We start from the raw sequence: 254,473 nt of genomic DNA on the forward strand, positions 1-254,473 counted from the left end.
GCAGAAGATGGCCATCTGTAAGCCAAAGAGCGTCTGAGGCCACCTGAAGCTGGAAGGGAGGCGGGAACAGAATCTTCCCTGCAGGTTCCAGAGCCAGCTGGTCCCTACCGACAGCATGGTTTGAGCCTTCTCGCCTCCAGAACAGTGAGACAACGAACTTCTGTCGTCCCAAGCCTCCTGGTTGGTGGCACTTTGTTGTAGCAGCCCCAGGACTTAGAGCTGGAGTTAGAATTCCACGCGGTGAGTTTTCTAGATAGAGACTTGTTGGTTCCTGGTTTGAAGGCCAGATCCAAGAGTTTTCTGTTTTTGCTTTGTTTAAACGGCATTGGCTTTTAAAATATAAACATTGAACTGGACACCCCCCCCCCACCCAATCTGGAGAATTCCTGATCCCTTTGGCTAAAGCAGGGGTTTTTCCTCCTTTAGAAAAAAAGAGGGGGGGTGGTGGGAAATGACAGGTAGTTAAATTTCAAGGTCTATCTCCTCCCGGGCTTTGAAGATGAAGAAAAGCAGCTTAATTGGCTCTGGGCTGTCTTGGGGGTGATTTGATACTCTTTTTTAAAAATAGAGAGCAAGGAAAATTGTCTCGTGTTGAAATGCAACTCCCTCAGCCTCAGTTTTAAAGGCATCCTTTGCAGGCATCCCTCCCGGCTTCCGGCTAACCCTGCTGGCTCGCTCGTCTGCTCTCCAGGGCCAGCTGGAGAGAGCTTCCCCCGGCTTCCCGGCTGCTCTCCCTCTGCCAGGGGGAGCACGTCCCCATCATTTTTAGGATGTCCCCCTTTCAAGATCTGCCCACATCCCGAGGAAGTCTGGGAGAGGAAAATGCACCGCTTCGTCTCAGCCACGCTGTCACTAACCCCCAGTGGAGGAGGGGGTGTTCTGTCTTCATGTGGGCTCAGAGGGAGTCTGTTGTCTCTCCCTAGCCCACACCCCGACCCCGACAGCGGGGCGACTCCGTGTCTCTGGGCCTTCCTTCGAATGTTCGGTGCTGACACGAAAAGGGCCACGGCCCTCACGGTAGTTCAGGGCTGCTAGAGCGTGTTACGCATCGGTAGCTCCCAATTGCCGTGGCTTCTCAGCCCAGGGCATTTAGTCCAAGTCGTTTCCAGTGGATGTGGTAGAGCATAACCCTGGAATTCGAAGAGGAGGGGACATTTTGAAACCTCATGAACTGTTGGCGTCTTTTCTGTGAACATTCTAGGCCATAAAATTGTTTCATTGGGGTATTTTTTTATCAATTTTTACTATTTTTTATATGACATTTATTGTCAGACTGGTTTCCACACCACACCCAGGGCTCATCCCAACAGGTGCCCTCCTCCATGCCCATCACCCACCTTCCCCTCCCTCCCCCTCCCCATCAGCCCTCAGTTTGTTCTCAGTTGTTTTTTAATTTTTTTTTCAATGTTTATTTATTTTTGGGACAGAGAGAGACAGAGCATGAACGGGGGAGGGGCAGAGAGAGAGGGAGACACAGAATCGGAAACAGGCTCCAGGCTCCGAGCCATCAGCCCAGAGCCTGACGCGGGGCTCGAACTCCCGGACCGCTAGATCGTGACCTGGCTGAAGTCGGGCGCTTAACCGACTGCGCCACCCAGGCGCCCCCCCTTCAATCGTCTTTAAAGTCTGTATGATTTAGGAACAAGTTCTTTGGCTGACGCTAGTGATTTACCAAAGTCAACACCTATCCACTCAGCTGCTTGAGGAAAGTTGGGACACTGACAAAGTTTAATGTGGTGACTTCCTGTGCATCTTCCTATATCATTTACACTGTCTTTAAAATCCCAAACTCACTCATTCTCTCTCCCCATTCAGTCTTCTCAGGAAAGAATCTAAGACTTACCCACATTGAGATTTAAGGAAATGTTGAAGCTCAAAGTATGTTTCTTTTTTTTTTTTTTAATTTTTTTTTCAACGTTTATTTATTTTTGGGACAGAGAGAGACAGAGCATGAACGGGGGAGGGGCAGAGAGAGAGGGAGACACAGAATCGGAAACAGGCTCCAGGCTCCGAGCCATCAGCCCAGAGCCCGACGCGGGGCTCGAACTCACGGACCGCGAGATCGTGACCTGGCTGAAGTCGGACGCTTAACCGACTGTGCCACCCAGGCGCCCCTGTTCTCAGTTTTTTAAGAGTCTCTTATGGCTTGGCTCCCTCCCTCTCTAACTTTTCTTTTTTCTTCCCTTCCCCTCCCCCCATGGCCTTCTGTTAAGTTTCTCAGGATCCACGTAAGAGTGAAAACATATGGTATCAGTCTTTCTCTGTATGACTTATTTCACTTAGCATAACAGGGATGGCATTGGGGTATTTTTAAATGCCAAGGTCTTCTGTGCCCTAATGAATTTCAGGCCACCCCTCTTGCGTGCACAGGTGAATTGTACTCTGACGAAACATAGGAGCCGTTATACGGACAGATTTATTGATAACAAAAGACCACCAGAAAGATCTCCTTTTCCTCTTGGTTTAGTTTAAGACTGTCCCTGAAGCTTCTGGTAATAGTGTCTGTCGTGGTTTAAGCTCTTGGCCAAGATGGTGAGATAGAGGGACTGTGGGAAAATCTTCTCTGGGTCTTTCACCGAGGTGCTAATAGCTCAAAACGTGGAATCCTTTATAAAGGTGTTAGAGGGAAGGAGATATATAAAGAAAGAATCAGAGTAACGGTACCGTTATCCCAAATTACAGACCTCTTTGGAATTTGGTGTGATGTGAAATTATAGTCTGTCTTCAACTTCCTTTTTGCAGCTGTGAGTTGTTTACTATTGAACCATACAACCTTAAATTAGAGAGAAGATGGGAGGGGGAATCCCTGTTTGGGGCACAGTCTAAGCTTATCTTTGCAGATATCTTGGAGCATGCACAGCATATTTCTATTTTAACACCCACGCCCTGGTTGCTTCTGTAGTCCTGAAAGTGGTGTATTCATAAATAAGGAGAAATCTAGAAAATCTGGAAGAATTTCAAAGCTGAACTAAACTGCAGTGATCTGGTTTTAACCTTTAAAAAAAACCAACTTCATTGTTAATTTCCCTTCCGACATCTCTTGGGATCTGGCAAAGGCAAACTGCAAAAAGGTCAGCCAGATTGCAGTTGGGCAGAAAATCTTGTTTAGATTATATTATCACAACCAACTAGCAGTATTTGGAAATCGGACGTAAATGACGCCAAGGAATGAGGGAGGTGGGAAGGACTCGTAACTCTCACGGCGCCCACCCCAGACCCTGGGTGCTACTGGGCGGGGGCGGAAGCAGCTCGCAGGTTCTGGGCCCGCTTGCACCACCCGATGGCCGGTGGTCTGTGGGGGAAAGCATCCAAATGTGAAGGTTTCAGTTCCCTCATCTATGAGAAGAGGGAGTTAAAAGAGATGATCTCCAGGATTCCTTCCAGTCCAAAAAAAGTTCTGATTCTAGGCCATTTTCGATTCATTGGCTGGCGTTGGGTGCTCATGGGAAGCCTTCAAGGAAGAAATGAAGTCTGAGCTGTGCCATGACAACTTGGTTCAAGAGTTCCAGGGGTATTGTGGGCTAGGAAGTGGTGGAACCGATACCTTACAGATAAGTGAGAACGCAACACCCTTAGACGGCTGGATTGACATCTTGGTTCTTCCATTTCCTTAGCTTTACAAACACCTAGAAATAATGTAAAACGCCCAGCACGGTATCAGGAACTTTGTAGGTGAACACCAGACGGAAGCTATTGATGACTCTGGAAGTTGGCCGCCCGTTGAAGCAGGAAGGGTGTGTGTACAGAAGAATATGTGAGTGGGAGAGCTATTGAAAACATCTGAAGTCTTTTTTTTTTTAATTTTTTTTTCAACGTTTATTTATTTATTTATTTTTTGGGACAGAGAGAGACAGAGCATGAACGGGGGAGGGGCAGAGAGAGAGGGAGACACAGAATCGGAAACAGGCTCCAGGCTCCGAGCCATCAGCCCAGAGCCCGACGCGGGGCTCGAACTCACGGACCGCGAGATGGTGACCTGGCTGAAGTCGGACGCTTAACCGACTGCGCCACCCAGGCGCCCCGAAAACATCTGAAGTCTTGAGTCACAAACTATAAATTGTTGTGAGTGGCAGTTGTGACCGTCTATTGATCTACAAAGAGAATCTGAGAGTCCCTGCTTGAGGAGTGGGACCAGGTGGGCAGAAGCAGGACAGGCCACCAAACTGGGAGACACTTGGCGTGCCACGGTTTTCTCCTGAGATGATGTGGCTCCGGGAATTAACTCTAGAAGTTTCCGTGAGGTTGACAGTAATGAAAAGAATGTGAAAAACCACGCGAGGAAGGCAGGGCCAATGCACAGCAGAAAAGTCCTGGCAGTGGAAGCTTGGGAGGCAGTCCTGGTCAAAGTGAAAGGTTGGGGGACCGAGGGGAGCAAATGCAAATCAATAAGAGGGTCCCCAACAGGCTGGGACGGCTCCTGCTCGTATGGGACACAATACATATGTGTTCATTGACAGGCTAACTGGCTAGATGGATGGCGTCCTTGAAGCTAAAGAGAGAGAGGGCAGGGGATCACAAGAGGCAGTGTATGTCTGAAAAAGCTCCATTGTTTCCTTCTGCCCTGGTTACTATTATTATTATTATTTTTATTTTTATTTATTTATTTTTTTTGGTTCCTCATCTCCCTACTTGTCCAAGGACAGTCTCAGATATCCCCAAACCTGGTTAAAGCCCCAACGGTCCCGGACAAAGGCCTTACACAAGGCTTTAACACACGATAATCATCGTGCCCTTTTCAGTTTCCCTTTCTCTGGTCATCCTCACTGCTGTTTCTCTAGAGAGGCTCCCCTACTCTGACTCTCCTCACAACAGTCAGTCCTAGGGAGACTTGTGCCAACAGATTCACTCCAGCATAAGCCGTTAGATCGTGTGGTGTCCACGCTCAAAACTTTCCCAGGGCCCGGCACTGTGTATGAGTTAGAACCCCAGCCACTTGGCTGGGCTGTGTTTCGTCCCCGCACAACTGCCCGCGCCCCGGCTTTCTTCCAGGAACGCTCCACCCCTGCCCGTGTACCTACGCATTTCCCTTGCCTGCAAAGTCCTGGGTCCACCCAGCCTCCAGCCTTGAGGTGCTGATCTGTGTGTCCCTGCTCATCCCTACTCACCCCTCCCCTTTTCCTTTCTGGACTTCATTCGTCCGCTCTCTTCCTTGGGCGATTTTTCCACCGATTCCAACTAGATAATACACCGCTTGAAGGTAAGGACTGCATTTTACCTTCCCTTCTCCACAGTACCTAGCATCGTCTGATTAATAGAAAACTATATTGGCATGCATGAGATAGCTAAAGCACGCGTGAATTTACGAAGCCGTTTCAAACACATTTTAGTAGTTAACGTGAAGGCAAGCTACCTTTCCAAAGGCCATATAAAAATAGCCTTTTAAAATCAGAATTCCTGTCTGAGTAATAAGTTGAATCAAATTTTTGGATTAAAAAAAAAAAAAGATGGGATACAGGTTTTTTATTTCTTCGGCTAGTTGTTTCCAGGCAACCTTGAACTTGTCAAATAAAAAAGTCTAAGCAGAAGACTGAGATGTATGACCTTACTTTGAGAAACCTGCTCTGGTCAGGCTAAGCGCGCTATTCAGCATTACAAGCAGACATTCTTTAGAGACCAACGTCTTTTCTCACGTTCGGTCTTCTTGGGTGATTTCAGGAAGAAAACGTGGTGTAGTGGGAGAACATAGTATTTGGGCTTACTTACTCTGAATCCTTTGAAACCAGGCTTTATTGCTGTGAGCTTGGGGAAAAAATCATCTAAAGTCTCTGAGCTTTGATGTCTTTGTCTCTGAAATGTGTCTAACCGCCCAACCTGCCTCCCTCCTCATGACATCACGTGTACCACGTGACTGAACGGTAAACTGAAGCTGCCTTTGGCGATCATCATCATTGTCGTCGTCATCCGTGAAGCTCCCCTCATCGGCTGTCCCTGCCAGGGCCTGCACACATGTGGCTGTGGCCAGTTCCCAAGGTGCAGCCCCCTACCCCACTGCTCCCCACCCCAGGGCCACCTTCGCGCGGCCGGAATTAGAACTGGCTCGGCCCTACCTTCTTGACGTCCACGTCCTTAATCCTTGGCCATCGAGGGCTGACTCCAACTCGCACCCACTTTGGCCCTTGGCCGCTGGCTTCCGGTCTTTTCCAGCCACTGGGCCCAATCTGGGGTGACGCAGTTCCAGCCTGATTTGGGGGGTCAATCAAAGACAGGCCTTTGCCACTTGTTCTGAACTTGGTTGGAGTTCTGATCACCCCTCAGCCCTGCATTTGGCATCTTGCCTTTCCTTATTCACGCGGGGCAAGGAGCAATTATTGTCCCTGTGAAAATGGCAAGGCCTCCGTTCCCCTTCTCTGTTCTCAGGCAGCACCAGATAGGGAGAGAGGAAATAAAAAAAGCCACGGGGAACCGCTGAGGCTGTTAACTTCTCCAAACCTCTTTGGTCTTCAGAGACTCATGCTGAAGATCCCCAGGAGAGAATTTCTAAATGAAAAGAGGGAACTGGATTTATTCAAAAGCTACTTCCTCCTTGCAGGATGGAAGGAGCCTTCTGTCTCAACACAAAATATGCCATTTCAGAAGAAAGCTGTTTTTTTTTTTTCTTCTATTATGGCAAAATACAATGTTCCTTTGTCAGGAATGGGTAAACCTCAGAAGACGTAGCTCTTCCCTCCACAGACGTGAGGACTGACTTCTATATTTTCTATTTTAAGACGGATTCAAATCCCTCATACATGATTTAAGAGCAGCAGTGGAGAACGATTCTTTTGAGGAGAGATTTTTTTCCAATGGCATTCTACGCCCTCACGTCCGGCGCCCAAGGCTGGACTGGACCTCACCTACTGGTTATGGCTGGGACATCGTTATTCTGGAATGGCAAGCTATCATGAGACATCATTATTCTTCATCCTGACCCCAGGAAGCTAATGAGACAGGCCCAATTATGAAGCCATATGGCAAAGAGATATTTGGGTAAACAAATTTGTATTTCAATAAAATTTAACAGCCCCGTAAGATATAATAATTGAAATGTAAATGACAGTAGGTGCACTGGCTTAAAGCTGACTTCGTAACTTACCAGATGGCATATTGTAGGTGATTTGTGTTCCATGAGCGGAGGTTTTTAGGCAGGTGATATTTTCAGTATTCTCCCTGTCCATTTTGTCTCTTTGGGTAATATTTCTAGTTCGTTGTCTCACCCCCTGCGATCAGCTTTATTTTATGGAATTGCTTAGGGCAAGCATTGAGTAGTACAGTATATTGAAGGGTTTTCTTGGTTTTGTTTTCTTTGTTTTAATTTTCTCCTTTGCCCTTGGGGGATGAGTGGGGAAGAGGGCAGGAAAATGAGAAGAACAGGAGGTGAGGTTACCAGCGAATTCCCTCTTGCCTGGACTCCCTTTCTCCCCATCAGTCTAAGCCTCCATCAACTACATGAACATCATCTCCTCTCTGTCTCCTTCAGACGCACACGCAGTAGCCTGCAGCCTCCCTTCGGGCAGTCTTTTTCTGAAAGTAGCACTAACCAGCAGGGAGATGTTAGAAGATCTAGATTCTAATTAAGGTCGCCTCTGATTGCACTAGACAAGTCCCTGCTGCTTGGAAAACAGGCTGAAAAACCTCAGATTAAGAGGGTTGTGGAGGATGGCACAGATCAGGGGCAGGGGCTCGCATGAGCCCTCTTTCTGCCAACATTATCTAAAATGGGGGCTGTAGAGGGCATAGGATAAAAATGTCAATAGTCAACAATGCCACCCCTTGCTAAACCATGAATTTAAGATATAGCACAGGGCAAATGGTGACATCCATTGTGGCATGCAGCTCTATCTGGTAAACCCTTGGTATAGAACGATTGTGGGCTGTGAAGATGGGGGGAGGGTGTTAGAAAATGTGTAGGCTTTCCCTTAAACCAGCAGTGTAAAAAGGTTCTGCCTTTTAAGAGCATAAAGTGAAAATGAGAGCACTGCTCCTCCATCGGAAGAGCGGGAGCTAGGGTTTACCTTCCCATAGCTGGGGGCAGGCAGAGTCTGGTGACGGTCTGGAACGCCCTCACCCCTTCCCCTCAGCGGCCACACTGCTGGCCAGAGTTAGGGTCATGAAACTTGGCATCGTGAGTGTGCACTTTGTGTCTGAAATCGTTCTGGTTAATATGGAGAGACAGGCCAGACTGGTGATCAGAGTAGGTCATCCGATAAGTGTTGGATTAAATTAAACAAATATGTGGATGAATGGTTGTTTAAATGAATGAATGCCTGGTCCCTGCCCTGTTGGGGCTTAACATCTAAAGGAGGCGTCCAGACCAACATACAAGAAGCACGAAGCTCACAGTGTCATCCTCTTGGACCTGCTCCCTAACCGGAGTTAACCAGTGGGGAGAGGGGGTGTGTCTGCTTTTCCATCGGGGTTACCAGGAAGGGCTGGGCAAACAGGGTGGCTTCCTTTTTATTAGTGGAAACCTAGAAGCCAAGCAAGGTGAAATGGCTCCTCTTGGGCCACTGTCGTCCACGGGTAAACACCAGGTGAATATAACTGTTTGTCTACGAGGATAAATATGTCTGTATTGGAATTTATTTTTCAGCAACTTTAAATTTGGAAATATATAACTTCCCAGTATACAGAAAAGCTGCAAGGATAAGAAATGTACACAGGACACCCATACCTCCCTGCTTCACCTACTTTGTTATTGTTCCATTTGCTTTATTATCTGTACACAGTAATATATGTTTATATTACATTATATCATGTATCATATGAGTGAAAAACTATTTTTCTGAAGTATTTGAGAGTCAGGTACATACAGTTGATCCTTAAACAACATGAGTTTGAAATGTGTGTGTTCATTTGCAGGAGGATTTTTTTCGATAAATACAGTACAGCACTGTAAATGTATTTTCTCTTCCTAATGATTTCCTTAGTAACATTTAGTTTTCTCTAGCTTACTTCATTATAAGATTACAGTATATAATAAGTATAACATACAAAACATGTTAATCAACTGTTTATGTTATCAGTAAGGCTTTCAGTCAATAGTAAGCTATATTAGTAGTTAAATTGGGGGGGAGCCAAAAGTTATATGTGAATTTTCAGTTCCTTGGGCAGTCAGCACCCCAACCCCTGTGTTGTTCTAAGGTCAACTGTATATTTGGCCTCTTAATGTCTAAATACTTCAGTGTGTATTTCCTACGAATGAGGCTAGGATCCCTACCCTGATCAGTATCTTTCACAGAACCTCTCCTCCATGTGGCTAATTGGGCTTCCTCATAGCATGGCAGGCTCAGGGAAGTTGGGCTACTTTCATGGCTTTAAGAGGGAGCATTCTAAGCAGCAAAGGCAGAAGTTACAGATCTCCTGAGGACCAGCTCAGAAGTCACATGGCTTCACTGTCACTCATTCTATTGGTGCAGACAGGCCACAGGGTTGGTTGGATTCAAGGGCAGGGGAACCCAAACCCACCTGCGGTGGGAAAGAATTGTTGGCCATCTTGAATCCAGCACAACACCCACCATTTTCTTTTTCTTTTTTTAAAAATTTATTTATTTATTTATTTTTTTAATTTATATCCAAGTTAGTTAGCACATAGTGCAATAATGATTTCAAGAGTAGATTCCAGGGATTCATCCCCCAGGTATAACACCCAGTGCTCATCCCAACAAGTGTCTTCCTTAATTCCCCTTACCCATTTAGCCCACTCCCCCACCCACAACCCCTCCAGCAACCCTATTTGGTTGTTGTATGTTTTGTCCCCCTCCTTGTTTTTATATTCCTTTTTGCTTCCCTTCCCTTATGTTCATCTGTTCTGTATCTTAAATTCCACATACGAGTGAAGTCACACGATATTTGTCTTTCTCTGACTGACTAATTTCACTTAGTATAGTACCCTCTAGTTCCATCCACATTGTTGCAAATGGCAAGATTTCATTCTTTTTGATTGCCAAGTAATACTCCATTGTATGTATGTGTATATATATATATACATATATATGTATATGTATGTATGTATGTGTATATATATATGTATTTATATGTATGTATGTGTGTGTGTGTGTATATATATATATATATATATATATATATGTATCTCACATCTTCTTTATCCATTCATCTGCCAATGGACATTTGAATGCCCACCATTTTCTATCTTGTGGTCTAGGCATTTATGTATGATTCTCTGTCTCCTGCTAAACTCTAAACAGCTAGAGCCTTGGTGGCACGATTCCTATCTGTCTTATCTTAGCAACTTCTCCCATGGTACTCAGCTCACTGCCTTGCACATAGTAAGTGCTTAATATTTATGGAATAAATATTGATTGTAAACAGACTCCTCGATGGTTCAATCTCCTCACATTATTTCTGAGGACCCTGAAACCCTATGAAAGGCCCTTGATAGTCTCAAGGTCACAAAGACCCATTGTGTTAATCTCCATGACAGTCCTGTGAATCAATGTTCCAGTAGGGAGGTGTGACTGGGGACTAAGGAGGGCTGCTACGGGTTGGTAGGAACTTGGTAGGGAAGAGACTGTTGGCTTTCTCATTTGGTGCCTGTGTTTTTGAGTAAAAATCCTGCTTTGAGTGGTTAATTGGCTTACCTGGGTCATAATGTATCTGTAAAATAAACTGGAAATATCTTTTTTTCTATATCTACTGGCAGAGTAAGGATACTAGATTTAAAATACCATGGGAAAGACAGGGAGGAGAGATGGGTAGATGGCTCCAGAAGTAGCAGTGTTGATGGTTGAAAGGATGTCCTGTCCACTTTGTCCCTCCTTGGTCTCTGTAACTGTGCTTAAGAATCCCTAACATGAGCACGGTCAGTGAACATGCCAGCAGTTAGCAAGTACTCGGGGTCCCTAAGTGGCTCTGCTCAGAGCTGAACAGGAGGGCTCAGCATTTTCCCTTCAGCACTAGCTTGGCCCTGTCCTCATGCGTGCCCATGCCACATCAGAACTAATGCCCGTGGCGTCTGTCTCACAGGCCGACTTGCTCAACTTCAACTTTGGTCCTCCAGATTTTTGTTTTGACGTTTAAAAAATGGCCTCGTCAGTCGACACGCCCTGATTTTTGTGACGGTTCTGAATGAATTCTAACGAGTTAGTGAATCTTTCTGGATCTGTACAGAGATGTAGGAAGATAAATTGCATCCGTCTTCCAGGAGAGTTACGAATTCAGCAGAATGTCAGGCTGGGAAGGCGGGAAGGGAAGCATCTCTGACAGCAGGGCTGTGGAACAGGCAGCACACGCTGGAAGACTGTGGGCTGTCGGACGAGGCAGACTGGACACAGGGGAAAGACAGAAATGGTCTGCACGTTCCAGACTCCTGGGAAACCACTTGCGCCTATTAAGGAGGACTCTCCATCATTTTGGCCATGAAAGCAACATCTCACTTACCCGGCACTCGTTTAGATGGCCAGCTCCAATATCTGCGATGCCACCATAACCTAGGAAGGAAGTTAAAACATCTCTGAGGCGTTAAAAGAGATGTCTCGGAATTTGTGACAAAACTCCATGAAGTTTTAGACAGGATCTCAACAAACTTGGTTATCTGCTGTCCAACTCACAGCTAGTAAGAAGCAACTTTGGGAAGAAGGCAAGAGGCTTCTAGAGGCAGACGTGAAAAGCAGAAGGAGATCACGACCTGATGGGGGAGGAGCCCGAAAAACAAGTGAAAATCCTCAACAAGTACAGCATCCTGGGACCAGCCTGGGAGGAGGCAGATAACTCTGTATTCTGAATTACCTGAGTTCCACGTTACAACCTGATGGAAAAATGAAGATAGATGGGGCCTGGTGGCATCCACCAGGGGTTAAAACATCCTCATTATATTGTCATTTATACCTACAGCTTAGAAATCTATCCCTCCAAAATGATTCGGCATTTTTTAAGTTCTTACACTTAAAGGAATAGATTTTAGTTATCCGGAAAATGCATGAAGTAACTGTATTAGTCTGCTTGGGTGGCTGTCACAAATACCACAGGCTGGGGGCTTATTTAGGCCACAGAGATTATTTTCCCACAGCCCAGGAGGCTGGCGGTCCAAGATCAAGAGGTCAGCAGGGTTGGTTTCTCCTGAGGCCTCTCTCCTTAGCTTGTAGAAGGTCCCATTCTCCCAATGTCCTCACTTGGGCTCCTCGCCGTGCACCTGCATGTTGGTGTCTCCTCCTCTTGTTATAAGGACACCAGTCATATTGGGTGAGGGTCCCACCCTTATGACCTCATTTAACTTAATTACATCTTTCAAGTCCCCATCTCCAAATATGGTCACTTCCTGAGGTACTGGGGGTTAAGATTTCGATGTATGAATTCGGGGGGACACAGTGTAGTCTGTAAGACCAATACAACTTTATTTCTTTGTGCTTTATTTTGCATCAACACAACTAATTCAGCCTTGGGGGATGGGGCGGGTGCAGAAATTAGCAGAGCTACTAGGTAATCTTTTCTAGTTATTCTGAAGCCACTGACAAGAGGGTTGAGGACACAACTGTTTGTATGTAGTTCTTTCGATCTTTTACCGTCTCTCTCTCTCTCTCTCTCTCTCTCTCTTTCTCTTTCTCTCACACACATACACACACACACACACACACACACACACCCCTAGGAGAGCAAATCTTATTTATTCATTTTTGTTACAAATCTTTGAAAACCTCTCCCTTCTCCTGCCACTGCTTTCTTTCAGACCCTTATCATTTTTTTCCCAAATTCCATTATCCGCCCTAGTCCCCCTTCCCACCGTCCCCCCGGCCAGGTGAGGAGGCGATTTCCTGAAACACAGATCTCATCACACCACTTTCTGCTTACATCCCTTCAGTAGTTCCCCTATTTGCTTCCAGGATTAAGTTCAAACTCTTCAGTGGCTTTACAAGGAGGCTGACCAAACTGATGCTATCAAGTGCTGGTGAAGATGTGGAGGAACTGGAACTTTCCTACATTGCTAGGAGCAAAGCAAAGTGATACAGCCACTTCGGGAAATAGTTTGGAAGTTTCATGTAAACTAAACATACACTTATCAGGGGCGCCTGGGTGGCTCAGTCGATTAAGGGTCTGACTTCGGCTCAGGTCATGATCTCACAGTCTGTGAGTTCAAGCCCCGTGTCGGGCTCTGTGCCGACAGCTCGGAGCCTGGAGCCTGCTTCGGATTCTGTGTCTCCCTCTCTCTCTGACCCTCCCCCATTCATGCTCTGTCAATCTCTGTCTCAAAAATAAACATTAAAAAAAATTTAAAAATAAAAAAAACATACACTTATCATATGACCCAGAAATCCCACTCTTGCATGATTACCCCTAGAAAAATGAAAATCTACCTTCACACGAAAGCCAATATGCAAATGTTTACAGTGCCTTCATTGATGATTGCCAGAACCTGAAACAACCCAAAAGTCCCTCAACTAAGGAATGAATAACAAGCTGTGGGACATCTATAAACTAGAATACTCCTTAGCGATAAAAATAAAACACACACATTCCTGATACAAGTAACAACATGTATGACTTTCATATCCACTGTGCTCAGGAGTCAGATTCAAAAAACTAAAGACTTGATGAACCCATTTCTTCACACTCTTGCAAAGGAACAAGGCACAGAAAGATCACTGATTGCCAAGAGCTGAGCTGGGGAAGGGGCTGATCATAAAGGGCACAGGACTTTGGTGGCTTGTGGAGCTGTGTCCGTATCTTGACTGTGGTGGTGGTTACACACTTGTATATATTGGTTCAAGTTCCCAGAACTGTATACTAAAAAGAATGACTTTTACCACATGTAAACAGTTCCTTAATTTAAAAAAATGAGAAAACAGGGGCGCCTGGGTGGTTCAGTCAGTTAAGTGTTTGACTTTTGATCTCAGCTCAGGTCATGATCCACGGTTCGTGAAATCGATCCCCGAGTCGGGCTCTGCACTGACAGTGGGAAGCTTGCCTGGGATTCTCTCACCCTCTCTGTCTCTGCTTCTCAATCTCTCTCTCTCAACATAAATAAATAAGCTTTAAAAAATCCTTAAAAAATGAGGAAACAAAAATACTGACCATATGTCCTGATTATCCTGGTACAGCTCAGATTTATGCCTATTGTCCCGGGTAATTTAGTCCACCTTCCACCTTTTACTCTAAAAACAAATGTCCCCAAATTGTACAATCATCGTCTTAGCCCAGGATAAACCCAGAAAGCAGCCCCTGAAATCAGGATTTGTGGAGAGACACTTTGTTTTGGAAAGTGATGCCAGGGAGTAGGACTGGAAACTGGGAAATGGTGAAGCAGGGAAACAGGCAAGGCTAATACTCGGGGGGCCGCCCTTTGTGTAGTGGGGGCTTGTCTCCACGGGTTCTTACCCTGTGTGGTTTGGAAAAGAGGAGCGTTTCTACCCTGCTCTCCTCCTGGGTCGGTCAGGCACGGCCCACGGAGTGCTGGGTTCCAGGTTGCGCATCCTCGGGGCCACGTGGGTCAGTGTTGGCATCCTATTCAGCATCTGAGAAGCCCCGAGGAGGCGAAGGGAAGGTACAGGCAGAAGCCGAGATGTGGTTCTGTCGGGCTACACCCGAGGAAAGCCAATCGCTGCAGCAGCGGCTGGCTTAAAGCATGGGTGGAGACGGCGTGAGGTGGGACACGAGAGGTATTCGATTCAGGCATCCTACTTAGAAGGCCCTCTGGTGCTGGGTCCTGATTTCTTTTCTGACCTTACTTCCAGCTCGTCCTTCACGTGCTCGTGACCCAACCACCTGACCCTGGACATTTTGTGCTCTCCCTTGCCTCTCAATCCCTAAGTTGTTCTTTTTTAGGGCTGCCACCAAAGGTTATATAGGTTGTACGTACAACCTATATAACTGCCCAAGGGCTACTGGAACAGGGGACATATCGGGACTGTCATCCAACCCGACCTCCACTGTATCCTCAGTGGAGAGGTGCCCACAGAGCTGTGTCTCCCCAGCGACGGTACCTTTTCCCAACTTGCACAAAGGCACCCTGTAGCCTGGAAGTAAGCCCGCTCCTCTTGGAATGTGTCCTCTGGTTTCCATAGTCTCATGTCTCCTGTCCCTCTCTGCTTGCCTACTGTTCATCCTCCAAACTCACCCTAGGAAACATCAGCCTTTCCTAATCCTCCTCCAACCCAGCCCTAAGCTATTAAATACCCTTTGTTATGGGTTGAATTGTTCCTCCCCAAACAAGTACGTTAAGACCCTAAATGTGTACTACCTCAGAAGGTGACTCTATTTGAAGATACGTCCCTTAACTAAGTGATCAAATTAAAATGGCGCCCCTGAGAGTGGGCTCTAATCCAATGTGACTGGTGTCCTTATAACAAGAGGAAGAGACACCAGACATGCAGGTGCATGGCAAGGAGCCCACGTGAGGACACTGGGAGAATGGGACCTTCTACAAGCTAAGGAGAGAGGCCTCAGGAGAAACCAACCCTGCTGACCTCTTGATCTTGGACCGCCAGCCTCCCGGGCTGTGAAAAAAATAGATTTCTGTCGTCTAAGCCCCCAGCCTGTGCTGTTTGCTTATGGCCACCTGCGCTAATAGACCCCTGTTCTGTGCCCTCATAATACCTTGAGCATATGTCTTTTAGCTAGTATTCCAGAGTCTGAGAATCACTGGTGTCCCTGCTTCCTCCCCCAGCTGGATCATCGGCTCCTGGAGGGCGGTGTGATCTTGTTAGCATTCACTCCCTATCACCCAGTGCAGTGCCCGACATCAATATTTGTAGAATGAATGACTAGGCAGAAAAACCCTTATCTCATTTGGCATCCTGAGAAACTGTAGCTGCTGGTGCCATTAGAGGCTCAAATGAGAGAAGCAAATTTTATGAAAAATATATCCAGAAACGCCGCTTCATTCCATAAAATGTTTCCAATATAGATAATACAGTGTCACCAGCGGGAAATTATGGCCTCCCATTAGCTATGGGGTTGGCTTCTATCTGCGTTCCAAATTTAACTCCTATCACTCTTTACCTTGATCACTGTGCTGGAGCAAAGATCAACATTTTGCTGCTTGCTCTATCTGCCTCTTTCTGCAGCCACCCCGGCCACCACCCACCACACACGTCCCGCACATGCTGGGTGGGATCCTGCGGCTGTCCGTGCTGCTCTTCTGGAAGGTTCCCCCACTTGGCCCTGACATCCCTCCTTCCCCTCCTAGGTGCACCATGCCTCTCGTCTGCTCCAGGGATTCTCCCATTTCTGCTTCAGACTAGATCAAACACTTCTTCTGCATGCTGTCTTATACCTGGGAGTACAGCTTACCATATCGTTTACCACAGTGCATCACAGGTACCTATTTCCACGGTTGTCTTCCTGATATACCAGAAATTCCTTGAAAGCAAGGACCTTATCCCTTTCATTAAACACACACACACACACACACACACACACACATGACTTTATCCTTGGTGCCTGGCAAAATGCCTGACATATAAGTTACTCAACACATGATAGTTGTTATGATCATTTCTAATAAAATAGTAGTAAATCATGGGAAGGACAGTTAGGTATCATATAACGTCAGTATGAATTATTTATAAACTAAATATTTTTTCTTTTCAGGTTCATTTCTTTTCCTTCTGCTAATTTCTTTTGAACATAAGTTGTTTTCTAACTGCTGGTCTCCAAGATTGGTGAGAAAAAAATAGAAGAAAAGACAATGAAAGTTAAAGAAGGTGAGGGGAAACAGACACACACACACACACACACACACACACACCACAAGTATAATTGAGGACAAGGATTTTACATACTTAAATACCCTAACTGCAGCATGGATTCCCTTAGTGCCCTAAAGTGAAGTGTACATAGTCCTTAGTCTCTGAAACTAGAGATGCAAAACATATCTCTTTCAACAAGGGGCTGAACAGATTAATTAATGCTTACAAAGCTCTTTAAAAATGAAAATGTGCACACAAATCCTTATTAGTATTAGTTATGCTCTATATAATAAGCCTTAGATGTGAAATTTATGTAATAAATCAGGTAACATGGCTCAAAAGTAGAAAAAGCATGTACAAAATACACACTGGGCATCCACATTAATCATATAATCAACAACTCCTAAACCCTCGTTCCTGACTGAGCTATCAATAATATAATACAAACTTGAATCCTTTGTGTGCTTTCCAATGTGATTATTGGCACAGTGTTACGTTTTGTGATGTAGATTTTAGCACTCTTCTAGAAGATTTCCCTTTTTTTATATTAGATACATTAGAAAGACCTCATTCTGATGTGTTTTTTTTTTCTGGTGTTGGAAAAAATTGACAGCACTAAGAAAATTCGTATATTTTCTTTTATAAGACTTGAAATGCTGGGTTTTGCCATAATGCGTCTATTGTCGAGGAGACAACTGGGCCATTATAATGATAACAATTTCTTCTGTCACTTTTCTTCAGTTTGGGTGAAAGTCCTTAAGCTCTTTCTAAGAAAGAGGTACTTTTCACTTCTCTGAAACAGGGAGATCCTTATAGGTGATAACACTCCTACTTTATGGTAATTGCATATTTAATGTCTGCCTTCTCCCCCGGATGGTAGCTTCACAAAGCCAGGAACTATGCCTGCCTTCTCATGTGATATTTGGCACACAGCAGGTGTTCAGTATACATTCAGTATACATCTGAAGTGGAGGGGCTAGGTGTGGAGAAAGGGAGCATGAATATTAATGATATTGATACTATCTATGAGAGAGAGAAAGTCAGATGTAGGAAGGGAGAGACTGGTGGAGAACACACATTTTAGAAAACTATAGAAAAAGATTTTGAGATTGAACAGAAGGTCCCAATTTGCTAAGGTGATAAATGTGAGTTCGAACTACTCAGTTGTGTACATATGGTTTTGCTAATATTTAAACCTTATGATCTGAGGAAAAAAGAGAATGGCATGATTATTTTTGCACGTAAGTTGTATCTCGGTAAGGTATGTGGGCTGACTCGACGTTATCATCGGCTATCATTTATGGAGCCCTTACTCTTTGTCTGGTTGGACTCAGCATTTCACATTGTTTATCTCCAATTCTCACTACTGTGCGTCAGAGACATCCTTAGAGACATTTTACGGAATAAGGAAACTGAAGCCCAAATTCCAAACAGCTGTTGAGAGGCCGAGTGTGGATTTAAATTCATTTTACTCTAATGATCCTTTTCCTACATTGTGCTATGTTGGGGGAAAGACTGCTTTTTGGACTTAAGCATGTGACTTGAACATGTTGTTTAACTTTAATGAGCGTCCATTTCCTCATCTGGAAGATGGAGGTCTGAAAATAATTTATCTTCAGGCCTATTTTCCACTAAAATTCTACAAATAGAGGGAGGTAAGGCACTCCCTGCTGTGTTTGGAGCTGTCCATGGTTCTGACAAGACAGACCCAATAATGCCATAATCACTTTAGGAAGAAGTCCAAGAGTCCAGAAACGCCTACATTAATAAAGATCTTGGTCTTATTCTCTGGGTCTCTTAAGTAATTAAGCATGCCTACTCTTACTGCTGAGTGTATGGATTATTCCAGGGCCCAAGCCACTGCAAATTAAAGATACAGGCAAATAAGCACGCCCTTCCCCTCTCCAACACACACACACACACACACACACACACACCCCTGAAATAGTCTATGTGTTCCAGCCAAATGAGCTGTCCATCTTGCCTCCATTTTTTATTCTTTTGCCTTGAATTACAGATTCTTTTTCTGGGCAACAGATGTTCTTCAGCCTGAATTTCCAAGCTTAGCCACCCTACGAACCAAGTGAGATTAATTGAATGAATTATCTCAGAAGCCAAATAAGTTCTTTGGTTTTAGTCTACTTTTATTCCTTTTTCCATTTACCCACAGGGATATATATTTCACATGTGTCTGTGTCAAGGGACGCATATTTATTGTATAAGCAATAATTTCAACACAAGATGTAGTGGATACAGGGATGTGAAAACTTAAGATGAGTGCCTGCTGTACGTTTCCTCTGTTGATCATGGGCTAGTCACTGAATTTTGTACCATCATCTCTTACCATTTACAACTTAACCCTAATGTATGACGTAACTTGTAAAATAGCATTAATAATAAACCTCTGGTATTTTGAAGTCTTTTTACTCTATGATGGCCTTTGCAAGATTTTTTTTTAAACAGCAATATTTAAATGCATAAGGAGTTCTCTCCATGTTGAAATAGTGTGTCCCACTGAGAGTTAATTATAAGCTGGAGCTGCTTTAATAAGGATATATTGGACCACAGTAAAAGTAAAATCCTAAAAACAACAAGTGATAAAATTATAGCTAGACACTACTTTTAGTGGTTGCTTGAGTCCCTTTTTGAATTCTGTGTTCATTCACAGATCTGTGTATATAAATATGGTTTTACATTTTCAAATACACATACATGTATTTTCTTACATGCATGCATAAGTAAATATATATGGCTAAATCTAAGCTGTTTACATTTAAGGCCAGAGAGGATTCATTTTTTTGCCCTCCAAATTATCTCCCTGAGTGATCTTCAAGGAGAAGAAGGTCTTCAAAGGGAACGTTTCTTAAGGTCCTTGAAGAAATGCTGAACAAGTGAATTCCTACGTCAAGCCAAGGAAAAGAGTCAGAGAGCCATAGCCTATATGTGCTCATCCCAGCCTCAAAGAGTAAGACCAGTCTTAGGGAGAGAAACATTTCCCCCAACTCATGCATAAAAAGAGGCTTTAGGGCTGGGAGGTCTGAAGGGGACTTAAGACCTTTGGGCTCGTAGAGAGTTTGCAGCTCTGGGGGTGTTGGAAGCAGCTCCCTGGGCAGGGGCAGCATCACCCCAGGATGTTTGGCAGAAACAATTACCAGGAAATGGTGGACGTCCAGCACTATGGGTGGCTGTGCACAGGCCTCGCCAGGCAGCAACAACAGCAGCTCAGGCAGACTGAATAAATCCCTCAGCAGGCAACAAGGACCCAGGGAATGCCCAAAGTCAGCTGTGTTTGGGGGAATCGGTAGCAACCTTCAAATCAGATACAACATGCCTTTGCCACATTATTATTTATACTTAGTTAAAATTTAATTTTTAAGTAAATTATAATGCATGGATATGTGCTTCCTTAGAAAAGGTTCAACAATTAGAGAAAAGCTGAAATCCCATTTGCTATCACCCCCCAAACCTGGTTCCCTCTTCCTTTTTTTGAAGACCAGTTTATTTCTGCCATATTAAGGAATCGTTTTCCAAAAGAAAAAAATTATAGACTGGAAGTCAGTGAGAATACTGGTTTTCATATTGCATTTAAAAAGTTTTTAATGTTTATTTATTTTTGAGAGAGACAGAGACAGAGACACAGTATGAGCAGGGGAGACACAGACAGAGGGAGGCACAGAATCCGGAGCAGGCTCCAGGCTCTGATCTGTCGGCACAGAGCCCGACGCAGGGCTTGAACTCACAGACCATGAGATCATGGCCTGAGCCGAAGTTGGCTGCTTAACCAACTGAGCCACCCAGGTGCCCCTTAATATTGCCTTTTTAAAAAATAAAAGAAAATAAAATAAAAAATAAAAGAAGCACATGAAACACCAAGAATACAGGCAGTACAAATAGGGCAAAAAAAAAAAAAAAAAAAAAAAAAAAAAAGGAAAGAAAGAAAGAAAAAACAAATAAACAGAGCTTCTGATGAGATGTTGGAAATATTTACCTCTATCAGCCCAGTCTCATAAGTACAACATTTCTCAACGGAAGGGAAATGGAGTTAAAGGTCTGGGTCCACGTGGCTGATTGATGGACCACTCTGATGTGTTGACATAAAGAAAGAAAGAAAAATCACATTCCCCAGGTTGTAGCTACATAAGGCAGGCCTCTGCTGGCAACGTCTAATCATCTTCCCCAAGGCTGTTGTGTCTTTCATATTGATGATTCAAGGTAGTTAAGAGATAGGAGGCTGGGCAGCCTTTCACGGGGTGGCCGATTAACATGTTATCAGTAAAATTCCCTGATTTGGACACGTTTCACAGAGCAGACGTGATTCTTAAGGCACAGAATAAATAGTCAAGGTCTCCATGTGCTAGTTAATTTCTTAGTCACATGTTTTAATGGGGCCCTGCGATTATCATTATTTAATTTGATGAGGCAGGTGCTCCGATTGCTGTGAAATAGTCATCTGGTAAATGGTACTTTCGTGGCCTGATGGCGTTGCTGCAGCTACCCTCTGGCTTACTGTCCAGGGGCAGAATCCCTAGACATTTTGTTCTTTGTAACAGGTCACATGGTGCATGGACAGCTTGGCAGTTCTCCGAGGTGTCAGGCAGGTGAGACAGGAATCCCTTCACATCTAGGGAAGACAAGCCAAAGATAAGTGAGCTGGAGACTAGTGACCAGTAAGTCCGTGGTTATATCATGTCCCCTGCCTTCACATCCAGCCTCTTAGGAGCACCTTCCAGAACACTTGGGCAACCAAATCCTTGTGCTTCCCTTTCTGCAAGAAAGTACTCTGTGAGCCTCTAAAGAAGAGGTCACCCTCGCTTTCTCTCCCAGTCACCGATGCTCAAGCAACTTGGCTTATGACAAATGTGAGCAAAGTATCTCATACAAGTTGTTTGGCAGCCACCGTATTTTTGGATGTATACACTTTTCCTTTCTTTAAATGTTTATTTATTTGTTATGAGAGAAAGAGAATGGGAGCGAGTAAGCGGGAGAGAGGCAGGGGTGGGGGGGAGAATCCCAAGCAGGCTCTGGCTGTCAGTGCAGAGCCTGGTGTGGGGCTTGATCTCACAAACTTCGAGATCGTGACCTGAGCCGAGATCAAGAGCCCGACACTTAACCCATTGAGCCACCCAGGCACACTTGACTTGACTCTTTTTAAGTGTGTAGTTCAGGAGTCTTAAGTATATTTACATTGTTCTGCACGCCAATCTCTAGAACTTCCTCATCTTAAAAAGCTCAAACTCCACATCCATTAAACACCAGCTCCCCCCTCCCCACCTACTTCTCCCCCCCGCCCCCAACTGCCCCTGGCAACCACCCTTCTCCTTTCTGTCTCTGTGAGTCTGACTACTCCAGGTACCTCACACAAGTGGAGTCACACAATATTTGTGTTTTTGTAAAGCTGGCTTATTTCACGTGGCTTAATGTCTTCCGTGTTCAACCATATTGTAGACTGTGGGCTGAATAATATTTCATTGTATGTATATGCCTCATTTTGTTTATCCGCTCACCTTTCAACCGATATTTGGGTTGCTTCCTCCTTTGGCCTATGGTGAATGTTGCTGCCAGGAACATGGGTGTGTGAATCACTCTCCTCTCTATCTCTGTCTCTCTGTGTTTCATAATCCAACCTTTGGATCTCTCACCCTGACTCAACGTTCTGCTGCCAGGAAAGGAGATGTGAGAAATCATTAACGCCTCGGTGCAAATGTGCGTAATGTGTTATTCCTAAATGAGACTGTCTGCATTTTAAAAAGAGGACCAAAGGGAAAGGAACATAAGGGAATGAATACCAAGTTGTGGAGTCCCTGGGTGGGCGCTGTGTGGGCCTATGGCATCCTAGCACTTCTCAGAGCTGATGGGAATTCTGTACCAATGGAAGCGGGACTCTGCTCCCATTAGCCCAGAACAACCTTGTCTTACGTGTCAGTTCCGATCCGAGTCTATCTTAACCATCAAACGTTAAGCATACACTCGTCTCGACCTGTAATCATCTCATGTTAGGCTGGGAGAGAAAATCCTTATAACGTGCTGGGGAAAGCTCACTCTGCTCACAGAGCAGGTCTGGTTCCGCTCAGACCCCAGATCACACCTCCCCACTGAGCCTTTTTTCCTCACACCAGCATCCCCGGGGCCACAGCTCCTGCACGGTTGTAATCCTCCCCAGCGAGGGTTTGCTAATCTCTATTATCTTTGCCTTAGGACACCTGTCAACTCATGCTCCTCTCGGAGTTCACCACCACGAACACACTGTTGCCAGAAACACACGTCCGCCCACAACTGAAGATATGCAACCTAGGGAATATTTGTCTTCCTCCAGACGTTACCCACTGTAGTCTCAGAAAATGTTAATAGGCTGCAAGAATTCGTGGTTGCTGAACAGAATCTCTGTCCTCTTTTCTTCGATTGTAATGTCACAAGCGGAGCCTGTCACAGCAGATCAGTCGCCGTGACTTAACGTGTTGCCTTTTTGCAGCACTTCTCACATCCTTCTGCTCTCACCAGCTGGATGCAGCCGGGGGTGGGGGGGTGGGCTTGCGGGAGACAATGGGGACAGACCCAGTCACGTCTGGAAGGTGCGGAGTTTAGAACCTTAGGGAAGGCTGATTTCTGAGTGTTGGGGTGGCCGACCGGGACTTAGGTGAGAGGGGGCGGCGGGCTGGTAAGTCGGGGCGGAGGGGGTGGGAGAGAGTGATGGGTGCCAGACTGGTGCACCCAAATTCAGGAACTGTGCCAAAGTGAGAGCGCAGGAACCAGAGACCTAAGGGGGATGTGGAGAAGTGAATTTAATCCTGGAAATAGCTTTCCACGGACCTGCCCTTATTTTATATTTATTTATTTATTTTTGAAGTTTAGTTGTTTATTTTGAGAGAGAGAGAGAGAGAGAGAGAGAGAGAATCCCAAGTAGGCTCCATGCTGCCAGTGCAGAACCTGTCCAGGGTCTCAAACCCACGAACCATGAGATCGTGGCCCGAGCCGAAATCAAGAGTCCGAAGCTTAAGTGACAGAGCCACGCCGGCGCCCGACATGGGGCTTGAGCTCACGACCCGAAGATTCGGGCTCTACTGACTGAGCCCGCTAAGCACTCCTCACTGATTGCTTTTAAAAGCTTAGGTATATGTTCTGAGGAAATTTCCTTTCGTTAGAACTTCCCATTGCCAGTTAAAACCCTCATGGTATTTTAAAAATATCTTCCGGGGCGCCTGGATGGCTCAGTCGGTTAAGCCTCGGACTCCGGCTCAGGTCCTGATCACACAGTCCGTGAGTTCGAGCCCCGCGTCGGGCTCTGTGCTGACCGCTCAGCGCCTGGAGCCTGCTTCGGATCCTGGGTCTCCCTCTCTCCCTCTGCCTCCCTGCCCCGCCCCCATTCATGTTCCGTCTCTCTGTGTCAAAAATAAATCAACATTAAATCAGAGTCTGTGAAGGTGGGCCTTGGGCACTGGATACAAAACAGCAACTTCCCGCGTGATTGTAACGAAGCCATAATTAACCACTGCTTTGGCCTCTCCCCATGTACATCCACCCTCCATACCACTTCCAGACAAACCTTTCAAAGTCTGATGCTTTAGAACCCTCAGGAGCTCTCTGTTGACTTCTCAAGTTGATGGGTTTCCTCGGCCTGTCTTCCAACACGCTTCGTGTCGTGGGGCTCCGCGCCTGTGGCCTGCCTACCTTCTCCTTCCGGCTCATTGCCTGCCTGACTGCAGCAGCGTAGAAGCCCTGGGTGGGCCAGGCGCAGGTGTGGGAAGGAAATCCCATCTGGCGGGCAGAAAGGGGTGTCTGAGGGGCACGTGAGCAAACACGAGGGAAGCCCAGTACGGGAACGGAGGCGTCCCATGACACGGGGTGGCAATATTCAGAGGTTCACGCAGACAGCAAGATCACAGACCAGAGAAGGCTCTCAGCTACAGGTTGGTGGTCCTAGAGCCCTGGAAGCCATGCTGCTCAAGCCTAGCTGGGCAATGAGAATGAGGTAGAATGTCCATCTCAGCCCCAGGCCAGCTCTATCCCAACTGTCCACAGTAAGTATCCAGAAATCTTCCAACCATGCTGCCTCTCCCAAGGCAACAGCACCTGCCCAGGGTACCAGCCTTGGCCCCATAATCGGCAAGGTGGTCGCGGTCCTGGGCTGCCAGACCCCGGAGGGCCAGAGCTCAGAAGGTCAGGCAGGAAGACCAGGCCACCTGTCGGGTTGTGTGCTCCTGTCTCATTTCCTGGGCTTTGCCTGCCTCCTGCTTTCCTGAATCTCCGCTGCGCCACCAGCTGGAACCCCTGGGCTGGGCTGGGCTGGGCTGGCTCTGCTTCTGTCCATCCGGTATGCTCCGTGCTCTGCTCCTCTGAAATCTCATCTTAGTGATGAGCTCTGCCAGAGCCCCTCTGGGCTCCTGTACCTGCTTGGAAACGGGTCGAATGTGCCAAGCCCTCTCCGCCCTGCCTGAGCTGGGTTTATCAGTGCAATCCCTCCCCAAAGCTATCGCTTCTGCGCCCATTGCCTGCATTTGGTCCGTTCCAGGCCTTCTTCCTTGGTCCAGACCCCAAATGAGCTCTCCCCGCACCGGCATGCCCCCTGCGTCTAACTCCCCATCAGAGGGTAACACTTAGAGGGAACCATTTAAAATCGCCCTACAAATAAATATTTGTTGATGTTTGTGTTGGTGCTAAGTGGAGAAAAACAAAAGGTAGTTTGTATCTGTATGTGTTCACCCCACCTATGTAACAAGTGCGCAGACAAGGTCTGCAAGGGTATTCAGCAATGTGTTAAGAGCGGTTGTCTCTGGGAGGTGGAATTATGGAAGTCTTCCAACTTTCTCCTTTTTGTTTATCTCTGTCATATAATTATTCCGCAGTAAAAAAAAAATTGGTTTTTTTAAGAAGGAAAATTATATACATATGTGTGTGTATGTATATATATATATACACACACATATATTTTTTATTTGTAAATACACACACATACACACACACATTTACAAGTACAAAACATAAGGTAGCTACAGGGATCCTGGTTCTCAGAAACAAGACAGAGGTCGAACTGAGAGCACCCGGCCAAAAGCATAGTTGAATTAAGAACTAGAGATTGCAGCCAAGCCCCAAAGTGTTGGGCCCAAGCTCCCGAGGGCAGGTACTTAAGACTTAAGTGGGTGCTTAAGACTGTAACTATTAACAGCTTGCTCGGGTTTGAATTCCAGCTCACCACCTGAGAGCTGTGCAACTCTAGGCAAATTGCTTAACCTCTCTGTGCCTTGTTTTTCTGAATACTTTGGCGCTTCAGTGGATCATATCGTGTAACAGGTACTTCAAAAGGTGTCTGCCATATAGCAAGTATGCAACTGATGTTCACTGTTCTGGGAAGGAAGGCGGGAGGGTCTGGGTGGAAAACCTACCTGGAGCTTCTAACCCTCTTTGGGCTCCTCCTGTTTATATTCCTGAAATCCCACCCATTCTTGAAACTCCATCTCAAATGCCACATCCTTCGCTCAAGCCTCCCCTTTCTGGGCCTCCAACCGGGAGGGGCCTCACTTTCCTCCGCATCCACCCGTCACTGTGTACCGTGCCCCCAGGCCCGAACGCACCCTGCCTTCTCAGCCAGTAATTTGTACACTCGTTTTGTCCCCTCTTTGCAACCGTACGCGGAGAACCCGTGTCGTGCCTTCCACGCTGCAGCACACATTAACTATCTGAGTTGAATCGCACGTTTTGAAGACGATCAATTCGTCCCACGAAAATGCTAACTGAAAAGTGCTGAGATTTACCGCTCGGATGGAACCGTATTTGTCGCTTGACCGATATAAGGAAGAGTAGTTGTATATTTAAACTTAGGCGCTTTGGTCCCACGGAAGATTGGATGTGTCAAAGGGTACCGGCCAGGAACCTCTTTGTAATTTGCAAAACAGGTTACAAATAAGATCGCAGGTTGGCGGAGTAAAGCGGGATCTGGCCACGAAGTTGCCAATGTCTGTGATGGCATCCAAATGCCAAACGGGGACGGGGACAGCATCTCAGTCCCCGCCAGTGCGAACGTGAGGAACCGTGCGAGGCTGTGTTGTTGGCCTGCAGTCAGCAACTTTCTGTTTGGGGAAGAAAAATGCTACCCTTGCTAGAGTTTTGTTTCATATTTACCTCCCACACGTCTTGGCAAATAAACTATCCATCGTTTGTTGTTCTCCATCCAGACCACACTTCCTTTTCAAATGTGTTTGTGTTACATTTGCCAGGGAGCCAGGGGATCTTAACTGGAGTACTTACCGCATCAAAACCCGTCAGTGGGAAGAGGGTGGCGTATTGAGCACCTATTTGCACACGGGCTGTACGTTAGCCGCGTGCCCTGAAGCGATATATCCGAGAATGAGAGCTCAGGGCCATACACCGGACACATTTCGTCTGGGTTAAACAGGACTCCACGCCGCCTCCCGCCCAAAGCCCGCTGAAAATTGATCAGCGGGCGCTGTCGTTGCCTTGGACATAGAGTAGGCGCTCAATAAATGCCTGTCGACGGACTGCCTTGCGCCATTTATTTAATGTCAATTTTTGAAAGGCAATGAGTAGAGCATATGGAAATAGCGTCTGCGTGTAAGCAACCTACAGTTTTCACGGGACAAAGAATTTCCGAATTGGGCTAGAGAGGTGGGAAAATGTAAAGTAGGTGAAGAGAATTAGAAGGCGGTGGTGGGCAGTGTGGGGCTTGGGGACACTGTGTCCCTCGATGTCCTGTGTTGAAAGGCTGAGACCTACCTCTCTAAGATGTTTCTGAGCAGCAGGATGTTGGGGTGATGGTGAGGTCGGGGTTGGGGGGGGGAATGTATCTGCCCTGGCTTTGACACTGGGGTCTTTGTTTATCCAGAAGCATTCCTGCTTTCCTCCATGGCTTTTGGGATTTCCTTTACATGTGTGGGAGGGAGTTTAGCAGAGATGGATAGATGGATGTCTCCTGCCTTTAAAGCTGGGACTTAAAGGGGAACTAAATGGGCAAAGTTATTGGGAACGGAAGTGCATTATTTATTGATTCCGAAAGGCTTCATCTTTCATTCATAATTTTAAAAATACAACAGGGATCATTTTAAAAGAGAAAACGACTTCATTTTGAATCATCTGAAGAGAAATGTTACTATTACTGTGGCCTGTGGGGGCAGGGTGCGGTGAGTAATAGATTAATGCTGTCTCATCTCAGATCTAAAGACCCGATTCTAGGGAAAGGCAGAGACACGTGGTGGGGAGATGGGACGATGTTAAACGGGCATAACTACCCAGCCCAGAGCCGAGAGCCCTGAGGGCGCCCAGAGCCCTGGCTGGCTGCACCGTGTGTGGGGAATGAACTTGCAGCGCGCCTGCTAACCTGCAGCCGTGGGTTTTACGGCCCCTGCCTGAAGGGTCTTTATCTTTCACAAAACTGGAATTACAGAAAGATTGTGGGGCACTGTTAGTTTCCCTCGCCTGGCTGAACTTGACCCTTTCTCCTGGCGTCCACTGGGAATCGAATGGGAAACTGCTTTTAGCAGGGCTTCACTGCAATAATCTATAAGTCATTAACTGTAGCTATATTTAAACCTACAAGAATCAATCTCTGAGATCCTAGCAGATGTTATTGACACAAAGACCAGCGCCTCAAAAAATCCTTTAGAAACAATGATTTTAGGTCTGGGGCTGGGGATTCGCACCTCCCCATCTTCCAATCATCTTCGATTTGCTACCTGGGGCTGGGACGCACGCCTCCGTCACATTCTATTCCAGAGCACCTGGCACTGGAGGGTCTCACACGTGGGACTGCGATAGATCTTCCGTGTGTCCTGGGGAAGACGCAAGGTTAGAGGCCACTGTATAAATAGAAGCTGAAGCCAATGTTCTCCAGGGAGACTATAGCGATGATGCTGTTACGTGTTGAATTGTGCCTCGCCATTCATTTGTCGAAGTGTCAAACCCCAGGACCTCAAAATGTACCTATGTTGGGAGATAAGGTCTTTAAAGAGACGATTAAGTCAAAATGAGGCTGTCAGGGTGGGCCCTAATCCTATATGACTGGTGCCCTCACAAGAAGAGGATGAGACACCAGCGGGTGTGTGCCCAGGAGGGACACCAGTGAGGACACAGCCAGAGCGGCCATCGCCATCTATGAGCCAAGGAGACAGGCTTCAGGAGAAGCCAACCCTGCCTGCACCTTGACCTTGGACCCCCAGCCTCCTGACCTATGGGAAATAAATTTCCATTGTTTAAGCCCCCCAGCCAGTGGTACTTTGTTACGACAGCTCCAGCAAACTAATACGGAGGCGAAATCACTCCTGGGCATGCTCCTAGCTAAGTATCAAACAGACGGAATTTTTTATGTTACTTATTTGGGGGGGAGCGTATTAGGGAGCGTTTCAGTTTTGGTCTTGTTAGAAATAGATGGTACACTCCAAGGGTGTCACCGAAGAGTGTGAGGAAGGTGACTGACTGGTGTGGGCAAGACTGAGGGAGCGGAGGAGGGATGGGGCGACCCGGAGACTGGCAGCAGTGGGGTGCCATTGGCACGCTTGACCTGAGGGCCAAGGGGATCGAAGGGTTGCTGGAGCCCCCGGCAGCTGTAGCTGTAGAAAGGAGGCGGCTGGCCGCAGAGTGGCAGGGGTGGTGGAAAGGGAAAGATAAACACTCAGCCCTCTCTCTCCTCCTGCCCTCTTCACCTGTGCCAGTGCCTCCTGTTGCCCGACCTGCGTGATGGTGCAGCCCTGCAAGGTCAGGCTCCGGGCTATGGCACAGGGCAGAGAAGGGCAGAGAACACACGAGGGTGGGCACGGAGAACGTTAGCTCCTCTCTCAGAAGATCCACTCCTGCCACGTTCAGAAAGGCGCCCTCTTGCCCTGGGTTTCTTTGCTTTTTCCCTTCTCCTCTTGCTTTGGCCGTTTTCTTAGTTGTAGTTTCTTCGTTTTCACAAGTGGGAGCAGTAAATATTTTCCTCATGGGATTGTCATGAATGAAACAACTTATGGACCTGTTGAAAGCCCCTGGCACGGAGGAGATCCTCTAGGAACCTCATTTGTTCGTGTTCGCCCCTAACTACTCCTCCCCCGCCTGTATCTTCCCCATGCTCTTCTTCAAGCCTTCGTAGGTCCACACCAGACTCTCTTGGGGTGGCTTTGTCACCAGGTCAGTGTGCTCTACAAAAATGGGACAAGAACAGGAAAGAATAGGTAAGAAGGGAGTTTTGCGTATCGGCCAGAATAGAGATAAAATAAAGGTCCGTTAAAGAAGTGGAAGAGGTTAAAGAGGAGGAGAAGGCTAATGTAGGGACACGAGAAAGTGCAGAAGATTGATCACAAAAGAAGAAATAGGTGCTCTCTGGCTTCTTTTCCTTCCAAGGTCTGAAACCTCACTCCTATGGAGGAAGGGAGGGAAGGAGGGAGGGAAGAAGGAGTGAGTGCATGGCTCGGTGGATGGATGGATGGATGGATGGATGGTTGGTTGGTTGGATGGGTAGATAGATGGAGGCTTGGGTTCCTGCATACCTGTACATAACTGCTCTGTTCCAATAACAACATTATGATTTGAGAGGCACAGAAAGAAGTGCTAAGGATCCTAAGCCAGGGTTGGGGAGGAAATTTTTACAGGAGCATATGGGTACTGTCTTGCCAGGTAATCTAGTTGTCAAGAGTGGATGGGAGGGTGAGAGAAAGGAGTGGTAGTATTAAAAATAGATACAAGAGTACAAGGTGAATTTTAGCTCTTGGTTTTATTTTTGGAATGAGAGCCATAAATAGTCACAATCTTACCCATTCTTCATCCTTCTGGGCTTTTCACAGGGAACTCTTATCTAAGCACAGAAGATGCATAGTCAGATCTGAGCCTCAAATACATTTTATACCAAGAATTAGGAAAACTTTTAAAAAGTGTTATTGACAGGCCAGCAAGAGTGCTTCTCACTCAAAGAAGGGGGCACTTCCTGTCCCTGGAGGATGGGAGCCCCAAGAATGGGCATTTCTTGGTATCACCAAGAGTTCAGTGCATCGCAGTTCTCCATAAAAACATCAAAATGTGACTACTACTAATAGAACGTAAGCTAAGAGCTCGTTAGTTTTAACGTGTCTAAGGTAATGTCATAACACAAGTTGTTTCTTCCTAAGAATCTGCCATTGTTAGTCTGTGTTATATTGTTCAGAGCAAACAAGTATAGTGAGTCCGTTTGGTGGAGGACGCTACCATGGGGACTCACAGATGCTTGGTGACATGAGCTGATGACTGAGGTCTCCTATCTGTCAAGAGGAAGACCAGACTCTGGACCGGAGACGTCCCACCACACAGGGGTTGTCCGGTGAAGCTATACTTGCTCTTCCTGTTCTTCTGCGTGTTTCCACGTCTCAAGGGCAACCCTGGCTACACACCAATCCCACCCACTCTAAACTAAGTAGCTTGTCTTCCGCCTATAAGTGTAAATAACTGAAGAATGTTTTCTGAGATTGAACTGGGCACATCCTAGGCGTTTGAGTTAAAGAGGCAACCCACCCCTGATTTCAGATAGCACCCGAAAGGAGTAGTGACTGTCGGGGCGGGGGTGAGAGAGATTGTGTGGGAGGTAGCAAGCGTGGCCTTGCTCAGCCACATTGCCCTTTGCCCCCTGCCTTCCACGCCTGTGAAAAATGGGATCAAGGGAGTGGGAGTCAGAGGAATGTCAGGACTTTGTTAAGATTTCTGCTACTGGAGGCTTTCTGCTAGTTTTCTCTCATTCCTCTACATTTTAATAGAGAAGTTGAAGTTTCCCCACTACTTTAGGTTTCCACAAGATTATTTCTGGGTACAATACAGCTTGACTTACGTGGTTTTCATTGTACTTTTTGATATTTTCAATATTCCTTCTCTTTCTCTAATTTGCAGACCGCTTAGGTTTTCTTTCAAATTGTTTTTGCTTTCAATGCTAGTACTTTTCTTTTCTTCCTTTTTTTTTTTTTTTTTTTTTTTAAGTAGGCTTCATGTCCAGTGCAGAGACCAACATGGGGGCTTGAACTCAGGACACTGAGATCAGGACTGGAGCTAAGATCAAGAGTTGGATGCTTAACCGACTGCGCCACCCAGGAGCCCAATTCCAGTACTTTTCAATTTTGTGTTTACTTTTGATTTGCAAGTCTCCATACTGACTTCTGGCTTCATACATTTTTTTTCATTTTAATTGCAATAATTTCACCTTTTCCATCCTTGTCTTTAATCTTTTATCCTTTCCACTTTTGCATTTTAATTTTTTACTTTTCTAGATTTTATTAAATCTTTTTTTTAATGTTTTATTTGTTTTTGAGACAGAGAGGGACAGAGCACAAGTAGGGGAGGGGCAGAGAGAGAGGGAGACACATAATCTGAAGCAGGCTCCAGGCTCCGAGCTGTTGGCACACAGCCTGACGCGGGGCTCGAACCCACAGACCGAGAGATCATGACCTGAGCCGAAGTTGGACGCTTAACCGACTGAGCCACCCAGGCGCCCCTACTTTTCTAGATTTTAAATCTAAATTTTATTTACCTGATCACCATCTTATTATTTAAACAGTTTTGACTTTCAGTCTTGGATGTGGCTTAATGAATTCACTTAAAATAGTGAATTGATGCTTTAAAATACCATTATTTAATCTTAACTTATTAGATTTATTCTTATCTTAAACCACTACCTTCCCTTTTAGTCTTGCCTTTCTCTTATATTTTAAATACTTTCATTTTCATTTTATTTTAGGGATCACACATTGTTTAGAATTTTATTTTGGGGATCACGAAGATCAGACAAGAAACAAATGTATGTGACTTAAGCTGGATATAAGGTGATAGGAGAGCGGATAGCACAGGCACCTGGAGATAGCACATCCTGCCTAGAAGACCCATATGAAGACAAACCACATGGGAGAAAATATCTAGGATAAAAAAAAAAATAGGAGCTAATAAAGGTGCTAACTTTTGAGTGGGATTATAGTTTGTTTTTTTTTTCTTTTTGTTTGTCTCTAGTTTCAAAATCTTACAAATGTCAATCACAATGCGTTGGTAATTATGGGAGGAGAGTAAACACAAAAGCGAAAGACAACATAAGGAAAATACTATTCCAGCCAGACAAACACATCCCGCAGGCTCCAGCGTGTGACCTTGACTTATTTTCCTAACGGCAGGAAAGAAGCTTACGCTGCAAAGAGGGGAAGCTGGAGCCACCCTCCTGCCCTCCTACTCGGGCTCCGTGCCTCTCAAGGAGAGTTCTCTCCGAAGCTTTAGTTGTTGGGTCTTGATGTTCCATCAGCAAAATTTCTTGCCAGTAAAACATAAGGAGCACTTTGCACATTCCAAGTGCTCCTGTTTCTTCTGAGCCACTGAATACTTTTTATTTAACAGCTACCGGGAGTCATTTCATTCTTTGGGTTGAATAGAATAGAATGGTTGCTAGTCATGATTTTAGCATGATCTCTCAAGTGTCGAACTCACATATGTTTGTTCTTTGATTTCCTCACTACTTTTTAATCCTGTTTTGCTGAATACATACTGGGAGACACCTTAAGTCAGCTTTGAAATAACATAGGGTATACATAAAGTAATTGACTAAATGCGTGGGAACTGCCTCAGTTTACCTCCTCAGTCTCATTTCCGTAAAACTCTTTCCACACTGCTTGTCTACACACACACACACACACACACACACACGCACACACGCACACACCCCATATGCATCAGTTTCCCGGAGATATCCAGAATTAACGGAGATACTTACCTGAATTCACCATGCATCCTTCGTGCTTTGCATTTGGTCTCACCTCTGCCTGGAGTTGGCCCTTTGTTTATCTTACTGATTCCTACTCATTCTTTCGGAGTTTGAATCTTCTGTTCGCATAGCCTTCTTCAGTTTCCCTTTTCTGCCTTTCCACTTAGATGCGTCTCCCAGTGCTCATAGAACCCTCTAGAATAGTGTGTTGGCCTATTTGCTTCTCTTGATCTTCTCCCCTAAACTGGGAATTCTCTGGTGGCTGGGACTTAATCATTTTTTCAACACTTCCATTAAGTGCAAGGAAAATGTTCCAGACATGTGCCCACGCTGAAATGAGTGACAAAACATAAAACTGAAACCAGAACACTTTTAGGGGCATGGGCCTTTGTTTGGGTGGATTAATACATTCCATATAGATTTGACCTAGTCATTTAACCATGCATCAATGTCAACGAATGACGTTACCTTAAATCGCTTGGATCTCCCTGGAGAGCAAGGTTTCACTCTGTTAATATCTGTCATGACAGATCACTTGGTTTGCTACACTGACCTTGCATTCAGTCGTGTAGAGAGATACTTCAGGTTTTCAGATTCTGCGTGATTAAACCTCCGCACAAATAGTGTTTATGCATTTTTATCTTTTCATTTGTATAGCACCCAATACATTTCCTTAGCATTCACCATACAACTCCGGATGTTTTCCCTCAAACCTGCTGTTTCTCTGGTCTACCTGTCTGTAAATACCTCCTCCCGCTCCTCCTGCAGAAGCTTGAAAGCTGGAAAGAGTGCCTGACATTTTTAATCCCCTCCTCTTCCAGCCCATGGCCAAACCCCACGGATCGTACCCTATGACACACCCCACATCTGCTCTTTCCTTTCCGTTCTCCTTGCTACTTTCTCGGTTTGGGCCTTCATTGCCTGTCACTCACTGTGAGAACTTAACGACTCGTCTCTCCTCCGTGATCTGCTACACCTGGATGAGAGGAATCTTCACGAGGCCTGCCCGCTCTCCCTTGCACTCTTGTCCACAGCACTGGGCCCAACCCCCAGGCTTACACGTGTTCAATGGACAGGCTCTTCAGAGGCTTCTCACAGTCTATGTCTGAATTCCTTACAAGACACGAGTGACCCTACATAGCTACGTTCTGATCTCTTCTCCTAGCTTCTCTGGAACCCGCTCCAGCATGTCCCAGTTCTCTAGCCTGTCCTATGTCATGTCACACCCCGGGGTGTCCTTGCCCAGCTATCTCTGCTTGTCAAAGTGACATCTGCCTTTCAAGGTTCAACTTGATTGGAACCTCTTCCATGCCTCCACTTGGATGCATATATTTTCCCTCTCAATGATATTCCGGTGGAATTTATCTTATAATTTACTTCTCTCCTAGAACCTACTACATTTTTTTTCTTGACTTACATCTTTTTTTTTTTTTTTTCATTTGAAAACATGCCTGATTTCCCTTTCCAGGATGGGGGGATTCTCCCAGAGAGCAGGAAAAAACATTATAGAGTAAAACCTTGAATTGCGAGTAACTTGTTTTGCGAGTGTTCTGCAAGACGAGTAAACATTTCTAATAAATTTTAACTTGACAAAGGAGTGACGTTTTGCAATATGAGTAGTACGAGATGCCGAAGGTCATGTGATCGCCACTGAGCCAATGGTTCTCTCTCTGTGGGTGATCGCCTCCCATGCTCGGATGCTCGGTCTCAGGCGTCGGTATTTGGCAGAAATAAGTGATTTTTCAGAACGTTGGAAGGTGCCCACAATTGGCACTAGTGTATTTATTGTCCCTTCAAAGCACCTATGGACAGTCCTTAGCTTTTCCAGACAAGAGAAAGCTTAGGGATGCTTAGCTTCACTCTAGGTCAGTCTGCCTGCAGATGTAGACCCTTTCCTCTGCTGCCTTATTGCCAGTTACATTATATACAGTGAATGACAAGAGTTTATGAATTCTGTACTGTACTCAACATCCATGCGAGCATATACAACGGCCCCATGCAGAAAAAGATTCCATTGAGCCAACAGATAGCAGTGATTCCGGTAGTCATAGTCAAAGTCGTCCTACACAATAACCCTCCTCTCTCTTGTCTCCCTCATACCAGCCATGAAGGTTTTCAAAGGTAAGTGCAGGTTAATTTCTTTGTTCTTTATATTTTGTATTTTCCTTATTATTTTGTATGATATTCCAGTGTTGTAATCATTTTTACATGAATGTTTTTGGGTTGTGGAACCAATCATCTGAGTTTCCATTATTTCTTATGGGGACATTTGCTTGGATGGACAAGTGCTTTGGATGACAAACATGTTTCCGGAATGAATTATCCTGGAAAACCAAAGTTTCACTGTACTGGGCTTAGCATCTTCTGGAGCACCTTGCAAGCTGTGTCCCCTTTTCGAAGCGCTTACCAAATACAATTAGTCCTGTGCACGTAGCAAACTGAGAAAACCTGATGATCTCATATGCGTAGTGAGGGCCAGAGGATTCTCTCTCTCTCTCAAAAATAAATAAACATTAAAAAAATTAAAAAAATAAAAAAACACCTAAATCTGTTAAGATCTCTACATTTTATAAGAAAAGCCATTGCATAAATAACCCACATATAAATGGGTTTGGAATGGCTAACTAGCAAAACTCCCAGGCTCCGATGGTCAAGAGGAATGACTGATAATGAAGGCAGGTTCTTCAGGTAGCATCAATCTGGGAGTTATTTCCTTCCTGTCAAAGCCCGGGGGGCTTATATAACTCCACCTTACTGCAGCACAGAGATAAAAGGCGTCCTGGACAATTGCAGCAGGTAATTTTGCAGACTATGCATGGCAAGAGTGTTGTACGTTTGTTTCAGGAGCAAATTAGGAACAGTAATAGCCCAAGCAATAAAATGAAGACTCTGGATTTTTAATAACTGAATTCGGAGCAATTGCCCTTCAATTTTTCTAACAGTATGAAGGCAAGGTACCCGTGGATTTAAAAGCAGTAGAGGTCCCGGACAGGGGCGAGCACACTGGAGGAAGGTCTCTGTGGGACCAGCACAGGGTCGTTGCCCTCAACATCAGGCTCCAAGATTTGTTTTTTAAAAAAAAAACTCATTGCAGGAAACAGGTGCACCCTATACCTTCTTTACTGCTTGCGTAAATATGCAGCATGAACTTCAGTTCACTTCGTAAGCTTTGGTGTCGTCGTTCCCACGTAACCCTTCCGCCTTGTTTGTAAAATACTGACTTCCAACAGATTTCCTTCAGGTAGTGGAGGAAGGGGATCTAATCAATCAACAAGTGCAGTCTGGAGAGGGAGAGGGTTGAAGATGAGGAATAATCAATGTTCTCTGAATACCAGCAATCGTACAACCCCATTTTTTATGTTCATTTTACACGAGGGAAATGGACAGGCTCTCCGAGACCGTAAGTTACCTTCCTCAGTACACAGTGGATGCGGAGTGGAAACCCTCTGTGGTTTCACTCACGAGCTCATGCCCTTTGCATCCCGGTCCCCGGCCCCCTGAAGTTTGGGGTCCAGGGTAAGCAGACAAATGAATGGCGTCTACTTGTGGCCTGTGCTTATGTTCCTGTAACCCACTCCGCAGCCGGATCACTTCAGATCCGGTATGCTTCCTCCCCTCTCCCCCCAGCAAGGTCAGGACTGTGTGTCTGTTGGATGAGGGTCAGGGGAAGCTGACAAGTGTCACGTGGGCCCGGGGCGGTGTGGAGGCAGGCAGCATATGCAGGCCCTCGTGCTTGCCAAGCCGGCAGTCACGGGTTCACCTTCGTTCTTCCTGACGCTGTTGTCGTCGGCTTCCTGACCTTCGTGGGGGACAGAAGCCCGGGGAAATTTCTGAGCCTGATGCCTCTCAGAGCTCTCTGTTAGTGCTATTTGGATTGCTTGCATATTAGTTTTTCCTATGATATCATGAAAATCCATTCAACAAAGATTAGCTATATGCCTGCATGTGTTTGGGTCTGGGGGTTCGAGAAGAGGAAGGGAGAGTGTCTGCCCTCTCGGAATTCGCTGGCTGGTGCGGGACTGTGAGACAGGGTAGGACAGGCATGTGAAGAAGTGCAAGGGGAGTGCTTGGCGGGTGTGAGTACCCGCACGAAGGCTCCCAAGGTGGGGGGGGGCGTGTGAACTGCGTTGTGCAAAGTGAGCTTCCCAGGGGAAGAAAGGCAGGAAAGGTCTTCAGACAGAAAAGGTCCAGGCACACAGGAAGAATGTTAGGGATGCTTTGGGGAAACTAGTTGGAGCTGGTAATTAGTAAGGGTTTTATTTGACTTCCCCTGGAGGTGGCAGGCGCCTCTGAAGGGTTCTGAGCAGAGGAGAGACACAATTCGATCTGTATTTGAAAAATCACCCACGAGATAATGCAAAGACAGACCGAAGGGAAATGAAGCCATGGGAAACGTGTTAGAAAAACTACCCCAGTGCAGAAGGGGACCGCAGTGGCCTCAAGTTGAGTGGTGGCAATGGGGAAAGAGTAGGGGGACAGACTTGAGAGAATTCCCTGCCGTGGTGTCAGAAGGGCATGTACACAGCGCTCCACTGTCTCGCTGAGTGACTTTCAGGGCTGCCCTGGCCCACTGGAAAAGCAGCTTTCCGTGAAAATATCACGTCAGTAACTCTGGTAAATAACATACTTTCTTGGGGCGGCCGGGCGGCTCATTTGCTCGAGCGTCCGACTTCGGCTGAGGTCACGATCTCACGGTTCGTGAGTTCGAGCCCTGCGTTGGGCTCCCTGCTGTCAGCACAGAGCCCGCTTCGGATCCTCTGTCCCCCTCTCTCCCTGTTCCCCCCACTTGCTCTCGCTCTCTCTCAAAAATAAATAAACATTAAAAATAAAACCATACTCTCTGTGTCTTATCTGTAAAGTGGGCGTCACACCATGTATCCAACAGACACCGCGAACGTTAACTATACCAAGGCCGCCGTATGGCAAGTAGTGAATTCACAATTCATGTTATATTCACCTTCTCGTATTTTTCCTCTCTTAAAAATAAGGTTAATATCAATAGACTGCCCTGCTCTCATGAGATAACTGGCCTCACATTTCCAGTTAAGATAAAGTTCCTCATTTTTTCGGGGAAGGTTTGATTCTTGTGAGATGTGGGCATGTGGACGCGAGGATTTATTTCACTCTAGCGTCAAGATAAACATAGATGCTCTCCTCCAAAAGAAAGCTAGACTAAACGCAGCGTGTTTATAAAGATTTATGTACAGAGCTAAATTAATTCCTGAGAACTGAGGATTTGTAGTCATCATTCTACCTCATTCTGAGAACACATACAAATGGGCATGTCAAAAATGATGACAATTATTATGCCTTTGTAATTCGATTTCTTACATATTCTAATTATATTCTTTTAATTAGTAACCACTCTCGTTCTGGAGCTTCCCCAAAGTGAGACTGAACTCAGTTCCTAATGCAAAAACAGTTTGTAATTTTTATGTCACAGGACACGTTATTAAGTGAAAAGAATGACAATTGTGTTTTTCACTGAAGACTTAGTCATGGTGAGAGAGAACTTCAGCTAATCACCGAGCATGTATCTAATTTATAAAGCGTCTAATTTGTAAAAGTCACAGTGTCATCACTATCCGAAGCGTCCGATTAAAGTAAAAGATGATGCGAACACTACATTTGAACTTTGGGCATTTACCCAAGAGCTTGGCCAGGCAGGAGTAAAGAGGAACAAAGATGACACATTTCAAGAGGTTTAAAAAAATATCGTCTGGAAGATCTCATTAAGAATACGCTCGAGATCTTGTTCAGTTGTCATCACCCTGGACAGCATGCGTTCAGCTGGCTGGTGGGTCCAGAACCGGCCGCATTTGATGAATGTCATTTCACAAAACACGAATGATGGCTCGCTAGCCTTGCCTCACCAGAATTCTCCTTGGCCGGATGCCACACCACCAACCTCCCTGGCTCCCAAATTTGATTTTACCCGCTCAGCATGATCCCAGTTCACGGGGATAAGAACGTTCTATGTCAGACTGGCCAGGTATTTACAGAAAACAAAAGGGAAGTGATGCAGCTTGAGTAATCAGACATACCTTGTCTCCACGAGCCCATTTTAAAGGCTCTGCTTGTCTCTTCTTATGTGCTAGAACAAGCCAGACATTTTTGCCCTTGGAGGTACGTGCGGAGGTATTTAAAGTGTCTTAGTGTCTGTGAATTGCCTCCAAGGGGTGACTGAAAAAAAAAAGCCATGTGCAAGAAAGAGAGAGAGAGACTGACGAAGAATGAAGAAGCAAATATGGTGCTGTGTAGACATTTGGTGAATCTGGGTAAAAGGTTCATTGTGCCATTTTTTCCGTTTTTCTTTACATTTGAAAAATGTTTACTATAAAAATTGGAGCACCCCCCACATCAAAAAAAAAAGTATATGCGATCAACTTTTTAAGATTTAGCAATAGTTGAAGGGCGACAGCATTTGCCTGTGAATGCATTGAAGGCCCATAAATAAAACAAAAGTGGCTTCTCCAAACATTTTTATTTCCTCTTTATTATGTTCACCTCATTACGGACCAGCGTTATAACAGCATCCTTGACCGTTAACTATGGTTCCTTTGTTTTAGTGATTAACAGACTTTATTTTTTAGTATAGTTTTCGATTTACAGCATAGCTGAGCAGATAGTACATAGTATATACTCACCCCACCCCACCCCTCCACCCCTCACACAGTTTGTCCTATTATGAACACCTCACACAATTTCTCCTGTTATTAACATCTTGTGCAGTTATAATTAATGGACTAATATTAACACATTTTTTATTAACTAAAGTCCATAGTTCACCTTAAGTTTCACTTCTGGGTTTTGCATTCTGTGGATTTTGACAAATACATAATGACAGGTACTTACCATTATGTATCATACAGAATAGTTTCCTTGCCCTAAAAATGCTCTGTGCTCTGCCGACTCACCCCTCCCGCCCCCAGCCCCTGGCAACCACTGATCTTTTTAGTTTTCATAGTTGTGCCTTTTCCAGAATCTCCTCGTTGGAATCGTACAGAACGTAGCCTTTTTAGATACGCTTCTTTTGCTTAGTAATATACATGTAAGGTTCCCCATGTCTTTTCATGGCCCGATTACTCATTCTTTTTATCACCGAATCACATCCTCCTGTCTGGATGACCGGTTTGTTCATCCACTCACCTACTGAAGGACTTGGTTGCTTCCAGTGTTTGGTGATGATGAAGACCGATGCGGGGCTCGAACTCACGAACTATGAGATCGTGACCTGAGCCGGAATCAGGAGTGAGACGCTTAACTGAATGAGCCACCCAGGTGCCCATTGCTCATTTCTATTTATTTATTTGTTTGTTTATTTATTTATAATATAACTTATTGTCAAATTGGCTTCCATACAACACCCTGTGCTCACCCTTGCTCATTTTTAAACTGGGTTGTTTGTTTTCTTGAGATTTGAATGACTTTTTTTTTTTTTTTTAAAGTGGGTCATCTCATGAATAGGGGGTGGGTCCAATCATGTGTTCACTTATTCCACAACCATGGCAGAAACTGCATTTCCCTTCTCCTTTACTAACAGAATCCTGACATCGTGGCAGACAAGGTCCCTGGCCTGAAATACTTAGTCTTTCAGACTCCTTTGAGGGGTGGTCAGTGTGACACAGGTCTGGCCCACAAGAAACAAAAACAAACAGAGAGTGCTGGTTGGGGCTTCCCAGAAGGACTGTTAGAAAGGAAGACTCAGTTGGCATGCACGACTTTGATCTTTTGTCCTTACCTGTACCCCTACCATTTCCCAGAACGTGATACAGTGCCCAGAAAGGGAGAGATCATCTTGTGAGGAGGAAGACAAAGTCACTTGATGAGTAGAGCCAATGGATAGACGGAATCTGAGGTATAATGACACCATGGAGGTGTTGCAGAAGCCAGGACCGTCCCTAGACGTCCTGGTTTGTGATGAGAAGCACCCCCATTTGGTAAGCATTTTAGTCAAGTTTCTGTTACAGGCAACCAATGCATTCCCCGCTATGGCGACATTTTTCAAGCACCATTCAGGGTGACACGCTGTCTCCCTGACAAGACTATTCTAAGCAATGTTTATTTAAAGGCCTGGTTCGCAGAAGTACTACATTTGAAAAAATTTCTGTATGTTATGGGCACGATTATATTTACGACATGTTCAGCACTGTGCTGGGCATCACCGGGAGAGGAAACGAGAGAATGAAATAATGAGGTTACCCGCATGGAACTTACCATCTGATTAGAGATAAGAGCGACCTACATGAAATAATCCTGAGCGCATCAGGACCGTAAGATGAAGGGCTCATAGTGGGTATAAACTAAGTATAGCAGCAGCTCCCATAAGGTGAGGTCACTGAAGAAGAGAGGAAAGGGGAATGTGATTGTCAACTCTGAAAACACACTTTGGGTATCCTATAGCTTCACATTTTTGAGTATTAAATCAATGACCTAAATATGGGCAGGAAAGCTAGTGCCTGGGTAAGTGAAGACAAAATGAAGAAAAGTCATTTTAATTTGTATACCAATTCAGCTTTGAATTCAGAGGAAATTTATCACACTAGTACCAATATTTCAAATACAGAGGACTGTAAATAATTCACTAAAATTCTATTTACCTTATTAATTGCCAGTATATTTCATGTTGACACGAAATGGAAACTGAGTGTATGTTATCTCAAAATAGAGCTTTCCCAACCCTTCCTTTGGTAGGTTAATGGATTTCACCCGAAGAGGGGCCCATGCTTTTTCTTACGCGTTTCTGGTGGTGCAAATTTTGCTAATACTGTTAGCAACTGCTATTCATTTTTCCTAGCTTGCGGTTGCCGTTACTAGCTGGAACAAAGGTGGATAGTTATCACACGTCTGTACAGACAAGAGCAAGGCAATCTGAATTAGTTTTTCTTGGGCCTCTTTCCTGGGATTTGAAATTTTTTTTCTCAAGTTTTTCAATTTCAGTGATAGAAGAATAAAGGCTTGCAACTAAAATACAGATGACATCTCTATCTAAAGTTTTTAAACCCCTTTTCTTCAGGACTTGGGGGCACGAGGACATACTTGGCTTCTCTTTTTTCTTCTCTTCCTTTCCTCTTCCATTCTTGAGTTTACGCCTGAGTCATCAAGTCAAGTCATCAAGTTTACGCCTGGCTGTGCTTCATTGCCACGGGGCTTAGTTTCAGGGTTATCAGATCTTTAATGGGCACTGTGGATTGTCTCACATCTGGGCTGCAGGGCGACTGGAGATAGGGTGAATCAAAAGGGAAGAATCTGTAGAAGGATAGGAGAATAGGCAGAATGTTAACGGATTGGAGAAGGGCATGGAACCAATAGATGACAATGGCCATAATCCTCTCAAGGTTGCCTGAACTTAACCCTGTAGGACGTCTGACTACCTACAGGTAGATGGGACTTGTTCGCAGGGGCCCTCAAAACCCGGGTAAGGTTAGGGTCCGGGTGGAAACTCAAAGGGACTGCAGTGGGTCCATCGGTAGCAGAGGCGATGGAAGGGCCCCTGATGATAAACTCAGCCGAAAGTAACCCCACCTCTCCACTCCGGGGCCGACTCCGGCCAAATCCTCATCCGGAGCCGCGGGCGGAGGACTGATCGTGAGAGCCACCTCCTCCGCAATCCCCCGCCCCTCGGCGCCGACGCTCCGCGCTCCTTCCATTTCCCCATTGGCTGAGGCGCTCGCCAATCCTGGTGAAGCGGCTCGGCGAGCGGGCTCCGGTTGGTGGAGCCGGCGCTGAGCCCCCCTCTTGCTCCGGCCGGGCCCCCGGCCGAGAGGGGGCGTGGCCGCGGCCGTGGCCGGGCCGGAGGCGGCGTCGCCGGCGCCGCTGCGTGCGGTGTGGTGCGGGGCGGGGGCGCGGGGCGGCCGCGGCGCGGCGGGACCATGGAGCTCGGAGCGCAGCCCCGGCGCCGGCGGCGGAGCCGCGGACCGGTGAGTGCGGGCTGCGGCCGGCCGGACTCCCCGGTCCTGGCCCCTTCGCTGCGCGGCTCCGGGCCGAGGGGCTGCCCCGGGGGAGGGGCGGGCGCGGGCCGGGTCCCCGCAGCCCCGTGGCCAAGTGAAGTTGCTGCATCGCGCCGGGCGCTCTCGGGCGGCCGGCGGGGCCCACTGCGGGCCGCGGCGCCGCCCCGCGCCTTGCCCTGCAGCCCAGCCGCATCCTCCGCGCCGGCTCCCGTGCCGGCCCGGGCTTCCCGCCGTCGCGGCGCGGCCCGGCGGCCGCTCTCCCCCGCGCGGTCCCTCGGCCCTCGGCCCCGGCGCTGCTCGGTGCGCGCTTCCCGGGCTGCGGGGCAGGCGCCCGCCATCCCGGCCGCAGGTGGCGCCCGGGCCTCCGCTCGCGCCCCACGCACGATGCTCGGGGCTGCCCGGCGTCCGGGACCTTCACATCCCGTGGCTCTGCGCGCCCTGCCGGCATGTGGCCCAGTCCCCGCGTGCCTGCCGCCCCGGGTCGGGCCCTCCACCCCCGGCTTCGCCCTCCCCGCGCCTCTGCGCCGGGTGCCCCCTCCCCCGGGTCTGCAGGCCCGCGGGGCTCCCGGCCTCCGCAGCCAGGCTCGGCTCCCCGAGCGCAGGGCAGGGGGGTCGGGCAGCCGGCGAGGGGGCGCGCTGCAGGGCAAGGGGAGAGGGCTGAGCGCCCGGGAGCCGCTTCGCGGGCATGGATCGTCCCCGGGAGACTTTGCCTGCGCGGCGGGCGGGGGCCGCGGCGCCTGGCTCTCGCCGTCCTCCGCGCCGGAGCTCCAGCGCGTGGAAAACCTTCCCCTCTCCGTCCGTGGTACTTACGGGCAATGGCGATTTCTTCTTGCTTCAGCCTCCCTGCAAGGGATAGTTCCGTGGCGGAGAGCAGAGTTCTTAATTATTAAGAAGCTAAGCGATGGGCTTAGGGATGAATGGGAACATCTCATTTTTCTTAGCCGCCGTCGGGCGTGTTAGGAATTCTTTCTCATTTGGGGGTCAGTTGAAATCGTACTTAACTACCAGCAGTAATTTCTCAGTTTTTAAAAGACCGAACATTCAAAGGTCAGTTTTTGCTTTGTGCTTGCTTCTCCAAATCAAATGCATACCGGGGCACGAAATTTTAAGATTCAGAATCCACATTTTTGGTTTTTCTTGAGGGGAGGGGCTAGCCTCATTTAAAAAAATCGGTTTGTCTAAAACTTAAAAAGCCTGCGTCTCCATCAAAACTAAGTTCAAAGTGTTCTAAGGGACTTCTTTTTCTGTCGCCTCTAGGGCAAATTCTGTTGAACCTTGGTTGCTTCTTTTCTGTGTATGCTTTACTCAACTTTCCTTTTCTAGCGGTGAAACAATGCAGTGATTCTTTAAAGCTAGTTCTTTTATCTACTAGAGAGGTTAAACAAAGGAAAGCTGGGTTTGACCTTTCCCATAGGCAGTTCTTATTGTGTATCTGGTCTCCTTTCTAATAGCCTCCACAGAGTGCTTGTTTTTCTTCATTTTTGAAGATCTTAATTTACATTCACAAAAGTTGTGCCCTTTCGGAGGTTTAAAACTCACTAGGTTGGGAGGTTTGCTTGACTTCATCATACATTTGCAGTTTGACCTGTATTCACTGTTGTCTTAAAACCGTGAAAAGAAGCTTGTTCTAGAACTGTCTACATAAAAATTGTTCTTGCGTTTCCAGTTGCTGACATGAAGTTGCTCTATAGCAGTGTTTTATCTGTTTCCTTGAAACTTATGACCCGATAGCCAATGGTGTACTACTCTGTTTTTAAAAAATTCTGGAAAAAAAAAAAAAAGAAAAGGCGAAACTGCACTTTACTGAGTGGTGGTGTCGGCATCGTAGCCCCCTGTGTGTTCTCAGCGTGTCTTTGTATACCTACTTTATAACCTGCATGTGGTAAGTCACTTCTTGGTTATTGGAATGGTTCCATTAAAACAGTTGCCTGTTTATAAGTATTAAAAGAATTACCTGTCAGGGCGCCTGGGTGGCTCGGTCGGTTGGGCAACCGACTTCGGCTCAGGTCATGATCTCACGGTTCGTGGGCTCGAGCCCCGCGTCGGGCTCTGTCCTGACGGCTCAGAGCCTGGAGCCCGCTTCGGATTCTGTGTCTCTTCCTCTCTCTCCCCCTCCCCTGCTCGTGCTCTGTGTCTCTCTGTCTCTCAATAATAAATCAACGTTAAAAAAATTAAAAAAAAAAAAAAAAAAGAAAGAATTATCTGTCCTAGGAGGCCAGTACTAGTGGTTTCATTTAGAGTTCCCAGAACTTTTCTTTGAGAAATAATCGCCGAGTATATTTCCCACTTCTACGCTGTTATCATTCCTTATATCTTCTTGGGCCTGCCCCCCACATGGTCGTACAGACTGTTGATGCTCACCTCAGTCCTTTTTGCTCGGAAGCCTGCTTTCCTCTGCAAGGTCAGGTTTTCTTGGGACCTGCCCTGGGGCATTTGGAGCCCAATGCTACTTGCAGTCCATGGGTGCTCAGGGCTGGGTCTTCACCCATGGTGGCTTTTACGCTGGTAATACAGGAATAGTGTATGCCATTCATACGTAAATAAGGCGTTAATATAAAATTGAGTATCACTACGGAGATACATGGAGTAACAAGTCTCAGTCCCCTCTTCCTCTTCTTCTTGGGTGCCCTTGTCCTGTGTCTTTCTCCAGAGGTAACCAAACCTGATCCTACGGGGTGTGGCCTTCCAGAACTTTTTCGATAACTTTTTTTTTTCTTCAGAAGCCAGTGAGTGGATGCCCGCTAAGCGCCTAGCGCTATTTTCATAGCGGGAGCGCAGAAATAAGAGAGAAAAGCTCTCAAGATGTTGTTAGTCTGCCGAGACCAACGATTTCAGTGCAGTGTGATCAGTGCCGTGATGGGAGTTAGTAAGCAGAGAGGGGTGCGGAGCATCACATGAATGGCCTAGTCCATTCGTTTGCTTGCTTTATTCATTCGCTGGACTTCAGAGCTTATTCTACGTGCTGGGGATACAAAGGCAAACAGGGTAGATGCCTCTTTTAGCATCTGGTCATCGGGTTCTCGGACAGTTTTACAAAAAAAATTTTTTTTAATGTTTATTTTTGAGAGCGAGAGAGACAGAACATGAGCAGGGGCAGAGAGAGAGAGAGTGGGAGACACAGAATCCGAAGCAGGCTCCAGGCTCTGAGCCGTCGGCACAGAGCCCGATGCAGGGCTCGAACCCACGAGCTGTGAGATCATGACCTGAGCCGAAGTCAGTTGCTTAACCGACTGAGCCACCCAGGTGCCCCATCGGACAGTTTTAACCGATGGGGCACACATTTAGTTAACCAGTGTGGTATATGGGAAGTGCTCTGAAAGGGCTCAGCTACTGGAGCTTAGAGGGTGACTGGAAACCGAAGCTTAGGGACTATTCAGAGAGATGAGAAAAGCCTTCGGGAGAAATACAAGGGAAGGAATTGGTCAGAGTCTGGGTCAAGGAGAGGCTTGGTAAAGGCTGTCAGAGACATGGTATATTGGAGCACCTGAAAAAATTTAGTCTGGTGGTGTGACAAGATGTGGATGGGCTCAGGGAAGCGGCAAGAAATGGGGCAGGAGAAGCGACCCGGGGCTGTGCGGCATAGGGCCTTGCGATTCCTGTCGTAAGGGGTTTGGACTCTTCTGTGGACGAAAGGAAACAGTTGCGGAATTCTGAAGCAGAAGGGCATGATCAGATTTGCCCTTTGCAGAATGGATGGAAGGGAGCAAGGGTGGAAGGAGGGAAGGTCGAGGAGGTAGAATTACTGGGACTTGGTTGTCGGTTGGTGGGGGTACACGTGGGGGAGTTAGGAGAGGCGGGAGTTCTGGGCAGTGCTGAGTCCTGGGTGGCCAGCCGGGTGGATGATGGTGCCTTTCTCAACGGAGCAGCGGCCATTTGGAAGAAACGATGCCCGGTGCACTTGCCTTTGTTAAGTTTCAGGTGGCCGCGGGACACGGTGGTTAGTCGACTGCGTTAGGGATCCGGCTGTTGGGGGATGTCTGGACTTGAGACAGACATCTGAGAGTCCTTAGACCACAGTTCCCAGACTGTGTGCTGATGTGATGCAGTGAACTCACAGGGAACTGCAGGATATTGAATTGTGGAAGGAAACTCAGCAGTCCATAACATCTGTCCTGCCCTGTGGGGAATACTCGCTCAGAGGAATCTACGGTTTCCACCATCGGTTGCATTACTCTCTTTTCGTTGATAACGTTTGTAAGGCTGGGCGTTCAGTGGTTGGGTTCCCTGTGAGATTCAGTGTGTAGTAGGACACGCACGAGGTGATATCCATTCCAGCTCCAAGGTTTGAGAAATTGTGAGGTGCCCAACAGGTGCACGCGTACCATAAGTAAATACTGGTGGTTTATTCAGACATAAAAATACTGATTTTTTTTTTCTCAATTGAAATGTGCTTTTTAAAAATAGGTAATAAGTTGTTAGGGCACGAATGCTTAAGTTATTTGAACTTGTCCAACAATGCAGCAGTCAGGCGTTTCTTTTGGCCCGAGACGCTAAGGGTGCCGTGAACAGAGAAAGTTCCAGAACCTCTGCCTTTGCCCGTATTTGTGAACGGAGGCTGTTGGAGTGGATGGAGTTATTCAAGAAGCACGTACAGAAAAAAGGAGTGTGTCGAATGTGACCTGGGGAGCTCCTGTGTTCAAAAGATACGCAGGAGAGGGTAGGCTCTCACTGTGAGACCGAGAAGGACAGTTGTGGGGGGAGGGGGGCACGAATGGCGTCTGGAAGCCGTGGTCCAAAAGAACGTCAGCAAAGAGGGGTGCTGAGAGCCAGGAAGTCATTAGTGATATAGGAGGTGGCAGCAGTGACACGGTAATGGGGACAGGAGCGGGATGGCCAGATCGTGAGAGGGTATAACAGCGGGAGCCAGGAAGTATGTGGGGACAGTGTGTGGGGACAGCTCTCGGGCGTGGTGGTGGTGAAGGGTGGCTCCAGGAGGCCAGGGAAAGGGGGGACTTTTTTTTTTTTTTTTTTTTTTTTAGTGCAAGGATTTGAGCATGTTGAGGAACCAAGGGGAGAGGGTGCTAGCTAGCAAGAGATCCAGACAGACAGTGGGTACAGAATGTCCATTGGCTTCCGCTCTGGGATGTCATTACTGGTTTCACAGGAGGAGTCCCAGGGGAGCCTTACTGCCACGGACCAAGGATTGTACTCGGGTGGGGAGGCTGGTCGGGTTACGCGGTGCTTCTAAACCTTGGTTATGGAGAGGAGAGAAGGGCATTCGCTAGGGAGGCACGTCTGGTTCAAGGGGAGTTGTTTTTTGTTGCTTTTTTTTAAACATTGACTTTATTTTCTTTTATTAACTTTTTTTTTTTTTTTAAGAACGCCTTTTTGTCCCTTCCATCTAAGACACGCTTTTCTTAGGACTGGTTGAGCCTTCTCAGGGTGGGGTGCTCTGGGCATGGCCGTGCCTTTTTCTAGGTCCTGGCGTCCCGTGAAGGGCGTATGGTCCGCGACAGTGCTGTCCTGTTTTGCTTTGAGTGGACGCTTTCTGCTGTCCGTGCTGTGCTGCTTACCTCAAGGTCAGTTTTGTTTGTTTTGTGTAAGAGCCTGTCCTCCTGTCTTAGCAGATGTCCCTAGATTAGGATGATTTTTCTATACTCAGATTTCGGCCTTAATCTTTGCAGCCACCCTGTTCTGGTTCTTCTTCCCTGGATCTGTGCCTCTTCTCTTTGAGGTTAGCTCTTTTCTTCTCTTTTCTCCTGTTGATGCTCTCTTTGTTTTGTTTTTTTTTTTGTGTGTGTGTGTGTGGGGGGGTAGGTTTAAACATCCTGAATATCCCAGGGTGATTTCTCCTCTTTCAGGTCTAGTAGGAGCTTCTGAGCCTCAGCTCTGGGCTCAGCATCCGGGATGGAATTTTCCCTTGGGCCTGTTCTTAGGGGGCCCTCCGACCTCTGGGAGCAGTGGTCTTGTATTGATCTAAAGATGTCTTCTGCTGCATTGTATGTTTTTGAACTTTTTCAGTGTTTTATTAACATTTCTCTTTAGTTTTTGCTTTATGGTTCTTTTCACATGATTGAATGCCTACTGTGGACCGTTCTTGTTATTGGTGATAATAGCATTAATCGGACAAAGCACCAGTCCTCAATACCTGGAGAGGGAAAACAGAGGTAAATTGTCTTGCAAACTCACTGTAAGCTCCTTGTGGGCAGGCACCAGACGGCACGGTGCCTCATCCACAGCCGGCTCTCAGTAGATGTGCTCCAGCTTTGTTAAGTAACCTCTTAAACACTGTGGCCACTTACAGACTGTTGTTTAGGTCATAACCTTACTGGCCAGTGGTAACACCCAGTGCCTCCTGGCTCCAGCTGGCCATTTGCCCAAAGCCTTTGTGATCTTTGGTCCTTGAATACTTCCTTTTACTAGCGACTGAAAGCCATCTTGGATTTTTAAATTTTTTTTTTAATGTTTATTAATTTTTGAGTGACAGAGAGACAGAGCGTGAGCAGGGGAGGGGCAGAGAGAGAAGGAGACACAGAATGCGAAGCAGGCTCCAGGCTCTGAGCTGTCAGCACAGAGCCCGATGCAGGGCCTGAACTCACAGACTGTGAGATCGTGACCTGAGCCGAAGTGGACACTTAACCGGCTGAGCCACCCAGGCGCCCGCATCTTGGATTTGTGCATCCTGAAGATGTTATTACCCTGCTGCTGGGTTCCTCTCTCGGAGTGCTGTTACCCATGTTGTGCACACGAGTAGCTCAGTGAAGTTGTGTTGCATATAAAAGTATGGATGTGATTGACCGAACTAAGAGCCCATGTGGCCATATTTTATCAGCTAAATGGAAGAAATGGTGTCTTCCTTGCACATAGCAGATACTCAACGAATATGTTTTCATTGACTGAACGTGTCATGGGTTTTGACTGAGGACCATAGGAAAAGCAGAACACTATCACTACTTTCTAATTTTAAGAGTCCGGACTGAGTCATTTTGCTCTACTCACGTTGCACTTTTGTTTTGAGCCCCCCAAAACACGTGCATGACACTTCCCCCCCCTTGTTTTGTCATGTAGTCCTGTGTTAGAGTTATTACCTAGGCACAGTTCGGCTCTGAATTTGACTTTGTAACTCTTTTCGGGGCCATATTCTGTGCAGTTCAGAATGAACACTTACGGAGAGGTTCATGGATTTAAATTGTTCCCTGTGGTGCATGGAAGGAACACTGTCTAAACACTCAGGGAGTGAAGTATCTAGTCCAGTAGAGGGATGACATTAACCAGAAGAGTGGCAAGAAAGTGAGGGAGCAGCTTATGTTTGTGTTTGTATCATTCTGAGAGAGGCTGTTCACAGCTTACAAGGAAGGGGAACTGACTTGCCTTCCATCTCTTGAAAAGTAAGATTTTAATTTTGGCGGGAAGACTGTAGTTTTCCAATATAGGTTACGTGCCCATTTTCAATAGAAACAGAAAAACACATTTTGTTTATAACCAAACCTATAGAGTTTGAAACATAACTTGGTTCTCGGCTTTCCATAGTACTTATCTCCTCTTTGTGTACATCTTTTAGAGTTAATTATCTGGTTTTTGATTTAAAAACAGAAATGCACAGAGACCCCTTAATTCCCCAATCACCCGTCTTCGGATTTTAATTACACACTGCAAACAACATTGTTTCCAAAGGCTTTACTAAAATGTGGATTGTCCTTTGAGATATCCCAGGGAGGAAGATTATTAAAATGTTACTTCTTTTTGAAAGCTAGCATCGTAAAATTGGAGGATTGCAAGGCCTATCAGTGATAATGAAGTTCATACCTGAGTTTGCCTGTTGTATTGCATAGATTAATTAAAAACTTCTTCCATTTCTGACATGTCCAGCATATTCCATACTACCTGTCCAAAAAAAAAAAAAACAAAAACAAAAACAAAAACGTGGTAACAACAAAACCTCATGATATCATTTGATAGAATTATAGAGGCATTAGGTATTACAGGGTCTAGAACAATTTTCGTTTTAAGCTACATTTATAGTTATTGTTGCTAGACAGGAGTTTAGAAACGTGTGGTTTCATTTCTTAGGCTATTTGGTTTCTGATGATTGTCAAATTACATTTGAGATAAAACATATTGCCCTGCATTTTAGTATTCACCCAGCATGCCCTCTGGTTCTGGACCCTGATACAACTTAGACCAACTGTATACAAGTGAATGTTACAAATAGGGTTTTGTTGCAGTGTTTATGTTTTATCCAAATATATTTGTTCAGATTTTGTTGTTTGAGATGCTTATGATTTTATTGAATGCAAACAGTGGAGGCTTGTCCTTCGTCCCCCATTACGTAAAGATTTAAATTAGCTTATAGGAAATACTCATAGCGATGAAGCTGAATATAAATAACGAGAATCAAAACCATGTGAAGATCATGAATGAAAACAATGAAACCTATTCTTTGAACAAGGGCCCAGCCTCCCAGGTGGGTGTTTTAGTTGTGGAGGGCTAGAATTTTACTCATGCAAGGCGTCAGTGACTCAGCCCCAAAAGCATCTGTTGCTTAGTGTTTGTGTTCCTCATGGGGTCGTCTTCCACGGGACCCTTCTGGTAGGCCAGCTTTTTCCACCTGTGACTCAGCCTCCATTAGGAAGTAGGAACTTCCTCCTGCTCGGTTCAGCCGGTGGGCAGGGAGAGAGCCAAGTCCCGTGGAGGTTTTATGGGCCAGCACACATCACTTCTCATCCCCCTGGCTGAACTCCGACGCGGCCTCATTTAATGTGCTGAAGGCTGAAAACGTCGGCTGACTCTGAATCCCGTAGGCTGACTCTGAATCCCCGAGAAGAGAGGACGTAGATATTGGTGACATAACTAACCAGTCTGCAGACTGGGAACTTGGCCGAGCATCCTGGTGGTGAAAGGGGGAAACATCGTCAGCTCTACGCTGCAGTTTTCACCATCTGTAGAAAACACACCAGTTTCCTTTCCTTAATACGTTCCCCAGACCCTCACTTGGGGTTCGTATTGGTTACACTGAGAGCCGCAGTGACGGGTGTGCAGCCCATAGGACGTGGTTTTTCTGAGGCTGATTATATTCTGTTTTTTAGATGAAGGGAAAACACACCTTAATAACAGCGTTTCGGCAGAGGGTTAAACTCACATGGTTCATGTGCTTTCTGGTGGCAACAGTGAATGCACTGCATCTCTGTCAAAACAGCCATTCAGGAATATAAAGAGCCTCAAATGGATTTTTTGGTAAAAGGTGTATAGAAGCTGGTTTGAAGTTCTCTTTCCTGATTAGGTTGGAGTGCTGGTATTTTATGTTGTCAATTAGAGGTAGACTTTTTAGAGACCAAAAATGGAGAAATGATTGATTAATTCAAAGTCAATGTACTGCATGCCAAGCTTGTTCCGGAACAGGGGTTGGTAAACAGTAGCCTTTGGGCCCAATCTGGACTTTTGCCTGATTTTGTAAAGAAAATTTTATTGGAGTAGAGGCTTGTCCATTCGTTTACACACTGTGGCTGCTTTTGTGCTATAAGGCAGAGGTGAGTAGTTGTGACAGGAACTGTCTAACCTGCAGAGTACAAAATATTTACTATCTGATTCTTTAGAGCAAAAAATCCCGACCCCTCTTCTAGAGGATAAGTGCCCTTTCTCAGAGAGATCCCGTTCGAGTGGGGGGGAAAGATAATAAATAAACAGCATAAATACATGTAGTGATAATGGCTATAGAAAAAATACAGGAGCAAGGGGACAGTGTATCGGGGACTGCCATTCTTGATAGTGTGGTCAAGGAAGTGGTCAGGGAAGGTGTCTCTGGGGTGACAGTTGACAGAGGCGTGATGAAGGTCAAGTGCGCCAGTCCATTAGCTATTTTGGCCAAGAGCCTTATGGGAGGAGGAACAGCAGGTGCAAAGACCCTTGAGATGGTAGGAGGGTAGTATGAGTAAGTGGGGTGTGTGTGTGTGTGTGTGTGTGTGTGTGTGTGTGTGTGCAGTTACAGAGGTAATAAAGGACCAGATCATGTAGGGTCTGGTAGACTGTGGTGGCACTTTGGATTTTATTCTGGGTCAAATGGAAAGCCATTGCAAGTTTTTGAGCAGGGACACGATACCATGTGGCTTAGATTTTAAAAGGGTCACCAGCAGTGTCATGTAGAGAATAGATCGTAGGAGACAAGGTAGAAAGACAGTGTGTGCACCTGCTAGGCATTGCTAGATGCTGAGAGTATCAGGATGAATCAGATGGCCCTTTCCTCCAGGGGCTGATGGTGTAACCACTGAGAAAAACAAGTGAAAAGATCACTGTGGTGTATAGCTGTAGGTGGGAAAGTGTAAGGTGCCGTGGGATTGGGCAGGAGGGGTGCTTGATGCAGAGTGGGAGACGACACCCGCCTGAGAAAATGGGAGGACGCTAATGAAGACTGATCGGAATAGGTGCCCGTTGCATACCTGAGCTCTGAGAGTTTTGGAAGAACCACGCGAACAGATCGTCAGAGATTCTGCCATCCAGCAGAGGTGGCGGTGGGTTTCAGATCCTAACGATTGTTCTCTGGAGCACTGCGGGAGAGTGATTCTAAGATTGCATCGGGCCCCGGTGGGATACGGTGCAGTGGGCGCTGAAGGGGCACGGATGATCTTTGCCAGAGAGCAGGACCAAGGTAATTTTGGTCCGGAAAAATTGTGGAAGGGTCTCCGTAATTTATCTGTGGAATGTATTGTAGAGCGTTGATAACCTTTCCCACGAGCCCAGCAGCATGAATGAGGTTGCAAAATATACTTCTAAGTAGTTAAATTGATCTGCTGTCTGCAGTTACTGGATCTGACCCAATGAAACTTTGGAGGATGTCTATAACGATGGTTTTTATTTTTGAGAGAGGTGATATTATCCCATTTTGGATAATAATTAGCGGAAAAAATTGCTGCCATTTTTATTGGTGTAGTGAAGGTTATTCATCTTTTTATTTTCTTTAATAGAGTGTCTAGATCATCTGAAAATAATTTCAGTGATTATAAAAGAATTAGGGAGATGAAATGGATACATTCACAATCGTAGAGTGAGTTATTTTTTGTACTACCCTGGTATTGTAGTGAACAGAATTCCGTAAGGATATAGAAGATTTGAACAACACAATATTTGAACAATAAACTTGCCTTGCATGTCTAGACATTGCCCCTAACAACTGCAGAATACACATTATTTACCGGTTCATGTGGATAAGCTGTCAGCTTATGGGATATTTCAGAGGATTGAGGTCAAACAGTACAGTATTCTTTGCATTAAACTAAAATCAATAGCAAAAAGCAAAATCATTTCTAAATACCCACAAATTATGGAAGATCTTTAATTGCAATGAGAATTTTAAATATTGACAAAATATTTTGATCAGAATTAATATAAAAATACTTCATATCGAAATCTGTGGGATGCAGCTAAAGTTATACTTAGAGGAAAGTTTATAGCCATAAATACATGTTAGGAAAGAAGACTGAAAAACATTCAGTGATCTGTACATCCATCTCACAGAGTTAGGAACAAAACAGCAAACTAAACACGGAGGAAGTACAGTTGACCCTTACCATGGGGGTTAAGGATGCTGACCCCTGGGCAAAGATTCACATGTAATTTTCGGGTATGGATTTTAAGTCAAGGTCTGAAAACCTTTCCCTGCACCCATGTTACAGAAGGCTTCACCAATGATTTCCTTAAGAAGTTAGGTAGCTTTCAGCTTTTACATTTTGATTTCTGCTGCACTTGGAGTTGATTCTGGTGTGTGATATTATGAATGGGTCTCATTTTATCTTCCACATGGCTATTCACTTGCCCCAACATTGATGAAGCCCATTTTCGCCCAAGTCATTTGAGATGCCACCGTTATTATATATTACTAGGTTTCCGTATATAGGTTGGGTCTATTTTTGTATTTTCTGTTACATTTCCCTGGTGTGTCTGCCTCTTTGAGTGCTACAACCACAATTTTAATCATGGAACTTTGTTCTCATATCTGGTAGGGCTACTTCTCCCTCGTTCCAGTTCAGTGTTAACTGAGTGTCAACTTGTCTAGCTCCATAAAGAAGCTTCCGAGTAATTTTTATTGCAGTTGTGTTATATTTGTAAATTCGTTTAGGGAGAACCAACTGCCAGTCTACTGAAGTTGTGATATCTCATCCACGAATGGTGGATGCGGAAGGCTCACAGGGTGTGCCTTTTCAGGGGTGCAAGTCTGTAGATTTCTTCATGGAAGTTTTGAACATTTCTTGTTAAGTGTGCGTTCTTTTCTCTTGCTGTTACAAATGGGGTTTTCTCTTCCATTACATATCCTGACTGGTTATCGGTTGTGTACACGAAGGCTATTGTTTTTTTGTTTGTTAGTTTTATATCCTGCTGCCTTGCTGAATTCCCTTTCTTGAGTTCTTTTTTATCACTGATTCTTTTGATTTTCCAGGTTTACTGTCATGTGATCAGCTAGTAGAGAGTTCTATTTCTCCTTTTTCACTGTTTGTGTTTTTAATTGTTTTCTCTTGGTGAATGCCTCCAGAACAGTGTTAAATAGTAGACAACGTATTGAGCATCCTTGCTTGGTTCTTGGCCTTAAGTGGGCATGCCTCTAGTTTTGACCCAGTAAGATGTTGGCACCCCCACTCTCTTGTGTGCGTACTCTCTTGTGGGTGTGCTCTCTTGTGTGGGTACTCCTACGCACACACTTTCTCTATATGTACCGGTAAAGTCATGTTAAGAAGCATTCATTCATTCCTATTTATTCAAGAGATGGTTTTCCAAAATTAGGAATGGATACTGAATTTTGTCAAGGGTTTTTTTCAGGCCTTTTTGGAGGTTATTATGTATTTTTTCTCATTAGATTTATTAGTATGGTGAGTTGTATTCAATTTGCTAATACTGAATAACAATAATAATAATACTAGTTTTTTTTTTTATTCCTTTAAGTTTATTCATTTATTTTTGAGAGAGAGAGAGTATGTATGTGTGTGAGCAGGGAAGGGGCAGAGAAAGAAGGAGGGAGAGAATCCCAAGCAGGCCTCACACTGTCAGTGTAGACCCTTGACATGGGGCCTGATCCCACAAACCATGAGATCATGACCTGAGCTGAAATCAAGAGTTGGACGCTTAACTGACTGAGTCACCTAGGTGCCCTGGGTTTTTTTTTCTTTAATATTTTATTTCATATCTCTGCATCGGTGTTCCTAAGTGCTATTCGTTTGTAAAGGTGTTCTTTTTTTTTTTTTTTTTTTACTATCTTAATTGGGTTCAGGTATTAATGTTATAGTTTTTTATGTTATACTTGATTCATAAAAAGAATTTGGAAGTTACTCTTTATTTTTCATGTTTTGAAACAATTTAAATTATATTGGAACTGTCTGTTTTTTAAGGGTTTGGTAGATTTCCTCTGGGCTCTCTGGTTTGGTCCTCTTTTAGTAAGGTAGTTCTTTGGTAACTTTTTCTGATTCTTATAGGGAAGTTAGTTGGTTTAAGCATTGTCTCTGTTGGCGTCCGTTTTGATACGCTGTATTTCCTAAGAAATTATCTATTTCATCTAGGTTTTTAAATGTGTTTGCATGCAAGGGGGCGGGGTACTCTTTTATGATTTATAGATTTTATCTTTTTTGTATTCGTGTATTCGCTCCTTTTTTTCCTTTACTGAAATTAGTGTATATTTTGTTTTGTTATTTCAGCTGTACAGGTCTGTGGCATTACGTCCATTAAGTGCAGCCATGAGCACCATTCCGCTCTAGAGCTGCTTCACCTTCCCATAATCCAAATTCTGTGCTGGTTGAATATTCACCCCCCATTCTTCCCTTCCCCCAGCTCCTGGCAACCACCGTTCTCCTTTCTGTCTATGAATCTGACGACTCTAGGTCCCTCATATATGTGAACTCATTTTTTTTTTTTTAAAGAATGAGAATTTTTATTAAGTTGGTTCTCCACCACGTTAATTTCTGCTTTTGTATCTTTACAGTTACCATCTTTAAAAAAATGTATTTATTTTAAAGTAATCTCTAGACCTAACGTGGGGCTCAAATCATGACCCTGATCTTAAGAGTTGCAAGCTCCACCAACTGAGTGAGGGGCCTTCTTTGTACTCCTTTTGGTTGACCTTGTTCTCCTTTTTAGCTTTTTGAGTTAGGAATGGAATACATTCATTTTCTGCTCTTAAAACATTGACGTAGGTGGTTAGGGCTCTGGATTTGTTTCTGATTAGTACTTTAAATTCTTCCATGGAGTCTGATATGTAATATTTTCATTATCATTATTTTTTAGGAATTCTGTGACTTGTTTTTATATTCTCTTTCTTCCAAGAGTTGTTTAAGGTTTTTGGTGGGAAGGTTTTAAAAAAATAATTTCTAGCTTTTCTCTGATTTTTAAGAAAAAATGTTAATTTTATTGATACTGGTAAAAATCACATCAGAAGTGTGGAGCTTGGTGCATTTTCACAAAATGTATTCCATCACCCGTGAAACTAGCACCTAGAACATTCTAGTGTCTCTTTTAAGTCATGACTACCCCGCTCTCCAAGGGCATCCCCTATGCTGACTTCTAAGCTGATGAGTTTTGCCTGGTTTTGAATTTTGATCATTATAAATGGTTTTGTATTTAGATCTTTTGTTCACCAATTTTTAAAAATTCGTCCATGTTGTTGCAAGTACTCTTGGGTCATTTATTCTTCTTACTGTGTGTGATTCCATTGTGTGTACCATAATTCATTTATGTGTCCCTTCTTGTACCATTTTACACTGTTTCCAGTCTTACTTTCAGTTTTCTTTGCAATTTTGATCACTGGTTATTGTTGGTAATATTGCTGTTTCATGATTACGTTCATGATTTATTTGTGCCTTATCCTGGGATTAATGTTTTGTGTTTGTTCAAAGGAGGTATATTCTCTATTCTTAGAGCATGGTGTTCATATATGTCCAAAAAAACCCTTCTTTATTGGTTATGTTGTTTAGATCACTTTTTTTTTTAATGTTTATTTATTTTTGAGACCGAGACAGAGCATGAACGGGGGAGGGTCAGAGAGAGAGGGAGACACAGAATCTGAAACAGGCTCCAGACTCTGAGCGGTCAGCACAGAGCCCGAGGCGGGGCTCGAACTCACGGACCACGAGATCATGACCTGAGCTGAAGTCGGATGCTCAACCGACTGAGCCACCCAGGCGCCCCTAGATCATTTACTTTTAGTCTTTGTTTATTTTCCTTCCTGATCTGTTTTGGGTACTGAGTAGTGCGTGTCTCTTATTTATAGAGATTGTATTTTTTCTTGGATTGGTTATAGTTTCTGTTATTTGATTCGTAGATATTAATACTTTTTTTGCATTGTGAAATAATAGCTTTTAGCATTCATCCGCTTGAATACTTTTTGTCTTAACTTTTATCTTGTCTGGTATGATTGCCACCTAATTGCTTCCATTTGCCTGATAAGTTTTTGTGCATCGCTTTATTTTTAGCCTTTTTGAATCTTGCATCTTAAATCTGTCTTCTCGTTACTATGGGACAGGGTTGGCCTTTGCTCTCTGAGGAAGTTTGAAAATCTTTTAAGTAGGCAAGTTTAGTTCATTCACATGAATTGTTATAACTGAGATACTTGTTTTCACCTCTGTTGTTATCTATGATACAGTTACCGTGTGTGTCGAACTTGCTGTGTTCACTCATTATTACGTGTATTTTCCTTGAGCTTGATAAAGACAACTTCGTATCTAGGAAGGAGTAAATTTTTGTTCTAGCGGTTACTTTTCAATTGTGTACCTGTATAGTACACCCTCCCCCTTTTTAACCTTTTGAACCCATTTTACTCTCTTGTATGTCACCTTGACATGGCTTCTTTTGATTCTCACCTGTCACCAATACAGTAGTGATTTTATTGTTTTTTTCTTTCTCTTTTACCTCCCCATTTTACTTATTTACTTATTTATAGTGTATGCGCTCGCAAGCCGGGGAGGGACAGAGGGAGAGAGAGAATCTTAAGAAGCTCCATGCTCAGTGTGGAGCCCTACTTGGGGCTCGATCTCATGACTGAGATCACGATCTGAGCCGAAACCAAGAGTTAAGACGCTTAACCGAGTGAGCCACGCAGGCGCCCCTTCCCATTATTTTTGTTGCAATTTTCTGCTTTGTCACAACGTAGGTTTATATACTTCTATCCGTGACCCTAGTCTTGTTTTTAGTTTTAGTTCTGCTGTTGAATACACAGACTGGGCACTTCTTCATCAGTCCTCTTCAGTCATCCTGTGACCGGTGGGAGATTCTGCATTGTGTGAATGGAGGTCTCAGTTCTTGGCTTCCCCAGGAGAAGATTTATGTGCGGATCCACACTTGCTCTGGAATAAAGGTGGCCAGACGGAAAGTAGCAAGCACGAAGCAGTTTATTAAGGACAGTACATCCTCAAGGTGGGAGAGTGGGCAGGCCCAGAAGTGGCAGCTGCCGGGGTTAGAGGGGACATTTCTTTCTATGTTTGCATAGGTCATGGGTCACAGCTAGGGCCATCTCCCACTGAGGGCTGAGGTTGCTTCCAGTCATCTACGGGACTACTCCCACAGGTTAGGAAGGGGAGCTTTTGGCCCTATACACACACGGTCCTTGCCAGAACTGTCATGGCCATCTCCCCAGGGGGTGGGGGTTGAAACCACAGTGTAAATATATTAAAATGAATCTACAGGTTACCCTGGGACAGAGGTTGAAGAGGAGAGCCATGTTCTACACCTGTGGCTCTTGGTCTGTCAGCGCTGTGTGTTGGAAGCCACAAAGTAAGGGGGAACCTGGGTGGCTCAGTCGGTTGAGCCTGACTCCAGCTCAGGTAATGACCTCAGGGTTCGTGAGTTTGAGTCCCATGTGAGGCTCATGGCTGTCAGCTCAGGGCCAGCTTCAGATCCTGTTTCCCTCTCTCTGCCCTACCCCACTCATATCCTCTCTCTCTCTCTCTCTCTCTCTCTCTCTCAAAAACGAATAAACATTTAAAAAAAAAGCCACAAAGTCAGGATGTTGTGCCCTCAGGCTTCTTATGTGTCTCCTGTGTATCACTGCCTTTGCCTCTTACTCATGTCTGACTGCCTGTTCCATTCCTTGGTTAGATGGAGTTCAATGTCTAGTGCATCCATTGAATATAATGGATTAACTTCTCTCCTGTGCATGTAGAAGTGTGTTAGTTTTGTGTCTTTGGGAGAACTGAGAAGATAGTCACACCGATCATTCTGTGTCTTTGATTCAGATGATGAGCCTGAGTTGAGAAGGGTGATGGGAATCCTCGGGATGCGTGCCTGTGTAAGCATTTTTTGAGTTCTTGCTTGTTCGAGTATTTTTCATGGTCCTGAGAGTTGAAGGACAGCTTGGCTGGATATAAAATCTATGTTTCGCTAAGTTTTCAGGCTGACGCAGGGCTCCATCTCACAACCGTGAGATCATGACCTGAGCCAAAATCAAGAGTCGGATGCTTAACCAACTGAGCCACCCAGGTGCCGTCCCTCTTTCAGTGTTTTAAATATCTTTTCCCAGAGTCTTGACTCTTCGTACCCTGGAATACGTGTGTCTTCAATTACATGATGTTTGACCTTCTTTGCCTGTTTTCTGTTTCATTCACTCTCTACATACTCATTTCTTTAGGTTGTTTTCTCACTTTTTCTTAATGCCTTTTATTAAATTTTCATTTGAAGTTAATTTCCTTTGGGCACCTTTTCATTTAATCTTCTGCAACAGGATTTTTTTCTTCTATTTCTTTCCCAATTAAGTTCAGCTTGCTTTTGTTTCAGTTTCTTTTTCAGTCCATTTTCATTCTCAGCTTCTGTATTAGATTCACATGTGCTTGTTTGAGGGTACTCAGTTCGGTTTTGAGTGTCATACTAGAGTTTTCTTTGGTTTCACAGATGCTTTGGGGGAGAAGTTTTGTTAGTGAAATGCTTTGATTTACATTTTCTGTTTTCTTCTAGCAGTTTTGTGTGGGTATGGACTTCATTTGCGTTTTTGAATCCCTGTTTATTTTGTGAGTAGGTTTCTTGGTTGGAGAGCACTCTTTCCAGTTGTTCCCCAAAGTTCTTTTAATGATGTCAGTTTTGGTGGGCGGGTGGCTTGTCTTATTTTTGCTTTCATTTCTGCAGTTTCTTTATTTTCCTCTTCTTTCCTTCTTTCTTTCCCCTTTCTGCCATGTCTCCAAGACGTGCCAGTCTCTCTAAATAACTGACCCTTCTTCACAGACGTTGCTTCTCCAAGGCTGCGACTTCTAGTTCCACTCACTTTCAAGCCCCCCTCTTGCAGCCAGTTCTGTGAACTACCAAGTCTTGATCTGTGTTCAGTGATGTAGCACTTTTTCTCCCCCCAGGGGGTTGAGGGTCATTTAGGTCTTCCACATGTCTCTACTCTATTTTATATAACCTTTCATCTCCCCCGCCTTGTTCTCTCCAGCCATAGGCTTTCAGTGGTGTAGGATGGACGCTCTGTTGGAATGCAGTTTATCTATTTACAGGTTATTTGAAGGCTGTTGTGTTCTGCCTCCTACTCAGGCACGAAGGCATGGGTCATGTGTGGATATTTTTGCTCTTCTCATGGATGTTTCGGGAAGAGGATGTGTGGGGAGATTTGGAATCAGGGTGGCCAAACTCTTGCAAGCCTGGAAGTCCCGCCAGACGAGCATAATCTTAACATCAAATGTTGTCAAGGAATAAATTATAGGACAGTCTCATTCATGAACATACTTGCAAAAATCCTTAAACCTGACATTGAGATCTACCAGTGTAAAAGGGTGATATGAGCGTTTTGTATTTATTCTAGAACGCAAGGTTGGCTTAATGCTCAAAATCAAATGTATCTCATCATATTAATGAAGGAGAAAAACTATTATAACCATTATGAGATGCAGAAAGCACTCAAATTTAATATTTGTTCATGTTGAAAGACTCTTAAGCAAACTAGGAAAGAATGATCTCAGGAAGAGTATCTACAAGGAAACTTAAAGCAAATGTCATATTAATGGGTGTTCAGTGATGGAATGCTTATCTTCTGAAATTGGGAATGAAATAAGAATGCTTGTCCTTACCACATTTATTCACCATGATGCTGTAGGTTATGGCCAATGCAGTAAGAAAAGAAAAGTAAGAGGATAAGAATTAGAAGAAAAAAACAATTGAATATATGTAGGTAGTACGATTGGTCTGTGTAGTATTGTATATAGAAACAGCCAAGAGAATCTACACATAAGTTATTAGACTTTAGAAGTGTATTTAGCATGGTTGTTGAATCCTCTATAGCAATTGGAAAATTAAATTAACAAAGAAAGACATTGTTCTGGCATTAAAGGTCCCAATATATAGGAGTAGAAGTAGCAAGAAATTTATAATACCATTGTGCAGGAAACTATAAAATATTTAGAGAATTTAAGGGAAAGGTAAGGAAAGAGGGACTATATCATGTTCATGAAATGAAAGCCTTAATATTATGGAGATGTCAGTCCTCTCTAAATCAATACATGGATTCTGTTCAACCTTAGACCATAGCCTGGAAAATTTGGGGAGGAATGGAAATTGACTATTTGTGTCTAAAATTTATGTGGAAAAATAGAGGGCCACGAGTTTCAAGACATTCTTGAAGAACAACAAATCCCTGGCCTTATCAGATACATAGAGTTATTATAAAGCTATAGGATTCAAGCAGTGTGGTATTAATACGTGTACGCGTAGGCAAACACGATTAATGAAGTGGAGTAGAAAGCCCTAAAGCAGGCCCAGACATTTATAGATGTCTGATTATGTTAAGTGCAAAACAGTCTGGAAAGAATGTTTTTTTTTTTTTTTGATAAAAATTGTTGTGTGATTGTTTAGATGGATGTCCCTAATTGACATTTGACCCCTATCCTGTATCATACTCAGAGATCAATTCCACACAGACTACAGGTCTACAGGTAAAAAATAAAATAGAAAATCCTCATGGCCTGTGAGCAGGAGAACCTTTCTTAAACAGGACACAGAAGTCCCTGACTATAAATAAACAGATGCTAAGTTGAACTGAGTATTAAGAACTTCTGTTTATTAAAGTGTACCATTGAGATTAAAAAAGTAGTCCATAGGCTGAAAAAGAATGTCTGAATCACACGTAAACTGACATGTCTCCTACCTCGAAAATTTGAAGAGCTGGCAGAGATGAGTAAGAGAGCCAGATAACCTAATAGATCAATGGGCAAGAGACTTGAACTTGCACTTTTCCAGAAGATGTACAAATAGCCAATGAAGATACGAAAAGAAGTTTAAACTCAGATGGGCTAACGTTGAAAAGACTGGCAGTCTGTAGCGTGGAGCCACCGGAATGCATATCCCAACCGATGGGAGTGGGAATTGGTACATACGCGTTGAAGAGCTGTTGGGGGTTGTACCGAAGTTGAAGGTACACATTCCTCGTGAACCAGTATCTGTCTTCTACATATACGCTCCATAGCTATGCGTGCATGATTGCACCAAGATACGTGTATGGTGGTGTGCATAGAAGCATTATTTGTAATACCCCATTTGGATACATCCCACGTGTTCGTCAGTAGCACAACGATTATGTGAAGTGTGGTGGATTCATCCGCCACCCAGTGATAGAAGTGAAAAAATTGAAGCTGTGTGCGACAGCAGTAATAATCTCATAAATTTGACGTTGAGTGAAAAGATGCTAGACATAGCAGAATCCAAACCGTATGCTTTTGCTAAATACAGTTTTAAAGGGGTGTCAGGAACAGGGGAAGTGATTATCTTTGGGGAAGAAGAAGGGATTCTAAGTGAGAGAGGCACGATGGGTACTTCTGAGGGTGCTGGCATTGCCTTATTTCATGATCTTGATGGTGGTTCCCTGGATTTGTCCACTTTGCATTAATCCTTCAAGCTGCAGTTTCTTTAATAGCTAGATTTATTCTATATACGTCACGTTTACACTAGTGTTTGGATATAGATTTCCTTCACAGCTCGTGTTCGGTTTTGATTCAATTCACTTACAGGTGTTAATCTTTTCATCGAAAATCAATGTGGGTTTTGAGCCAGCTCTCTCCCCCTCCCCCTGTCTATTTTTTCTAGCGGAAGTCCTGCCTCTCCGACAGCGGCAGACCTCATTAGTCCTCCTTCTCTACTCTCTACCAGCAGTTTTCTCAGTGTAGAATGGGACCTCGGGGAGTCTCCCGCACCTTTTTAGGGGTCATTGAGGTCGCACTTATTTTCAAAATTATGCTAAAACATAATTTGCCCTTTTTACTCTCATTATTTCAGAGCATACAATAGGGTTTTTCAGAGGCTGCGTGACAGAGCTAACAGTTACTTGAAAAGACTATTAAAAACTCCTCTTTCCAACTAGATATCTGTGTAAGACTGAATTGTCTCCATACACTGCAGCCAAAACAACGTATTACAGTGGAATGAATTCAGAAAAAGCAGATACGAAAATCCAGCTGCCTTCTTTTAAGCCAGATGTTAAAGAAACTCGTAAAAAGACAATGGTGCCAATGGTTTTTTGTTTTGAGAAATACAGTTCTTTTTTAAGATAACGTTTGTTCACCCATAATGAATTTATTTTGTCCTTTTCAGTGCTTTTTTTTTTTTTTTTTTGAGAGAGAGAGAGAGGGAGGGAGAGTGAGCGCATGTGTGTGAGCCAGGGAGGGGCAGAGAGAGAGAGAGAGAGAGAGAGAGAGAGAAAATCTTAAGCAGGCTTCATGCCCAGCACGGAGCCCAGTGTGAGGTTCTGTTTCATGACTGTGAGATCTTGCTTGACTTGAGCCGAAATCAAGAGTTGGGCGCTTAACTGACTGAGCCACCCAGGCACCCCAGTGTTTTATTTAAAACATTTTTCTCATAATTTCTAATATGGTAAATATTGATACATACAACTCATGAACAATTACAGTTTGGGGTTTCAGATGGTAAGAGGTCCTGAACAAAAATTTTAGAGGATTATTTCTTCATACAGCAGTGGTTCACCCAGGGAGTTTTAAAGATACTCATGCCTGGGGCGCCTGGGTGGCGCAGTCGGTTAAGCGTCCGACTTCAGCCAGGTCACGATCTCGCGGTCCGTGAGTTCGAGCCCCGCGTCGGGCTCTGGGCTGATGGCTCGGAGCCTGGAGCCTGTTTCCGATTCTGTGTCTCCCTCTCTCTCTGCCCCTCCCCCGTTCGTGCTCTGTCTCTCTCTGTCCCAAAAATAAATAAACGTTGAAAAAAAAAATTAAAAAAAAAAAAATAAAGATACTCATGCCTGTGTCCTGGTCCCATAAATTGTGATTTAATTGGGCCTGGGGTGTTGCATAGGTTTGAAATTTCTAAATGACCTCTAGAGGATTCTGCCGTGTACACAAGTTTGGGAATTGTATTGATCTATAGTTTGGAATGGTCGTATATTGTATGCTTATGTGACTTCTGCTCTTGAGGTCTTAAAAAACAGATAAGGCGCTGGACCCCAGATTTGTACAGAAACCTTACCTTGGGGATCTTAATTTCATTTCTGGTTGTGGCTGTTCTGTAGAAAAACAATCGATTTTTCAGAAAATAATTAAAAAAAAATTTTTTTTTAATGTTTATTTATTTTTGAGACAGAGACAGAGCATGAACGGGGGAGGGTCAGAGAGAGAGGGAGACACAGCATCTGAAACAGGCTCCAGGCTCTGAGCCGTCAGCACAGAGCCCGACACGGGGCTCGAACCCACAGACCGTGAGATCATGACCTGAGCTGAAGTCGGACACTTAACCGACTGAGCCACCCAGGCACCCCCAGAAAATAATTTTTTACTGTGAAGGATTGGTATTGCTTTGATACCTTAAATAGTCACGTGTGAAGCCATTTGACCCTGAGCTTTTCTTTGTGGGAAGAGTTTTAATTATTAATCCAGTCTGTTAACTTGCTACGACCTAATTCAGCTTTTCTCTTTCTTTTTTAGTTACTTTTGTTAACTTCTATGTTTGCAGGAACTTTCCTTTTCATCTGAGTTGTCCAGTTTGGTGGCGTACGTTTGTTGGTTATTCCTTTATAATTGGTTGGTGGTAATTGATGTTTTCTTATTTCATAACTGATTTTGTGCTCTACTCTCTTTTTATCTTCGTCGGTTTCAGGGTTTCAGGGTTTGTCAGTTTTGTTGATCTGCTTCCATCTAGGTAGGATTTAACCTCAAAATCGTTTAAAAAATGATAATTATCTGATGTCTGTGATTAGACTGTGGAATTTTAGGATGATGGTTGTCTGGGATTGTTTTTTGAACATGAAATGGATACTTAGTCCCTGTAAAAACAACAAGAGAGAAACTAGATTAAAATACATAAGTAGAGGTGCCTGGGTGGCTCAGCTAGTTGAGCATCCGACCCTTGATTTTGGCTCAAGTCATGATCCCTGGGTCTTTGGATCTGTCTCTGTGTGGGGCTCTTTGACTCTGTCCCTCTGCCCTTCTCCCCTGCTCTCTCTCTCTCTCTTTTTTTTAAAAAAAAATTTTTTTTTAATGTTTATTTATTTTTGAGACAGAGAGAGACAGAGCATGAACAGGGGAGGAGCAGAGAGAGAGGGAGACACAGAATCTGAAACAGGCTCCAGGCTCTGAGCTGTCAGCACAGAGCCCGACACGGAGCTCGAACTCACGGACCGTGAGATCATGACCTGAGCCGAAGTCGGATGCTTAACCGACCGAGCCACCCAGGTGCCCCCCTCTCTCCCGCTTAAAAAAAAAAAAAAAAAAAAAAAGTAGTAGTAAGTAGTAGTAGTAAGGTGTCTAAGCTAGAGAAAGGGGAAGGATACTGATGATTGATTATAAGTAAGTTATTTAATTATAATCCTTATTTTTTTTTTTGCTTGCCTTTTATTGGGTCATTTCGGGTGGTAGACAAATGAAATTCAAATATTTCAGTGTTCCATGGATTAAATAAGTGAGTAATCTGGGTCCGGACAAGTGTCGAATTGAAGTGCCAATGACAGAAAATAAGGTTGAAAATAATATTTCTCCTCTACTGAGGAGACATTTCTGTTTGGGTTATTTTGCACATATAACATAATCTCACATATATTGTCTCCTTGCCTGTTTTACCATTATTTATGTATGTATTTTTGGTCTCTCTGAATTTCTGATAAAAACAAAGGAAAAAAAGAAAAATGTAGACCATCTTGCAGTTCCCCCTCCGACCTCCCGTGCAGTGATGTATAGACATGATATATACCCTTGCAGTGACCCTTTTCTACCAGGGGGTGACATTCCTCATGGTTAGTGTGAACCCTGATTATGCATGGTCATCAGAAATGAATGAACCGGTAACGCAAAGGAATGGATGAACCCAGAAAAAATGAACCACATCATGCTGAAAAACAGACGATTTCCAGACTGACTGCGTTTCTGAAACCTCAGATGTCGAACATTGGAGATGCCTGCATTTCCAGGAATTTCTTACTGTGTATTTTTGGCTTTCTAGTATATAAGATTTCATTAAAAAATAGCCTCTTAAACTTTTCCTTTTAGAAGAGTATTGGGGCAGATCCATTAATATGAATGTGTCTAGAAGTGGGCTTTTTCAGAGGTTCTGTAGCATGACATGGGTTAAAAGTATGTGCACTTTCCATTTCTGTCAGGAACATTGGAAAGAATCTCCGTGAATGGAGTTACTCTCTCAATGGGTTTTGTATAAAACTGGCCAAGCATTAGATTCATATTCTTTCATAGGTCCAATTAGCATTCAAATATTATTTCTGAAGTGTTGGATTTAATATATTTTAGAGCTTCTTGACCCTCGCCCCTCAACTTTCTCCCTCCCCCCCCAATTTTCTAATTACAGCCTCAAATTATTTCTAGTAATTTTTAGAATTTCTTTTCTTGATGATGGCATTTGTTTTTCCGGCAGTGATGGTTAATGAAACCCTTCCTTCTCTGGAGGAATGGAATATGATTTCCTAAATTGAGTAGAATTTGATTTATCCTAGTCTTCTGATTGAAGTGCTAAAATAAATCAGAAGATTCAGCAAATTTAATTTGAAGTTCCCTGAATTTTTGAAGTGGTAGGCATACGAATGATTAACTAGAGAAAGCAAATTTTTGGAAAGTTGAATGAATAGAAGCCCAGAGTGCTTTGAGTTGACCAGAGCATTTTGATCGGTTTCCCTTCCCTTTCCCCCAAATGCAGAAATGATAAATGCTACATCTTAAGGTTATATTTTACTGCTTTCTTTCTGGTTCTAGAGTACCGAAGTTAATCTAGCATAGTTTTGTAACTTTTTTCAGGCACTGTTATTTTCTTGCTGCTGTATGTAAGTTTCTTCGGTTAGCTTCAGTTTTCTTAATTTGCTGTTTTTCCTTCCCAGTGAGGTTTCCTACATGTATGTATACATTTAATAGCTTTATCATCCAGAGTTTCACTTTGGCTGGTAATTGTTCCTTTGGGAAGGAAAGTAAGGGGGAAACTTCATAAATTCATATTGTGATAGAAGGAAGCAGTAGGACACGAGTTAGCTGTAAATGTCAGAGAAGGACGGGGAGTAGTCACGAGTGACAAGTTAGCGTGGAGAAATCAGTCGGCACCCTTCCGCTCTCGTTCCAAACAGACTCATTCCCTTTGCAGCTGCTTGGTGTTCTAATGAGAAGTTACTGTTAACCTAAAAGAATTAAAACAGCCAATTATTCTACCAGCAAAATGGGTTTATCCGGGGATAGTGGAGAACTGCAGTCTGAGACGTGCAATCTGTGGCAGGCCAGTCCCCCAGACGAAGGAGAGGAATGTTAATTTATTGAGAAGGAGGAGGAAGTTGGGAGGGGTTGTTGGGAACAGAAAGCCCCTCGGAGAGAAGCAAGAGTTCAGGGTGACAACGGTTTCTCTTTGGCCGACTTGCAGGGGTAGCACATTCCTCGTAGGAGATGCGGTGTCCCATCTTTTCCCGTTGGGACCTGTAATTGACACTGCTTCCTGTAATTGATGTTGAGTGGGCCAGGCTCCCCTTTCTGGCCTCCCTGGTCCTTTTTAGTGAGGTTTTCCTTCGCTCATTTTCACATTACAGAACCACTGCTTTTGTGGGTAAGGGGTCCTGAGTTGTCATGTTTTCAGTGGAAGATAATCAGAGTTTCTTGGCTTTTTGTTTTTAATTATCTTGTACTAGAGATTCTTTGACAGTCGTTTGCTACAAACTGGGCTTTGGTTTCGGAAGAACACAGGGGGGCTGTTTGGGATATTGAGGAGGAAGGGATATGTACTGGTACTTTGGGATAGGATGTTAGCAGGTGTGGATTGAAATATGTTTGCTTTCGGGACTTCGAATCAGGAGTAAAGGCAGTTTCTGTGAGTGTTTGGCAGGTTTGTGGCTGTAGACACTGAGTTCTTTAGTATCTCAGATTTCCCTTTGCAAGTCCTTCGACCAAATTTGTTTCGCCTGTAGCGGATGTACAGGGTTTAGGGGCTGCCTTCCTCACTTGTTTCATTTCTAGCTCACGTGATGCTTCTAGTCTTTTTTTTTTTTTTTTTTTTTTAACTGACTTCCATCATCTGTTGTCTTTTTGAACAGGGGGATGTACATAAACGCAATCATGTATAGATGGTTCCTGACTAGACCTACCCCTTTGTAGGTTTCAGGCTCGGGACTGATGACTGATGGCCTCTGAGACCGGCTGAGACAGAATTGCAAGCCAGTGGAGCAGGGGCTCTGGGGGCAGACTCATTGGGTTCAAATCTTGGCTTTGCCATTTCTTAGCAGCGTGGTTTCTGGGGCACTTGCCAACTTCGGGGAGCCTTGCTCTTCTCATCTATAAAACAGTAACTACCCCATAGAGTTGTAAGGAGTAAAGGAGAGCATGTAAATAATAAATAAAGGGTTGAGAGTGATGTACCAAGAATAGAAACCTGCCCGGCAGCCGGCAGAATAGAGGATGACAGAAAGAGTAAGAACATTCTTGAGAAAGTTTCAGACCTGCGTGTGCAGCGTTGACCACACTTTTGAAGAGAGGGACACAACCACCTAGGTGTCCTTTTTAGCTATTAGAAGTAATAGGGGAGAATTATGAGGGGATAATTTGTCAGCCAGAAAGGTGATGACAGGCCTCTTTGTGGATGTTTAGAACAGGGCAGGAGGAAATTAACGCCAACTTAGTGATTTGGGGTCTTGGTGCGAAGAGAGTGACAACTGCGGTGTTGTGGTTTGGGCGGAGTTAGTGTGGATAACTTGTCACCAGTTCTTGTAAGACTGCATGCTTGTCTAGTGATTTATGGTGTTAAGGGTCTTTACGATCCGGTGGAATTTGATGAGTACACTCAGAAGGTAGCTTATTGTTCAGATGATTCTCGTTTGCATGGGGGCAAGTTCCAGAGGCACTGGGGAGCAAGCAAGGATGAGAAAAAGTCCAGCGATTTTCCTTCGATGGGCGAGAGAGAAAGATTCACTTGGTCAGTGAGTGAATGCACCAGGCCTGTAGAGAATTCCTGATATGAGCGCGGGGCTCTTTCTCCTAGAGATCGGGGTGGTGGCTGTCTGTGCCCAAAATGGGAGCACTGAAAGATACAGAATAGTTCACAGAGGAGGTGAGGTGGAAGCTGGACCCCAGGGGTCCTTCAACCCGAGCGGGAACTGTTTTCTGCTGGATGGTATCTTCGTAGAAAATTCCTTACCCTATTAAAAAAAAATGTTTACTTTTTAAATTACTAATTTGATTATAATAGTCTTTGTTTTTGTTGTTTCTTTAGACGGTTTCTCAGAAGAGTGTTCCCGTTGAACACATGGTACCGTGGGGTTGGGACTGTGTTTTTTTCATTTGTTAATTCATTTAAAAAAAAATTTTTTTTAATGTTTGTTTATTTCTGACACAGAGAGCGACAGAGCATGAGTGCGGGAGGGGCAGAGAGGGAGGGCGACACAGAATCCGAAGCTCCAGGCTCCGAGCTGTGAGCACGGAGCCCCACGCGGGGCTCGAACTCATGGACGGTGAGATCATGACCTGAGCCGAAGTCGGACGCTCAACTGACTGAGCCACCCAGGCGCCCCTAATTAATTCATTTAAAAAAAAAAAATTTCTTAATAATTTTTGAATGAGCCCGATGTTTTTATTTTTCTTTATTTTGCTTGTTTTACTTCAGGTTTTTTAATTCCACATATGAATGAGAACATATCGTATTTGTCTTTCTCTGACTGACTTATTTTGCTTCTGCTCTCTAGCTCCATCCATGTTGTTGCCCATGGCAAAATTTCCTTCTTTTCGCGGTTGAGTAATATTCCATCACGCACGCGCGCACACACACACACACACACACACACACACATACACACACCCCACTTCGTCTTTATCCATTCAGCTATCGATGGACACTTGGGATGCTTCCATAATTTGGCTACTACAAATAATGTTGCAATAAACATAGGGGTGCATGTATCTCTTTGAATTAGTGTTTTTGTATTTTTTTGGTAAATACCCAGTAGTGCAATTGCTGGGTCCTAGGGTAGTTCTATTTTTATTTTTTTGAGGAACCTCCATAGTGTTTTCCACAATGGCTGTTTGTGTTCCCACCAACAGGGCCCGAGGGTTCCTTTTTTTCTACATCCTCACCAACACCTTTTGTTTCTTGTGTTGTTGATTTTAGGCAGTCTGGCAGGTGTGAGGTGATACCTCTTTGTAGTTTTGATTTGCATTTCCTTGAAGATGAGTGATGTTGAGCATCTTTTCGTGTGTCTGTTGGCCATCTGGATGTCTTCTTTGCGGAAGTGTCCATATCTTCTGCCCATTTTTTTTTTAATTTTTTTTTAACGTTTATTTATTTTTGAGACAGAGACAGAGCATGAATGGGGGAGGGTCAGAGAGAGGGAGACACAGAATCTGAAACAGGCTCCAGGCTCTGAGCTGTCAGCACAGAGCCCGACACGGGGGCTCGAACTCACAGACCGTGAGATCATGACCTGAGCTGAAGTCAGCCGCTTAACCAACTGAGCCACCCAGGCGCCCCCTCTTCTGCCCATTTTTTAATTGCATTATTTGGGGATTTTTGGGTGTTGAGTTGTATCAGTTCTTTATGTATTTTGTATGTTAACCCTTTGTTGGATATGTCATTGCAAATATCTTTCCCATTCTGTAGGTTCCCTTTTAGTTTTGTTGGTTGATTGCTGTGCAGAATCTTTTTATTTTTTTGATGTACTCCCAATAGTTTATTTTTGCTTTTATTTTCCTTGCCTCAGGATACATGTCTAGAAAAATGTTGCCATGGCTGATGTCAGAGAAATTATTGCCTGTGCTCTCTTCAAGGATTGTGATGGTTTCAGGTCTCACATTTAGGTCTTTAATCCATTTTGAGTTTATTTTTGCATATGGTGAAAGAAAGGGGTCCAGTTTCATTCTGTTTCATTTGGCTGTCCGGTTTTCCCAGCACCATTTGTTGAGGAGACTTTTCCCATTTGATACTCATTCCTCTTTTGTAGAAGATTAATTGACCATATAGTTGTGGTTATTTCTGGATTTTCTGTTTTATTCCATTGATCTGGGTGTCTGTTTTTATGCCAGCACCATACTGTTTTAATTATTACCACTTTGTAATATAACTTGAAATCTGGAATTGTGATAGCGCCATATGTTTTTCAAGATTTCTTCGGCTATTTAAGGTCTTTTGTGATTCCGTACGAGTTTTAGGATTGTGTGTTCTTGTTCTGTGAAAAGTACTGTTGGTATTTTGATAGGGATCCCATTAAACGTGTAGATTGCTTTGGGTGGTATAGACATTTTAACAGCATTTGTTCCAATGGTTTGGACTAACTTTGCATTCCCCTTTTGTATTACATTTATACAGTATCCCCTTTGCTCTTTAAAGCTTTGACAGCCTTTTGAAGCTACTGTAGCTTTGTTGTAGTTTGCTTTTGTCATTAGGAGGGTGCGTAAAAACCAGGTCTGTCTCTCCAAAGAGCCGGATAGTAATAGGAGTCAGGGGTGTAGGTCGACACTTTCGTACCCTGGAAAGGTTGGGAGTGCAGGAGGGAAAAGGCTCACCAGAAATTTGGTGTACTCAAAACGGTCCTGAAAACTCAATTTCAGTAAAGTACATTTTGGGCTCAGTGCATTGAATCTGTGACCTCCTGTAAGATCCTGCATTTTTGCCTAATGTTTACTTAAGTCTCTAACTTTTAAGAGGTACCCCTCCCGCTCTCCTACCAGGCTCAAGCCCTCCCCAGAAGATACTCACTTGGTTTTGCAGGATTATGGAGATCCAGCAAACGTAACAAAGGCACTTCCTTTTTTAGGTGCCTTTTTTTCTCTGGCCTCATAGCTTAGTTACTTATTTGCACGGGACCCCTAAGTTAGAATGCTGGTGTTTTTTTTCTGTTGCTTTCTCTTGAGGGCTAATGATTTCTGCTGGAATGCAAATGAAGCATCTCAAATTTTCCAGATCTTTACTATGAAAAATCCCGGACTGTGGCAAATGAGAATATTTTATTAATTCCTGGAAATACTTGCTAAGAATACTTCTCTAGAGTGCTTATTTGTAGAGTAAAAACTGTGACTTCAATTTCCGTTACCATGCAGTGAACATAATTTTTGTGAAACAGTGGCTGTAAGGATCTAGAATTAACACTATATGGCTTGTGTTCACCAAATCTGTATTTGATACATTCAGTGCAGTATTGCGAGTTCTGGCTGTTCAACCAGCGGAATTATTCATTACGGAAGTTGATTTTTAAAAAAAAAATTTTTTTTTTAACGTTTATTTATTTTTGAGACAGAGAGAGACAGAGCATGAACGGGGGAGGGGCAGAGAGAGGGAGACACAGAATCTGAAACAGGCTCCAGGCTCTGAGCTCAAACTCACGGACTGTGAGATCATGACCTGAGCCGAAGTCGGCCGCTTAACCGACTGAGCCGCCCAGGCGCCCCTACAGAAGTTGATTACGGACAGCTTATCGGAGTTGACTTACAGTTTCATTCATTGTTTTTCATAATTAACCAGGTAAGACGATGACAAATAAGTCAGTCATTTTCTTTTTAATTAAAATAAGGAACTTACAAACGATTCTTCGGTTTTATGTTCCGTTATGTAGAGAAGTTCACAGGCAGCCAGGACATGGGGTAATTATTCAGGAATTTCATTTGCTAGTATTTGTGTGTTGAAGGTACAGAGGGGAATGAGAGGTTTTACAATGTCTTTGCCAAGTCAGAATTGCCTTGTAAAGGACCTTACAGAAATTCCTAACTGTTTCTGAGCCTTTTAAGTGAAGAAACGGAAAGTTAGTACTCCTTCGATAGTTGTGGTAGGGTGGCTCATGCTAGCTGGCCGAAGGAGTGGAGGGATGCCACTATCCCCTACTCCGGGAGAAGAGAGGAGTGTTGGTGACAAAGCCCTTCCTCCCAATTGGAGCTTCCTTGTTAAAGTACATAATATAATTCTCCTAGGCAATAGTGCGGGAAGCAAAAAAGGGAAGAGGAACTTAAAAAAAAAAGGACTAAAGTGAGTTAGCACATGATTTGTAGTAAGTAGTATCTCTAGGTCAGCAAGGAAGACTGAATGAATGGGTAAGAAACTGGGAGATCCGGATACCAGAAATGGATAAAGGGGAGAAAGCGCATGGAAATAAACACAATATGGTTTTGGGATCAAGGTGATACCGGACTAATGATCTGAATTTACATAGCAGCTGTTCTGCTACCCTGCAGGAAGATCCCTCACCCAGCTGACAGGCTCTGACTATAGTGCCTTCGGGTTTTGAGCCGAGTCACTTGGGTATACCCATAAACTAGTTTAAAAAAAACGACATGGTTGATTAGGATTTGCTTCTAGTAATAAGTTAGAGAGGGGTACTTTTGCTTCGTCGGGCAGCCACCCGGGGAGATTTGAGATGGAAACATAATGTATGTTACTGCTCTTGGTGAGCAGATACCCTTTCTTCATGGTCTGACTAGTAAGCTGGTTCCTGGAAGGCAGAAGACTGGTTCTTTTTCATCTCAGAGTTTGACATACCACCTTACATATAGTAGGAGCTCAGTTAATCTCTGTTGATGCTATACATTTGGTAAGCATTCACTGTTGAACCTGCATGTTGCCCGTCTGGCCACATACCCCAGAGCAAGCTTATTCTGGGAAAACTATTAACCTCGTATTGCTTTACTGTGTGTGCGTTTTGTTGAAATTAAGCTGTGACCTGAAGATGCCTTACGAAAGACATTGCCTTATTGTAGGTTGGATAGTTTCTAACACGAGTGGAGGATAGTAGCTGTGGGTGGTGCTGTAGAAATCTCAGGTCAGGGGCCTAGGCAAGTTTGAGATTCTCACCGTGCGTTCTGTTGGATTTGATTTTTTTTTTTTTTTGTATTGTTTTAAAACCCCTAGCAACTTGGGATCGTAGGAAAGACAGAAAGAGTGCTGTACTTGGCATGGCATAGAACCCGGGTTTTGTGCTGGTTGGACTTGTGCTTGGACTTCATGCCTAATCTTGACCTTGTCCATGAAGTTTTCTGTAAGGAAGCCATGTTTTATGTTTCTTTCTTTGTTTCTTTCTTTTTTTAATATATGAAATTTATTGTCAAATTGGTTTCCATACAACACCCAGTGCTCATCCCAAAAGATGCCCTCTTCAATACCCATCACCCACCCTCCCCTCCCTCCCATCCCCCATCAACCCTCAGTTTGTTCTCAGTTTTTAAAATATACGGAACGCTTCACGAATTTGTGTGTCATCCTTGCACAGGGGCCATGCTAATCTTCTCTGTACTGTTCCAATTTTAGTATATGTGCTGCCGAAGTGAGCACCATGTTTTGTGTTTCAAGTAGTTTCATGTTTGGCTTCTGTTGTTTTTCAGCCATTCTTTGAAAGACCTTCTCCACTACCAGATTGTTAGAAAAAGATCCTTTCGTGTTTCTTCTAGTCCTTTAGTGGCTTCATGCTGTATATTTTTGCTGCATTTAGAGCTTTGTGTAGTATATGGGCAAGGTAAGGACTCAGTTTGGGATCCCCACCCCCCCCCCCTTACTGTGTACTCATTTAATTAATAGTCTTTACCCCAGTGATTTGAAATGCCACCTCCATTTTATACTGAGTTCCTTGGTATATTCATTAGTTCCTGCACTTTCTAATCTGTTCAGTTATTAGGTTTATTTCCTCAGATGTCAGCACCACACTGTTTTAGCTATTGTAGCTTTATAATGTTTCAGTATTCTATAGGGATGGCCCCTACCCCCTACTCTTTAGTCTTTTTCAGAAGTGCCTTGTCTATCTTTGCTTGATTTTCTACAAGAACTTTAAAATCGCCTTGTCTAGCCCCTAAGGGAATCGCTGGGGGTGCTGGAAAGCAAACCTTCCTCTGTGATGAATGATCCTGGATTCTGAGAGCCCCATCTGCATTGTAAATCTGGAGACTTGGTTTCAGACTTCGTTCTGACGTTCACTGGTGCTGCAGTGAAAAATTAGATTTGTGTTTTACAGCTTTGCAGATGTGTACAGGTGCTTTTAAAGAATTACTGTGGGGGCGCCTGGGTGGCTCAGTCAGTTAAGCGTCCGACTTTGGCTCAGGTCACGATCTCGCGGTCCGTGAGTTTCAGCCCCGCGTCGGGCTCTGTGCTGATGGCTCAGAGCCTGGAGCCTGTTTCAGATTCTGTGTCTCCCTCTCTCTCTGCCCCTCCCCCATTCATGCTCTGTCTCTCTCTGTCTCAAAAATAAATAAACGTTAAAAAAAAATTAAAAAAAAAAAGAATTACTGTGTGCTTGCTGTTTTTGTCCCTTTACTTTTTCAATCAGTAGATATAACCATTAGAAAACTCCTCAATTTTTTAGCGTTGCAGAAGGGCCCTCATACTTGCAAACGTTGGGGACAACTGGTTGAGAGTTCTCTAAGCTCTTCTCTGTTCTAAAATTCAGTTCTAAATAATAAAAGGTGGTATATCATCAATCCAATCAAGGATTGAATTTAAATCTTTGTAGCCACTGAAAGGGCTACTCTACCAAGAGAAGCTGCAGAAACGTTTCTTGGCAAGATCATTTGTCTGTGTCTTTCTTTTCCTCTGTAAGCAGTTGGTGTTTTGAAAGGAAGCATATTGTCTAGATTTTCAAAGTTCTCTAAAAACAGGATGGGGGAGTGCGTTATTTTCGAAGCTTGTAACACGATTGCATTTTAAGCGGAATTAAGTGCTTTGAAAGCTTGAATTTGTGTTGTCATAGTTGAGTATTTATGATTGAAATAACTACGCACATGTCTTCTTCCCTTTCTGTGTGATCACTGTTAGGTCTAGCGAGAGCCTCTGGACAGAATGGTTGGTTTATAGGAGAAGACAATCAAGGCTGTGATAATTCTCAAAAGTAAAGCTTTACATTTTGAAGGGCAAGTCACATCTATAGTTTGTATGATTCTGTAACAGATGGGGAAATCATGGAACAAATGATGAGAGAAAATTGGCCTTTATCTGTTGGCAAATGGCAGTCAATGAAGAGATGACAATTTTTTTGGCTCCTTTTGGAAAATTACTTTCAGGATTCATCGATTGAAAATTGCTACAGGACTTGGGGCGCCTGGGTGGCTGAGTCGGTTCAGTGACTGACTCTTGATTTCAGCTCAGGTCATGATCTTGCTGGTTCATGAGATCAAGCCCTGAGTCAGGTTCTGCACTGACAGTGTGGATCCTGCTTAGGAGTCTCTCCCTCTCTGTTTGCCCCTCCCCCACTTGCTCCTCTCTCTGTCTCTGTCTCTGTCTCTCTCTCTCAAATAAATAAACATTTAAAACTAATAATAAAATTGCTACAGGACTTAAAACTCTAAAAACATTTACCAGAAAGTCTAGAATTGTATACTGAATAATATTCTGAAGTTAAGGTTGAGGTTTGGGATATGTTGAGTCTAATTAAACCAGACTCAGTCTATTTAAGAGTCTAATGTTCTTAAGGAGGAGTAAACATAATTAGATAAGCTGATCTAAATTACCATTATTAAAATTAGAAAGGTTGGAGAGGGGAGTTTAAGAAAACAAAAATATAAGCAGAAAATAATCCTGAGAATGAAAGTCAGTTTATTGAATCTTCAGATGTTGTTTGTGTGCTGAAAAGGAATAGAATGTCCCAGGAATGTGAGACTTCTTCAGATAAAGCTCTTGAGTTTACATTTCCTTTTTTCAAGAGTACATGTGACTAGAATAAATCAGAATCCGAGCCCCAATTCCACATTCCTGGGAGGGAAACTGGCCCCTTTTGGGTAGCGCCTGTCTCCGTCCAGTCAGCCGTGGCCACAAGGTGGGGGTGGGGGTCACAAAGCCCAGGGTTTCAAAGGGTCATTAACCCCTCATGTTTCTACTAAAGTCAAACGGCACCTTAAAATGGACTTGTGTTTCAGTTGTCATCACAGATTATGTTTTGGGAAATTGGTATTTTTTTCCTTGGAGTTCAGTTCGATCTTGCGGACTCTTTGCAGTCTTAAAAAGCTTTAATTTACAGTCTACTAGAGCGCCCGTGTAGCCCCGTCCTGGCGAACACTGGGGTTTTTCATATGTTTTAATCTCTACTAATCTAGTAAGTGAAAATGAGGTAACACATCATGGCTTCAGTTTGCATTTCTTCAGTATTGTGGAAGGTTGGGCATTTTTGCGGATCTGCTTTTTCCGCTAGCCATCAGGGGGATGGGAACTTAGTTCCTTTCTGTTCTTGTTCAACCAGATTGGTGGGCTACAGGGCGTCTTTCGTAGCTTGCCACTTTGGAGGAAGTTCCAGCTTGTTCTATCAGCCATCAAATTAGCACTAAAAATGGCTCATCTCAGGACTGGCTCAGGTGGAGTGAAGTGCCGGCAGAGCATTAAAGGGAAGTGGTCACAGGGCAGGTGTCATGGTGGGAACCGTCGTGATCGGTAGACAGCAAACCGTCACTGCAAATCGAGCTCAGCGTGGACGGAGGACTGTATGGTTTAGAAAGTTACTTTATGTAGGCAAGCGACAGAGTCCTCTGAAGGCTTAGAGATCTGGCCCTGGCGTGGCGTTGTCGGTAGGTGCGTTTGTATGAGGGGTCTTGCTGTTTAACATCAGGTGAATGTTCCGAATGAAATCGTACCATGACGCAGCCTTTGGAAAGATTTTTGCACGTATCTCGCGTTTAAACCTTTCCTTTTGTTATTTCTTCAAAGCTCAACAGAGCTGGGTGGGCCGATAACGTGTAATTCTCTTGAAATTAAATTAAAAACAATCACGTTACGTTACAGTAGGTTGGTTGGGGTGTAGGGCGTTTTCCACCTCTGAGAATGTTAGAGCTCGTGCTTTGGATTGTCTTGAACGTATACTCCATTTGGCTGGATGTTTCTTTAGATTTTAATATTCATGAGCACTGTCATCATGCTTCTTAACATTGAATTAAAGCCAAGGTAGGGCTGTCGAAGGCATTTTCGCCTTTCTTTTGCGTTACTTCCTTGACTGGGCTCTCTCCGTTTCTGGGTTTCTGCCAGTGCAGATGAAGGTTTACTTCATTAGCTCTCAGTGTACAACAGTGAATGGAAAACATAAACATGCGTCTGTTCTTGCGTGTCGAACTTTCCCCTTCCCCTTTGCAACCAACTCCTTTGGGGAAGCTGAAACTGAAGACCCGTGTCTGAATAGCATTTTAACGGTATTTCTCATTAATATGCTTTGTCAGTCCTCAATTTGCAAGAAAGGCACTGTCAGGATGTTCTTGGTTTGAAGCCTGGATGCTTTGATTTCCGTCCTGTTAATTTCTTATCTGTGACCCTCTGCTGGGAAATGCCCTCCCACCCCTTCCCGTTTGATCACATTCAGGAGAAAAAGTAAAACTTCTGATATCTTTTTAAAATTGTTCACGTATTAATAAGATTGCCACCTCTTCCTCTCTGTGTGAAGATGTAATATAGTATATACTTTTGCTTCAGTAGTTTTTCCGAATTTTGACCTTTTTTATTTGAGAAAAAAAACCTAAAGGAAGGCATAAGGTGGAAAGTTGTTGATTATTCCCTTTAAATGTCTTTCCTCTTACAGATGTCATCTTTAAGTGTAGGTTTTAAACCAGAAATATCCCCTACAACTTGACTCACAGAAAGTAATCTGGAAGAGATTTACGTGCACATCAGATCTACGTGAGATCACTGGGTGAGGTCACCAAGGGAAAGGTCCAAATAAACACATCTAAAATGTGGTAATCTAGTAATTCTCTGGCATTTTGGAAAATGATAGGTACTATAGAGAAAAAGAAACCATTAAAGATGTTGTAATTTTGTGTGGGGTGGGGTCAGAGAAGATAGTATATGAATAGAGATTTGAAGGAGGTTCGAGGGGTGTGGGGTGGGCGGGGAGGGACATTCCAGGAGAGGTCATAGCAAATGCAAAGGTCTTCCTCTTTGGAATGGCTGCTCCCTGGTGTGTAGAGGGAATTGGCCTAGGAAGGCAGCCAGGCCTGAAGTAGAATGAGAGAAGGGGGTGGGGGGGTGTGAGGGAGAGGGGATGAGAGAGATAGAGAGAGAGAGAGAGAGAGATGAGGACAGAGTGGTAAAGGGAGGGAAGGAGGCAGGTCAGGTAGCTATCTTCTAGGTCATTGTAAAGGTTTTGGCTTTGACCTGAATGAGGTGAACAACGATTAGAGGGTTTTGAATAGAGGAGAGACATGATCCAACTTCCCCTTTGATAGACTTGCTCTGGTTTCCATTCAGAAGAGAACAGGAGCAAAGGGTAGAGGCAGGAGACCAGGGGGAGTCCTCAGGTGGGAGCTGCCTGATGGTGGCCCTGGGTTGGGATGGAAGCAGTCAAGGTGGGAGGAGTGTTCCGATTTTGATATGTTTAATTTTTTTTAAATGTTTGTTTATTATTGAGAGACAGAGAGAGACAGAGCATGAGCATGGGAGGGGCAGAGAGAAGGGGAGACACAGAATCCAAAGCAGGCTCCAGGCTCTGAGCTGTCAGCACAGAGCCTGATGCGGGGCTCGAACTCACAAACCACGAGATCAAGACCTGAGCCAAAGTCGGACGCTTAACTGACTGAGCCACCCAGGCACCCCGATTTTGATATATTTAAAAGGCAGAATCACCCGTGGTATTTGCCGATGGATCCGCTGTGAGCTATGTGAGGGAGAGGGGGGAGAGAAGTTAAGGATGCCTAGTGTTTTTTTTGTTTTGTTTTTTAATATTTATTTTGAGAGAGAGAGAATATGCGAGTAGGGGAAGGGCAGAGGGAGAGAAAGAGTCCCAAGCAGGCTCCGCATTGTCAGCTCAGAGCCTTCTTATTTTAGATACAGAGAAATTATTTTCCCAAGGTGTTTCTTAATAGGTTGTACAACTTGTGTCCGTATTTTCAGTGCTTCCCTTCAGTTTAGTCTTTTCACAAATTGAACAGTCTGATACTTGCATAATGGGGAGTGGTTCGTAAATTTCGATGGCGTTTCGGGTCCTGTTTCTAGGGCCTGTGCGATTTTGCCGGAGTCCCTGCCATGCTGCTATGCGGTGTTGATTCAGTGAGTGAATGAACTTAGGCGAATATGTGTGTGTGTCTGAGGGGGCGGAGGGTTGTACTACAATGAAGACAGGAAATGTGAAAAATACCATCTTAGCCGGTAGATGGAAGGATCACTTGTCTTGTGAGATTTTCTGCCTTCAGCGTTGCAGAGTTCATCTTGGCTCAAAGCAGCTTAGTAGAAGCACAGGCTTCCATAAGTATGTTGCTTTCCTGTCCTTCCTGAGTTTCCGGGTTCGGGAGTGGGAAGGTACCAGGTTTTGTAAAAGTTCTGCCTCCTGGTGATGCTAAAGGAGAAACCATGGAGGGCCCACGCACTTCCTGTTTATAATTACACTTTGATTTTCCTAGACCATTTACTAAGCCGCCTGAAGTTTGCTTTGTTTTAAACTTTTATTTTACATTATTTTTACTATTAATCTTGAGGCTTATTTCTTTTAAAACGATTCCAGGTTTTTTGTACATAATTATACACACACACACACACACACACACACACACACACACACCTTGTCTTATTATGTCACCTGTTAATGTTTGTCTTACTAGCATTTATTTCATTCCTGATTGTCTTGCACATTGATTTATCTACCCTTCCTGGCTCACTTTCCAGTAGAAGCCGAGCTTCACAAAAACAAGAAATTGTCTTTTATTGCATTTTATCGCCAGTACCTAAGTGATAGCAGATAATAGGTATTCAGTAAACAGTCTTGCGTAAATAAATACTGCAGACCCTATTTTGTATGCTGTAAAATATTCAGTGTCATAAGAAGTTTATCCTATAATTAAAAAGTCTTCTGAAATACTACCTAGGCAGTTGCATAATTACTTATTTTATAGATCTAATTTGATTTGCTTTGAGTTAATTATTTTGCTTGGTTATTTAGTTTCTTCGGTTTTATTATTGGAAATAACATTGAAAGGAGGACATCTTTATATATAGATCCTTGACCACATTTGTATTTATTCCTTTCACGTATCGTAAAGAATTACTAGTTGAGATCATTTAGGTCTGAACGTGTACTGACAACAGAAGTATAATAGTTTACACCTCCATTGACATTTTACAAGGGCCCCTTTCTTCTAGAATTTGATCTCCAATACTGTTTTCTTCTCGTTTTATACTCCTTCCCTTTGGCAAGCCCATCTCTTACTGCTTTTACAGCCAGTGCTGGTGATTTGTGGCCTCTTAACCTCAGGCTGTAACTCTGTATGTGCTAGATCCTGGAGATCCCTCTGTACCTCAAGTTCACATTCCCCAACGGCATAATGATTATCTTTCCATCAGAATCTGCTCCCCGCTGCTCTGTTCCCTTTTGAGGTAAATGAAAGTAACATCTTTTCAGGCGCCCAAGATGGAAATGTGGGCATGATTCTCAATTCTTCTCTTTCCTCTTTATCCTTAACTAGTTGGTACAAGCCCCTTTATTTCCATGCTTTTTCCTCCTCCTCTTGTTTAAGCTTATTACCACCTCTTCCTTGGACTATTAGATTATTGCTCTGACTTCCTCTATCACTTTGCTCTAATGGATCATCCTTACTGCCAAAGCTGTCTTCCTAAAAGGCCCATCTTCTATTGCTGTCCCAATTAAATTCCTTACTCTCCTAGTTCCTTACAGAGTGAAGTTTGAGCAGAGACTTCAGCAGAGCCTGTGCTCCGCTTGCCCTCCACACAGTCCACCCTTCATCATTTCTTGTAATGAGGGATTTTCCTCCCCCTTATTCTCCAGGTGCGTTGCACCCTTGGTGTTCCACGTATGTGTCTTAACTCTTTTGTCCCTCAGTGGCTGGACTCTGTCTAGAGTACTGTCCCTCACTTATTCGCTTAACATTCATTTGTAAATTCAGCTCCAAGAAGACTTTCTTACTGACTCTTTTCTAGTGATAGCTTCCTTTTCTGTACAGCTGCGGGTGGTGTTTCGGCACTTCTGTGACTGAATATTCAATGTCATTTATAGGTTTGTATGCTAGGCTGTGTGATTGAGTCTTATTTGTCCTTGAGTCCATGGCACTTACCCTAAGAGACTATTGTCGAAAAAATATTTAACAAGTATTGGTTGAATTAATGAATATGTCAATGGAAACATCCTTGAAATTGATATCTTTTTAGTGTTCTTCCTTTCTGCTTCTGTCTGGGAAGTATCATTTCCATTTAGTCTGAAGAACTTTAGCATCTTTTGTAGTATGGATCTGTTCAGCTTTGGTTTATTGGAAAATGTCTTTGTTTTGCTTTCTTTTTATTTTTAAATAATTATAGTCTCACAGGAGATTTAAAAAAAATCACAGTCCCATGTGCCCTTTGCCCAGTTTTCCCAAATGGGGACATCTGGTATACCTGTTACTGTAGTAGCAAAACCAAAAAATTGATCTTAGTATATTTCTATTAACTATTAAGATTAAGATCGATTAAGATCTTATTCACTGTTCAGTGTATTTTCAGTTACACTGTGTGCGTGTGTGTGTAGTTCTGTACAATTGTATTACGTGTAGATTTGTGTAAGCACTGCCACAGTCAAGATACGGTACTGTTTTCATCACCGTATAAGGTCTCCCTTGTGCTTTTTTAAAAGCCTGGAACTACTACCTTTCTCAGAAATGTGTGAAAGCCTGATTTCCATACCCCCAAAAGATACATCTAAACAACCAAATCTCTGAACAGTTTTAAAGTAACATTTTTACTTTTACATCTTAAAATCAGATAAAACCCAAAGATTAAAAAGTAGTCCTAGATTTAGGATGTGGGAGTGGAGAGAAGTACAAGATTCACCCAGGGAGAATATAGGCCTATCCTGGTTAAAATCTAATCAGCGTTATGCCCTTTGGGCAAGATGGAAATTTAGTATAAGAAAAACTAATTTTTTCTCCCAGAGCAAGAAATGTTTTTTAACATGATTTAGAAAGTTATCTAAAACAGAGAAAAAAATAAGAGATCTTTTTAAAACATCTTAGCTTCAAAGATTATAATAACTTTCTAGAATTAAAAAACAAAAAGTCCTCCTAAGAAATTTTTCTTTATATTGATACTATTTTCATTTGCTTTGCCTTTTCTTCACAGTAGTAAAAAATGTAGCAACGCATAGGGATAGCTGTTTACCCTAAAGCCTGCTCAGGACTGTCCTCAACCACAAAGTCTAATCCAAAATCCTGTTTTATTCAGCATTGTAATCCCATGTGGCCATGTGTCAAGTATCAATTTACTGCCTCTCTGCTCTGAATGTACTCTTCAGTATATGTTCTGTGATAAGCAGTGGGGTCCTCTGCTTAAATAATTTAACTTTTGATGGGCAGGCAGAAATTTTCTGAATATAAGTCAAATAAAAGAATATGTTGAAAAGCAAAAAAAAAAAAAATAAAAATAAAATAATCTCATCCACTCTACCCCCTACACCCTGTTCTCCATGTCTGTAGTTGTGTTATTTTGAGAATGTTACCTACATTGAATTGTACTGTACTTAGTAAAAAATGGGCAGAGGACCTGAATAGACACTTTTCCAAAGAAGATCGGCAGATGGTCAACAGACACATGAAAAAATGCTCAACATCAGTAATCATTAGGGAACTGCAAATCAGAACCACAGTGAGATATCACCTCATACCTGTCAGAATGCTGCTTTCAGAAAGACAAGACATAACTAGTGTTAGTGGGGATGTGGGGAAAAGGGAACCCTCATGCACTGTTGTTGGGAATGCAAACTGGTGCAGCCACTGTGGAAAACCGTATGGAAGCTCCTCAAAGAATTTAAAAATGGAACTACCATATGATGCGGCAATTTCGGTTCTGGGTATTTATCCAAAGAAAAAGAAAACACTAATTCAAAAAGGTATATACACCCCCGGGTTCACTGCAGCATCATTCATGATGGGAACAGCCTGTGTGTGTGTGTGTGTGTGTGTGTGTGTGTGTGTGTGTAGGGATTATCACTCAGCCCTACAAAGAATGTGATCTTGCTGTTTGCAACAACATGGATGGACCTACAAGGTATTATGCTAAGTGAAATAAGACAGACAAAGACCCAGGACCTTGTGATTTCACTTGAATATTAAATCTAAAAAACAAAACAGACAAAAGAAAACAAATAGATTCATAAATATAAAGAACAAACTGGTGGTTGCCAGAAGGGAAGGGTGGGGGGAATTAAGAGATACAGACTTGCAGTTATAAAATAAGTAAGGCACAGAGATGAAAAGTACAGCGAAAAGAATATAGCCAATGATACTGTAATAACTCTGTATGCGACAGGGGTAGCTAGACTTACCCTGGTGATAATTTCATAATGTGTATAAAATACCAGATCACTCTGGTGAACACCTAAAACTAATATAATGCTGTATGTCAGCTATACCTCGATAATAAGAAAGTTTCACCAAACCCAAGATAATAAACTAATTAAAACTATGTGGGTATGGCACTGTTTCTTTAGAAGACCTGATAAACAAATCTGTCTTCACCGGAGATCATGTTCCGCAGCTGTGATCAAAGAGTGGGAATAAGGTGAAGCAAATCATCATGTTCAGGGTGTCTGAGTAATATCGTTTTGCAAGATGAGCTCCATTTTAATTTACGGAAACACTCTTAGGTAAAGTCAAGTGAATTAAAAATTTTTAAAAGCGAATTAAAAATAAACCGCATGAGTGAACGGATTCCCAGTTCAAGAAGTCCTAGCAACTGAAAGCGAACTCATTTTTCTTCATTGACTATATAATCTGTAAGTATTTGGGGAAGTTAAAATAGTGTTAATATTTTTTGTTTTGTTGCTAAATATCTGTAACAGTACTTAGGTCCACCTAATAAAAAGATGAGTCAGATATATAGAATGTGCTACTGCGAGCGTGTTTTTAAGGCATTCACTATACAGTGTATCTCATGTCTTACATCCTAATAAAATATTATAATGAAAACAATCCAGAATGCCCTTACAAATCATTCAGATCGTTGTCTGTATCAATATTTCTTCCTTTTTATTGCTGAGTAGTAAAGCATCGTATGGATTCACCAGAGTTTGTTCAGCCATCCACCCGAATAACATTTGACTGGTTTCTAGTATTATGAATAAAGCTGCTGTGTTCACGTACAGGTTTCTGTATGGAAATAGGTTTTAGCTTCTGTGGAATAAATGCCCAGGAGTGTGTATTGGCCCAGGGTCCAATGGCAAGTGCGTATTTAGTTTGGTAAGAACTTGCCAACTGTTTTCCAGAGTAGCTGCACCATTTTCATTGTACATCCGCACCAGCGGTGTATGGGTGATCTCATTTCTCTGGATCCTCATCAGAATTTGGTGTTATTACCGTTTTTTATTGTAACTGCTCCAGTGTGTGTGTAGTGATGCCTCACTGTGGCTTTAGGTGGCATTTCCCAAACGGCTAATGACGTTGACCAGTGATGTTGGCCATTAATGTTAATAATTGATTGCCATCTGTCTCTCCTCTTTGATGAAGTGTTTCCTTCTGTCTGTTGCTCATTTTATACTTGTGTGCTTTTTCTTTAACTGTTGAGTTTTGTGACTCTTATATATTCTAGATAGGAGGCTTTTGTGGCATGTTCGGTTTCCAGATATTTCTCCGTGTGTAACTTGCTTTCATCCTCTTGACAGAGTCTTTGCAGCTCAAGACTGCAAAGTTTGATGCTTTTGTTTTTGAAAGTATTTCTGCTGGATGAAAAATTCTGTGTTGGGGATGCCTGGGTAGCTCAGTTGGTTAAGCGTCTGACTCTTGATTTTGGCTCAGGTCATGATCACGGTTCGTGGGGGTGAGACCCGCGTCGGGCTCCACACTGACAGCATGGAGCCTGCTTGGGATTCTCTCTTTCTGCCCCTCCCGTGCATGCACGCACACACACACACACACACACACACACACACGCACTCTCAAAATAAATTTAAAAAATTCTGTGTGACAGTTTATTTTTTCTCCTTCCTCAGCATTCTAAACACGTCACTCCATTGCATTCTGACTTTCACTGTTTTGATAAAATGTCTCTTTCTTACATGTTATTCTTACTGTGGTTCCCTTTTTCCTGTTGGTGGCTTTGGATGTTTTCTCCTTATCTTTGGTTTTCAGCAGTTTGGCTATCATTTGCCTACACGTGGTTTTCTTTGTATTTATCCTCCTTGGAATTGAGTGAGCTTCTTGGATCTGTGGGTTGATGTCCTCTATCACAGTCTGGAAAGTTCTTAGACATTGTTTCTTCAGGTATTTCTTCTGTCCCCTTCTGTCTTTCTCACCTTCTGGGACCCCAGTTACACTTGTAGTCGAGCCATTTGATATTGTGACACAGATCTTGGGAAACTTTGTTGTGCTTTTTAAATTATTTTTTTCTCTTGACATTTGTAGAACTGTCTGCTGTTTCCAGTTTGCTGTTAAGCGCATTGAAGTATTTATTCCAGAAGTTGTAGTTCTCTTTTCTCCCTTTTCTGTTCAGCTGTTTAGTTTCTGTTTTATTCTGCTGAGATCCTTCCCTGTTCATGTACTGCTCATCTTTCCTACAAGATTTTTTAGTACATTGAACATAGTTGGGTCTGCTGGTTGCAGTCCAGGGTCATATATGGGCTTATCTTCGTTGCCTGTTTTTTCTCTTTTTTATGAATCATATTCTTCCTCTCTTGTTCGATGACTTTCTTGTGTGGTGGTCACTGTGTGTAATGAACAGTGAAGCCTGGAGGATACCACATGAAAAGGGCTTGTCCCTCTTTTGGTCATGCTGCTGACACGAGGGACTGAGCTGGGCCTAGACTTTGCTGTAGCAAGAGTTAGGTCCACTTCATCATTAGCTGCAGATATTTTGGGAGTGGGATTGAGACATTGTTTTCAGGAGAGCTTCAGAATGATCCCAGGAAGACCTTGGAGATTTCTGTGCTTTAGAGCTAGGCTGCCAACTTTTTTTTTTTTTTATTAAATTTTTTTTTTAACGTTTATTCATTTTTTGATAGAGACAGAGCGTGAGTGGGGAAGGGGCAGAGAGAGAGGGAGGCACAGAATCTGAAGCAGGCTCCAGGCTTCCGAACTGACAGCACAGAGCCCGACGCGGGGCTCGAACTCACGGGCCGTGAGATCATGACCTGAGCCGAAGTTGGACGCTCAACCGACTGAGCCTCCAGGCGCCCCATATGCGTGCCAACTTTCTGAACAATGAACGGACCTCTCGGTTTTATAGCTTGGCTGCTAGGTTTGGGGACACTAATGAGCCCTCTTTTGCCCTCCGGTCTGTGGCTTTCTTCTCTGGAGATCTCTCTTGCCCTACTGTTTCTTAGAAGAGGTTTTCTCAGCTCTCCTTTCTTCCTCCTGGTGGTTAGAGGGTGCCTGGATATGGAGCCTCTCAGCTCTTGTGTTCTGTCTGTATGTGGTGCCGTCTACTTTATTTGGTAAAGATCCCAGTAGAAGAGTTGGCAGGGTGAGTGCAGACTTGCCCTGTGTCTGGGGCTCCTTGAGATTCTAACCCAACATTTCTGCTCATGTGTGGACATCAAAGGTTTATTAACAGTTCAGCTGGTATTTTCTTACCCCTGTTTACGGCAGGTTCTCCTTCCTGGCACTCTGCTGGGGATGAAAACAGTTGTGGGTCCTGTCTCTCCTAGGAAGGCCTTGTCAATATCTGGTATTTACTTCATTTAGCTTTCTTTCTGTTCTGAGCTTTTTTTTTATTATTTTTTTTGTGGTTTTCTTTCTTTCCTTTCCTTTTGAAACTTTTGGTTTTATAGCTTTCTTCAGTTTATACTCATTATTATGGAAATTTGCTTTATTAACGTTCTTATGATATGGTTAACATTTTACTGATGAAGCACTGATACTATCTGTATTAATTTCTGATCCTTAGGCAATCTGTTCCCTTAAGCAGTCGTCTTAAAAACCATTTGATTATGTACTTCATAATAAGAAAATGAGCACAGAGTCCCAATATATGCATACCTTTTTAAGTTTATTATTTTGAGAGAGAGAGAGAGAGATAGAGACAGCCTGAGTGGGGGTGGAGGGAGGTCAGAGAGAAAGAGAGGAGTGGAAGAGAGAGAATCCCAAGCAGGCTCCACACTGTCAGTACAGAGGCAGATGTGGGGCTCGAACTCAAGAACTGTGAGATCATGACCTGAACCAAAATCAGGAGTCAGACACTTAACTGACTGAGCCCCCTGGGCGCCCTGCATATCTTACAAATTATAGATATATATTAGGTTATTAAACTGTATTTTTCCCACGTTTTAAGACCTTAAGCATTATAAGACTCATAAAATTTAAAAATTTTTATATTTACCTGAAATTGTTGATAGTGGATATAAATTTATTTCAATTCATTGCTTTGATGACTGTGAAAAAATTTTAAGTTGATTTCTACAGATGTGTTCAGATTATGATTGTATTTGACTCATGTAGCTGACAAGAGGAAGTTACCTAGACAAAGTGTCAACTTTGCCATTTTCTTGTTAGCTGTGAGAAATAAGCCCACTGCTCCAGTCAAAGAGGGACACAGAGACTCGGAGCACAGTGAAGCAAGGCTTTAATCAATGTTCTTGCAAGAGCAGTTGTCTGATGGACAGGCATGCTCGGGGCAGTTACAGCAGACAATTTATCTCCTAGTATGCAAGTCCCTTCCCTGGGTCCTCATTGGCTGAGCACTACAGAGGCAAGTCCCTCCCCTGGTTCCTCATTGGCTGAGCACTACAGGGTTACAGCCTTCCCCGGAAGTCCCTGTGCCCATGTAAGGCAAACAAGTAGTCTGATTGGAACAAATGTACATTCCTTTGAGGTGACACACAGACTCTCAGTCCCTCCTCCCCTTGTTCTTTGGCACGTGCTCCTTGCAGAGCCCTCGAACAGAGAGGGGAAGAAGAACCAGGAATCTAAGGGTTTGGGACTCCATTGTGTGTGTGTGTGTGTGTGTGTGTATGTGTGTGTGTGTGTGTGTGTGTGTGTGTTGGGGGGGTTGTACATATTTCCAGTAGGTTGTGAACCTACTGTTAACTAGACAGCACCGCTTTTATTTGGTATTTCTGAACATAGATCATCTCTCTTCCTACATCAGCTTATTCTTGTGTTAATCAATATTTAATCCTTTTGCTGTTGTTCCAGGAGTCTCTTTTTTTACCCTCCTCTTTCATTTTTGTGAGAATTCGTTTTATTGAAACTGGTTCAAATGACTTGTAGTTCCACTTTGCCTGGGCCCCTGTAGACCGAAACCCTGCAGAACATCTCACCTGCCAGTAGCTCTTGGGGCAGGGCTCTCCTTTCCTTATCCTGTAATTGTATACTGTTGGGAGGAAGACGTTCCTCTGCCCTTCAGGATCCTTCTACCTGGACTTAGAATCGAGCTGACATGAGACAGATCAACAGGAGAAAATCAAATTTAATAGTGTACATAAAAGGGGAATCCACACAGACATGAAATTTTGAAGACAATGAGGCAGCGTGAAGCTTATGTGAGCTACGCAGGGGGGTAGGGCCTGAGGATACAAAGGAGAGGAGATCATTAGGGGGAAGGTGAGAGGAGCTACGTTTGGAAAAACGAGTTGCCCTGTGATACAGATCAGTTTTTTAGGTAAAGGGGAATCTCCCTTAATAGCTCTCTTCATGATGCAGGCTCTCCTTTCCAGTGCATTAAGCAGTTGAGGACCAGGGAGAGAGCTTTTCCTGCATCTGCTGGGTTTTGATTACTTTAACTCAAAATAATGTCATGCCAAAGTGGCCCATCCTGGGGCAGCCTCCCCGACCACCTCCTATAATACCTTGATACATGACTGCTGACCTGTCGTCCACAGGAAGACACAGTGTCTTACATATGTTAACTATGAGTAAGGCTTATTAATTCCTCTTCTGTCTCCCTATTCATTTTGTGTTTCCATTTCTCTCCCTGCCCATCGGGCCCTGCACTTTGTAAATCATTGCCCTAGAAAACTAGAGCCAGTTCTGTATTTGGGGAGCAGCTCTTCCTTTCACATTCTTAGAGCGTTACTGCCCTCTGTTCAGCCAACTTTCTGTTGATCCTGTTAGAGTAGCTATTCCCCAACCGCCCCCCCTGCCCTGCCCCTGGCACGGCAACATCTAGAGCACAGCAGGATCCTTCTGGAAGTCCTAGGGCAAGCCATCTCTGTGTAATGTCATGAACGAAGTGAACAGTCATCCCACGGGATTCAATCATTTAGGCCAAGTAGGCAAAATATTTCCAAAGGCATCATCTGCTGTAAGTGGACTGGGAGTTCACCTTGCCTTTGCCACTAAGAAGCTGGTGGTTAATATTTCAGTTATTCCTACTCTCTGAAAAGTACCTTGTTAATTGGGGTTTATACCACCTGCCTTCTCTTTGGGCGCTAATGATTAAGTGATGTGCTAAACGCAGAAGTCCGTAGTAGATTTCCAGGACTCGAACGGCTTTCGGAGGATTGCTGTAGAGAGATTGTGAAGTTTACCTTTCAGAGTGGAGTGCATGGTAAGGTGAGTGGAATGGAAATTTGATAGCTTTCCATTTCCTGACTTTGCAGTGAGACTCTTATTTAATTTCACATGAAAGGGGGTGGATAGTGGTTAACAGCATCGTCTCTGGAAGCAGAGACTTTTCAGGTAGTGATCTCTACTCCATTATGTGTTTGTGACCCTTGGGCCATTCCCTTCTCTGCTCCCTAGTTTCCTCATCTGTAAAATGGGGATCAATGCTAGCACTTAACCTCATAGGGTTAGCATGAGGATAAGTGAAGACACAAGCTTGTAGAGCAGTTGAGCGGCGTGCCTGGCTTATTAGCATTGCAGGCCCAAGGAATGTTAGCTAGCCTGCTTCTCCTTTTTTCCTTTCTGAATGTCTTTGTGTGATACCGTCCTGGTTCACATTTCAGCCCATCAGAGAATTCAGAACACAAACCTGACCCAAAAAGATGTTTTCAGTAAGAAACCTCACAGTGTTTTATGTGGAGCGGGGATTTTGTTTTGTTGGTGGTGTGGTCTCGGAGGCCAGATGTTTTCAGCTCCTTTCTGCATGAATTTAATCTCCTTGCGTTCAAGTCGTCAGCAAAAGAGGAGCAGGGGCACCCTCTCTGAATCACTTACTACTGCCGTCGAACAAGATGCAGGGTCACCATTGCCACCAGGCTCTGGCGAATCTCGTCAGTTTCCCTTTGCAGATTTCTGCACACCTTCCCGCTTCTGTCTGTCTTTCCTTGACTGTTGCAGGAGATGGTGGAAATAGCGGATTGCTTTCTTGCGGGCGGGTAGAGACTATCTGGTTGCAAATTCTTGAGGTTGTGGTAAGGGAGGGCCAGTGATGTATTGAAATCATTGATCCTCGTTAGTTTAATAATATTGTCTTTTTAGTATCTCTGTTTTTTTCTTTTCAGTATTTTTAGGTACAATAGCTCATTTACTTGCCTTCAGAAGGATTTTAATATTGCTGGCCTCTTTGTTAATAGATTTAAGGGCCATGTGTTTTAAGCACGAAACTGATGAAAATGTATTTAATGTCTGTGCACTTGTGACACATGAAAACTGATACCATTATACGTCTTTGGTACCTGGATTATATAGTATTTATTTTAGTAAATTTCCATGGCGTTTTCCTTTATTTCTGCAGTTGTGAAGGGAGAAAGTAAAACTGGATATGAACCGGCTGAAAGTGCGTTGTGGTCTCATGTCTGCGGCCTTGCCCCTGAATAGGTTGTTGTCACTTTCATTCTCTCTGTCCACTTATACGTGGAGGTCAGTCGCGAAACCGTGACGCCTGTGCCAAAAGGCTCCATGGACTTGAGGTCTGCCTTTGGGAGAAGTGGGCTTTTCTCCCGACTTGGAGAGAAGAGTGATGTCAGCTCTTCGGGATTATGGTGGGTGGTGGAGAGAACAGAACAGAATCTGGATCTTGGCATCTTCGTAGCCTTCGGGGTTGACAGATTCTGCTGGCATTTCATGCAGAATTCAAACCTAACAGAAAACTACACAAGTGAAAGAGCTTTTGTTAAGTAAAAAAAAAAAAAAACCCCCGAGGATTTCAAACATCAGAAGACCTACTGTTGGGAATATCCACATTTCCATGCCTTTTCCTCTCGGTGTGTAGATTGGCCATCATCTTCACTTGCAGAAATCAAGCAAGGGCTGGGAGGGACACAGCCAGTACGTTGGGCCACTTGCCACGGGCATTCCACTTTGTCATTTCTAGACAGTGGGTGTTAGCTACAGTAACTTGAGAATGAGAAAGCGGCACGTCCTCTGCCTTCACAAAAGCCACGGTATCTGCATTTCCCCTGTGGCCATAGCGGCCTAAGTAACCCTGCCCGATTGTGGCGGGGATGCTTCCGCCTCCCTGTTGGAGGACAAGGCCCCCGCCAAGTGCGCGACAAGTGCATTTAGCTTTCTGTGGAGGTGGTTAGCAGCCACCACTTATGAAGCATCTCTGCCTCCTTGCTGTATTCTTTGACAGAATGCTCATCCTCCCCTCGTGCTTCTGGAGGGGGGTAGGGCACTGTTGGCCTTCTTACACATGGGGAGACTGAGGCCCGGAGAGTCACAACTTCCCAGAGTCCACAGCTTCGGGTGGTGATCCAGGCACGGAGCGCCAGTCTCCGATGGCGCACATCTCTGTTCTTTCCCCTTTGTCCGTGCAGCTGCTGGTCCTCAGCGCGTGTTTTCTCCAAGATCACATTGGATGCCACTAGTTACATGATTACTACTTAATGACTAGGAGACAGTTTAATGCTAGAGATATTTTCAGTGGCAATGAGTTACTTTCTAGGTGACTGAAATTTATATTCATTTCTGGGTGGTGATAATTCCCCCCCGCCTTGTGTTTGCCTTCTGTCACAAGCTGTGGTATTCTTGTAGTCTGGTCTGGTGGTGAGCCATTCAGCCATTCCCCACTTACTTTAGATATCAGTGTCCATTAGGGTGACCAGAGGCTCAAGGGAATTGAGCGTAGACGTGCCATAAAATGTTACTGCTGTGTTTGTCTGTCTTCTGTGGACGCACAGCGTCCCCATGGTAGAAGTTTATGGACCCATTTGTTATATTGGCTGGTACTATAATTTATCCTGGGGTGGGGGGGGCGGGTGGGAACGGGGGAAATGACTGAAGGTACTTGTTGAATGGCACGTGAAATCTTTCTGTCAGGTGTAGTGTTACATAGCTAGCTTTGAAATATATTTGGATTTGGGGATATGTAAAGATTGTCATGGGAATGAAGAAAAAAAAAAAGCCTCTGCAATGCAGCACTTACATCTGCTGTTTCCATCTGATAATGCACAGATTTCCCAAGTACTTTGGTGTGGTTAGGTAAGAATTCCTCTTTGTCCAAATTGAAGAGTCAGCATAGTTAATGAAGCCGAATGGTAATCCTGATTTGGTTATGATCTGTTTGGTTCCAACAGGATGTTGATTGCTGACGGGGCTGCCCTATTGTTTAGGATGAGTTTGAAGAGGAAGGTATAAGGTCATGGGGAGTTAAGAGTCACTGCCGCGGGTACCCGTGTTACTTTCGTCTTTCTCTCGAAATAGCTGTGGACATGCCGAATCCAGGTGCAAACTAAAGATAAAAAATAAGGCAATATCCCTCTCCTGACCGCTCATACATAGGAGGCTCAGCAGGTCCCTGTGTAGGGGCCTGGACGGTATCTGTGGCAGTGGGTTTGCTGTGGTTGATAGGATGGGTTCGAAAGTCAGGGTCAAGAGAACCCAGGTGGGGCTGGAACTTGGGAATCCTGGCATGAACAGAAAGCAGGTGAATATGGGAATCAAAGGCAGGTCACATCAAGGAGATAAAAAACCCAGACAGGCAGCCGGTGAATCAGGACCTCAGGAGCTTATGAAACTGAGCAGTCAGTCGGAAACCAGGGCAGTTTATAGTTACAGGAGAAGCAGAAGAGACCTCAAACCTGTTAAAGAGGAGAGCAACTTTAATCACTGTTAAGAAAGCCTCTTTTTATTTATTTATGATGGCCTGGGAACGGCTTACGGGGATTTTCTAATCTAGTTTGCCAGTGATGCCGTAGTTGGGAAGTAGGAGAAGACAGACTTTGTCTCTCGATGATTCTTTGATAGGTGGTGCGAATAAAAAATAGTTCAGTGTCTGCCCTTTATGTACATGATTCTAGACACTAAGAAATACAAGGTTCTCGAGGGGATTCTAACGGAGTTGAGAAGACAACAGGTGGATCCCAGGTCAACCACAATGGGAAAGTAGATGTGTTGGGGAACACCCGGGTAGTACCTCCTTGAGCTTTGTTGGAGTTGGGGGGAAGGGGTGACCTGGCAGGGCTGGGGCGGGGGAGGGTCCAGGAAGCCTGGTGAAGGTAACAGAGTGCGTCCTTGCAGGAGCTGAGTTTGGAATACAAAGTGGGATTAAGGGTGAGGAGGATGGGGGTGAGCGGCCCTCCCACCTTCATGTGCTGTGTCAGTTTTTGAACTGGTTCCCTAATTTGTAAAATGGAAGTAATTCCTACCTTTCCCGTTTGCGTGAGGGTTATTGTGGAGATTATGTATATGACGTGATTCATGTGAAAGCACTTGTAAATGGCACCGTGTGGTTTCAAATGTAAGTTGTTATTAATAATTGCCACTTGTGGGGGTGCCTGGGTGGCTCAGTCGGTTAAGCGTCCCAACTCTTGATTTGGCTCAGGTCACCATCTCACAGTTTGTGAAATTGAGCCCCGTGTGTTGCTGACAGCACGGGGCCTGCTGGGGATTCTCTCTCTCTTCTCTCTCTGCCTCTTCCCTGCTCGCATGTGCTCTCTCTCTCTCAAAATAAATAAATGAACATTAAAAAAAAAATTAATTGCCATTTGTAGTTGGAGAGCCTGTTGGAACACGGCTGGGCTTTGTTTCAATTCATTTATCACATGTAAATGACATTGCATTCTTCAATCAAAGGTGTTTCATGAAGGTCATGATTCAATGTAAAGGGAAAGGAGCTGTTTTTAAGCAAGGTTAGTTTATGTCTGAGATTCATATTAAGCTTATAAATGCATAATTATATTGAAAATTAATGTTTAATGTGCATCTGAAGTGTTTTACGTTTTTGGTTAATAAAAAGAGATATATTTCAAGAGTAAGTTACTGAGCTGTGAAAAAAATAGAAGTCCATTTAGTAGCAAAATTACATGATGCTTCTCATTCTACATTCTGAAACAGACTATTTTTAGCATCTCTTTGAATCAGTGATGAATTCCAATTACAGGATTCAGTAATTAAAGCAGAGAAAAATATATAACATCGTTTAGGCAAGAAAATCTTTCACTTGAATTGGATCTGTTTCAAGTTTTAAGCCATTATGTTCAGGGGCCTCCCGGAGTCATTGATTTGTCATCTTTGTGGGGTCACAAGCAACAGGAAAAGTTCCAGAACATCAGCCAAGGACAAAGTGTCCCACTTTTAAGAAAAGGAGTTTAAAAAATTCTGCGATTCTGGGATGTCTTAGCGGGTGCGTGTGTTGTGTCTCTGTTGTCTGCAGAATTCCGGAAGAAAACTTCAGGGACCCCTCGGCCTCACCCTGTTTTCCCACCCTCCTGTGGTCAGCCCACTCCCCGACCAGGACCTCTGTCCCTCTGTCCCCTGCATCTGTCCTGCCTGCTCCTTTCCTCCTTCCAATCTCTGGCTGCTTCTGAGTGTCTCGAAAGAAGACGCATGATGGTACCACTCCACGTTTGTATTTAAGGGTTGTAGATTGTCCCATAATGTTGCCAAACAGCTTTTAAAAAGCTTGTTCTAGTCAGCAGTCGTTTTCCTCAAGCCGGGAAGCCTTATTTTATCTCCAGCCAGTATATTTATCTTTTTATGCCCCTTGCACAAAGCTCATTAACCATTTGGCTGAATTGAAACGCGTGTTCTGTTGACCCCAATTCTCTTTGCTTGGGTAAAGCCCAGCACTTAAGGTGGTGACCCACGGGGACAATACAGGGTCACTAGACACAAGCAAGTCCAACTTTCCGGTCAAAGTAGGTCAGGAAGAGGCATCGCGATTTTTTTTTTTTTTTTTTTTAACCTAGGCATTCAAGAAAATTCACTTATTTGGCAAATGATTTTTGAGTGTGGGCCGTGTGCCAAGCACTGAGCTAGGTCCTAAGAATTTTAAAATGAAAATGAAAAAATGTTCATAGTGAAGAGTTCAGTTAGGGGTCAAAAGTGTTGGGGCTCACAGGTGGCTGTCTGGGGCCAGACCTCTCTGCCATGAGCATTAAAAACATGACAAATTGAAAATAAAAAAAACTTAACATTTGCATTAGGCAGAAATGTCATACAACTTGATAATCCGTTTTTCCCCTTTGAAATTGGATGCTGTTTATCGTGAATTTCTGAACATTTCAACCTCGAAATTTTTTTTTTTTTTAAACTCCTGTTTTTTAATGTTTGTTTATTTTTGAGAGAGTGAGAGACCAGGGGAGGAGCAGAAGGAGAGGGAGACACAGAATCCGAAGCAGGCTCCAGGCTCCGAGCTGTCAGCACAGAGCCCGACGTGGGGCTCGAGCTCACAGACGGTGAGATCATGACCTGAGCTGAAGTTCGACGCCCAACTGCCTGGGCCACCCGGGCGCCCCTGAATCTCTAAATTCTTTGATCTCCTGGTGGCTCGGTGCATTCTTTTGTGATAATTGTAGTTCAGGAAGTTTAAGCCCAAATAACCTGCCCGGAGTCTTGGAGCGTGTGAGTGGGGAAGTCGGTTGGAGTCAATTCCGGCTTGAGAGCCCCCCCTGCACCCTGGCATCCTGCATGGCGCCTCTGGTTGGTGGGGGTGGAGAAGGGAGAAGGGGACGCTACCGGGAAGCCGAACGATGCTTTGCAGGGGGCCCTGAGTCGGCCCAGTAGGAGAGCCAGTAACCGTGGAGAGGCAGGTGTAAAGAAAGACAGGGGTGGACGGGTCGGGGCCCCATTGCAACTTGAGAGACGTGGAGGAGGCCACTCTGCCAAAGGGCTGCCTGGGAATCGAGCTCTGGAGGGGTGGGCCAGTCCTGAGCAGGAGTGTGCCCGGCGTGGCAGCGGTGTCTGGCAGAGAAAACCGGTGGAGGCTAGCTGCCTTAAGGGGAGGGGTGTGCTGCCTCCGTCGGGCGGCATCTGGCGTGTGGTGTTCTGGGCACTGCACCTCCGGGAGCACCGGCCAGAGGGCCCCTGGGAGAGGCTGGAGGGACTGGAGCAGTTAACTGTCCCCTCCGATGCTTGGAAGCTGGCAGAGCTGCGGGTGTGGTAGCCTCTGCCTGGGCTCGGCGGGCGGAGCAGAGCGTTGGTTCGCGGTTAGGAAGATGCAAGCTTCAACGAATAGAAAGAAAGGCCTTGGGGGGCGCCTGGCTGGCTCAGTCCGCGGCTCAGGTCACGATCTCGCGGCTCATGAGTTCGAGCCCCGCGTGGGGCCCTGTGCTCACAGCTCGAAGCCCGGAGCCTCCTTCGGATTCTGCGTCTCCCCTCCCTCTGCCCCTCCCCTATTTGTGCTGTCTCTGTCTCTCAAAAATAAATAAATGTAAAAAAAAAAAAAAAAAAAAAAAAAAGAAAGCAAGCCTCATGTCAAGTAGTGTTTCTTAACGCGTGGGGTTATGAAGTCATGGCTTCCCTCTCCCTGAGCAGTGTTCTGGTAGATGCGTTCACGTGGGGGGGGGTGCTCTGGACCCCTTCCAACGCTTGCCTGGGAGTTTCCCGTAGCTTCCCTGGAGACAGGCAGGCAGACGCATACTTTTTATCTTGTGAGGAAGCTCTGGATCTGCTGCTCAGGATGCTGACTTCCTCATGATGTCCTGATGCTCCGGCGATGATACGGCATTTATCTTTATATTCCCTTTGCATAGTCTGTGCATCTCAGAAGACAGTGATCAGTCTCGTGGTGTCACTTTGAGCCCCAGGCGGATTTGAAGGCTTTTCTTGTCTATCGCAGCTGGCACTAGCCTCCTCTTCTCTCATAGCGTGTCACCCGTGTCTCTCTTGCCACTTGGCGCTTTTGAACTTGCGGTGTGGTGTCTTGCCGTGTACAGCCTCACCTTCATCTGACTCATGGCTGTGTTTCTCATGCACAGTAGGGAGAGAGTAAATGTTTGGATGATCGATGAGTGGTGGATGTGACCCCGATCTTTATCGGGGCTGTTCGGTTCCTTGACCATCGTTAGCCCAGAGGTGTGGGCCCGCTGTGGATCTCTGCAGAAGTCACGCTGTATCAGGAATGGATCGCTCCTCGTGGTTTCCTGGGTAGTTACGCTGTTCGTTAAGTGAAGGGGAAGAAGATGCTGTCTTATGACCCTCGTATTTAGGTCCGGGGTAAGTCCTTTCTCAATGAACAGATTACTCAAAACTGGGCGAAGTTTTCATCTGTGCTCATCGTTAACGTGGTTTTGTTAATTAACGAATGAAAGTGAACCTGGCAGAGAGTGTGACACACGTAGGGGTTCAGTGGATGGCAGTCGGCTGCAGTTACTTTTGTTCTACTCATAGCAATATCTCTCGTGTGGCTTGTTTCACATTTTTTGTGTTTATTTGCTCTCCCCCCCCCCACCCCCCGATCAAGCTTTCCGGAGGCCAAGACCTTGTCTTGTTACTTAACGTTTTCGCTCTCCCGTCTGCAAAAGAGCCCACTAATACTTTGAATTGAATTGTGGGGCCAGCCAAGCGTGTCCCTGTTGGCTCTGATTTCAAAGACGGAGGACTGTTGTGGCGCTGGGACTTGGGGCACAGGTATCCAGCCCGAGGGGCCAACGAGGGGAAGCACAAGACTTCTGTGTTAACCGTGTTGTTACACATACGATTCTAGCTAAAAACACTCGTAATAGACATTCTGATGAGATCTGTTTCTCTGAAGCTAACAGAGGCTACCGGTTCTCAGGTGCCCAACAGTCTTGTAAATAGAACTTTGTATGTGAGTGGTTATGAACATGGATGACGTGATCTCATGGAGAGGGAGGAACGTCGAACTGGAGTCTGGTTAATAAGGTAGCACGGGGAAATGCGGCAGGGAAACAGCTATCTGGAACACGCGTGGGTATTGTATACCTGCCAGCTTCTCATTTCTGGAAAACTGGAATTCGGAAGCTTAAGAGGGATGGCAAGGACCAAAATAGTAAACAAATCCTAGTACAATCAGATTAGGATAATATTGGCGGATTAACGTTGGTCATTTGGACACAACCTGTTCTCAGGTTTCTGAACAGTATCTTTTTCGTGTCACAGAGTTATTTATCTCATATTGACTTGGATGTTGTGGATAGCTACGATAAAAGGGCATGTTTCTAGGGACAGCTTTATTATCATTGACCTTTTAAAATGCTCCGTGGGACAAAATGAGGTGTTTCGTGAGATAAATTCAATCCTTTCCCCCAGCAGAGTATAGAGGAATGTAAACTGAATGTCAGCTGAACTGCGTAGGAGGTGAGCGGACTGTAACATATTTGTAATGACCTGAACTCGTCATAAAGCTGTTTGGTCCTCTCCTCCTCCCCACTTCTTTCTGTTTTTAGAAAAGGACACATTTTACGAGACAGTTCTTTATCCTGGCTCGATTATCCTGGGTCTGGGATTATTCCCCAAGTTATGACTTGCTGTAATTTCATGATACCCTTTTTCTTTCTTCTTTTTTCTCTTTTTGTTTTTCTATACTGAAGAGCATGACGAATTTTAATTTAGCAGTATTTCAAGAATTAGGCTGAGGTTTGGAGACAGCGTGAGTGCATTTTGATATCACCATACCGAAAGCAGTATTTGAAACCTGAGGGAGCAAGGGTAGGTAGCTCTTCGATGGGATTTTAAAGGGAGGAGTCCTTCAAGGTCACCCTGTTCCTCTTTTCATTTGCTTGTTCGTTCACCTATTCAACAGATATCTGAGCGTCTGTATGTCTTTCTCTTGGTGTTCCTTTCCCCAGATACTGACGGTAACCCCTCAACTCGGTATCTCAAGCCTGAAGTGTTAAGAGCTGCACTGTTGAAGCCGTTAGCTGCTAGCCACGTGTTGCTGTTTAAGTTTGGTTAAAATGAAATAAAATGACAAATTCAGATTCTCAGCCACACTGACTACATTTCAGGTGCCCCATCAAGTGCTCTATGTGTGGCTGGAGGCTGCCATATTGGATGGTGTTCGTCTACGGGACATTTCCGTCATTGCGGGGGGTTAAGCTGGACCGTGCTGTCTTCGCAGCCCTTAACTCTGCCTTCCGAGAGACACCCCAGCATCCCTTCTGCTTCGTTGCCTGATACCTATGTTTGTCAAGTCCGTTCCCTTTAAAAAATTCTCCCATCTTATTACTTCAGGTCCGCATCATCTGTCATCTGGACTAAGGCACCTGTGTTCCCAGGGCTGCGGTGTCTTCCTGCCACTCCCTGCCTTGCGCTTTCTTAATACCATGTGTATATCTTGATCGCATGGAATGCCAGTTCCTTTTTTGTGCAGTTTTCTTCTGGTGGACCAAGAGGTTCTTGGGGTTGCGGGATTGGGCTTTGATCTTCCCGGGTGGGGACACACAGTGCCTAACACGTTACTACGATAGATAACTGTTCATTGAGCAGCTAGAGGGCTGAATGGATTGGTGAAGGAGGCTGTTGCATTCTGAAGGCTAGGCACAGTTGGGCTGCATGGAAGATAGAAAAGGGCGATCATACTGGGGGGCCATCATGGACGCAGGCCCACTGGGCGGAAATTAAAGCACAACTGTGCTCCTAGACTGTCGCCACGGAGAGGCAAGCATTTTCAGCACCACTTAGAGCTTAACCATGGGACATAAATAGAATTTGAATTCTGGTGTTGCATATAAATGTGTTTCCCTGCGCTTGCTAATACGACACCTCTAAGTAGAGGTGCTGGCTTTCACGCTTAATAATGTTAAGCGGTAGCTTCTGAGGAGTTGAAGATAGGCTCTCCTGTAAAATTAAGCAGCACACTCACAAAGCCCAGTTGATTCTTCAAGACTTTTACGGTTCCTGACTTAGGTTAGACATGGTAGCTGCAGAAGAAGAAAAGAAAACTGCATGTGTACGTGTTCAAAAGGAGGCTGTCCCCTACCGCAGTTCGAAAGAGTGACTGCAGCCAGACAGACCTGTCCTGAGCCCGCTGCTTCCAAGCTGGGTCATCCTGGGCACGTCGCCTTCTGGTCCTCGGTTTCCTCATTTTTTGATGGAGATAGATGTTACCTGCCTTGTGAGGATAAGTTAAAATACCATGGGACACGTGAGCGCTGTGCTGAATCCTGAGTAAACCATTCACCAAGTGATAGCTAATACCAGATTAATAGTTACGTAGCATTTCACGCAAATGGGAAAATTCATGGTTGTGTTTCCCAAAGGAAGAATTCACACGTGATTGCGCTCATGCAGGAAACATGCATATGGGACACTTTCCTTCCCACTTAGCTAGGTAGGACCATCCTAAAGTGAAGTGCATGGTTACTTGAGAATCATGCAAGTAGGATGATCTGGCAGAGGTAAAGTTTGGCCTGGATACTCGAGAACCCAGGGGTAATTGCTCCGCGTTTGGAAATAAGGTGATCGCCAGTGGAAACTGCTTGGGAAAAACTCACTTTTCTCTTTCATTCTGCATAATCAAGAGCATGCCATACAGGCTGCTTCCTAAGGAAGGAGAAGAAAGTCATGGTGCTGCTTTTAATTTTAAGTAAGCAAAACCAGTGGGACGTGTCTAAATGAGAGTATCGATGAACGATCTATTTCCCCACTTTCAAAGCAGTGGTGACAGTCTCAACTGGGAAGAGCCCCGCTGGCCAACAGATCATTCGTGGCACATCCAGAGAATCCTCTTTAGTGGATTTCAGGTTGCTTTCCTCCCACTCAGAATTGCACACTGCCTCCTTCCCTGGTGCCTACATGACCTTTGCCTGGCCTCACTCCTCCTGAGGACTCTTTGTCCTCGGAGAAGCTGTTTGATGATATGCTCCACTCCCTTCTGGACTCGCTCTTGCTTTCATGTGACTATCTTATTGTAGCATAATTATCGGTATGTATTGGCCTCTGTGAGTCTTTGACGAGCATTTCTGTATCTGCAGTGTTTTTAAATTTTTTTTTCAACATTTATTTGCTTATTTTTGAGGGACAGAGAGAGACAGAGCATGAGCAGGGGAGGGGCAGAGAGGGAGACACAGAATCCGAAGCAGGCTCCAGGCTCCGAGCTGTTGGCACAGAGCCCGACACGGGGCTCGAACTCACAGACCGCAAGATCATGACCCCAGCTGAAGTCGGAAGCTCAACCCGACTGAGCCACCCAGGCACCCCTGTATCTGCAGTGTTTAAAGGGACACTTCCTCATACAAAATGCTTCGTAAAGTTTTGCTGAATGAATCAATAATGATATTCACTAACTTTTTCTTCTGTGTGTTGTTCCTAAGTAAACCGTAAGCTCTTGTTTGGGTGGGGAAACTATACCATACATACTTACTGCTACCTCCTGGCTCTAGCACATTGATAATAAACAATATTAGACTGTTCCTGTAGTCTTACGGCTCTGAATATCTATTATCCTGGAAACACTTTCTAGACTCAATTGAGCAAGTATTAAATTTGTGTTGTTACCATTTTATTCCCATACATTCTAATAAAGTATTTATAGGTGACCACCAGGATTTCTATTGAATTTAAATATTTTTGTGTGAAAAATTAATACAGGTGCTTTTATATGAGAGAGTTCTTGTGTGAATCATCCGTGTTCAGTTCATTGTAGGCATTAACAAAACCTTAAATGTATGTGTGCAGAGCCTATGAACCGAGCAGTTCGGTTGAATAGACTTGTAATATACTTGGCTTTTTGTTTTCTGCCCTGTAGCTATTCACTGTGATTTCTTGAAGTTAATTTCAGAGTTTATTCCAGGATAGGGAGTTGGAATTATTCAGGAACTCACATACCTTATATAGCTCCTTGCTTAAACTCATTAAAAAAAAAAAAACAAAACCTAGTTTCTGGGAGTAGCACTCCCTTGATGAAATTGTTGACATGTGAAATTGAAATTTAAAACTTTCTCGAAGACTTGAATGCATTTTACTTACTGGTTATTTACTTATTTTATTTTTTTTTTTTTAGTTTTAATTCTGATTGCTGTAGCCATTGATATCTGAGCCAAAGTGGTGATGCGACTACCTGAGAGGACATTTCTGCAACCCGTAAGTCAACACTTATATGGTAAGAATGTGTGCCTCTTACACTTAAAGCCATTTATTGCTGTAACATTATAGTTTAGAATTTTAATTTAAAATAGAATATTATAAAAGCCATTTAATTTCTGTAACATTATAGTTTAGAATTTTAATTTAAAATAGAATAGTATAAAAGAGCCTAAGATTTAACATATTAAGTATTATTGTATATTAACATAAAAATTAACAGCAGATAATATTTTGGCGCTTTAGATCCTAATCAACAGTTGGATTTGAAAGAAAAATATAACTTGATCTTTCAATTTCATATTAATTTTTGTGTGAAAACACACTGCTATCTAGTTTATGACTAAACGTGGGGTCTCGTTTTCCTCCCTACATGTTTTGCCCGTTTACTTTTTATTTCCCAGGGTTTAACCAGTTCTTTATTATCTGAATCTTGTTAATAATGAATGGATATGAGATGTCAAGATAATCAAACCGGACCTAGTTGGAATTTACCACAACTTACTTGAACTAAAGTGGTGTTGATTCTAACGGTGGCTAAAATGAGGTTTTGAATTATTTAGGGATTTAAATGATCTGTATTCCCCTATCTTCAAGGGATAATTCAAGAGGAATGAGGACACGGCCAACCAGGAAGGAGGAGTGATTCCTTTGAGCTGCATTTTCCTTGTACTGAGTGTCTGTAATTTGTTTTATAGAGTTGTAAAAAGCAAATGAGATGATCTATGTGAAACTATCCTTTTCTTCCTTTTTTTTTTCTTTTGGAAGGGTAGGGGGAGAATAACAAAAAGTCTTGATTTGAGGTGGGATTTAGAGGAGAACACACTGCTCTTCTACCCTCTAAGTTTTTTAATGGTTTTATTTTTGAGAGAGAGAGAGAGAGAGAGACAGAGTGCAAGTGGGGGAGGGGCAGAGAGAGAGAGATGGGAGAGAGAGACACACACACCACACACACACCACATACACAACACACACATAATCTGAAGGCAGGCCCCAGGCTCTGAGCTGTCAGCACAGAGCCCAACACGGGGCTTGAACTCAATGAACTGCAAGATCATGACCTGAGCCAAAGTAGGATGCTTAAAAAAAGTAGGATGCTTTTTTTTTTTTTTTAATGTTGCTCTTCATATCCTTTAGAGGAAAGGGTACTGGAAGACCCGATCTCCAGTTTGGTCTCAGTTTGACTGTGGGCATATCGTTTCATTAATTTACAATCAGAAAATTGAATTTGATTTCCATACTTTCACCTCACAGGTGACTTTTCACGAGTATGTCTGTGTTTTTTGACTACAATGAAACTAAGCTAGAAATCAGTATCAGATTATCTGTGAAATCTCCAAGTATTTTGAATTAAATACCACATTCTAAAATCCCATGGGTCAAAGAGGAAGTCGCAAAGGAAATTAGAAAATATTTTGAACTGAAGCACCTGGGTGACTCAGTCGGTTAAGCGTCCGACTTCAGCTCAGGTCATGATCTCATCGCATGGTTAGTGAGTCTGAGCCCGCATTGGGCCCTGTGCTGACAGCACAGAGCCTGCTTTGGATATTCTGTCCCCCCTACCTCTCGCTCCTTCTTCACTGGTTTCTCCTCTCTGTATCTCAAAATAAAATAAACTTAAAGAAAAATATTTTGAATAGAATGAAAATGAAAATACAACACATCTAAATTTATGGGATGCACCTAAAACAGTACGTTCTAGGGGAAATTCACAGTGCTAAAGGCTTCTGTTAGGAAACAAAAGTTTTAAAAAACAAAAATCTAAACCTTCACCTTAAGAAATTAGAAGGCAGAGCAAATTAAACGCAGACCAAGCAGAGAAGATACGAAAGATAAGAGCAGAATTCATTGAAACAGAAAACAGAAAAACTGTAATCAGTGAAACCAAAAGCTGTTTGTTTGTTTTTTAATGAGATCAATAAAATTGATAAACTTGTAGTTTTTCTCTCAGGAAAAAAGAGAGAGGAGACAGAAATTTCTGATATCAGAAGAGAGAGCCCATCAATGTAGATTCTACAAAAGGAAGTTAAAGAGAATATTATGAGCCACTTAATATTTGATTACTTATAAATGGACATACTTCCTCAAAGACGCAAGGTACTTAACCTTACTCAAGAAGCAGCAGATAATCTGCATAGCTCTTTATTCAAGAAATGGAATTTGTAGTTAAAAACCCTCCCCCAGAAAGAAAGCTGTAAGCCCAAATGGTCTACTGGTGAATGCTACCAACCTTTAAGAAAGAAATAATACCAATTATATACAAAATCTTTAGAAAATAGGAGGAATGGAACACTGATTTATTTTATGAGGCCGTTATTACTCGGATATAAAAAACAAAGACATTTCTCAACAGAATATTAGCAAATTGAATAAAGTTTATATAAAAGGATGATACATCATGCCAAAGTACCATTTATTCCAGAAATGCGGGATTGGTTCTTCATTTGAAAATCCGTCATATAATTCACAGTATCAAGAAATTAAGCAGAACTTTTAAAACCTGTATAACCATCTTAATAGATACAGAAAGAGCATTTGATATTATTTATCATTTATTCACAATAAAAACTCAGAACAGTAGGAATAGAAGGGAGCTTTTTCAAGTTGATAAAGGTGTCTGTGAAAGACCTACAGCTAAGAATTATAATTATTGATGAAAGACTTCATGTTTTTGCCTGATTTTAGTTCACTCACCGTTCTTACTCAGAATTTCCTAGTCAGGCAGTAAAGCAAAATCAAAAACAAAAACATATATATATATCCATATACATATATACATATGTATACACACACATATGTGTATACATATATATCATGATATATAATATATGTAATACATACATATATATGAAAAATAGATAAAATATATATTTATAAATATATATATGAAAAAAATATATATGAAAAATTAAGGTCCTATGGCAAGGGACCTGAGAAATGTGCTTCTAGCCTTCTAGCCTCTGATGCAGGGAAGGGGACAGGGGAGGTGGGAATAAATGTTAATACCAGTAGACCGTGTTTATTACATTTTGGTTTCTGTGATCATGATGTAAAATCATAAGAACAAGGCCACATTTATATGACTTGTGGTTTTAAGTTACTGTTTTCTCTGGAGTTAAAAGTCAGCATAATCTGTTGAGAGAGCTGTGGTTCAGCATTTTCTTCTTTCTGTTAATCTAGCCAGAAAGCTTTGTGTAGTACTTGAAAGTTATGCCTTGGTTTCACCTTCATTACATAACTTACTCTTTGGTTTAAAGAAAAAGACTGAAACAGTGCTAAGATGTTCTCTTAAATTCTAAGAGGGCCTGTAGAATTACTTGTTGAATCTGTTACAACTGTCATATATCTTTGGATGAGTTAAAATTATTTTGTATGCTTGTTGTATATATCTTAGAATTTGTTGACATGTTTTGCATAATAACGTAAGCCACGTATTACGCCTGTTGATTTCTGTTAAGTAATTTCCATACACATACTTTTATGATGGGTGGCAGTTAAGAATTGAGGAAACCCTGAGTCCTTGTCCCATTTGCCTGGGACCGTAGTATGGCAAGACACTGTGTCTGTGGATGGTGTGACTGGAATCATTTCTAAGTCTCTTGCAATCAAATAGTTTCTCAGCCTTAGTGGAATGCTTATAAATGTAAACAAATATTTAATAACTGTGTGCATTTCCATTTTAATTACAGTTGACCCTTGAACGGTGCAATAGTCAGGGGCGCCGACTTCTGCACAAATTCACATACAACTTTTGATCTCCCCCTCCCCCCCCAAAAAACTTAACTACTGGTAGTCTTGACTGGAAGCCTTCCCAATGATATAAATAGGTGATTAACATATATTTTGTGTATTATACGTATTATATACCGTATTCTTACAAGAAAGCAAGTTAGGGAAAAAAGCGTTATTAAGAAAATCATAAGGAAGAGAAAATACATTTACAGTAGTGCACTATGTTAATTGAAAAAAATCCACTCATAGGTGGACTATGTGGTTCAAACCCATGCTGTCCAAGGGTCAGCTGTACGTGTTATCGGCCATATCAGTTGGCATGGCAGAGTGGCATAGCAGAGGGAGTGTAAGTTTAGGAGTTAACAGAAAAATTGGGGGTTCAGGTGCTAAAAACATACAGGCTCTAAGCTTTTGAGCAAAATCCAGTTCAGTCCTTGATCCCCATTTCCCTCCTCTGAAGAAGGAGGATAATCTTGACGAGCTGCTTGAAAATACTAAAAATAATACCCAGAGCTTCTAGCAGACAGTGGGTGCTCAAACGGTGATGCTCATAGAGGATGTTACTTGCAGAAATGTTATAAGACTTTGGTATCTGAGCTGGTTTTGAATTGGATTGGAAGAATTAATATTTAAAAAATGCCTATACCACACAAAGCATTGCACAGATGCAGTGCAATCCCTGTCAAAATTCCAATGGTATTTTTCACAGAAATAGAACCTAATTTTAAAATTTTCATGGAACCGTGAAAGATCCTGGATAAGCCGAAGCAATCTTGAGAAAGAGGAGCAGAGCTGGAGGCATCACGCTCCCTGATTTCAAACTATATTGGAAAGTGATAGTATTCGAAACATTATGGCACTGGTATAAAAGCAGACACACAGATCAGTGGAAAAGAAGAGAGAGCCTGAAAATACATCCAGACATATGTGGTCAATTTATGACAGAGGAGCCAAGAATATTCAATGGGACAGTCTCTTCAATTAATGGTGCTGGGAAAACCGAACAGCTCCATGCAAAACAATGAAACTGGACCGCTGCGTCTACAGCATACACCAAACTTAACTCAAAGTGGATTAAAGACTTAAATGTAAGACCCAAATCCATAGAAGTTCTAACAAGAAAGTAGGTGGTCTCGGCGATGAGTTTTTGGATCTGAACTTCAAAAGCAAGGGCAACAAAAGCAAAAATAACAAGTGGGACTACATCACACTAAAAAGCTTCTGCACGCAAAGGAGATCATCAAGAAAACGAAAAGGCACATCACTGAATGGGAGAAAATATTTGCGACTCCTGTCTCCGATAAGGGGTTCATATTCAGGATGTGTATAAAAAAGTCATACAACTCAATAGTAAGAAAAATCTGGCAAAAAAAGGACAGAAGATCTGAACAGATAGTTTTTCAAAGAAGACATCTGGATGGGCAAGCAGGTAGGTGAAAAGAGGCGCAACATCACTGATCATCATCACGCATATCAAAACCGTAATGAGCTAGCCCCTCACACCTATGACAATGGCTGTTATCAGAAAGGATGAGGTGAGGATACAGAAAAGAAGGGACTCTTGTGCACTGCTGGTGGAAGTGTAATTGGGGCAACCACTATGAAAAGCAGTATGGAGGTTCCTCAAAAAGTTACCAGTAGAACTCCCATATGATTCAGCAGTTCCACTTCTGATATTTATCCGACGAAAACGAAAACACTAATTTGAAAAGATAGCTGTACCCCCATGTCATTGCATTTTCAGTAGTTCAAGATATGCAGACAGCTTATGTGACCATCAGTGGATGAATGGATAAAGAAGATGTGGTATATGGAAACCAGAATGGAATATTCAGCCATAAACAATAATAAAACATTACCATTTCTAAGGACATGAATGGACCTTGAGGACATTATGCTAAGTGAGATAAATCAGAGAAAGACCGATACTGCATGATTTCACTTATATGTGGAATTAAAAAACAAAAAACAGGGGCGCCTGGGTGGCATGTTGGTTGAGCATCGACTTTGGCTCGGGTCATGATCTCACCAGTTCACGAGTTCGAGCCCCGTGTTGGTCTCTGTGCCGACAGCTCAGGGCCTGGAGCCTGCTTCATTCAGATTCTGTGTCTCCCTCTCTCTCCCCTGTTCATAGCTGCTCTGTCCTTCTCTTTCTCTCTCATCTCAAAAATAGATATTAAAGATTAAAAAAAAAACACCAACCAGGGTTATAGATGCAGAGCGCAGGTTGGTAGTTGCCAGAGGTGAAAGGTCAAGGTGGGGAAAAGGGGGTAAAGGTGGTTCACAAGGTGCAGACTTCCAAACATAAAATAAGTCCTGGGAATGTAACGCACAGCATGTGACTATAGGTATGATATGTATTGCATATGTTGAAAGTGGTCAAAACAGATGGATCTTAAAAGTCCCCATACAAGAAAAAAAATGTTGTAATTACATATGGCGATGGATGTTACCTTATTGTGATGATTATTTTTGCAGTATATTGTAAATTCAAATCACTGTGTTGTGCACCTGAAAACTAATACAGTTGACCCTTGAACACAGACAGGGGTTAGGGGGTGCCGACCCCCCAACGCAGTAAATAAATCTGCATATATAACTTTTGACTGTCCAGAAACTTGACTAATAGCCTGTTGTTGATTGGAAGCCTTACTGCTAACATAAACAGTTGATTAACACATACTTGTATGTGTATGTATTAGGTAACTGTATTCTTATAATAAAGTAAGCAAGAGAAAAGTCCGTGTTACTAGGAAAATCATAAGGAGAGAAAATACGTTTACAACACTATACCGTATTTATAAACAAACAAAACGTGTATAACTGCGAGATCAAACCTGTGTCGTTCAAGGGTCAACTGTATAATGTTTATAGCTCAATTAAAGAAAAGAAAAAAGAGACTGGCATCTGACAGAATCTTTTTTTCTTTACTTTACTTGTTTTTTTTTCTTTTTTGGTTTTGAATTTAAGTTCTTCTGCTTGCTTTTCAAGCCTTGATCTCTTTTTTCTGTTAGTTGGGCGCTCAGTACCAGCCTGTAAAGTTGGAGCACGGGACATAAATGACATAATGCATACAAATGCTGGTATATGCAAATGTCCCCATTTGTCATCGTTAACTGGTCACCTACCATAGCCTTTTGACTTGGTTTCTTTGGTTGGTTTTTATATAAAGTTACCCAAAAACCCTGCCTGCTCCTTTTGATGGCGCTCATGATTTACTTGCTGGAATATGTTCCATAAGAATGAGTTGATAGGAATGGCCCAAATTTGATGGTCGGAGACCAGGTACCTAGGTTGCAAATTTCAGAAATTCTGCTATCTCGTATTTCTCTTAAGGCTTTCATGGCCCAACAATTGGGAATAGTTAACTAAAAGAGCATTTAATGTTCTTAATTTTCCTTTCATGAGCGCAGTTTTCCAGTTGCCAAAAATACTGACATCAGGATGCTTTTGTTTCTAAAAACACAGGAACTCATGTTTAGTAGCAGTGTATGCTAAGGAACAGTTGGTAGATTCTACAGCTTTATTGCTATTTTAATTTTATCTCATTTTATTATGTTCATTCGTGTGAAATTACCAACATTTTGGCTGTTTTAGACCAACAAGAGTGGTAATTTCATACGGTTCAACTTGCTGTTTCGGGGTAAGGTGACAATGTGTGCAATTGGCAAATTCCCTAATTTCGTAGCTTATAATTTGTTGTTTCCTCTAAAAACATAAGTTTTAATTCGTTTGGATTCTGTAAATTTGTTTGGTGAAGGTCATTCTCACATGCAGAAGAGGAAGGTAGAGAAAAGTGATAACTTGTTTCTTAACAACAACAAAAAAGGAGATGCTAATTTTTGAGGAGACTTTAAATTTATGGTTAACTGGATCATTAGAAGCAAAAACTAGGGGTGCCCGGGTGGTTCAGTCAGTTAAGCATCCGACTCTTGATTTTGGCTCAGGTCATGATCTCAGGGTCGTGAGATCGAACCCCGAGTTGGGCTCTGTGCTGGATGGGCAAGCTCTTGCTTCTCTCTCCCTCTCTCTCTGCCCCTCCCCAACTAGCATACACGCACACATGTGCTCTCTCTCTCAAAAAAAAAAATCTAAACCTTGAGGTCACAGGTGATACCAGGTAAATTCTGAGTACCTCAAAATTTTTCTTGAATTTTTAAAAAAATACTTATTTATTTTGGGGGAGGAGCGCAAGTTGGGGAGGGGCAGAGAGAGGGGGACAGAGGATCCGAAGCAGGCTCTGTGCCGACAGGCTTGACTGGAGCGAGCCAGATGTGGGGCTCGAACTCAACTAACCGTGAGATCATGACCTGAGCCACCCAGGCGCCCCCTTCTTGAGTTTTAAAAAATTCTTTGACATCAGCACGTTCAGAAAGTCATGTCTTTGGCAAGTGATAAATGGTGTTGATGGTTTTAGCTTCTGAGTGTTATTGACGTATTTTATGTTATTCAAACAAGGCTAATTTTTCTTAACTTGTTTAACATTGTGTTTATAAATGTGTGTAGGTCGCCTGTTGATTATACCTTGAATAAGGAGCTGGCGATTTTGGTTGTTTAAAAAGCCAAAGCATAAGAGACTCTTAAAAACTGAGAACAAACTGAGGTTGATGGGGGGGGGGGGGGGGGGGGGGGGGGGGGGGGGTGATGGGTATTGAGGAGGGCACCTTTTGGGATGAGCACTGGGTGTTGTATGGAAACCAATTTGACAATAAACTTCATATATTGAAAAAAAAATAAAAATAAAAATAAAAATAAAAAAATAAAAGAGCATTAATGTAACAGATACTTCATGTGGGTTATAGGTTATAGTATTATGCTAAACAGCATATGAGCACGTCCTGTTCACCACAGTGTGGTACTGATAAATGGCTTCTTCCTCTTCTGTCCAATTAAAGTGAAAAGGAGGTGGTTAAAGGTAGTTAGTTGGTCAAGTGAGCATTTATTTGCTGAAGAGGAACAATATCTAGGGGCGCCTGGGTGGCTCAGCTGGTTAAGCGTCCGACACTTGATCTCAGGGCTCAGGGAATGATCTCATGGTTTGTGAGGTCGCCTCACCCCGGGCTCTGTGCTGAGCGCGAGCCTGCTTGGGATTCTCTGTCTCCTTCTTTGTCTGCCCCTCACCCCCTCGGAAAATAAATTAATAAACTTAAAAAAAAATAGGCATGGCATCCAGTGTTTGCATTCCGCTTTGTGGTTTTCGGGGCGTCTTCAGCTGGGCCTTCTCATCGCAGCCCTTTCAGGCCACCGGGTAGGTGTTCTGGCTGCTGTGTGTTAACTAAGGACTTGGGTGTAGTGGGGTTTCAGTGACTCCCACAGGCCTCTCCGCTCCTGAGGAACTGGGGCTTCTGCTCGTGTGGCTTGTTGGGCCGTGCTGGAGAGAGAGGCCCCTGGAGGAGAGCCAGCCGTGCTCAGACTGTGGCACACTCCCTGATGAGGTTGGTGAGGCAGATTCCCTTCAGGTGAAGGAATTCTGTAGGAGGAGAACTTTCCTTAGGGAACTGAGCTCATTTCTGTTTATTATGCCACTAACCGGCCCTTTGTAAATACTCTCGGAGCGGTGGCCTACCTGCTAAATTTATCTGTTTGTGTCTGTTTCTTCTGCCGGGATGTTTAGTCCTGGGTCTGTGGCCAACAATAGAGTTGTCTCTACAAGGCCGTCGTGGTAGAACCGAAGCGGTGAAGAAGTATTCAGTGATCTCCCAATTAGTTTTCCGCCCTTATCTCTTGTTCGTCTCCACTGATTCATTTTGTAGACGGTTGTATCGAGGCGTAATTGACATACGGTAAACTATGCACATTTAAAATGTACAGTCTGATAAGTTCTGACATGTGCACACACCCATGAAACCACCACCCCCAGCAAGAAAGTGAATCTACCATTACCCACACAACTCTCCTCGTGCCCCGGTAATCCCTCCCTCCTGTCCGTCCCCAGCCTCCAGGCCACCACCGATCTGCTTTCTGTCACTGTAGATTAGCTTGCGTTTCCTAGAACGTTATTGTGAAGGAAGAACACTCCTCCGTGTGTCTCCTGTATTATAAATTCCTCACCACAGCACCACCTCACTTCTGACGATAGACGTGTGGGTTTTCCACACATCAGGCCATTTGACCACAGCAGCTGGGTGTCCTGCAGTTTAACTCATTTATTTCCCTGGAGACCGCATCGGATCCCTCAGATTAAAAGTTCTGTCCCACAAGACGTCCCCCCCGCTACCCCCATCTGCCCAATTTCAGTCTCAAGCCTAGAATGTTCCCTGTGCTTCCAACCGACTGGCTGTAAATTGGGGGTTCCCATGCCCCCACTTCTTGGGTTTTATTAATTAGCTTGAGTGGCTTACAGAACTCAGGACAGCAGTTCACTTAGTAGGTGACTAGTTTATTATGAGCGATGTTAAAGGATGTGGTTGAACAGCCACAGGCCTGGCAGAACACAGGAGCTTCTGTCCTCACGGAGTTTGGGCTGTGCCACTCGCCAGTATATGAATGCATCCTGGCTCACCGACCTGGAAGGTCGCTGGATCGTGTCCTTTTGGGTCTTTATGGAGGTTGATTACCTAGGGACAGTTGGTTAAATCACTGGCTCCTGGTGACTGAACTCAAGCCTCTCCTTTTTCCCCAAAGCTAGGGTGGCTGGGACTGAAAGTTCCAACCCTCTAATCACATGGTTGGTTTCCCTGGCAACCGGCTCCCACCCTTCTGACAGTAGGAGTGTCTTTCCCAAAGTCACCTGGCGAGGTTGAGAGGGATTTGTTATGAATATCAAAATTATAGCTCTTCTCACTTAGGAAATTCCAAGGATTTTAGGAGCTCTGTACCAGAAATGAGGATGAAAACCAAATATAGATCTCTTACTATAAATCACAGTATCATAGGCCCCTGGGTGGCTCAGTCATTTAAGCATCCAACTCTTCTTTTTGGCTCGGGTTATGATCCCAGGGTCATGGGATCGAGCCCCATGTGGGGCTCTGTGCTGACAGCATGGAGCCTGCTTGGGAGTTTCTCTCTCCCTCTCTCTCTCTGCCCCTCCCCACCTCAAAATAAATAAACTTAAAAAAACACATTTTTTATTTTATTTATTAAAATTTTTTTTAATGTTTATTCATTTTTGAGAGAGAGAAATAGGGTGTGGGTGGGGGAGGGGTAGAGAGAGAGGGAGGAGACATGGAATCCAAAGCAGGCTCCAAGCTCTGAGCCGTCAGCACAGAGCCCGACGTGGGGCTCAAACTCATGAACCGTGAGATCATGACCAGAGCCGAAGTCGGAGGCTTAACTGACGGAGCCACCCAGGTGCCCCTAAAAAAAATGTTTTTTAAAACAGATTCTCCCTCTGCCCTTCTCCCCCACTTGTGTACTCTCTCTCTAAAATAATAATAATTAAAAAAAATCACAATATCACAATTATGTAAATGGAATCGTACAGTATACACTTTTTTTCGGTCTTTTTTATTTTTTAAGTTTATTTTTGAGGGAGAGAGAGAGAGAGAGACAGAAACAGAGTGGGGGTGGGGAGGGATAGAGAGAGAGGGAGAAAGAGCGCAGAGCCTGATGCGGGGCTCAGACTCAAGAACCGTGAGATCATGACCTGAGCCGAAATCAAGTCGGACACTTACCCGACTGAGCCCCCTGGGTGCCCCTGGTCTGGTTTTTATTCAGCACAATTATCTTGAGATTCATCCATGTTGTTACATGAATCAGTACCTCATCCCGTGTTACTGCTGATTAGTAGAGTTTATTTATCTATTCGCTTGTTGTGGATTTAGGGTGGTTTCTATTTTTGGATCATTTGGGCTACTACAAATAAAGCTGTATGAACATCCGTGTACAAATCTGCATGTGGGCGTTATGCTTTTATTTCTTTTGCATAAATACCTAGGAGTGTGTGTTTAACTTTCTAAGAACGTGGCAAACTGTTTTCAACATGATGGTGTTATTTTACGTTTTCTTCAGGGCTTGAGCGTTCCAGTCGCTCTGTATTCCTACCAACACTTGGTGTGGCTGGTCTTTTTTTTTTTTAAGTTTATTTATTTATTTTGAGAGACAGCATGTGAGCGAGCACGAGCATGAGTGGGGGAGAGACAGAGAGAGAGAGAGAGAATCCCAAGCAGGCTCTGCCCTGCCAGTGCATGAGCCCCAAGTTGACCTCCATCTTACGAGCCGTGAGACCATGACCAAGAGTAGGATTCTTAATTGACTGAACCACCCAAGGGCCCCTTATTGCATATATTTTAAATCTATATCTTTTTTTTTTTTGTCATTTCTGGGGATTTGAAGCCTAAGGAGAAGCCTAGACTAGCTTAAGGAGAAGTTCTCACATAGATTTGTTTTTCTTTCTTCAGTCGTCCCATTCAAATTATAATAGCTTTTGAAATGATTTCCTTTAAAGAGCTAATAACACCACACACACACACACACACACACACACACACACACACACACCCTAGTTCTTACAAGTTTCTCATTTTGATTGAGAGATTTACTTAGTATTGCTAGGGCCTAAGAAACAACAGTAAGTTACCTGTAATCCCAAATCAAGGAATAGGAGATGGTCACTTTCTCTTGTCCCAAAGGTCCTGTTAAACTGGGAAGTTCTCCTTACTGTACCCACACACAACAGCATTTCCCTGCTTGTCCTTAGAGACTGGGTACATACTCATAGTCTCCTGCACATACCTTTCTGGCAGATGTCAAATGCGAGTTGAGTTACCAAGGTGTCATGCTGAATCGTGCCCAGTAGAGGTGTAGGTAGAGTGCTTCCCTGGCCTGGGAAGTAGGATGGAACACAAATATCTGGGTTTCTGGAATAGTTAACCAAAAGCCAGTCCCATCGTAAAAGCTCACGTATTTCGAAAATACAAAACAGAATGAGATCAGGACATCTGATGCTTTATGCATCAGCAACAAGGCAGCATCAGGAGTTGAGGGACCAGACAAAACCCCCTGTTTAGAAAAGATACTACAATATCTTCCACAAATGGAGCCTTGGAAAGACCAGCTTCTTCCTTTCACGGTTGGAGTTGACCACTCGCAACAGGTGCGTGGTTCAGTGTTGGGAAGGTAGCAGGAAGGAGAGGGACTATGTTGAAGCATCATCTGAGAAGTCAAGGCTTACTTGCATCCCAAGGCGGAGAATTTTTGCGGCCTTGCTGCCTTTATACACTGATAAAACACAGAAATGAAATAGCCTTGGCTTGTTGGTATGTTTACAGATGGGGCTTATAGGAGGAAGGCTTGCAAATGGGAATGAGGTGGGCAGAGCACCAGCAAAGTCAGAGATTGAGCTAATTTCTCCTCTTCCTTGGCAAATGTCCACAATGTGGGAGAGTTGGGGTCTCTTGGTCTTGCTCTCTGACTGTAAAATGGAGAAGTTAGTCTAGATCTCCCAGGCTCCATTCATCCAGCAAAAGTTTATTTTAATAAAGAGCTGGTTTTGTTGGGCTGGTCAAAACAGGGAAGGAAAATAGTGTCTGGCGAAAGCATCTTCGAGGTTCCTAGAGTAGTAACATGCATGGGGATAAATTTGTATGCACAACAAAGAAATAGAAGACAGGCGTAGGCTCCAATATAAAATACATTCTCTAGTCCCAGATATACTGAGTATCTGGTTGTATGGACGCCAGGGCCATTATGGACTTGGAAACAGAAGACATATTTTATTTTATTTTTATTTTAATTATTTATTTTTATTTTTTTAATGTTTATTGTTGAGAGAGAGAGAGGGAGTGAGCGAGCACGCCAGCAGGGGAGGGGCAGAGAGAGAGGGAGACGCGGAATCTGAAGCAGGCTCCAGGCGCAGAGCCGTCAGCACAGAGCCCGTTGTGGGGCTTTAACTCAGGAACTGCGAGATCGTGACCTGAGCCAAAGTCAGCTACTTAACTGACTGAGCCACCCAGGCGCTCCTATTATTATTATTTTTAAATGTTTGTTTTTGAGAGAGAGAGAGCATGAGACAGAGAGAGACAGACCGTGAACAGAGGAAGGGCAGAGAGAGAGGGAGACACAGAATCTGAAGCAGGCTCCAGGCTCTGAGCTGTCAGCACAGGGCCCGACGCAGGGCTCAAACTCATGAACCGTGAGATCATGCCAAAGTCGGACGCCCAATCGACTGAGCCACCCAGGTGCCCCAAGACGTATATGCTTTAAAAACATTTCATATCTAATAGGAACTTAGTGATTTATTTAAATAAAAAAAAATCCAGACTAAAGAAGGATATAAAACAGAGCATAAGAATCAGTTTAGCTAAGTGTAGCTAAATAGAAATAAATGGTGGAAGGTTCTAGAACAGAGACTTTTTTTTTTCCTTTTTGGGGGGGGGGGGCACTCATCACTCTTCCCCACAATAACCAGGAGAGAAAAGAGAGGAGAGGGACCTAAGGATTTTTCTTAGTGATTGTTCTTTGCCAGGGTCCCCACTCTGCTTCTCTATATTCTCACTTACGATAAACTGCTTTTTGTCACCTATACTGGCTTTGAGGTTTCTCCCCGAAGCAGAGAAAACTGCAAGACAGGAGCCAATGGGGAAAGCGTTGGTGGGGAGAAATCTCAACCTAGACATCTGACCTCTGCTTTTTCAGTTCGAACCAGATATCAGCTTCCACCTGAAGTGTCTTTTGGTGCCTTTTTGTAGCCCACAAAGGGCAAAGGATCACTGTGTGTCTCAGAATGTCCTCCAACAATAGGTACGGGACACACGTTTCAGGTACATCATGTTATTCGGCAGACCTGAGTCTCCTGTTGCTCCCTGGATGCTTGCTTGTTGCGGGCTTGGCAGTTTATAAAATAATGCGATGCCTCCCGTGGACCTGGAGTAAGACCTCTGTTCATCCGCTAATGCTTGTTGAGTAGCGGCTCCTGCGTGCCGGGCATGGCGCTACAGGCCTGTGATGCGGGGCTCCCTCCTCCCCACCGCCCTGCTGCTGAATCCTTCTAGTTGTGTTTAAATTTAGTTGCCCGGGTGTGAAAAATGCCTATAACGTAGGGCTTGTCACACTGGGTTGTAACTTAATTTATATGCCTGGGTCTCTCACTAAACCATTAATTTTTTGAGGAAAGGGACTCTTGTCTTATTTTCGTCTGTTCTTCGTATTCCCACTGGCTAAAGAATAATAAAAACGCACTAAAGCTCTAGAAGATAATGTCACAGGTTGGGAGTTGAGGAATCCTGGGCTCTTCCTTCGGCCTTGGGAATGTAACATTAGTGGGAAATGTCTTCGGGGACTGTCAGTAGGCAGGCAGCGTGCCGTGAAACGAGGGCGCACACACATGGCCCTTGCCCTTTGGAATCCACAGGGCCCGGTGGGCAGTGTTGGTGGGAGGTGAGAGCAGGGGCTTGGAAGCAGTGTGTCACTTAGTTCTGTACGAGCGTGGAGACAGGACCACTCCTGCTTAGATCGATCTGGAGTACAAATCTCATACATACAAGTCAGCGTGATTGAAAAGCCAGACACGGGCGGCACGCACACGTTGAGTTTGGCGTGTGTGTGTATCGCCCGAACGGTGTGATCTGGCTCTGCCTCGTGTGGCACTGATTGCCTGGCACGCGGCAGTCAGAGCAAAGGTTACCGGCGCATCCAGAATAGAAAAGACAGAATCATTAACACCGTCAAGTTCTGCAGGCTGTGTGTGCTCTCAGAACTCCCAGGATTGTCTTTGTGGCTGCGGAGTTGAGAAAGGAACCTGTCACAAAGCCTGTTGGTTCAGTTTTGTACACTTAACTCTAACGCTCAGTAATACGGTTTTAAAATCTGTCCTAAAGACTTAATGCAGTTACTAGAAGTTACTCTGCATCCGGTCAGCCCTTCCTACGATTGTGGAATAAGCTGGGGAATGATCACAGTTGTGGGTTTCAATTTATATACTCCCCATGGCAGTATGTTCCATGTATGAAAGCTATTGTCTGTACTCCTATGGTAGTGTTACTCCTTTGTTTCCAAAACAGTTTGCTCACTTTGGGATCTGCGCACACAGATACTTAAGAGTACCCTCAGATGGTTACTCCTCAAGAATGTCCGTTTGCTTTCTTGTTCCTTTGTGAATATAGTTAGCCGTTTCAAGTCTTTTTTTTTTTTTTTATTTTTGGGACAGAGAGAGACAGCATGAACGGGGGAGGGGCAGAGAGAGAGGGAGACACAGAATTCGAAACAGGCTCCAGGCTCCGAGCCATCAGCCCAGAGCCTGACGCGGGGCTCGAACTCACGGACCGCGAGATTGGACCTGGCTGAAGTCGGATGCTTAACCGACTGTGCCACCCAGGCGCCCCCCCGTTTTCAAGTCTTAACAAAAGAGGAAGCTGATGTGTTCATCTTGTCCTTACCATGCTGCCAGAGAGTTTCTTTTCCAGTTACGATATAAAAAGTTGGAAATGAGCATTGCTTCCATCAGTAAGAGAGAGAAGCCAGATGATCTATAAAGTAATAACTTATCTTGAATTATAAAGAGTAGCAAGCCCTCCTGAGGAGAGCAGGACTCTTAAACTGTTTTGTGTTTTGCAGAGCATGGGACGGGGGGGACAGGTGACCACCATCAAAGTGGCTAAAAGGAGCTCTTAAAGGTTGAGTGTGAGTGAACACATCCGTTCGAATAACCAGGAGCCTAGATACAAGGGGGGTTCACACTCGCAAGCGTTTTTCTGCAGGCCTCCACCAGGCACTGGTAAGAAAGAAGATGGGACTAGACAGGACCCACTGGTGGTGCGGCCATGCGGGGATGGTCGTACTGGGGGACTGGTAGGCTGTAAGGTCCGTTATTCTGCTCCTTCTCTCCTTTGACACAGAAGTTGTTGGGAGGGCAGCAAAGCCCCCAGGACCCAGGTAAATGTGAACAGCCAGATGAAGAAGTACATGGGATGAGGTCTCGAAGGGTCCCAGGGACCAGAGCTTCCGTCCCCAATTCCCACAGAGTTGAGATTTGCCACCCTCCTGGTACATGAATGTGTTCACCAACCTGGGGGATCTCCACACCCCATAGTTTGGGGATTTTTAATGAGGTTTCATCACATAAGCATGATTGATTTCCATTTCCCTTCATTTCCAGTCCCTTTGCCTCCCCCATGAGGGGGAGGTGCAGAGAGACAGGAGGAAGAGAGAGAGTCCCAAACAGACTCCACGCTGTCAGACCAGAGCCCGAGGTGGGGCTGGATCCCATGAACCCCATGAACCGTGCGATCATGACCTGAGTCAAAATCAAGAGTTGGAAACTTAACTGACTGAGGCACCCAGGCGCCCCTCCAGTATTTTCTCTGGATAATACTTTCTTTCTTTTCCTTTTGGATTTCCAATTACAAGTATGTTACACTACTGATACTGTTCCATAATTGTTGGGTGTTCTGTGGTATCCTCTGTGTTTGTGAAGTTCATGCTTTCTCTCTCTCTCTCTCTCAAAATAAGACATAAATATCTTTTTTTTAAAATTTTTTTTTAACGTTTTTACTTATTTTTGAGACAGAGAGAGACAGAGCATGAGCAGGGAAGGGCAGAGAGAGAGGGAGACACAATCCAAAGCAGGCTCCAGGTTCTGAGCTGTCAGCACAGAGCCCAAAGTGGGCTCAAACTCACGGACTGTGAGCCGAAGTCGGCGTAACCGACTGAGCCACCCAGGCTCCCCAAACATAAATATTCTTTAAAAAGAACACCACTGGGGCGCCTGGGTGGCGCAGTCGGTTAAGCGTCCGACTTCAGCCAGGTCACGATCTCGCGGTTCCGTGAGTTCGAGCCCCGCGTCGGGCTCTGGGCTGATGACTCAGAGCCTGGAGCCTGTTTCCGATTCTGTGTCTCCCTCTCTCTCTGCCCCTCCCCTGTTCATGCTCTGTCTCTCTCTGTCCCAAAATAAATAAACGTTGAAAAAAAAATTAAAAAAAAATAAAAAATAAAAAGAACACCACTTAAAAAAATACTTGAAGAGTTGCTGAGAATTATCCAAAATTGATGGAAGCAAAAAAAAAAAAATTAAATAAGGAAATACATACAAATCCAACAATTTCAGAGAGCAAGAAATGCGAACCCCCCCCTCCAATTCTATAAACACAAGAACCAAGCTGCTGAAATACCAAAGATAAACAGGAATATCTTAAAGGCAGCCATAGGGAGAATAAACATTACAATGGAGGAGGCAAGATAATAGTGGAATAACATCTGTAAAGTACCAAAAGACAAAACAAAAAAGCCTACATCTTGGCAACCCAAATTTCTATACCCATCAAAAATATCTTAAAAAAAAAAAAAAAAAGACCATGTGAAGACTTTTTAAGACAAACAGAAGCCGAGGGAATTTTTTTTTTTTTTTCTAGGAGATCAGCACTACAAGAAATGTTGAAAGAAGTTCTTTAGGCAGAAGGAGTGCCAGATGGCAGTCTGGACCTACACAGAGAAATGAATAGACCCTGATATGGTGAAAAATGAGGGTGAACATGAACGTATCAGCATTGGAGAAAGAAGACAAAAATGCACCCTTCCGAGGTTACAGCCAGTGTTCACACACGATGCACGATGTAGTTTAGTAGTAGTTGAAGGTAGGCCGTGATTACACATAGATCGTAAGATGTTAGGGAAACCACTTTAGGAGGTTAAAAGTGAATAAAAGCCAGTTATGGAGATGAGACATCAGAAAAATAATACTAGAGGACAGAAGACGGCAAAGTGGAGCAAAATGCAGAACATAGAAGACCACTGGCAAGAAGGTTTAAATTCTACCTTATCGTTACACTTGAAAGAAAGTACATGACCTAACCACACCGATTAAAAGACAGAAATGTCATTTTGGACAGAAAAGCAAGACCAAACCGCATGCTGTCTCAAACCTACTGTAAAGACACGGAAAGGTTAAAATTGAAAGGAAGAACTTACATTGCATAACGCTGGTCAAAAGAAGGGATGACTGAAGTAGACTTTGGGACGGCGATCAAGCTCAGGGGTGAAGGGAACGTTACATAAGGACAAGGGGTTTATTTCACCAGGAAGACGTGATGATCTGAAATGTGTGTGTAGATTCAACAACAGACCTTCAAATACATAAAAACTGATAGAACGCCAGGGAGAAATGGACAAATCTATTACTGTGGGCAGCCTCAAACCTCCTCTCAGGGATTCAGGGAACAAGCGTACTAAGAATTAGTTAAGAAAATAGAGATCACAACATCACCATCATCAGTCACCACAGCTCTGAACGCACATCTGTTTGCCAAGACATACATGTGAATGCTCACCAAGACAAATCATGCTTTGGGCCATAAGACACGTCTCAACAAATTTAGACAAGTCCAGACAAATTATGTCTTCTGAATACGGTGAAATTAAACTGAAATCAGTAACAGTAAGTGATCTGGAAAGATCCACCAGTGACTTAGATTGCTGAGATGACAGCTCATCCCGGGTGGTTCGGTGTGGACGGGAATGGTTGGGAAAAGGGACACTCCGAGAACTTCACACGTTTTAAACATTTGTTGAATTGCTTTTGTAACCTTTTTAGAAAAGACATTTCCAATTAATCATTCTATAGAAGACTTCAGAGTTTTATAATACGGAGTTCATTTTATGTATTTTTTAAATGTTTATTTATTTTGAAAGAGAGGGACAGAGAGAGCGAGCATGAGTGGGGGAAGGGCAGAGGAGAGAGAGGGAGACACAGAATCAAAGCAGGTTCCAGGCTGTGAGCTGTCAGCACAGAGCCCATCGTGGGGCTTGAACTCACGAGCTGTGAGATCATGACCTGGGCTGAAGTCGGACGCTTAACTGACTGAGCCACCCGGCGCCCAGTGTATGGAATTTTAAAAAGAGGTTAGATAACTTATTGGAGAGAGAAAGTTGCCTTTAAGTAGAAAGCACACTGATATTACTTGAAATTCTTTAATCATTTGACTTTAGTTAGAAGATTACCACTCTGGGAATTGAAATGCCAGTGTTTGGACATTCAGCTGCCATAGTAAGTCAAGTTGCAGGAGAAATTCAGGTGTAGATTAATTGGACACTAAATAAAATTAGAGGGAAAAAATTAAGTATCTTACTTAGGAATGAATGTTAGATTAATATTAAAATTTAATAATACCATCAGTATGTTACTTTTTTTTTTTTTGCCCAGCACACATTTTCATGTGAGCTGTAAGGAAGGCAGGGAAGGTGTAATCAGCACACACAGGGACTCAGGGTTAATTTGTTAATGCAATTCATAAATTGGAGTAAGAATACGTTTTGCTCTATATTCGACATGTCTTCCCCATTGTTACCTACTTTACCCATATTATTCTCTGCTGGTCACCGATCCTTTCAGTTTTTCACTATACCTTGCCGATCGTTGTACTCACCCTTTCTCGTTCCACATTTGAGGACCACAATGGAGAGGGTTATAGGAACAGTGAAACGTGATGTGATACGGTGATGGAGAGTCTGGGGGGTTAAGAGAGTCCTCTAGGAGACGTCTGCGAAGTGAAATTAGCCATGTGAGTTTCTGTGGACACGTACAGCTGCTGGGTAAAGTATAGCTGACTGTGTGTTTGTGAGTTTATGTGTTTTGTTTTTTTTCAAAAACCTTGCCTTGCTGGAAAGAACACGGTGGAGGCCTGTCCATGGGTGTTAGAAGCCAAGGGGGTCGAGAGGGGAAAGGACACCAGAACTGGTGCTGGAGGCTAGGTTCTGATGCTTATGGTACAGAAACGTGTGTCCGGCCAGCCTGAGGCAGCGAGCTAGAGCTGGAGCCTCAAATGAACACTGTGATTTTCAGAGGGTTGTCAGATCCCTTAAAAATTGGGTGGAAGAAGAACGGCTCGCCAGCCTTGAGAAATGGCTTGCCATCTGCCTGGGGCTCCAGAAATAAAATAAAACCCCAAGCTCTCGGTGAGAAATTAGACCCTCGTCCTGTGCCAGGTCTCTGTCAAAGCAAGCACAAGGTTGCTGTGTCGGGAAACTCCTGAAACGAGGTGCGGAGAAGAAAGCCCCACGGTGAGAAACAAGTTAACCATGAGATAGATGCTCCAGGAAATCGGCAGGTGCGGCGCACACACGCGCACGCACGCGCGCTGACCGAGCACGCTAGGTAAGGTGGGTAATCAAGTACCCGGATCCTGCCGGAAGCGGACAACAAGTTGCGTGTCGCCTGGCTTGCACGCGTGCTCCTCCCTGCCCTTTGTGTAAACGCAGCCCTTCCTCCTGGTCCCAGTCGGCTTCCTGTGCCCCAAGGGGACTCTGGTCCCTGGCCCAAGGGGTCCAGGGTGCTGCCGGAGCCAGGACCTGCAGTTCCCTGGGACCTTGACCGTGGCCCCTGCCGGAATGAGCCCTTCCTGGCCTCCAGAGTCCAGCGGGCAGGGGCAGGAACACAGAACCCCTCAGTGGGCTCTTGGCAGTGATGGTAAGTGGGTCGTGGCAGCTTCCGCCTCCTGGCTCCTGAACCCGCCTGCCCTTCTTAGGGACGCGGTGCCACAGAGCGGTCTTCGACCTCGCAGACCGCATCGTGAAGCGTGGCACCCATCCTGTCAGACTCTGAGCTGGTGCTTCCGTGTGCTTTGAGAAGGCGGTTGCGGCACTCGGGGGGGGGGGGCAACTGCATCTGGACGGTGTGGTGTGTGTTACCTACCACCCACCGTGTTGGGTCCAGTCCCGAGCCTCCCCGCTGTGAAGGGGGGCCCCTGGTCAGATGCGGCGACGGAGCGATCCCATCGGGCACATCTGATGCCGCGGCCTCGTGGATCTTGCCCACTCGGTACTCCGCGCCTCTCCCGTGGGGGGCGGGGGGGTTGACACGATCCAGGAGTCTTCCCACTGTGCCCGCTCCCCAGTGCCTGCCCCGTATGCTTGTATCCAGACTTCCTTGTCCCTGCTGCTCTCGTTCTTTTCCTTCTCGTTCCCCTGACCACACAGCAGGCAGCCCAGGCATCTGGATTTTCAGCTCAGGCTCCCTCTCCGTTCCGCACGAGGCGGGGTGAACTGCCGTGTCGCACCTCCGCGTGCGGGAAGATTTTCGTCTTCGAGGGCAATCCCCAGTTGCTGCTGTAACAGAGCCTTGGGCGCTCTTTGCTCTCGTCCCTGACGTCAGGCTGACCCGTCTGTCATCCAGGCTCGTGCCTGCCCCGCTCTGCCCGCTAGACGTACAAGTCGGCGTTTCACGGGGGGCACGGGCATGGAGTGCGCCGGCAGCTGTGGTGGGGGACGCGGAGGAGGTCTGGACTTCCTGCTCCTGGGAGTCACTTGTGCCTTCCACGCTGGCTCATTCTGGGGAGTGCCCTTTCCATCTGCTGGTGGACTGGTTGACCTACAAACCCAGCTCACTGTTGTGGGGGGAGGGATGCTTGCGCCTTTGCTGTTCATGACCTCTACCAGGGCCTGGTAATGCACACGCCAGGAGCTGTTCTCAAAGGGCATATCATTCTCTGCTGTGATGGCGTGGCCTTACTTCAGAATCCCAGGGGGGTACGTTTGATTCTCTGCCTGGCGCTTGCCGGGGGCTCCTTACTGCACCTGTTCCCGATACGGACCCCTCCCTACCGTCCAGGGTCACTGGATCCTACGGCCTAAACATCCGGGCCGCTTGTGCCAAGCCCGGCCCTGCTGCAGAGAAAGCCTCTTGCTCTGGGCCCCACTCCCAGGTGGCAGCCGCTGTGCCACCCGGTCTGCGGGCCAGAGCAGCATTCCCAGCTGCGTTGCCCCCACGGCCCAGCCGAATGGGCGCTGCACTTCCTTCTTTGTGGATGTGTCTTTTACTCAGGAGGGGCTCTCCCAGCATGCCCCCAACTGCCACGCCCCCGAAGCTTCACCAGAGTTGCCACATCCAGAGCCTTCCCACGCTTCGTCTTCCACGCTCCCCCCGAAGCTCGTGTCTCTGGGGCACAGCCACCCACCGCTTGCTGGTCCTCCCCGGGCTGCCTGATGTCAGTCTCCCCCGCCAGGCCCGGCACCAGTTCCCCCGCTGGCACGCGGGAAGGGACGTGTGCAGCCCGCGCGGGTCACCTGCCAGCCGTGGGGGCGAGGCCCGTGCGGCATCCCCCAGTGGTGTGCTGACCACTTCCGGAGGGAGCTGGGGGGTGGCGGGGAAGTGTTTGCGCCCAGCATCCTCATGGGCATCCGTCAGGAGTCCCTGTTCCAGTTCTCAGGATCCCTGAAAACCGCAGCCTGGATCTGCATACTAACCGATTGCTCTGACCGAGCATTCGAGCATCTTGAGCTCCGCAGCTGTCACGCAGTCCAGTCCGCAGTTCCACTTCAGGTCACTACAGGTCACACCCACCAGGAAGGCTCCGGTGTTCTCTCACTTAGCCACTAACTGCTCGTTAACAGCTTTCGGGCCCTCATTACCCTTACGCAGGCCATCAGTGCAGGCTAGCAGCCCCGAGCCAACCCTGCTGTTGTTGTAGATGTTTTTTACCTTCTGGATCTTCCGCGGGTCCACACTGTTACTCCTGTCGTGGCATTTCCCTCCACCGGACAGTTCCCAGGTCACTTACGGCTCGGTCCCCGTAGCAGGTGAGCCACAGTCTTGTGACAGAACTCTTCACGCCTGCCCTTTCAAGGCGGCCGCCTCCTCTCCTGCACAGTGGTCTGTGCACGAGGCCCCCCGTATCCCTGGATTACTACCCGTTTTTCTTAAACCACTCCCAGAGCCGCTCCTATTTGTCTGGGTCCTCGAGAGAAAGCCATCAAGATGGGGTCATACCTGCGAGGGTTTGGTTACGGGAACTGTGGTGTGGAAGGAAAGAGAGGAAGCGAGAAGAGGCCGGAAGAGGCGTCAGACCGGGATGCAAGCCTGACCCCCCCCAGTGAAGTGGGGGGTTGGGTAGAAGTGTCCTCTCCTCGTTGGCCGTGCATTCTGAGGAGGATCGGGCAAAGCCCTGGGGCGTCCTTGTGTGCCTCTTGTCTTTGCCAGTTTGTCTGGGACTTCGTTCTCATTTCTTGGCCGCGACTGTGGCAGTCTCCACTTCCTGTGGCGGAGGGGTTACCCATGCCTGCTGTTCGAGAGAGCAGCAGCTGAGCTGGGTGTGGGGTCCCGCTTCCGAATTCCCAGGGAAGGGCTCTGGCCTGCTTTCAGCCGCGTCTGGAATCTAGTTCACGGTTATGTGAACCAGGTTGTCTGTCTCTAAATTGAAACATTTCCCAGAAAGGTTGGGCGAACTACAGGTTTAATAGCAATACCTTATGTAACCTCTAATAATCCATAAATGTATGATTAGCTTGATTTTTTTCTTAGCGCACAGGATGACTTTGAAGAATGCTCCGGATGCATCCTAGTTCTTCAAGCGAAGGAATCGAGAGGCATACTTAAGTGATTTGTTGGTGACTAATTGGGTTAGTTCATTGCGTGTCCGTTTTTGTCGTTGCAGAGCATTTCCAAGAGTAATGAGTGACCCAACGTTTTCCCCTTTACCTCTACCCTGCCGTTCAGTGTATTCAAAACTGGATTAGTGTCAGATAAAATAAAGGCCGGCCGGGGGAAAACTCACGTGTTAGGGTACTTCACCCTGAATCGGGAAGTCATGACAGTCATTGCTAGGTAATTAGAACTTTCCAAAGGAACTACAAAGCCATTTTTCTAAAGTTGAGAGGAGAGTAGCATTTCCTCCTCCTGTTGTATCATTTGTATTTAGACAAGTGTGGGGGTGCGAAAGAGACCCCCCCATTTGTATTTAGAAAGTGTGGGGGTGTATAACGACCGTGAGAAGTGAAGGCTGGGATTCATTAGGGCTGAAATACTGGAACAACAACAGACGCAGTGCCCAAGGAGAGGGCCAAACAGAGACGTGTCTGCCTACACATGTCGGCGTGTAACCAGCAGACGGTTTTTCAATGCTCAGGTTGTGTTGGGGACCCTGGAAGTCGGTGTGGGAAACAGAACTTGTAGGCTCAGTCCCTGATTTCAGAAAGCTTCTAATCCACTTCGGGAGGGAGTCCTAGCCTGGGGCCAGGCACGTAGACTCCTGCAGTTCGCTTGCAATGGTAAGCAGGGACACAGATACATCGCTGCCATGTTGCTTCCTTGGAATCCTTCTCACACTTCCCTGTTGTCTTAAAATACAGTATGCTGGGGCGCCTGGGTGGCTCATTCGGTTGAGCGTCCGACTTCGGCTTAGGTCACGATCTCGCGGTCCGTGAGTTCGAGCCCCACGTCGGGCTCTGGGCTGACGGCTCGGAGCCTGGAGCCTGCTTCCGATTCTGTGTCTTCCTCTCTCTCTGCCCCTCTGCCGTTCATGCTCTGTCTCTCTCTGTCTCAAAAATAAATAAACGTTAAAAAATTTTTTTTTTTTTTAAAATACAGTATGCTAATCGAAAAGGTGGCATATGGGCTGGCCGGCAGATCAGGAGGTGATACCATAAGGTAAATGTTACAGATCCCAAGATGAGGGGACTGCGTGGGGGGAAGCACCGGGTTTAGGGGGGTACCTGGAGACAGAGCGAAAGAGGAAGCTGGCGTGGAGAGCCTTTATCGCGGTTTCTGTGGGGAAGGATGGATAAGGCAGGCTGAGCAGGTTTGGGATTGGCCACTTGGAGTAGTTTCAGCAGGCTTTGGGGCGTAATGTTGTCCCCGGTTGTCTGGCACCTGGTCCTGGGGTGACTGGGGCAGTTGGACGGTGGCGTGGGGTGTGAGAGCGGATAGAGGCGGTGCGGGCTGTGGGTTGATAGGTTTGCATATGAGAGGCAAGCTCCTGGGTGAGTTTACCAGCTCTAGGAATTGGCTAATCCCCGGAGGACCGATGCCTCCAGGGACCTCCGTCTGGCTCCAAGATGTCAAAGCATCAGAATGCAGAAATAAAAGATGTGGGTACTGCACCCGCTTAGACTTAAGCTTTTTTTCTTTGGTGCCCTAATAACACCTTAAGCAAGCCTCTAGGTGAGCCCTTTCGGTGAGGCCGCAGTACCCATGGAGCCTCCTGGGACCCACCGTGTTGAGCCAACAGTTCACTGCGTGAACACAAGAGGGGGCTGTCTTAAATACGAAACGGAGGGCCTTTGGCGGGGGGGGGGGGTGGGTATCAGAGTGGGCCGTGAGCACCTCTGACTGAGAACATCGGGAAAATCCTGTGCGCATTTTCAAGATTCCCTCGAAACAGACAGCCAGTGGTAGCTCCCACATATGCCCTGATGAATGGCAGGTGTATCCGATATTGGGGACCCAGCCCAGGGAAAGAGGGGAGGGAGGTATTAACTAGCTGTGGCCGTGTTTCGGACATGTTGGTAGGACCTCTGTGATACGTGGATGATTAGATTTCCATGCATTTGAATAAATCGTAAGAGATGTGGTGGTGGGCTGGGGGAGGTGTACCGGGAAGGTTGCTGGGCATGTCAGAGGCTGAAAAATACGGGTAAAGAGTGACATTTCATCCTGGATGAACACAGAACGAATGTGCAGGAGGGGCCTGTTATATGCGTAGCCTTCAGCTCCTAAATCTTACATTTACCCCAAACTCTCATAAATCCCTCTTCCGAGAAATTATTTAAAAGCTAATTCACACTTGGGCCAGTTTCACAAGTCGGTGTTACAAGCAGGCTACCCGCGAATTCAGAGTCTTCTAGAACATCCAGTTCGCTAGCTTATCTGTGCCGTCCTTAGAAGCTTTTGCCACCACATCCCTCTCCACCCCCCACCCCTGATCGCTCCGTGCTTCTCTATGGATATCATGGTTTTTGTTGCTTAATTTCCTTCTCGCTTTCCTGGAGCGAGTCCCCGTTTTCAGTAGTTTTCTTTCCCATACTCTATGCTTTTATTAAGTTTGTTAATGAGTTTTCTCTTTTTCCCTTATGACAAATTCTGGCTTTCTAGTTCATTTTATTGTGATTAGTTACCATCCTGTCCTGTTGTTCTAATGTGGTTCCAGAAAGAAATGACAACTCACAGTAAATCTTCTGTTTTTTGCCTTGAGACTTGGACCTCTGGAATTTTCATGTTTTAGCATTCCTTCCTTGAGTGTGTACATCTTCTTTCACATAATTTCTATGCGAATATTGTTATCTTTTGTGGTTCAGCCTTATCGTCGGCTAGTAAACCGTTCCTTTTACTAGTATGATAGAAATAATAGTTAACATTATAACAACATATAAGATGTCATTAAATTAATAATCAGTCACATTTTTTTTAGTGGTGCTACAGTTCAGGCTGTTCTAAATGATTAATATATGTAATCGTTCATTAGATTCGCACTCTCTAAGGTAGGGACTGTTATATTCTCCCCATTTTACAGGGAGGAAACAGGCACAGAGAGGTGAAGGGATGTGCTGTAGGCATTGCGCCTGCATCAGTGGGAGTGGTATTTGAATCTGAAAATAGGGTCAGTGTGTTGAATGACCACCTTCATGGATATAAGGACGAAATAGTCGATTAAACGTTGGATAATTGGACAGAACTTTTCCTTTACAGCTCTCACCCCCTTTTGCCTTCCTTTGCTTCATTCTCCACATTACCACACAGGACCCTTGTTCACCCTTCAGATTTCAGGTCCCGCGTCCATAGGAGCTTGTCCGTGACTCTAGACAGCTGAGCACCCTGACCCCACAAACGGTTTTCTAACCCCGAATTCGTTAACCTGCGCGGTCGGGTCAATGTCTCCCTCCCTCGTAGAATAGAGCTTCAATGGGAAGGGGGGTTCCTTGTCTGCTTTGACTCCCCATTGGATCGTCAACCTCCTACACCGCCGGGTGGGTGGTAGGTGCTCTGTAAGTATTTATTAGATATATGAGCAAAAGTTTTAAAGAAAGGAGGAAGAAAGGCAAAGATTTATTATGTGCTTACCACATTCCAGGATCTTTAGGTACAGGGTACCATTCAGTTGTTGTACCAGTTGGAAATAAGTTTCACACCAGGTAACAGAAAGCCCAACTACGGTGGTTTAAACAAATAGGATGTTATTTGTCTCCCGTAACAAGAATTCCAGATTGGCACTTCAGGGCAGGTTTGACCGCTGACCAACATCCTAGGCTCTTGTGTTTCTGTACCTCCAAGTTGGCCAATATGATGATCTTGTCAAAATAACGGTTATGTCCCAGTCACTGGATTTTCTACTGTCGTATGAGCGGTAGGTTGGTTGTCTAAGTAGCAGGTTTGAAACTCTATATGCCTCCTTAAACAAAAAGTTGAGACTTCATGTTATTTATAATGTACTTTTTGCGGAGAGAAGTGAAGAGGATTCCCAGGTTTCCCCACATTGGGGAAAGCTTTCCTGAAGTGTCTGGTGATCCTTCACTGTGCATTCTTATGTCCGGGGCATTAACAGCCATGTGGGAATTGTGCGGGGAGAGATTATTGGCAGGTGTAACTGGTGGGTGACCTGGTTGGCATTTTGCGTAGGGGGAAGCCCTGGCGCAGTGTCCCATGTTTGTAGATCTCTCTTCCAGTATTCCCAGGGAGGGATGTCCCAGTCTCTTTGGGTGGGAGTAAAAACCAGGCTGCCAGGGCTCTGGGAGCCACGTGGAGAAGCCAGCCAGGGAACGAGGGTGTAGGGAGAAGCCCGTCTTACGTTCAGTGTAGACTTTGATTGAATACCCCTGGTCTCAGTGCATTTCCTACCCCAACCTTTAGCTCTGCTTTGTGTCTCAAGTCCAAATCCTGGAGTTCACCAGAAAGTAAAACATGCCGGGTAGGGTGGAGTGGAGGCAGCCCAGGAAGGGAGAAGGAATTTGTAAATGGATTTTTAAAAGCTAGTCCTCCTGTTGTCATATTCCTTCGTGTAGATCCTTGTGGTTCATCTAGTTCATTAGCTTATCCCACTTGGGAAGCCATCCCCTCCCCCCCCCCACCTCTGTCCATTTTATGCATACGTGTCACCTTCTGTTCCTGAGCTGTTGTTGGGGAAGGTGGGCAGTGGGCTCACTTCCTTTCTCCCTTCGTTGGCCTCCAGGGTATGGCCTTGTCTGTGTCTTCATCTGATTAGGCTCTGTCCGGTTTGGGACCGCTGTGTCCTTTCCTGCCCTTAGCACTTCTGGGCTTATGCCTTTTTGATCTCATCATGTTAGTAGAGAGGGAGGGAAAGTATAAATGCATGCATTCAGTCATTCATACTTTGCTGGAAATCTTGCTTACATTATCTTTCTATAAAAGTCGGGTTGTATGCTAAATATATCTTGGCAATCGATAAACTTTTATGTAATTAATTCGACATCTGCTGTGTTTCTAGCTGATTGTCTCACGTAGAAAGGATAATGAAAACTCTAAGTTTCTTAAAATGTGACTGTGAGCTTTTAAAAAAATGTCTTTTTGATTTTCAGATCGTGAGCCATGCCTTTAGTGAAGAGGAACATCGAGCCCCGGCACTTGTGCCGGGGAGCCCTACCGGAGGGGATTACCAGTGAACTTGAATGTGTAACCAACAGTACCCTTGCTGCTATCATACGCCAGCTCAGCAGTCTAAGTAAGTCATCTTCTGTCTAGAACACTTTTTTCTGATTACCGATGGCATGTGACGAACTTTAACGTCAGCACATGGGTTTCACTTCAGTCGTTAGTTTTGTCCCAAGAAGAGACCGCAGCTTTGAAGGAAAGAGCCCACCCCCGCCCCCTCCCGATTTTCCCAGAGTGAAATAACTCACTGGTCTTACGATACCAACTTTATGTGCTGAAGACGTAAAGTTCAAATTGACCCTTTTACAGATTGTTAGATAAGACCGAATTGTGGATTCAAAGTAGTGTCGGTTCTTATTAAATGAGGATTAAATGATTGGTACTTTTTTTTAAAAAATGTGAATTACTTTGTTAAGCTTGGACAGGACTGATTTTTTTCTTTTTAACGGGATAAATTAAAAACTTGTTAACACTTGTAACATGCCTGGCACAGAGTAGGTGCTCAAGTATTTGTTGATTAACTAATGCTCCAAGTGAATTGACGATTAAAGCCAAAAAGTAGTGAGATTTGCTGATTTTCACTTACTAAAATGCAGGTACCAACTTCCGAATTGAGGTCAACAGATAAACTGTTACATATACAACACTGTGTATGTATTACATGTGCAGGTATATAAACACAAGCAAATATAAGGAAGAAAGGACTTTCTGTTATTTTCATTTTGAATATGAAGGTGAAACACCCAAGAAATAGTTCATTTCTTAAGACTCAGATATTCACGAAAATGCATTTTCCTTCAAAGTTTCTTGAAGTCAGAATGTTTTCCCCCTAACTCTTACATTTATAAAATGATCTTGTTATCTTACTTTGTCCCACTCCTTTTTGGTTTAGATGGTTTACACCGCATTTGGGTGACGGGTTTTCACAGTAAAATGTTCCAGAAGCTCTGTTAATAATTAGAAAATCCTCCATAATTCCACCTACTGGTAGCCTCAAGCATAGAAATATGCTTTTTAAGAACATTCAGGTACTTTCTGGGGTGCCTTGGGAGCTCAGTTGGTTAAGTGTCTGACCCTTGATATCGGCTCAGGTCACAATCTTGCAGTTCATGGGTTTGAGCCCTGTGTCCGGCTCTGTGCTGACAGCACAGAATCTGCTTGGGTTTTCTCTGTCTCTCTCTCTGTCTCTCTCTCTGTCTCTCTGTGCCCCTCCCCCCCCCCCCCCCCCCCCCCCCGCTGGTGCTCGCTTGCTGTCTCTCTCTCTCTGTCTCTCTCTCTCAAAATGAATAAATAAACATTTAAAAAAAATAAAAACACTCAGGTAATTTTATTTAAATTTTGAAGAAGAAACATTCTGGAGAAGTATTTTTTGTTTAAAAGAATTGTACAGTGTTGTTATATTTTTCATATATCTATAATCATTGGCTGAGGCAAAAGTAACTTGAAAATTACTTAAAATCTGTTTCGAAATAGATATCTTTCGGAATCTAAACTAATTACAATTGATTTTGAGTAGCGGTTGTTGATAAAATGTATAAATTGGTATAATTACAGGAAAATAGCTGGTAAATTATCGAAGGCTAGAAATGTTTCTGTTTGAATTCATAATATTTTTGTAAGAACACTCTGGTCTCTTGTCTTTATGGCTGAAATGTCTATTGACGTAGAGTATAAAAGATGGAACCCAACATAAATCGTTGAAGTTTTAGTAGTCAGGCTGCGTCTCATGCTGTAATAACACTCAGCATCGTGTTGTTGGTCGTGTTTATGGCGTCTGTAAGCAAACCCCACACGTTCTATGTTCTGTTCCCCGTAGTCTGCTCATGGAGGCAGAATAAGAATGGCCCCTCTAAAGATGTCTGCGTCTTAATCCCCGGAACCTGTGGATACGCTATGTGACATGATGGGGAAATGAAGGTTGCTAATCAGCTAATCTTAAGAAAGAGGTTAGCTTGGATTATCCAGTGCAATCCCAGGGTTCCTTTAAACGTGGAAGGAGGAGGTGGAACAGCCCACATCAGAGCGATGTGATGTGAGAAAGACTGAATCAGCCGTCGCCGGCTTAGAAGATGGCAGAAGAGATCGTAAACCGCGGAACGCGGGCCACTTCTGGAAGGTGGAAAAGACCAGGAGATAGATTCTCCTCTGGGGCCTCCAGGATGAACGTAGCGCTGCCAAAACCTTAATTTAGCCCAGTGACATCCCTTTCAGACTTCTGACCGCTAGGTTTCATTGCACCCACCTAATCCACCCAGGGATGGGCACCGACCGGCCTCAAGGACAGTCAGCCTTAGTTAGGCTGCCCCAGTGGGTCCCAGCCCTGTCCCTGCTAGAATCACCTGGGGAGCTTTAAAACAAGGCGCTAGGAATCCCCCCAGAGATGATGATTGGAGTGTGCCCTGGCAGTGTGATCTAGAGAATCTGGTACCGTGTATCCGCATTGAAACGTTGAGCCGGGTCAGCCCTATGCTTGCAGGAAGTTTGACCTAAGAAACACGGCGAGCTCGCTAGGTTATTATGGGACCTGCTGCTGAAGTGTCCCCCAGGACCGAAGCAGTGATGGCCACCCGCAAGCTGAAGCTGGGGTTGTGGGCAGAGTTTAAGAGAAGGCAGAGGAAGCCAGCTGGTGAAGGCAGGCGAAAGCATGGGCAGAAACAGGAGCTGACGGGGAGAGAGACCGCAGGTCGCAGCCTGGCGGAGGCAGCACCTGGTCCCTACACCTGCGCGGGGGAGCTTTCCCTCCGGTTCAGGGGGCGGTGGTCGGGCATCCTCAGAGCACACCCGCTACCTTCCCCTTCCTCGTGATCCATGCTTGCGGCCCAAAGAGACTTCCGGAAAGGGGACTATAGTGATACGTAGGCCAAGGATGTAATTGTACGAAACTAATACACCTAGTTACTTACTGGTAGTAGAATAGCACGTTGTCGGTTACTAGTGATTTATTCATGAGTGATTGTTCACTCGGGATCCCCTAGGTGCAACGCACAGCAAATAAAATCGACTTGGTACCTGCGTGGAATTTTAAAAGCGTATATAATTGGCGGTGATGTCATAGAACAGGAAGCATATGCACTTACTGTGACGATGCTCTAGCACTCACACGTGTAATAAATGACCGCTCCATTTGGGGTGACTCCATTTTGTGGGGGGCTTGCACGGAGTCGAACTATATGACAGGAGATATTTTTTGATCTAATTTTTTATGATCTCAACTTGCTAGGAAGAATCAGAATTTAAAAATTACGTTTTTATGTTATTTTCTAATTTTGTAATCCTTCATCAGGTATTTTTAAAATGAAGTTTTAGGAATGCATGAATCTGTCATTCAAAGTCTTCTAAAAAAAAAAAAAGTCTTCTACTGAGTATTAATTCCCAAGATAAAGTCAAAAAGGAATCTATTTTTTTTATCCCATTAGGCAGTAGGCCCAGGTAAGTCTTAATCTTTCCTGCTTCCCTACCCACCGTCCCACACGCCATGACCACCCCTCGTGGGGGTTCCCCAGGTTAGGAGCGGGTGATGACATCACCTGAACTTCTCATGAACCATACAGAGAGAGGCTGGACTCCATCTACAAAGGCCACGGTGGGCAGAGTCCCATGGGAACTTGAAGGATTTGCCTTGACCCCACACACACTCCTGTGCGCCTGAAGAGCAGAGACTTGCCCTGGGCGACCTTCTGCGATGGTCCAGGGTAACTGATTCTCCAGTAGGTGCAAGGGAGGAAGAACAGACCAGGAATCCACAGGAATTTGGTTGCTCTTTTCCAAAAAGGAAAACTTAGAAATCCAGGCCCCGTTTCACCAGATCATTCTGATTCTCATCACGTGTCTGGGGCAGTTCAGCATCATGCAGATATCACTGACTTTGCATAATCAAGAAAAGAATATGGTCCTGGATACCAAATAGACCTCTGAAGCCCCTAAAATTCTGCATAACTTCTGGGAAATCTATAGGTTTTTACCAAGTACCATGTTCCCATTATATCCAGAAGAGACACTTGACTTCAAAGGGTGAGAAATTTTGTCAGCTCTAGATTTTTTTAACCAGGCTTTTCAGGGAATTGAAATCTTTTCAATGAGAAAATACTGATTATTGTAATGAGTTTAAGAACAGTCATAGAAATGCAAAAGATTTGTAACTTGAATCGCCTTATAGTTAAAAGATCAAAGCTTTCTCCAATAAAGAATTAGTAATTTTCAGATTTTTTTTTTCTTTTGTGTGTTCCTGACTTCTAACAGGAGTGATCTGGGGGAAGTGGGAGGAGACAGGGAAGCCATTATTTAAAACAGTTTTGGTTAGGGGTGCCTGGGTGGCTCAGTCGGTTAAGCGTCCGACTTTGGCTCAGGTCGTGATCTCGCGGTCCGTGAGTTCGAGCCCCGCGTCGGGCTCTGTGCTGACAGCTCAGAACCTGGAGCCTGCTTCTGATTCTGTGTCTCCCTCTCTCTCTGACCCTCCCCCCATTCATGCTCTGTCTCTCTCTGTCTCAAAAATAAATAAACGTTAAAAAAAAATTTTTTTTAAACAGTTTTGGTTAATAGTGTGTTACTTGGTTTTCTAACTATGGAATATTGACTTTTTTTCCTTCAAATAATGACAGTTTAGTGTAGCAATTAAATCAGTGCTTTTTCATCATTTTGCTTGATTAATAATCTGAGTACTCTTGTTCCTATCAGCTAGTTGCTCAATTAAAATTACAGTATCTTGCAATCAAATTCCTACTGATATTATAATGTAATTTTAATATAATTTGCATTAAAAAGGACATGGGAATATAGGCCATTTGTGCCAAGGATGACATAAATCCTCTTTAATACCTCTAGGCTGTTTTTTACTACTTCTTTTCTCTTTGTTCTTGTAACAATAATGGTCTTTCTTTTCCCATCTGAAGAAGCCTCCCAGGATGTCACAAAGAAAGGGATCAGACCTTTAGTGCAGCACCCCCCACCCCAAGGTTTTTGCTTGTATTAGATGGCATTAATGAGATTATACAGAGAACTTACAGAGCACAGGAAAGCACACAGGAAAAAAAAATTGCAAAATTTTCATTAATCAGAGAAGGTAATCAGTAATGCCTTGTATACATCTTCATAAAAATTGTATCTTATACATATGGTTTTGTATCCTGTACTCAATATATAGTAAGCATCTTTGTTGATTCTTCTAGGACATAGTTTTTAATGGCTAGAGATTATTATATTGATATACCATAATTATTTAACCATGTTTCTACTGTTGGACATATAAATTGTTTCTTTGTTAAGGGGTGACACTATCATAAATTCTTGTATAAACCAGTATATACATCTCCGGTTATTTTTTGTATTAAAAAATTTTTTTGAGACACCATTCATATTAAATATACCTCTCCTTTAAAAACTTATTACAGAATCAGCTGCCTGGGTGGCTCAATCGGTTGGGCATCCGACTTCGGCTCAGGTCATGATCTCACAGCTCGTGAGTTCGAGCTCCATGTCAGACTCTGTGCTGACGGCTCAGAGCCTGGAGCCTGCTTCAGATTCTGTGTCTCCCTCTCTCTCTGCCCCTCCCCTGCTCACGCTCTGTCTTTCTCTCTCAAAAATAAATGAACATTAAACAAATTAATTAAAAAAATTATTACAAAATCAATTTTTCTGTTAATTTCAGTGTTTCAGGTAATTGCATGAATGAGAAAGGAGATCTGTCGACTTCTCAAAGATTTTAATAAATGATTAATATTTTTACTAATAATCCTTGTGATGCATACTGTTTCATATCAAACCAAATGCTAGATCAGCATAAAAAATACTACCTATTAATGGGGAGATACCCAGGTGGTTCTCAGCTAGGTGTCTGACTTTGGCTCTGGTCACGATCTCATGGTTTGTGAGTTTGAGCCCTGTGTGGCGCTCTGTACTTACAGCTCAGAGCCTGGAGCCCACTTTGGATATTCTCTCTCTCTCTCTCTCTCTCTCTCTCTCTCTCTCTCTCTCTCTGTCTCCTGCTCCCCCACTTGTTCTCTCTCTGTCTCCAATATAAATAAATAAATATAAAAAAAAGATTAAAAAAATACTACCTTAAGGGCTTGCTCACCTTTGGTTTATCTAATCAGATCTAAAATTTGGAGTTAGATTAATTGATTATATCAAGTGCAGTTCTACTCAGAATAGAGATCTAAATATTTTGAAGGCATGCACTAAATAGATCTCTAAGATGTTTGTAGGGGGATATGGGGGAGGAAGGGGAGATACCCAAATGCAGTAGGTACAAGAAATAGGTCACAAGTACATTTCCATGCAGTGTAAGGCCAGGGTTAAAAGGCTATGTTAGGAGAAAACGTATTGCTGTATCTGGATAGAGGTTGACTGGAAGAAACAGCAAGAACTTTAAAAATTTTAATGCTTCAAACTGAGATAAATGTTTGCATTTCTTGTGGACTCAAACAGAAAGCCAGTGAAGGGAGGTGAGCAATGTATACTTAGGAAAACCATGAGATAAAAGTTCTGTCAGCAAATTGGAGGCAAGTGTAAGAGGCTCCCCTCCCGAGAGGCAGGATTGTTAGGAATTCAGGCACTTTGCGGACCCATCATTTGACCTGAAATATCAGAAATACTTCCTTACAGGCGTTATAGAAGTAATTATGACTTAGATTGTTTTTCATTTCTCCTTTTTCTAGATGGACCTCTACATAGCAGAGTTTAAATGTAAGATAATTCATAGGAACACAAGTTGGAGAGTCCAGCCAAATCTGTATGTTTAGTCCTATCATTGAACTTCTGGTTTATCATCTGTATCCTTCCTGTTTCATGAGTATGTAGGCTTATGTGATTTATAGATGGTTCCCTTTTTCTTTCTTTCTTTCTTTCTTTCTTTCTTTCTTTCTTTCTTTCTTTCTTCTCTTGAGAGTGTGCAGGAGTGGGGGAGAGGAGCAGAGGGACAGAAAGAGAGAGAGAGAGAGAGAGAGAGAACCTCAAGCATGCTTGACGCCCAGTGCAGAGCCTGATATGGGGCTCGATGCCATGACCCTGGGATCGTGGCCTGAACTGAAATTGAGTCGGACTCTCAACTGACTGAGCCACCCAGGCGTCCCTAGATGTTTTTCTAATTGTTTTGCTTTACTAAAGCCGACCATCTAAAAACTTTGAGGGAAGATTTTAAAGGTTTTTAATATTCTAAAATTTTGCTATGCTCACTCCCACATTAGGAACATGATTGTTATTATCAGCGGCCTAAAGTAGCATTCTTCTGTCAAGCGTGCCCTTGTATAAGACTAAACATTTGCTATCTCATTTCTACTATTCTACATACCTTGTTCAGTGAAAAAATACAAGACATTCAGAAAAGGAGAAAAATGTGACTTCATAATTAAGAGAAAAAGCAACTGGTGGCCGCAGGACCCATAGATGACCCCAGTTTTGGAGTAGCTGAAAAATGCTATGAAAACTATATTGAAGGTGACTTCCAGGTTCCAACCTGGCATTGAAGGGGCTCAGAAATGATTGGTGATAATCGCAAGAAAAAGCTGAACAAATTGAAAACCCAGAAGCTTCTCTTCGATCTGTCAGAGAACGGAGGTCACAGTTCAAACCACTGCCCCCACGTGTGGAGAGACTGGTGAATTGCTGAGCGCTCAGTGAGAACAAGTTTGAGAGTTAAAAGCTCTGGGTGGGGGGGTTCATTCTTCGTCGGGCTTCCACACTTCCGTGAGTTTCACTGTCAGGTGCCCTACTGTTCTCACGGTAAACATTAGAGCAGAATCCCCTTGAGTTTCCATCAGAGGAAACTGATGGGCCACCTACTCCAGCCCCTTCTCGCCTTCCTTTCTCATCTAAGGGGGAGCGGAGTGAGACCCGGGGGCCTAGGCTCACTGAAAGACTGACACCGGGTCATAGGGCTACCATCAGTAGGTGAAGGGATAGGAAGATGGGGAATATACGTGGACACGGTGGGGTATTTATTCAACAAGGAGAAGGAAGGACATCCTGCCATTTGGAACATGGATGTACCTGGGGGACTTTATGGTGAGTGAAATGAGCCATACAGAGAAGACTGTATGATCTCATTTATGTGCGGAATCTTTAAAAAAAAAAAAAAAAAAAAAGTTGAACTCCTAGAAACCAATAGTAGAATGGTTGTTGCCGGGTGAGGGCTGTGGGGGAGGGGAAGCAGGCAGATGCTGGTCAGAAGGTACAAGCCTTTAGCTTTTGGTTACAGGATGACTAAGTTCCAGGGATCTAATGTACAGCATGGTGACCGTAACTAAAAATACTGGATTGTATGTTTGAAATTTGCTAAAGGAGTAGATGGTAGGGGTTCTCACCAAAAAAAGAAAAAAAAGAAAAGGTTTGTGAGGTGATGGTATGTTAATCAATTGTGGTAATCCTTTCACTATATGTATTTCAAATCATGACATTGCATGACATCCACACCTTCCCAACACGTCACCAAAGGCCTTCGTATCCCAGTTTCCTTTGACCCTGTATAGCATGTCTGGGTTTCACCAAAAAAAAAAAAAAAAAAAAAAAAGAAATTAAAAGGTAAAAAACCCAGTTTGAAGAGGCAGAGGAAGCATCAGAAGCAAAGTCAGATATGGTAGGGACGTTGTAATTATCAGACCAGGAATTTAAAAGAGCTGATTCATATGTCAAGGATGCCAATGGAAAAAGCAGACAGGATTCAAAAACAGATGGGTCATGTCAGCAGAGAGATTGAAGTTATAAGAAAGAGTTAAAAAAATATATTGGAGGATAGATCAAAAAACTAGGTGACTGACATACATGAAGAAATAGAGAATTTCTTTTCTAAAAAAATTTTTTTAGTGTTCATTAAAAAAATTTTTTTAACATTTATTTATTTTTGAGAGACAGAGGCAAAGCATGAGCAGGGGAGCGGGGGAGGGAGAGAGATACAGAATCTGAAGCAGGCTCCAGGCTCTGAGCTGTTCGTCAGCACAGAGCCTGATGCAGGGCTCGAACCCACGAACCGCAAGACCATGACCCGAGCTGAAGTCGGGTGTTCAACCGACTGAGCCACCCAGGTGCCCCTAGTGTTCATTTTTGAGATAGAGACAGAGCACGAGCAGGGGAGGGGCAGAGAGAGAAGGAGACACGGAATCCGAAGCAGGCTCCAGGCTCCGAGCTGTCAGCACAGGGCATGACATGGGGCTTAAACTCACAAACCGTGAGATTATGACCTGAGCTGAGGTCAGACGCTTAACTGACTGAGCCACCCAGGCGCCCCAGAAATAGGGAATTTCAACAGAGAAATGGAAACTATAGAGAAAATAAACAGAACTGAAAATGCCAGTATCAGAAATAAAGGAATTCACTTGATGGTCCTACTTGCAGAATGGACACAAGCAGAAGTGGCTTGGGGACAAACCAGTAGAAATTATTCAAACTAATTCATAAGAGACACCAACTGATAAAAAAGAAAAAAAAAAAAAAGAACAGAACCACCAGAATATGGGCTAATATCAGAGGGTCTAATACGTATGTAATTGGAGTCCCAGGAGGAGAGGAGAGAGCAAAAATAAGGTAGACAAAATAACGGATGAGAATTTTTGAATATTGATGGTAGATATCAACCAGCGGGTTCAAGAAGCTCAGCAAATTTGCCGAAGTGTAAATTACACAAAATCCCATTTAGCCACATCCTAGTAATATTGCTGAAAAAACGAAAGTGAAGAGAAAATCATAAGCAAGAGGAAAAAAACACATTACGTATAGGGCGGGCACCGTGTTAAGAATGACAGCTGATTCTCATCAGACACAAGACCAGAAATGAAATATGAATGAAATGAAGGGAAATGGAAATGAAATAGACATATTTTATTTAGACAAAATCTGAGAGAATTCATCTTCAGTGTATCTCCATTACCAAAAATGCTAGAAAAACTCTTTAAGCTAAATGAAAACGATACCAGATGGTAGCCTGGATCTGCAAGAAGGAATAAAGATCAACAGAAGGAGTAAATATGGGACTAAAGAAAAATGGGCATTAAAATGATATATTTGTATCTCTTTGCTTAAAGGCTGTTGACTGCTGAAAGTTTATTGTAGAGTTCATACCCTGTGAAATTAAAATATATGGCAGTAAGAGCTATAAGAGTAGAAGTGGGGAAATGGAACCTATGTTGCTGTGTTTTACATTGGTTTTGAAATACTGTACTATTTGAAAGTACATTGTGATGAGTTAAGGATGCCTGTTTTAATTTCCGGTAACCTCCAGGGTAACACACAGAGGAGATAGATGGAACCCCAAGGTAAATCATTTGGTTTTCCCAGAAGAGGGCAGGAGAGGAAGAAGAAAGGAACCAAGAACAGAAAGGACAAATGGAAAACCAATACCCAGGTGATAGAATTAAACCCAGCCATATCAAGAATTACATTAAATGGAAACATGTTAAATACCCACTTAAAATTTAAGGCAGAGCTTAATCAGGTTAGGTAAAAAAGCAAGACTAAAATACATGCATTATTAAGGATGAAGACACAGATTTAAAGAAAATAATGTAAAAACTATATCATGTGAACATAAAGCAGAAGGAAGCTGATGTGGCTATATTAATGTCAAATAAAGTAAACTATAAAACAGAGAGAAAGAAGGAATGTTCCATAGTGATAAGAGCTCATTTGTCAAGAACTCACAATTCTACATTTTAGTTTAAAAGAATGTAGCGTAACAATAGAACCAAAAGGGAGAAATAGACAAATGAAGAATGACAGTTGCAGATTTTAACAAAAACCTCTCGGTGAATGCTAAAAAAAAATAGACAAAATCTGTAAGAATATAGATGGTTTGGGGTGCCTGGGTGGCTCGGTCGGTTGAGCATCTCACACTTGATTTTGGCTCAGGTCACGATCCCAGAGTCATGGGATTGAGCCCCGTGTCGGGCTTTGTGCTGAGCGTGGAGCCTGGTTAAGATATATTCTCTCTCTCTCTCTCTCTCTCTCTCTCTCTCTCTCTCTCTCCCCTCCCCTCCCCTCCCCTCCCCTCCCCTCCCCTCCCCTCTCCTCCCCCAGCCCCTCTCCACTGCTTGCACGCTCTCTGTCTTTAAAATATATGTAGATTTGTAGATGGTTTGAACAACACTACTAACCAATCTGATTTAATTGACCTTTATAGAACACTCAACTCCCAAATTATAGAATATACATTCTTTTAATGTTCACATGGAACGTTCACCAAGACGAACATAGGCTCAGCCATAAAATACTACATTTAACAGATTGACATCTTGAAGAGTATGGTGGTAATGAGACGGTAATTGTAATAATCTTTTAAGAGAATTCTCACATATCAGAAGATGAAGCAGGATCTTTTAGAATAATCCCTGGGTCGAAGAAGAAATCAAAAAGGAAATTAGAAACTGTTTCTAATGAGTGATAATGAACCATGTATTTCTGGGATTTCCTTAAAGCAGTGCTTAGAGGGAAATTTGCACCTTTAAATGCTTATGTTGGAAAAGAAGAGGGATTTAAAACCGTGGGCACGTTGCTCAGGTGAGCCCTCAATGTTGCTCTGCGATCCTGCTGCAATTGCTTCGTTAATCCGTTTCCCTGCCCTTAGGGTGCCTCTTCTGTACCTTTTCCACCTCAGACCTCCCCTCTGAGCTGACGACTTGTTTCTTACTTGGTTTGGAAAAGGAAAGCAGCCAGAGGAGAACCAGACATCCCCTTCTGCCAGCTCAGTCGGCCAATACCAGGCGGAACCCGGATGTGCTGGTCACCCTCCTTTCAAATGGTGACTGTTGATGTTTCTTTCAGACACACCGGACCCGATACCCTCCCGCTCCCTCCAGGACAGCGTTCACCCTCTCTTTTTCCTGCAGTATCTTTCTCCCCTCCCTGCCTCCATCATTTCTACCAAATAGTAAAATATGGAGAAATCTCTCGACTTAAACCTCCAACCGTCCTCTACCTGTTTCCCCATTTCTTGGTCCCCTTCACAGCAGGATACGCTGAAAGGACCTTCCTTCCTCCGCTGCCTTCACTTCCCTCATTTTCTCTTGTCCCCATTAAGTCTTGTCCCCTCTACACTTAAAATTTGTGCTTGTCCCAAGCACTACCAGGGACCTCCCCATGGCCAAGCCCAGTGCTTAGTCTCGAGTCTGGAGCAAACCTCTTGACCTGGCTTCTGGGCCAGCGCGCTCTGGTGCTTCTCCTCCGTCACAAGCTGTTCTTTATTAGTCTCCTTTGATGATACCTTTGCACGTGGGGACACTCCAGGGCTCGGTCACCGACACTCTCCTCTGGCTGTTCCCATTCACTAGGCGATCTCCTGACTTGAAACACCGTCTTTACGCCGATGACTTCCAAACGTGGGTCTTCAATTCTCACCTCCTCCCTAGATTTCAGACTTGTGTACACAACTGCCTACGAGGTATCTGCGCTCGGGTTTTTGTTTTTGAAAGTAGGCTTCATACCCAGCGCAGAGCCCAACGTGGGGCTTGAACTCCCGACCCCGAGATCAAGACCTGAACTGAGATCGGGAGGCCGACACTTAACCGACAGAGCCACCCAGGCTCCCCTGATTCACTGGGCTTTCTGAGGCATCTCACACCCTACATGTCAAAAGCAGAATTGTTTCATTCTTCTTTCTTCCCTGCCCCCCCCCAGTTCTTTTCTATTTGTGACCCCCTTCTCTCCTACCGCATACCTTCGGAGTAGGGAGCACATCTCTACACCTGTTGGCACCTCCACGGCTGAGCCCCCACGGTGTCCCTGCTCAGTGCTCAGCAGCGGCCTCCGGTCTGGTCTCCCCACGCCACTCATCACCCCACTTCACAGGGAAGGAACTTATTTGCCTGCGCTCTTCTCCTACTTTTCCCTCCATTCACCGGACTCCAGCCACATTGGCCTCCTTGAGGCCGCCCTCCCACACCAGCTGGGGTTCTGCCTTCCGCCTGGAAGGTTCCTCCCTGAGATGAGATCCGCGTACGTTTCCCTGGCCTACGGGGCACCCCCTTCCTACCACTCTCTGCGCCCTCGCTGTCTTACTTTCTTCACAGCGCGTATCATCACGTGACGTGTCACCTGTGTGTTACCTGTGTGTAACGTCAGCTTTGTGGCTGTGTTCGCTGCCGCGTTCCTTCGGGCGACTGGGATGGCACCCGGTGCGGAGGGGGTGCTTATGAAATATTTGCTGAGTAAACTGAATATGCTTAACAGTCAGCTTCTATTATCTTAGTTCTTATGAAATGCTAGAAAGAGTATTGTGAAGAAGTGTACAGAAAAGTTCACCACGGTTGCCTGTGGGTGACGTTTCTACTTTTCTGAGTTTTCCAGATTTTCTATCATGAGTGTATATTTTATACTCCCAGAGACACTTCAGTCATAAGGTGTTCACTAGGTTTTTTGGCTTTTCCACAGACTGGTCAACACAACGAAGACAGAAGAAAGAAATCGGAGTGTCAGCAGTAGATGGATTGGGCTTGGGGCCATTTCTTTCTACTGTTTACTCTTCCGTGTTTTCTGTATTTTTTATAATAAGCATGGATTGCTTTCATAGAAGGAAAATAAAACTTTAACAGGGGGGAAAAGGGGCGCCTGGGTGGCTCAGTCGGTTGAGCGTCCGACTTCAGCTCAGGTCATGATCTCGCGGTCTGTGAGTTCGAGCCCCGCGTCGGGTTCTGTGCTGACCGCTCAGAGCCTGGAGCCTGTTTCAGATTCTGTTGTCTCCCTCTCTCCCTGACCCTCCCCCGTTCATGCTCTGTCTCTCTGTGTCTCAAAAATAAATAAACATTAAAAAATAAATAAATAAAAGGGGGGAAAATCCTTAGGGCCCCCAAATTATAACTTGGTATTTTTATGGAACTCAGTGGTCATTGGACTTCACCGCAAACACTACAATAAGGTTTCTTTTTTACCTTATTTTGAAATGACTTCAGACTTCTAAAAAGATCAAAACAGTAACGAGTTCTCAAACTTTCACCTACATATTCTTTTTCTCAGAGACTCTTCCTCCTGCCCTCCCTTCTCCCATACACACACGTACACATATATATTTAATATTTTATGTGTATGTTTAGCGTTTTTAAAATATTATATATTTTATGCTTAGTATAATATATATATTTAATTCTCTTCTTCGGCCTGAAGTGGCCTCAGTCTTTCTTTGACTTGATGATTTGATATTTGAAAAGGGAACTGGCCGTTTCTTTTGTGGAATGTCCATTGGTCTGGGTCTCCTGAGGTTTCCTCTTGATTAGATTTAGGAAATCGGCAAGACTGTGACAGAGTGATAGTACGTCCTTCTCAGTGCGTTTGTTCACAAAGCACACATTCTCTGCTTGTCTCATAACTGCCCATGGTGACTTCGCTAACGTTTTGTTTTCCGTCACGTTGGCGTTTTGTCCGTAGATTTCCATAGCTAAAGTTGTGTCTCCTTCTGTAATTGGTAAGGATCTGTGGGGAAACATATTGAGACTTTGTAATAGCCTGTTTTCATCCACTGCTTTCCACTAGTCTTAGCATCCCTTGATGATTCTTGCCCCAAACACTTACTGTTGTGGTGGTTGCAGAAAGGTGATTTTTGTGGTTCCCTAATTCTGCGTTTATTAGTTGGAATTCTGCTGTAAGTGCTTTCGTTTCTTCCTTTGTCATTCATTCATTCAATCAGTTTGAACTCATGGATTCTCATTTTATTCTGTGGGCTATCATCCATTATCTTTCTTATTTATTTTGATGCTCACGTTTTCCCAGATTTGGCCAGTGGGAGTCCTTTCACGCGGGCCCCTGTGTCCTTTTGACATGTCTCTGCCACTCTCTGAGTACTCCTGTATGTTTTTAGAAAAGCACAGCAAAAGGTGTGCTAAGCTCCTCTTGGCCTTATCCACCCTCGGCCCTAGAATCAGTCATTTTTCCAAGGAGACTTGTTATTTTTAGTGGTGAGTGAAAAGCCAGAATCTCGACCAATCAGGATCGAGGTGCTAGGGGTGCGCACTAAAATTTCTGAAGGGCCTTGTTAGGACTGGTTTCTTGTTCTACAGAAAGGACTCCTATCAGACAACGGTGGTTGTTGCCAGTAAATCGTCGCTTTTGAATACAATTGAAAATCCATGCATAATTTTGACTGCTTCGGCAGCTTAGAGGCATACTTCCCAACCTGACATACCTGGACACGAATTTGTAATGGTACCGATAAATCCATAAGTAGATCCTTTGTCAGTAAAGAATGAATAAATTACACTTAGCTCAGCGTGGTCTTCAATTCAGAATGATTTTAGTTTCGCTATTAATGGACTTGCCACTTCCAAGAGCGCGTAAAATTAAGCTTTTCAAGTAAGTTGCTGTTTGCAAAACTGAATACTGTAATTTGCAACATTTTAGTCTCGTTCGTCAGGAAAATATAGTTTCTCCCATTTTCTTCAGTCACTTGTTGGCTTGCAGCAGCTGGCAAAAGATGAAGTATGCGGTCCTCAATTTCTGTGTCTTTTTTTTTGTTGTTGATAAATTAAGAACCTCCGGGGCATCTGGGTAGTTCAGTGGGATAATCGTCTGACTCTTGATTGCAGCCCAGGCTGTGGTCACGGTTCTTGAGTTTGAGCCCCACCTCGGGCTTTGCGCTGACCGTGCAGCACCTGCTTGGGATTCTCTCTCGCCCTCTGCCCCTCTCCTGCTTGCATGCATTGTCTCCTTTTCTCAAAACAAAACAAAACAAAACAAAACAAAACACTAAAAGAACTTCCTACAGAAGTATAGTCAATGGCATGGTTTTTGGTCTTTGGTTTTTGTTTTTTTCCCAAATAGGGTTAAGCATTAAAGGCAGAGGCCACATGTTATTTATCCTTGTCACCTTCTATAGTATCTAGGCGAACGTGGTTCTCAGCAGTAGTCGCTGTGCTTGGAGAATGCTGGCGTGACTTTGGCAAGGGACGAGAGTATATACTCCCATATTCTTGGTGATACATGCTGTCCCTGTTAGATCTCTGTATAACTGAAGGGAAAGGGGAAGGATTTGGGTGGGCAGAGGTGGGAATCACACTGGAATATTTTTTATTTTTCTTTTATTTTTTAATGTTTATTTTTGAGAGACAGAGTGTGAGCAGGGGAGGGGCAGAGAGAGAGGGAGACACGGAATCCGAGCTGTCAGCACAGAGCCCGACATGGGGCTCAAACCCACGAACTGCAAGATCACGACCTGAGCCGAAGTCGGACGCTCAACCTACTGAGCCACCCGGGCGCTCCTGGAATATTTCTTTTAAACTATGAATGGCCAGATAGAGAAACAAAAATTAGTTGGCTCTATTTGATCATGTCTCGTATTCAAAATAAACAACTGATAGGCTTGGGTAGATACCCTTTGGAACCTGGTACTTTGTCTACAGATCATCCAGCCTGAATGGGCATTTTCCTGAATAAGTGTCGTAAACCAGAACTTCCAAAGGATGTTATTAGGTGGTGCCAGGCCCAGTCCGTTTGAAAACATGGTATGCTAGATGCTTCTCTTACAGATTCCTATTGCATATGAGCATATTAAAGATTTGAGATACCCCAAGGCATAGAAACACGTTTGTCGAATCTTTTCAGCCCAGCATTCCCCAAACTTACTTGAGCAGGGAGCATTTGTTGGTTGTGTACGTGTTAACGAGAAAACACTGGTAGAGATCCTGTGTTTTTTTGTTCAAGAGGTACTTGCTGAACACTAACTCAGCACAGGCAATGAAGAGATAAAAGGCTTTGCTCATACCCGCAAAGAACTTCTGTAAAGACAACGTTTGAGTTACGTGAAGAGTCCTGTGACTGAGGTATGCCTAGGGTATTGTGGGAACACAGAGGGAGGCATGATGTTCCCCCGGTCTGCATCCAGAAGGATTGATTTGGAGTTAATACGTTTTTATTCACTTATTCCAAAATCTTTCTGAGCACATACTATAAGGCAGACCTGCCCTAGACCTTGGAGATTGATACAGCAGTGCGCGGGGCCCAGTAGAGCCCTTGTCCTCTTGGGTCATACATTCTGGCGGAAGGAGACAGGCAGGCAACACGAGGAATAAGCACAGGTGTCCGGTGAAGCTCAGTCAGTTAAGCCTCTGGCTCTTGGTCGCGATTTCGCGGTTCGCTTCGTGAGTTCGAGTCCCAAATCGGGCTCCGTGCTGATAGTGTGGAGTGGGATTCTCAATCTCTCCTCCTCTCTCTGCCCCTCCCCCACCTGTGCGCGCGCTCTCTCAAACGTAAAAAGAAAGTACGAGGCTACAATTATAACATGGTGGTAAATGCTAAGGAGAAAACTACAGCAGGGAAGGGCCAAGGGGGGGGTGTGTGCCTCTAGTGTGGTGAAGTGATTGCAATCTTAGCTAAGGTTGCTAGAGACGTCTCACTTCGAAGGTCACAGTTGGGTACAGGCCCGGATGAAGCGAGGGACCAAACCATGTGAGTTTCTGGGACATAAATGGTCCAGGGAGAAAGAACAGGAAATGCACCCCCCCACCAAAGGCAAGTATGATTGGCACGTCTGAGAAACAGCAGGAAGCCAGAGTAGTTGGGGGAGTGGAATATGCGAGGGGGTGGCATAGTGGATGAGGCCAGCGGGGTAGGTGGCGTTCATCACGTGACCTGTGGCTTTTGCTCTGGGTAGGGGGACAAAGGGCGGAAGGATTTGAAAGCGCAGAGCGGTGGCGCCACCTGTGGGGAAGGGCCATGGGCACCGCAAGTAGCCCCTTCGGACCGGAGCACAAAGGGAGGGCACAAGTGAGGTGCACGGGGCCTTGTGTGGCCTGCCAAGAGGCCTAGAGTCTATCTTGAGATGCTGGGGGGGAGGAGGGACAGGCAGATCTTTCTTTCAGAGAGATCACTTGGCAGTGGTGTGATGAACAGGTTCGAGGGTGGGAGGCGAGCCTGAAAGCAGAAAAGAAAAAAAAACCCAACAACTGTCGCTTGTTTAATTCAGGAGGGAAACGGGGAGAGTCGGAGCTCAGGGGCGCCGGGAAGAGGCAAGTGACAAGGTCTGGTGTTGGGTGAGCCGTAGCGGGAGGCAGCAGCCACGCATGACCCCGTTACTGCATGGGCTTCCCTTTAGGTGATTGATGCCTCTCCACACGGGGGTGCAGGTTTGAGTTAACGTGAAAATGAATTCCTGTGTGCACTTGTGCAGCATTTTGGGGTTCTGTAGGACATCAACGTGGAGATGTTCATGAGCCAGTTAGGCACACAAGTCCGGCACTCAGCAAAGGGTTCCGAAGGCAGTGAACACACGCTAATTCTGGATATCGCATCTAGTTACAGAGTTTAGAAATATGTAATTTGTGAGGACTTTATTTCATTCCCTTGCCTTTGTTGAAACCGTTTTGTATGTTGTGGCAATGGAAAGCGTTGGCAGAATTTTAAGCGACTCTAGAGGATCATACACTAGATAACAGACTTTAAGAGAAATGATTTATTGCTCAGCTGACATCAGTGGCCTTGGGGATCCCCCTTCCATTTTTGGCAGAGGGATGACTTTTTAGATACAGAATGTTTTTACTGATTCCTTTATTGCTCTCATTTTTAAAGAGAAAGTTCCTCCTGTTAGGATAGTCACACTATGGGAATTTATGACATTGTACTGCTTTTAGATTCACAAGAAATGCTTATCTGGTGTCTGGGAGTGACCATTTAGGCAGCAAATATTTTAGTCCCTTTAATTAAGTAAACAGGAAATTACCGAGTGGCTTGTGGCCTGAAATAATTTGTGGAAGTTGCTAATTTCTAGGCAGGGAAGTTCAAGGAAGTATATGATAAAATCGGGAGATTAGAAGCTAGAAGACCAAAGTTTAGTTCCATCTTTTTCTGCCACTTACTAGCCATGAAATTTGGACAGATCACCTTTCTGATGGTCAGGTTGGTCATCTGGAAAATGAAAGCAGTAACTCGCTATTGACCTCATAAGCCGATGCGTTCTTTGAACAGGCGTTCGTCAGGACTCATTGGTCTAGCTAGGGCTGGGCTGCAACACTGAACAGACAGGCTTCGTTCTTATTCTCACATCTTGCAGTGTTGTGAATTACAGCAGACAGTCTGCAAAGTGGATATCAGACTGTGTAAATTGTAAAGCACTATGAAAACATCACGGTTATTCTCGCTTTAAGTAAGTATTCTTTCCAGAAGAATTAAAATGAAAACCTTATGCTCTGTGAAAGATAGGAGGATAATAAGACCTACCACAGACTGGGAGAAAATGTTTGCAGAAGACATAATCTGATAAAAGGCTGTTGTCCATAATATACAAAGACCTCTTAAAATTCAATAAAAAGAAAACTAACAACCTGATTAAAAAATGGGCAAAAGACCTGAACAGACATCTCACCAAAGAAGATGTACAGATGGCGGTCACAGCACATATGAAAAGGTATTTAATATCGTATGTCATCAGGGAAATGCAAATTAAAATGAGAAAACCACTTCACACCTTTCAGAATGGCTAAAATCCAGAACACCGACAACACCAGATGCCGATGAGGGTGTGGAGCAATAGGAACTCAGATACACGGCTGGTAGGAGCGCAGTGATACCACCACTTTGGAAGTGAGATCATGACCGGAACCGAAGTCGGACGCTTAACCCACTGAGCCACCCAGGCGCGCCCCGACTGCCTGTTTCTTATAAAAATAAACATATTCTTACCACACAGTCTGGCGGTCCTGCTCATTGGTGTTTACCCAGATGAGTTGAAAACTTTTGTCCGCACAAAAACCTGCACACAGCTGTTTATTCCTCACCACCAGACACGAGAAGCAACCCAGGCGTCCTTCAGTAGGTGAATGGATAATCACACTGTGCTTCGTCCAGACAGTGGGACGTTACTCAGCGCTAAAGAGAAACTAGCTGTCTTGCCATGAAAAAGCATGGAACCTGAAGTGCTTATTACTAAGCAAGTATGATTAATTGTAATTAATGACGATTCCTACTATATGACATTCTAGGAAAGGCAAAACAAGACAGTAAAAATCAGTGGTTGCCAGGTTGAGAGGGGGTGGGGTGAGGGAGGTAAACAAGTGGGAGCATAAAGGATTTTCAGGGCAGGGAAGCCGTTTTGTTGAAACTGTAATGGCGGATACATGTGTCTTTTATGCGTATGTCAAAACCCATGGAATGTATACCATCAAGAGTGGACGGACTCTCCTGGAAACTAGACTTTGGATGTCACGATACATCACTGCGGGTTCATCAGTTACAACAAATGCATCACTCTGGGGTGGGATGTTGATCGTGGGGAGGCTGTGTGTGACGGGGTTAGGGAATATATGAGAACTTTTCTGTGCTCTCTGATAAATTTTCCTGTGAACCGGAAACTGTTCTTAAAAATAAAGTCTTATTTATTTATTTATTTTTGAAGTGGTATCTCTGGCAGAGAGAAGATGCAGCTCTGCCTCGCACAATCAGGTTAGACGGTTATTAAGTGTTTGTTGAATGAATAAAGGAACGATGTTAGGATTTGGAAATTCAAGCAGGTACTTATTCCTGTCTTTTCAGAAATGTTTTTTATTACATTTTTTAAAAAGTGAGAGTAGGGGCGCCTGGGTGGCGCAGTCGGTTAAGCGTCCGACTTCAGCCAGGTCACGATCTCGCAGTCTGTGAGTTTGAGCCCCGCGTCGGGCTCTGGGCTGATGGCTCAGAGCCTGGAGCCTGTTTCTGATTCTGTGTCTCCCTCTCTCCCTGCCCCTCCCCCGTTCATGCTCTGCCTCTCTCTGTCCCAAAAATAAATAAACGTTGAAAAAAAAATTTTTAAAAAAAAAAAAAAAAAAAAAAAAAGTGAGAGTAGTTGTGTCTGGCACTCATAAAGATCCATGCAGAAAAAATTAACTCAGAATGCAAAATAGTGATTTTTTGAGAGTGCCAGATTTTTAGAGAGTGCTTAGATTTCAAAATATGGATTAGAACAATTGAATGCCACTAGAGAATGTTAGGCGCAGCGTAAGATACCTAATGTTTCTGATTGTGAACGAAGCGGAATCTTAAATTTAGAAACCGACATGATTTATTTAATTCTCACAGGAAGTAAAAGGAAGGTTAAGTTCCTGAGATTCTATTTATACATAAAGCATGCAAAATGTGAGCAAATTTTTTCCCAACGAAGTTTAATGGGAACCAAGTTTCACGATAACTCACGTAGCAAATGAGTGAAAATTCCATAGTGTCTTAAAACTTTACAACTTTGGGTCAATTTCAGATATACACGAATTTCCGCAATACATTTTCAAAAGCTGTAAAGGCCTTTGACCGTGACACTTTAATTTTATAATCATTTGCACAAAATCCCACATGTCGACAGTCCTCAGCAGTGGCGAGAACGTGTGAAGGCTGCCTCAGCAGTTCTTAACAGATGGCCTTCTCCATTCATTCTCTCCTATAGGCAAACATGCTGAAGACATATTTGGTGAGCTGTTTCATGAGGCTAACAACTTCTATATCAGAGCAAATTCTCTTCAAGACAGAATTGATCGCCTCGCTGTCAAAGTTACCCAGCTGGATTCAACAGTGGAAGAGGGTAGGTAATGGCACGGAAGCAACGAGCTAGAGGTGATGTTGACAGGAGAGCAGTAATTAATTGTGGTGTCATCACTGTTTTTTCCTTGGGGTAGTGTACTGATAACTTCATCGTGTCCTTTCTGGAAGAATATTAAGGGGGGGCGGGACCCCAACATTGGGTTACTTAGTAATTAAAAGATTCTTGTCTGCCTTATATATGCCATACTCTTTTTAAAAATTTTACACATAGAGTATTTGTGTTTAAAGGCTTCTTTGAATGAATTCGGTATTAGAAACCCTAATTTAGGTCATTGGTAGTTATTCTAAAGATACTTTCTTAGCCAAAACTCACAGAATCACTCAAAAGATGTGGTCCAACTAAGAGGGAGGGTGATACGTACACAGCATGACTGAGCGAAGGCTTCTAGCTGTACGCTTGTTGGGGTTGATGCCTGTAAATAATCTTGGTTGATCCTGCTGATTGCACACCTCAAGAAATAGCATTTACCGAAGGCCTTTAGCGTCAGAGTTTTCAAATAAAGTCAGTATTGGTAAGCACTGTGTAGTTAACTGATCATCACTTTGAGGATTTACCGTGAAATTGTGACAGTTTCACAATTAAAATTCTACAACTCCTCTTTAAAGATTTCACTTTCTGTAGCTTTCCAATGAGAGACTGAGGTTAGACTGGAAGAAAAAAAAACTTGAAAAAAATGTAAGATGTGTCATTTCGTATTTACTTGAGGAAAACGTTCAGAGTAACAATTCCTGTGGTAGTTACCGTGTCTCGTTGCATTAAAGTGATCTTCGCATCTGCTTTTTCTACTAGACCTATAATAGTAGTGTCAGTAAAAGATGAAAGTTTCATTTATTTTTTTTAAATGTAGCATTTTATGCAGTTCATCCCTCATCATTTATGTTCGGGGCTTTCCAGAGGTCATTATTAAATTAGTGAATTAGAAATTTAACAAAAATGCAGAGCATTGAAATTTTAATATCCATGATGAACATTCTCTAGTCTGATTTTTACGATTGATCTTGTTTGAAAAAGGAAAAACCTGGATAGCTATGCGGTCTATTCAAATGAGAAATTTTATCATCTTAAGCCAGTCATTCATTTTTCAAATTGGCATCACAACTGATTTTTAATATTTATTCATCTGCCTTCAGTTTTGTTTTTCTTTTTTTCTTTTGTGGGCTCTTGCCATCGGAACACCAGTGATAAACCTTGGGCTGGAAAAGATTAATCTGTGCATTAGATTTCCTAAGATTTTGCAGTGCGTCTATCTCATATCCTCAAAATCATTTTCAGTCAAGATTTACCTGATTGCTGTCCTTGGCATGGATGTTATAGTAGAAAAAAACATTTGACCAAGTTAGGAAATCTGTGTTCTATCTCAGGCCTACCTTTTTTTTTGCTGGGTCACCTTGGAAGGGTCACTTAACACCGTCATGACACTCCCCTTCATTGGTCAAGTGGTTAATGGACCAGGTTGGCCAATTCAAAAAGTTGACGTCACAGTTAGATGAATTAATCCATGAGGTATGGAGCGTTGTGCAAACAAGAAATAAGTATAGTCAACCCTGATTTTCTCACTCCTGAGTGTAGTTTTTGTGTCCTGCTACTTAATTTCTAGGACTGTAGAAAAGCTTTGCCATCTTTCTTTAATGTTCGCGCCAAGAAAACTTAATGTGCTTTTTACATTTGTGTGTTTTTTGCAGACATATTTCGTACATGTGTTACAATTCAACTGGCATTAACTGTTTGAATGTTTTTTCCTTCTAGGATACCCAGATCTTTGCACTTACATGCCTGTTACACTCAACTGTATTCCTTGTGGTTTCTGCAAAGTGCTAGTATAAAGAATGATGCTCTAATGCTAGGTTCAAAGAAATAATTAGATCACTACAGAAGTGGGCAAGATGTGATTCGACTTCATTTTATAGAGATAACTATTATTTATAAGAGGGAAGGAAGGCACATGCTATTTAATGCACAGGCTTTTAAACGAACAATAAAAACATGATTTTGTTATCCTAGGGGATATTTACGATTATGTCTCAAATGATGCTTATTTCTGCACAGTGAAAAATATTTCTGTATAACTCAACTTGGGGGGCTTTTCTCTAAATAGTGTCACTACAGGATATCAACATGAAAAAAGCTTTCAAAAGTTCCACAGTCCAAGACCAGCAGGTGGTTTCAAAGAACAGCATTCCTAATCCCGTTGCTGACATTTACAACCAGAGTGATAAGCCACCTCCTCTGAATATTCTTACGCCGTACAGGTATGGCTTTGTGCGTTCCTGGTGCCGTTTTTAGTCTAGATAAGCTGAGACAGGAGGGCAGTGCTGTGAAACTATTTACGCTGTGAAAATAATAATTGTATTATATATACAACAAAATTAGTTACTGGTACAGAACTGTTAAAGGGTTCATATTTGAAACTGTAGATAAACTCACCGAGAGAAGCGTGAACTGTCGCGTTAGCTTTTGTATCTGAAGTAGACACCTGTAGTACCTATCTCCTTTTGTAGTTATCTGAGCGTAGATATCTGAAGTCGAAGCGGACACATCATATGGTATCGTGTGTGATGTTTTTCCTCATATCCAGAGTCAATTTTAAAGGAACTGCCTAGTTCATGTACAATGTGGCAAAATGCCGGTCTCAGCATTTTAGCACTGCAGAAAAACGTATTCCGTGGCAGTAGGGGTTTCTAAGATGGAATAATATAGTCAACGAATTAACCCGTTACTGTCAAATGGTAGGACACGTTATTAGGACCAGACTTCTGACAAAAAAGACTGGAGAATCAATGGCGAAGAAAATGAATATTAAGAAACTGAAAATGCTGTTTAAAAACACCTCTCCTAGCTGTTACCACATTCGTGTTTTCTTTCCATATTCTGTCACCTTGTCTCCCATCTCCCTTATCTGCAGACCTTCTCATTGTCCCTCATTGCACACAGCTTGTTCTTCTCCCACACTTACCCTGCTGGTGAACTCACTCCCTCACAGCACAGGCTGTGGTAGGGTGGTCTTCACTGTCCTCAGGATTAGCTCCGCTGGGTAGCGTTCTTGACCGCTGAGGGAGTTCTCTGCTTCCGGTGCTGCCATCTTGGTTGGGCCTTTGGTACTTCTCAGAGAGTGCTCAGACGTTTTTTGGTCTGAATTCCTGTCCCTTCTCAGGGTCCAAAAGGAGATGTTCAGACCCACCCTCCATTGAAGCTCTGCTAATAAAGTAGCAGTTCCAACTGTACCCCCTTCTTTTAGCACAGACAGAAAGATTCTCACAAAAAAGAAGTCCTAGAAATCCCCTGGAAACTGATGGGAGAGGGCCAACCTGTCACAGTTTTCTGGGAAATATGTCTGCTTTTCTGGAAGGTTTAGCACACGCGTCTAAAAATTGATGGTCTATATGACTAGTAGTATTGTAAGCTTAATGTTTTAACTTGTGATTTTGCTTTTTGTTCATAGGCATTTTTCTGGGGCAATTTCAGTTTCACTTAGCACTGGAAGCCCTGAGGGCGGGCCTGTTAAAACTTTCCTAAGACACCTCACTAAATATTCTAAAGGAAAAAGCCCATAAAACTCAGTGAACCACTTCTATTTGATAAATCAAGATCATGATTAGATAATTTGTGGTGACAGAAAAATTCTAATTATATAAAAAATGACTTGTATATATTGGATGTGTGCATTCAGTTTTAGGGAAAATAAAAATGTCTCTGACTTTTTAATAGTGTGTTTAAGAAGAGCAGTGCTGGGGCGCCTGGGTGACTCAGTCATTTAAGCGTCCAACTCTCGATTTCGGCTCAGGTCATGATCTCACTGTCGCGAGATCAAACCACACATAGGCCTCTGCGCTGACAGTGTGGAGTCTGCTTGGGATTCTCTCTCCTTCTGCCCCTCCCACCCCTCAAAATAAATGAATAAACTTTTAGAAAAATAGAAGGGGCGCCTGGGTGGCTCAGTGGATTAAGTGTCTGACTTTGGCTCAGGTCATGATCTCACAGTTTGTGGGTTCAGCCCCCACTTTGGGCTCTGTGCTGACAGCTCGGAGCCTGGAGCCTGCTTTGGATTCTGTGTCTCCCTCTCTCTCTGCCCCTCCCCTGCTCACACTCTGTTTCTCTTTCTCTCAAAAATAAATAAACATTAAAAAAATTTTTTTTTTAAAAAAAGAACAGTGCTGACTCAGATGTACTTTTTGATAGTAAAATAATATTTGTGGTATATACAATACTAAATAAAGATTGGTATTATATGAGCATTACGATGTGACCAGAAAATGACGTATTCACTTGCTGTAAACACAGGATATTGCTGCTTATATTCTTGTGTTTAGATTACTGTTTGTTTACTTACACGAGCTTCTGCCTTCATTAAAGTATTAGCTCCCCTCTTCAAAAAAAAAGTGTGGATTTTGTATGTCTTAAATTTTGCAGCAAGTTACTGCTCAGTTTTTTCTGCATCTTCGTCTATATAGAAGGCCTCGTATCTTAGGGAAACATACACGTTTCACAATAACGTTCTTAATAAAATCTCTATAATGGAAGTCTCATACCCGTTAGGAAACTTGGGAAGGAAGCGAATTGCCATGGTTAGTGATTTTCAGACAGTTGAACGGGCCAGAGTAGCCCCTGTAGGAACTTGGGCCTTAGTTTGAGATGATGAGAAGTTCAGCAGGAGCAGGAACTTCAAGGACAGGCAGGGTTTTCCCCTGGACTCATTCAGTTAGTTTTCTTTGACTGTTTAGGCAGAAACTTTTTTTTTTTTTTTTTTTTTTTTTAATTCAAGTTACTTAACATACAATGTAGTCTTGGTTTCAGGAGCAGAACCTGGGGATTCATCTCTTACATAAGACACCCAGTGCTCATCCCAGCAAGTGCCTCCTTAATGCCCCTCACCTATTTAGCCCATCCCCCCACCCACCTCCCTCCAGCAACCCTCAGTTTGTTCTCTGTATTTAAGAGTCTCTTATGGTTTGTCTCCCTCTCTGTTTGTATCTTCTTTTTCCTTCCTTTCCCCTATGTTCATGTGTTTTGTATCTTAAATTTCACGTATGAGTGAAATCACAGATACCTGTCTTTTTCCACTGACTTATTTTGCTTAGTATAATACACTCTAGTTCCCTCCATGTTGTTCAGCATAAACTTACACTCCTCTCACTGTGCCTCATTTCATTTTGCTTTTATCTGTGCCTAAAATGACTTGTTGAAACACTAATTTGAAATGTAAATGTTCTGCTTCCTCTTGAAGGTAATCTACAGGCCAAATACTTTATGATTATTTTGAGTGTTACTGTTGATTTATATTACACCTTGGGATTTGTATTGGCTTTATGATAGGTGAATAACTCCTATAAACACCCGGAATATTCTTTCAGACCACAGTAGTTACAGCAGGACTCGAAAATGAAATGCCACGAGTGAATTCTCTTTGTGGATTACTTCTACTTCTGTCACACTTACACACCTTGAACACGTTGCTTCTTTCCAAATTGAATTTACAGATGTTGGACCAACCTGATGTAAAAAAAAGGGATAGCATACTTTCTAATTAAAAAAAATTTTTTTCAATGCTTATTTTTGAGAGACAGAGAGAGAGAGAGAAAGACAGAGTATGAATGAGGGAGGGTCAGAGAGAGAGGGAGACACAGAATCCGAAGCCGGCTCCAGGCTCCGAGCTGTCAGCACAGAGTCCGACGTGGGGCTCGAACTCACAGACCGCAAGATCATGACCTGAGCCGAAGTCGGACGCTTAACTGACTGAGCCCCCAGACGCCCTGTGTACTTCTTAATTTTTATCCTAATAATATTGAAACTCCAGAAAAGAGGTGAATATATATACACAAGCCAAGAATCCATCCATCTGTGTGTATGGCCCCTGTTGGAATAAGCAAAATGTTTCCGGAAATAATTGAGGTATTAGATACTGTTGTTTATGAGCCATCTTGTGATTTTTAGGCACTTTTCTATACTTAAACCTGAATTGGCAAGAGTACTTTTTGCCTGATTATTCTAGAAAACTTTGCCCTTCCTGCATGTTTGCAGTTTTTGTCAAATAAGGAAATCGGAGAAACGTAATATATAGGACAGTTAAAATGCCCCATGCAGACGTTATCCTCTCATGAGTTGAAATTAAATTAGTATTAACCCCATCTGAAAATGTCTAACAACCTTTTCCCCCCCAACTTGTAATACATTGATTTATAGAGATGATAAAAAGGATGGGCTGAAGTTCTACACAGATCCTTCCTATTTCTTCGACCTCTGGAAAGAAAAAATGCTCCAGGACACGGAAGACAAAAGGAAGGAGAAAAGGCGTCAAAAGGTAAATAATTCTAGGACGGGAGCGTGCATACTTATGTGTCAGGGAGCTTCTTGTTTAGAAATAAGTCAGTAACTTCTTTATTTAAATGGTTGAGAGGCTGGATTTAGGGCAGAAGTAGGTTGCATTTTTTACATGAAGATACTGACCATTCAGTCTAACACAGTAATACTGTATTTCAATAAATACTATCTGATTTGTTCCCTAATACTTGCATTGCTTTAACAGAAGTAGAGGCTAATATTTCAGTTCCGTTTGTAACTGTGTTTTATAGCTTTTCTCCTGCTGTTCTTTAAATATATATCATGGAAACATCAGATACAATGATCTGTTCTCATCTCTTGAAAGCATTCTTAATTGGTGGGTTGGCACCTCGCTGTAATTAATACCTTGGTGAGATGTTCATGTTGAATTGAAAAGCATGTGTGATCTGTACATATAGGGGATAGTATTTACTAAAAAATGAGACTCCTTTCGGTGAGGTGGTCGTAGGCAAGAGAGTTGCAAGTCTGAAGGTTGACAAACATCCACATTATAAGCACTCTTAGAAGAATAAGCCACTCTGGTGAGGTGTAGGGACTTCTGGGTTTTTTTAATGTTTGTTTATTTTTTGAGAGAGAGACAGAGTGCGAGCAGGGGACGGGCAGAGAGAGAGAGGGAGACACAGACTCCGAAGCAGGCTCCAGGCTCCGAGCTGTCCACACAGAGCCCGATGCGGGGCTGGAACTCACGGACCGTGAGATCATGACCCGAGCCGAAGTCGGACGTTTAACCTCCTGAGCCACCCAGGCGCCCCTAGGGACTTCTGTTTTAAAAACTGTCCTTCGGGGCCCAGAAATTAGACTTAACCCACTGAGAGTTAATTCTCCAAAGGCAAATATTTGCTAAGACTCATGTATATAAAGTATGTTTCAAAAAAATGAGCACCTGTTTTGCTTGACAAAGATTAGGGTGCTTTGGTGAGGACAAATTCTTGGTATCTTGTGGGGTGGTGGCATTAATTTAAGTTTGGCAGTATTTACATGTACTAGCCCCAGAGAAGTGACCGTTTGGGATGGAAGAGAATTTGGGTTGTGAAAATAGGATTTAAGAAAGGGACATGGAAAGAGTTTGCAGACTGCAAATGTAAGATGTTCTCACGGAAGTCCAGGGAAGAATTCCAGAGGTTGGTTATTCATAGTCTCTCCCTGCACTGTGGGTCGGGGAAATCAATTGGGAAATTTGGGGAAGAGTATTCCAGTGGAAAAGTATTCAAGGGAAGAAATTACAAAGTATTCAAGTGAAAAGAAGAAAGACCCTAATCTCTTGACAGGAAAAGAAACATTTATCTAAAGGCCCATTGGTCTCAGTCCCTATACCTTTTTATATTAACAGAGGTTTAAGAGTATTTTCCTTTAAAACATAATGTCCTTTTAAATGGCCTTCTAGGTTTCCCTTCTCAGTGATATCTTGGCAAAAATACCTAATTTTTTCAGCATTGTTCTTCAGGGAAAAACAGTGTTAGTCTATGGATGATTATCACGTCTTCAAAATGACGCCATTTCCTTGGCTGTTTTGTCTCATTGCACATTCCTCCGACACATAGAATTCTGATAAGGACTTTTTATTCACTTACATAATAATGCGTCTTGAATGCCTTCTAACTGCTGGATAAACAGTGGTGAGAAAGGATTATCGCCCTCACGGAAATGACAATGTAGCAGGGGAGACAAACATGAAGTTATCATGCAGCCCGGTGGAACTCATAAAGAGGGAAAGAAGTTTGAAAATTCTAGTACAAATCTGCTTTTATTAGGTAGGAATGTAAAATGAGGCCAGATAGCCTTCATTTCCCAGGATTTCGTAAACACGGGTCGCTGCTTTCAGTTTTGCACTGACAAATCTCTCTGAAGAAAAGTTAGTTTAGAAAAATTTAGGGGGTGAGAAATCCATTGTTTCTGAACTCGCTTTCCTTAGTTTGCTGGTTTCGAAACATTTTTAGAATTGCAAATAAATAGGTAGCTGTGAGCGTGTCGTTACGGTGCTGTAAGCGTTGCGAAGGAAAAGTATGGTGTGCGGTGGGGTGAGGTGACGAGGAGGGGACAGCGTAAGTGCAGTGGAGTGTCATTCATTGAGCCTCAGCAGTGGGGAGTTAGAAGTCAGCTAAGCAGAGTTGGGGGAGGGTGTGTGTGTGTGTGTGTGTGTGTGTGCGCGCGCGCGCTTGCTGGAAGAACGGAGGACAGAGGAGGTGGGGTGCATTTGGGGTAGAAGCAGCCAAGACCATACTGGGCTAGGAGACAGTTGGGCACATTCTGGGACTTTAGGACAGTGTAGTTGGAGTATAGATGCGTCACTGTTAAAACTTTGTCAGAGTTTGTGCACGTGTGTGTGTGTGTGCGTGCGTGATGTGCATGATGGTGGGTAGATTTGGAGGCTGAACCGCTGTAAAGACCGTTGCATAATCGTAGCAATACCTGAATAGTCAACATGCATCATTTAAAAGTAAGGGTGAGAGTTACTGATCAGTGCAATGGTTCTTAATCAGGATGCATATTGATTGAAATCCATTGACGTCTCCCTCCTTTGGGTTTCTACAGGTATGCAGACAATATATGCTGTAAAATGCTCAAATTACACCGAAGTAAATACATTAGAAAATTTGGGGAGAAGTTTCTTCCCTCCCCAGGTGTCACTAATCAGTAGTAACAGTTCAGGGCGCCTATTTTAGGTCTTTTGGGCATTCGTAAATATGTGCACACACGTTTCACCAAGTATTTTTATGTGCGTAGAATTGAACCACTCTTGACGTACACACACACGCAGACGTGTACGGATGTTGACATAATTAAAGATCTTCTTTGGTCTTTTTAACAGTTGTATGGTACTCCAAGGTATGCCCACTACGTAGACTATTTACCCAGTAGCGTATTAGGAAATAGAGTGTAAATAATTGCTTAACCGCAATACTGCTGTACTCATGTGTCGCTATCTCTTCTCAGTAAATTCCTAGAAGGCAAGTAGGAGTTTTACATTTTGAAAGATGCCATCATATTGCCCCTGACCATTAAAAGACTGAACCAGTTTATACTCCTAACAGACTTCTTGTAGACCTGGATGTTATTATTATTTTTTGGATGAGCTCACCCCTCCCCCTCATCTAATTTGCATCACACATCCTTATTAACCATTTGCATGTGTTCTGTGAGCTCCACGTTCACATCCTCCGCCAGGACATCGCCTACGCCTCCTGAACCCCTCTGCAAATAGTCCGGCTCCGCCTCGGCACCCACCGCGAGCCGTCAGCCGCCCCTTTTTCCAGGACCTGCCTGAGCAGCTTCTAATTGGCATCCCTGCCCTTCCCCTTTTATCTTTTATTTAGTTTTATTTTATTTTTTTGCCTTCCCCTTTTTGATCTTGTTCTCCACTACCTAGAGGGCCCTTCTCACATGCCTGGGCAGGGTGTCAGCCCCTCCCTTGTCCCATTGCTCTCAGGGTAAAGAAAAACACTTGTGACACAGCCATTAAGGCCTTGCAAACCTTTTAGATCTTGGAGCCGTTCACCTTAAGTCACCATTTCCCTTCTTTATTCCTCCTGGCGTGCCGCTGTCCGCCCTCCGCAGAGCCTCTGCACGTTCTCTCCCCTGTGGGCATGCTGCTGGCCCCTGCTCCTTTGCAGAATTAATGCCTGCACACCGCAGATCTGACCTCTCAGTCACTCCAGGACACTCCCTGACTTCCAGACTAGGCAGCATTCGGTGTACGATGCACTTATGCTTCACCACGTTTTGTAGCTAGGCGTTTACTTGTGTGATTTTGTGGGTTTCGCCCACCGGATTGCAGGCTCCATGAGGGCAGATTCCGTGTCTGTGTGTTTGCTGTTTGTATCAGCAGCGCCTGACATGGTGTCTGGGACGGAGTCAGCGCCCTGAGCCCACCTAGACCTGGTCATATAGTCAGCCTTTGCCAAGTGCACACTGTCTGTAAAGCCATGTGTGGAGGCGCTTTAAGAGGAGCGTAGGAGTTAAAGGCACACAGTTCTCATCCTTAAAGACCAGGACGTCTTACTCGGGAAGCAGGAAAAACACGTAAACACACGTAGAAATAACTGCCCTCGCCTTTAAAGAAACACCTATGTAGGACCTGTGTATTTACTGGAGACATTTTTGCTGGCAACGTACGGCTGGCACAAGAATGATTCTTTGTATGTGAAGGTAAGTCCTAATCACGGTTTGCTTTGTGTTAAGCTAGTTGCAGGATTAGCTTAAATATTCTGTAACGGTCTTCTAGAGACTGGAAATAGAGGATTTTGAGTTATTTCGTGAAACATGATGGCCTGTTAACAACTCAGTCAAAATTGTGCAGTGGTGGGAAATGATTTCTTTGCATGTTAGATATTTCACGTGTATAATACACATCTAAAAGGTACAGCACATTTAAAGCAAGCTAAAAGCCTAGTAAGGTGTAAATTCTCTTCTTTAATTTTATTTATGTATTTTGAGAGAGACAGAGGGAGGGCGCCAGCAGGGGAGGGGCAGAGAGAGGGGGACAGATGATCCGAAGTGGGCCCTGTGCTGACCGCAGAGAGCCTGACGCAGGGCTCATGACCCACGATGTATGCTGACCGTGAGATCATGACCTGAGCGGAAACCAAGGGTCAGACACTTAACCAACTGAGCCACCCAGGCGCCCCTTAAGGTGTGAATTCTTTACCAAAAATGATGGTAAGCGATTCCTGTAGTTAGCTGCAGTACAGTCAGTAGCTTTCATTTATTTAGGTTACATAGTGAAGTACCCGTTCCTTCTGTTGGGTCTGCGTTGGGTAAGAGAGTATATGCTTAGAATTTTCTTAACGTTAAAACCACCGGAAATGGGAATGTCTCTTGTCTGCACACCACGCTTGTTGCCTATGCATTACGACTGCGTTTAACTTCTGTTTTCCTCTCCCTTCTGTCTCGGCATGCTTGCCCTCTCTGCCTGGACACCAGGAGCAAAAGCGTATAGATGGCACAACCCGTGAGGTGAAAAAGGTTAGGAAAGCCAGAAACAGGCGCCAGGAGTGGAGTATGATGGCATATGACAAAGAGCTTAGACCCGACAACAGGCTGTCTCAGAGTGTGTACCACGGAGCGTCTTCCGAGGGATCCCTGTCCCCAGACACTAGGTGTGTGTGCGTGTGTCGGAGCAGAGCCTCTGCGCAGTGCTCGGTTTTATCGTACGTTGGAAACGTACCAGTGGCTTTCGTGTTCACGTGGCCCACGGGACGTTTCAAAGCTTTCCTTAAAAGTCGATTCTGTATATGTTTTCGATTGTGAAATAAGCCTTTGGAACAGTTTCATTTTACATGGGTCACATCGTATGATTCTCCACCACTCTGACTTCAGTTTATGGTTCCGTTAATCTAGACGCTGTGTTTTAACGTTGATACTAACTTGGGGCTTGATAACCGCCGATGACTGACATTTTTATTTTAATAATTATTAATTCTTTCTCTTCTGCTTTAGCTTAGAACCTCGAATTTCCTTTGCCACCTGGTATCTAAAAGTAATTAGTAGGTAGTAATTGACGTACCTGCGACGCAACTTTATGATTCTTTAAATAACCTTTTCTAAGCGTGGTGAGCAAAAGCGACAGTGTTTTCTTCGGTGCACTAATCTTGTGTATTCTAATTGCAGGAGAAGAGTTCTGTTGGAGTCACTTTAAGAATTTGTAAGCATTTAAGTAAAAAAAAAATATTCCTTGCAGGTGTGAATGACATGGTCACTAAGTCACCATTTGTTGCAAAAGGGATTCACCGAACGGCAGAAGCTGACCAGTCCATTTTTACTTCTGGTTTAATTTCCTGTTTCTGCTTTTGTAAGGTCATGGTCTGCCACTTGCCTGCAGCCTCAGAGTCTTCCGTCAACATTTTAAAATTCCAGTAGAGAATTCTTAAGTGACACAAGAATGTTCTAAAAATAGCCAACAACCTGGATGTCGCATTACATTTGTATCTTTTTTTTTTTTTTAAATGTTTATTGTTGAGAGACAGAGAGAGACCATGAGCGGGGGAGGGGCAGAGAGAGGGGGAGACACAGAATCCGGAGCAGGCTCCAGGCTCTGTGCACAGAGCCTGATGCGGGGCTCGAACTCAGGAACCACGAGAGCACGACCTGAGCTGAAGGCAGACACTTAACCGACTGAGCCACCCAGGCGCCCCACATCTGTGTCCTTTTTAAATTTTTATCTCTATAACCTTGGCGTCTAGTCCGCTCTGCACAAGTGGCTTTGTCTTTGGTAGTTACCACGCCCAGAAACTTCCCTACCCCAGAAGGGCTGTAAGTCTTTGACTGGCTACGTTAGGAGGCAAGTTCTAGGCAGTTTTTCTGTACTGGCTGTTAACCTGTTCAGTATTAGAGAATTAGTGGAGCTTTAACTGAGTGCTTGCCTCAAGTTTGAATCTCTGTGTCCATTTATTTCCATAGAAAATAACAACGATGACGATCCAGGTTGCTCACGCCTCTAGGGGTGAGGAGGGGTACTTGAATACGGTAGCCTTGAGAGTGTCAATTGGCTTTTTGGCATTTTTTTTTTCCAACTGATTTCGTTGTGCCTGTTTACTCATAGGAAACCTATGCTTTATTTTATAATACTCCATATACTTGCTCTCCCATTTCAACAGATGCAGGTGGAAAAATGATTTTTTCCTCCCTCAGTTGAGGGATGGTTACTCACTCTGGCATCCGAGATTCAGTTGTTCCGTGTTGGGTATAAAATTGACGGTTGCTGAGATTATTTAGTATTCAGCCTTTGTATTTATGTGGTTCAGGTGCATCTTCATTTTTCTTAGTTTGCAGAATGCAAATCCCATTTCCCACAGCCTCTTGCTATCTGCACACACAAGATAATAGATTAAAATTCATCCGTGTACTTGGATTCTGTCCCTTAATTTAGAGACTTTTTTCATTTTACTGAAGTGTATCACTTTTTGTTCATATAAAATAAGCTTTTTATATTTGGAAAGTACCAACGAAAAGTAAAATATTATCCATAATCCTATCATCCAGAGAAACCCCTTTCTGCATTTTAGTGTATTTCTTCCTTTGGTCTTTTTTTCAGTACACGTACATGTTTTTTCTTTTACAAAATTGAAATCATGTGCCATGTTTTCTGTCTTTTGACTTTTATTATGTCATATTTATGTTTTAAGTATTATTTAGAAACAAGGTTTTTAATGGATATATTGAGGACAACTGAAATGCCAGATTTCACGGCATGTATATAACCTGTTTGTGTAAGTAATGTGTTTGAATCCAATCCAGGTAAACTAACCGTGAGATTTTGCTCCACTGATCAGGAATGGTTTGATTCTAAGCATAAATTTAGGATGAGAATTGACACACTTACCTCCTGCTCTCCCTTGCCCTTCTCAGGGGTAGATGCCTCCAGCCCAGGTGTCCTTGTGTTTGTCTCTTCCTGTCCTGTGCCCGTGTTACAGCCGTCCCGCTGCCCACCTGTCTACCCGCAAGACCCTGGGGGGAGTCTTTTGATTCTCCCACTGCGTCTCCACTGCCTGCACTTTTCTTCTTCCTTTTTCCGTGTGGTCTTCACTCCTACCAGTTCTCCTTTCTGTAACGGACAGCCAGTGATGACCATGACATTTCAGGACCACCCCACTCGTCTCCACGTTGGTACAGCATCTTCTGGGGCTGACTGCTACCTTCCCGCGGGGATGTCTGGCCCCCACCAGGCCCCCGAATCCCCACCTTTCCTCCAGCCCACTGGCCCCCCCCCCACCTCAACAGGGCAGCCCCCCTCCAGAGCAGCCCTACCCTCCAGACCTCGCCCGTGCTGTTCTTATCCTCAGACGCTCACCCCCTGCTCCTTTACTCTCTCCTCCATCTGGTCTTCCTTCCCCTTTCACCGGCTCCTTTGGGCCTCTGTCACAAAGCTACTCTGTGGGAGGAGTGCCCCGAGTTACCCCAGGATGTTTCCAGTTTCTGGCTCCCCATCTCATCAGAAGCACTGCCTATTTTGCGAGATGACCTCGTTTCCTTGAGAAAGTGGTGCACGCAGTCTGTGACACAGGCGCGCGCACACACACACACACACACACACACACACACACACACACACACACGGTCAGTCACGCACCACCAGTGGCTCCAGTGTCTTAGGGGTTTCCGTTTTTAAAACGTGCTACCTCTAAAGCTAGGTCGGGTGCTTCCCCCATTAAGAGTGTTTTTAACTCGCTAGCAGTTTGCATGGTTCAAAAGACATACTCATGTTCACACCGTAATCTAGAATCCACACTGCAAGTAAGAAGCAAAAAGTGAGTTATTCGTTATTCTCATTATATTGCAAGTAGGGAAGGCAAAAAAAAGCAAAAAAGCAGCCTCTTGTCATTTAGAATGCTTTTCTGTGCCGTGCGACGCTCCGGTTAAGGAAGCTACCGTCGGGATCTCAAAGATGGAAATTCAGTTGGTGTCTTCCCTGCTCCCCCCCGCATCCCCAACGTGTGTTTGCCTGTTTCCTTCAGAGAGAGAAGCACAAGCTGAATCCTCACAGAAACCAGCAAATAAATGTGAGAAAAGTGAGAACAAGAAGAGAAGAGTGGGAGAGAAGGAAAATGGGCATTGAGTTCATGAGTGACACCAAGGAGCTGGCACAGGCAGGGAGCACGGCCGAGGACAGAGTGCCCAGGGGGTTCGTCACTTTGCGCTCTCGGACCCCAGCCTCAGGTCGCCCGCCCTGCTCTGGCTGTCCTGAGAGGACGCGCGGCCCCCTTACTGACAATGCCTCCTGTAACCTGTCCTGTAACCCCGGGCCAGGAACACGCCGCTGTCGTTACTAATGCCCGTGGCCCCTGTGGCTGCGACACTCACGAGTCCCCGCTCCCTCCGTAGGGTCTCGCTGGCGTCCCAGCGTCCGCACCTTTCTGAGCTCTGCTCATCTAATCCAAGACCTCCATTCCTTCCAGAGTTTCACACTCAGCTGTGCGCTCAAAGAGAAGACGACCTTTCCGTGTTACCCCACATTCTTTCCTTTTTGGCCGAGTACAGTTCTTCCGTCGAAGAACACTATGGTTCACTGTATTGCATTCTGGATTTCTTTTCCTTTTCTTTCCCGTTCGTGTTCATCCGGGTCACCTGCCATTTCGTAACTTCTAATTATACGCTCTCACTGTCATTGCCACTGAAATCCCCTGCCTTAGGTGCGGTTTTTTAATTAAATGGGATCTGTGTGGTAGCCTTCTCTCTTAGGAAAAAAAAAAAAAAAAAAGCACGCTGAAATACTGTGGAAATGGGGCTCTGCTGTTCCCTGCTTGCCGATCTGACCCACTTCAACGCTGTGAATCTGAAGCCACGTAACACGGGGGCTTGCTGCTAAAGTCATAATGATGTTGTTGCTGGGAGGCTCTCGTGGGGCTGGACCTGGCTGGTGCTCGTAAAGGAAAACACAGTGTGTGATTTCTGTACGTCGGCGAGGTTGTTACTCAAATAGAGGGGTGGGGTGGGGGGGACCTCCTAATTTAATTTGAATTTCTCCCCCCCCCCCCTTCCCTGAACGCCAGGTCGCACGCGTCGGATGTCACAGATTACTCTTACCCGGCGACCCCCAACCACTCTCTGCAGCCGCAGCCCGTGACCCCTTCTTACGCGGCCGGCGACGCACCACCGCACGGGCCGGCAGCCCAGGCCCCCGAGCATGAGTACCGACCCCCCTCCGCCTCGGCGAGGCACATGGCGCTGAACAGACCCCAGCAGCCGCCGCCGCCACCCCCACCGCAGGCCACAGAGGGGTCCCAGGCCTCCGCACCCATGGCGCCAGCAGACTACGGGTAACGGGGACTCCTGCGTCCTGCCGCGCTTGCTGTGGCGTCGGGAGTCTTGCTGTGTGTGTTCGAGAAGGTGCAACTGAACGATCATACCTTAGGGGCCAGAAGCAGCCAGGGGCGGCTGGGTGTAGATACTACCAGCTAAGCCACATTCCGCGTTAAAAGCCTCAGTGGCCCGCTGCTCCCCTTTCCGTTGCAGATGCATCTCAGGTTCGAATCTGTAGTCATGCACACAACCCCCCCCTCCCTTCCTACATACCCCTGGCTACGTTCGAATGGATTGCGAAGCCAAGGCGTTGATCGAGGGTGACACGCTGATTTTGTGAACCTGTCCCAGATCTCTGGGTTTCTGGACGTGCGCCGGGTGAACCGCAGAGAGTTCCCGTCACACGTGAGAAAACCATACAGTGCAGCCCCCCGTGAGCCGTGTTCACACTTGGCCCCGTGGTCCCCTTTCTTGACCCGTTGGAGCCCAGACGTCATTCCTCCCCCGGGTCCTTTTGTTTTCTGTGTCTCGGGTGGGATTCAAACACCTCCTAAAGAAAGACCGTCACGTTCAGGAGTTTATTAATGTAAGCACCCATCTCTGTTATGATAGGCGATCTTTTGCTCTGTCTTTTCGGGCTCAACCGTAACCTTTGAAGAGTTAGGCCCTCCGAGACAGTGTCCGGGAAGGTTGAGTGTGTGTTTGTGTTAACGTGTGTGTTCTTCAGAGCAGCATGAAACACCTGAATGTATGCCCCGCCCCCCCCCCCCCCAGCTTTTTGAGTTTCCCTCTGTGACCACTCAGTCCTGGTTATTCCCATCCATCCGTTCTCTCTCTCAGAGTGTGTTCTGAGGCTCTAGCCAAGGGTCAGGCAAAGAGAGGGTCTGTGGTCCAGTTGGTTAGGAAAAGCCTTAGCTAAGTAGAATTCAGTGGATTTCTTAGCTGAAGGACTTTTCAAAGATTTTGAGACTTCCATAGGCACTGTCGGCTTGAGGAACTTCCGTGGGACGGGCTAGGAAATACAGATTTTTCCAAATCTGACTGACCACAGAACCCTTGTAAGACCGAGTGCGTGAGCCGCCCACCTTTGAGATGCCCAGGAGAAAGGGGAGATTTGAGTCACTGTTCTTAACCTCTGCCGTCAACCGTTTTATTCTGGCCTGCCACAGAGAGTTACTTTTTGAGTGATTTTCTTTTCGGTTCCTTTGAGTAGGTGATCTCGAATCGCATCACAGCGAATAATGTAGACGTGTGAGAATGGCTGGTGCGAAGCGTGGATGTTCACGTCCTACGGTGTTGCAAGTTCAAAGGACAGTGTATATTGTGTTGGAGGAAGGCCCCTGTGTTAGGTGTATTAGACGCGCAGAGGATGTGGCTGTTGCTGCTTTAACGACTCTTGGTGTTTCCTCTCTTAATTAGGATGCTCCCAGCACAGATCATTGAGTATTACAACCCCTCAGGACCGCCGCCTCCTCCGCCGCCCCCCATGATTCCTTCAGCACAAACTGCTTTCGTCAGCCCTCTCCAGATCCCCATGCAGCCCCCCTTCCCTGCCTCTGCGGGCTCCTCCTACGCGCCTCCTCCCCACCCTCCCGCCGCGGGGCTCGTTGTCACGGCCCCGCCGCCTCCGGGCCCACCGCCGCCCCCGCCGGGTCCTCCTGGCGCAGGGTCTTCTCGATCCTCCTCCCCGATGCACGGCCCCCCAGCAGCCGAGGCGAAGCGCCAGGAGACGGCACAGCCACCCATAAGCGATGCTCGAAGCGATCTGCTTGCCGCCATTCGAATGGGTGAGTGAGCGTCTCAAACACAGTCTTCCTTCCAGAAGGAGATCTCTTCGTGGCTCCGACCCCAGCTACAGCCTGGCCCTCAAGTGTCTACTCTCCACTGAACTGTGTCTGAGGATAGGGTTCAAGGACACTTGTTTGATTTTGTTTTTGAAGTTTATTTATTTTGAGAGAGACAGAGGCGGTGCGAGCGGGCGAGGGGCAGAGAGAGAAGGAGAGAGAGAGAGAGAATCCCCTGTGCCACCAGCTACGGAGCCCAGCGCGGGGCTCGAACTCACGAACCGTGAGATCGTGACCTGGGCCGAAACCAGGAGTTGGACGCTCAGCCGACTGAGCCACCCAGGCGCCCCTTGATTTTGTTTTTGGTAAACTGTAGATATGTTTTTGCCAGTGCAAGATAAACACACAGTAATAAAGAATTGAGAATTCAGGAAACCTTTACTTGACTAGAAATAGCTCATAAAAATGATCACTAATTAATGAGATCTTTCCTCTGCCTTCTACTCTGAGGGTAAATGGATAAATGAGCGAAAGCGAGCTCATGTATATGATTTAGTTATTTTTAAAAATCTAAGCTGTGTCCTAGACTTCCCATATTTTTAGCTCGATGTGCTAAGCCAGTAAGCTTTTCAACATTTATTTAGCAGCAAAATTCTTTTGTCAGATTGAAGGCCTACACTGAACCCCAGAACATGAGACATACAGAAATAGAGCATCTCTGGTCCCGTCAGGTTGGAGGAGCCCAGACGCTCACCCGTTCTGGCCCCCACCCCGGAGCCACATACTTCCAGTCTGTTCCACCCCGTTTCTTCTCAGCCCCAGGCACAGCCCAGGCTGGTTGAAGGTCACTGACAGGGCGTGAGATATCCCAAGAGCTCCTCGTGCAGTCGGGAGATGCACCGTCTCCTGGTCACGGTCTGGTTGTTTCCGTTCAGAAGGGACTGAGAAGGGAGCCCGACAGCAGCACCCCTGGCGTCCTTCACAGGACGGCGGGGACGTGACTGCCTCTGCTTTGAGTGCCCACACATCAGACTGGAGTGTGACACACAGGCCCGGGGTTCTCGTATGTCTTGAACGTCATTGGCACACTTTGATTTTGTCAAGGAGAGAAGATCCCAGAGGTACACGACCCCGTCGCAAATAAATTTAGGGTCATAGCAGGACAGTGGTTTTGTTTTCTGACACCCGTGAGCCCCTTCCAGTAAGAGTGATAACATAACTTGGATCTAATCACGAGGAAACCTCTGATAAGCCCACATCAAGGGACAGTCTACAAAAGAGCTGCCTGTGTTCTTCAGAACCGTCAAGGTCGTAAAACACAAAGACGGAAGAACTTCCCAGAATAAGGGACGTGAATGACAACCAACGTGATGGGTGTTTCCACGTCGGATCCCAAGCCTGGTGGAAAACTTTCCTCATTTGCTGCTGTTAGGTCTGCTGGCAAAATTGAAATGAAATTTGTGCAGTAGATCGTAGTATTTGTGTCTGCACTAATAGCCTGATTTTGGTCATTGTCTCTTAGGAATTACACATGAGGTATTTTAGAGGCACAGGGACATCATATGCTACCGTATTCTCGAGTGATCCAGGGAAAAGTATGGGTGTGTGAGCAAGAATGCCAGAGGAGGGTTGCTAGTTAAACAAGACGGTCAAATGGAATCTGGATGTCGGTTATATGGGGACGTGTGTCCGCTAGTTTTACAGCCTATAAATCCGAAATCATTTCAGAAGAGAAAGTTAAAGAATTAGCACATTAAATCATCTTTGTATCCCACTTTGTTAATAAGAAAGCAGACGATTGTATTTTGTATTCATTTTCAGCAAATCAGTGAGACAGAGATCTCTTAACTCCCCACACCAGCCAAGGGCTGTTGGGGTAAAGCACTGCTTTCTAAGCCTTGGGATTACAGCAGCATCCGGGAAGTGTTCATGATGCCGTCCAGTATGGTAGCCCCCGGGGCCCAGTAAATTCACCCTTAAGTAGCCACATGTGGCTAGTGGCTACCCTACTGGACGGCGTAGCTCCAGAACTTTCGTGACGTTCGTATGTCCTGATTCGAACACACTGCCGTAAAACACTTTGCTACAAAAAACGTTTCCCCTTTGAGTGCCAATTTTGTTGGTCGCGAAACTTCTATTTCCCAAGCTTTTCTCCCCTCAGGTTTCCAAAACTTTCAACCCTGGGTGTCAGCAGGAAAAACAACAAAAAAAAGGCTGCTGGGCCTGTTAGTTTGTGTTTCCTTCGTGTGGAGCCAGCAGAGGGATTAAATTCTACGCTCCGTGTCATGTCTCTAGGGATTCAGCTGAAGAAGGTGCAGGAGCAGCGTGAACAAGAAGCCAAGCGCGAGCCAGTTGGGAACGACGTGGCCACGATTCTGTCCAGACGCATCGCCGTGGAGTACAGCGATTCTGACGACGACTCCGAGTTCGACGAGAACGACTGGTCCGACTGAGGCGGGGCGCGTGCGCAGGTGGACGGCGTGGGGGCAGGGCTGCTTGCCGGCAGGAGACCGTGCGTCGGAAAATGTCTCACAAATTTTGTGGTCTCCGCACCCACGTAGTGGTATTATAACCCTGTAGCTTAGCAACTTTTGTATTAATAATGTGATATTGCTTTTGCACATCCAAAAATTCTGGGTTTTTTCAGTATTTACTGTGTAATACTTAAGTGCCACTACACATAGCAAATTGTGCTGCACACGAGGAAATATGCTGTAACTATTGCATTGTCCCGAAAACGGCATTTTGCTTCCTTTTTCTTGGCCGTGAGCGTATTTAGTGCAGTTTGGGTTTCCTCCTTTTGGTCGCTATAATTCTGCAGACTTGCTGCGTGTTTGTGAAGCTGCCTGATGTTAGGTCTTTGCAAGATTAATGACCGTGTGTCAGAGTGATGTCTTCCAATCAGTAAGTGATACCGTTTCACCTTCGTTTTGTTCTGTTTTGTTTTAAATGTGTTTCAGAAGAAGTTGGTTCTAGAGGGAAGGATTCGACAAGTAAGGAGGATCCAGTGTTTCTGCTCGCAGTGTCTGGGCTTGTGCCTCTGTGTGACTCGGAACGATCTGTTAGATAATTTCGTTTCCTTTGCACCGGCCCTTTGCAGGCAGGGTTCCCTGCGGGCGTTCGCTTGGTCCCTGCCTGTCGGCAATTGCCATTAAGAGGTTTGGGCAGCTGCGCAGTGATGAACACGAACAGCAGGGTTCTTCTTCCGTCAGGGCCATGGGGTTGTGACGCTGGAAATGTGTGACAGCGCTTACAGCCTTGGGTGCCAGCCAGCCAGCACAGACACGGTGGTCCGGGACCCCCGGACCTCAGGGAGAGGGCTTCCCGTGGCTCCTCGCGCCGCGTGCTCTGAAGTTTAAAAGCTTAGATGGAGGTGGACGTAGATGCTGGCAGCTACTTGCTTTTCCTGGTGCCGCGGCCACATTAGGGATCCATCACCCGAGCGGGGCCGTGGCCCTGCTCCTAGAAGCACACGGTTCTCTTTCCTCACGTGGCCGTTGGCACAGGGAATTTTCAAAAGTACCTCAGGTCAGAGTAGGCTCCTGGCTGCACCGGATCACTTGCCCCTCGCCTTCGCCCTTCCCGCTCTGCTTCCCACACGGCAATACGACCGAGCCATGGGGTTGATCTTCCTGAGGAAGGCAGACTGCTGGAACGCTCACGGATGGCAGCTTACATCTTAGAATTTGGGGTGAGGGATCGCTGCTTTTCGGAACAAATAAACGCCCCCGGGCTTTGATTCTAGATACGACTTCACAAATAACACTAAGACACTTTACGTACTAGGGATTCTTACCCGAGTACAGCATTTCTCACGGATGGCGGTTACTCGTGACTCTCGGTCATGACAAAGGAGTCTTCAGCTCAAGGCAGAGCTGGCTGGTTCACGGTGGTCGTCTCAGCAGGACCATGACCGATGGGTTTTTGTTACTGAGTCCTCCTGAGGACTTCAGCGGCACCCTCGAACCGGGTCTCTGCGTCCCCGTGTGGACATTTACGTGGCTTGTGGGCGTTCATCCTATAAAGCCGATACCTTGAACTTTAATCACGTAGAGTTGGAGACTCTGAAAAGCCTAATGTCTGTGTCCCCTTCCCAAGACCATCCTTCTCACATCAGGTTACCTGAGTCTTTTCAGCGGGACTAGCTATTTTGACACATGCTTCTCGAGTTTCTGTTTCTTGGAGCTGGATGCCATAATTTTACCGATTATAAGCAGTAGTTAGTAATGAACGTTTAAATTTCTCCCTTTGATTTCTCTCCCTTTATTTCAGTGTAAAGGCCTCCTGTGTTGGCATTATTCTTGGGACTTTTACCATTTGTACTCCTCTTTTGTCTTTATTACAATATTTTGTTTTTATTGTTACTTTTGGAGTAGGAATTACTTGCACAATTCTAGAACTTCTGTCTGGTAACGCGTCTTTGTTTTTTATGTCCCTTCTGTTCTCAGGATGAGGAGAACACATAAAGCTACTACCCATGTCAGAATTTCTTCTATTTATATCTTATTACAATAAAATTACTGGCACTTTATTCATAAATATTCATAAGCCTATTAATTATTAGTCGTCTTCCTGTAGTGGAATCAACAAGTCACTTTCAACTTGATTTTCCGACTAGTGAAAAACCTTTTGCCCTAGGGTGTCACATAGCCTTTAACAGAATGGAAAAGGACTAAATTTCCATTTCGATTATTTTTACAGTATTTTTCTCAGCAAATCGGATTTCTTCGAAAATTTAAATCCAGACTTTTTCTAATGTGCTAGTACATGAAAAGGAAAAAGTGAATATTTTGAATTTTCAGTTTTCCATTTTCAAAAAATATTTACCAAAACAAACGGAGAAGGACATTCAAAAGGGTATTTCATAGCTGTGAATTTTACGTTTTAAAGTAGTAGTCATCTATTGTAAGGTTATTTTAAATCATCCTCCGTTTTGTTCCCCCACGTGTATTTTAGACTCATTTCTGATCACCTTTTTTCTCACATCATAGATTAGGCAGAGGGGATGAGAAGACTGCTCGGTACCACACACATTAGCTACACAAACATAACGTGGTTGCTTTTCCATTGGTGGCCCCAGACCGTAGGATTTGGTACACTTCTGGTTTTCCTTTCGTGAAAGTATACTGTTAGGAAATTAACATTTTCATTTCAGTAAACGTTTAGAATATCAACATCTTTTCTGAGCACCAAGTGGCTAGGCTGTGAAAGTTTTGTAATAATTTGCAACGGAAATACACGATACATTTGAATCCATTAAAGACTAGTGGGAATGTATCAGCCAGAGTAGCAAGTTTTGTTTTATAAATCAGAGTATCTGTCACCTTGCAGTATTATTACCAATGCTGTTGTAAATTGAATTGAAAATGGTATTAAAAAAAAAAAAAAAAAAAAAAACCTCCTGTTAAACAATTTTTATCTGTTTGTATATCTTACTATAGATTATGTACAAGTAACATCTAAATAAAATTACACTTTTAACCCTAAAAGGTTTTACTCATTGGCAACAGTGTTGTATGTTTAACCTTTTTTGGAGGGGAGAAGTTGGGGGTTTGGCAGAGTTTTTAAAAAAATTTTTAAAAATTTCTTTTAATGTTTATTTTTGAGAGAGAGACAGACCGTGAACAGAGGAAGGGCAGAGAGAGAGGGAGACACAGAATCCAAAACAGGCTCCAGGCTCCGAGCTGTCAGCGCAGAGCCTGATGCGGGGCTCGACCTCACGGACCGCGAGATCATGACCCGAGCTGAAATCAGAGGCTTAACCAACTGAGCCACCCAGGTGCCCCTTAAAAATTTTTTAACGTTCTTATTTATCTTTGAGAGAGAGAGAGAGAGACGGTGCATGAGCTGGGGAGAGGCATAGAGAGAAGGAGACACAGAATCTGAAGCAGATCCAGGCTCTGATCTGTCAGCACAGAGCCCAATGCAGGGCTCGAACTTGTGAACCTTGAGATCATGACCTGGGCTGGAGTCGGACACTCCACCCACTGGGCCACCCAGGTGCCACAAGGGCAGAGTTTTTAATTAGCATTTTCATTATTAGATAGCAAATACTCCGATTTCCATTTAAATTTCTGCATAAGTTTTGCGTCACCAGGAGTTGTGATTGGATTCTGGGAGGGGCCCGGCATATTTAGAAAGAAAAAGCCATTCTGGGAGCAGGAGGCCGTGTGCTTCGCCACGTCTAGTCTTGATAATAGCAGTGATGAACATTCGGTAGCATTTATTGTTCCTGGGATGCTTTTCTCCAGTCCTTACAGTAACACATCATGATACACGTCATATACGTATGTAACACATCATATACATTCAGTATACACATCATAAATTAGAGTTTAATATTTGTAACTAATGTTTAATATTTTTGAGGTAAGCGTGAAATGCAGCGTCCTAAGTATACCACTCGATGAGTTTTCACAGTGTGGACGCTCTCGTAACGCAAATCCCATCTCTCGTAACGCAAATCCCACAACGGTAGCCAGCACTGCCGTGACCCCAGTATGTTGCTCCATACCCTTCAGAGGCTTCTATCCTAGTCCCTGGAGCAACCACCGTTGTGGTTTTGTTTTGTTTTGTTAAGCTATGGATTCATTTTAGCCTGTTTGAGAACGTCACATATGTGGAGTAAAATAGTACCATTTTACATCTGGCTTCTTTTAGCATAATGTTTTTGAAAGCCATTAATGTCACGGCATATGTCAATATTTTATGCCTTTTTTGTCACTGAGTAGCGTTCCATTGTATGAATATCCCGAAGTGGGTTTATCCACGCTCTTGGTAAGACTCCATACAAGTCCTTTCTGGGCGTATCTGCTCATCTGTCTTGGATAAATACCCAGGAACGAGACTGCTGAGTCACAGGTAGGTGTATGTTTAGTTTTATAAGAAATTGCCAGACTTTTGCAAAGTGGCTGTACTATTTTAAACTCCCCAGCAATGTTGCTTCATATGCTTTGGTATGATTTTCCTTGTATTTATCTCGCTTGGAGTTCCCTGACCTTGAATCTGTAATTTATGTCTTAAATGAACTTTGGAGAATATTTAGACGTTACTTTTTCAAATATATTTTCTGTCCCTTTCTTTCCTTACATTCCTATTACACATACATTAACCTTTTGAGGTTGGCCCACAATTCCTTGAGGCTCTTTTGATTTAAAAATTGTTTTTCTCTCTTCGGGTTCACCGACTCTTTATTCTGTCTCTTACAATTTACTCTAAAGCCCATCTAGTAAGTCTTTTCTTCCAACCTTCTTTTCCATGTAGAATTTCATATCCTTTTTTAAAGTTTATTATGAGAGAGAGAGAGGGAGCATGAGTAGGGGAGGGGCAGAGAGAGAGGAGACAGAGAATCCCAAGCAGGCTCTGGGCTGTCAGCATAGAACCCAATGCGGTTGATCTCACAAACCACAAAATCATGACCTGAGCCAAAATCAAGTGTCTGATGCTTAACCACCCAGGCGCCCCTGTTCTTTTTTCTTTTTTAATAGCTTTTTTTTTTCTCTGCTGAGATTCCCTACCTGTTTGTTTATTACAAGCTTATTTTCCTTTACATCTTTGAGCATGGCTATACTAGCTCTTTAAAAATTCTTGCCTGCCAATTCCAACATGTGGATCTTTTCAGGATCCGTCTCTAGATTGCCTTTTTCTCTTGGGTGCATGCCTCGTAGTTTTGGATTGTATCCTAAACTTTATGAATTCTACATTTCAGGGACTCTGGAGTGTGTTATGTTCCTCTGAAAAGTACTGATTTAAAAAAAAAAATTTTTAACATTTATTTATTTTTGAGAGACAGAGCCTGAGCAGGGGAAGGACAGAAACAGAGGGAGACAGAGTCCGAAGCAGCTCTAGGCTCTGAGCCCTCAGCACAGAGCCGGACACGGGGCTCGAACTCACAAACCTTGAGACCACAACCTGAGCTGAACCGACTGAGCCACCCAAGCGCCCCTGAAAAGTGCTGATTTTTAAGGGAGATCGTTAACAGGGCTAGAATTAAGCTGCCACTTCTCCTTACCCTGCCTATGATGGGTAACCCCAGAACTCTCCTAAGTTCTTTTAGCTTAGCCAGGCCACTTTGAGTTTGCCTTGCTTTATACCTGGTTTATAGGATCAACCAGGGATTTGGGCAGTTTTACCCAGGATTTTTGGATCCTCCTTTCTGGCTCTCCTTTCTAGTATCTTCTGTCACTTTCTGCCTGTTCTGATCACTCTGAACTTGGTCCTCTTACTTGTTAAGCCAGCAAGGCTGCGGGTTTTCTCCTCCAGCGCAGCTGCCCTACTTGGCAGGAGGAAGCCTGTCCTCGGGCAGAAAAGCCATTAAATGCACCCAAAGATTTTCCTCCTAAGCCTCGGCCCTCCTCTGGTGTTCTGGTTTTGATTTCCCTCCAGCGCCTTCGATAGTCGTGAAGTGTATTTTGTCCACTTTGTGGTTGTTCTCTGTAAAGAATTGCTCTAGAATGGGCCGGTCCTGCGTTCTCAGGAGCCTCACTCCATAAATATTGGATGCAATAGCTTCTTAAAAACATTTTAAATATCATTTAAAGATGAGGACTGGGGCGCCCGAGTCGCGCATCGCATGATGTGCTCTAAAACATCAGCCATCTGGAGCCCGAGACGACTTTAATAAATCGCTGGCCTTAACCCCAGTCTCAAATTTTTATGTTCACCGCAAGGACCTTGATGTGTCCACGGAGTGTTAAAACGTTAAATGTAGGAATAAATCTACGCAGACAAAATAATTTCTATTTCTGACTCTTGGTTCCTTTGAAAAAGGGGTGCCACTACTTAAAAGTCTGAAAACGGCCACCTGACATCATCACCGTCCGATTTTCTTGTCTTTAGACCGAGAAGTGTTCGCGCTGTGATAGCACATTGTACTGCGGTCCAATTCTGCCTTTTATGAAGACAGTACCAATACGGAGGCCTGTCAAAAGCTGGAGAAGCCTCAGCTATCTAATTTGGAGGTGTGAGTACCTTGTAGAGGTATCTTGACGGGGACTTAGATGCTTAAGAGGTTCGCTTTCAAAATACACTTCCTTCACAGCTGACGCGTGGACGTTTCTTTGCCAAAACACAATAGCTCTCTGTTGTGAATATTTGCATATGTCATTTTTCTAAATCCCCCCCCCCTCCCGCGTTCATCCTGTGTACTTGTGATTTGAATAATTGGCCTCAAATATAGCACCGTGATTAGTTAGAGGTGGTGAATCGGTGGATGACTTGCCACGAAGAAAAATTAAGAGAATATGCCCTTTGAGAACAATTTAAAACCTACCAAGTGGTACTTACCATGAAGTGACATTTAAAAGCATTTAATATTCTAGGATGTGCTGCAGCTCTTCTGGCCTGAAACCAGTTTAAATAGAAGTCAAGCGATTTGAGAGTACGTAAGCCTACACATCCTGAAAGTGTGAATATAACTTAGCACTTAACATGGGTAAGATGTTACTTTTTGTGGTGTGCGTGACAGTGGCTTGCGATGTCCCTTCTTACCCTTTTGAAATCGGGACTTTATGATCTCGATAATTAAGTTAGGGTGTCAACGTAACGCTCCTTTGAAAGGTCTTTTAATATTTCAAGGACCTAGGCATTCATTTGATTTGCAAGCTAGAGTTTCAACAACCTATGCACTGAGGGCTCAGACAAAGAGCAGCCCAGTGAATCACCAGTGGATGGTTCACCGTGGAGCCCCCCCCCCTCCACCGCCCTGGATCGCTGCCCCACCCGTGAGCACCCACACTCATCAGGAATCAGGAGTGATTCTTAGGAACACCAAAGTGTAAGAACATCGTCTTAGCACCTGACCTTGCACGGTTGCTAGGAGCCCAAAGATCACCTGCAGTGACCCAGGACTGGTCAGCTGACTGGTGTCGCCACGGGGACCCCATGCTGAGCCCCGGGACCCCACGACACTCTTGTGTCTGCTCGGTGGCAGACGAGCACCCCTCTGGTGCCGACGGGGGGTGAACGGAGTAACCACTGGTCGTCTCTGGACTGCAGGTGCAGGGATGCAGAATCACCATCTTTGATTCTGCACCTGGTGGCCCAATTCCATGTTCCTTGCAGAGAGCCTGTCCCCTCATGTCCAAACCTCCCCAAGCTTCTCACTCATTTATGTCATTGGGTGTTGGCTGCACAAAGCGCGTGAGAGATGTTACGGTCCCAGAGCAGATAATTTAGAAACTCCTTCCAACTCTCGTCCTCAGTAGCTGGGGAAGAGAAATGTCGGGGCCTGACTTTTGCCTGTGGGCTGTCGTTATTGGTGTCCCTCCCCAGACGGGCCTTGGTCTTTCCCCGGCGGCCGCGGGAGAGGCTAGTCTGTCTGTTGTTGATTCTCTGTTGTTTCTCGTGCCATGGGGGTCCTTGGGGCAGGAATGTGGCTGTGGGCTGCACATCACCCAGCATCTCCAGGGTTCTCTTGGGGTTGCTGTAAGCACAACACTCTTGAGAGCCCCCTTCTCCCTTCACGGCCTGTATTTCCCTCCCCTGACCTCTCCCTTGGTCTGTTTGCTTTGGCCCCCTGGCTCTGGGCAGTGGTGCGGAGAAGGAAGGTTCCTCTCTCCCTGTGTCGTCAGTCTGTGGGCGGCCAGGAGCAGGCGGGTCCCTAAGCGGTTCCCTACAGGGGGCTCCCTAGGGGTGTCCTTGCCTCGGGATGGGAAACAAAAGAAACATTCTTGGGTTGGCCCCACATCTAGCCATCGTGGCTCTCTGCCCTCTGCTAAATGGCCAGAGGCTGGTGTACATCCTGGTGGGTCCTCTACCCTGCGATGAAGGACCCTCGTCTGGGTTCAGGGACAGCACGGGAAGCCCTGTGGCCATATCCGCCCCTCCCCCGCACGGCCACTGGACTCACTCCCAGCCTGTCTGTTCTGAGACAAGAAAGAGATTTTCAAAGTAGCTTAACACAAATGTCTGCCTTCAGGACTAGTGAGGGCAGGAGGTGGGGCTTCCTGTGTTCAAACTCCTTCCTGGTTGTGAACTAGGGAGCAGTGAGAGGTCAGCCCGTGGGAGGGAAGGACAGTCCCACCCCCCTTCCACCATGGCCTGGGGCCACTAACACAGGGCCAGGGCGAAGCCCGAGTCCCATTGGATCAAGCATAGAGTGACACAGCCATTAGCCCTAGTGGGGGATGGCACTCAGTGCCTGACTGCTCAGACTGGTCCCCTGAGGGACAGATGATAGCCGGGGAGCAGCCGCCGTGTCCCCAGGGCCCTGTGCTCCTCAGTGTGCATGGGGTCACTGGAGGCAGGCCCGAGACCGCCCCTCGGGGTGTGTGGTGCCCAGTGTCAGCCTGGCCCTCCTCTGCTGGGGGGGGGGGGGGGGAGGGGCGGCGCTGGAGTGCCCGTCCCGTCCGGATGAGGGTGTGTGGGCCACAGCTGCAGGGGACAAGGGTCAGAGAGGTGGGAACTGATTGCCCTCGGATCCGAGGCCTGGCGCTAAGACCGCTCTCCGACGTAACACAGCACCTCTATGAAGCAGGAACCGAGATCATAGGCGAGGAAACGGGGCCCCATGATCTGCCCACGGCTCCCAGAGGTGAGGCTCCAAGCCAGGCCTCCCTAAGGCGACTCTGCGTCCCTCCTGCTTGGAGCGGCCTCCCAGGCCTCGGGGAGGACCCGCGGGACGCCGTGGTCAGCCTTCACCCCTGCTGCACCACAAAGCTGACGCGAGACTGCAACCGGGGAAGTCATGGGTTGGTTCCCAAAGGGTCAGCCGCACGTGGGTGAGCTTGATGCACGGGGACAGTGTGGCCTCCGAACAGCCCAAGAGGCCCGCTGGGTCCCTAATTTGACCCAAACACAGATTGTGAAATTCAGAGGCCGTGTTCCTTGCCCTGCCCCTGACTCCCCACCCCATCCCCGAGCTGTGCCTGGATCTCCGTGGTCGAGGCAGCATCCGAGATGGGGCAGGGGGACCTCCGCCCACCCCACTCCATTGTCGACAAGGTTCGTGCGCAGCGGAATCGTCCTGGCCTCAAAGCCACGTTGTCAAAACGTCCTGCTCTGTCCCCAGTGGTGTTGAGGGGCAGGAAGCTGGCTGGGGCCCTGCAGGGCCTGCCTGGGAGGGAACTCAGCCTGTGCGAGGGCCCCTGTGCTTGGAGCCACACTGGCGGGGTGCAGGGTAGGGATCCGGGAAGATGCATGTTCCGGAGAGCAGATGGTGACGGACAGGAGCGAAGGGCCAGTGTGTCAGGAAGCGGACAGCTGTGTGCATCCGCGACCCGGGAGTGGACCCACAATCTCAGGGTGTGGAGTTCAGCGAACAGGCGATATGAACAGGTACAAGTAGGGCAGGTGCACGCCTTGGGTGACCCGGGGTGGGGGGCAAAATCTTGCCTGATGGCCCGGGGATGCCTCACCCAGGGCCCAAGGGGCCTCCCTGGGCAGGCAAGGCCTGGGTCTCGGGGGCTCCAGTCCATCCCTGGAAGTGACCAAGGGTCCCACCTGAAGGAGGGTGTGGGGAAGGGGCCACAGCCCCTGGGATCACCCTGGGGAGGTGTCACAGAGGCTCAGCGCCTCCGAGGTCTCTGCTGAGCGACCGCCCCAGGTCCCCCGGCACTACGCAAGCCCCCGCGTTTGCAGGCCTAAAACTACAACCACTGGAAATGTGCCTTTGAAGGAATGGCCTCACCTCCAGAGGCCCCTACAGAGGACGAATCCGTTCTGAGCTCTGGTGCCGTGGCCTCGGGAGGGCTTTACACAGGCATCGGAGCCTCCTGTACTGTAAAGGACAAAAGGAACGGAGCGCTGTGACTCCTGTCTTCCCTCTTCCGGGCTGTCAAGGGCAACCAAGTGGGGTATAAGTCCACACACCGGGACCTGGATGTAGGGAGCCTCCCCTGCCCAAAGCAAACCGGTGCTCACAGACCTTCTTTCCCAGGGCGCCTCCCAGCGCTTCCGTGGGAAAACACCGCCTCCCAGTGGCCGGACGATTAAGTGTTTCTCTGAAGATCGACTTGGCATTCGTTCAATCACTCTTCATTCACTCTTTGTCCTTTCCATCAGTCTTTCACTCCTTCCGGAGACAGATCCGTGCTTCTCATGCACTGCTGTTGGGAGTGAACTGGTACAAATCCTCTGAAGGGCTATTAACAAACACCTATGGAAATTAGAGCCTTACCTCCCTGTCACGGAGCAAGTGCGTTTCCAGAAAGGTGCCCATGACGGATTGGATTAAAATGTTACAACGGTATTTCTGGACTCGAATTCTCTTCCAGGACCTTGCCACTCCGTGTCAAGAGGTGGATTCTATTCCCCTTCCTTTGAAGCTGGGTGGGATTTGGGGGCGGCCTCCTGCCCCCGACTGCCAAGGGCGAGGGGGCCGGCCTGGCTCTCTCAGAATGCCCTTCTGGAGCTCAGCCACCATGTTGCCAAGAAGTCAAGGCTGCCCGCAGGGGCCCCAGGCAAGGGTCTGGTCACAGGTAAGGTCTCAGCCAACCGCCAGGATGGCTTGCGGGCTCCGTGAGTGGACGAGACTTCATCCGAGGGCTCGGTCCCCACCCTGAACTGGCACCGCTGATGGCCTGTGGAGCAGAGACCGCTGTCCTCACGGAATCCTGCCAGCTAAAATCGCAGACTTGTGAGCCAAAAAGATGAATGCCATTGTTGCAGGTTACTCAGATTTGGGGTAACTTGTTACCCAGCTTTAGAAACTGAGACAGATAGATTACGCTCACTAGAACTATTTCACGGGCTAAATGCCATAGTCACCACGAGATGATCTGCGATCACAAAAGATGGGAAACATCCTACTGTTCTAGCAACCGAATATGGGGTAAATTACAAGAGACACCAACAGAGTCCTCTGCAACTGTTCAAAGAATGAAGATGTTTGAGGGGCGCTTGGCTGGCTCAGTTGGTGGAACATAGGACTCTCGGGGTCTTGAGTTCAAGCTCCATGTTGGGCGTGGGACCTAGTTAAAAAAAAAAAAAGAATGAGAATGTTTTCAGTGATACGACCTTCGAGATATCGTTAAAGTGCGAAAACAAGGAGCAGAGAAATGTGCATATATGTGCCATTCACTAGCTAAAAAGGAGAATTGAGAACACACGTCTTTATTTAAATGGGCATAAAATACTTTTGAAAGGATCGGCAAGAAAGCGAGCGCGTTACCTCGGGGTGGAGGTGGAAGGGAGAGCTCTACGGCTTACCCTTTTAGTACCTGTGAATTTTGTAACCCAGGGAATGTTCTTATCTTAACAATGGACTATTTTTAAATGTATACAGCCTTTTTGGTGAGCTATACATGGTGATACGAGAAGAGAGGAAAGACATAATCCTTCTCATCATCGTAACATTTATACTACTGCCCTGCTATCGAGGCAAAACAGTAGCATGAGGATAAAAGAGTGAAGCTTCTAGAATCTGACTGCTGGGGTTCAACTCCTGGCTCTGCTCTGTGACCTTGCGGCCAACTCAAATGATCAATTCTTCAGATTCCTTCTCTGAACAGTGGGCGCCCACCCGTGCTTCCCTCAAAGGGTGGTTGAGTTGTTGGCGACTGGCTATTGATCTGTTCAGATTTTCTACTCCTTGTGGCCATTTAAGCATTTGAAATTCTTAGAGAAATGTTTCTGTTTCCTCTTCTATTTTCCTGTTGTATTTTTGTTCATTTGAATCTCCTCTCCTGATGAGTTCTCCTGCTGGCTTGTCTATATTAGGAGCCTTTTCAAAGAACCAATTATTTGGTTTTACTGGCCTTCCATTTTTCCATTATTCCCATTTCACCCATTTCTACTCTTTTCTTTGGGTGTTGTGTTTGCTTGTTTGCCTGCTTGGGTTCACTTTTGGGAACTTACTAAATGGGAACTTCATTTGCTGTTTTCTCATGAATATTTTTAAAACTCTAAATTTTTATCTCTAATATCTAATATTTTTATCTCTAAATTTCTTTAGTTTTGTCCTATACATTTTGACATAGAGTATTTTTCATCTCGATCAAAAATATTTAATAATTTCCTTTATTATTTCTTCCCTATTTCAAAGATTATTTCATCATGTTACATTTTGTTCTCAGTTTTCATTCATGAGGGATCTTATACATTGATCCTTTTGATGTTGATTTATTTTACATAAGGTCAGAAAACATAGTCCGAACTTGCTGTGGAGGCTCTAGAATATACTGAGGTTTCCTCTGTGGCCTTATGCATAATCCACATTTGTGAATGTTCTGTGTGTACTTGAAAGCAACGTGTATTCTTTCTCTAATATTTAACTGATCAAGCTTTGTTAGGCACATTAATCCAATCTTCTATACGTTTGGTTCTTATTTGTCTGCTTGATCTGTTTCGAAGAGAGTATTTTAGGTTGTAAAAAATTTTTTAATGTTTATTTTTGAGAGAGACGGAGACAGAATGTGAGTGGGGAAGGGGCAGAGAGAGAGGGAGACACAGAATCCGAAGCGGGCTCCAGGCTCCGAGCCGTCAGCACAAAGCCGCATGCGGGCTGTGAGCTGTGAGATCATGACCTGAGCCGAAGTCGGACGCCCAACCGACTGAGCCCCCCAGGTGCCCCATGAAGAGAGTATTTTAAAATCTCTAACAAAATTGTCCATTATCTTTTTATTTACAATATTCTTTCTTTTCTTTTTCTTTTCTGATTTTAAAAATTTTGGACTTTAAACAGCTCTGGTACCAAATTTACTATACCAGCTTTCCTTTGCTTTATTTTTGCCTGGCGCTTGTTCAAAAACTTAAAAAAAAAAATCTGTATCCTTTTGTTTTAAATGTGTTTCACAATAGACATATCACATATATACAGATATTCGTATCACTTGTTATTTCTTCTTTTTTAATCTTTATAAGTTTGTCTTACTATACTAATGCGTGACTATTATAAGTGATATTTACTATAGGTATGTTATTTAAAAAACTTCATCAGGGGCGCCTGGGTGGCTCGGTCGGTTAAGCGTCCGGCTTCGGCTCAGGTCATGATCTCATGGTTTATGGGTTCAAGCCCCGCGTCAGGCTCTCTGCTGACAGTTCAAAGCCTGGAGCCTGCTTTAGATTCTGTGTCTCCCTCTCTCTCTGCCCCTCCCCCAGTCTCTCTGTCTCTCTCTCTCAAAAAAAAAAAAGTAAAAAAAATTAAAAAAATAAAAAACTTCATCAGATTAATAAAATTCCCCTCAATTTCCTTTCTCAACTTTGAAAAAAATTATAAATAGATGTTGAATTTTATCAATGACTTTCTGTATTGATGTCAACATTCCTATGAACTTTCACCTTTAAGCTGTTAACTACAGATTACATTATTTTGTTAATATTTTTTAGAAGTTTTGTGTTTATGGCGGCGCCTGGGTGGCTCAGTCGGTTGAGCGTCCGACTTCAGCTCAGGTCATGACCTCACAGTCTGTGAGTTCGAGCCCCGCGTCGGGCTCCGTGCTGACGGCTTGGAGCCTGGAGCCTGCTTCTGATTCTGTGTCTCCCTCTCTCTCCGCCCCTCCCCTGCTCACACTCTGTCTCTGTCTCTCTCTCTCTCTCTCAAAAATAAACATTAAAAAAAAAAGTTTTGTGTTTATGTTCATGAGTAGATTATAATTTTTCTTTTTTTTTTTAAAAAAAGTGTTTATTTATTTTGTTTCTGAGAGAGAAAGAACACAAGCGGGGGGCAGGCAGAGAGAGAGGGAGACAGAGAATCCCAAATAGGTTTTGTGCTGCCAGTACAGAGCCTGAGACACGGGGCTCGATCTCACAAAGCCGTGAGATCATGACCTGAGCCAAAATCAAGCGTGGAATGCTTAACCAACTGAACCACGCAGGTACCCCTGTAGTTTTTCTTTCCTAAGCTGTCATCATATTTTGGCATGAAGGTTATGTTTGCCTCATAAAATAAGCAAGAAAATATTTGCTTTTTCCCCCCCTATTCTGTAGAAGAGCTTGTATAAGACTGAAGTTTTGGTCCTTGATATCAGGTGTGGTAGCAATAGAGGGTGAAGCCACGTGAGTCTGAACTTTTCACTGAAGAAGGGCTTTGGGTTACTGATCCAATTCTTAAATGTTCATAGGGCAACTTAAACGTTTTATCTCTTCTTGTGTCATTTCTGATAAATTGTCTTGTTCTAGAACTGTGACCATCTTCTACATTTAGAGAAAAAGTTTTCATTACATGCCCCCCCAAGTTAACCTTTTATATATTTATTTAGCAACATGTGTATCTTACACACACACACACACACACACACACACACACACACACACGCCATATTTGGTAAACTTGTATCAGTTATATTATGCTATAAATCTCATTCTGTATTTCTATTTCTGTGTCTTTTGAGTGGAAAAAAATCATATGTAAATGTAGTTCTTATTCTCTTAATGTGAGCAGCAACTATAGTGATTTCCGTTCTTTCCATCACTGAAATAGGTCTGTGCTTTCTCTTTTTCTTATCTAGGTTCATTGGAGGCTCATCAATCCCATTAGTGTTTGCAAAAAAAAAAACAAACAAACAAAAACAAAAACAAAAGCAAAAAACAAAAACAAACAAAAACAAAAAAACAAACCAAAAAAACTTTTAGTTTGTTGATCTTCGCGATTGTAGATTTTTTTTTCAATTTCATTTGTTTCTGCTCTGAATTTTAGTGATTCCTTATTTCTTCCTTCTTTGGGTTTATTTCGCCATTCCTCTTCTAGCTCCCAGAGATGGGATCTTCATTATTTTTCAGCCTTTCTTCTCTTCCAACATGCATATCTTAGGGCTTTGGTTTTCCTCTAAATTCTGCTGACTTAAATTCCATTAGTTGTGACATGGCATTGACCTGTTTACATATGTAAATTATCTAGAAGCGTGTTTCTTAATTTCCAAACATACGAGGATTTTTTTTAGGCTTTTGGATTTTCCTGCTTCCATGTGGGGAAACCGAAAACGACAGAGACTAAGTACTTTGCTGAAGATCACATACATAAGTAGCAGAGCTGGGATTTGAACAGACTGACTCTGGAAACTGTTCTCTGAATCAAACTTTCACCTCTTTCTAATGAACGGGCTTCTGTCATTCTGACACGGGCTTCTTCCTGGTGAGTGTCTTTGCCTTAAATCTGTTTTGCCTGATACACCATGCTCCACTAGCTTTTTTTTTTTAATGTTTTTATTTATTTTTGAGACAGAGAGAGACAGAGCATGAGCAGGGGAGGGGCAGAGAGAGGGAGACACAGAATCTGAAACAGACTCCAGGCTCTGAGCTGTCAGCACAGAGCCCGACGCGGGGCTCGAACTCACGGACCGCGAGATCACGACCTGAGCCGAAGTCGGACGCTTAACCGACTGAGCCACCCAGGCGCCCCTGGATTGACTTTTTTTTTTTTTTAATTATTCTAATTTTTCTTCAGTAAGTTAGAAGCGTATACTGTTTATATTTTGGAGTCATTACTCTAAAAATCACAATATGGAAACTTAATTGATCAAAATCTAAGGTTAATCAATAATTTTTCTCAGAGGGAATTAAAAAAAATGGTTGTGCCGGCCAGGGTGACACACACGGGGTCCAATCAGAGCGCACGGGAGCCAGTTCCCTCGGGATAATGTACAAGTGCACAATGCCTGAGTGTCAGCCCCGGGGACAATGCCAGAGCCTGCATTCTGTTTATCTCTGCTGGCTGCCATCATAAAACACCGGGGACCGGGGAGCTTAAACAACAGAAATTAATGTTCTTGCAGTTCCGAAGGCTGGAGGTGTGATTTCGAGGGTGCCAGTGTGGTCAGGTTGCGGTGAGAGCCCTCTTTCCCCTTGCGGATGGCACCTTCTCAAGCACGTCTCTGATGCCTCTTATAAGGGCGCCGATCCATCATGAGGCCCCCCTCTCATGGCCTCACCTCCACCCAGTCACCTCTTCTTCCAGGTCCCATCTCCAAACGCCATCACAGCATGGGTTACGACTCCAACATACGAGTTGCAGGGGAACACAGTTCATTCTGTAGCCACCCCTGTCGGACTTCTATGCTTTTCTTTTGTTTTTTTAAACCTCATGAGACAGTATTGTTTCACGTAGTGAATGGATGCGCTTTTAGATCTATCCCAATCCCTATCATTATTATTTTGGCTTATCACTTCTTTGTATATTTCAGGCCTTCCACTTGGGATCATTTTGGTTTTTTCCCGAAGTATGTGGCTTTAGAATTTTCTTTAGTGAGGATCTGCTAATGGGAAGGTGCTGCGTTCACCTGAAAATATCTTGACTTCACCCTCTGTTCTAGTTGCTGAGTGTCTGTCAACCCCAGACGCCACCCCCACCCCCCAACACACACATAGTCTGCTTTGTGTCCTGCAGCCGGGACTCTGCCAGCGACATTCCTGCTTCTCCCAGCTGAATCCTTGTTAGGGGACTCTATTAGTCAGGGTCCGTCGGAAACAGAGACAGAAACGTCCCTGCTTATTGGAACAGGGCCATTCTCGTACAGCGAGTTACTGAGTAGAACGAGACAAGGTGGTTAATTACTAACAGGAGTTAGGAGGGAGCCCAGATGTGGAAGGTGCAGAAGGACAGCTTTTCTAGGCTGAGAAAGAGAGGACACTGGAGGAACTGAGGACAGGATGGGGACCCCCTCCAAGGCTGAAGCCTCTTCAAAGAAACCTCAGAAACATGCGGGCTGCCCGTGGCAAAACACCAAACAAAGGAAACAAAAACCCGCAAGAATGTGGGCTGGCGCTGGTCTGTAGAGGGAGCCCACCATTCCTGGAGGATGTGGGCAGGCCTGTTCTAGAAGCAGCCCACTTTGGTAGAGGGCGTTTCTGGGACAATGTTGGTCTGCAGAGGGGGAGAGGCAAAAGACCCGGAATAGCCAGCACAATGTTGAAGAAAAAGAAAACAGAGTCGCACCGATGTCACCCAACTTCAAGACTTACGATAAAGGTACAGTAATCCAGACAGTGTGGTACTGGGGAAAGAACAGGCGAGGAGATCCACGGAACAATATAGAGATCCGTTCATAGATGGATGGTGGGTGGTCTTCTCATTGTGTCCTCACACAGCAGAAGAGGCAAGAGAGTTCTCTGGGGTCTCTTTTATAAGGGCAATAATTCCATGCAAGAGGGCCCTACCCTCATGATCCAATCACACACACCTCAACAGCCACGCCCCCGAACTTACCATCTTGAAGAGCAGGTTTCACTTAATGTGGGGGGGGACACAAACATCCAGTCAATGGCACAAATACAGTCAGTTGATCTTTGACAAAGGAGCAAAGGTAATACATTGGAACAAAGACAGTCTTCAACAAATGGTGCTAGGACAACTGGACGATCATGTGCAAGAAAAAAAAAAAAAAAGAATCTAAACCCAGGCCTTACACCTTTCACAAAAATTGGTGCAAAATGGATCGCAGACCTCAATGGCAAATGGCAAAACTATAAAACTCCTAGAAAATAACACCGAAGAAACCAAGGTGACCTTGGGTTTGGTGATGACGTTTCAGTTCCGACACCAAGAACATGATCCGTGGCAAGAAAATTTGGCAAGTCGGTCAAAAACTTTTGCTCTGCGAAATCCAGCGTTCAGAGAATGAAAAGACAAGACACAGACCGGGAGGAGATATTTGCAAAGTGTGTGCCTGATGAAGGACTTGGAAGATACCGGGGAGTCATATTTGCAACGTCTTAATCAAATACCTGAAAAGTTGTCCTCCACTGTGGCTGCTGGGAGCGCCTGTCCCGCGTCTGCCCTTTGCTGACTGCAGGACCCCGGGCCAGTCACTGGGGCTCTCTTTCCTCACCTGTAAGGTGTTGAGGATGGTACCTACCCCACAGTGTGGCTGTAAGCGTCAGGGAACCTGACTTCGGGGGGAACAAAGAGGGGGGTGGCGAGAAATGCTAGAAAGGCAGGCCTTTCTGAGAAGCTCATTTACAGAGAAGTTCACGGGCTTTCCACACGGTGTCAGTGGTGCCTCAGAGCGCCTGGGAAGCTTTTCTGTCTGACGGGGTTTGAAAAGACAGGACGAGGTATCCCCGGGGCCCAGGGTCCCTCAGCACCCCTGTGGGTCCTCCCACCCGCCTTGACACCTCCCTGCCCTCAAGTTACCTGGCAGGCAGCCCTGGCCCCGGGCAGGTGGGCTCCACCCCAGGGCTCCAGAGCCTGGCGGGGGGGGGGGGGGGGGGGGGGTCTCAGCCCCCATTGGCCGAGCCTTCTTGCAATTAAAGAGCCCACGCTGGGGTCAGAAGCCCGCTGGGCGGGCTCCCTGGGTGACGGCGGCTGGCCCCTGAGGTGCACTGGCACCTGCTTGATGACCGAGTCTTAAGCAAAAACGGGGGACTGCCGGAGCCCTGGTTTGTAGCCGTTGCCCATTTCTGTGGTCTAACGAGTCTGAAGGCAGCCACCTCGCGCCATCAACGCGGCATCACCCAGGGCAGGGTGGAGACAGGCGCGCAAGGTGCCGGCTGGAGCCCGCGCGTCCCCAGGCTCCTCGGCTCCTCGTAACTGAGACAGGAGCGACCGTCCCACCTGCTCCTCAGGGCGCCCTTGAGGGTTGTGCAATGCACCTGGCATGATGTCTGCCCTGTATCAAGTGCGGAAGAGACGTTCACTGCCACTGCTGATGCGGCCGTGGCTTCTACCGTTTTCTCCTCCCCCATAGCGCCCCCTGGATGGAGCTACTCCTCTCTCTCCCCTCCTCAAGCACTCTGCTTTCCCTCCTGTCGTGCGGCCTTGCCATGGGTTTGCAGGGTCGACTCCCCCACCCCCCACGCCCCCAAGAGTCAGGTGCCCCTGGAGGCAGGACTGCCTGGGGTTGAGCCCCACTCTGCCACTCACCAGCTGGGTCAACTTGGACCAGGAACGTAAAACCCCCTGCCCTAGACGCCGCGAGACGGGCGTGATCACCGGTTCGTGTTGAGCAGGACCGTAGAGGGCGTCGCAAGGCTCGGTGTCTCCCGCGCTGGCGTTCCTGCTGACCACGGCGGCCTCAGGAGTCTACACCGTGGGATCCGGTGACTCCTGGAAGGAGGGAGCCGCGTCGCCGGGCGCCTCCCGTGGCTCCTGCCTCTCGCGGGGGCTCTCTGCAGGCGGCGGGCGAGGCCCGAAGGGCGCTTCACGAGACCCGACGGCGTGCAAGGCCGCCCCGACGGCCAACGTCACGCGTTGGTGGTCCACCCCTGCAGGCTTTCTCACCGCATCCTCTCGGGGCCCTGAGGCTGGGGCGTGACTGCTGCGGACTCCGAAGAAACCACAAAAACGCGTCGCGGGGCAGGTCAGTGTTGGAGCTGCTGGCTTATGGGGGAGACCGAAGAAACTGAGGCCAGAGGAAGCCGAGCAGCGGTGGGGGCTGCCGTTGGCCGCAGACTGGGGGTGGCAGGTGAAGGTGGGAAGTCGCCTACCTTCCTGGGCCCCGGCTGTCTGGGTCGAGGAAGCCCCGCTTTACCCAGTGCCCTCCTCCGTCCCGTCCGCAGTTTCATTGGGCTTCTCTAGTTCTGCGCCTCAAGGGGGCCGACTTTTCACCCAGAGGTGGAGTCAAGCAGGCAAATGCTAACGGGCGGCTGATATTGGAGGTAAGCTGTGTTTCTGTAAATTAACGCAGCGGGCGGGGTAACTCTGTTGGCCTGGGAGGATTTTTTTTTTTTTCCCCTGAATCAGGGGGTTTGATTCTAAACACGGCGGGTGTGCCCATCTCGGGTGAGCTGGTTCAGTAACCACACAGCTCCGTCAAAAGCAAGGCGGGCCCGGGTTCCCTTCTTTGCTGGCAAGGTCTAGCCTGTGTCGCAGCGAAAATCACCCCGCGGAGGCCGCCGAGCCTCGCACTCCTGCGTCCACGAGTTCCACCGATTTCGCAGGGCCTGCTTCTAAGGACGCGCCGACTCGCCCCTGAATGTGGTTTCGTCTATAGCTTTGGAGAAATGGCAGACGTCAATCCCCATAATTTATTTATTTCGTAACTGGAAGCTTATCCCTCCCGATCCCCTCCACCCCTGTCACACACCCCCCCCCCACTCCCCTCCTATGTGGCAACCTCTAATCTGTCCTCTGCATCTAGGAGTTTTGTTTTATCTCTTATGGTTTTTTTTAGAGTCCGCATGTACGTGAAATCGTGTGTTATTTGTCTTTCTCTGACTTATTTCACGCAGCATGACATCTCGGAGGCCTTCCGTGTTGTTGCACGTGACAAGGTCTCATTCGGTTTGGGCTGAGTGATGGTTAGTGGCGTCGAAGATACCACATTTTCTTTATCCATTCGTCTACGGAGGGACACCTGGATTGCTTCCCTATCTTGACTACTGTACCTAATGCTGTAATAAACATAAGGGCGCAAATATCTTTCTGAATTAGTGTTTCGTTCTCTGCGGGTAAATAGCCGGTAGTGGAATTATGGGATCGCATGGTAGTTCTATTTGTAATTTTTTGAGGAACCTCCATACTGTCTCCATAGTGTTTGTACCGATTTACGTTCCCACCAATAGTGCGCGAGGGTTCCCTTTTCTCCACGTCCTCACCGACACTTGTTTCCTGTGTTTTTGATTCTAGCCATTCTGACAGGTGTGAGGCGATATCTCACTGCGGTTTTGCTTTGCATCTCCCTGATAATGAGTGATGTTGGCCATCTGGTAATGTGTCAGCCATCTGTCTGTCTTCTTTGGGGAAATGTCTATTCAGGTCCTCTGCCCATTTTATTTATTAAAAAAAAAAAATTTTTTATTTTTGAGAGAGACAGAGACAGAAAGACAGAGTGTGAGTGGGGGAGGGGCACAGAGGGGGACACAGAATCCAAAGCAGGCTCCGAGCTGTCAGCACAGAGTCTGACGTGGGGCTCGAACCCACAAACTGCAAGATCATGACCTGAGCTGAAGTCAGATGCTTAACCAACTGAGCCACCCAGGCACCCCATTCCTCTGCCCATTTTAAATTGGATTAGTTTTTTGTGGGTTTTTTTTTGGTATTGAATTCTCTAAGTTCTTCGTGTATTTTGATGATTAACCCCTCATTGGATATACCATTTGTGAATATCTTCTCCCATTCAGTAGGTTGCCTTTTCATTTTGTTGATGGTCTCTTTCACCGTGTAAAAGCTTTTTATTTGTGGTGTAGTCCCAATAGTTTATTTTTATTTTCCTTACTTTTCCATTTTCTAAAGGGTGATTTTGGAGGTGCAAATTTTTTAAAATGTATACTCTGCCTAAATTCACCTTTATCGTTTTTGCCTCTGTAAAACTTACAAAGACCTTCCCAAACCTGAGAGATCTAATTTTTTTCTTTTCGTTCAGAGAGGAAGTATGTGATGGTAAGAACCCTACATTAACTGTCAGGAGACCTCCATTCTAGTCATTGGTATGTTGTGCAATAATACATAACCAAAATATTACATCTGTTATTTGAAAAAGACCGTCAACGTCTTTAATGTTGTATTTGTTTATTTTTCCCTTTTTCACTTCCAACTTTTGCTTCATGCGTTGTGGAGTTCTTTGGTAGATGTACACACATCCAGGAACATTATGTCTTCTTGTTGAAGTGTTCTTAAAACGCTTGTTTTCAAGTAGTGTTTTCTTTGATTTTTCTTGTTCTGAAGCCTACTTCAACTATTATGAAGATAATCGGTCTAGTTCCCTTATGACTAGACTTTACGTCAATACCTTTTCCCCATCCTTTTACTTTTAGCCTGTATGTTTGTACTTACAGTACATTTCTTCTAGAAAACACAGTTGGGTTCAATCTAATATTTCCTGCCTTCTAATTGGGGCATTGAGTCTACTTATACTTAATGCTTAATTAAAGTGTTATTCAATCTTCTTTTAACGTACGTGTTGCTATAAGTTGGGTTTATGTCTGCTGTCTTGCTGTTGGTTTTTATTTACCCATCTGTCTTGCTCTTTTCTTTCCCTGCCTTTGAATTAGTCAAGTATTTTCAGGTATTCCATTGTATGTCCTCTGTTGGGTTTCCTGCTACACCTCTTTGTTTTGTTTGTTTGCTTTTGCTCCTGGCCCTGGAACCTAGGGATGCCACATACATTCTTGACACATCCGTGTACTTCAAATATTACATTTTTCAGTTCTAGAATTTTCATTTGATTTCTAAAAAAAAAGGTTCCATTTTTCCTACCAATTTCTTATCTGTTCGCTCATTGTGTACCTCTTTTTCTTTACTTGTAATAGCTGTTTTAAAGTTCTCATTTGCTAACTCAAAGAAAAAGTAAACAGAGATCCCAATAGTTCATTGTTGCTTTTGTTTCCCTTGCCTCCCGAGACACGTCGAGTAGGAAGTTGCTGTCCAGCCGAGGTCAAAGAGCTTTTGCCTTCTTTCTCCTCTAGGATTTTGATGGTTTCCTGTCTCCCATTTAGGTCTTTCATCCATTTTGAGTTTCTTTTTGTGAACGGTGTAAGAAAGTGGTCTAGTTTTATTCTTCTGCAGGTCACTATCCAGTTTTCCCAGCACCACTTGCTGAAGAGGCTGTCTTTATTCCATTGGATATTCTTTCCTGCTTTGTCAAAGATTAGTTGGCCATACATTTGTGGGTCCAATTATGGGTTCTATATTTTGTTCCATTGATCTAAGTGTCTGTTTTTATGGCAATACTGTGTTGTCTTCGTGATTACAACTCTGTAATGTGTCTTGAAGGCCAGAATTGTGACACCTCCAGCTTTGGTTTTCTTGTTCAGGATTGCTTTGGCTATTCGCGGTCTTTTCTGGTTCCATACAAATTTTCGGATAGTTTGTTCTGGCTCTGTGAAGAATGCTGGTGTTATTTTGATAGGGATTGCATTGAATATGTAGATTGCTTTGGGTCGTATCCACATTTTTTTATAATTTTTTTTTTTTAACGTTTATTTATTTTGGGGACAGAGAGAGACAGAGCATGAACGGGGGAGGGGCAGAGAGAGAGGGAGACACAGAATCGGAAACAGGCTCCAGGCTCTGAGCCATCAGCCCAGAGCCCGACGCGGGGCTCGAACTCACAGACCGCGAGATCGTGACCTGGCTGAAGTCGGACGCTTAACCGACTGCGCCACCCAGGCGCCCCTGGTCGTATCCACATTTTAACAGTATTTGTTCTTTCAATCCGTGAGCATGGAATCTTTTTCCTTTTTTTGTGTGTCTTCTTCAATTTCTTCCATAAGCTTTCTATAGTTTTCAGTGTATGGATTTTTCACTTCTTTGGTTAGCTTTATCCCTAGGTATTTTACGGTTTTTGATATAATTGTAAATGGGATCAATTCCATGATTTCTCTTTCTGCTGCCTTGTTATTGGTGTATAGAAATGCAAGTGATTTCTGTGCATTGTTTTTGTATCCTGAGACTTTACTGAATTCATGGATCAGTTCTAGCAGTTTTTTGGTGGGATCTTTGGGTTTTCCATATTGAGTATCATGTCATCTGCAAAGAGCAGAAGTTTGACTTCCTCCTTGCTCATTGGGATACCTTTTATTTCTTTGTGTTCTCTGCTGAGGCCAGGACTTCCAATACTATGTTGAATAACAGTGGTGAGAGTGGACATCCCTGTCGTGTTCCTGACCTTAGGGGGAAAGCTCTCAGTTTTTCCCCATTGAGAATATTAGCTGTGGGTCTTTTCTATATGGCTTTTATGATCTTGAGGTATGATCCTTCTAGCCCTACTTTCTTGAGGGTTTCTATCAAAAAAGAATGATGTATTTTGTCAAAAGCTTTCTCTGCATCTATTGAGAGGATCGTGTGGTTGTTGTCCTTTCTTTTATTGATGTCATGTGTCACATTGATTGATTTGCGGATATTGAACCAGTCCTGCATCCTGGGAATAAATCCCACTTGGTCACGGTGAATAATTCTTGTAATGCATTGTTGGATCATGGTGGCTAGTATTTGTTGAGAATTTTTGCATCCATGTTCATCAGGGAAATTGGTCTATAGTTCTCCTTTTTAGTGGGGTCTCTGTCTGGTTTTGGAATCAACGTAATCCTGGCTTCATAGAATGAATTTTGAGACCTCATCAATATAAAAACTTCTGCACAGTGAAGGAAACAATCAGCAAAACTAAAAAGCAACTGACAGAATGGGAGAAGATATTTGCAAATGACATAACAGATAAAGGGTTGGTATCCCAAATCTATAAAGAACTCAAGCTCAACACCCAAAAAACAAATAATCCAGTGAAGAAATGGGCAAAAGACATGAAGAGACACTTTTCCAAAGAAGACATCCAGATGGTTAACAAACACATGAAAAATGCTCACCATCACTCATTATCGAGGAAATACAAATCAAAACCACAATGAGATACCCCTTCATACCAGTCAGAATGGCTACAATTAATAACTCAGGCAACAACAGACGTTGGTGAGGATGCCGAGAAAAAGGATCTCTTTTGCACTACTGGTGGGAATGCAAACTGGTACAGCCACTCTGGAAAACAGTATGGAGGTTCCTCAAAAAATTAAAAACAAAAGTACACTACGACCCAACAATTGCACTGCTAGGTATTTATCCAAAAGATATAGGTGTGCTGTTTCAAAGGGGCACACGCACCCCAAAGTTTATAGCAGTGCTATCGACAATAGCCAAAGTATGGAAAGAGCCCCAACGTCCATCGCTGGATGAATGGGTAAAGAAGATGTGGTATATATATATACAATGGAGTATTCCTCGGCAATCAAAAAGAATGAAATCTTGCCATTTGCAACAACGTGGATGGAACTAGAGTGCATTATGCTAAGGGAAATTAGGGAAAGACAAATTATCATATGACTTCACTCATACGTGGAACTTAAGAGACAAAACAGATGAACATAAGGGAAGGGAAACAAAAATAATAGAAAACCAGGGAGAGGGACAAAACAGAAGAGACTCTTAAATATGGACAACAGACTAAGGGCTGCTGGAGGGGAGGTGGGTGGGGCATGGGCTAAATGGGTGAAGGGCATTAAGGAGGACACTTGTGGGGATGAGCACTGGGTGTTAGATGTAGGAAATGAATCACTGAAATCTACTCCTGAAATCCGTATTGCACTAGACGCTAACTCACTTGGATGTAAATTAAAAAAAAAAAAAAAAAAAATGTTCCCTTGCGTGAGCAATGAAATCCTGAAGTCTTCATTGAAAAAAAAAGAAAGAAAGAAAGAAAAAGGAAACAGAGAGTAAGAAGAAGACAGATTTTCTGGATCACATGATCTATTCTTATTTATCTCACGTGCCTCTCTGCCAGCCTCCTGGAACGCCTGATATGGTGTAACCCTATCCTTTAAAAATGCGAGCAGAGGAGCAACCCTAGATGCTTTAGCATGCCTTCACCATAGAACGACACCCCACAACTCCTAAATACCCAACTCCCACCAGCATAAATCCTGCCTTTCGAGTTTAACATTCTGTACAAAGACAGTGTAAATGCTCTTTTCTTACCAAGTCGGTAGAGCAGGTGCGTAGGGTAAGGCCACAGTAGAACAATCGACACAACACCAGAGTCAGCTCACTGAGGGTGGCTCACCGGAGACCCACCCAGCTGTGGACACAGCGCTGTCTACAGGAGTTCCTGGCTTGCTGCTCAAGGCTGGTAACAACTGCACACAGGCTTGTGGTCCTTCAAAGGGTCAGAAGAAGAGTTGCAGCCGGGGTGGAGGCCAGCCCAAAATGAAAGGACAGAGACAAGTGAGCAAGTGGCCTGGGAATCCCTTATTCCCATTCGAACACCCACGCCACACCCATTGAGTCAAGAATCAGGGGGCAGAACTTCTAAAAGCTCTGCTGGTGATTCTAATATGCAACCCGGGGGTTGAGAGCTCTGCCTCTTTCCCCGCCCCATCCCCAACCCCCTTGGGGCAAAACGTTCTGTGAGTACAAAGGTGATTGTATTTTCTTTATGGGGAGTGATACAAGCGGATGGTCCCCGAACTTCAGCACGCAACAGAATTACCTGGCAGGCATGTTAAAACACAGATTTCTGGGGCCCACTCCCTGCATTTCTCACTCAGTTGGCCTGGGGCAGGGTCATAACCAACAAGTTTCCGGGTGTCACCGATGCAGCTGGTGGGGCCCACCCTGGATGAGCCTCCGCTTTCTGCAAGGAAGCATTTCTGCCCCCAGTCACTGTATTGGTCCTCACCCCGCCAAGAGGTGAGTCTCCCCCTCTGAGGTGAGGGGCGCAAGCCTGAAACAGAGCCCCCATTTTAATGCATCTCATGGCAATTCATACAACTGGATTTCTGGTGGGGGTTGGAAAAGTGCTTGAGGAGTGGTCACAGATCACCCGGTGCACGACATTGGGAGCTCTGGGTTTTCCCTCCTCCACCCCCCAACCCCCCACCCCCCACCCCCACTGCCTTGGAGCACAAACCCCTGATCTCAGCCTTTGGTGGGAGGAGAGAGCTGAAGGGTTGACAGTCACAGGCTTAGGAATTCCATTGCTTTTCATGCTGTCAGGTGGGTCACGAGCCCTTTATTTGCTCATCTCTCTGGACTTGACTTTTTAAAATTTTTTTAGGTTGATATTTATTTATTTATTTACGGAAAGAACAAGAGAGAGAAAGCAGGGGAGGGGCAGAGAGAGAGAGGGAGACAGAATCCCAAGCAGGGTGGAGCCTGATGGCGGGGTTCAGACTTCACAAACCCGTGAGATCGTGACTTGAGCCAAAGTCAAGAGTCAGACGCTCAACTGACTGAGCCACCCAAGCACCCCTAAAAATTTTAAATATGTTTTTATTTTTACTGTGGCAAAATCACACGACATTTGCAATCATCATTTTGAAGCATTCCGTTCGGTAGCATTAAGTACATTCCCATGGTTGTGCAACCGTGACTCTTCATCTCTGGAATTTTTCATCTTCCCAAACGGAGGCTCTGCATCCATTGAAAACGAACTCCCCATTCCCCCTCCCCTCAGCCCCTGGCGGCTACATTTCTCCTTGCTGTATCTGTGAATTTGACTCCTTCAGGTACCTCATATAAGTGGACTCATACAATATTTGTCTTCTTTGTGCCTGGTTTCTTTCACTTCGCATGATGTCTTCAATTCTAAACTGGTTTTTGATCTCAGTCAGAATTATTATACCAGGATGGGGTCCGACAGAAAACTTTGGACTCAGAGGGTCCCAGTTTCGAGTCCTAGCTCTGCCTCCTTTGGTGATGTGATTTGGGACGATTTACTTAATATGCCTGGGCCTTAGTTTTCCCCAAACTCAATGAGGAAGTCTTATAATATTTATCTCATAAAGTAGCCAGGAGGGCTACAGGACAGCAAATATAGGACATATTAGGTACTGAGAGCGAGCTAGCTCTCCCCCCAGCCTGGAGAAACAGAAAGCTCCAAGGGGTTAGGTGACCCTCCTTGGGGTGAGGTAGGGGAGTGGCTGTAGATACACAGGGTCCCATCCTGAGTCACACTGCCTCTTCCTGGGCTTGTGTTTTCTGTTTCCTGCAAGGCAGAAGTCTTGTTTCTACAAAGTGAGCTGGCCAACATCCATGTCTGCAACGCTGGCGTATGTAAAGAACTGCTTTTGCCTTTTAGAGTATTTTAAAATGAGCTATCTGCTCTGTTCTCCCCCCCCCCCCCCACTCTCTTGAGTTTAAAATGCAGTGCTAACAAAATATTTTTGGCATAGTAAGCATAATATATTGAATGGTTTTTATAAAGGATTAACGTAACTTGGAATCCTATTAAGCCTAAGAAAGCAGTTCTCATTAAGATTCCAAATTATGCCATGCAGTACAGTTTTTATGATGATTAGGATAGGCAAAATAGCAAGAAAGCAAAATTTTCTTGGCATAATGCAAACTTGATATCATGATCACTTACAGCCATCTGCGGTTGTTCATGAGGCCTTGGGTACTGGGAAAAAGAGTGTCCTGGGTGCCCTGAGGCCATGGTTCCCAATGTTGGCTGAACATGAGAATCACTTGAGGGGATTTTGGAAATCTCAAATGCCCAGATAATGCAATTCCATCAGAATTCTGGGGGGGGGGGGGGCGGTGGATCCAGGAATCTGTATTATTTTTAAGTCCCCAGGTCATTCCAGTGTGCAGCCACTGTTGAGAACCCAGGGGGAGAGACATTGGATCCAGGAATCTGTATTATTTTTAAGTCCCCAGGTCATTCCAAGGTGCAGCCACTGTTGAGAACCCTGCTCAAGTCCCAGTGGTAACCCACTTGCCTTTCCTTTTATAGTCTTCCTCATACAGATCTTGTACATATTGTGTTATATTTATACCTAAGTATTTCATTCTGGGGGATGTTAATGTAAATGGTGTTATGTTTTTAATTTCAAATTTCACTTGTTCATTGTTGGTATATAAGAAAGTGATGAACTTTTGTGTATTAACCTTGTATCCTGCAACCTTGCTCTAATTGTTAATTAGTTCCAGTAGGTTTTTCTTTTTTCTTTTTGACAATTCTTTCAGAGTTTCTACATGGATCGTCATGTCATCTATGAATAAGTACAATTTTATGTCTTCCTTCCCAATCTGTATGCCCTGCCCCCCTTTCCTTGTCTTACCACATTATTTAGGACTTCCCGTACAATGTTGAAAGCAGTGGCGAGTGGAGATGTTCTTGCCTTGTTCCTGATCTTGGCATAAGATCATGAGGTTTTTACCATGAAGCATGATGTTAGCTGTAGGGTTTTGTTGATGTCCTTTACCAAGATGTGGAAGCTCACCTTCATTCCTAGTTTGCTGAGGCCAGATGTACTTTTGCAGCCACTTACATAGTAAGTTCAATCTCCCGTAGATTGAACCAAAGCTGTCACCCACTCAGTTTGCATGGGTGTGGGTGGCCGTGACTTAGTCTACAGATAGGTTCTATCCCATATAATCCTAATAATCATACTCTCGTTCATGCTACACTCATTCATTGAGTGTCTGTCATGTAGACACAGCATTAAACAGGATAGAACACACAGAACCTACACTGTTTCGTTTCTTTTCATTTGAATGAAATTGTTTTATTTTTTTTCTGATTGTAAACATGCTACCAGCAATACAGAAGAGATTACAGAATAAAAATAAAAATGTCTCTTACATACCACCCAAAGGCAGCCACTGTCAACAATTTTTTTACATGTTTGGCAATGGTTAAGAGTTTTTAATAGCAAAAAAGAAAAATTAAATGAAATTGGGAACAGTGAGAGAGTCCAATTAAATTCTTTCAATTGATTTTTTTATTGGGATAAAATATGCATAACATAAAATTTATTCACAGTGTTGTACAGCCGTCGCCACTATTCACGTCCAGAACTTTTTTATCATCCCAAATAAAAACCTCATACCCATTAAACACCAACTCCTCATTGTCCCCATACGCCCAACTCTGGAAACTTCTATTATACTTTCTGTCTCTATGAATTCACCTATTCTAGGTACCTCATGTAAGTGGGATATACGATATTTGTCTGTTAATTTTTTTTTTATTTTTATTTTATAGAGAGGGTGCGTGGGAGCAGGGAAGAGGGACAAAGGGAGAGTGAAAGAGAATCTCAAGCAGGCTCCACGTTCAGCACACAGCCTGACACGGGGCTAGATCTTGTGACCCTAGGATCATGACCTGAGCTGAAATCAAGAGTTGAACGTGCAACTGACTGAGCCACTCAGGCACCCTTGTCTGTTAATATTTTGACAAATAGCCACATAGGTATCTCTTTTGTATGTTTGCACAGGCACACACACAATTTTATATTTATTAAATATTTCAACTCATATGAGAATGTACCTTATCACATAATAATTTTCTATAATCTTCTTCATGTAAATAGATAGATATATATATTATGTGGCATTCCACCGATGACCTCTTGACATATATTTAAGATTCCTTCACCTCATTTTATTAAACAATGCTTACAATTATTGTCTTTGGATTTATATCACTTTGCACTTGACTGATCATCGTTCGGGATAAATTCCTAGATGTGGACTATTTGGTGCAAGACTATGAACTAAATTTTCTTACATGTTGTCTTAAAAGCAATACGTTTTCCCTGGGGCCAGTGGCTCTAGAACAGTAGGAAGTTTATTTGTTTATTTATTTATTTATTAATCTATCTATCTATCTTAAAATTTTTCCACAATGGCCAATTCAGGAAAATGATGTCTACACATAGCTAGGACCCAAGGGTACAAGAACATCTGGCTCTAGGGGTCCCCAACAGACCAGGCTGAGCCACTCACCGCTGAGAAAATCCAGACGCAGAGAGATGAGCGGTAATGACACAAGAAAGGAATTTATTTCAAAGAGGCCAACTGGGGGGAAGACAGAGGACAAGTGTCTCAGAGACTGCCTTCAAAGTGCTGACAGTACATCCAGGTTTATATTAGGAAAATATGGGACTAAGGTCAATGAGTATGTGCAGGTGGGCAGAGAAGGCCAAGTCCTCAGTGTCTTGGGGTCAGTCGTGGGTGGAGTCTGCTGGCTCGGGGCACTCCTTGTTACTTGAAGGGATAGTTTCCGTTCCCATAGGGGACTCTTTGCCATCTGTGTCTTTTGCCTGAGTCAAGAGATAAGATGGAAAGGAGAACTTAATCCATTAGAAGGTAGAAACAAAGGTCAAAATTGGTAGGTAATCGAAGTCCTCTTTCATACAGGCAAATGTGGTCCAAAATTAAAATACTGAAGTTTTATTCATGGAAAAAGTATACATTCTTACAAACAGAATATATGTTTATGGAATAGAAGGATGTTATTAGAAATGGATTAGCTTTTTTTTTAGCAACAAAAATATTAATATCTAGCAACATGAGGAGAGTTTGGGAATCTTCTTTATGAAATCAGATTAAGGGCTGCAGAGAGGTCATAGAGTCTGGATTTGAACAGGTTTGGTAGAAACAGTGTCAATTGTTGCTGTGGTTGACCGTGATTTATTTATTAGATTTGCCAAAGGGAGGGTTAGGGGGAAATGAAGACGCATGGCGTGTTACAGTGGAAAGAGCATCAGAGAAAGTCGGACCAGGAAACTCAGGTGCCACCAGGTGTTCCTCTAAAGAGGGACATTCTACTTCTCCACTCTGAACCTCTGTGTTTTCATCTGTCAAATAAGGGATTGAGCTAGAGGATTGAGCTAATACCCTAGACTACATGGCTTAAACAACAGAAATTTATTATTTCACTGTTTTGGAACCTGGAAGTCCAAGATCAAAGTGCCAGCAGGAGTAGTGCCGGGTGAGAGCTCTCCCCTTGGGTTGCAGACGGCCACCTCCTTGCTGTGTCCTCACAGGACCTTTCACCGTGTGCACATGCAAAGACAGAGAGTGAGAGAAGGGAGGACAAGTTGTCTGGTGTCTCTTCTTAGAAGAACACGACTCCTGTAAAATCCAGACTCCTCTCTTCTGACCTCGTTTAACCTTGATAACTTCCTCAGAGGCTCCATTTCCAAATACAATCACGCTGGGGTTAGGGCTTCAACATGGGAATTTTGAGGGGACACAAACATTCGGTCCATAATATTTCCCCCAAGCCGCCTCACAAATTCAAGTCTTCTTCTCGCATGCAAAATACATTCATTCCGCCCCAACAGCCTCCCAAATCTTAACTCATTCCAGCATCAACTCTAAACTCTAAAGTCCAAATAGCATCTAAATCAGGTATGGATGAGACTTGAGGTAAGATTGTCTCTAGCTGTGAACCTGTGAAACCAGACACTTGTGCACTATGTGCTTCCAAAATACAATAATGGGACAGGCAGAGGATAGACTTTCCCACTCCAAAAGGGAGAAAAACCAGAGGGGTGAAAGGGGTGATGGGTCCTAAGCAAGTCCCAGATCTAGCAAGAGAAATCTCCTTAGATCTCAAAACTCACTCAAGAGTCTTTGGCTCAATGCCACAAGTCTCAGACCCACTGGGGATGCGGGGGTGGGGTGGGAGAGGTCCTGCCCTTGTGGCTCTGGGGAGTCATCCTGTCCCCCAGGCTTTGGGCAGAGACCAGCTGGCCTGTTGAAATCCAGGCAGTGGCCCCAGCTTTTGAAACAGAGGAGGCAGCTTGGAGGACCTGAATTGCCTTTCCCCTCTCTCGAAGAACAGTACACATTCATGCCTACACAGCCCAGATCCCACCATGTAAAAACCGAGAGTCTAACCCACAGCCTCCCGTCATTGGTTCCATCTTCTGCCAGGTCAGTTCAAACCAACAGTGTTTCTGCTCAAATGATCTCATAATCCCTTTCTCCAGGGAAAGCCCAGCCACACCCTTCTCTTCAGAACGAGCTTCCTTATTTTTTGCAAGATGGGCAGGCTGGGGGTTGTCCAAATATTGAAATTCTGGTTCCTTTTTTTTTTTTTTTAATTTGAGAGAAGGTGCACGAGTGGGGGAAAGGGGCAGGGGAAGAGAGAAAGCACGAGTGGAAGAGGGAGAGGGCAGAGAGAGAGGGAGAGAGAATCTCAAGCAGACTCCACATTCAGTGCAGAGCCTGACCTGGGGGCTCAATCTGATGACTTTGAGATCATGACCTGAGCCAATATCAAGAGTTGGTTGCTCAACTGACTGAGCCATCCAGGCGCCCCCTGGTTCTCATTTCCTTAACATTTCCTTCTTCGATTCATCTTCCTCCTCCTGCATTTTATGGTGAGTAGTTACGAGGACCCAGGCCGCACCTTCCACATTTTGCTTAAAAACCTCCTCAGCTAAATTTCCAATTTCATCACTTACCAGTTCTACCTTCCACAACATGCTAGAACACAGCTCAGCCAAATTCTTTACCGCTTTGTAACAGGGACTGCCTCTCCTCTAGGGCTCAGTAACCTGTTCTCAGTAGCCCATTTTCACTTCCATCTGAGACCTCCCAGATTGTCCTTAAACGTCCACATTCCCAGCAACGTTCTGTTCGTGGTTATTCGTTCTCTGAGAAGATGGGGACTTTCTCTCCAGCTCTCCTCTTTTCTTTCTGAGCCCTCCACAAAATTGCCTTTACCTTCCATATTTCTACCAATAATCCCATCATGTCAATCTAGGTTCTTTCTAGCATGCACCTCAAAACCCCTCCAGCCTCTCTCTACCCATTATCTGGTCCCAAAGCCACTTCCACACCTTTAGATATTTTTTATAGCAGCACCCTACTTCCTGGTACCAAAATCTGTACTAGCAAGATTCTCCAAAGAAATTTATTTATTTATTTGTTTTTAAATTCATTTATTATAAGGAATGGGCTCGGGTGATTATAGAGGCTGACAAGTCTCAAGCTCTTTGGGGTAGATCGAAAGGCTGGAGACCCAGGAGAGTGGGCAGTGTGGTTCCAGTTTGAAAGCCATCAAGCTTGAGCCCCAGGAAGAGCCAACATTTCAGTTGGAGTCCAGAGGCAGAACAAAGAACTGATGTCTCAGCTCAGAAGCCATCAGGTAGGACGATGTCCTTACTCTGCCTTTTGGTTCTATTAAGCTCTTCAAATGATTAGACAAGACCCACCCACATTGGCTTCTCAGCTCAGAAGCCACCAGTAGGAGGATCTCCTTACTCTGCCTTTTGGTTCTATTAAGCTCTTCAAATGATTAGACAAGGCCCACCCACATTGGAAGAGCAATCCAATTTATTCAGTCTACCCATTCAGATGTTAATGTCATCCAGAATCACTCTCACAGACACACCCAGAATAACGTTTGACCAAATATACGGGCATCCCATGGCCTAGTCTAGTTGACGCATACAGTTTATCATAACAGGGACCAAATGGGATCCCCTTGGAGGGGAGTTGGGATTGTTGTTGTCAAAAGGTGATCCCATCACTTGCACTTTCAACTAGACAATCCTCTTGTCCCCTTGGCCCTTGGGCCTGCCCTAAATCCTTGTTTGGTCCACAACTTTCTTGTCTCTCTTCATTACAAAGAACCATTATATTGAGATCTTACTGTCTCTCATGAAAGCTGAATTTTTGTTTATTTTTCAAAACATTGTAGATGTGTTTGCACCCATGAAATGCAATTTTACAAAGGAAAGAATGTAACTTCAGAGGAGGATTTATCATTGTTTCAGAATGACACGTCGTGGACCCTCTGGGCTTCATTAACTCAATGACAAGAAAAGGGATTTTTTTTTTTTAAATAAATAGAGCTTTGGGGCACCTGGGTGGCTCAGTCAGTTAAGTGTCCGGCTCTTGATTTCATCTCAGGTCATGATCTCACGGTTCGTGAGATCAAGCCCCACGTCAGGCTCTGCGCTGACAGCACGAAGTCTGCTTGGGATTCTCTCTCTCCCTCTCTCTCTCTCTCTGCCCCTCCCCTACTCGCACTCTCTCTCCCTCTCTCTCTCTCAAAATAAATAGATAAACATTTTTAAAAAAGGCGTGAAATTAACTTTAATGACATATTTTATTTAACCCAACATAGTATATCCAAAATAATATCATTTCAATGTACAATCAGTATAAAAACTTGCTGAGGTCTTTCACATTTTTTTCTCCACCAAGTCTTTGAAAGTCTGTGTGTGGGTACATGTGCCACACATCTCAGTGTAGAGGGGCCACATTCAAGTGACCAAGGGGTCACCCGTGACAGCATCTCCTTTACCGGCCGGGGTAGCCTGCGAGCCTCTGGCCGTCACACACCCGCCGCATCCCAGGGCTCACCACACTCAGATCCCCTGGCTTTCGGTCTCCCCCCTTCACTCATTAAGTCCTTTCCCACCCTACGGCCTTCACACCCAGGGATCCCTGTGCCTGGGGAGTTGCTGTCATTCACTCCACCATCGAAATAGTTCCCTCCTGCTCTTTGCTCTTATAGCACTTACAACGATTCATAATTACAAATCCATTTGTTTACTCAATGCCCATCTTCATGCTAAATACAATCCGTACTTCACGAGCCCAGGGATTATTTCCATGTAGCCCAGGACTACCTATCAGGCGTCCCGTCTGCGAGGCACACAGGAGGTCCGCAACGTAACCTGTTGAAAGAATGACCGGATTCCTGGGAATCACTGATCCTCTTGTATTCTTCAAGATGTGAGTTGCAACCTATTAGAAAGCATGAAATCAGTTGGGTGGGTCACGCGAACCGTTAGGTAAGAGAAATAGAGTACAACGACTTGATGTGTGTACCGAGTGATGATGCGTGTGTCATGTATTTGTCCCCGTGAGTTGTGTTCAGACACGTGTGGCAGTGCTTGCCTAATCTGTGCTGAAATGCAGGCGGAGGGTGTCAGTTCACCCCGGGGGCAAGTGAGCCCCCCGTTCGTGGGCCTGTGGGGCCAGAGCTGGGGGTTTCTGCCCCCTTCCCTTAAGCTGTGGCCACACTGTAGTAGAGAAACTGTCGGACTAGATGGTGATCAGTTTCCCCAGGGGGCCATTCAGCAAGAAGAAGGTATTGACCTTGTCACTCTGTATGCTGGAGACCCCTGAGCAGAGCAGGGGGGTCACAGGCAGGCCTCAGTGCCTGCCCATCAGACCTCTTCAGGGACCAGGCTGAGCGGTCTCCTCACGTCTGTCCCGGGGATGGCTGTCCTGGGAAGCAAAAGAGCGACCCGGTGGCAAACTGAACTGCGAAGCACGTCTCAAACTTTCAGATTAAAATCCTACAGAAGATATAGATATATATTTTTTTTTCACTTCAGTGCAGTTAGGCTAAGCATCAACAACAAAAAGATAATTGTTACTTGTTTGGAAATAGAGCAGTACTTTCTCTAAAAAAAACCCTATGGGACAAGGAAGAGATCATAGTGGAAATCAGAAAATACTTTAAATTATAATTAAATAGTACATATCAAAACTTTTAGGATGTAGCCAAAGTCACCCTTCAAAATTCATAGCTTGAAAGGCTTGTATTGGACAGGAAGAAATGCTGAAAATCAACGAGCTGAGAGTCTGTCTTAAGAAGTTCGAAAAAGAATAGAAAAATAAAGCCACAGGCAGTAGAAGTAAGGATATAATAAGGGTAAAAGTCAAAAATAATGACTCAGAAAAATAAAAATACAGAAGAGGGTCAAGAAAGACAAAGATTGGTTCTTTGAGAAGACTGATATGACTCAAAGTCTGTTAAAGAACAAAACAAAGTAAAACATTGATGTCAGCGATTACCAAGGGGATTTTGGTTAAAGAGCTCACCATTCTTATTTTTTTAAGGTTTTTATTTATTTTTTAGAGAGCGAGCGAGCTCGTGGGGCAGCGGGAGAGGGAGACAGAGGATCTGAAACGAGTTCTGCCCTGACGGCAGACAGACAGATGCAGGGCCCGAACTCGTGAACCGTGAAATCATGACCTGAGCCGAAGTCGGACGCTTGACCAACCGAGCCCCTCAGGCGCCCCGGCCCATCATCCTTAAAAAGATGATAAGGGATATGACGATACATTGGAAAATGGAGGTGAAGTGGGCAAGTTCTGGAACCACAGCATGGGTTCAGCAACATTTTATCAAGAAGGAGAACATAACTTGCCGCCCTCGAGGGTTGCTTGTCTCTTGCTATGCTCCGGAATTCGGTCCTGGCAATGCCAGGGTGATGTACTTTAGAGAGATGCGATCTTGACACGAAATGGCCCACAGGACGGAGGACCTGTTCTGCTCAACGAGGCCCCCGCGGGGGCGTCCACCACCCCCTGGATGGAAAACACCCTGCCGTCCCCCATGCACACCCCCGAGGATAATCCCTCCTTATACTGCTCTCGCACCAATATAAAATCAGCTTAGTAAACCGGGCACACCGCCCAGAATGAGCCAGCCCCAGCCTCGCAAACCTTTCCGTGGGGCACATATTCCCGGGACGAGGGCTTTAGGGACCTTCACGCTACTTAAGGGTGCACGCCTTGCTTGCCCCAGATTGTGTGAGGATGCCACCAAGCCCTCACCCGGCCCCCCTTCTGGTGGCTTCTGGCATGTCTGGGAGCAGGCTCTTTAAAGGCAGTTTGCCCACGCAGAGCCTGCTTGCAAAGAATGCTAACCGAATGCCGCTGCAACACGGTTCCTGCCGGGCCAGGGACCTCTCCGTGTTCTGCAAAAAAAAAAAAAACCAAAAAAATCCTGAACACGCAAAGCAGCCTCACCTGGCTCAGCGTGACATCGAGAAGCATCGCTTTGGGCCCGGGCTGCTTCCACAGATTCCTTCTTGCAGAGGAAGACCAGGCACATAGGTGGAAGCAGGCGGCCCTGTGCAGAGCCGCTGGCCCGAGCGCCCACGTCTAGCCTCAAAGTCAAAGTCTCCAAGCTCAGCGTTCCCCACGTGCGATGGGTGGATATCACCGCTCTACTGAGCATACCTGGCTGAGCTCCGAACGCAAGGTATTCTTGGTTTCCTTATTTGAACCTCCCGTTCCCAACGTGTCTGCAAATGACAACTCGGCCGGCTTCCATGTCTTTTCAACTTTGGTTTACAAAAAAACATTTTTTTTTTTTGTCATTTTCATAGATTTTCCTCCGGAACGTTTTTGGGTTTACAAAAAGAGAAAAAGAAAAATTGCACAGGAAGTACAGAGAATCCCCCTATAACCCCTCTCCACCCACAGTTCTCCCTTGCGGACATCAGTAACAGTTGATGAGCCATGGGTACATTCTGATTAGCTGAAGTTCATGGTTTACATTAGGGTTCGCTCTTGTCCATTCTATGAGTTTTGGTAAGCATGTCAACACATACATCCACCATGATAGTATCCTACAGAATGGTTTCCCTGCCCTAAAGATCTTCTGTGTTCTACCTAGTCATCCCTCCCCCCACCCTAATGCCTAGCAACCATTGATGTTTTCCTTGTCTCCATGGTTTCGCCTTTTTGAAAAAGTCCTAGAGTTGGGATCATACAACCTGGAGCCTTTTTAGATTGACTTCTTTCACTGGGCAGTATGCATTTAAGGTTCCTCTTTTTTTTTTTTTTTTTTTTTTTTGGTGGCTTGAGATCATCACATTCCACACATTCCATTGTATGGATGCCTCTCAGTTTGTCCTATTAAGAGACACCTTAAGACTATACCTTCAGGGATCATTTCTATAGTTTGGCTAGGTGCACGAGTACCGTTCCGTTGTGGGTAATCAGTAATACAGTTGCCATAAATATTCACGTGCCGGTTGTCTGTGTAAACATGTTTTCAGCTCCATTGAGTAAATACCTTGGAGCGTGATTGTCAGATCGTGTGGTCAGCCTATGTTTAGCTTTGTACCACATTGCTCAACTGTCTTCCAAAATGGCTGGGCCATCTTGCATTCCCACCAGCCATGAACGAGAGCTCCTGTCCCGCTACACCCTCACTAGCAGTTGGCGTTGTCAGTGTTCTGGATTTTGGGTTTCCTAATAGGCATGTAGTGGTATCTCATTGCTGTCCCCATTTGCATTTCCCTGGTGACCGATGACTGTTAACGATCTTTCATATGCTTATTTGCCACCTGCGTGACTTCTTTGGTGAGATGTCTATTCATGTCTTTTGCCCATTTTTAAATTGAGTCGTTTGTGTTCTTATTAAGTTTTAATGGTCCTTTGTATATTTGAGGTACAGGTGATTTGTCTCTCATTCTCTAACAGAATCTGTTGCAGAGCAGAAGGTTTTCATTTTAATGAGGTCCAAATTACCAATGTTTTTCCTTTCGTGGATTGTGCTTTTGGTGTTGTCTCAAAAAAGTCATCAGCGAACCCAATATCACCTGGATTTTCTCCTGTGATGGCCTATAGAAGTTTTATAGTTTTGCATTTTACATTTAGGTCCATGATCCACTTTAAGTTGGTTTTGGTGAAGGGTGTGAGTTCTGTGTCTAGATTAATTTTTTTGTCTGTGGCTGTCATCGACTACATCTGCCCTCCCTCCCCTCTCCCACTCACTTGACATTGTGGAGTCCGATTTCTTCTTTGCCCTGAATTCTAACCTCCCTGTCTGGGGCTGTACGTAGTGTTGGACCACACCTAAGTTTAAGGATCCAAGTCCAAGTTCAAGTTTGGCTGAGATCCTGATTCAAACAAACTAGAACCAACACTGGGGTTGGTTTGGCTTGACTCTGAGTGCCTGAGATGTTTCCTGCCCCTCAAGGTCACTCTGCCTGGGTGGATGGGCAGGGAGGCCTGCCCCTCAGGGAGTTAGCCTCTGATTTCTCACTTGCTTTGTTCTGCCCATCGTTAGCAACCTAACAACACTTCATGGCTGTCTACTCTGTAAAACGTTGTTTTTGCATGTGGTTCCTGCTCAAGGAGTACTGGATTTGTTGGATTTGTTCCTCCTGGCCACCTCCCAGCTTTCTAGAGAAAAGAAAAAGGTACAGAGATCAGACAGAGAGAGAATAAAGGTTCAGCAGAGGCAGGAAATCAGAGCAATGATGACTTAAAACAAGATAGTTCCCCTGAGCATCTCCAGAGCCATGGAGGGTAGGTTGGAGGAAGAGTGTAGATGTTCTCTCATACATTGAGTGGGGCCAGTATTGACTAAAATAAGGTGATATGTGAGGGATAGGTAACAAAATGACGATAGTTTAAATAAATAGAGGGCAAAACCCCTTCCATTATTTATCTAAGGACTACTCAGAATCAAGTCATTTAAGGGCAGCGCATCCATGACTGGTAGAACTGTAATTTGGTATCTGAAGGGCAATTTGTCAATAATCAGAGGAATCAGTTTAATTGGGTACACTCGGGGCAGACAGGTATGGTATACCTGAGACCTAGATCTTTCTGTCATGATTCTGAGCACATGGCTTTTGAGTCATGGTTCAGATAACCGCTGTCGCTCCAGCCATCAAATATGCATCCCAGCCAGTGAGAGGAAAGAAGGAGGAGGGTGCATTTCTTCCTCTTAAGGACATTTCTAGGTGGTTGTAGACACCAAGGTTGCTTATATTTCATTGGGTGCTTTAGGTGCAGGGAAGGTGAGTAAACATCATTTTCTTCTGGGTGCTCATGTACCTAGCTAAAGCTTGAGGGAAATGGGAAGAAGAAGGGAAAAGTCATGTTCAAGATAGAGCCTTGTCATGGCACCCTCAGCGACTTTTACTTTAATACTAAAACCACAGTGAAGAGGGTGTCAGGAGATTCAGTTCATCTCTTCTCCAAGAGGCTGACCAAAGTACCGGTAAAGCCAAAGTCACCTCTTAATAGAAACCCCAACAAATGGTGACCTTTTTGGATTTTTTTATCAGTTTTGATATTTCGTGGCACTGTTCACCCTCTTTAAGGCTCTTTAAGTCTTTACTCTCTGGAAGAAATGATCGCTGAATCATGGAAGAGTGACCGTCCAGTGATCCTGAATGGAGGCAAGGCAGCCAGGCCCCTAGCCTCACTCTCCTCCTGAGCAGAGCTCAATGTTCTTTAGCAGGGTCCAGATGTGGAAGGTCATGGAAAATGTTGTCACTTGTAGGTGCGCAGGGTTTCACAGATGGTGGTGTGTGTCCAAAGCCTTTATTTCCCTCTTCTTGGATTGGGTTTTGAGACAATGTATGGGTGGATCTTCACCAAGAGGAGCCCACGCCTGTCCTTAAAATGCCACTGAGCCTTTCCTGTCTCCCAGGGTCTATCCCATGAGTGCCCACCCCTCCATCAGCAGCGACGAGCCCACTGCCTTCAGCGTTTTGCTCTGCCTGCCGAATTTCGGTCCTGTGGAAATGGTCTTGTTTTCACAAAAAACGTGAGTTCTGTCCCTCCAGATAGCTGCGAGTCCTACCTTCTGTTTCGGAAGTTCTCAATAACAGTGCAACATCCCAGCCATGTGTCTTGGGCAAATCGTTACTGACAAGAAAGGCCTGAAGCCTGAAATATTGCCTCTTTCAAGCCCATTAAAACACATTCAAGGTTACCTCCAGAGTGGCTGTCATCCCGGTGTGCCTTCTCGAGTGACATCGGAACAGTAGGAGTGACGGCCACTGTGTGAGTGACGGGGCTCCGGGGCGTGTCTCACCCGGAAATGTCAGCCTCCGTGGGCGCGGAGGGGGTGCTCGATTTCTTTTTGACCTCCAGACACGATCTTCTGTGGAGTTCTCTACGTAGGAAATTCCACTCCCTCAACATCCACCACGAGTGGCCTCGGTTCGCTGGCAAAGCGAAGCAACGAGAACCAGCGACAAGTGTGGATGGAGAGCAACGTGAGACCCCGTGGGCCCTGGGTCTTCTGTGATGCGGTCACAGAGTCTACGTAGAATGCACGCGTCAAGCTCAGCCAGTGGCGTGTTATGGCAGCCCAGCTTCCCAGCTTGAGGAGGGCCACACCAAAGTTACACAGGCACGCCTCTGCGTTCGTTGATTCTCACCCCACGATTTTAGCTAGGTTTAGCCAAAAGGGATGCTTTGGAGACGCAGCTGCTTGACATCTCTGATGAAGAAACTACTTTGGATCCACCATTCTGCCTTTCTGCCAACCGTCTGAACCTCACTGGCCATTTCTAACCAGGGAGGGGGGCCCGAGCTTTGCTTGGGTGGCTCCCCCTTCGGCATCCTGGGGGCCGGGGGCCCGGGGGACCCACCCAGTGGCAGTTCCGGAGGCCTCCTGGACCAGTGCCAGGGCTGGTGGTTCCAGGTGGGTGGACCGGGGCGCAGGGGTTCTGGGCAGCTGTGGATGTGGGGGCTTTGCCACGAGGTCTGGGGGGGGGGCTCATGCGGAAGGCAGGGTTTTATACCTTCACGGCAGATGATACATGTTATTAAATAAGATGATTGGGAGCCGATGCCACGGATGAGACCTGCTTCAGGAGGGGAGAGCTGCCATGAAATCCGCAGGACTCGGGTAGAGGCCGGGCTCCGGGACCTCACCCCTAGTTGTCGCTTATGACTGGGACGAGTTGGCAGAGTTGGGACGAGCAAAGAAAAGAGTTCACTTCTTTTGGTTTTGTTTTTAAGTTTGTTTATTTATTTTGAGAGAGAGTGTGGGGGGGGAGGGGCAGAGAGAGAGAGAGAGAGAGAGAGAGAATCCAAGGAGGGTCTGTACCGTCAGCACAGAGCCCGAAGCGGGGCTCAAACTCATGAACTGTGAAATCATGACCTGGGCCGAAATCAAGAGGTAGACACTTAACGGACGGAGCCACCGAGGCGCCCTGAAAAGAGCTCACTTCTGAAAGGGGTGTGGGGGGGCCATCTCGGTTGACTGCCACCCTGGGAGGGGAAGAGGGGCCCGGGGAAGATTCCCCTGTGGGGACGGGGGAGCGCAGAGGTTAGGTTTGGAGAAGAGGCATGCCAGAGGGGCATTTGGGGGAGAGACAACACTTGGCCCCGTGGACTCTTCCCTTGACCCCTCAAGTGCTGGATGAACCAACATGTATCACGATACGCCCAGGGTGAGGGCTGATGACGGGACCAAGATTTATGTCACGTTTGCAAAGGAACAGCTCATATCTAGACGACACTGATGCTTTCCAATGCGTCATGGACGGGACGGCGCACCCCAGGATTAAAAGCACGGGCTTTGGAGTCCAGCAGGTTGAAGTTTAAGTCCTCATTCTCCTGCCTGTAGTCAACAGTCGATAAATACACATGTAGTGACACAGACTCTTCCAGGCACAATGCCAAGTGTCTGGGCGTTCCATGGAAATTGTTGTATTGACTGTGGGTCCTTTAGCAAGTTGTCATTCCTTTAGAGCCCTGTCTGTAAACGGAGATGACACTACAGATGTGATTATCTTCATCGAAAGGTTGTCATCAGGGTTAAATGAGAAAATGCATTTAAAGTATTTGCATAATATCCAACTAGAAAAGCCCTGGTTTAAATGTTGTTTTTTTTTTTTTAACTTTTTAATGTTTATTTTTGGGACAGAAAGGGAGACAGAGCGCAAGCAGGGGAGGGGCAGAGAGAAAGGGAGACACAGAATCTGAAGCAGACTCCAGGCTCTGAGCTGTCAGCCCAGAGCCCAACCTGAGGCTCGAACTCACGGACTGCGAGATCATGACCTGAGCTGAAGTCGGACACTTAACCGACGGAGCCACCCAGACTCCCCTAGAAAAGCCCCGTTTTAATATGATCTAGCCTTCTTCTTCAGTACTCCATTAATACTGAGAAAAAAAATACTCTCACATTCTTTACACCTTCAACGTAGTAATTAGCTCGTCAACTGGCCTCCTTTGCTTCAGGACAAATAACCCCAATTCCTTTGATCTTTCTTCATTGACTGTATTTCCTGACCCTTTAATCACCTTCTAAACAGGATTTATTCCAATTTGTCTGCAACACTTTTTGAGTATGGTGTCCCCAGGTGGGCGCAATGGATGAACAGAAATGGTACTGGTGGGGAGGTGAGCAAAAAAGGAGTTCCCCGCCCCCCTTCCAATTTCACTTGAAGCTTTTCTCCCCACTCACCTCCCCCCCACTCCGTGTTCTAGGGTGAGACACCAGTAGCTTTCTCTGCGTTATGACCCACAAGACTAGCCACTCACTCAACAGAATCATCAAATCTTAACTATGTAATGCATCTAGAATAGAATCAAATGTCTATGAAGAACATTTGCATGCATTGCTGGTAGGATTGTAAATTGTTATCTGGAAGGAAGTTTGGAAATATGATACAGTAATTCTTCTAGGATCTTTTTTTTTTTTTTGAGAGAGAGAGAGAGAGAGAGAGCAGGGAAGGGGCAGGGGGGGAGGGAGAGAGAGAATCTTAAGCAGGCTCCCTGCCCAGTGTGGAGCCTGAGACGGAACTCTACACAAGGCTCTATCCCAGGACCCTGAGATCATGACCTGAGCCAAAATCAAGAGTCAGACACTCAACTGACTAAGCCACCCAGGCGCCCCTCTTCTAGGATTTTTAAAGAAACATCATAGGTGTGGGCGAACGTGTATGCGGGAATATTCCTTGGAGCATATTTCCAATAATAAAATTGCAAATGATCCAGATAGTCACAGAAAGGAAATAAGCAACAGTGTTTCCATCTGATATGTAACTCCATAGAGTCAGTGAAGAGTGTGGTTAAGGATTACGCGACACCTAAATGTGTTCGCTGCATATCAAGGGACAAAACAGCATGTTTAAAAAACGATGCCGTAAAACAGAATGCAGGTAAAGCACTTAGCATTCTGCGTGGCTCTGTGTTAGCTATCATCGTTTGCAACAATGCGATCTGAGGTTTTAGAGAAGCGTTCATAAATAATGGAAGAAAATGCATTACAACCTCAAGTGGTTATCAATGCGTAGAAGAATTATAGATTTATGTGTCTTCCCCCGTGCTTCTCTGAATTTTCTGAAGTGTCTGTAATGAACCAGTACTCTATCACCTGAGAACGGTCGCCCACAAAGAGCCCTGTGCCAAAGGTGTCCCAACCCTACTCCGTTTCCTTGAGCTGTGATGTTAGACATGTCTCTTTACTCCTCTAAGCTTTGTTTACCCATTTGTGGAATAATGTCCGACTTCTTTAGGTGAGGGGATCCGTGCTTGCGTTGACACTAGGGAGAATTTTCGTTCACCATCATCAAAATAGCTCCACTTCTGGAACCCATATGGAGATGCTGGTCTATCCATGCTCTCAATGGTGGCATCTTACACAAGAGGACATTTAGGCTTAGAGAAACAAGGGGCCCTGGGTGGCTCAGTCAGTTAAGCATCTGACTTCAGCTCAGGTCACGATCTCACGGTCTGTGAGCTCGAGCCCCGCGTCGGGCTCTGTGCTGACAGCTCGGAGCCTGGAGCCTTGTTTCCGACTCTGTGTCTCCCTCTCTCTCTGCCCCTCCCCTGCTCACACTCTGTCTCTCTCTCAAAAGATAAAAAAGAAATAAAATGACTCACCTGCGACGACACAATGAGAAAGTGGGAACTCCGGGATTTGGACAGGTCTCTCCTACTGCAGGCATCAACAACCTACCTTAGTGCTCAAACAAGCAAAAATCTTCAAAGGCAGGAACAGAATTAGTTTTTTGAGACACATGTACATTTTATTTTTTGGCCGCTTCATCTGTGGCTCAATCTGGGTGGCCTTTGTCTATTTCACGTTCTTGTATGTTCTAAAAGTAGGTAGTATGCAAAAATTAATCTGATCAGGATTTGCACAAATGTAATGAGATGAAATTTTGTCACCTTTTCAAGGTTTTGCTTTGCTGAAACCCTAAACGTCTAGAGTCAACCTCCCCATCCTAGAGATAGGCGAGCTCCTGTTTCTGAACGGCACATGTAGGTAAATTACAAACAATACATGTATCTATTCAATATGAAGAGATGGGCAGCTTTTTACGAAGCCAAGCTGATGTATCCTTCATACCTCATAGACAACGGTTTTGCTTTTAACTAAGCTATTACGACATGAGTTAGAAAACTGCGCATTTTCAATTCAGCATAGCGCAATAGGGATGCTTGACAAAGAGCGACTTGTGCCATTTAAAAATTAACATCAGTCAGTTGAGAGTCCAACTTCGGCTCAGGTCATGATCTCGCAGTTGGGAGTTCGAGCCCCACGTCGGGCTCTGTGCTGACAGCTCAGGGCCTGGAGCCTGCTTCCGATTCTGTGTCTCCCTCTCTCTCTCTCTGCCCCTCCCCTGCTTGCGCTCTGTCTCTGTCTCTCAAAAATGAATAAACGTTAAAAATATTTTTTAAAGAAAGCAGCAGCATGAAAGTTAATTACAACACCTTCACATAAGCAGTGGGTAGTTAGCATGACTGTGAAAAAGAGTCCACTTGGGGCTCAGGCGCAATCATACCTCAGAGGTTAGGCTGTTTGCTTTCATTTGAAGGAGCAGCTCGTCTCGCTGAAATCATCTGCTGGGATTAAAGTGAATTAAATTCCCTAGGGAAAGGAATATCTGAAAAATTCTACAGAAAGAAGACTACTGTAAATTATCTTGCATTTTCCTTCGGTTACGCAGACATCAGTGGTTGTGGGGGAGGGAAATGTACAATGTCAAAGATGAAAGTATTCTGTTAGAATCAAGAAAATGGACTCTTTATTGCCAGTGATCTGGGGAGCAAGCCTGGAATGTATGTATGACGGTCTCTCTTTTACCGGCCGAGTGTCCAGTGCCCCAGCCCTGTCACCAACAGGCAGGAACCTGCTCTTAGGTCTTCGCCGACTGGTCCCAGCTCTCTCGCCAGCCCCGGAACACAGGGGTTTCATGACTGACAGCACTATTTCTGATTCCAACCTAGTCACATGAATGCTGTCATCGTTCCTTCGGAAGCCACAGTCCACAGCACTAAAATTCATTGTCACTCTCTCCCATCCTTCCTGCCCTGCCCACCTGGTGGGGGCGGTGGGGTGGGGGTGGGGGGGAGAAATAATTTGTATGAATGAATTATATATGTTTTTCATATTCTGTATATTTATATATTCTTTAAACCTTATTAGAATTGGTAAAATGAATTTCATTCATTCACTCATTCATTTCTTTAAACCATTTGATTGAGGTACGATCCACATACAAAACCCTGTGCATACTTAATTCATATAACTTCATGTGTTTGGAGATAAACATACACCTGAGAAACTACCACCACAATCTGTGCCATAAATCTACCCGCTACCTCCAGATGTTTTCCTCCCGCATTCTCCTCCTCCTGCCTCTCCCCACCCCTTCCCTCCTCCCTCTCCTCCTCCTCCTCCCTTTCCTCCTCCTTCTTCTTTTTCCCACTCCTCTTCCTCTTAAATATTTAATACGAGATTTACTCTCTTAGCAGGTTTTTAGGTATATAATACAGTATCGTTAACTCCAGGCTCTCTGCTGTACGGTAGATCTCTAGGATTTATTCATTTTGTATGACTGAAACTTTGTGCTCGAGTAGGCTCATTAGTTAAAGGGTAAATGAATTAAAATTATTTTAATGTTTTATTGTATTTCTTTTGAGGGAGGCAGTGTGCAAGTGGGGTGAGGGGCAGAGAGAGAGGGAGACACAGAACCCGAAGCGGGCTGATCCGAGCTGAGATCAACAGTTGGGCACCTGGGCGCCCCGGTGGCTCAGTCGGTTAAGCGTCCGATTTTGGCTCAGGTCGTGATCTCGCGGTTCGTGGGTTCAAGCCCCGCGTGGGGCTCTGTGCTGACAGCTCGGAGCCTGGAGCCTGCTTCGGATTCTGTGTCTCCCTCTCTCTGACCCTCTCCCGTTCATGCTCTGTCTCTCTCTGTCTCAAAAATAAATAAACATTAAAAAAAATCAGTTTCTCAGTATCATGAGTCACATTTCAAATGCTCAATCACCACAGGAGACTAGCAGTTACTGAATTGGCTACATTTCCCTAGTCAGAGAAAGTTCCATCAGAAAGCCCTGCTCCAGAGTTTTTCTAGAGGATAAAAATAAATAAATAATACAGCTGCTACAACTTTTAAAATAAGTAGCCATTTAAATTTGGTAGTTCTATACTAAATATTTACCAACTAAATTATATAATGTAAAATATGTAACAATGTGTCATCTAAAATATGCAACATAAATAAACATTGACATTAAAAAATAACACACTAGGGGCTCCTGGGTGGCTCAGTTGGTTAAGCATCCGATGTCAGCTCAGGTCATGATCTTGCAGTCCGTGAGTTCAAGCCCCGGGTCGAGCTCTGCGCTGACAGCTTGGAACCTGGAGCCTGCTTCAGATTCTGTGTCTCCTTCTCTCTTTGCCCCTTCCCTGCTCACCTTCTGTCTCTCTCACTCTCAAAAATGAATAAATATTAAAAAAAAAAAACACACTAAAAGACAAGTACCATCTGATCTCACTCATGTGTGGAATTTAAGAAACAAAACAAATGAACAAAGGGGGAAAAAAGGGAGATAAACCCAGAAACAGACTCTTAACTATAGAGAATAAACTGATGGTTACAGAGAGGAGGTGGGTGGGGGGATGGGTGAAATCGGTGATGGGGATTAAGGATACACTTGTCGTGATGAGCACTGAATCATGTACAGAACTGTTGAATCAATATATTGCCCACCCCAAATTAGTAGAACACTGTATTTAGCTATACTGGAATTACAGTGAAAAACTTTAAAAAGAGACATTAAAAAATAACACTGATTCCTGAATTGTATGCTTTTAAAAGTCTATACAACCCGTGTTGGGAAAAACTGAGTATGTGTTTTTGAGCATTGGTTTTTGCCCTATTCCCACTATTTTATTTCATATCTCTGGCAGAAAAAGCCAGCTTGAGTTCACATGTCCTCAGCAGTTTTTCACTGACAAAACTTAAACGAGAATACATGGATTATAAGTATGTGCTAATGCATGTGTGTGCACACACACACACACACACCCCACTGACGTACACTTTACTAGATGTTGCTCGTGGTAAGGATTGTTATTCTTGGATCTCAAGTTCTGTGAGTCAGCTGTGCTGAAATAGGCTGCCAAAATCCATCCTTTTCAGTGAAATCTTTTATGAAATATAATATATGGGCCATCTTCTTAAAAAGCTTGTAAACTTGGCAGGCTGGAAAATAGACCATGTATGTTTTTCCCCCTCGGTAGAACTAACAAAGCAACTTGCCTGCTTTAAAAAAAAAAAAAATCCTGTTTTTGTTGATTGGCTTATTTTGAGAGTGTCTTCAGGCTGACTCTAATTCTGTCATTTCAAATGTCTTCTGGGCTTCCTTTGAAAAAATTATTGAGGCTCAGGAATTACTTTCGTATTTAAAGGGCCAGCTGCCCTCCCTCTCCCCCCCACTGTGCAGTAGCCTGGTAGGGTGGAAGCCGGGAGGGAGGGCCACCCTCTGTGCAAACATTTAATGCAGTTCACTTAAGTTGTGTCCCAGTGTTCAAGCAGAGACAAGGAACCTTCCTCCAGCGTGTGGCAGAAGACGGTCTTGTAGTTCGAGATGTGGCCACTAAGAAATTATGAAATTCCCTGTCTTCTAGCAACTACCTTTGGCATCATATAGACAGGCCTGTCAGGGACAGACTCCCGGGCTGGTCCTCAAGACGGATGGAAAAGAAGGGTGTCTGGTGGTTAAGAGGGGGTTGTGGTGTCGGACAGACCCGCCCGCCTCACAGGTGAAGGATCTTGGGCACATTACTTAGCGTCTCAATCTTTAATTTCCTCCCCCCATGAAATAGAAAGAATAGAAATGCCTGCATGTTGCCGAGTCATTTGTAAAGAGCTAATTTACGTAAAGTGCCCAGTGCGGTGGCTGGAACAAGAATAACCCAGTACATTTCGTTATTTCCTATCACTTTTATTTTTTATTTATTTTTTATTTTTTATAGACAGAGATTGTGAGTGCGAGCAGGGGGAGAGGGGCAGAGGGAAAGAAAGAGAGAGGGAGAATCTTAAGCAGGCTCCACACTCAATGTGGAACCCAACATGGGACTCGATCCCACCGCCCTGGGATCGTGACTTGAGCCGAAATCAGGAGTCGGACGCTCAACTAACTGAGCCACTCGGGTGCCCCACTATCACTTTTAATAATAGTTGTATCATTAGGATTTCCAGAAGCCTGTCACCCCACTTGTCACGTGTGGGATTTCTTCGCCCCTTGTCAGACCGGAAAAGCACGCTGTGCCGTCTGCCATTGGCTGCCCACTTACTGGCAGGATGGAACAGGTTCGGACCTCTGCATATCCCTTTATAGAACTTGCCAGCTTTCATGTGACAAAGAGTCACAGGGATTACTGTATTTGTCACCTTGTGTGCTGATATTTTGCGTGTGCAAATAGCTTACAATCTGTATTGAAAATGCAACGGCTTCTGAACTGCAACACCGCTTATTAAGCCAGTCAACTGTTGGAGAAGGTTGGCCCAGAAGTGTGTTAAGCTCCAGGATACATGGGACCCAGGATTGGGGGACAGAGAAGAAGGGTCCTGAGACTTGCTTCCGGTTTGCATTTGTGAACAACCCCTTCCTGAAGGCTAGATTTTATGTTTTCAAATACTACCTTGAAGATGTGAAGAGCCGGTAAGTCGATACACGTAAAGCCCTTAAAATGGTGCCTGGGACAGAGCGCTCAGAAAGCGTTAACCTTTATAGCAATGATCACTGCTCAAATTATCGCTGTAATTTCTAATAGTCGGTGGTAACAGCAAATTATTCCGTCACAGGAGGGAACACTAGGCAACGCTTTTCACATCTGAAGCTTTTCCTTGTCCGTGAACATCTGCCCCAGAATGGAGTCCTGGACGAGGAATCACGATTCTGCCTTCTCATTCTGGGCCTGCCACTTCCAAGGCAATGACCTTGGGATGTCAGCCTGCGTCACTTCAATGTCAGTGAAGTGAGGTCCTCTCCAGCTCGAGAACGTGAACTCTATGCCTCCTGAGATATCCAAAGGACCCAGGTAAAAAAAACAAAACAAAACAAAACAAACCTGTGCTATGTTTATGTTTGAAGAGTCTGCTTGTAAATTAGCTGCCTTGTTTTAAAAATAAATCTTTCTGGGGCGCCTGGGTGGCGCAGTCGGTTAAGCGTCCGACTTCAGCCAGGTCACGATCTCGCGGTCCGTGAGTTCGAGCCCCGCGTCGGGCTCTGGGCTGATGGCTCGGAGCCTGGAGCCTGTTTCCGATTCTGTGTCTCCCTCTCTCTCTGCCCCTCCCCCGTTCATGCTCTGTCTCTCTCTGTCCCAAAAATAAATAAACGTTGAAATAAAAAAAAAATAAAATAAAAAAATAAATCTTTCTAAAGAATTTTTTATTCATGCAAATGCATATGTTTACAAATGCAAACTTGTGGTTGCTCAGCTCTTTTCCTGAACAGACATTTTATGGATGTCAATAAACATAAATTTTTAAAAATCCGGCGTTTACAAGGTTTACAAAGCACCTAAATGCGAGCTTTTGGTGATCATGCTGAAGTTCGTTTCAGTGCCGTTTTCAGAACATTTTTCAGGAATTGGCCGTTGAATGAAATGTCATTAAAAGAAATTCTGTACCAAATTATTTCCACTTCACTCCTTGGAATCCATCGTGGTTATTCCTTTCAGAGAACTCTGTGTTTTCTTTACACTTAACTAGGTCCAGCCTGCCCTTCGGGACCTATTGGCATCCAGCTGTTCTCGTGAAGCCTGTCTACACTCCAGAACGTTAGGTATCTGCTTGGCACTCCTCTGACACTGAACCCAGGCCACCTTCGGAGTCACCTGAACTGCTCATGCACAGGCCACTCTTGGCTCGTCTGACTGGGCACTTCTTAGCAGGTGCTGCCCATTTCTACGCGTGCACAGTTCCTAGCACAGTGACCCCCACAAAGGCTGTGTGACTTGAGGCAAATCACTCACCCTCTCTGTGCATCAGTTTCCTTGCTTGTGATGGAGAACATCAATACGTGATGCATAGCGTTGCTGAAAAGATCACACGACGATGTGATTTAACGCAACGTGTAAAGCTTTTAGCTCGGTACTTAGCTGACTAAATGGTGGAACTTGTATTAGCAGGAGTAATAAAAATACTAATGAAAAGTAACATCCAAGTAGGTTCGTACCAAGCCCCATATTAAACCTTTCATATGCTGTCTGTCACCCAGCACCGAGAGGTGGGTCTTGACTCACACACGTCTTAGAGAGTCAGGACAGGCAGCTTCAGAGAGGTGAAGGAGCACAGCCAACGCCCTCTGGTAGGAAGTGACAGGGAGGCGACATGAATCCAAGTGTCTGTGTCCAGAGCCCGTGTTCCTGATCTCTTTATTTTTTTTTTATTTAAAAAAAATTTTTTTTTTTAAATTTTTTTTTTTCAACGTTTATTTATTTTTTTTGGAACAGAGAGAGACAGAGCATGAACGGGGGAGGGGCAGAGAGAGAGGGAGACACAGAATCGGAAACAGGCTCCAGGCTCTGAGCCATCAGCCCAGAGCCCGACGCGGGGCTCGAACTCACGGACCGCGAGATCGTGACCTGGCTGAAGTCGGACGCTTAACCGACTGCGCCACCCAGGCGCCCCTAAAAAAATTTTTTTTTAACGTTCTTATTTATTTTTGAGACAGAGAGAGACAGAGCATGAACGGGGGAGGGGCAGAGAGAGGGAGACACAGAATCCGAAACAGGCTCCAGGCTCCAAGCTGTCAGCACAGAGCCCGACGCGGGGCTCGAACTCACGGACCGTGAGATCGTGACCTGAGCTGAAGTCGGACGCTTAAGCGACTGAGCCACCCAGGCGCCCCCCTGATCTCTTTATTAATGAAGGCCATGCAACTATTGGTTGACGTCTTTTCTGCTTGCAATTAACAATGAAATTGTTGGGGCGCCTGGGTGGCTCAGTGGGTTAAGTGTCCGACTTCGGCTCAGGTCAGGATCTCGCGGTCTGTGAGTTCGAGCCTTGCGTCGGGCTCCGGGCTGACGGCTCGGAGCCTGGAGCCTGTTTCAGATTCTGTGTCTCCCTCTCTCTCTGCCCCTCCCCCGTTCATGCTCTCTCTCTGTCTTAAAAATAAATAAACGTTAAAAAAATTTTTTTAAAAAAACAATGAAATTGTTAAATTGAAAATTTTCACTCCAGTAGGAAAGAAATGTATTGTCAACACGGCCTGTTTAATCGATGTCACTCTGTCAGGTCTGCAGGTCGAGGCGGGTACCCGGAGGCCCGTGGGTTTTCTTGCTGAAACCTCTTCGGACCAGTGGCGCCTCCTGAACTAGGTCCGTAAGAACCAGCTCGTAACTAGGTGGAAGGGTGTGAAAAGTGGAAACTATCTTCGCACTAAGGCTGGGTAGAGTGAATTCAGCTTTGGAATACACTGCATAGAGGGGCGCCTGGGGGACTCAGTCGGCTGGGCGTCAGATTTCGGCTCAGGTCAGGATGTCACAGTTTGTGAGTTCGAGCCCCGCCGTCAGGCTCCGTGCTGACAGCTCGGGGCCTGGAGTCTGCTTCAGACTCTCTCTCTCTCTGCCCTTCCCCTGCTCACTCTCTCTCTCTCTCTCTCAAAACTAAATACATGTTAAAAATTTTTTAATAAATAGATAAACGTTAAAAAAATTAAAAAGAAAGAGAGCAAGAAATACACTGTGTAGAAAGAACTCCCAGGATTCGTCAACCGTTCCAGGCCTGAAACGATGACCTTTTGAATAAGAGTGACCTCAGATGGGCTGCCCTGGGGCCCCCAGCGGCCTCTGGTTTTCACCGAGTTAGTGTTCTCTTTGCATTAAGTGTGCTGGGTGGGGACGAGGTGGGAGAGGAAGCCCTTGTCTCTGTGGCGCACTTGCTGTGGGGGGACGACACTCAGGGGGCGCGGGGGCCACTGGGCGCAGCTTGCCGTTTTCAGCAGTGGCTCCTGGGTCAGCAAGACCAGTGTTCCCCATGGCGTTAGTCATAACCTCTGGATTCGGGTGTTTCGGAAATCACTAGATTTTCACTGGAAGACCACCCACATTCGCGGTGAAAACGCACCCACGTACTAGAACAGTCCATGCAGTGTACCCTACCCCCCCACGCCGGAGTCATCCGTCAGCGGATAGCATGAGGAGTGCACGGCACCGGTAGAAAAGGCTGAGAGGTCCCGGTTTTCCGAGATATTAATGCCAGTATTATGTTGGGTTAGAAACAAGTGGATGAACGAACGCAAAGCAGAATCAGACCCATGAATACAGAAAATCGATGGTTGCCCCATGGGAAGGGGGGGGTGGGGGGATGGGCCAAACGGGTGAAGGAAAGTGGGAAGTACACGCTTCCAGATGGAGTAGATAAGCCACAGCACGGGGAACATAATCAGTGGTATTGTAATAGTGCTGTATGGTGACAGATGGGACAGCGACACTTGCGGTGAGTATAGCCTAGCACAGAGATGTCTGATCAATCTCTTGTGCACCTGAAACTAATGTAACATTGTGTGTCAACCACACTTTTAAAAAAACCGTTTTGGTGGGGGGGCGCCTGGGTGGCTCCGTCGGTTAAGCGTCCGACTTTGGCTCAGGTCATGATCTCGCGGTTCGTGGGTTCGAGCCTCGTGTCGGGCTCTGTGCTGACAGCTCGGAGCCTGGAGCCTGCTTCGGATTCTGTGTCTCCCTCTCAATGCCCCTCCCCCCCTCTCAAAAATAAATAAAAATTTAAAAAAATGTTTTTAAACCTTTTTAAAAAATTATTACACTAGTAGGTCAGGATTCAGTTAGCTACACAACGCGCTACTCAAACTCAAGAGTGCATCAGAATGATCTGGAGGGCTTGTGAAAAGATGGCAGGGTCTCCCACCCCAAGTTTCTGAGTCAGTAGGCTTAAGGTGAGGCCTGAGACTCTGCATTTTTAACACCTTTCCAGGAGACTGCTGCTTCTCTGCTGGTTGGGCCCACACTGGAAGGCACATTGCTACACAGCAGACCCTCATTTCTGCTCTAGGGAGCTCTACATTTAGCAGGTTACTGTCTCCCAGCTTGAGGTATGGGGAGGAACGGTAGATATGGAAGAAAAGATCAGCGAAATAATCAAAAAGATGGAAAATAAAATAAATCAGAAAAAAAATGCTTTAAGTAATCGGGATAGTTGTATTTGAGAAGAAGAGAACTCTATTGTTTGATCAGTGTTTGCAATAGATGAACGTTCACTGTGGCGGGGACATTCGCTGTATCTCCAGGGGCTGAGCCAAGATAAATAGAATTTGCATGTAATAAGAAAGACAGATTAGGGATATTCAGACACTGCTAAGCAGCGAGGGAGAGGGTGGAATTTTAGTTTCCAAAGATACTTGGACTTAGATGATGCAGATTCAATATTCAACATGGTACTCTGTACCTTGTCTTCCAATGGTTAGATTCTACAGTATCCGAGACTAAATTTGGTGCCAAAACATCCTGGAAGGAGTAAGGATATATAGTTGCGTCAGAACCAATGTTCCTTCAGGTTGTAGCCCAGGGACCACGATGTCTGGGAAAGACGGGTCAATATCCACCTCATGTGAAAGGCTTATTTATGGTATCTTCCCCCAACCCAAGCAAGAATCCCATAGATTCCAAGTATGCCGTGAGAAACGCATACTTGGTGAGAAACGCAAATCCAAGCCTTTCAGAGAATGTTGGGAAGATGTCCTTTTACCTTTTAAAATATTCTGCCTGTAATTGTCTATTCAAACCCTCACCTGCCAGGAAATCTGTGACGCAGTCAATGTTTTCCTTTCTGCTCCACGCTTATTTCCAGTTGAAAGTTTGTTCACGGCTGCTTGATGTTACCATTTGCATTCCAGTGATAAAAATCTCCTGGAGTTCTTCTGTAAATGTTTTATACTATGGACATATTGAAGTTATATATTAAAATCCACTAAAACTATGGACTTGGACATTCGTCCGTTGGATAAAAAAATATTCGCACCTCCTTGGGCTGAAAGGAAGGACAACGGTGGTAATGACCATTGGTAACAGTTAACATTAATCGTATTTTTGGTGTTAAAAAGTAACAAAAGATTACAGATAAATATCAAAACGAAGACGAGATATTTTTGAATGTCTCTGGCTACAGAAAGGTTGCTGTGGGATGAGTTTAGCTGAATTGTAGAACGCAGAGAACCAAAGTTTCCACCTCACTTATCTCAAGGTGAATTCATGCATGTACATGAACCACATATGTCATAGAGAAAAGTGTCCTTTTTGGAAAACATGGCGGTGAGAACAAATCTTTGTTGCTACTGCTGTGTGTGTAAACATGCAGAGTTTCGTGTATGCTCCTACATGCATCTGGAAACATACTGCACAGATACATAACGTTCTGAAAGAATTACCTTAAGATAATGGTAATTGGGATTTTAAAAAGTGAGAATACTGACATGGAAAATATATGTATAGATATTTACAAGATACGGAGAAATCCTAGGAAAAGTTCAAAGTTCATGTCCATTGAACATGGACTGGTTATCTATCAACTTCTGACAAGAATAAACACCTTTAAGGTATATATATGTGTGTGTGTATGTGTGTGTGTGTGTATGTATAATAGACACATATAAAGTATATATATTTAAAAATGTTTATTTTTTTCAAGTTTATTTGAGAGAGTGTGTGTGTGTGTGTATGTGTGTGTGTGAGAGAGAGACAGAGAGGGGCAAGGGGAGAGAGAGAGAAGGAGAGAGAGAGGGAATCCCAAGCAGGCTCCACACTGCCAACGTGGAGCCTGATGTAGGGTTCAAACTCACGAACTGTGAGATCATGACCTGAGCTGAAACCAAGAGTTGTATGATTAACGGACTGAGCCACCCAGCCACCCCAAAAGTGTTTAGTTTTTTACTTTATTTATTTTTTAAAAATTTATTCATTTATTTTGAGAGAGGAGAGAGTGCGAGTGGGGGAGGGGGAGAGAGAGAGAGGGAGAGAGAGAGAGACAGAGCATGAGTGGAGAAGGGGCAGAGAGAGAGGGAGACACAGAATCTGAAACAGGCTCCAGGCTCCGAGCTGTCCGCACAGAGCCCGACGCGAGGCTCGAACTCATCAACCACGAGATCGTGACCTGAGCCGAAGTCGGACGCTCAACCGACGGAGCCATCCAGGCGCCCCACACCACTTATAACTTCAAACAGGAGGCCTTGTCTTAACTGTAGAAGTAAAACTTAGTGACAGTAACATGTCCTCAATCATTTCGCTCAGCTCTCATGCCCAGCGAGGGATCACAGGCAGCCTGGTGCAGGGAAGGGGTCAGGCGTTGGCTTTGGGAAAAACCTGGCTCTACCCTGGAGCTCTGTGACCTCAGAGAAATTGGTTAGCTTCTCTTCACCTTAATTTTCTTACCTGTACGTGTATTTTAGTGAATCCAGCAACAAAGCAGGTACAGCATCCGGCAGGGAGCCTGGCACAGAACGTGCAGAGAGCAACAGCACGGTCATTATCGCTAGAATTCCTACTGTTAGAGATATCCAAGTGGACCACCATTTCTACAAAGGCAGCATTTATTGCTTTAAACCTCATTATGAGTCTTTGCCCGCACATGTCAAAACCAACTCACCTTAGTCATTTCTCACAAGGGGACGCTGTCTAGTTTTCCGTCATTAAAAAACGAACAGACCCATCACGTCCCATCTACCAACTCCATCAAACACTCAAAAGGAATTTTTTAAAGGCATCAGGTTGATTAGATTGGTCATATGGTGACATGGATTAAAAATCCCGCTTCTGAAATATTTCACTCTCCCGCTTCCGCAAGTAACCTAGGGGAGGAGACCCAGATTCGAGTATGGGATTGATTCACCCTTGTGCTACCTACGAAGGCGAGAGGGCCATCAGTATGCAGGCTGACAGAACGGCCCCGAGACCACCACTGGCATAACGTTTGGGACAAACCGATGAGGTGAATTTATTACCAGTGATTCCCCCACGGACCCTGAAATACTAGTCTTGCCGCCATCCGAATGGGCTTAGTTGACATCCCGTCCCGAAACCTTTCGTTGATTGTACAGGCACCACTACGAATCCATGGCAAATGGAGGGAAGGTATGCGTGTCTAAAACATCTGTCTGACTAAAGGAAATGGCGCTCAGACAACGATTTTGCAATGTGCTTACAACCGAGTCTTCTGTGTTATTTCTTGACAAAAATCTTTGCTCTCTGGGAACAGGCAATGCAGTTTTTATTGCGTTTAGGTTGTTTTTTTGGTGAAAAGAAGGAAAAGGAATTCAAAGTTAGCTTCTCACGAACAGCCACATGGTCACTCCGCTGGTGAACTTACAGAGGGTAGCTTACAAATATCACCGTCAGATACGCGTGGTTTATACGCACTCGCCAACTTAATCGTTAAAATAGGAGACCACCTGTTTCAAATGCACTTTGTACCACAGACAGTGTGAACCGGAAATATTTGATCTACAAGATTTAATTCTATTCGTCTCAATCAGGACTAACTATTAATACATTCTTAGATATAGAGAGATAGGAAACGTGATGTTTTCATATTTCGCGACAGCTTCCCATTGCTTTATTTTTCAGAAGATTCTCCAATAAACGTAACCTACTTTTAATAGATGTTACTAAGTTTTTTCTTTTGTTCCCTGAAAACAATCAGACTGTGGTTTAAGAAACTACAATGGCCGGTCTAATCAATCCCACTTCATATGCAAATCAAGACAATTTTCAGAATTCGTTTTAGAGACACATTGAAAACCTATATTGAAAGCGGACTCATTTGATTCTGGATTTACACGGCAACATTTGAAACTAGTGGTCTAGCTAACACAGGCAACCTTGCAGAAAGTCACAACATTCACAGAAATACCAAAGTAATTCTTGTGAACAGTAATTGCTCCAAGTAAAGAAAGAATGAACAAGAATGGGTATACGGTTTCCGTGTCGGTCACTTATCACTGAGTTCACGTTAATAAAACCGGGTCTCTTCCAAACAGAATCATGTGAACTATTTGTGTTGGCTCGAAAGAGATCATCTTCACTTAGATACATGCAGCGTTGAAAATCTACCTTGACGTTAAAAAAAAAAAAAAAAATCTGGAAAAAGTCACTGCTCCTCCATCGATCGCAATAATTCAATTTTACTGTCGAGTCCAAGTAAACACTCCAGGACCAGTTTACTTTTGATAACATCATGGCCACAGCATACACTTTCTTTCCCACCTGCTACCAATCCTCCAAATACAACAGAAAACAAAAATCCCTGCCTCTCAACAAAACAAAATAATCATTTATTTTATTTATTTTTTTTTTTTTAAAGGGCGAAGACACTGGCAACATTATTTCCACTTCGATCACTTAGCTCATCTAAATGAATGCTTCGGAAATGCTGGGTGCTCCTGCGGCTGGAGAGAAAAATCCGGTCGAAAGAAGTTAAGGACAGCATCTCAACCACTGGGCCGGGCAGTGAAAGTGCTTGGTAAATGCAGAATTTAGTGCGCCGTGTGTCCCCTAAGGGGGAGGCTGCTACACGTCGCTGGGGGACCGCGCTCTCTGGGAGAGACCGGACGGGATGCAGCCGCAGCAAATGAGACAGAGGGCTTTCTGGATCTCTTGGTTTCTGAAAGCATATATGACAGGGTTGATGATGGAGTTGTAGGTGGCCGGCAGGAGGGTGGCATAGGTGTACATGGAGGGGTAGGTGTAATCAGCTATCAAGGAGTAGAGCGTGAAAGGCATCCAGCAAGCAGCGAAGGTCCCCAGAATGATGGCCAGGGTGGAGACGCCTTTCCGGGTGGTCACGTAGTGGGAGGTGGCCAGGAAGTGGTGCTGCAGGGCGATCTGATGGGCGTGCCGCATCACGATCTTGCAGATCTGGATGTAGAGCTGAAGCATGAGCGCAAACATGAAGAGGAAGGAGACGGAGAGGATGGCCGCATTGTTCTTGGTGAGAGGTCTGACCACGCTGCAGGTGGACTCGTCTCTGAGGCAGTTCCAGCCCAGGACGGGCAGCAGTCCCAGGCAGATGGAGGTCCCCCAGAGCATGACGAGCATGACATAGGTGAACGTGACCGTCCTCTCCGAGTGGTACGTCAGCGCGTAATACAGGGAAAGGTAGCGGTCAACAGTGATAGCCAGCAAGCTGCAGACAGAGGCAGAGAAAGAGGCGACAATGAGCCCGATTGTGACCAGCTTGGTGGCTTCTGACTGAAGCAGGTAGGCAAAAACAAAATTGATGATGAGTCCCACGCCGGCCAGTAAGTCTGCCAGAGCCAGGCTGCCTATGAGCAGGAACATGGGTGCTCGCAGGCTGGGGTTATGGAAGATGATAAGGACCACAATGGCATTTTCACAGGAGATGAGGGTTCCTGAGGTACACAAGACAATGTCCCAAGGGTTGACAACCAGCTCTGGCTCCGGCTCGACAACAGGAACCTGGGAGGAGACGGCAGCCGAGACGTTCTCCGCAGCGCCAGCATCTAAATAATCCCGAGGCAGCCCGCTTAAATTGACCTTCAGGTCTTCATTCATTTTAACCCCAGTCCTCTTCAACGAAAAGACAGGCTTTTTAATGTTGAGACACAGCAGGGCGACAATCCAAGATCATGCAAAACACACACAGACAGAAAGCCAGCCCCTGCTCAGACACCGCCATCAAATGCCACACGCTTCACCAACTCGAAAGTGTCACGGAACAAAACAAAGGGCAAAGTCTCGCCGGCTGAGGACCCGCGACCACAGATGCCGCTGGGCGCTGGGGACGACACAAGATCGGACTTGGAAACAGAGCGTGAGCGAGGCAGGCACACACGGAGCCGCGGCGGACCGGCTGCTAAAGTGCGGGCAACGCACAGCTGAAAACCACATCCTGCATGCTGGAACCGAACCCCCGTGCCACCTCTGGGCTGCTGCCGGGGCGGCCGCGCCGCAGCCACAGGTCGCGAGCCGGGGGCCGCCATCCTCGATGGAACATTTCAATCGCCTATTTCCATCGAACTCCCCCTCCCCGCTCCAAAAAAATCAAACCAAAACCAAAAAAAAAAAAAAAAACAAAACCCTCGCGCGCGTGCACACACTCACCCCCCCCTCCCCAAGCCAGAACAAAGAGGGGTCCCAGCCGCCCCCCGTGCGCACGGGGCAGTCGGGCCAGGGTCACAAAAGGCAGGTGTGTGCAATGGGAGTGTGGACACAGACAGACAGACACACGCCCATGCACCTGCCGCCGCTCCCCCCCTCCCCCGGCGGCGGGGACGGGCGGAGGACGCGCGGGGACGGGCAGGGCGCCGGGACAGGCGGCCCACGGGGGCGGGGGGTCATCGAGGGGGTCACCTTGGCGCGACCAGGCCGAAGGGGCTCCTCCGGTGCTTCCGATGCGCGCGGGCTACTCCTGTCGCATGCCCGCGGCGGGGCCCGCGGCGGCGAGGGGCGGTGGCCGCGCCCGGGAGTGGGCGTGGGGGGGGGGGGGCGCGCGGGGCGCGCGCTCCGCGCCAGGTGAGCTGCGGGCGGCAGGTGAGCGGCGGGCTCGGCTCGCGTGCCCGGCTCTCCCCGCCGCGCGCCCGCCCGGCCCACACGCTCCCCGCGCGCGCGCCCCCGCCCCTGCGCCCGCGCCCGCCGGTGCGCGCCCCGCCGCCCGCCCGCGGGAGCCCCGGGAGCCCGGCGCGCGCCCCCACGGCTCGGCGCGCACCTGCAGGCGACGGCGGAGCGCGCGCGGCTGCAGCCCCCCCCCCCCACCCCGCCCCGACCCCCTCTGGGAAGGAGAGGACCTGGAGGCCGCGACTTGCACGCTCGCCTTCCCGGCCCGCTGCCCCCGCACCCCACCCCAGCTGGCCGTATGGGGCTTGCACCGGGTGACGGGCAAAGGAGCACTGCCCGGGAGCCCGGTGACCTATTTATTCCGTTCCTGAGGTCTCCCCGGGGAGTCGCAGTCTCCCGGGGCCCCGCTTCTCCAAGCCTTTGCCTAAACTGCCACGTTCATGGCCCAAAGGATGGCTTAGGGTGGTATTCAGGAGTAGCGTTTGGGATCCACGGTGAGCAGGTTAGGGAGGCTGATCCTTCAAGCAGCAACATGATTGGCCAGCTAGTTTGGAGTTGCCGTTGACCACACTGCACCCGGATCCCCAAAGGGTTCCTTTCCTCAGGTGTGTGTTAGACCTGGTGCATTATGACTGTGCCCCGGGGCACATTGGCTTAACCGCATGTAAGGTGCTGTTCTGTGAATCATCATTCTCATCAAATCGCACTTATGAAGTGCTCCTTGGGCTGTTTCCAAATAGAAATCGTCTACTGGATTCCTTCAGAAGCTTCCTGCAGATGCTGGCCGAAACCCATTCATCTGGGTCCTGGAGTGGCAGTGTTAATTTATTTCTTTTCATTTCAACACATCGGTAGGTTCTAAGATTAAGAACCCGATAGCCGTCTGCTCTTATGAGCTCATGTCTCCTCTGGCTACGAAACCTAGAGCGCCTAGTAGATCTTAAAGTTAAAAGTGAACTCCCAGCTTAAAGATGGGAGAAAACAAGGCTGGATATTCTGGTTTTGTTTGTTTGTTTTTTATTTATTATTATTTTTTTTTTCCTTTCAACAGTGAAGGTTTCCTGACTGCCTTTCTCCACCGCACGGTAAGGGTCCTGTGTGAACAGAGATAGTCCGCGGAGCATGGGACCCTACAACTCCTTCCTCTAGGGCCATCATCCTCCGGCCATCCTGCCTCTCTCCGGTGCTCACTGTCATTTCTTACCCCAGCCCTGCAGATTCACCTGCCCTTGACTTCCTCTTCTCCCTTCTCCTCCCTTTCCCCCATCCGGGAGCTCTGGCCTCTGCAAGATCACCCTGTCTCTCCCTACATGCCGGTTCTCAGCTACAAATCAGCAGTTCTGCGGTGGGGCCCAGATTCTTCGTTTGCAATCCTCTGTCCCGGAGACCCCAATGTTCCTGGTCCACGTACTCCCCTTGGAAAAACAAGGTTCTATGGAGTTTGTAGAACTCCTGGGGCACCTGGGTGGCTCAGTCGGTTAAGCATCCGACTCTTGGTTTCGGCTCAGGTGGCGATCTCACGGTTCGTAGGACCGAGCCCCTGGATTGGGCTCTGTGCTGACAGCGTGGAGCCTGCTTGGGATTTTCTCTCTCCTTTCTCTGCCCCCCTGCCCTGCTTGTGTCCCCAATCTCCCTCTCTAAAAAAATAAACATTAAAAAAAAAAAAAGAACTGCTTGTACCTGGTGGGAGGCATCAGACACCTGTACCTGCCAAGAGCCATGCTAATTGCTGGGCGCAGATTCACTAAGATGTGATCTCCCTACTCACAGGCATATATCTCGTGCTGGTGACAGACACATAAAAAGGAACAATAATGTCGGGCAGCAAATGCTGTAATGAAGGCATGTATAGCTTCCTGTCAATTTCCATGTGATGAATCAATGCGCTTTTAGAATCAAGGGTTGATAACCAGCTGCTTAAGCATACACAACAGTTTCAGCACGGTGCGGTTCAAACTATCTGCCACAACTTGGGAGCCTCGCATCCACACCGCAGTTCAGGGAAGGCTAACGCACAGGGCTGGCCACACACTGTTCTGGTCGATCACACGCAGACAGTCCCTGCCCTACAGAGCGGACAGGAGTGGCATTCATTCCCTCTTTAGTGTGTTTGGGAGTTGTGGGGGGCGGGGGAGAAGAAGGGTTGGGAAGAGAAAAGGTGATGAGGTGGGTGTGTTTCCCCACAGCGAGATCTTGAATTCAAGGAAGAAACTGAAGGAACGCACACGGGGCTGGATACGGCTAAAGGGCAGTTCCCCGGGGGCTACGGCGATGTGGGCACCTCCTCCTGATTACCGAGATTAGCTGTGCCTTCCCAGTTCTGCTCGCTTCCCCCCCCCCACCCCCCCGCCCCTCGAGCGATCGTTTGTAACACCACGAAGACTTTAAACTTTCCTCCCAATTCTAGGTTTATTTGTGCATTTGTTAGGACTTTTGTTGCCAAAGGGCCGAAATCCAATTCAAAGTAACTGAGTTACAAATGGAAATTGTTGTCTGACATGGCTGGGGAAGATTCTGGAGTGGCTCTTGGAAAAGCAGAAGCTGCGGGAACAGAATTCTGTGTGCCAAGGCTCGCCGTCAGTCCCTGTCTCTGGCTTATTCCTTGTCTTTGTTTCTCTGTGTTTGGCCGCCTCAAACTGACTTTCCCCAGACAAGCATCTCTCATGCGGCCATGAAAGCGGCCCCGGCAGCCCTCCCCACCCCCCACCCCCACCCCCACCGTCCTGCTTACATGCTGAGACCATCTTCCGAGCTGGGGCGAGGGGTTCCCATGGATAGCGCTGGCCCCGCCTGCTGTGTGCCCAGCCCTGCACCAACCCACGGCTGACGGGATGGGATGACTTGGTTGGCAAGGCCGGGATCACGCACAGAGTCCTGCGGTGGGGTGTCCACGTGTACTTTGCTGAACGGGCACTTCCCCACAAGAAAAGTGAGCTGGGACGTCAGATGGCCTCTGCAGCTCGGAATCCGGTGGGCCGATCGGGAGGTTTTGCGTGGCCCTCAGTGACGTGGGTCGTAGAGCTACAGTCTGCAAGGCTGCCTCGTCAACTCACTCACCACTCGTTACAGGACACTGGAGCGGATGCCTTCCGGACGTGACATTTCTTGCCTCTTCATCGCTTACCGTTTTGGTCACCTCTCTCTATAGCTCTGGCAAGAAACGGTGAGCCTGAAGCACAGCCTGGCACCTTCACAACCCATACGAACAAGTACTGTTCAGTGTGAGAAAGACTGTGCCCGTGTTAATCACACACAGCATCTTGGCTAACTTCAGCCCTGTACCTACATTTCCTGGCCCTTCCTCGTCATTGACTTTGTAGACCGTGGGGCCGTCCCCACAACGGGATTATTATTGGCGGAATAAGTCGTAAACTGAGCCAGTACTGTGGGGAGGGCACGGTGCCTACGTTACAACGCGACTAATCAGCTTCTTTGCTGCCCGTGTTAATGACTGCGAGTCAATTTCTGTATGTTTGATTAATTGGTGCACTGATCTGAACCAGATTATTAGCCACGCTTCGCGCTGCCTAGCCAAGGGTCGTATCACGCCTGAGAATAAAACGCGACTCCAAATTAACGTTTCGGTTTTATTCTTTTTTATTTTACAGTCCATTTTTTTCTTTTTTTTTTGGCTGGGTGACCTACATACAGAAAGCGCGTATTTCCCAAGCACACGGTTTGATGCAGAGATGCCCAGTGGATATGCCAACGTCCTCTCTAGCCATCCTGAGAAATAGAACATTTCCAGCGCCCCAGCTGTCCTCTGGCCCCACGCCAGTTAGTACCCCCACTAGGAAAAGAAAACCACTCTTCTCAGTTCTCACCTCGTCGATTGGATCTGCCTGTTTTTGAGCTTTACAGAAACGGAATCCTACATTCTGTATCGTGCTGTGCCTGGCTCCTTTCAGTCGACATTATTTCCGTGAGATTTACTGACTCGTTGCATGGAGCGGTAGCGCACTCTTTTTCATCGCTGCGTAGTATTCTATTGCATAATATGCCACTTGTTTTCTAATACATTCTCCTACGGGTCCTGAGCACGTTGGGTGATTGTCTCGTTTCGGCTATCGTGAAGAAAGCCCTGATGAACATCCTAGAACATGTCATTTAATGCACATATGTTTGTATTTCTATCAGGTATACTCCTAAGGCTGCATCGTTTTACATTTACATTTTAATATTTAATCCTCCATTGAAACCGACCCTGACTTCTCTTTAAAGGCAGTGAAGGGCCTATGACAAATCATAACACATCCCTCCTTTTCCCTTTCCAAGGCCCTCTACCCTTCTCATTCTAATGGAGAAGGAATCTATTTCATGGCACTATCAGGAGATAGAGAAAGGAAGGACGCATCACACAAAGACAACATTCGGGCTGAGATTCTGTGTGAGAAAGAATTCTGTTGTCCGTGCTAACATTGCCTTCTGTACAAATTTTTGTGTTTTCAAAAATGTATTACTTAAAAAAAATTTAAAAAGTCTTTTTCTGATTCTAAAACAATACATATTCATTACAGAAATCTTGCTGCCTGCGACTAAAATTAAAAAGTAAAATTACCCATACTCTCAATTCCAGAAAGAGAGACATTGGGAACTTTTTTTTGTTGTTATACATTTTTTTTAATGTTTATTTATTTTTGAGAAAGAGAGAGAGAGACAGAGTGTGAGCAGGGGAGGGGCAGAGAGAGAGGGAGGCACAGAATCCGAAGCAGGCTCCAGGCTCTGAGCTGTCGGCACAGAGCCTGATGCGGGCCTCGAACCCACGAACCGTGAGATCATGACATGAGCCGGAGTCAGACACTGACCTGCTGAGCCACCCAGGTGTCCCGTGTTGATACATATTTTTAATGCATTCACTGGAGTGTTTTATGTTTTTTGTTTTTTTTTTTCCCCAGAGTAACTTGAGGAATTACAGTAAAACCTTGGTTTGCAAGCATAGTTTGTTCTGGGCGCATGCTTGTAATCCAAAGCACTTGTACATCAAAGTGAATCTCAAGAACCTTTGGCCCAGTTGTGATCATGTGACATTTATCAAGTTAAAGTTCATTACAAATGTTTGCTCATCTTGGGGAACTCTCGCAGAGCACGTTACTTGCAATCCAAGATTTTACTGTATTTTATTGTCATTACTGCACGGAAAAATACCTTTCCTGCACCGCCTCCTGCTGTCTCTCTGTCCCGGTGGTAGCTGAATGATGAACGGCCCCCAAAGATATCCTCGCCTTAATCCCTGGAACCTGGGAGTATTACCTTATACGGCGAAATGGATTTGGTGACGCAGATGTAATTACGCATCTGCGGATGGGCAGATTTCTCCGGATTAGGCAGGGGAGCCCTAAGTATAACCCAAAGGTCTTTTCCAAGGATTGAAGACAGAGGAAGTGGGGCCAGGAGCCAAGGGGTGTAGGCAGCCTGGGAGCTGGAAAGGGCAATGAAATGGATTCTCCCTGGAGCCTCTGAAAGAAATACAGTTCTAGGGACCCACTTGTGACTTCTTGCCTCCCGAATACATTGATGGGGTTTTTTTGCTGATACACACAATTACTAACTAAAGTCCATAGTTTCCGTTAGTGTTCACGCATAGTGTTGTACATTCTGCGGGTTTTGGCAAATTTATAATGCCGTGTCTCCATCATCATAGGGTCATACAGCGCAGTTCCCCCCTCCCGAAACTGCCTTTGCTGCACCTGTCCCTCCCTCCCCACCCCCAATCCCTGTTCACCACTGTATGGTGTGCCTTTTACAGAATGTCATGTGGTTGGAGTCATACTGTACGGAACCTTTCTGAGCTAGCTTCTTTCCCTTAGTAACGTGGGCGCGGGCATTGGCCACGGGGTGGGGGTGGGGGTGGGGGGGGCCGAGCCTGCACCTCGAGTCCGCACTCCATCAGAAGCATAGAGTGGCAGGAGCCGGGCACCGTGCCCATCCCAGGGCCGCCCCCTGATGGGCAGGGCCAGCGTTTCCTCCCGAGGTACATGGGCAGGTGATGCGAAGGAAGCCGAGCCTGAGGCACCTCTCTGGGGACTCCCCACATCACTAGAGGATGCTCGGCGCACGTCTAACTTTTCGCCATCAAGCCAGCGAAGGCCCGGGCCGCCACTGCTTGGGTATAAAGAGGAAGCATTCACCTGGACCTTCATTCAGCTTGTAAACAAGAGAGATCGCTCTCGCCCGGCTTTGTAACAAGGACTCCTCCCCCCCCCCCCATCCCGAGCTGGGCATCGTAGCTGTGAACTGTAGTAGGCTGCTGGCTCGAGCGTGCCATGCTTCCCTGGGCAGAGAGCCTGGACAGTTAGCTTCTTGGGCTGTGGCCCCCCCTGCTGCGTTTGTGCAAGAAACGCAAGGCGAGAAGCGGGGTGATCAGGCTTGCTGTTGATTTTTTGAACCACTAAGGAGCGAGCACCGTTCACACAGCCTAAATGCTTTGTATTTGAGATGAAGAATTCAATGTCTTTGCAGGCCAGCTTGACAACACATACCCTCTCTGCAAAGAAGCCTTCCTCGGGGATCTATCACTTGGTGCAACATGAATCACGCATTCTCGATCTCTCTCTTTCGTTGTGACCTACATTTCATCATATCTGATGGATGTCCCTGCGAGGTTGGGAGGAAATGTGCACGGTGAGCAAAGATACAGCCTTCCCTGCTGATGTGGTTTTAGAATCGTGGCACGCGCCTCCTGGTTGTGCCTTCTTACTTTAAACGAGGAAAGGGAAGGATGCTCCGGGGCTAGCTGGAAGGAGGAAAACTGTGTGTTTGGATGATGTGCTACTTTTCTTCCAATTCTTCCTTTACTATGTCAGAAGGCCCAGGCGGACAATCATAATCAATAAATTTTAGCCAAAACGTGATTGTTGGACATGTCCCCCTTCCTGTGGTTCTTGAAATGCTGGTTTAAAGTGCTGGTGGATAAATGGGGCGCCTGGGTGGCTCAGTCGGTTAAGCATCCGACTTCGTCTCAGGTCATGTTCCCGTGAGGGTCGAGCCCCGCGTCGGGCTCTGTGCTGACAGCTCGGAGCCTGGAGGCTGCCTCGAATTCTGCGTCTCCTTCTCTCTCTGTCTCTCCCCACTCCCTGTCTCAAAAATAAATAAACATTAAAAAAAAATTTTTTTTAATAAAAAATAAAAAAAATAAAGGCTGGGGAATGAAATGAGAGAAGGAGAGGGGGCGAGAAGGAGTAACCCCCTAGGGTGCCGGCCCCGTGCGCTGCCCTAGGCTTGTGTAGAACGCACTGTATCTTCCCCTCCGCGACACAAACAGGTTGGGGATGATAAATGCACAGCCAGACTCCTGCAGGGTGTGTGCGCAGGGTCTGACGCTGTATGACAAGAAGAGCTTTGGCAGTGGTCTTGGTCTTGGTTAATAGGGAAGGAGAATTACTAGTTCTGTGCATGATGCGTACCTGCTCCGGGTAACGTGCGCTGGGCTGTTAATGCACGCTCTGCTCGGTCCCGAAGCTGAGCTGTCCTAGCTCTTGATCGTTCTCCCTGGAGGCTCACATCTCTGATCGCTTTACGGTCAACTGAGTTTATATCGCTCATGTGAGAGCAGGGGCCCCCAGAAATTTGGATTTCTTGGGTTGGTAAACTCCACCAGCGGCAGCAACAGCAACAACAAAATGGAGAGACCGACATGGGGTTTCCAAGCTTTTATTTTGTCAAATAAGTTCATTTAAGCAAGCCAACTTCAAATTACCTTTATTATTCTTTTAATTTTTTTTAATGTTTATTTATTTTTGAGACAGAGAGAGAGAGAGCGTGAGCAGGGGAGGGGCAGAGAGAAAGAATCTGAAACAGGCTCCGGGCTCCGAGCTGTCAGCACAGAGCCCGACGCGGGGCTCGAACCCACGAGCCGTGAGATCATGACCCAAGCTGAAGTCGGACGCTCAACCGACTGAGCCACCCAGGCGCCCTGACCTTTATTATTATTTTATATGGCATTTTTAGCACGCATGTGTGTGCACACTCACACATGGATGTATATCATGCAAAAGGAGAGTGCTTTAAATGAAATACATCTGGTTCTATGAAGACCACACTGCATTTTTCTGACTTTTCTCGAACACTCATGTTCAAGATGGATGGAAACTGTTGCAGCCCAGACTAGTCAGAGGATGCCTCTCCACTGATGGACGTGATGATCTTATAGCTACTCAAAGGAATCCTAGAAGACATTTAATACTTTCTGTCACATCAACAGAGAAAATGTACACAGTTTCCAATTATCCACAGTTTTCTTTTAGGCGCTCAGGAACATTCTCCACCTCTCCAGACTCACAGCCCGCGTTTATGGACCCCTCACCCTGTGCCATGAGCTCTACGCTTTATGGGAATTAGAAAATAGTCAGGGCCGCAATGTTGTATGTTGTCATTGGGGAAATGGCCAGGCCTACATAGTGACATTAATTTCTCTGCGAATTTACCCTGGTCTGGGGAGCTTTCCCTTAACCAGATTGATACGTTCCTGTCAAAAGCTATCACAGGATAAATATTTACTGTCTCGGGCGCCAAGTATGAGCAGACCTGTGTGGCCTTGAGCAAATAAACCCTTCACCTATTTGTAAAATGAGACGGGTAACAGCATCCACCTCCTAGGGCTGGTGTGACACAGGATGAAGCACCCAGTCCGCTTATCCCAGCCCGGCACAATACATAATAGTTGTGATCACTGCTGTAGCCATTGTCAGTGCGTCATCTCCCCGTGCCCTGTGTGAGTGGGGATCCAGGTGGCTCCCATTCTCTCAGTCGCACTGGCCAAGGGCCTAGCCATCGTCCTTGGAGTCATCGCCCACAGACCATCCAAACTGTCAGGACGTCCTGTGGACTCCACCCTCCGCATACATTCAGAATCGCTAAGTGTCGAAACTCAGAAGCAGCCAAGATGTCCTCCAGGAGGTGAATGGATAAATAAACCGGGTCGGGCACCTCCGGACACTGGCATATTATCCAGCTCTAAAAAAGCCCCATCCCCAAAACACTCTCGAGTCACAAAAAGACATCAAGGAGACCTAAATGCATATCACCAAGTGAAAGAAGCCTGTGTGAAAAGGCTACACGCAACCACATGACATTCAGGAAAAGGCAAGACTTGGGGGAAAATAGAAAGATCAGTGGTCGCCAGGCATCGCAGGGAGGGAGGGATGAGTAGGTTGAGCTCAGAGGATTTTTAGGGCAGCGAAACTACGCTTTATGGTGCTGTCATGGTGGATACACGCCCATTATACACTTGTCAAAACCCATACGAGGTACAACACCAAGAGCGAATTCTAAGGTATATTATGGACTTCGGGTGATAACGACCAGTCAGTGCGGGTTCATCGATGGTAACAAAGGCACTGTCTGGTGAGGGATGTTGATAATGGAGAGAGAGGCTCTGTGCGTGTGGGGGAGGAGGCATACGGAACCTTTCTATACTTCCTGTTCGATTTTGCTGTTAATCTAAGATCGCTCTACAAGATAGTCTATTAAAAAAAAAAGCGAATAAAGAAACATCATAAGAGATGAATGCAAACAATGCATCAAATATTCATCAAGTAAAAATCGTAAAAGGAAAAAAGATGCCACTTCTTACCTCCTCCTCCGCTGCTGTCACCCTGATGCAAATGACGGTCATCCCTCACCTGGATTATTCCAAGGGTTTCCCAGCTGGTTTCCTACACGTGCTCTCGTTCTCATCCAGCCTGTTCTTGATGCACATCAGTGAGGTCGTGTTTGTCCTCACCAAAGCCCTCAGTGTGGTCCCAGCTCACCCAGAGGGAAGCCAAGTCCTTCTGCTGTCCCCAACCACCCAGCCCTCTTGCCACTGTCCTTCCCACCAGCACCAGGCTCTTCCCGATGCCCCGTGACTGGCCCCTGCCTCCCCAGGTCTTCCCTCGAATGTCACGTTTCAGTGAGGCTTCAGCCACCCTGTCCACACCGCACGCCCCCAACACCCAATGACCCTCCTTCCGCTTTATTTCTCTCCTTAGCCCTGATCACCGCTGATGCGCCTGGAGTTTCATTTCTCTCCCTTGTTGTTTATCTGTGTCCTCCCTGCAACACTACCCCCTCCGTTTGGTTCCTTGTTGTAGTTCCAGTGCCTAGAATGTGGCCTGGTGCAGAGGAGGGCCTTCTTTCTGATGACTGGGTCGTGGAATTGAGACGGGAAGTTAGGGAGATTGGACGTTGCAAGGTTGGGCTGAGACCCTGCATCTCGCTGTGGGGCACGTCTTCCCAACATATTGGGGACGTCAAGTGACTAATGACCAAGTGAGCCTCTCCCTCGGCAACGTTGGGTGGGCCTCAGCTGACCGAGGAAAACTCTCTGTCAGAGTGGGATGTTCTTTCCGACACGCAGATCTTGTTCAAGTGACCTGCCTCGATGCCGATGGCAGATGGTGCTCTGGCCGGGACTGTGTCCCTCCAAAAGCCATCTGTTGCTGCCCTGACCTCCAGTGCTTCCAGCATGGGGCTGCCTTTGGAGACAGGGTCTTTGCCGAGATGACTCAGTCAAAGGGACGTCATGTGGGTGGCCCGAATCCAGTCTGCCTGGCCTCCTAAACGAAGAGGAGGTTAGAGCCCAGAACGCACAGAAAGGGGGGAGCCCAGGTGAAGACGGGGAGAAGACAACCATCTACGAGCCAAGGAGAGAGGTCTCAGAGGGATCCAGCCCTGCTGACCACCTGGACCTCGGACTTCCAGCCTTCAGGATGGTGAGACAATAAGTTTCCGTTGCTTCAGCCACCCAATCTGTGGCGCTTTGCTATGGCGGCCCATGCAGAGGAGTCTGAGCAGATGGACAGATTCTGACAGGAAGTCAGGTTTTTCTGGAGGGCTCGAAATTGGTCTGGGGCACCGCCTTCCACACCGTGTCAAGGAACGTAATTCCACAGATGCTGTTACATGCTTGGAAAGGATACCAGGTGCTGTGGGGGCCCGGAAGGTCCCCTTGCCCCTCAGGGCACACTAGCTAACTCCCAACCAACCAGCACCTACATCTCTTCGCTGAGGACTTCCTCTGGTGCCACCTGCACTGCAGATGGGAAGTGCCAGGAAGCATATGCCCTTGGAGCAGCCATGTGCCCGTGACCAATGGGGACCGGGGTATCCGTACCCGGCTCCCGCCCTCCCGGATCTCGGGGAACTGGACTAATCGCCATAATCTTCTCACACTGAAGGAGCCACCACAGCCGGGATGACGGGCAAATGGCCGTGGTTGTGTTGCCCACTCAGTTTCAGGGATGCCGGGGACTCCAGCTTGGACAGCTTGCCCCGGGTCCTATTCTCGTTTGGAGCCTTCAAAGTCAAGCTGTGCGGCTCGTTTCCCGGTGGGTGAACCATGTCCCTGGTGCACATTTTTCTCTGACCCTTGGAAGGTCTAAGCTCCAGTCACTGGCGGTGGGATGGCCTTCGTCAGCTGGGGCTGTCACAGCGACATGCCACAGACCGGACGGCTGAAACAGAAGTGTATTTTCTCGCAGTTCTGGAGGCTGCAAGTCCAAGTGTAAGGTTCTGGCTAAGTTTGGTTTCTGGTGAGAATCCTCTTTGTGGGTCGCAGATGGCTGTCCTCGCACGGCCTCTCTTTGGGGCATGTGTGCAAGTGGAAAGAGCGAGCGAGCTCTCGGTGTCTCTTCTTAAAAGGACACTAATCCTATTGGACCAAGGCCCCACCCTTATGACCTCATTTAACCTTGACTGCACTACAAAGGCTCTTTCTCCAGATTCAGCCACGCTGAGGAGCTGGGCCTTCAAATTACGAATTTTGCATTATGAATTTATTCAGTCCATGACAGGTAATGTGATGTAAAATTTTTTTTTAATGTTTATTTATTTTTGAGAGAAAGAGAGACAGAGACAGAGCACAAGGGGGGGGGGAGGGGCAGAGAGAGAGGGAGACACAGAATCTGAAGCAAAGCTCCAGGCTCTGAGATGTCAGCACAGAACCTGACACGGGCCTTGAGCTCACGAACCATGAGATCGTGACCTGAGCCGAAGTCGGATACTCAACTGACTGAGCCACCCAGGCGCCCCAAGGTAATGTGCTTTTAAAAACCTGCTTACTGGGGCCCCTGAGTGGCTCAGTCGGTTAAGCATCCGACTTCGGCTCAGGTCACGATCTCACGGTTCATGAGTTTGAGCCCCGTGCCAGGCAGGCCCTCTGCTGAATGCAAGGAGCTCACTTCGGATCCTCTGTCCCCCCTCTGTTTCTGCCCCTCCCTGGCTCCCATTCTCTCTCTCTCTCAAAAATAAACTTTTTTTTTAATTTAAATCTGAGTATTGCCTGGTTTCTCTTTCTTTCCTGCCTCACTTCTCTACCCTTACCAGTATTTCCTGGGCATATACCCAAAACGCATTACTTATACTAAATCTTTGTCTCAGAGTCTGCTTCCTGGGAAACCCAAACTGAGACAGAAAAGCTGAACGCTGCGTGTCCTTCTAGGAATATCACAACACTTGGTAGCATATTGAGGCTGTAAGAAATCTTCCATAAAGAAACATTTCTTTGAGTTTTATCCAGAGTTTCGCAAACTTTCTAAGCCAGGAAACCCCTTGGAATGTTCTTGCATTTAGTTGAAAATGGTGCTGTAGGGCTGGCAGAGTGCACGTAGTCGGTCATGATCGTTGCTGGGTGAGCAGGGTGAGGTCCAGGCGGACCCACGGGCCACCGAAGACGTTTTGGGTGGAGGGAGAAAACAATATCTTCAGTCCAACATCGAATTGCACGTATTCATATTCCGACTATTTAACAGTGTTATTTGGGGGCTCATATTCTTCCTATTAAAATTAAATGGCATGAAATTTGAATTAGCTCAATTGAATTCATTTCCTTCTCTAACGTATTTATCCGTGACTCAGAGGAGTTCAGGAAAAGGCCGTCTTGGGCTCGTTCAATAATATACAGCTCCGTGCTCCCTAATCTGGACTCTGAAAGTACCCCCAGGGCCAGGAGGAGATGGAAACACCACAATTGCCACCCTTTGTCTACTCGGCTTGGAAACAGGGGTAAAAATGACACCAGTTTCATGGGGGGTTGTATTTTGAGATTAAATTAACGCACGTGAAACTCTTGGAGCAGGGCCCGGCCAGAATAAAAAGGTGCTCGTGAAATGCTCAGTGTCGTCATTCCTGAGAGGGTCCTTCCACTCAGGCCCAAGGAGTAAGTACTAAAGGATTGGACTAGGACCCTAACTCCAGGGTAACCTAGGCCTCTTCCTTTTCTGTGAGTTTTAATTTTCCAATCCATGAAGGAGCCGTGCCTTTCCAGGTTGGGGGAGGTGACAGGCACGGCTGACACCCCGCGGTGTGAACCGGGCCGTGGGGTCTCGCTTTTCAACCCCAGCACTGCTGAAGCTTGCTTAGGCCCCCCAGAGATAAGGATAGTGAGCTAGCAGATTTTCATATCATACACTTGCTCGAAGGTCTCAAAGACAAGGTCTCTGCTGGCTTTCTGTGGTTCAGCCCAGTCACTGAGCCATCCACGTTTCTGGTCGCGCTGCACTGACAGGAAGGTTCATTGTCCAGGGTGGGTGTAAAGAGGTCGGGAGCTCTCACCGGACGAACAGAACATTCTCACCTTGCTCTCCTGACACCCATGGGGCTCCAGACCCTTGATGATGCCAGGTCTCGGGGATTTCAGACCTAAGGGTTGTAGACACAGCAATTTCCTCATACAAATTTGCGAGTGGAAGGAACCATGGCAGCCACCACTTCAGCTTCATTAAGTCACAGAAGAGGTGACCGAGAGCTGAGGAAAGGGTTCATTTCCTCAATCCCCTCTGTATTCTCTCTTCGCTGCCCACGCCTTTGACTTTGATTATGTACCACTGAGTGCCCACCCCTCATTGCCCTTGAGGTAAATCTTATGGTACCTTGGGGGAGGGGGGTTAAGTTAACCTTAATGAACCAGAATGACCACCATTCTAGAATTTTCTCTCAGTCAGAAAGTGGGAGGTTTTACTGAGTTTTTTGAAGAATGAGTCAAATGACAAACATGACGCTTAGTTTTCGAAACAAACAAATCCTGCACGCATATGTTAAAGGTTTACCCTACTCAGCCGGTTCTTTGTTGAGAATCAACAAATCTGGGGTGGGGGTGGGGACGGGGGTTTTCAAACTGCCCTTGCAATCCATTAGCGGATTATGAAATCAGCGAGCAAAATTTCTTAGAAAATAAAATAGGAAAAAAAGTGCATACAAAAGAGTAATTTTTTTTATATAAAACTTTTACATCAATTCTATATAAACATACGTATATACGTGTACTCTTGGAGTAGCAATTAACTCAACTGTGGGGTGTGGTCAAAATAACGTGACAAACACTGATAGGGTCCATTACCACCATTTTTCAGATGAAGGCACAACAGGCCCCCACGGATTAATCGCCCTGCTCCCGCTCACCAGCTGGATTTGTCCTAAGCTCACTGATCCGGAGTGTTCTCTGCTGGGTACCTGACTTTCTCCACTTCACCGTTAAAGCACTAGGTCGTCAGAATGGTCACCTCGGGTCCCCACAAGATTCTGTCATTACTAAACGATTAGATTTTGCTTAGCAAATCATATTTCCTTTTGCAGGAAAACGGACTAACCCATCTTAAAAAGATTTATTGTGAGGGTTGACATGCAAGAGGTTTTCTAGCGAGTATTTCCTCAGTTAGGAATGATCATTTATTAGAACCATCCCATCTCAGTCTCTGAGGATTCCAGTTGACTATATACACTTTCATAGCCTCCTGTCCCTCTGCCCCATCCCTTCCCAGTCCCATTTCTTAGCATCATGTTGAGCACACATGTCCACTTGAGTCTGTCTTAGAATTGTCTTGACTGGGGCTCCTGGCTGGCTCAGCTGGTAGAGAATGCAACTCTTAATCTCAGTGTCATGAGTTCAAGCCCACTTAAAAAAAAAAAAAAAAGAATTGCCTGGGTGGGTGGAGGGAAAATTACTATTTCCCTGCTGCTGCTGTTCTGGAAAGGTCCCAATGAAGCCTGGGTGTTACAGGAGCCCATGCTTTAGTCTAGTTTTGGGGAAGCATTCTTACATGTGCACACCACATTTTGTTTATTGCTTCCATTTTGTTTTCAAATTTCTGTAATACATACACCCAATGTGGGGCTCACACTCATGACCCTGAGATCAAGAGTTGAACGCACTGTTGACTGAGCCAGCCAGGCATCCCCTGGGGCACCGTTCTTGAGCTCTGGTGCATACTGGCTTAAGCCAGATGTTACTGACCAATTAGATGGGGCAGCCTACCCAACTTCAGTCAGCAAATTATGATGTGTTTTGACCTTTGGAGTCAAACGTATGTGGGCTCACATCTCAGCTCTACAACACATTGACTTATAACCTTGGGATGTTCTGTAATCTCACTGAGCTTCAATATTTTCATCATTCATTCGGCAAATATTTCTCGAGTCGACTATGTATGTGCCAGGCATTGTGCTAGGAGAACAGAACAAAGCAGTGCCTGCATTGATGGAGCTCAAAGTGTACAAGGAGATCCATTGCACAAATAGTCATTTAATTGTAATTGTGGAGAATCATCAAAGCAATGTTATAAATAGAAATATTAAATATCATAGAAATGTTAATAAAACATATTAAATAATGTAGAAATGTTAATAAAACAGAAATATTAAATATCATAGAAATGTTAATAACATAGAAATATTAAATATCATAGTCATTCAATAAAAGAATAAAAGACTTCATAAAAATATTTTAAGACATATCAAGATAGTAAATATTTAAGATAGTTCTTTGAGACCAGGAGACCCCAACCTGTTAACACTGGGAAGACAGGAGAAACCACATTGAAGAAGCGATTTTTGAGGCCATCCCTGAAGATGGTGACAGCCATTTACATTCAGAGAGGTAAATGTGGGGGCCAGGGGAAGAGCACTCCAAGTGGAGGACAGCACATACCAAGGGCCTGAGGTTACTGAGGTCAGAGTGGTGCAGGCAAAGAAGTGGAGAAAGCCAGTGCAGCTTTCGAGCTGGAGGAAGAGAATGGTGAGATGTGGAATGGGGGGGGTGCTCTCAAGAACAGGAAAATAAAGCCCCGGTAAGGGCTTCTGTGAAAATTATTGAGTTAAGGTAGCTAATGCACCTAAACTACTTAGAACATGAAAAACGAACAGCTATGATTAGGGGAGTATTTAATAATTTACAAACCAGAGTTGGAAGCCCTTATTTTGGAACACACCAGAATTTCTGTGGCCAGTGTTGCTCCCCACCTGAAGCTCAGAAAATAGCATTGGCGTCACCCCCTCAGGCCCCACCCCCAGGAGGCACCCCCAATTCCTCTTTTCCTTGGAGCTCACATTTGATCCATAGCTCTACAGCCCACAGACCTCTTTAACCACTCCACCTCGCCTGTCTCCACTACTAACACCCTAGTATCCATCCCAGACTTGGGGCAACTGTCTAAGATGAGGGTTTACATGCCGGACATTTGTCACGTTCAACACATCCAAGGGTGGGGACAAGGAACGCAGTCCTGGGCAGAGGGGGAGCTGAGGTTCAGGGGTACCAGAAGCCTCTGCCAATGCCATGGGGAGCTCTGGATGGCTCTGGATGGCTCCAAATTGAGGCAAGGAGACCAGGTTTTTGCATTCTACTCGTCAGAGACCAGTCACTGGCTGCAGGCCATCGCGGAGTGAGACAATCCCCCAAGAGGGGGCAGCCGGCCCTCTTTCCAGCTGGAAGGATGAATGTTCGGGCCAAATGCCTCCTCTAGAAGGTGAGCTCCCAGGGGTCTGGCAAGTCGTCTTGTTTCCCAATGTGTCTCCAGGGTCCAGAATATTAGGTGCTTAAAACTATATACTCACTGAAAGCCAATTATTAGTTTATAATTCCACCGATCATTTTGAGAAGTGGGAGTGGGATATGAGTTTCTCACGGGATTATTGGCAGGACTATAAAAGGAAAGAGCATAAGAGAGGACAGAAAACAGAGGATATATATATATATATATATATATATATGGATATATATAATATAGCATGTTATATTATATAACATATATACATATTATATAACATATATATCCATATATATACATAAGTTTATTTCTATTTATTTCAAGAGAGATAGCAAGCAGGGAGGGACGGAGAGAGAGGGAGACAGAATCCCAAGGATTCTGTCAGTGCAGAGCCTCACGTGGGGCTCGAACTCACCAACAGTGAGATCATGACCTGAGCCGAAATCAAGAGTCGGACACTTGACTGACTGAACCACCCAGGTCACGCTAGAGGATGTATTTTTTTTTTAATTTTTTTTTTTAACGTTTTATTTATTTTTGAGACAGAGAGAGACAGAGCATGAACGGGGGAGGGGCAGAGAGAGAGGGAGACACAGAACTGGAAGCAGGCTCCAGGCTCTGAGCCATCAGCCCAGAGCCCGACGCGGGGCTCGAACTCATGGACCGCAAGATCGTGACCTGGCTGAAGTCGGACGCTTAACCGACTGCGCCACCCAGGCGCCCCGACAGAGTTACTTTAAAATAGTCGTCTCAACTGTGGGTCTCAGCCTGGAGGACGGGGCATTTGGCTTTAATAAGTCTCCCGGCTGATTCTGTGTGGCCAAGATTGAGAACGGTGCTAGAAAAGGTGAGAAGGGTAGACAATTGACTCTGACTCAGCAGAGATCCAACCGAGGAATAATCACGCGCCTTGTGAAGCATCACTTCCGTCTGGCCACAGAGGGGCTGCAGACGCCAGAACCAGCAGCATCCACGGGGCCAAGAGGCCAGGGTGCACAGACACTTGAGGTAGATTTGATCTTCATGGAATTTAGCAGTTCAGCGGCAGTGACCCACGTTCCCTGGTCCATTTGACACGGTGTCTGCTTTTATTTATCCTGAAGAGAGTTGAGAAAAAACATCACAAAGGAAATCAGTTGCACCTGTTTCTATAAATGATAACCGTGTCCTAGTTTTCCCGAGGCTGAGATTCACTTGCTGTTCCTTTTTCAGAGTCATCGCTGCCGTGAGTGCAAAATGTTTACACCCAAAAACAAACTGGACAAGATCGTTTTGAAGGTTTTCTTCGTGGAGGCACTCGGTTCCTTTTTTTTTTTTTTTTTCCTCTTGCTTTCTAATTTTAGGTATGTTCTGTCGTGTGGGGCTCAGGTCCGCCCTGGAAGTAGAATGCATTCCTGCCAAACAGGAGTTGTCTTTGTTAGTATTAGAAATTCTTGCGGCAGCTGGGTGGCTCAGTTGGTGGAACGTTCAACTCTTGACTGCGGCTCAGGTCGCGGTCTTGTGCTTCGTGGGATGGAGCCTC

General features: G+C 45.2%; 2 protein-coding genes and 1 non-coding gene across 5 annotated transcripts; 1 reads left to right on the forward strand and 2 right to left on the reverse strand.

Moving 5' to 3' along the window:
• The first annotated feature begins 43,170 nt into the window (after nt 1-43,170).
• On the forward strand, nt 43,171-178,321 carry WASF3 (WASP family member 3). Of its 3 annotated transcripts, none has more exons than XM_030308156.1 (10): nt 43,171-43,217; nt 104,457-104,555; nt 133,439-133,581; nt 154,822-154,956; nt 157,073-157,226; nt 161,155-161,272; nt 166,234-166,409; nt 170,799-171,065; nt 172,468-172,835; nt 175,128-178,321. In XM_030308156.1, exons 3-10 carry the CDS (start codon nt 133,449-133,451, stop codon nt 175,283-175,285), a joined length of 1,509 nt encoding a protein of 502 aa, XP_030164016.1. In that variant the 5' UTR covers nt 43,171-43,217; nt 104,457-104,555; nt 133,439-133,448; the 3' UTR covers nt 175,286-178,321. The 3 variants fall into 3 exon arrangements, with proteins under 3 accessions (XP_030164016.1, XP_030164035.1, XP_030164033.1); XM_030308175.1 differs by lacking the exon at nt 166,234-166,409 and adding an exon at nt 169,764-169,930; XM_030308173.1 differs by having other exon boundaries at nt 104,457-104,536.
• LOC115526152 lies at nt 75,742-75,848 on the reverse strand. Its single transcript, XR_003972560.1, has one exon. It is a non-coding gene; the product is annotated as a U6 spliceosomal RNA (small nuclear RNA).
• A 54,574-nt stretch (nt 178,322-232,895) lies between the features above and the next one.
• GPR12 (G protein-coupled receptor 12) lies at nt 232,896-236,052 on the reverse strand. Its single transcript, XM_030308185.1, has 2 exons — nt 236,009-236,052; nt 232,896-235,225 (listed from the first exon to the last, which is right to left on the reverse strand). The coding sequence occupies exon 2, from the start codon at nt 235,208-235,210 to the stop codon at nt 234,206-234,208; it is 1,005 nt and encodes a 334-aa protein (XP_030164045.1). The 5' UTR covers nt 235,211-235,225; nt 236,009-236,052; the 3' UTR covers nt 232,896-234,205.
• Nucleotides 236,053-254,473: the final 18,421 nt, after the last annotated feature.

The sequence above is a fragment of the Lynx canadensis genome, chromosome A1 (assembly GCF_007474595.2).
Source record: "Lynx canadensis isolate LIC74 chromosome A1, mLynCan4.pri.v2, whole genome shotgun sequence".
In the NCBI taxonomy this organism is placed as follows: Eukaryota; Metazoa; Chordata; class Mammalia; order Carnivora; family Felidae; genus Lynx; species Lynx canadensis.

Excerpts from the sequence above, each read along its gene's own strand:
- GPR12 (XM_030308185.1), bottom strand. The coding sequence starts at position 235,210 with ATGAATGAAGACCTGAAGGTCAATTTAAGCGGGCTGCCTCGGGATTAT.
- WASF3 (XM_030308156.1), top strand. The coding sequence starts at position 133,449 with ATGCCTTTAGTGAAGAGGAACATCGAGCCCCGGCACTTGTGCCGGGGA. Across the intron at positions 157,227-161,154 it reads AATATTCTTACGCCGTACAG|AGATGATAAAAAGGATGGGC; the intron begins GTATGGCTTTGT and ends ATTGATTTATAG. Across the intron at positions 171,066-172,467 it reads ATGGCGCCAGCAGACTACGG|GATGCTCCCAGCACAGATCA; the intron begins GTAACGGGGACT and ends TCTCTTAATTAG.